Here is a 241,800-nt window from a genome sequence, read left to right as displayed (position 1 = left end):
GGGGGGGGGGAGGAGGGAGTAACGGTGGCCTGATCCGATCAGATCCAAACAATCATTCACTTAGATAGTTATTGATGAGATGTTTGAATGTTGCATAAAGAATCACACTTTTGAAAATATTCGTACTATATTGTCAATGGTAGGTAGTATGGCAGCTGTCTAACCATTTATTTTAAAAAGTCATCTCCAGCATGTAAAACAAAGGATGAATAAATGATAGTTATTTTGTAGTAAATTAGTCAACAGATACTCTGTGGTACATGATGACAAACACGGAAAGTGAAATCCTGAGTTTGGAAGATTTTTTTTGGGGGGGGGGGGCACGGGGTAGGGGTGGGAATGGGAGGGGAGTTGCGCCATTGTTTTCATGCTGTTTCGAATTGAAAATGTGTCATTTGTGGGAAACCTCTTATCTAGAGAAGGTATAGAGAATAAATCGTGCAAACAGTTTTGTATTGTCACTATCAGTCTTTGTTATGTTAGAACAATCAGGAAACACTACAGGGTGATACCACACCAGAACTTTGCCTCCACTAGCTCTGGCTCACCGCCAATACCCAAGATTCCCCAAGTTTTTTTCTTCTATAATTATTTGCATTCCACGCTACATAAAAGACCGATCTTACCGATGAATTTAGTTTGGCATGATGTGACCAAACACAATGTATCCTACACCCCCCCCCCCCCCTCCAAAGTACCTTGCACGTTTTGTTGTTCAGTGGGTAAGTTTAACCAAATGAACTTGCAGTTTTTGTAACTATTTTCATATTGTAAGCCGATTTGATATACGTATATGTAGAGAGAGAGAAAGAGTTGCCTGATGATCACCGCAGTGAAAGAACTCAATGTGTGCGTGACATTGAGTTGCACCACGATGGAATAGCACGATCTAATAATGACATTGGTTTTCCGGTGTCAAGGCTGTTAACAGTTTACCTTCAAAAATATGCACAAAAAAATACAGCTAAAGTAAAAGTAAAATGTTTCAGAACCTAGTGGCACGATATTCAATCACAGATTTACACAATGACAGCTCCCCGAGACACGACTTAAAAAACTACGATATCTCCCAAACAGAAAAAGATTTTCCTTAGCTTTAGTTTGGATGAGTAGCCCTTCACGAATTAAAGATCCTCCTCCGCCGTCATAACATGTCAGCCAAAGATGATGGTTTGGTTTGTGTTCTCTTTAATACCCAATCTTCGAATTACGGGTGGACTGACTGACTGCTGTGATCGATGCCCACACACGCCCTTAAAACCCCACTCTTATCCCAATATTATACCAATTGTCGAAAGTTAGAGCAGATGAATTATATGAACAATCAGCATCAATGAAGCCTACTGCCTACATAATTGGAACAAACTTACTACGCATGCGGAGTTGCTTTCAGTGGCCTCAACCTATACCTCTGGGCCCTGGTACACTGCTAAATTACACCGGCGTCCGGTCAGTTTGCTCCTGTTTCGCATTGATTATGATTTTAAAGTGACAATTGTGATTGTAATTATGATTTTGTAGAGAGAAACGTTTGGGTTTATATATTCTGCCACTCAAATTGTTACTACTTATTTAGTCTTGTCACTTACGTTAGGCAATACTTCGTCATTTTTCCCCCTTCAAATTTAGGTGTGGGAAAGATATTCCAATTGAATATTGTGCGTGGTTGATGAAAGAGAATTATATTCCAAGGATTCTTTCATTTTTGGACGTTGATAAGTTTTCCGTTTTACTAAAAGTAACCTTGAAGAAAACATTTGTGAAGCTATGGATACATACTTTGACAAAAGCTGTTTTTATCCATTTTCTAATTTGTATCTAAATTTCAGCCTCAAAATTACAGTGCATCATGTTATGGACACAGAATATTCATGTTATAACAATTGATAATTTTCATGACCCTTATATATATATATATATATATATATATATATATATATATATATAGATATATATATATATATATATATATATATATATATAGATCTATATATATATATATATATATATATATATATATATATATAGATCTATATATATATATATATATATATAGCCTCTGGCTATACACCACTGATGGTAAATAGTTCAATTTAAGTTTTAGTTTATAAAAGGCACCCAAGTGTGATCATTCCCGAGGAAATGCTTACTACACATAATCAAGTTTGAATGCGGCCGTTGTATAACTGGAAAGTGCAGTAATATAGTTCAATAGATCTGTGCTCTTTGTTTGGTTTTTTGTCTATATAGTTTGAATGCTAAGAAAGATACCGAAATAACAAATTCTACAAGGTAATGTTGAAAAGGTAGGTTACCCTAGATAGGTGTAAATAACCTTTTGGTTACTATTCGGGACGTATGACAGTATAGGCCTGTTTTTTTTCTCCTTTTTTTGTGTGTGTAGATTCTCCTCATATATCTTCTTCATGTAAAGTTTTGATGGAATTAGAACCAAATAAACCATGACTATACAGCAAGGGCGTAGGAACCGGGGGGGCTGGGGGGGCGCCAGCCCCCCCAGTGAAAAATGTGGAGGGGCGGAAGTATCATTCCGCCCCCCCGCTCCGCAAGTCAGAAAACCCCTTTTTCATTTCCAAATGAGAAAAAAATCTCATTTGGAGCACCAAATTGCATCTAAGGCCAGGTGAAAATACAAAATTAAGGTTACAAAATGGAGTGGGTGTTGAAGTGTGCTATATTGCACCAAATTGTATCTGAGGCCACCTGGAAATGCAAAAAATTCCAAAGGGGAGGGGGACACCCCTCCCCTTAGACCCCTCCCCCAGGCCGGCCATCAGTCTTCAGCCCCCCCACTCAAAAGTACCTTCCTACGCCACTGCTATACAGTAAGTGGATTGATGAGCATTTTGTACTTTACATTCGACTGCCAAGTATTGATGACTTAGGTCCAAGGGGGACTGAAAATCCCAATATATTTTCTAAAACGTTACTCCTTATTTGTCAATTATGAGTCATATCTTATTTCTCTGGTTTTCTCTAATAATATATGTTTATAGATATATAGTTGGCGCGGAGCGTAGAAGAAAAGTTTTGGTTTTACAACCCCCCCCCCCCCCCCGGCCCCAGATGGCCGGAAACGGCCCTTCCGAGTGTTTATTCTGGTTCCCTGGCCTCTTGCTTATACTTGGGACACCTCATTCAATATCATCTTTAAACCCCAAAAAACAAACGAGTTAAAATAGTACGTAATTCAATACTACATAATGTTTTTAAAATTAGCAAGGTACCGGTACATGCACAGCTAGACTAGTCTTACTTTTCAACTTCTGATACTTGTAGATACAAAGATAGGCCAGAAATGTCTTTGATACAACTACAGCCAGTAATTGTCTTTGATACACATGTATAGCTAGTAAATGTTTAAGTAAGCCTAATAAGATAAGTAAAGGCGAGAGCTATCCGGCGATTGCCATCTGATGCAATTTTTTCAGCACAGCATCAACGTCAATTGCAAAGTCTCTGTGGATGTGCATGAGAGCAAAACCGCTGAGTCTCTCTTCATTCATTGTAGAACGCATGTAGTTTTGATTCTGCGCATTGCGCTGAAAGACCTTTCAGCAGTTGCCGAAGATATTGGCATGGTTAATAGCACTGTCAGTGCAACGAATATGTTTGAAATGACAGCCTAAAGTAGATGACAGAAGAATAGGTCACCTAATTTAGCCATATTCTTGCTACGTTCATTTCAATAGTTTTTCCTGTCTATAGACTCTTAAACTCGTCCAGCAAGCATATGGATTTGAATTGTGGGTTTTTAAAAAAAAAAAGATAACTTGACCAAAAAAAGTGTAGGCCAAGTGCTTCATACTGGCTACGCCCCTGACAGTACAAAAACAAACACACAAAGCAAAAATCCATTCAGTATTTGGAGAAAATTTGCCTAAAGATGCGACGATAATCACCACAGGTGCAACGACTCAGGTGAATCGGCGTAGTACGAAACAAGGAAGAAAAACAATTATTCACTGACCGCGTTTTAATATGCTAAGTGGTTTTATAACTAAACTTGACTGATTTTGTTAATACAGATTGTTCTCCCCCCCCCCCCCTCCCCTTTTCTTCATCCCCTTTCCTTGCTGGTTTCTCTTTTCATACAGCAGGCGTGGAGGGCAGGTAACAGGTATGTCAGGTAAGGAGTGCAGGTGAGTCTCTTTATCCTTGGCGTATGATATTGCCGTCAAGTATTCGAACATGCTAATATATAGCAACCTAAATTCATCGGGGTGTAAATATTATTTGCTCTTTTGGATAAATGGACTGTCAGTTTAGCCGGAATGTCAACGAAGCCCGTGTGATACTATGACACGATGAAGAACGACCTAACACAATGGCATCAACCCCCTCCCCATCCGCACCCACACATTCCTCAAGTCCTCTTCCCGGTCCCCAACGTACTCAGCACGTTTTGTTGTAAGTGGTTAAGTTGAACAAAGTCTCTTGTATAGTAAAGCTTAAAAAATTAACTAAATTGTAAGTTCACTGAGCAGTCTGTATATATGAACTTGATATTCCGCGGGCGACCTTCTAGATCAGGCGATTATTTCACAATTTTTAATATAGAAAGTTTGAAACAATAGAAAATATCAAAAGTACTGTATTTTGCCCAGCTATTTTGCCAGGTCTCTAAAGCCATTGGAAACAAATGAACTGAGTAGTATAGTATGCCCTTTTCGCACCCCTTTTGGAGGCGGAGGCGGAGGCGGGATGAGGTGGAAAATTTGGGGGCGTCCTTCATGTAGGGTTTCGGTGCTGACGCCCCATGAGAGGGGCGAACAATGCACTCATTGCTTTTATTATAGTTTTTATTTTTAACTTTGCTTTATCCTATTTAAGTATTAAAAAAATAATATAATAACAATAATAATAATAGCTTATTAAACTTCATGATTGTTAAAACAAAACAAACGCAAACAAAACAGATGAAACAAAATGTTGGGATATTTTAAACATTTATTTTCTTTTTAAAGAGTACTTTCAAGAAATTATTGAACATACAAAGTTCCAGTTATGTTTCAGAACAATTATTTTACAATGTGTCTGAAAGTTATACATTAACAGGGAGAAAAATACCAGGCAACAGTGAAATGTATTACGCCAATACATTTTCGATTACAAAGTAAATGTGTCTTACAAGTAAAGTACCCGATATAGGTTAAAATCGTTGATATTCTATTGGTTTATACTTCCTAACCCGTTATCATACTTTATAAAATAGGTTTCCAGATAAAATTCAAAAGAGTACAGGATGAGAAAACATTGGTTAATATTAAAAATCAAGGAGGAAAGTCACAAAATGGGGTAAATCATTTAAAATTTAAAACAAAACGTTTTTCAATCAACTATTAATTATAATCACCATACATTAGCCATATAAAAGAGAAAATGTACACTAAGTTCATGTAAAAAATAATAATAAAAAAAAAATAAATAAAAAAAAAAAAACTTATAACTGTATATATAGGAGTATTCTTAACATATAGATCGGTGAATAAATTTTCTTTGCAGCTATAGTGACACTATATGTAGAGTTATACAAAACACGCACAAGCACACGAGACAGGAGAAAACAGTAAAATATTATTCCATACTGCATAATGTTCACTAAATATCAAGATATGTAGTCGTAACACCGTCTTCTTGGACTTTTCTCTTCGGGTAAAAGTAAGTGAAGGCATCCTTTCTGAGCCTGTATGTATAAACGTGATTGTCTCTCACTCGAAAACCTTTATTTTCTCCAGTTTTTGGTTGTTTTGTTGTAAGAACCTCTTTATATATTTTCTCATCGATGCTATTTCTTTTTTTATTTACCCCTTTACAACTAAATTTATCTCCCTTGACCCCACCGAAACAGTAATACATTTTGCTGGATAAAGCAACAATACCATCACCTTGCCATTCTACTTTAAACAATCCAGGGGTTCGTTTATCAAACATTTTATTTTCTTCAGTATCATCACGTGGAAACCATAAATGTTTTTCTTTGCGAAATGTTTCATTCATGTTCGGTTTCAAAATCTCCTCTAGACTGTTACCAGCGATGGAAATATACGCCGAATCAGTGTCCATTTCCACGTACTCCCATTTACTTACATCAAAAAATTTACAGAGACAGTCGTAATAAAACTGTAACATGCGTAATTTGGCATACTGGTAGACAAACAAGCCAATTTGAATTGGAAGATCCATCTTAATACTACTTTTGGCTAGTTCTACTTCGTAACAATCATCAACGATGAAATTCAAATCTCGAAAAGCAGGTGAGTTGACCATTTTGGATGATGAACTAGCATCAGCCATTTTAACGTTTGTATGCCTTTCCCTGTTGGTAATAGTTTTACCGTAAGAAGAGTTGCCGATCAATTTCATGGTATCTGCTATAATAGCCTTTGATGGATCGCGGTCACCTGCTCGCCGAGCATTCGACACAGATTCACCAAAAGTACGAAAGCATGCTTGAGGGGTATATTCAATGACTTGGTAAATACGAGTAATTATTAAACCATGTTGAAGATACCACTTGATAAGAGGAGTTGCCAAAAGTATTTTGTTACCAAACATGCTACCTATAAGACTTCGTCTAGGTTTTTGCATTATTTTATTTTCCTCCGCAAATTGTTTCATATGTTCACCGATGTTTTCTCGGGAGATATTTGTGTTTTTGAAAATAGGACACATTTCGGCAAATATAGGTTTCAACTTATCAGGAACGTGAATGTCGCACTCAACAAACCCAAATAGTTGGTTATCCTGAATAGCACGAATAATTTGATCTTCAGTCAATTTATTCTTAAACTCTAACGGACGATAAAGCGTACTCAAAAAATGCCTCAAATTTTGGTTATGTTTCTTCATTTCACGAAATTGACATTCCCATACTTCTTCATAGTTGTATCCTTGGTCTATTACATATTGTCGAATCTCTCTAGTATTTTCAAAGAGTGTCTTCATTGGCACCCCAGTCTTTTCATTTACAGCCTTTCCTCTAGTCAGATGACAATTATGTCCATGGTAATAACACCCATGAAACTGTAAAACGGTGTTTGTTTCTGCACAGTAACCGTCTACGGGAATTCGACGCAAGCCTATTCGCTTCTCAGAACAATTCATTGCGTGACGTATTTTTACGTCACTTACATAGGCCTTCCATTCTAACCACTCGAAACTTATTGGTCTAGTTCGTGAGAGCTTAAACCCGTTATCTGATTTGCGTCTTGTAAAACTTCCAGTGGGCATATCCTGCATGATCGCCCAAAGATACAGTGCATTAGCATCATAACCGACAATTTTTTGGCAGACATGACTTGGGTTGTTACGAATAAATGTTTTTCCCTTTTCTTGATGTCTGTTAAAGATGATTGAAGGTCCACCAACTAAACTTTCACGAAACGTGTAATACAAATCCTTATTTTGTTCATTAATTAATTGAAACGTTGGGTTGTTTGAAACCTTAAATAAATGTTTCATTGTTAGCCCAGGAACTGATATCCCGTCCTTAAAGGTATCAATGCCCCTTTCTTTGTAGAACTCCGTCATCTTTTCTAATGCTTCAACGAAGGGTTCTACATCACGGTTATTGTACCATACAAGAAACTCTCGCATGGTTTTCATGTTTTCTCTTTTCCACACATTTTTACAAACTGTATAATCCTCCACCGAGATATTACTTTGTTTTAAATCGCTGTAGAAAGTTTCATACGGTGGAAGCTGAGGGTAATCAAGTTTCTCTAAAGAAAACCATTCAAATGGGAAGAATCCTTTTGTTTGTGAACATTCAAACGCTTTTAAGAAAGCATCATAACTAAACCCAGGAGCGAGATAATTTGTAATGTCGAGAAACATAAGATTATCTGTGCGCAGACACATGTAGTTATTGTTTCGCTTAATGACACAATTAATAGGATCATTTTTGATGAGATAAGGAAAGAAGAATTCTTTAATCAGGTTAATATCATAACTACCGGAATTGAATCCTAACACGGGAATTTCTGATATCCAAGACGTTAACGAATCAAGAAGAATTTTAAGGTGATGTTGTTTGGGTCGGCCCTTACTCTTATATTTATCTTGAATTAAGTACCATTCATCTTGATCCTGCTTAATTTTATCTTCTACTGAGCGAATCAAATCACCAAAGGTTTCCTCTAACAATGCCTGACTATTTTCTGCAATTCGGGATAGATACTCAACTACATTCTGAATCAAATCATGTGGCCCTTCATTTGAAATAAAACAACGCGGTCGAAGAAACCCAGGAACATTGCTACAAACACTTGCACTTAAAGGAACATGTTTAGCCTCCCATGTCAACTTATCAGTTGCTCTAAAACCCTCCACCTGAGATTCAAAGTAACACTCGAAATCGAACACAGCTCTGTATGGATGGTAACGTAATTTCTCTGGTACAGCGAAACCTTCGTCTTCTAACTGCTCAAAAACGGTTCTCTGTAATTGGAAAACTCCACCAGGGAACTTATGCTTTGAACCTTTACCCTCACATTTTGTTTCATGTCTGATAAGAGCCTTGCTCTCTTTCCATAATTTTTGACATTTACGACACATATACGTTTTAGAATACATATTGATATCAGAAATATACGAAAAATGATTACCAATTAAGTTAACATACATTGTATCCTTAAATTTCTCCAAGGAACGCCTTACCAATTGTGCTACATGAAGAATACTGGAGTTAACAAGGAGATCTGCCGTTGAATCACCATTTTCTGTTTCCTGTTTGTTTAATTCATAAACAACGATGTTCACGTTGAAGCTGTCTTCGAACCGAGTGAGTTCTTTCATCCGTACCCCGTCGAAGCTTCTCGGATCCTGTCCGTGTGAGTAAAGACGATACATTCTATGGGTTTCTTTTTCCAGGGATTTTGGATTAGATCCACGAAATAGCGCCAGACATCTGAACAAACACATGTTATCATTGTATGGTTCACCGGTATGAAGATTCTTCTCGAGGGTAACGATAGCTTTGTTGTCCTTTACATAGTCCGGAACTTCAACTGTAACACATCCGATCGGGTGGTCAAGTACCTTATAGACAAAGTAAGTTACGTTAGTAACTGTTTCTATCACCCATTTCGAATTTGGTCTTTGTAACCGTGCATGTTCGAGTAGATCCTGTGCAAGAAGAGCTTCGGTGAAATGTTCAAGTGTCAGCTTGTTTGTGATCTGGAAGGGTTCTTTGAACAGCTTAGAATTATTCGAAGCGTAGTAATAACGAAGTTCACACGTTTCGACATTACGAAGAAAGAACCCCAATCCAACATTAATCTTGAAAACATATTTTTGATCATCAAAAATCATATCTGTGTGATGGATCAACTCTTCTCGAGAAGTTTTGCTCAATCGATAGTTGTACACATCCCTTAGTTTATTTTGCCTGCGAAATTTAGTGCGGATATCGTTCCAATGTTTCTTGTACAACCGCAGAACGTCTTCATGTGAACAATCAGTCCTTTCTGGAATATGGAAAGTAGAGACAAATTCGTCAACGTTGGCTGGTACTTCGACTAGATCTTCACATGACACAGAGTTAGATACTTCTGATGTTTTCATTCGTTTTAAAGATAGTGATCTAACTTGATCATCACTTTCAGCTATTCGTTTACCGCTAGTTTCCTGGATTGAAGTATATGTTCCGTTTGCATCTCTCCCCGTTACCGAGGTAGACGGGGTTTGCGCTGGAGCAATATCCTTTTGTGTAGAAACTGTTCTAGTAACATCTGTTGTTACGGTGTTCTGACCATATCTTGCCTCCGTAGCATGATATTTCAAGTGGCGAAGGAGGTTATCCTTTCGAGAATATTGTTTAAAACAAATTCTGCATTGTAAGTTTGCCCCTTTGATATGGACAGTTTCAACATGACGTTTTAAAATATCTTGACGAGCGAAAACCTTTCCGCATGTTTTACACTGATATGACATTGTGCTACCTAACATGTAAGCTGACCTTTCTCTTTCAAGTTTCAAATAGTAAATGAGAAACCTTGGCTCAATACAAAGACTATAAGAGCTTGAATCAAGCGTAACGGTTCATTGAGCAGCAGTGACGGTTACGTAACACCCTCCTTGATAAACAAGTCTGAACATGTTAACTTCTAAGGGGGTCGGTGATTCAGAGTACCCTCATAAATTTCACAAGTTGGGGAGACTATAAATACTCACAATGCCGATGTAAGGAACAACGTATTAATCTCTTTATATATATTGTTTCCTTCGTCTGCATTATTCAACAAGGTAACGAAATAAGTAGATTAAGCTAGAGAGCGTTTAAAACATTTCGAAATAAGAAAAACTTCATTTGAGGTTGTAGAAAATATATGAAATAACATTTTCGGACACAAACACCGCTACAGTTAGTATAGTATATATATATATCACTTCGTAAGGTTCCCCACATAACTGTCGTTTTATCACAAGAAGTGATTTCGACAAAGACAATACAGTAACTGAGGTTGTTGGACCATAAAACGTTAACAATGATTTTATTTCTGTCCCCACGATAGACCCATGTGTCTTACAACAGTGTGTTATCAACTTCTACACATATACTTACCTGTAACCAAAGTCACCTAATAAGTTTGTAGTAAAGTATCAGGTATCGATATACTTTAAACTCCACAATCTATATTCCTTTTTAATTTTATAGGAATTCTCGTCCCAACGTTAAAAGAAAAGAAATAACCTTATCTACCACAATTTTACAATCGTTGTACTTAAAAGTAGGTCTACTTATTATCATTCTGTAAGCTAACTTACACAAAACAAGTACGATAGCCTGCCGCGCCGTGCTAGTAACGCTGAATACCGAAGGAGTTGTTTCTTTACTAGAGAGATTATATCCCAGCAAGGGTACACAATAGATGACTATTGATTGAAGGCCTTAATCTACTGACTGGTTGTATTGTTCATCTGTCCATGATACAGTACACCTACAGTACTAGGAAGGGTGAAGGTTTAACTTTTCTTGCTGCCGAGACAACTGAGTAGGAAAACTCAGGCTAAGTTATCAGACCTAAAATTCAAGAAAATATGTTAACGGATAAAACGAACTTATATATAAATATATATATATAGTCATTCGAAAGTAAACTAAATTTTACATGCATAATCGGGAAACGGAGGACTGATTCACCGCACCATAATAAAACATATACTATAGTTGTAGCGGAGAGGTAAATAATATCCAAAAACAACAGGTTTTCTGGTGGTTATGGTAAGACTGCTACATCCTTATCATTCTTGATGAATTAATGAGTGAAAAAGCAAAGATTGATGACGTAATGGGATTTTGCAGAGAATAGAATACTGTAAATTGCACTTGTTTCTTGTGATGAGCCTGTGAACACAAACGAGTGACTCAAAGAGTAAATGAGCACACTGTGAACAAAGTAGAGAGCCAGTGCACATATTGTGAACACGTTTATTGAGTAGAATGAGAACGTACTCACTGCTTTAAGGGAATAAACAATACATGAAGATAGACTCGTACAAATCAAACCAGGCCCACATTTAGGCTGAATTTGATCCATTTGAAAATGCCTTCAGGTGGGGGTAGGTCTAACCGGTATAAATTTACCGGTAGACAATCAATTGATGATTTTTTTTTTTCGTGGTAAGCAATGTATCATTTCCATTCCACGGGGTAACGATGAACTTTGTTGCGCTCGAGCTCTAGTGACAGCCCTTTTTCTTTTTTTTTCGTGGTAAGCAAGGGCTGTCACTAGAGCTCGAGCGCAACAAAGTTCATCGTTACCCCGTGGAATGGAAATGATACATTGCTTACCACGAAAAAAAAAAATCATCAATTGATTGTCTACCGGTAAATTTATACCGGTTAGACCTACCCCCACCTGAAGGCATTTTCAAATGGATCAAATTCAGCCTAAATGTGGGCCTGGTTTGATTTGTACGAGTCTATCTTCATGTATTGTTTATTCCCTTAAAGCAGTGAGTACGTTCTCATTCTACTCAATAAACGTGTTCACAATATGTGCACTGGCTCTCTACTTTGTTCACAGTGTGCTCATTTACTCTTTGAGTCACTCGTTTGTGTTCACAGGCTCATCACAAGAAACAAGTGCAATTTACAGTATTCTATTCTCTGCAAAATCCCATTACGTCATCAATCTTTGCTTTTTCACTCATTAATTCATCAAGAATGATAAGGATGTAGCAGTCTTACCATAACCACCAGAAAACCTGTTGTTTTTGGATATTATTTACCTCTCCGCTACAACTATAGTATATGTTTTATTATGGTGCGGTGAATCAGTCCTCCGTTTCCCGATTATGCATGTAAAATTTAGTTTACTTTCGAATGACTATATATATATATTTATATATAAGTTCGTTTTATCCGTTAACATATTTTCTTGAATTTTAGGTCTGATAACTTAGCCTGAGTTTTCCTACTCAGTTGTCTCGGCAGCAAGAAAAGTTAAACCTTCACCCTTCCTAGTACTGTAGGTGTACTGTATCATGGACAGATGAACAATACAACCAGTCAGTAGATTAAGGCCTTCAATCAATAGTCATCTATTGTGTACCCTTGCTGGGATATAATCTCTCTAGTAAAGAAACAACTCCTTCGGTATTCAGCGTTACTAGCACGGCGCGGCAGGCTATCGTACTTGTTTTGTGTAAGTTAGCTTACAGAATGATAATAAGTAGACCTACTTTTAAGTACAACGATTGTAAAATTGTGGTAGATAAGGTTATTTCTTTTCTTTTAACGTTGGGACGAGAATTCCTATAAAATTAAAAAGGAATATAGATTGTGGAGTTTAAAGTATATCGATACCTGATACTTTACTACAAACTTATTAGGTGACTTTGGTTACAGGTAAGTATATGTGTAGAAGTTGATAACACACTGTTGTAAGACACATGGGTCTATCGTGGGGACAGAAATAAAATCATTGTTAACGTTTTATGGTCCAACAACCTCAGTTACTGTATTGTCTTTGTCGAAATCACTTCTTGTGATAAAACGACAGTTATGTGGGGAACCTTACGAAGTGATATATATATATACTATACTAACTGTAGCGGTGTTTGTGTCCGAAAATGTTATTTCATATATTTTCTACAACCTCAAATGAAGTTTTTCTTATTTCGAAATGTTTTAAACGCTCTCTAGCTTAATCTACTTATTTCGTTACCTTGTTGAATAATGCAGACGAAGGAAACAATATATATAAAGAGATTAATACGTTGTTCCTTACATCGGCATTGTGAGTATTTATAGTCTCCCCAACTTGTGAAATTTATGAGGGTACTCTGAATCACCGACCCCCTTAGAAGTTAACATGTTCAGACTTGTTTATCAAGGAGGGTGTTACGTAACCGTCACTGCTGCTCAATGAACCGTTACGCTTGATTCAAGCTCTTATAGTCTTTGTATTGAGCCAAGGTTTCTCATTTACTATTTGAAACTTGAAAGAGAAAGGTCAGCTTACATGTTAGGTAGCACAATGTCATATCAGTGTAAAACATGCGGAAAGGTTTTCGCTCGTCAAGATATTTTAAAACGTCATGTTGAAACTGTCCATATCAAAGGGGCAAACTTACAATGCAGAATTTGTTTTAAACAATATTCTCGAAAGGATAACCTCCTTCGCCACTTGAAATATCATGCTACGGAGGCAAGATATGGTCAGAACACCGTAACAACAGATGTTACTAGAACAGTTTCTACACAAAAGGATATTGCTCCAGCGCAAACCCCGTCTACCTCGGTAACGGGGAGAGATGCAAACGGAACATATACTTCAATCCAGGAAACTAGCGGTAAACGAATAGCTGAAAGTGATGATCAAGTTAGATCACTATCTTTAAAACGAATGAAAACATCAGAAGTATCTAACTCTGTGTCATGTGAAGATCTAGTCGAAGTACCAGCCAACGTTGACGAATTTGTCTCTACTTTCCATATTCCAGAAAGGACTGATTGTTCACATGAAGACGTTCTGCGGTTGTACAAGAAACATTGGAACGATATCCGCACTAAATTTCGCAGGCAAAATAAACTAAGGGATGTGTACAACTATCGATTGAGCAAAACTTCTCGAGAAGAGTTGATCCATCACACAGATATGATTTTTGATGATCAAAAATATGTTTTCAAGATTAATGTTGGATTGGGGTTCTTTCTTCGTAATGTCGAAACGTGTGAACTTCGTTATTACTACGCTTCGAATAATTCTAAGCTGTTCAAAGAACCCTTCCAGATCACAAACAAGCTGACACTTGAACATTTCACCGAAGCTCTTCTTGCACAGGATCTACTCGAACATGCACGGTTACAAAGACCAAATTCGAAATGGGTGATAGAAACAGTTACTAACGTAACTTACTTTGTCTATAAGGTACTTGACCACCCGATCGGATGTGTTACAGTTGAAGTTCCGGACTATGTAAAGGACAACAAAGCTATCGTTACCCTCGAGAAGAATCTTCATACCGGTGAACCATACAATGATAACATGTGTTTGTTCAGATGTCTGGCGCTATTTCGTGGATCTAATCCAAAATCCCTGGAAAAAGAAACCCATAGAATGTATCGTCTTTACTCACACGGACAGGATCCGAGAAGCTTCGACGGGGTACGGATGAAAGAACTCACTCGGTTCGAAGACAGCTTCAACGTGAACATCGTTGTTTATGAATTAAACAAACAGGAAACAGAAAATGGTGATTCAACGGCAGATCTCCTTGTTAACTCCAGTATTCTTCATGTAGCACAATTGGTAAGGCGTTCCTTGGAGAAATTTAAGGATACAATGTATGTTAACTTAATTGGTAATCATTTTTCGTATATTTCTGATATCAATATGTATTCTAAAACGTATATGTGTCGTAAATGTCAAAAATTATGGAAAGAGAGCAAGGCTCTTATCAGACATGAAACAAAATGTGAGGGTAAAGGTTCAAAGCATAAGTTCCCTGGTGGAGTTTTCCAATTACAGAGAACCGTTTTTGAGCAGTTAGAAGACGAAGGTTTCGCTGTACCAGAGAAATTACGTTACCATCCATACAGAGCTGTGTTCGATTTCGAGTGTTACTTTGAATCTCAGGTGGAGGGTTTTAGAGCAACTGATAAGTTGACATGGGAGGCTAAACATGTTCCTTTAAGTGCAAGTGTTTGTAGCAATGTTCCTGGGTTTCTTCGACCGCGTTGTTTTATTTCAAATGAAGGGCCACATGATTTGATTCAGAATGTAGTTGAGTATCTATCCCGAATTGCAGAAAATAGTCAGGCATTGTTAGAGGAAACCTTTGGTGATTTGATTCGCTCAGTAGAAGATAAAATTAAGCAGGATCAAGATGAATGGTACTTAATTCAAGATAAATATAAGAGTAAGGGCCGACCCAAACAACATCACCTTAAAATTCTTCTTGATTCGTTAACGTCTTGGATATCAGAAATTCCCGTGTTAGGATTCAATTCCGGTAGTTATGATATTAACCTGATTAAAGAATTCTTCTTTCCTTATCTCATCAAAAATGATCCTATTAATTGTGTCATTAAGCGAAACAATAACTACATGTGTCTGCGCACAGATAATCTTATGTTTCTCGACATTACAAATTATCTCGCTCCTGGGTTTAGTTATGATGCTTTCTTAAAAGCGTTTGAATGTTCACAAACAAAAGGATTCTTCCCATTTGAATGGTTTTCTTTAGAGAAACTTGATTACCCTCAGCTTCCACCGTATGAAACTTTCTACAGCGATTTAAAACAAAGTAATATCTCGGTGGAGGATTATACAGTTTGTAAAAATGTGTGGAAAAGAGAAAACATGAAAACCATGCGAGAGTTTCTTGTATGGTACAATAACCGTGATGTAGAACCCTTCGTTGAAGCATTAGAAAAGATGACGGAGTTCTACAAAGAAAGGGGCATTGATACCTTTAAGGACGGGATATCAGTTCCTGGGCTAACAATGAAACATTTATTTAAGGTTTCAAACAACCCAACGTTTCAATTAATTAATGAACAAAATAAGGATTTGTATTACACGTTTCGTGAAAGTTTAGTTGGTGGACCTTCAATCATCTTTAACAGACATCAAGAAAAGGGAAAAACATTTATTCGTAACAACCCAAGTCATGTCTGCCAAAAAATTGTCGGTTATGATGCTAATGCACTGTATCTTTGGGCGATCATGCAGGATATGCCCACTGGAAGTTTTACAAGACGCAAATCAGATAACGGGTTTAAGCTCTCACGAACTAGACCAATAAGTTTCGAGTGGTTAGAATGGAAGGCCTATGTAAGTGACGTAAAAATACGTCACGCAATGAATTGTTCTGAGAAGCGAATAGGCTTGCGTCGAATTCCCTTAGACGGTTACTGTGCAGAAACAAACACCGTTTTACAGTTTCATGGGTGTTATTACCATGGACATAATTGTCATCTGACTAGAGGAAAGGCTGTAAATGAAAAGACTGGGGTGCCAATGAAGACACTCTTTGAAAATACTAGAGAGATTCGACAATATGTAATAGACCAAGGATACAACTATGAAGAAGTATGGGAATGTCAATTTCGTGAAATGAAGAAACATAACCAAAATTTGAGGCATTTTTTGAGTACGCTTTATCGTCCGTTAGAGTTTAAGAATAAATTGACTGAAGATCAAATTATTCGTGCTATTCAGGATAACCAACTATTTGGGTTTGTTGAGTGCGACATTCACGTTCCTGATAAGTTGAAACCTATATTTGCCGAAATGTGTCCTATTTTCAAAAACACAAATATCTCCCGAGAAAACATCGGTGAACATATGAAACAATTTGCGGAGGAAAATAAAATAATGCAAAAACCTAGACGAAGTCTTATAGGTAGCATGTTTGGTAACAAAATACTTTTGGCAACTCCTCTTATCAAGTGGTATCTTCAACATGGTTTAATAATTACTCGTATTTACCAAGTCATTGAATATACCCCTCAAGCATGCTTTCGTACTTTTGGTGAATCTGTGTCGAATGCTCGGCGAGCAGGTGACCGCGATCCATCAAAGGCTATTATAGCAGATACCATGAAATTGATCGGCAACTCTTCTTACGGTAAAACTATTACCAACAGGGAAAGGCATACAAACGTTAAAATGGCTGATGCTAGTTCATCATCCAAAATGGTCAACTCACCTGCTTTTCGAGATTTGAATTTCATCGTTGATGATTGTTACGAAGTAGAACTAGCCAAAAGTAGTATTAAGATGGATCTTCCAATTCAAATTGGCTTGTTTGTCTACCAGTATGCCAAATTACGCATGTTACAGTTTTATTACGACTGTCTCTGTAAATTTTTTGATGTAAGTAAATGGGAGTACGTGGAAATGGACACTGATTCGGCGTATATTTCCATCGCTGGTAACAGTCTAGAGGAGATTTTGAAACCGAACATGAATGAAACATTTCGCAAAGAAAAACATTTATGGTTTCCACGTGATGATACTGAAGAAAATAAAATGTTTGATAAACGAACCCCTGGATTGTTTAAAGTAGAATGGCAAGGTGATGGTATTGTTGCTTTATCCAGCAAAATGTATTACTGTTTCGGTGGGGTCAAGGGAGATAAATTTAGTTGTAAAGGGGTAAATAAAAAAAGAAATAGCATCGATGAGAAAATATATAAAGAGGTTCTTACAACAAAACAACCAAAAACTGGAGAAAATAAAGGTTTTCGAGTGAGAGACAATCACGTTTATACATACAGGCTCAGAAAGGATGCCTTCACTTACTTTTACCCGAAGAGAAAAGTCCAAGAAGACGGTGTTACGACTACATATCTTGATATTTAGTGAACATTATGCAGTATGGAATAATATTTTACTGTTTTCTCCTGTCTCGTGTGCTTGTGCGTGTTTTGTATAACTCTACATATAGTGTCACTATAGCTGCAAAGAAAATTTATTCACCGATCTATATGTTAAGAATACTCCTATATATACAGTTATAAGTTTGTTTTTTTTTATTTATTTTTTTTTTATTATTATTTTTTACATGAACTTAGTGTACATTTTCTCTTTTATATGGCTAATGTATGGTGATTATAATTAATAGTTGATTGAAAAACGTTTTGTTTTAAATTTTAAATGATTTACCCCATTTTGTGACTTTCCTCCTTGATTTTTAATATTAACCAATGTTTTCTCATCCTGTACTCTTTTGAATTTTATCTGGAAACCTATTTTATAAAGTATGATAACGGGTTAGGAAGTATAAACCAATAGAATATCAACGATTTTAACCTATATCGGGTACTTTACTTGTAAGACACATTTACTTTGTAATCGAAAATGTATTGGCGTAATACATTTCACTGTTGCCTGGTATTTTTCTCCCTGTTAATGTATAACTTTCAGACACATTGTAAAATAATTGTTCTGAAACATAACTGGAACTTTGTATGTTCAATAATTTCTTGAAAGTACTCTTTAAAAAGAAAATAAATGTTTAAAATATCCCAACATTTTGTTTCATCTGTTTTGTTTGCGTTTGTTTTGTTTTAACAATCATGAAGTTTAATAAGCTATTATTATTATTGTTATTATATTATTTTTTTAATACTTAAATAGGATAAAGCAAAGTTAAAAATAAAAACTATAATAAAAGCAATGAGTGCATTGTTCGCCCCTCTCATGGGGCGTCAGCACCGAAACCCTACATGAAGGACGCCCCCAAATTTTCCACCTCATCCCGCCTCCGCCTCCGCCTCCAAAAGGGGTGCGAAAAGGGCATACTATACTACTGAACTGAAGGAGACTCGGAATCCAGTGAACCTGAACATATAGCGACTCCCAAGGGTTTTCAAGTATTTCGTTGTTTTCGCTTTTTTTACAATTTCTAAAGACCCGTTCATATTATCACCTTGTATTGTCTCTGGGTTTATGGTTTTTGTGTTGTTTTTGTGTTTTTTTTTCAGTGAGAAATACCTTGGTTTCTTTTCTTTTCATTTCCTTTCCTTTCTTTCTTTGTAAACGTATTTACAAATTTTTGTGCTTGGACTGCTGATTTCAGCTTCAGTTACTTTAACGGTCAAATGCCCGTCTTTACACAAGATCATTTCATGCAGGATCAGGTAATATTGGTTAGCAGTTGTCTCTAAACTCTGACTGTATATACACAACGGTGACCAAGGAAAGGAACATATCTGCCTGTGAATAACGTCAAATATGTCGCGTAAGTTAAACTATCGTTTCCTTCTTCCCCCTCCCCTCACCCCCTTTTTTCATAATAAAGCCTGGGAGAAACAAAAACAAAATTAAATATGTGAGATAGGAATATTTGTTGACAAGACCAAATAAATATCTTTGTAATTTTCTGGACGCCATGCATATATCCAAGTGTTGTATAATTTCGAAAGCGGAAAATGAAACCAAAATCTTTTACACATATGAAATGCGAATGTTCTGTGCAAAATTTGTATTGGCATTGTTGAAACAAAACTAGTATAATAGTACAAGCTTGACTAACAGCAGTGATTTATAAATGTCTACAAAATATATATTAAAAATTAATTTCTAAGTAAAGTATTCTTTTTATTCTGATTTCCCTTTTTTTTAAATACATTTTGTAAAAGAAAACGTCAGTTCCTTTACTGTTTTGGTATTACAAAATCGCACTTAGAATGATGAAATAAAGCATATATTTCAAAGGTTTGAAAAATGTACCGATAAAAATATAAGTACGTTTAATTTTGTGGAACAATAAAAATGTTTTGTATTGGATTAAACGCTTAACACCTCTTAAATCAGGATACTGATTATGCAGGATAACATTGGATGGTTTTTAACCAAATTTATCTCTTGTAGCGGTATAGATTGTGGATATTTTTTTGCCATAAATAAGCTTGGTCAAATCGAGGTTAAGACTATAGGCTGGCATCGCACATTACAGCTTCAGAGTACTGTCGCCTATCTCTACATATACCCTAGGGCGGAGTGGGCACAAATTGTTACCTTGGCGGCTCAGTTACTCGGTTGGCGTCTCTGGACCCTTATTTAAGCGACGACGCTTTTGGCGCCTAAGACAAAACTAGCACCTGCCTCGGACCTACCGGGGCACCGGTAATTCCGATCCATTAAAGGGTGTGAAGACTCGCGCAAAAAGAAACGTCTAATGCCGGTAACCTGACCTAGTTTCGAATGAGGTGTAACAGAAGAGTTAGACACCACCATCGATCCCAGAAAATACACACACAGCTTGCTACCGTCGGTAATTAACACTAGTGTACAGTCAGTGCATAGCCTACAGCTGCGGTCAATGACCACAGCACAGTGTAAACGATACAGCGATGGACATCTCAGGTCCAGCTAAAGAAAACAAGGTATCACGTTTCATTACTGTCTGCATTTTGTAGCGACAAGACCAAACGTCACTTGCAAGCAACAGAAAGTTAACTTTTTTAGATGGCCGCAAGCGGTTTGGGGGGAGTCTTCAGTGCCTTTAATCTGGTAGGCTAATACGCCACTGTCCACCCACCCCTCTACACTTACTCCCGTTCCCTTCATTGGGGGTGACCTCGATGGTCAAAACCATATCAGCAGATGGTTTTCATGTGTAGGTATAGACCTCCACAGTCTACTTACTCATAGCAGTGTTTATTCTTTTTTTCTTTTTTGCTTTATTTTGCACATATTGTTCTGAAATGGTCCAAAATACGCTTTGTCTTTTTTTTCTTAAAAAGAAAGAAAGAAAAAAAAACACAACAATTAAACTGCCACAACAAACAAAAAATCAAAAAGGAGTGATATATTAGAACTATTTCGCACTCTTGCAAAATCTATAAAGTCTATATAGCGTGAGCAAATATTATTCTGCTGTATAGGCACTACTTGCCAATTTGTGGTAACAAAACTAACGTTGTTGTTTTCTTCACACCCCATAGACTAAAAGGTATTGTTGGTTGGCCTTTCTGTATACAAACCACAACATATATACACGCTATTACTATTCTTATTATCATCATTATTATTCAACATGAAATCGCTGATAAAGGCTTCCAAAATAGATTTCCATGAAAGGCCAAGGTCAAGTTATTCGATACGTCGATCAAAACGAATTTTGTTTGGTACCATATGGTTTGCAGGTGGTTCCAAATACGACGCACCTGACTTTTAAGCTGGCAACCTGTTTTCTCATCGTGGAATTAAATCTCTCTGATATTTGCATTTCTAGCGTTCCAAAGTGCCATGAACATTTGAACTGTACTTACTTTGAGAGGGAATTTCGGTTGGAGTATCTCCACTTCTGGCCCTAATGGTGCAAAATGTTATTTTGTAGCAAAAATGCTCCCTGCCAGAGAGGGTTCCTTGATAATAATCATAAAAAAATGAAAATAAATGTTTTTTTAATTAAAGTTTCTCAAACCATTTGTACCAGGAATTTCTTTTGCCACCTCATTTGTGACTTTCATCTTTGTCGGCGTGCTCCATTACGGTGCTGCTCAACGATGTGACTTCTTCGACGTGTTTGAACAATGTATAACGTTACCAACGAATATGGTTTGCGGAAATCCGGGAATAACCGCCGAACAGATGCAACAAATTGCCGCCAACCCTCAAATAATCAATGAGATAGAAAATATTGGAGGCCCAATATACGAGGACAGTGTGGAAGCTCAAGCCCTGGGTATAAGTTTAAACGAACCAATCGTCAATCTCTCCTTCACCCAGAATAATTTTTATCGTCGATGTGCTGAGTAAGTTGAGGGGCTGATCTAAGGCGGGAGAGGGGCGGGGACTGGAGGGGGGAGGGGATCGGACAGGTCCCTCTCGTGTGACATTTTACTAAAGTACTAAACCACTATTTAAAAAAAACATTCACATGTCTCCATAACGTCTTGATGTTTGACAGCCACCCTTCCCCTTCCTCCAACCCCACTTGATTGAAGCCTTTTCCTGCACCTATGATTTCTTTCGTGAAGTTGCATTCGAAATAAATTCCTACATATTCTGCTTTCTAAGGTTGAGCCTGTGGACCTCCCATTTTAATTTGGTTATGGTATTTAAATATATAATATATACATAATATATATATATATATATATATATATATATATATATATATATATATATATATATATATATATATATATATATATATATATATATACATACATATATATATATATATATATATATATATATATCCACAAGAGAAAAAGGGAAAACAAATGATACTTTCATTTCCAACTTTATTACTTAGAACGTTAAATCAGTTACGAAATATTTCGAGCGTTAACACGGCTCTTCTTCAGTTGCAGTAATGAAATGGAAGAAACTAGACCTTATTGGGATTTAACTTAGCATGTATACTCATAAAAGAGAGATCTCTGTTGAGTCCATTGTTGTGTGTGTTGAGGCGTATGATGGTTTTTAGTTCCCGGTTGCTTCTTTCCTGAGCAGTTTTGAAGAAGCCCCTTCCCCAGTTTATTTTTAACGGTTGCAAATATATGCTAGAGGTGTCTGTGATCTGTACACTATAGCACTAGCGAATGGAGTATTATTAAAAAAAACATCCAGCGTTGCCATGGAACAACCATTATCCCTAACTCCTACTCTCATATATACCATTTCCTTTCGAACTTTCGGTCAAGACCAAACGGAAAGAGAAAAAAGGATACAGATTCTTCTTTTTTTATCTTTATGTTAAAAGCCAAACGATCCTCACTCCGGAAATTGACTATAGTGTTACTTTTCGACGACGGCGCAGGCAAGCTGTCGATAATTCCTGTTGCAGTCCTTCGCCTAGGTTGACGCGAGTTCTTGCTTCTGTCAGCAGCCAGGGAAATGCGGTACAACTTGTCCAGGTATTGCCATTCTCTCTCTCTCTCTCTAAAACACTTACTGATCCCCTCTGGAATTTTAACCAGGCGGTTGACACTGAACCCAATCTCATCACAAAGCCACTGATGAGGCTAAATATGTTAGATTCAGAACTCACCTCCAATATATAACATAAAAATGGCAATAAATAAAGGGGAACAAAGTAAACAGAATGTTGCTATATGATGTCATACTTAGACTTGATCAAGTCCTCAGCCTTGTGTGTGATAACAATAACACAAAAACACTTTAAACCTGTGGTATCTCCGACATGGAAGAAAATGATTTTTGCTTTTTTTTTTGCTGTTTGGGGAAAGTTGTTCACCAGCACTACTGCTCTCGAAATTGACCAATGATAATTGGTTGGGTTTACGTCTCCTCTAAATCTGCTAACGCACCAATCATGATCTCCGTAATATATTTACAGCCTCCAGGTTTCGCTCAGCTTTTCGAGGATGCCCGTTTTTGCCCTCAGAGCATGAATTGCGGAGTGACATGTGGAGCCATTTCAACTACAATTCCTGCGGAGGTTATATTTCTGAGTCCAACCCCAAGGATTGGACGTACAGACATTGTGATAAATATATGTGGGGCTGTCGCCGACGGCCCTTAGAAACAAACGAGGAAACAAACAAACAAAACATCAGCATATCGGAATTAACTTGTGGTGAATTGCACATGCTTGTTTTACATATACTTCGGTTGATCAGGTGTAGTTCATTATTTTTTTCCTGTTAATCAACTCTACATTAATAACGTAATTAATGATAGTAGTTCTTTTTCGTTTTAACCTCCCTTTCATATTTGTATTTAGCCTCAGCAAGTCATTGGCTGAAGAATGTTAACTATAGTAATAGAGTAATAAGAGCTTCTCTTTTTTAGCTATTTTTGTTGCCGTTTTTCTTTTCTTTCTCTCATTGTACTTTGCCATTATCGGGATAATAGATTTTTTTTTTTAGCTGAACAAACTTTACTGCATTGCTACGTCAAGTTCGTATGATTTTATTTCTGTAAAATGACTTGAGTAATTTTATATACCACAACTCATCTGACCTCACTTCAAGATTTGATTTGGCCTGGGTGTCTGAGTGTGTCTGTGTGTGTGCGTGTGTCTGTCTGCGTTTGTTTTTCTATCTGACCGAGGACTTGAACAAAAGAATTCCAGGTCCTCGGTTGTGATTTCTAAAGAATCACCACGTCCTCGGAAGAATTATGTTGTATGGGGTATTGTTAAGGTTAGGGTACGTGGATTTGAACAATGGAAAATACAATGGGGTCCTCGGTTGGAATGTAATACAAACATGTGTGTCTGTGGGTGTGTGAGTGCGAGTATGACTTTTCTCTCTGTTTGTGTCTGTAAATACACATAGTTGTTTATTGTTTACATGATGTTAGTAAATAAGAGTCACGTGATGAACATTTGGACTATGGCTCGTACGATAGGGTTAAAGTGTAGCATAGCTATAGATTATACTCTGTCATTACACGAAAATATCTTTGGAAGTTGGTGGCTTTTATATCTTAAAATATAACCCATGGGATAAAAAGATGACATTTGTATCTTGCTCTATTTCTTTTGGTTCGTAGTAACTCGGCGTGGGCCTATTTGATTTGTCATTCGTCCGACTTATATAGTAAATTCTCCATCCTTCAAAAACTGCTGCCGCACACAATTAAGCCTAAGCTCATCCCAATCGTAGATGAGGGCGTTTATGGCAGCCATACGATGCCGCAACTGCGGCTCTATATAAAGTTAATTTCGTACTCTTCAACATCCAAGCATCAGAAAGAATGATGATGACTGATAAAATGCCCAAAAAATCAATACAGTATGTCACTTGAGGGATATTTTCCAACTTTTAACCTCTCAGGCGGACCTGCACTATACTCTAATTGTGGTGTAGCTACTAGAAAAGGTTTCCTCGTGGTATCGATATAAAAAATAAAGCTTCTAGGTGATAAGGGCGCGTTCAGGGTGAGGGCGTGCATGTTAAATTGCCTTTAACTATACACCAACAAAAACAAATATTCGTTGTAAAAATTCCCACTTTGAGCCAGGTTCTATCAACTGTATGCTGTGAAGCCGTGTAACTACAAATTAGTTTCACACTCAAGTTGGCATAATTTTAAGTATATGCGTTGCAAGAACCCGTATTGCAATGTATACGCCGATGCCGTATGTGCCACATGACGTGTAAGCTACCCGAACAATGGAATCTAGCTAAGTGGTACATTTTTCCCATCATTACCATAATTTTCAATTCCAAAATTTACAATTTTCAGGAGTTTCTTTGAAACTATCGAACTGCAATTGGAACGCACCCAGCTCTTCAGGACTGTACACAAATGTACATAGACACGAGAAGCAGACGACATGATTCGTTGTTTCTTAGCAACACAAGTCTCCTTGCGATCTTAGCACGTAAAAAAGCGCGTAGACACGAGAAGCAGACGACAGGATTCGTGTTTCTTATAGCAACACAAGTCTCCTTGCCAGTTTTGCACGTAAAAAAGCGCGTAACATGATAGTAGTGACCGCCATACGCAATCTATCGGACTCTGACAGTAGATGTTCGAATAGCAGCCAGGGTCCATGCAGACCAAGCTTTTCATGAGACAGTAAATCTAAACATCGTTAACATCCAAAACTAAACAGTTGTTATAGTGGTGTTCTGTTGTCTACGGAAACCTTATCTTATACTGACAAATGGTTAAATAATATGTTAGTAGCACCTGTGAGCACGCCACATGACCCTACAGGGTTGGTTCGTTTTCCTACTGTAAATTCGACGCTAAGATAAAAGATCCCAGATCCCAAACCAAACGTGATTCCAGAAAAACTAAACACGCCCTTTGATGAAGATGAAATTAAACAAGCAGTCTCATCCTTAAAAAAATAATAGAACCCCAGGTTGTGACAAGGTCACAGCCGAACATCTCAAATATGCCCCATGCACCCACAAACACATAGCAAATATCTTAAATAGTATAGCCGAATCAGGAGATTTCCCAATTGAAATTAAACAAGGAATCCTAACTCCTATCCAAAAACCGGGAAGACTAAAGGTCCACCAGAAAACTTAATTAAGACCAGTCATGTTATTATCAACACTGAGGAAAATTCTTGCGGTTTGTGTGGCCAGGAGGATTCGTCCGTCAATTGATGAGCATATCCTCCCCATTGCACAGACTGCCTACACTTCAGGACGTTGCACAGCTGAACTCGTCTTCGCTTTTAAAGTGCTAGCAGAATAAGGTATAACATCCATATAAATATATTGATATAAATATATTGATGCTAAATATGAGCAAGGCGTTCGACACAATTCAAAGAGGATCCTTGCTTAATGACCTAGAACAGGTTCTTGACAACGACGAACTTCACCTGATATCACTGCTAATCGATAACGTCTCCTACACCGTCAAACTAGAGGGCAAACTCGGACTTCCTTTTAACACTAACATTGGTTCACTACAAGGAGATAGTGCAAGCGCACTATTTTTATAACTTATCTAGCCAACTCTTTGAAATCAGATGATTATGATATCGATGCAGTTATCCTGCCATCTCAGTTAGCTGATCATGATTACAGCACTACCACCAACTCCTTTTTCACAGTAGACCAACAATACGCTGATGATATCTCTTGCGCATCAACTGGTCAGCATATACTGCAAGATATCGCAAAACGAGTCTCTGAGAAACTGACAGGAAAGAATCTAAAAATCAATTGCACAAAAACAGAAATTTTCAATCACAAGAAAAGGAAATGAAAGTTGGAAGAAGTGTAAATATGTTGGAAGCTTGCTGGGGACCGAAGAAGATATTAACCGAAGAATTGGTGTAACCAACGGTGCTTTCAACACACTGTCGACTATTTTCAAAAGCAAAAACATAAGCCGGAACATTAAGCTTAGGATTTTCGAGGCTTTATTAAAGAGTATTTTTTTGTACAATTGCGAACTGTGGGGCACAACGAAGGATCTTGATCGCAAAATTGACACTTTTCAAAGGAGACTACTTCGTAATATTTTCAACATTAGATGGACCAACAACAATTGGTTATCAAACGATGAGCTCTACAATGAAACCAACCAAACACCTTGATCATCCATAGTCGCACATAGAAGATTGAGATTTTTCGGTCATGTAGCAAGTCTCCAGGAGGACGCTCCAGCAAAGGTTACTTTAAGAGAAGCATTGAGACATACTGCTAAACCAGTAGGAAGGCCCGTGACTACCTTGCTTGGAAAAATAAAGTCGCAATTTAGGACGTTAACATTATCAATTTTGGAGGAAGCAATAAACAAACCTTGCACAAGATCGTGATACGTGCATGGCGGAGGTTAATCACTGAGCATGTGGGATAAACGAGACTCAACTTGAGTCGCGCGGGGGCACCAGATTTAAGCACGTTAACGGCTGCATGTGTGTAAGAACATGGAGCTATAAACAGAAGGAGAAAACCCACTCTCTAATATCCGTAAAACAATCAATCATCGCCTTAACCACCCCGCTGAGTTTCGCGACTAATATCAGTAGCGATCATGTTACATCGGGCAGTGCGAAGCGACCGCGCGAGCTCCTTTGATCTTGCATCATTGTAACCGCCGCAAATGGAGAAAACGACTGGTTGTGTAAAAATAAGCTTATGAATATGCATGTCCTAAAGTTCAAAGTGCGTCAAGTGCATGTTTAATTCTGTTTTCTAGCGCCATGGTGACAGCTTCGAGATTAAAATCTGATTAAGTCCAACGCTAAAAGCTATATCTTTGGTCTAAAAGAAACCCGATATCGTTGTACGAAACATGCACTGAGTTAGCCTTGTTTTTCAAGATTCAGATTTTACTGACTTCGACCGAAAAACTGCCCTGTTTTTCGCGGATTTTCTGGCTTTCCGGACATCTCCGGATAGAATTCCATCGTGTTATGTGCTTAAGACGACCTATTGTTCACAGTGTACAACGACAGGATAGTCTACGGGTATGTACGAAAATGCTATTCGACTTAGAATTTGCTATGTATTTTCACTCTGACTGCCGAAATTACAGGTTGCACAAAATGGCGTCTGTGATAACTTGCACAATGACACGGATGCAGTCAAAGAGTAATTGTTTTTAAAGTGATTTTAATAATGATGCTCAAAATATATGAACATTAGCCCATTTCATGAGGGTTAAAATTGTAGTCCACTGGCCATAGGCTAGGCCTAATTATAATAAGTGTTACTGTTAGGGTCGAGAGCCTTGGCCTATAATATAAATAATAATATTACTAGTCCCTTGCTTGTCCAATCTCAAGTGTGAATGAAAATACTTATTGTAAGACATGTTGTGAACACTTAACTGAGATTCAAGGGCTACATTAAGCCTTAACATTGTCAGTAACCCTGGGTCAGTATCCAACAAAAGAAGAATCTCTGTTCGATTGCTTGATTTATATTTATTCGATTGGCTTAATATTTTTGTGGCTCATGCCCTGGGCTAGATTGGGCCTAGTGGATTAAGTTACATAACATAGACCATGTGTAGGCCGGTGTAGTTGCTGCTGTGGCAATGTGACCTACCCACCAGTAAATAAAAATACAAGTCCATGCAGGCTCTAAGCCCATGGCCCTTGAAAATATGGATAATTTTCTAAATAGTTATGTGCAGGCCCCTGTCCTGACTATATTGGCTTCTTGAAAATGTTCATAAAGTAGGAGTTTAGGTAGATTCCATTGCAAACCAGATGCATTGGATTGACCTGCAATTGTGCAATAAAATACTGTATTTATGTCTCTTACGGTACTACAAAGAACTGACTGCACTGGGCCACATTGTTACATCACTGCATTGATTGAATTGAATTAGAAGGTATTGTCCACAATAGGAAATTCGGCTTACACAGGTCGAAAAACGAAAAAAGAAAAGAAGTAAAGAAAAGAAATAGTATAAGTATCAAGTACCATTGATGCTCAAAAGAAAGATTTCCTTCTGTTTTATTCAATAAGTTTATTGACCCATTTGGAAAAAAAACATTGATTTTATGTGGGAAGTAAAAGTAGGCCTGCATGTAAATTAAAACATAATGTTAACTTGCTTACACTTTGGCCATTTCTTTTTCTCAAGGTATGACGAGTGCCCATCGGGAATGCTTAAGAACATTGTGCTGATTATGTGGCAGCTCAAAGACCATCCCAAGTGACAAGGCACCAAAAACTAAACAGGGCTACCATGCTTGGATATTGGGCACAATGTTTTGTCCTTGATGGTTGCAAGTTCCAAGGCAATCAGTTCATTACGTAGTTACTGCCGCAAAAGGCCAAGAGAGGAGGAAGCAGATCGCAGTTAAACCAACTTTTTCACTTTATGTATGGAACAATTTTTCAGTACATTTCCATATGAAGTAACAGAATTTATTTTATTTTTTCGTGGAACTGGGAAATTGTAATAATGAGTGAACTCGAACTGATTTTATTGTTCTGGATTTATTTCACAGTATTTTAATTTTTTATTTGTACCTTTGTTGTACTAGTACTTAAAGTGGGGATTTCTGCTAGAAGAACATTGTCATTTGTCCATGTGCTCTAGATTATTTTTTGGTGGAACTAGTACAGTATATTTAAATAACAATGTGGTGATTTGATCTTGTATAGTTTTCATGTTATATTGTGAAGTAGTTTTATTTTCCTTTTGTTTAGTACAATATATACAGTAAAGGAACTCCAACTTGCTGTTCTGTTTTTTGCCAGCTCTCATTATTTCACAGCCCTATAGTTTACACTGCTTAGCAATATGATGATAGAAATAGCAAAGGTAGTGTAGGGAAAGGTGCCCTTATAATCATATGCATAACATTGAATAGTCAAGTTGTCAACCAGAGAGCAGTGGTCAAGCGACTAAAAGGAGGTGCCATCCTGGCTGTTACATTGTGCCCATTGGGGATTACAATCACATTTTGTGCTCGAATTATGTCCATATAAGTAAACTCATGTAGCTAAATACATTTTAATTTTGCTGGCACAAAGCCTAGGAAGGTAGTGGGGTGGGAGGGGTTAGTGGGTGTCTTAAGGAGTGAAGGTGGGTCAAGAGAAGGAGCCAGTGTGATGGTATTGATGGTGAGTTTATGGAGCTCCAAATGCCAAAGGTAGTATGAGGGTTTTACTTTTGAGAGATAGGGAGTTGGGCATCTGCGAAAATTGTGGGAAGGATTCTAAATGCTGGTGAGGATATTGGGGGTGTAGAGAAGACTAAGCTAGTAAGCTTTGCCAACAGAGAAAGAAAGGGATGAAATCGTCCATGCTGAGCTATGGTGCTTCTTTCAAGAGGGTGTTAATATTGCGAAGGTGAGTTTTGTGGTTGTCACTGTGGCGATGCTGCCAGTCCAATTTAGAGCGGATGGTGTCCTACCTACCAGACCTACAGTAGGTGGTGTTGAAGAGAAAGCATGTGTCACCTTTGACCTTCATCAATAAAATTTACAAGGAAACAAATCACAACAAAGTTTAAACTTTTAATTTGTACAAAACTGACAATATTCTAGTTCCACTATATTTCTCTGAACTAAAGTAAACTTGTTATAAGCTTGAAAGATGAGGTTTGTCATGGAAAGAACAAACAAACTATGTAAGTATACAACATAATTATCATAAAATCAAAATATATAGATACCAATCATGTTACTCTCAGTTTCACTCCTTGCTTTCACTTGCCAATTCTTTTCTGAATGGTTTTTCTCCTTTCTTGCTACAAGAAGTCTTCCTTTTATTTTTAACTTATCTCCATGTACATTCTAACAAAAGCATTTACTCTTAATTTTACCCAATAAACAACAAACGTATGAAATTTGAAGCAACTGCCCACTTAAGTCCTCGTTTAACAATTCTTTAACAAGATCTGCCCACCGACTTGAACTGGCTTGTGTTGCAGAAGTTTTTGCAGAAGATGGTCTTTCACATTTTTATTTCTCAAAATAAGCAAGGTCTTCATGTTTAAAATTTGCTTTGTCTGAAATTCCAGTCTTGAAAAACATGAAAATATTATCATTAACTAAGAGTAATCCACCTCTATTTTGTTTTTCCACCCAGGCTTTAGTGTAATCCAAAAAACTGTGACCTTCACCTGCAACAGACATACAGTTTAAGCACTGTAAAAATATTAAAGCATACTGCTATAAAGCTTAACTTTCATGTAACGTTTTTTTTAATGGCAAATGGCACATAACCTGCTAATTATCTTAGAAATTGTTCCTCATGTTTTTCAACAATTAATGTATCTTCCAAATTTATGTCGTCTGGAACATCCAGCCTCTCAAACTCTTCAATCATCAGCTTCACCATAAATTCAACTATATCCTGTACGTGAACATTTCTAATGTCCTCGGCGGATGCAAAGTTTTCTGGCAGCCATGTTTCGTGTTATATTAATTTTGTTAATTTATAACACTAGGTTCCCAATGCAATAACAAACAGCGCTAACGTTATTTGCCTAACGAACGAAGAAAGGTTTTATCGGAAAATACTTGACTGGAAGTACCTATTTCGCCATTACTTGTTCATATATTGCGATGAAACATATGCTGAGATAAACAATTAATTATTAAGTACGAATCTTCGAATGATTCGGTGAGAAATAAAAGATATATTTTGATCGAAATTTTCACAAGTACGCGTAACGTAACATACATGAGTACTGTGCATACTATTTCAATTACATATACGTTAGGATCGGAGTGTCTGTTGTTATGTTGCGAGGGACGCTATATACGAAATGACCTTTGTACCAGGATTACGTAATAGCTGATGATGGCTTTACTCGTGTTTGTGCCCTGAGGCATGTTTACTTATGGCGATCAAATTTTGTCGGTTACAATGATACTTCAAAGTGGGTTTTCTCCTTCTGTTTATAGCTCCATGGTAAGAAGCAGAGCGTCATACGTTGCCATCACATCTATTAATGTAAGTGTGTGGTAAGGGGCGGGGGGGGGGGGGGTGGAGAGGGGTGGAGGGTACCATCTGCAGGGGCGTAGCGAAGGGTTTTTTGTTGGGGGGGTGTGGAGAATTTGATCTGCCGACGGATCTGGAAGTGGTGACTGAAATGAGGGAGGGGTCTAAGGGGAGGGGGTGTCCCCCTCCCCTTTGGAAAATTTTTAGTTTTGAAACGTCCTTAGATGCAATCTGGTGTATATTTTAAGTCAAATTTGATTTGCCGACGGATCTGGAAGTGGTGACTGAAATGGGGGAGGGGTCTAAGAGGAGGGGGTGTCCCCCTACCCTTTGGAAAATTTTTAGTTTTGAAACGTCCTTAGATGCAATCTGGTGCATATTTTAAGTCAAATTTGATTTGCCGACGGATCTGGAAGTGGTGACTGAAATGGGGGAGGGGTCTAAGGGTAGGGGGTCTACCCCTCCCCTTTGGAAAATTTTTAGTTTTGAAACGTCCTTAGATGCAATCTGGTGCATATTTTAAGTCAAATTTGGCACGGAAGAAGCTCCCGTTCTCCTTTTCTCTATTCAGCTTTCCTTCTTTCTTCCCTTCCGCTCTCTTCACCTTTTCTCCTTTTGCCGACAGACCCAAAATTTGCCGACAGCGACCAAATTATTGGGGAGGGGGGTGTGACACCCCCCACACCCCCCGCTCGCTACGCCCCTGACCATCTGTAGTATCTTTGTCACACGAAATTAGATGATGATTAGGTCAGCTTTATGCCCCATTCTTAAAACATACATTGATTTCACACCTTTAACCAATTCTTGGTGACATTTTGCCAAATTCCAGGTAATACACACACTTATGAACACGCCCCGCCCCCCCACCCAACACGCCCGTACCTCACAACACACCCATATACATAGCAATTGATTACACATATCCTTATAGTAAATGACTGAACGCGTGGTTAATGCAATCGGTGAGTCATTGAGTGAATTGACAATTTCCATTGTAGTCTGTATCTGAAAGTTAATTAAATAAATATAAAAAGATGTAAAACTATCTATCCTAACAGTCAAGCTATTTTCACCTTGGATGATTCATTCTCAAAGAATATTTGTTCTGGTTATGGTCCACATGATTTCAGGTCGCTCGATCTGAGGTATAATATTTGATAAAGGCCGAATATAATATATAGGCTATATATATATATACCCACACATACAGACAGTATGAATACACGACGTACACTAAAAACCTATACTAAAACAGAAAATAACTGAACCGTGACATAACCAGTTTAGAAATTCACATCTTCCTCGATTGACAGCATTTTACGCAGTAAACGCGTGACTGCACTTCTATGCTAATCTATTATCGTGTTAATAGTTTCTGAAGTCGTTGTTTGATGCAAGCTGGTCTCTTATATGTTGTGACAAGTGCATGCATTCAGTGTTTATTAGGTTTGGAAATACAGCAAAGGTGCGGCATGTCTACATGAGCCAACGTACTGTAGCCTATATCATAAGGAGAGCCGTAATATTTGTATATTAGTTTATCCGACTGCAGTGTTTGTCAAGAAGACACTGATTTTCTTTGTTTGGAAGGTATATTTTAAAGATTGTTAAAATCGATGGGAAGACTGACTGAAGGAAAGTCAATTAACTAATGGTTAAAACGTAAGTAAACACCGTCACTCAGTATATGTGATTGTATTTTATAGGTACTTCATGCGCTTGTATATTTAGGTAAACGACTCTTATAGCTTGAATAAACAGTGTGATACAAATTTTTGTTCAGCTCTTTTGAATTATATATAGTAAGCTTATACTGTTCATATATAGTTAATAATTCTTAATCCTATATATGTGCCTATGTGGAAATACGTACGTACGATATATTGTACACGTCGGAATAGGCTACAGCATTTCTATTGTTCATACAGATATAAAGTACTTAAATCCCGGCAGTAAGGGGGGGGGGGGGGGACAGTGGACCCCTGATTATCTGTCAGGTACCCCAAAATAGGTCAAGTCTGACCGCCCCCCCTAAAAAGTCTAGGTATGTTACTCAGTATGGAGAAAGATGTAATATTCACTATTTTGTTAAACGATTTGGCCGCTTTCAAAACTTCTTTTTATTCATTTTTACGTAGAAAGGTAAAGTAGTGAATAGAAATAGTGGGGACGCTCCTATTTTGAGGAGGTGGTGTTTACTCGACCCCCCCTACCGCCGGGATATAATTTCATTATATATAAATATATAAATATATATATATATATATATATATATATATATATATATATATATATATATATATATATATAAATATAAATATATTTGAAATCGTAGTGAGTTGAAAAATCCAGAACAGTGAGAAAAAAAACTTCCAGCCTTCACCGGGATCCCACTATATATGCGGACATCCTAACCACTAGGCTATGAACGCTGATTGAATGTCCAGAGGTTAGAACCGGTAAGGAAGGTCGTATATTCCATTGCAGGCGTTTGTCACCTTTATAGAACAATACTAGTTCTGTTTTGGTGACATATTTGCCTTACTCTACAGATCAAACATGATGCTAACATAACTCGAATATACATAATTATATATATATATATATATATATATATATATATATATATATATATATATATATATATATATATATATATATATATATATATATATATATATATATATATATATATATATATATATATATATATATATATTTGACCGTCCTGTTTTAATGTGCGCTGAGGTGTCATAGACATCCGTATAGAAAGGTCAGAGGTCAAACAACCGCCATTGACGTTTAGGTTTTACTCAATTGATTAAACTTCTGTGAATATAGCTTGGGCACGGTAAATTAATGCAATTAAACGTAATTGTAATTGGATTTAAATCCATACGTAGCATAAGCATAAAGTTTCAGGAGAAAGAAACAAATTAATAACACAGAATACAGAATGACAGAATAACGAATAAAAACAAGTAAAGAGGCTCGAAAAAAAAATGTCGGTAAAGTTAATAGCATCAATTTCGTAGTAACACCTGATCTCAGTAATTCTTTGCCGGTCAAGACGTCACTAGTAATTTGACTGGTTTGACGTTCGATACCATGTTGTGTATGCCTCATATCAATATATGGGACTTAAAACTGATGGGTTTAATCTAACTAGTTTGCAAAACGGATACATTACGTCTTGTGTAACACCATAAGGTACCATATACAGTTATATATACGTGCAGCCATGCATATATAAAGGGCCGGGAGTTATAAAGAGCTATACTGAAATGAAGCAAAATAATTTGATCAAACTCTCAACTTAGTAGTTTATTGGCTTAATTGGATGAATGTATTGCGCAATAATCTCGGCAGTGATGTCATTCCTGGACTGTACCAAGCCGCACTGGTTTGGTTATTCTTCAAATTCAAATGATAATATAACCTTAAATAAATTCATTGGTGTGACCGGATGTTATATTTAATGCTGGTAATGGTATAATGTTGGTAATATAATATCATGTTAATAGGGTATTAAGGGTATCAAAGTGTATAAAAGTTATATGATTTAACGTTGGTAATATACGGTCAAATGATTATCACAACTACACCATATATTGTTCCAGTATGTATATAGGAGTCCTCATTGCATCTGTGAAAATACGATGAAAGTCTAAGACAGATTGGTATGTTGTCAATTTATGATATCACGCATGACCCCCCCCCCCCCTCGTGACACGACACCGCCCCACCCCACCCCCACACGCCACTGCATGCTTACAAGTATACTTACCACACTCTAAATAAGAATTGGTCAATTACACGGAGATGCTTTGACTTCTTTGAAAGAAATTTCAAGGGTCAAGCTGTATACATCGTTGTACGATATTATTATCATACAAATATAACATTATCTTGTTTCTTCATTTTATTTGATAAGAATTAACTCAGACAAAAAGCTACCGTTTTAACTGAGTTTGTTTCGTTTTGTAAGATCACACGTAGGTCCATAATTGGTTACTTATTTAACGGGAGACTATGGTATATTTCATTTGAAATAATTTTACACCAAAAAATTCATGATTACAAAGCGGCACTTCTTTTACGGGAAACAAAAACAATATTTCTGCAGATTCGGAGACTAGTATACTTGAACGTCAAGATCAGAATGACTATCGAGTACCGTTATACTGTCTGACTCTTACTTAAACATCAAGCTGATTTCTCAGTTCTTGTTATTTACTTTGTCTGTCAAATCGGTTTGCTCGTGATGCAGTACAAAGTTCAATAATTAAATTACGCAAACGTCTTCCTTTTATGTCCATCGCGGTTTACCTTAGAATATACACCCATCTCGCTTCGATGCTTATATTCACAACGATAATCTCTAGATTTTGTTTATTTGTGTGGCGTTCATTAGTTCTTCAACCATCGATCCAATGTCACGGACATTTCCATGGATGCATCTCATCAAATTAATGAATTCTTGTAAATCGAATTGACTGTCGTATATCTGCTATTAAATGCATTGTGTAAAAGCGCGGCAGTTCGTGTTACTGGGAGTAAAGATAAAAGCATTCCCGTGTCCGATCGATTTCAATTGAAATATATATTAGTGAAATCGTAGTGAGTTGGAAAATATATTCCAATTGATATATATATATATATATATATATATATATATATATATATATATATATAAATATATATATATATATATAAATATATATATATAGGCCTATATATATATATGTAAATATATATATATATAAATATATATGTGTATGTATATATATATATATATATATATATATATATATATATATATATATAAATGATCTACAGATTGCCGTGCGTCTCATGCTCGTGTTAGGTTTCCATGACAACTGCCATCTCTGCAACAACTGCCTTCTCCATTATTCACATGTGGCTGTGTATATTCAAGTCAGTATATGGTCACGTTCGTGCATTAGACACTTACAAGGTATATAAAAAAAACAGTGGCGGCGGCGGCGGCGAGCCGTTAAACCTTTACTTTGTACATCGCCTTCATGACTTTAAGGTGATTCGTAACCTAGAAGGGAATTTGCACTAAGTTGTTTGAAATTTTAAATTAAAATTGAGGATAAACAATAACACATCCGTCGAAGTTGAAGGAGACGGATATAGGGCGAAGGACATACTTCTTTATTTTGTTATTTTTGTCTAACCGAAAAACAGAAACAGATCTTCCACAAGTTATACTTTGGTAAGCCTAAATCATAATAATTTTTATTTCATAAACATACATGAACTATTTGTATTTTGTTCTGCAGTTGTTTTTATATTTAGCTTATTAATTCACATCTGCATAATTTTCTCAAGATCTCTGTAAAGGTATAATACTGTAACATAATATCTTGTATGGGGACAAGTCAGTGTGTATTGGGACAATGTAAAACCTTATTAACAACTAGAGGTATATCGTAGGTCTCATCGTAAAGTTGTGCTGTTAAATAATTTTGATTTGTGTGTGTGCGTGTGTGTTAGGTCGATGTAGGAGATGGGTGTGTGCAACGGTTGGGTTCCTCAAAGCCAAGGCTACCTTAACCGACATTTCTCTAGGTTCAGACTCTGAGATATCATTCTTATATATATATATATATATATATATATATAGGGCCTATATATATATATATAGGGCCTATATATATAGGGCCTATATATATAGGGCCTATATATGGCCTATATATATATATAGGGCCTATATATATATATATATATATATATATATATATATACATACTGCAGACATATGTTCTTAATAAACATTTCTGAAACTATACACCACAGGCATGAGGTCTATATACGTCATGATCACGTGGCTACAGTTCCTGTGTAATTGGACAGAGATACGGACAGGGTCACTTGGGTAGTGGTGATGACGTCATCTCTGATGTTTCTTCCTCATGATCTTACCCTAATACGTGACATATGGCACTTTTGATATCAAGGAGTGAAGTGATATATTAGCCTGCATGCTTATAGACTTGTTTCCCAGTAATGAACGCACCATGCAGACTAATTTTAATATAATTCTGGCACAGATAACCTTATACGCCTATATTTGATGACGTCTGTTTATGCATGCCATGGACGTATGTATACCTCTCTCTGATATATGCATCAACTACCATCGCTTTAGGCTGTGCTGTGATCAATTATACGGTACTAGGCTATAGGATTTGCTGATACAGAAGCTATAAAATAGGATACAAGAATATATAATGCATTTAATTTAAAAAAAAAGTCATGCTTAATACGAACAATTCCTACAAATATGCTATACGGTCTTCTCATTGACCTAGCTTCGTCAAACTTAATGATGAAGAGTATATACTTCTAGGGGTGACAATTTATGTTAACATGTGTTCAATTACCCAAATCTTGTGACTAACTCGAATTCGATATACGAAGGCATGCAGCTGCTTCTGGCGATTGGTCGCTTTATATAATTCCTACATCTCCTTTTTCTTTCCTATCAAATTAACCGAACCGAGAAAGCCTTAAAATAAGATTTTGTAATTTGTCAAACAAAGGTAAGAGCAAATGACGTTGAATGTTATGTAAGCTACGTCTATAGGCCCACTGTGCTGTTTATTGGAAGTTTTAAAACCTTGCTTTTATTATTAACATTAATATGTAAGTCTGCACTTTGTAGGCCGACATGCAGCATCGGCTTAGGTTTTGAAAACATTACCAAATTTCTCCTTCTTTGTTTTCTTTACCACTGACTTATGTCATAAGAAGACTAATTAGATTCTGCTTAAATTCAAACAAAATAATACAAAAATTGTATATAGTTTGAAGCAAGAAATCAAATCAACAGTTTGCCATCCCGTGCCAATGTTCTACAACGTGAAGCGACCTTAATTTTGTGTGTTTTAACCCTTGGTATGTTTTACTCGTACTTCTGTCAGTTCTGTGAATGACGTATGCATAATTCCTATGGAAAACACAGAGAATAGCATAGCAAGACGCATCATATGATTCAACTGGCTGAGTTTCTCGTGTTATTGTATATCTCTTTTTAGAATCATGACTATATGTATAATGCCGGAATCCGAGGCCTGTGATTTTCATTGATAAACTCTCTAGTTAAAGATGATTCATTTCATGATATATTTAACAGCAGTCCTTGGTATTTAGTATTATGAAATGCTGCACGCAAATGTACTCTGAGCGAGTTATTTGTTGCCAGTTAACATAATGTGTCATTTGCAGTACATACATGGCCCATGCACGATGATGGATGGGCAAACAATTATTTGCGACTTCTCGATCAAATCAAACTTATAAGAATCTTGAAGAAATTCTTTCTTTTGTGTGAATAAAAAATGAGGGCTCTAAGTCAAACTGTCATTATGATTAAAATGTTAAGTTCTCATCATGTTTGTTTATTCGTGTTGAGATAAGTTCATGGGAAAATTCAGAATTGCATGTGACATTAAAGAGCTAGAAATATAATTGAGGCAGCTAAGCGCGGTTGGTTCTCTGTAGTTTTGGCGGTAGAATATCACCACTTGACCGTAAACAAATGATATCAAAATCGCACAGCAGAAGTAGAACAAATACTAAATATTTATAGATATGCTTTCACTCGGTCAGTGGTGGCTAAGAATCCCTGAATAATGATGAAAAGGCTGAGAGGAGAAGCTTTCATCTTCACGTCAAAACATACAAGTACACACACTCACGCAGCCAGACATGTTTGTATTACATTCAGACCGAAGACCCCATTGTATTTTCCATTGTTCAAATCCACGTACCCTAACCTTAACAATACCCCATACAATAGAATTCTTCCGAGGACGTGGTGATTCTTTAGAAATCACAACCGAGGACCTGAAATTCTTTTGTTCAAGTCCTCGGTCAGATAGCAAAACAAAGGCATATTGTACAGGTATTCACCTTTCGAATTTCTCTAGACCAACGAGCAGAAAATGGACTCAGTGGTTCACACCTAAACCCGTGTCCAATATTTTCTTTCACTTACTGCTCTTCATATAGTTTTGAAAGCTGTAAAAAATAATGATCATAAAAAAATGAACACATCGCTACTTTCCCTCTCTTCACACCACCCTGTTCTCCTAACACCCACCTCACCCCCTCCATCATTACCATAGGCGTAGGAGCCCAATTTGATTTTGGGGGGCTGTAACGACTTGCCCGAAAAATATAACCGTTCAGCATATGAATGTTCATATCATAGGCATGCATCGGTTATTACATCGCATGCCAATAACATACAATCATTTGCCGTGTTATTACCCTTCCATATTGGTTAGCATTATTGGGGAATTCGTTATGACAATAATGATAATAAAAATATCAGTTTAACCATTGAAAAACACATTTGCAAATTATTTCTCTTTTAGTAGGTACCCGAAAAATTCTGCCCGAATTTTCACAAACAAATCTGGTTGGGAGCTGCAGCCCCCCCCCCCCCCCCCGCCTCCTACGCCTGTGATCATTAAACACACACATCAACCATCACCAAAAATATATCATAACTTTGTAGTCGGAGAACACCTGTGCCAATATACGATCATGTCCAATGAGTATTCTTAATTTGAATTTTGGCATTAATTTTACTTTCAACTTCTTTTGACAGATCCAATTGCCAGAATGTTCAGAAGAAAGAAACAATTTCAGGTCACTCCAAAGGACTCGGAATTCGTCGTCCAATATCTGGGGAGTCTGCGCACTTTGATATCCAAAGGTAGCGACTGCGCTGAGACACCGCTGGCGGATATTTGGGCCAAATCGGAACATGGGATGCTATCGACGAGAGCTTTGGTGACAGTCACAAAGAAGGGTATATTAATGAAACGGCTGGACCCTCCACAAAAAATCTCTTCGAAGGAGGAACCTAAAGAGAGCTACGGAGAACAAATGTTTCTCGTCAACAGAATTTCTTACTGTTCTACGGGTAAAAAGCTGAAGGCTATATTCGCTTGGATTTACCGCCATGAACTGAAACGTTCTGCTGTCGAACTTCGAGTGCATGCGGTAGTTTGCGAATCGTCACATTCTGCTTACAATTTAGGGAATCTCGTTTGGGAAAAATTCCAGTTCTGTTTTAGAGATTTTAAACTTGACCGTAAGGCTTCCGATCGTGTCTTGGAACGCCAACAGTGCGACGACGAAGAAAGGCAGAAAGCCGTACCTACAGAGGTGCCATTACGAACGAAAATGAACTCTCGGCCAGCATACAAAGTTGAAAAACAGCCAGTCGGTAAAACTAAATCTCTCGCCGCTATTGAGGAATCAAGTGAAGTCACAGAGTCACTAGCAGACGGACAAGAAAATAAGAAATCTCATGAAGCCGAAGACGTTACTGATTTTGAAAATAGCTTCGGGTTTGTCGAGACTGCAATTCATACTGAAGGTGCTGATTTTATTTCTGCAGATGCTATCAAAAATGTTCTTTAAAAGCTGAATTATTTTAAGCAATGAAGAAAAATGGGGGGGGGGGGTGTACTTGATGTGTTCAATTAGATGAAAATATATACATTGCCTTTGGAAAAACAATGCGGTTGTATAAAATTAAGAAAATAAAGGAACTATAAGAAACATAATCTTTTATTTATCATATAAGCAGTAAAATATACAAAACTTAACGTTTTGTGAGTTACGTGGTGGATGGTAAATAAAACCCAGCTTCGCCTATATACGCCCTGTCACTCGAGGGATTGATAAAACGAAAGTAACAGACACGAACACACAAACAGGGGCGTAGCGAAGTTTTTTTTTGTTGGGGGGGTGTGGAGAATTTGATTTGCCGACGGATCTGGAAGTGGTGACTGAAATGGGGGAGGGGTCTAAGGGGAGGGGGTGTCCCCCTCCCCTTTGGAAAATTTTTAGTTTTGAAACGTCCTTAGATGCAATCTGGTGCATATTTTAAGTGAAATTTGACTTGCCGACGGATCTGGAAGTGGTGACTGAAATGGGGGAGGGGTCTAAGGGTAGGGGGTGTCCCCTCCCCTTTGGAAAATTTTTAGTTTTGAAACGTCCTTAGATGCAATCTGGTGCATATTTTAAGTCAAATTTGATTTGCCGATGGATCTGGAAGTGGTGACTGAAATGGGGGAGGGGTCTAAGGGTAGGAGGTCTACCCCTCCCCTTTGGAAAATTTCAGTTTTGAAACGTCCTTAGATGCAATCTGGTGCATATTTTAAGTCAAATTTGGCACGGAAGAAGCTCCCGTTCTCCTTTTCTCTATTCAGCTTTCCTTCTTTCTTCCCCTTCCGCTCTCTTCACCTTTTCTCCTTTTGCCGACAGACCCAAAATTTGCCGACAGCGACCAAATTATTGGGGGGGTGTGACACCCCCCACACCCCCCGCTCGCTACGCCCCTGCACACAAATCTCACACAAACACGCGCATTGGGTATATGCACGCTTGCACACAAACGTCATCTATTCACACACGCACGCAAAGATCGACACCGATTCACTCCAAGTTTACGGATATACGCTTTACAGATGAGACAAAGTGCTATCTTTTTCAAGAAGCTATCGTAAACAAAGGCATTGCCAGAAGGTTATCTATTTTAGTGTTTACATTTCCTGCGACGGATAGTTGTGAAGAGTGGAAGTACTAGGCTACCTGTGAAATATAACTAGGCCTAAACTTAACAATTATTATTATTGTTATTGTTATTATTGTTTTATTTTTTTTGGCTTTGTATATTTTACGTGGAAATGATCTTATTCAATTTTATCAAATCAAGTCGAGTCTCAACTTGGAAGAAGTACTTATATACGCATGTTTTTTGTGTGGAATTTTCATTTATTCTTTAATTATATGGTGCAATTTCATCTATGAAAAAATGGTTTCGGTCCATTCTCATTTAAATATATAGATTGATATGCAACTCCAACACAAATTCCAGTTGGTAATCAAGTATAATATTGAAATAAAGATATAAAGTTAAGTAAATGAATTCTATCTTTTGAAGTCAGTGTATCATGTTTGTATATTGACTTGTGTTCATTTTGTTAGCTGTTACACCTTAATCGACACCCGAACCTACCCCACTCCAACCCACCCAAGGAACAAAAAAAAAAAGAGGGGCGGTAGAAAATGGACACGTAAACGTCTTCGAAATTATCATCAATATTATGGCTTCGGATTAAGAATATAACAGCCTGCAGAAGTTCTTAGATCCTTTACCCCAAACTCTCTCCTTCAACTATATATAGGTACACTTAATTGCTAGCTCTAGATATGTAACTAATTCAGTGGTGTAACCGTGAGGCTTCAGGAAAGCGCATGCCTCCACCCATGCACATAGGCGTAGGAGCCCAATTTGATTTACTAGGGGGGGGGGGGGGCTGTAACGACTTGCCCGAAAAATATAACCAATTTTTTGCGCGCGTTTAACATGCTAATGTGCATATATTTTTGTTTCAGTAGGTGCCCGAAAAATTCTCATCATATTGCCCGAATTTTCCCAAAAATTTTGGGTTGGGGGATGCATCCTCCCTCCCCAGCCCCCTCCCTCCCAGCCCCCCCCCCCGCCTCCTACGCCTATGCCCATGCAACGCGTTGACACGAAACTTCATATTTTCACCTCAAACGCGTAGATCAACAATGGCCGGTATTGGGGACACAACATAATTGTGTACCATCCCCTCCGGCCCCTTCCTCCCATTGAACCCTGACACAAAACATGACCATATAGTCACTCACCCGTTTTTCTTCAGTATTACGTGAGGTTCACATCTTCATTTCCACAAAAGGGATTAGGAAAATTAATATTCCTTTTGAGAAAGGATCGACTTAGTAATCACGTCAAGTGTGGTTTGAAAGCATGTTGCATAATCTAATCATTCAAATCCGGTTTACACTTTAATTAAAAATAATTCAACCTTGCAAAGATATACTCCATTAATAGTTAGTTACATCAGATGCCATAATTAGTAATATACTATATTTATTATTCAGTTATACATTGGATTCATTACTTAGACAAATTACATTCCTTAATTAGTTATATTAAGTGCTAATTATCAAATTAGAACATATCCACCATGTCAGTCCCGTGATATAGAACTGTACAGCGAACATTGGTGTATTTTGGATTTGTTTCCATCAATATGACACATAGACACGCACACACACAAAACGGCAATTGATGTGATTTATGAGGAAAATATTCAAATTATATGGCAAATAATTGACCTTGTTTTCTCCTTCATGGATAGATGAAGTGGCATTAAAACAAAGCGAGACATAGAGAGAAAACAAAATCCGGAAATTTTACTGTTTTTATCGAAAGTTGCCTAACCTAGTTCCCTAAACGAGGGCACGGTTCTCAAGCATGGAAACTTTTATTCCTATATTTCTTATAACAGAAAATACTTTTTTAAATAAATTGTTCATTAATCTCATAATTAATGTTTTATATATCTTTGGAAAAATACATATTACGTCATTCAAATAAAAGCATCAGCCGCCTAGTATACAGACCTACTACCACATTTTCATAGTACCACGTGAGTAACCCTAACCTACATATTGCCACATACAAATAGAAGGTTTATGCTATCATAACTACGTAATGAAGCTAACAGAATTATCTTGTTTGTTGCGACCTTGTCTTGTTCAAGTATAACAATAGAGGTACCTGGTTCAGCAGCTATAGTGAGTCCTTTTCAGTACTGGAATCTAGCTGGTTATCATGAACGTCAAGTAACCAACTACTAATTGACCACGAATTCGGATAAGAATTATCCGGGCGCGGTTCTCGCTGACTTCGAAAGGCCAACGATTGAGGATCGAATGGAAAATTTGATATCAATACGCAACACAATTAAGCGATCAACTTTCAAACAGTACGTACTACACAATAACAATAACAAATGAAAACAGTTGCCATATGATCCTACACAGCAGAGACGTGGCAAAAACAGAACAGTATTATCGTCTGTTAAGTCTGTCACGATGTATCAAGATGCGTAGACAACCTTCATGTAAGTCTACAAGTTGGAAAAAAATATATACCAAGTCCCTAATACTAAACCAACCTCAAGAGTAGGACAAACACCATTCCTGCCACTTGACCATTTATCTTCTCTTTATACCCAGCCTACAACCATGTAACAGCTCAAGTCATTCTCAACTCTATACCAAAAAAATCCTCCTATTATATGTGTTTTCGATTCTTTTTAACCTCTATATTTTTCCTCAGGCTACGCAGTTGGCCTGTAGCCATTCTTAGTTTTTCTTAACTGATCCCTGCAACTTTTCACGGTTTACTATTTAACCTTCAAAAGTGATAGATTACATATTTACATATATATCTCTGTCTACATCATCACACAGTTCTTTACAAAGAAACTTAATCAAGGTTCTTTGAAGAATATCCACGCTTTTAAGAAGTGCCCAATTATATATACATTTATAAAATGTACAACACTAAGAAAGTCAAATAACGTCTGTATTATTCACGTGCAAGCAGATGTTCCTACATCACACAGCATAGCAAGTTAATATTATAATATGGCTTTACTTATCTCTTAAACCCATTTTTATTTTATGTGTGCAATGTGCTTGCTTCTCAATCGTCGTTATCCATGCTTATATAGATAACATGCAGCATATACCTATAACATGTTACTACCATTATCGTATCAAATGACAGATTGGCACTGATATGAGTACCGCGAGCAGTGGCGGAGCTAGGGGTATTGGTCAGGGGGGGGGGCGAGAATGGTCTATAGGGGCGCTTTGACACTATCTAAGAGGAGCGCCACCGCAGGTTGGCGCGGAGCGTACAGGAAATTCTTGAGTAAAGATACTCCCTAGATCGCCGGAAATGACCCTTTCCAATTTGCAGATAAACGAAGAATAAATAGGTGTCATCGCCATTTGTGACAACTCGGAAGTTTATATGGGTGTTGAGTACATGCGCTTGGAAATAGTTTCGTACAACGGTAGTGCCGATAAATTAAAGACCGCCGTTAGAGCATTTTGTCAGAAAATTACACAAACAAAATGTGACAAATGTCAATAGGTAGATGAGAGCGCAATAAAAAAAGTCAATTATCGCGAATAAGTAAAAAGTGGTAAAAAGCTGAAAAGGGCGCCAGCAGTCCATTTGAGTCCGTCAGGGGGGGGGGGCATCCGCCCCCTGACTGTATGGACGCTCCGCCACTGACCGTGAGTAAGTTTTCAGAGGGATATTTTCTCTGTTCCAGGGTACGTACGAGTTGAACAGTATCCTGTAAAGACATAACCAACGGCGTTCCATACTAAATTGTCCGCAACATCTGCGCTAGGCTATGCAACTACACTAAAAGATATGCACATAGCCTACTACTAGTATTTTATTTACTATGCACAGAAAGAAGTCCTAAATTAAGTCTAAATGCTGAACTGATAATATCGAGTAGGGAATCACGGTAAATAACATAAAGTAACATCACAAGAGTTATTTTTCTCTGTGAAGAGTTTGTCAAGTAGCCTTAATAGCATATGGCCTAGGCCGAATTACTATTGCAGCCACTAAGTTATACGCTATCTGTTGTCAAGGCGATGTTTACGTTCACTAAGTTACAATACAGTCCTTGCTGTCGAGGTATACTGTTTCATGTACGTCTAGGCATAGGCCTTGTAAGTGTAAGGCTACACTATTAATATTATTATTATTAATTATCAACGGGCTGATTGACCTACCTTAGCAGAAAACCGTCTCAAAATCTGTGCGCGGCTGGTCTTCAGGTGCCGATTTTCAGTTTAACCTGAACGTGTCTAGGCCTAGGCCTACTGTACTTTCGTATATGAGGCGCCAAACTGTGATGTTTGTCTAAAGCCTTGACCACACAACTCATGTTGAATCAATGGTCTTGAATGAGCCAGTTTGTAATTGAATACTAGCCTACAGTACTACTAGTCCGTCTTTTGCCATCAATTGATCATGCTCCAGTCTGGAGTAATTAACATGATTAATGATGTGTTGTGATAAGCCTAGGCTAGGTCTATCTTGATTGCACTTGCCCAATTTGTTTTCTGAATCTACATTCTTTGGTACAATTATAGAATACAGGGCCATTCATTAACTCTTCCCAGCATCCGGATGCGCGGATGCGCGGTGTGTCTGTACATGTCCGTACACGTATGACGCCCTCTAAAATTCCATCACGTATTTCATTTTGACTCCGCATCCGCGCATCCGCGCATCCACCCTGGGAGTACTAGGAAAGGACTTAGATAATTTTCGAAAGTTTACCCATATACGATATACCATCACGTATTTCATTTTGACTCCGCATCCGCGCATCCGCGCATCCACCCCGGGAGTACTAGGAATGAACTTAAATAATTTTCGAAAAGTTTCGACACATACCATCACGTATTTCCAATACTGAAAGTCCCGTATGTACGAAGATATTCCACATCAATAGTGTGTCGTTCTTAAAAGGCATCCGTACATGTGTGACGCCCTCTAAAATTCCACCACAGAAGTACTATCTGAGCATCCGCGCATCCGGATGCTCAGACAGTATCATCGAGTGGCCCTGTATTCTATAATTACTCCCATTCTTTCAGGCATTGGGACCAAGCCAAGCCAAACTGTCATGTGTTTCAGAATCCACATAAGTTCCATCTGGTACAACATCATTGACTGATTTCTTCTTTAGTAGGAAAACCTCAATGTTGTACATTTCAGATATAAGACTCAGAGATGTCAGAAGAAGATAAAAAGGTGGACGAAGATGCACCTCCTCCGGTTACTGAAGATGGTGAAGAGCAAGCCCCCAATACTTATATGATTAGACCAAATTTTGCCCACAAGTATGTCTAAACAATGGTTTTTATACAAAGTGTAGAGTAAACTTAATATGTTGAACTCCAACTAACTTTAGTTAGTAGAGTCCCAAGTTTCATATCAAATTTGGTTTTTGAGATATGCAGCTTTCATTTTCACTGCAGTGCAGCACCACTGCTTACATTTAGTTTATAATTTTTTTTCAAAGATTAAAGAGAAATGTAAAGTTTTAATTATAAATCAAGTAGATTGGAGGTCAACAGAGGTGAAACTGTGTGAACATTATAATTATGATTATGTCAATGGAAAAGGTTGGATATATTTGTTTCATATGTAGCATTTGGGGGCCAACTTTAAAAACTTAGTGAACATAGATTAACTCAAAGTAAATATTGGATACACTGGATGTGTGTTTACAAGCACCCTATTGTTGTTATGGAATTCAAAGGTCAATAAGAGTCCAAGTATGAAACTTTGTAAATTGTGTAAGGGGTGTGTTCCCTAGACATTGAATGCAAGAACATTACTAGTCACTTGAACATGAAATTAAGACAGGTAAAATGTGAAAATCTTGCGTGCAATGTTACGTTATATACATGTTCTCATATAAGAACTTGGCTTTCTTGTTCTACCCAATATTCTTTTAACCTAAACAATCACTGCTGATCCATTTACAACCTTGGATACAATAGAACACAGAAGCATAACTGTTAAAATTACTTAAAAAATCAGATAAAATCAGATGAAATTAGATCATTAGTATATATTTATATATATATATAGATATAAGTATGCACACTGTGGATTCTGCAGTTAAGTAAGATGCTCACACAACACCCTACAAAAATTATTTGAGATAATTACTACAAATTAAATATATTTTCATCCATATTCACTTTACCAGGTTCAGAGCTGCACATGTGAAAGAGGTTGTCCACTCAGTGTTAAACGAGGAATTAGCTGATAAATCCTACGATGCTGACGAAACTACTTCACTTTGTAAACATCTGAGCAATGAAATTAAAGGAAAACTCAAAGGTACAGTACAATGTTTAGATATTCATATATGCTCTTGGTACTTCTTGCTATGGAGGGGGTCGCGAGGATGGGGGGGGGGGAGGGAGGGAAGGGATGAAAGAGGAAAATAATAGTCTTCATCTTTATATAAGTTACTGTAGTAACTTAAAAGTGCACAGTTGTACTTTTTCCCGCTACTGTGTCTGCGAAAAAGTTCAAACAGTTTCTTGTATGTCCTCTTGTCGATGTGAAACTGAAAGTTGACTTTTGTCTGTGGTGATTATGTACTCAATCACTTTAATTGAAGGATTCAAATTCTGTTTGAATTTTCTTTCTTGTAGATCTACAGTTGGAAAGGTATAAATTTATCGTCCAGGTTGTGATTGGAGAGCAACGAGGAGAAGGAGTAAAGTAAGGTTGACTTTTTGTCTGTTTTGATTTTGTACTTTAGTCACATGCATTCCACAGAACAATATTTTGCCTTGGATTTTAAGACTATTTGGTATTTTGAGGTATTTGCCCTAAAGTTGTAGGCTGCTAAAATTAGTAAAAGTTTCAAAGTTGCCTCTCTAAAGGAGTGTCAAATTAGATAAAGTTAAATGTTTTGAGGGCGGCATTAAAGTCTGTGTTGAAGGTTTAGAATCAGTGACCAAAATAAGACTTTCTAGCATATTGGGCCCAATACTGTTGATCTCTAAAGATTTTTTCCACGACTTTCCATGGTCATCGAAAAGTTCTTGGACTAAACTTTTTCAGTTTTTGATTCAGTTATGGCGTGTGTACGTACGTGTTTGTGAAACCTTGGCTTGTAAACATACCTCACTCGTGTAGTTTGTATGAACTTCAGCTTTATACTTAGTACATAGATGCCCCTTGGTATTGTCTTTTGTGGACATTTTAGCAAAACAAAGACATCGTCATGACTGTGCAACTTGTTCAATTACTACACCGTACAACGTACCAGAAAGAGATTTTTTAGACCGTCTAGAGTGATTGCATAATCCTATTCTTAGTATTATTTTGTATACGTTTTGTAAATTTGCATGAAATTGGTGACCACAGACCTGGAAATGGCTGATTTGAGACTAAAATGATGATGTTAAACTGTTGACTGCCATTGTGTCAAAAACTAAAATAAAATAAAACTTAATTTCTAATTAAAATTCTACTAAATATATATATATTTTTTAGGTTCTGTTATATATGTGCAAAGATCTATGTACAGTTTCCTATTGGGGAAACATGCTTAGTTATAACTTGCATAGTTATATATGTGAAGGTTTTTAAGCACTTAATTTGGTTTGCAATATATGCCCTTTCATTGAGTTTTTAAGTGCCCTCCTTTTTTAATACGTGGTGATTTTCTTTGTAATCACTCACTTGTATAAAATTTAAAATTGTGATATCAGTGCAGTTATTGTCCATGCATGAACTCCCCATTGAAGCAATTAACACCATGCATTTACATCGCAACAAAACTAATATACCTACATACATAGTAGTACTATAGCATACAGTCTGTAGCCTTGAAAATCTGTAAGAACTCATTAAAACTCAAAGAAAATGGAAGGTTTTATCTCATTTATTATGCTGTGTTCAACTGTGGTGAGGTGAATGAAATGGTTCTGCATAAGGAAAGTACTGTCTTGCATATTTTAGTAAGTATGTAACAGCATACAGGCTTGAATGTACCAGCCAATTGTAGGACTTGTAATGAAACCATCGGCAGGCTTGCAGAGCTGTACTGTAATTCTATATATAAGGATGGAGAATAATTTAATAAGAAACGTTTCATTTTATTCCATTTATTTGCATCATTGCACAATAATCTGTGAAGCCATTCTTTGGAGTACCCTAGTAGCTGGATTCGTTATCAATTAAAACTTGGAACCATTATTTAACCTTGAAAATATAAATTCATTTGTGTGATTTGATCTTATTTCATCTTGGTAAATGTGTGATCAACATCTTCAATCAGTGATTAGCAATTTTTGAAGAGGTCGTCCTCCTTGCATTATTCAAATAAGAAAATGAAAGATAGTTTAATGTTTTTTGGTCCATGTCTGATATTATAAATTATTGCACAATATCTGAATAATAAATGTGAATATATTTCACAATTTTGTAATCTCAAGAACAGAAGGAGCTATCAAGATAGGAATTGGACCAATGTGTTTATTTCTATGTTGCTCTATAATATAAATATTGAAATCATTCTCATATTTCATTTTCTGATACAAATTAAAAACAGAAAAGTCTGGAGATAGTATTTCTATTCATGTGTACATAGCAAGTAAACTGACCAGCAGGGTAGCCTAGTTACAGACCTTTTACTGACAGTATCAGTTATATCAGCATAATGTGTGCAGTTTCTTGTCTTGTCTTTTGCCAATATCTGTCAGGATTGGTTGTGAATGCTTCTACATTCTGACACAGATAACACTACAAGTTATTATCACACTGTTTGATCACACTTTTGATTTTTCCCCTTCCCTTTAAAATACTCATTCTATTTATGGGTTTTCCAACATTCCTATATTCCTTTTGCCGATATCTTTTCAGCATGGATTTGTAAATGTTTCACAAACCTTAACTGTAGCAGATGATATCAAACATGTTTAACATTCTCAGCAGTGTAACGATGAACTTGGGGGCAAGGATCAGATGGGGCCCCTGAAGCGAGCAACCATTCACTGGGGGGGGGGGAGAGGGGGGAAATTATGATGATGTTCCATGTGTAAAACAATAAAAAGCAGATAGTTTAGAGACAAAATGATGAGCCGGTTGAGCTGTTATTTTCCTATTGGCATATTTTGTCGTAGATATTGTGCATATATTTCTTAACATAACCGCAATAGCCTGACGAAATACAATTGAGGATCCCCACATGTTTTCGATGATATCAACGTTGTCACTGTTAAATGCCAAGTGATGTTTGTACCCTTTTCTTTTGCTTTCTTTTCTTTTTCCATTCTGACTTGGCTCTTTCATCTTTCCATTCCAACTCCCTACAGTATATCTGAGTTTAATTAATGTTTATCAGCCGTTATCTTCATCTCTCATCATCTTTTCTGATCTATTTCGAAGGATGGGCTGTAAGTGCTTCTGGGATTCCGATACAGATAACTGCGCACAAGATATCTTTATGAACGTAAGTAACCAAGTAACTGTTGCAGTATTTTTTCCTTTCTTTTGGCAACAAAACTTTCCCTTCACATTGATCACAACCTGTTATATGACAGCAGATGAACTGAGTAATGACTGTTTATTAATGTGAGGTTAATTGTGAGGGGGGGTAGGGGGGGTGTATGTGATCAATGTTGAATCTTGCATAAACATACTGTAGGGAGAAGTACTATGGAGGAAAACCATTCTCTTCATAGCCATTTTAATTGGTACTGAAAGTTTGGTTACTGCCAACCATTCTTTAATCTCTTTTATCAGTCCTCATCCCCCCTCATCTCTCTTCTTCCTGCACATATCACCCGCCCTCAATTTTCTCCTGTTTCCATTTTGCCGATTGGATTGTTAATGTTTCATGGCTCTTTAACAGCCACAGATGGTATCTAATATAAAGCCCTCCACCATTTCAGTATACCTGCCCACAATACAAAAATAACAGTACAATTGGATTCTACTTGTTTATTTTGTTCTATTGAAGGATACAATGTTCTGTGTAGCAGCTGTCTTTGGGGTGTATTTTTACTGATGTGACACCTTTGACCAGTGACCAATCAGGAGTCAGGAAGTTTCACCTTGAAAGAAGTTGTACAGATGCCAACCTCATGCAGCACCTTGTTCTGTTATAACCATGTGAAGGTGTTCATGTGAAGGGTGTTCACATATCTATATGGGATATTGAACTTTATTTAAAACCAAGTGCTTTCGATATGATGCTAAGGCCTTTCTTAGAGGCAGTATATGTCATAAGAAGGCCACATTAAGTCTGTATTCCCCTCAATTATTGGCAGTTTTAAGTATTTCCTGCAAAGAATTTTTCTCATGGAAGTGTTAAGCTTTTTGTTGTTGTTTGATGTACAGTGTTATTAGAGTTAAAATTGGACCAGTGAGACAGAACACTAGTCAGATTTTAGCAATGGATCGCTGTTTCAACGACCATTCGCTCTTTTTGTAGCATATTTGTCAGCCGACTTTATGACCTCTCATGGTGTTAGACGCTGATGCGAACACTTTAATAACACTAAATAAATGTAATATTTATGAAGGAGAGCAAAGCCAGAATTCTTTTAAAAGGTATTTGACATATATCTCACCCAGCACTTTGGGAATCTTTAAACTGTATAAATTAGATTTTTACTTCAGTGTTATAGTGCATTTGTGATCTATCTTCTGGGCAAAAAAAATGCTTAAAAATTCTAACTGGTAAAGAAGACCAGATGTAATCTGATTGAAAAAGCCCCCAAGGTCCTTTTTTTTAAGCTGGATTGAGTTAATTTACATGAAAAATGCAGATAACAATGCCTCCTGAAGTATGGCATATCAACCATCAAACGGATATCCGTTTGTAAAAAGATCTTTAATTCGAGGCGCTGATGACCATCTATGATGGATGGCTTGATGGAAAAGTTAAGTGTTGATTTGTCAGAGTCCAATCAAAAATTAAAAAAAAAAAATTAAAAAAAAAAAAAAAAATCAAATAAAAATGGAGTGCAGTTTATTTGTCTCCTACAGCTATCCCCAGGTCAAAGATATTTATCTTTAAAGTATAAAAAAAATGTCTGAATTGCTCCTTTCTGGTTTGCATCCATGAGGTAGTCCTCCAATATTAAACCTTTGTGTGTTTTTTTTATTGTTGTTGTTGTTATAAATTGCAATATGTCTGATTAAACATGTTCCCTTTTTACTTTCTGTAAACAAGAGAATAAAAAATTACCCATGGAAGTGTGAATCAGATACACACTGTCCCATCTTTAATGTGTGAAACCTTTAAATTACTTTTAGTTGGTACATTGTAGTAATTTATAATAACAAATTGACCCTAATGGACCTGTGTTTGTAGTGTGAACCGTAAGCAATGGTAAACTAGTGTTTGTGCGATAGTAGACTTTGTCAAGTTCATATTGTGTACCATTTTGATGTATTTCAGTTGTTCTGTGCAGACATTTTCTACTGTTTGAACACATTAATGTTGAGAATACCTTGAAATACTATGTAAATACAGAAGCGAAACATCAGAGCAAACCGTCCTTTTGTTTCTTATATTAGCATTCTATTTCTGTATCCTTTTTTCTATTTTATTCCTTTTTTGCTGAAAAGAAGATGTGCCAGAGGATAATTGCTGCTGCAGTAAATAAATATGCATATATGTAAATTTATGCTGTAACTTTAGGAAGGAGGAAGTTACATAAATTTATTTAAATGTGTACTAGTGAATTTTGCTGCGATTAACTATGTACCATTTGTGGAGGTACTGAGATTTGAAATTGTCACAGTTAATACCATAAGTGATGTCGAATAAAATGGGTATGATGTCATATTTGCACACTGACAGCAAAATATCTTTGTTTTTGCTGCCGTTTGTATTGTTTGATCTTAGATACAGTAAGGAATGATTACATTACAAGGACAGAAACCATGACGTGTTTGTACACATTCATTAGGCTTTACTGAATGTTTCGGTGGTAATATCTACCAATGCTTGCCTCTCATCTCCCCCTCCCCCCCACCTCCCCCATGCTTTTACAAGAAATCCTGGAAATTCTTGCATCCGTCATAAATACATTTACCCACAGACTTTTCCAGAACATTAATGTAAGCTGGCAATAACCTACTCCCTAAACCCTTACTAGAACTACTTTTTGAGGACAAGGTTTTATCGTATTAATATCAGAAAAATTTGTCCAAATCAATTAAATTCAGGTTTAAGATGACGATACACTCCGATAGGTTAGTTTAATAGATACAGCTGTATTGATCACATTTTTTTTTTCATTGCATTTTATACAAGTGTCTTGACTTAGCAGTTAGAAAATGACCATATTTTTTTTTTTTGGTTAGATACCTTATCATCAAAGTTTTCTTCATAATATTAGTGGGCAAACAAAAATTAACACATTCAACATAAAAAAGATTTAGAGAGAAAACTGAGAACCCAAACTAATGTTGCAAACATCAGACATACTAATTGTCTCACTTAAGCAATGGTTTCGTTTCTAAACTTATCTGTAATACGCATTATGTAAGTCTGGTACTGTTCTGCATCATATACGTCTCTGTTACGGCCACTTTACGGACCTTTTCACCGTGAACAATTTAATTACATTTTCAAGAGAAATGTCGTCTTGCAAATCGCTTCCCGTTACACTCAGAACATAATGAAACTTAATCTGACTATACTGCATGCCGCCTTCACTTAGCTAATATTCTGAGGTACAGGCTTGCCCCAAAATCCTATCCCCGACCAAACGAGGAAAAAGATGGTAGATAGCACATATTCTTATTAATGATATCGGGGGGGAATTATCCCCTTAAGCTTAGACGTGCTTCGTGAAAGGAATTATTTACCTGTAATAAAATGACGATCAGAAAAAGTCAGAAAAATTAGATTTGAAAAACTGTCTGCTGTATCAAGAAGATATTCACTATTAAATAAATGAAGTCACATGGAAACTCCCCCACCCCCCCTGCCTTCCAACCCAAAAATAAGTTAAATACTGATATGGACACCATGTCAACCGACATAACAATTTGTGTGCACCTTTTGCCATATCAAACAGTCACAATATATCTCTCTATTAAGCAAATTGCAGTGGTAGGAACAAAACAGATGTCTTATCAATATATTTAAAAATGAAAAACTGTAGATATTCGTGAAAAAAAAGAAAGAATTTAGGCTATTAGTCAGTTCCACTTCAAATTGCAGTACAGTAACCTGTGGGGTCACAGCTACTTAATAATTAACAGTGGTCAAATTGTTTTAGCATCAATGTACTTTCTCTTTGAAGTGTCTGAGAGATGGGAAAATGCCTGACATAGCTTCAAAAACAAAAACTGCTACAGGGAGACACCATGTGCCTGTGGGGGTCCTCATTGTAGTCTGAAAAGGTTCTCACTTGTGTCACTGTGCTAAAGATATATATTGTTGGCCAAAAAAAAAGATGAAATGTACTTTCAAAGTATATAAGTGATCCTAATGGGAGGAGGTGTAACACAGTCAGGTATAATTTAATAATTCTTAAACAAAGCCAGCTAGCTCAGTCTCTGTTAGTGCAAACTATAACACACAGTGCAGTGTTTTACATGTGTGTCGTTTACAAATCTATCTGATCTTATGTGTAATCATCACAAAACTCCCTCCCCTTTCCATGAGGATTGCGGAACCATCCACCAGACCCACCAACCCTCAGAATCATGCTTCAGAAAGCATTCAAAGCTAGCCTGGACTATGGAGGACAGCCAGCTCTGATACGGCTCATAAATTTTCTGACATTTCGAAAATTCCCATGACCCACAATTTTCTTCTTTGTTTTTTGGTCGTGGCCCCACTTTTGGGTCGTGCCCTCCACACTGCAGACTGTCATTGCATGGTACTATCAGATTGTGGTAAATTCAAAGCAAATTGCATCTTAAATCTGAGCCATATATAGGTCTGCCAGTTTGACTTCATTGTATGCATCCAAACTTAGGAAAGAAAGGAAAAGTGGAAGCTCTTTGGAAACATTAACGAAATTTCTATTAAAAACCAAAAAAATTCTTATTGACACCATGTCACTACTCCTGCTGCCAATAATTGATAGACCTGTTTCTCAAATCATGAAAGTGCTAACTCAAAATCTCTTGTGGTTTCGGCTTGAAGAGTCGACTCTCCAGAGACAAAACATCAAAGCATCCTACTCTAAACACCGACCTTTCGAACATCCACGGTTTTCCGAAACACATCGAACACGCCTGTCACCGACTCGAACGCAGACAATCTACAAATGCACGCACACACACAAATATATAGAGTTATCTATCTACACTGGAGAGAAATCTTATAATTCGTGCCTTAAGAGATTTCAAAATCTGCCTGCATATCAAAGACAAACGGCAAATCGCATCTTCTTTAGTTTTTGAAATGACATTTTTCCATTGAATGGTCTCGACCGATCAAGTAAAACTCACAAACACCCACTCTCCTGATCAGCAGGAGGAAACCAGTTACATTTGTTAACGTCGACTGCATATCTCCAGCATAGTTTAAGGTACCAAGAAGAGCATGAAAATACAAAAAACGAAAAAAACCCCTAATACAAGACAAACTGATGAGAACCACACCACTCCAACACCTGCCGGGACCAGCTCATTCCATTGCTGAGATATATAAAATTTTGTAATTTGGTCACATTTTTTGATTTGGAAAAAATACATTGCACATAAATTTGTGATGTAGTACATGGACCACGTGTCCAAAGTCCTGGTTTTTCAACGATGAAAATTCTGCCCCGTTTGTTAAATAAACACGTGTCTTGATTTTTGAAACGAAGTCACTCCAGTTATATTTGAACAACACGAAATAACGTCCGTTCGCACAAATGTTTTGTACTCACCATTTCAAGAGTTAAATAAAAATAACAGCAAATTGTTGAATGGGGTCTGTGTATGACATCATAGATTTATTGTGCAGTGCATTTTCATGCAAAAACAGACCAATGAATTTCAATATTATATATCTCAACAAAAGAACAAGCTACGTACCTGCGAGTTGATATAATGTGCTCTATTTTACATACTATGTATTATCTTCTTTTTTTCCCCGCCTTTTTTCAATCTCAAACTTTTTTATACCATCGATTTTTCCAATTCATATCAGCAAGCTTACTGTCGTGACTGCCATATCACAGAAAGAAAACGCCGAAAACATACTGTAGGATCACCAAAGTACCAGCGACTCTGAAAACTTGGTGAAATAGTTTTTGATCGACTTTCGACCTTGCATACCATAAAACGGTGCCCTCATTATGAACGTAGAGTCGGGTTTTACCTTGTGGCACCGATGTCGGCTGATGGTGAAGAGAGACCAAAACTTTGCCATGCAAAAGTTAAAATGCTGTCCTCCAAATGAATGCTGGTGCTTATCTGGCCACGTACGAATACAGTCATGCGAAACAGAGCAAACCGCCCTCTGGAATCCAACCTGAACCGATTTTGAGTAGCGGGAGATCCTCTGGCAATCACATAACGACCTTTGACCTTTGCTGAAAATCCGCTCATCATCTATTGTAAGCCACACTTTGAATGATGCGCTCAAAGTCCAGTCTTAATGACTTTGTTTTTTTCTTTTTTATGCTACGTAGTGATAAACGTTCTGTTTGTCTTTGTCACGTTCCATGTAATCACGGTCGATGAGGCTCTCAATCCTCTTCTTCAGATCCGACGGCTTTGAAATCGAAGAGAGGGAATAAAAAAAAAAAAACGCTGTTTAGCCAACGCTGCTTCATCTGCTTAATTGAAATGGTAAAGAGGGAACTAGGGTTTCAAAAGTTTTGGGCACTTTTATTAAAATTGAACCTCTCCAGATCCCTCTCCCCACCTCCCCCGCCCCAGTTTCTCCCACATTCCCCGCCCCAGTTTCCCCCACATTCCCCGCCCTCCAGATTCCTGCTCCCAGTTTCCCCACATTCCCAGCCCCCAGTTCCCAGCCCCCAGTTCCCTGCCCCCAGTTTCCCCACATTCCCTGTTCTCCCCCCCCCCCCCCTTGAAGAGAGACAAATATACCTTTCAAAAGCTTGAGACATACCTTGACGGGGAAGCTGAGCTGATTATAGAGCTCTGAAACCAAGAGGTTATGACTGAGCTGCTTCCTCATCTTCATAATACGTACAATCGCTGCATCTATTTGGTACTGCCTGTCTTGGAAAACTCTCTCTTGTGTCGTTGTCTGCTCCTCCACCTAAATAAAGACAAAAGAGGCCGAGAACATGATAGACAAAAGAAAGATGACACTGTGTTGTTTGATATTTAACCATCATCACCTGTGGGGCAGGTAATCCTAACCTGTTCTCTCCCCTTGTAGTGTATGTGAAATACACACAGACATACATAAACTGTAATGGGAATGGTAATACGAATGATTTTTGTCATTTTCACAGAATTTCATATTACGTTACGTTCTGCTATTAACACAATAGTGCAAAGACATTTAGATAAAGGGAAGGTTTTCAGTTACACAATAGTACAAAGTCATTTCAATAATGGGAAGGTTATATAAGACTTCAGCTACCCAATAGTACAAAGTAATTTACATAAAGGGATGGTTATGTAAGACTTCAGTAACTCATCGTTCTAATCGAGATATGCAGACATAAAGAGCACACAGTTTGCAAGGTGAGAGTATGAAAAACACACACAAAATTTAACACAAAACTTTTCTTGAAGGCTCTTGTACCTAACCTACTATCTCCCAAAGAACTATACATCAACGGTAAAATGTTCAAATGTATGCACAATGTAGGACCAAGCTACCTCACTAACTTGTTTCAGCTCCGACCATCATCCACACGCTCACTTTGCTCTAATTCATCACTGATGTTACTCATCCCTAGAGTAAAAACACAGACTTACGGCTTGAGAACGTTCACATCCAGTGCACCGTGCCTGTGGAACTCACTTCCAGAACATATAAAAAATATGCAACACTGTGAACAGTTTCAAATCAGCACTCAAAACGTATCTCTTCACCAAAGCATATATGTTATAACTGCTATTATTTTGTTAAGCGCTACGAGAATTATTTCATAGTCTGTTTGGCGCTAATATAAAAATGATGTATTATTATCAAAAAGAAACACCTACCGTCTCCTTCATCTGCACTTGGTTGATTTTTATTCTGTACAATTTGTGTTTAAATTCTCCGTTGAAGAAGAACTTGTCTCCCTTCTCTATGTCCTTACTCTGTGAGATAAGAGATTTGAAAGTTGACTTAAGTAATGAGATGCAGAGTACAATAAAATAGATACCCAACCTTACAGCTCAGTAAAAAACTAAAAACCAAAACTCCAGCGGTTATCGGTCACAATACTCTGCATCTTAGCTTCTCGACAGTTTGCTTTTTTTGCCCATCTACGGATACCTAGGGAAATGTTCACATTACCCCTCAGTTGAAGGGAGTATCACCAATGACCTCTAACCCCACCACGGTTGGAACTGAGGTTGGAAAAATTCCAATTTTCTTCGCTGATAGCACTCTTCAGGCTTCTTCCGTCTTCTGTCTGTCTTCAAAGGGAATATAAGTCATTTTGAAGAATGCCCTTTGTTGCTTTTATGGACTCCCAGTTTCCACAGAAACCCATGTGGACCCCTTTGCCATCACAGACTCCCCAAGAGTAATTCACGGACCCCCTAGGGGTGTGCAGACCCCAGGATGAGCAAATGGCGAACTACATGGTACCAGTCATGATCCTGGATAGAAGACGGCCAACCAGTTGAAAATATGACTCAGAGTAAAGGATACACAGGAGATCCTGTGGTCCACTTAATAATGATTACCAACTGGGTTATTTCTTTATTTCGAAATCTACTATCGCCCTTCAGAAGTGAATGAGGAGACATAAATCTGTACATGGAACCAGCAAGACATTCATTTTTAAGACATTCCCTTTCACCAACAAAAAGGAACAAATGTGATTTTTACAGTATCGCATATCGAACAACATTAAAACTCTCCCAAGCAATTGTAAATAACATATTCATCTTAAATTCCAATACAAGGATATGAAATGCAGGAAGAAACATGGAGAGCTGGTCATACCTTAGGTTGCTTTGTGATGACTCTTGCCTTACCGCAGGCTAAAGACTGCAGAGTTCTACTTAATTCCGTTTTCTCTGAAACACAAATAAGCAAGAAATTAAAGGTAAAATGATCAGAAAAAGGAAAGAAAAATGCTTCACCGTCACAGAGCTTTTCGATTATTGCTTGTCTATTGCAGCACAAAACTCAGTACGAATACACACAAGTTAATATTGACAGCTCTCGTCGAATCATCAAGTATTAAACAAGTTTGTAAAATGTTGCTTACCTTCTTGATGCCCAAACCCACCATCAAAGAAATAATGATGGAAAATTTGCTAGAATTTACCTCGGTTATTCGAAATGAAACTTGCTTGAAAAACTTTATGAAACATCCTGCAATCAACACATTTTTCTTTCATGTTTTATAAATTTCCAATATGTTCTGACCGATACCGGAACAATTGTTACTTACCGATGTGAGTAGCTTCTTCAATGTCTTCCAACGAAAATTCATCGGCTTCGTTAAACAGTAGAAGTACAAGGCTTTGGAACAAGGAGACTTGAAGCTCCTTAATGCTGCTGGACTAAAGAGAGAGAGAGAGACGAAGATGGAGAGAGAGAGAAAGATTAAGACATGGCATCCAAAGAGTAGAGAAACTGTATTACAAAATGGTCACCTACACACGCAACATTCCTGATTGCTGTACAATCGTCATGGTTACTCTCACGTTTCGACATTTGTAGTCCTATCTGTCCTAACAAGTTTGGTTTGTAGAAAAGACATCCTTTCCACTCCCTTACCACCCACCCACTTCCTTCTATCTCACCCCCCTCCCGCCCAACAAACACATACACACTCTGGCTTTCTATAAACTATACTGAATTAATTCCTGTTTAAACCACAAGGGCTATATAACTTTTAAAATGTCTAAATATCTTTTGATGATAAGCATTTTCACTCATCCACTTTCCCGCTCTTCGACAAAATGTTTCATTGAAAGCATGCAGGACAATTTTTAGTATACTTTGAAACTCCATCTTTCATAATTACAAAAAATGATGATATTTTGATGGAAAAGTAACCAGAACAAATTTAACTTGCCTTTTGAGTAAACTGAGCTTTCAGAAGACAGTGTCCTAGATTCGGTTGCCACTGAAGTTTTCTACCACTGTGTTTGCTAAGGTAAAATGTCTTGAAAACTTCTTGCAGCTTAATCATCTAAGTAAGAATGAGGAGGAAAAAGAAACATGTTTATTCATTAAGTTAACTGCTATTACACCCGATTATCAACACCCCCGCTAGGCTATACCCCTAAGACATGTTCTTCATTGTATTGTGAAGGGTATTGGCGTAGAGAGTGTGCGTTCCTCTGTTCATGGAAATGCACTTTCTATAGGATGTATCCTTACAATTAACCCTACCTGTGACAGTCAGGTGGGTATCACTTCAAGCAGGAAGTAATTTATATACCAAGTATCGCATAGGAAAAAGCTATAATTCCAGCTGACGAATTAATGTTACGAACATGCAGCGAGATGTATGCAGTTTTTTGTATTATAGAACCTGTCATAATAAACAGAATGTACGAACCTGTAGTGCTTCCACAGGAGGGTACTATGAATTACTAAAGGGGGGGGGAGGAGGGGGATACCAATCTTTTCATGAATATGTTGAGATGTACTTACATCGCTAGGGATAATTACTTCCATCGGAGCATACAATGAATTACTAATGGGGGCAGGGGTGGGTGGTGGGGGGAGAGAGGCACACCATTTTTTCTATGAGCATATTGAGATGTACTTACTTCGCTAGGGATAAGTACTTCCATCGGAGCATAAGTAGGCCAATATCCCATCGTTAAAATGTTCACCGTCAAGTCTATACCTGGTACACTTTGGTGTTGCATATGCTGTAATATGGAATTTACATAAACAACAGTCTCATTTTTATAGGTTAATTACTACAAGGAATTAAATAATCGGGATTACAAGGGATAATTCAAAACCCAATGTTGATCGATTTTCCATTCTTGAGATATTCCATAAGATTTAACTATATGCAGACATGATCACACACACCCATTCTTGAAAAAAAGTCCAGTCTTTTCAAAGCAACTGGTTTTGATGGCAAGTCAGTTAGCAAGTTAACAAACATTACCATCATGGGACACCACTTTAAACAGTCTTGGGTAAAACTAATTATGGTTTTGTTAATTCTAAAGAACCTAGCCTAGATTCAGCTGAATATTATCTTCTACTCCTAAAAAATGGGATATCCATTCATAAGCACAACATGTAACTGAGCTATAAAGCAGTTTTAATATTTAATTTGGACAACAATTTTGAAACCTAGATTCAATGGATATAATCATGCCTTTATCTGAAGTCACAATGACCTGTTGCTATGGTAACACATCAATTCTTCAAAGTATTGTGTATTATTAGTAATAACTATCGGCTAAGAAAAGCATTATTTTTGAAATATTAAAAATATAATTATATGAAATATTTATGCATATATAAAATATATATAATATATGAAACATTATTTCAAGGAATGAATTTATCAGGCAGTAAAAAGAGGGGGAAAAAATACGCCAATGTCAGATATTTTGTTACGGACGAACCGTTACTTAAAATTCAATCGGTGAAATCTGATGATCATTTTTTTAAACTGCTTTCAACACTGCGATCAACGTACCTGTTTGAAAGCCAACATGATATCTTTTGATAGCTCCATATCTTTGAACATGCCTTCCAGTTTACTTGTAAATGCTCCACCACACTCTGCGGAAGTAAAATTTATCGAAAGATATTTATAAATTCAATCCATTTTTCGGTGGTCTAGTTTTCTCATGACTGATCGGGACGAGCAGAGACCACGAATATTTAAATGAATAAAACACTTTGATAAAGAAAGCACCTAATGGGGCGAAATACTACCTAAATATTTAATATTTTATTTCATTTTATAAATGCACTGTTACGTAGATGGAATAAGAAGATCTTTTTATCAGAGGCAAACCGATACTGTCTCTGGCCCACGCCTCTCTATGGACCAGTATTGCAGCGTCCCCACCTGTTACGTACCTTGTTTCAATTTCGACAGCATTGATTTCTCTGCATCTATGGAAGCGCTCTTCCCGACAAGGAGTCTCTTTGCAAGGTCCTTCTTATAAAATGCTTCAAAGACATCTTTACCTGTAAAGGAAGGAATCAAACTTGTTTAAATCTTAATTAACAACAAAACACATCCATCTTACATATGCTACAACGCATACAGCCACCCATACAATCATTTCGACATCTGACCATTTTTTCATTATACAGTTTTCAAGGTTCAGAGACCATCCACCTTAAAAAATTTTCTAATTACACACTGTGAATAAATCTTAAGATGACCATCACTATAAAAAAGAGTTTCAGGGTTCAAAGACCATCCACCTAATAAAATTGTCTAATTACTCACTGTGAATAAAGAAAACCTTAAGATGAACATAACTTTATCATACAGTTTTCAAGGTTCAGAGACCATCCACATCCACCTTAAATTTAATTCCTCACCATGAATAAACCTAAAGATGACCATTACTTTATCATAGAGTTTTCAAAGTTCAGAGACCATCCACCTCATAAAGTTGTTTAATTCCTCACGATGAATAAACCTAAAAATAACCATTACTATATCATAGAGTTTCAAGGTTCAGAGACCATCCACCTTATGGAATTGTCTAATTACACACTGTGAATAAACCTTAAGATGACCATTACTATATAGTAGAGTTTCAAGGTTCAGAGACCATCCACCTAATAAAATTGTCTAATTACTCACTGTAAATAAAGTAAACCTTAAGATGAACATTACTTTATCATACAGTTTTCAAGGTTCAGAGACCATCCATAACTAATAATAATATTTTATATTTTGAATATTATTTTATATTTTAAATGTATTTTGTACTCCTTTTTATAAATATTTTGTTGATATTTATACTGGTTTCAATAAACATTCAAAACATTCGAAACATTCATTCAACCTTATAAAATTGTCTAATTACTCACCATGAATAAACCTAAAAATAACCCATTTACTATATCATAGACTTTTCAAGGTTCAGAGACCATCCACCTCATAAAGTTGTTTAATTACTCACAATGAATAAACCTAAAGATGACCATTACTTTATCATAGAGTGTCCAAGGTTTCAGAGACCATCCACCTCATAAAGTTGTTTAATTACTCACCGTGAATAAACCTAAAGATGACCATTATTTTATCCAATAGCCTCTCAAGTTCCTCCTCTGTTGCCTCTTTGTTTCCTGCTCTTAGTTTATTGTCCACATACTTGGCTAAAGAAAGAAAAGGGAATATATTAAGTCAAAAGATGTTTTATATCTTTCAATCAATGAGGACGTGAAACACTTTGGATGTAAGAGACATCGGTTTAGCATGAGAAGTGGTACAACCGAGCAGTCGGCTACATACGTGTCAAAGGTCTTACATACCCACAAAAACAATTGGTTATTGTCCCCAGGTTAAGAGATTTTCAAACGGACTCTCTTTTGTGTGAATTTCGCCTAGCCAGCTATGAAGAAGTATTTAGGGATAGACTAGAGCTGCTAAATGTTAAGTCCCTGTAATAGATGTAGAATTTATATACAGAGTATCCAGCAGAAATCAGAGAGATTCACTTCCTACTGTACTTTGGAATCTCATATGTGCGACTAAGTATTGTTCGTTTGTTCCTTCGTAAAAGCCTTACCGACAAATTCAGCTGGCTTGTTTAGCCTCTTGTTGATGAAGTTTTCGAAAGCTTCTTTCATTGTGTTTGAGAACTTTTCATTCATTCCAAAACAGTCCTTCAGGATGTTATCCATTCTGTCTTTGAAATCCAACAGATCCTGAACCATCGTTTTGTCCTTCTCTGGGTCAATGACTATTGTCGTACCGGTTTTCTTGGAAGAAAGAGAATAAAGGAAACAAAAAGATAACAAAAGAAAACAAAAGAACTTAAATGTTTTGTTCTTGTTTCAAATACCTAAATTAAACTCCTAAGATGATATCCACCATATTCCAAAGTATTTTACAAGTACCTAAGACAATGTTCTGTTTCAATGGTACAAATGACTTTGTGCCTGTCTGGGTATAATACATAGTTCAGGTAACAAACATCAAATCATCTTCTACAATGCATAATTTAAAGACAAAGAGATGGGATAATTAATCCTTTCTCCGACCACCTCCATTTTTTGATCATATGTTATCTTATTTATACTACTGTATCATAATAGCCCTGTTATGGTAATGGTGGCAAATATGACTTACTTTTATATAGGCACTAAAGTATTGACAGAGCTCAGATAATCCAGTTCGTGTCTTTTGGAATAATCTGTAGAGCAGCTTGAGGTCTGCTGTCCTGTTTTCATCCGAAAGACTGTCCAGGCCTGTTGAACGAGAGATAAGACGATAACGTGATTGTACGGCAAAACGGAATAATAACCCGAGAAAAAACGGACAGGATACCACAATAAAGGCAGGTTTGTTTACTTTGTTACCAGCACCATAGAATCATGTTTCTATGTGTACCTGTTCATCCATTTTAACCATTTATTCTTATCCTGTTTAACCAGAAAGCAATTACAGTTGGCAGGGAATACTGTAGTGTGCACATTTTGTGTAGCAGTGTTGAAGATTCCAATTTTTTTTTTTTGTCTCCTATAAAGTAGTACGTTATCTGTGTAGAAAAATACTATGATCCATCTTGTGGCCATTTTGCTATGCGATACTGCAAAAATTACTCCCCAGGCGTGTCATTTATCAAGATCTATCCAATGGCCAACCATGTATCACCATTCACCACTGTAACCAGAGGTTATCTATATCCTCTGTTTGTCCAGAACCATTCACTGTAGAATTAGTCCTTTTTCTCTAAATCCTGTTAATCCTTAACCAGTTGTCTCTGTTATTGGAACACCCATCAGTGGAGGACCTTTCACTTGTCTAAACCAAATTTATCTGGAATTCAGACGGACTGATTGCCATCTTTACTTTAAATTAATTTCGAGATCATAACCACCCACCTTTTTGTAGTATGCTTCCAACATGGACTTCAAGTAGTTGCTTCTCCACAGCTGCTATTAAAGGTTTCCTGGTCGAATGGTCTAAGTAAGTTAATATCCTCTGGGATTCTTCCTCCAATCGTTTATCAACATGAGCAAGGTATTCCGGTACCTGGATGGGGGGGGGGCGGGGGGATGAAAAATAGCAGAGCTCATGCAACAAATGTCAAATGTTTGTTGCTTTATCAAATCAGAAAAATACAGAAAGCTTACTTGTATTGCTGTAGTATGACACAATACCAATGGGTGTTAAATGTTAAACTGTAGGTGAGTACATAAATCAAAGGCATTGTTTTCTCTTGAATTGAACCATCTTAGTGAAGAGTCGCAAAGAGCATTGTGGTCAAACGGTTAAGGCAGTGGACTTGTGATCTAAGGATTACTGGTTCCAGCCCTGGCCAGATCATTGCATTGTGTCCTTGGGCAAGGCACTTTATCTCCATTGCCTCTCTTCACCCAGGGGACACGTGGCTTTGGTGCACTGTGGTGCCCCAGGAGAGATTGCTTAAATTGTGCACACTTGGTGTGTAGGTGTGACAAGTTACCAATGACCAGGGTTAAGTACAGCGCGGCGAGACTTTATTGTAAGTTGCGCTATATAAGAACTGTTAATTGTTATTAGATAACGAGAGGGGGGGAGGGGCAAAGGGCAAAGTGGCAGAGGTACAGGCACATACCCCTATGGCAACCACAACATTAACGGTCTCCACACCTCTCAAAAGTCATTCTACTATTAACATGATCAATATCACCCATGCATAGATCTAACAAGACTAAAACAGAACTTTTAAAAAGGAAATTTATAATTCACATACCTCTCTTTCTTGCATTAACCTTTGACCTTCAGCAGCATAGAGTTTGTCTGTTGCATCCAAGAAAACTTTCTCAAACGCTTCTTCATATATCTGATGGATTAAAATCATAACAATGCAAAGTGAAAGGCGTAACAATAATTAAACACATAACAACAGAGCAAAAAGAAATGGGTGGGAGGGGGAGCATGGGGAAGTGGGGGGAGGGGAGGGGGCAGTGTTGCCCTTTCAAATAGGAAGGAGTACTTCATGGCATGAGCAAATTACCTGAAAATGCAACCAGCTTCTTTAAAACTATCAGAAAGGAAAAACCAAGAAAGGAAACAGAAACACAATAATCTATAGACATACTTGTAGATCTGACAACATCCTTAGCAGACTTTTGAGTAAACTGTGGTCAACGACATCCCCTCCTCTCTCGTCCTGGATTAGAGACAACAGGCCATCAACTGTCCTCTGTTGGACGGTAGGATTACTGATAATCTCACTTCGGAATAAATCCAGACCCATATCCCTGGATATTGAAAAGAATTAACAAACAGATTAAAAGCGCTGTTTTATCTGCTTATATATATAAAAGAAAAAAAATGAGCAGAAAGGAAAACACCACAAAATCTCTAAGCAAGTCACTTGCATGATTTCAAACAAGGGGATAACAAGGTTAAAGGTCATTTGGGACAAATATTCAAACAACCCCTGATAATGTTAACTCAAAACTGGCCTGGGGGATGGGTCTAAAGTGAGTGGTTTGTCGGTGAGGGAATTGATTTTGAAGGGTAACTACATGAAAAATGATACCAAATTTGAAGTTCAATTTCAGAAATGGGTGAAGTATTGTTACTACTGGCAGTTTTGTTATCTTTCTGTGCTGAAATTGGAATGGCTAGATGGCCAAATCCCCCTCCCGAGGGTTTCTCCATAGTATTTCATAAACTTTAAAGGAACTAAAATACCAAAAAATACAGACTTTTCAAAATTTTGTAAATCCAACCCTGGCGCCCCGAAAACCCGGACACACGATTAACCTACCACAAGCCAATGTTAACTTGTTACAAAACTAACTTCCCACACACCTACATGACGCCCAAAATGAGATATACGTAATGAGCCTTATTTTCAATGATATTTGGGGAACCATACATTCTTCCAATATTTCACAAATTATAAAATTTCACCAATCTTACCAGATTGAAGACACAAGAGAATTCTGCAAAACGTAAGTCCGGTCCAAGAATAAAAAGATACTTCTGATCATAATCTGTTAAAAATTAGAAAAGAAGCAAACCATCAGATCCTCATTTCTTTGCGGTGTCAAAAGCAGGTGTTTTAAATTTCTGATAAATCAGTACTAGAGGTTACTTCATCAATTGATGTGTGTTATGTACAATGTCAGATACTTTGGGGTACAATCTGTAATAGTCCGTAATAAGATTACTGGATCGAGTCAGTGGTGATCAAGTGGTACTCTGACCATCCGAAAACATCCATAAGAGAGAATTTACAGGTTACACTAACAAAATAGTTTAAGCCTTATACTTTTGGTACCAAATTAGCTTTAAAAATGAGGAATAAATCACTCCAGCTTCTGTCGTACTTAGCAGAGATAAAATGTCTATGACAGGAAGATTACAAGTCGTTTCATTTATAAATACTTGTAATTATATGATCCTTGCAGATTTGTCATAAGATGGTACAGCTGGTAATTGCATCTGGCAAATTATGAAGCTACTAAAGGTAAGAAATCATCAACTGAATACTGGAATAGTTCATCCAATTTTGTATTGCAATAGTGCAATTCAAACTGGATAAGACATACAAACATGCAATGCAGCTTTTCCAAACAATATCTCTGGTATTTTACAACATTTATACTTTCAAACTTTGGAAATATTATACCCAGGCCTTGAAATTGCTAAATTCAAAAACCAACTGTCTACACCACTAAATTACTCACCATGGTACTGTACTATACCTCACAATTAATAGTCAACTTACCATCTGTCTACAATGATCTTGCCAACATTTGTCTAGTTGTTTGAGGTAGGAAAGACTATCTGTTTTCTCTGTGTTTCAGAATTAAGGTTCAAAATATCTCTTCAAACATTAAAGATACACAACAACATTGAATTTTGGAATATTATGTATGATGGCAAAAATACTTGACCATTACAGAAAAATTAAGCTAGGTCCGTATACGGTACTTCCCAATACTACGAGACCCTAGTTCCCTTAGAAGCCATAACGGTAATGATGATCTCACTGATTTTGCATTCTAGTTTAGTTTTAAAGCCAGGAAAAGTCACCAAAACTCGAAGCATCGTTTCCTTATTCTTCATTGCTCTCCATGTCGTGCAGCAATTTCTGTCTATGAACTATCATCTTTGTATCATTTTTCATCATTAAGTCTTATTCATTTCTTATCATCCTTGATTGCACAGTATAGTGATAAGGATTCCAAAACTTGTGTTCCTAGGACACAATATCTCAAAGTATTTGTTTCCACTCGGAACCACATGCGTCCCTGCACAATTCCATTGTCAAATTTCTAGATTTTTAGTTACCGTGGCACAGAAATCCTGCATTCACAACAATGCTGCTACAAGTGGACTTACACCAAATATATATTCTTGAATATATGTGCTTAGTACGTTGGTTTTGAAGGGACAAGTTGTAGCCTTACCGTATTAGTATATAACGTAACATCACAACAAATAGGTATACTTTTGATGAGTTGAGAAGTTACGCTAACATTACATCTTGATGACAATAGTTGCAGGATTCCTGCTTTGCCCATCACTGAACAACACGTGAAATACATGATACTTGTCAGAAAGTAAGGTTACACTTACGTGACATGTGGGAAAAAATATATCAAGTTTAGCAACACACCCTTAACTTGACAACACATCCAACATCAAATGATACGTATTGACTTGTCAGGTTACAATAACTGACATCTTGATGAAAATCATAAAATTGTTTAGGTGCAGCATTATGCACTTAACTTGACAAAAAGTATCAAATTGTCAAGATGTTGTTTATATGTACTGAACGTGACAAAACATCAAAAACACAATACTTGATGACATGTTAAGTTACACTATCATGACATCTTGACCAAGAGAAACTAATTGTTGAGTTGTCAGCTTATACTAACACAGCTAGTCTACAAGTTATTTGTCCCTTCAGATCCAACGTAGTTTTAGCCTGCTATTTTAAAACGGTTAATGTTATAGTAACATGACATCTTAACAAAAACTAGTCAATTGTCATGATGCCATTTTGAATGTAATGGTTAGTTTACAACCCTTGCCCTATAGCCTACTAGTTTATACAATGTTAATGTTATGCAAATGTAACTTTGCATGTGGTGAAACAAAGATATAAAATGTATAAATATATGGAGATGCCCATGTACACACTGCAGCTAAAACGTGAGTCAAAAAGCAACTTCCTTTACTCCATGTTTCATCGGCTATAACTCCATGTAAAAGGATATCCAACAAACTGTTCTTTTTGAGCACCAATATGCTTCTCACACACTTCCTTCAGTTGTTTGTACAGAGTTCCTGATTTTTTATGTGAACACATATTCTCGACTGCCTGGTAGAGTTCTTCCAGACTGTACCGGATAGGTCTGCTTTCATGTATTGCTCGTACAGCATCTCTCAATCTTTCCCAAGTCTGTTGTACATAGTTCTCTGGGAGATCTGGTTTCACTGTAGGGGAGAAATGGCATCGTAGTAAGAATACTGACTTTTTTTAAAAACCTCAAGATTTTCTGTACCATAGCCCGGCCTCGCCAGGTCATATATTGCTAGGCTAAATGGACGTCATAACTCATATTCATAGCATAGGCCTATGCATATAATAAGGCACTTCAAAGATTTTAGAGAGCCTAACACAAGTAACAGTTTAATGCATTCCAGTGTAGGCCCACCATACAGTCAACGAGCTACACCAAGGATAAGTCTCAAAGAGACCTTGGAGTAAGGACTAGGATAACATTTAGTCTCAGAGTCCTGACCTAATCAGGTACATGACTAAGTTAGCAGTTGAAGCTTAGGCTAGGCCCTACTGCATTAGGCTGATCGCATTCGAAGATATCTCACCTTTGAAATTCTTTATAACTAATTTTTTGGATCCTCCTCCTGGCTTATTGTTAATGAGCGGTAAAGACCTATTTGTGAAGCCATTATTTGAGGGATTGATAGCCGAGAAATTAGCCCTTTTGGGGGTTGTTTCGCCCATTGTTGAAGGGCCAACTCGAGCCAGTTCCTCACGAGAACGTTTTCTGTCTGAATGAAGGTGGTTGTTCCCCGATTGTCTGCGTTTTCTCTGAGACAGCCCTGTTTCAGGTTTCAGCTTTTCACTGTTTGAAAGCGGCATTCAGGCCAGTTGATGCCCACCTCTCGACTGAAAAATCAAGATTTTCAGAGTTGCTAGATAAAAGAAACACGGACGAACTGGTACGTACATAAATCTAAACGTAATACTAGCACCTAAGTTGTGTCAATGCATCATTGTTGCATACATGTATGATGTAGTCGTACTAGGCCTACCTAGCTAGATCCTAGTTATCTCACCGTAGATATAGTGGAGACAAAAGTACACACCTCATACTGATAAATATATAATGGAGCCCTTCATTTGGAGTTTACTGACTTATTTTGCTGTTTTTTTGTCCCATGAAGTAACCCTGTTAATTATTAACTTGATGATTAGATTTTTTTTATAATTTCCAAGTAAAATCTTGTAAAATATGTATCGGGCAATTATCATTGCTGGGTATTAGTTTATCAGTGGCCTTTTCACGATCCAGTACGAATTGCATAAAATTACAAAACAATGCATGACTCACAAATATTAATATATGTTTTTATTTCATGATATCAAAATCTGTCTAAATGAGATCTTACAAGCATTCGAATTGGATCTGTTAAGCTAAAATTAACCTTTCCTTTGCCTCTGTTGGAGACCTTTTGCAAATACCGATACGAAAGACAACTATATCACAACGAACTACTTAGTAGCTTCCAGCAATTGGAAGCCAGACCAACAACAGCTCAGCCATGCGTCCACCTTCAGTGTACTGCTATTTTACGTAGTCACAATGTTACGCAATGAAGTGCCCAATTAATTTTCCATATTGTAAGAAATTCTTAAATTTGATAAAAATGCACATAAATGAGAAACACTTCTAGGTAAATGTGTACATCTGATGAAATGCGAATATGAATATTGAACATAATTTTATAAAATAAAAATCGGTTCCACGAAACAGTTTGTCGCTCTTCGATCTGTATTGCATGGCACGTAGTAACAGGTTAACAGTGCCTATCTTATCTATAAACTTATTGCAGATAAAGTGATAAACGACGTTTCAAGGTGCCAAGAAACTGAAATGCGGCTGTTATATTAGCTGCACAAATACACAACTCGATGTAACCGAAGTTTTGATCTTTTAGTATTGAGTGACTGTACTTAGGCATTTCACTGGCAGTTACACAGACTAGCGTCGCGATAGACCATGACAAATGACTTGGCTAGGCGACTGTAGCTACAAGTAACTAGCCTAGGCTTATATCAGTAACTTAGTGTTCTTTTTTACAGTAGTACAGTAATAGCATAGACGCTATATACAGTAGGCCTAGGTCCAACTGATTTGAAAGTACTAATCAAGAAGCTTCAGATGCAACACTGCAGTCCTTTTTCTACATTCAAGTTCCAAGCAATTGACAATGAAGATTTAATGTTTGTGACAAATGCATGCATCCTTTTTGCTGTTTATGAAGTGATAAATTGTATTTCACGACAACTCAAAGACATCTGAGAGTTTCAAGTAGAGATTTATTTGCAAAGTGAAGATATTAGTATTACAGAAGAAAGATGATTTTTAAACAAGGTACCTTGGCAGACTTCTAAAATATGCTACAATACATGTTTGTAGGCCTACATCTATGGTAGTGCCTTGTTCCTTTGTAAAGTATTCTTCAATTAGACATGCCAATTGTTAGTACCTGAGAGACAGCACGTTTTGATTAAGGGACACCTATTGTATTTGATTTATTTGTTTTTCACGTGTAAATTTACAGTGTGAAGGAAGTCTTCCAAAAAGCGTACAACAGCTTAACAAAGTAGAAGACTCCCTGGGCCTACTTTATAACAAATTTATTAGTGAAGGGACAAGTTTTAAATTTCTTCTTCCATGTTGTAATAACTAAAGCTATGTTTTATTTGATTCAGTCCCTCACAAACCGATGACGCCCACAGAGCCTGTAGGAAAACCATACACTACAATGTACAGATACTGTAAGGATGTTGCAGGTCACAATTCCCATATGGCCACCGCGCAGATGTTATATGTACCGCAAGGTTTTTGAAACCCTTCAAATATGCGAATAGCCAATTCTATCGCAGAGCAATGTTTTTATCCAACTGTTTAACTGAAACAATAAATCCATGTAAACTAAGGGAAATATGAAACTTGAAGGAATTAGTACATGAGCCTATAGCAGTGATAGAATATTCATAAGCGTGGGATCAGGGATTCAGCCTCCCCATAATTTCAAAGTGAGGGTAGGATTGGTTTCTGTCCCCACTTTACGAACTAGGGATGAACTCCATGGTAGTGCTGGATCCAGAGCCTTGTTCTGCAATTATTGTTTTCCCATTGAGCTTTGTTTGCATCTGAGGAACTGACCTAGTGATCTGAGTGTTAGACTTAGTAGTCCAGCCACTTTAATTGATGGGCACCTTGACCAGCGCTTCTGAGAAGTTGTTTACATGAAGCTGAATATTTCACCAGTGCTACTTGCAGAGTAACATTTATGTTTTCCTTACCTTTGGGGTCAATATTGCTGAAAATTTGAAACAGAGAGCTGCATGTACATAATACCAAATAGGGCCACTGTTTTTGTTTTGCTGTAAACCAACAAGCTGTGCATGATATTTTTTTTAATCAAGATATTAGTACAGTCTTGTTGATGATGCAAGCATGTCACCCCTCATATATTAATGTTGCTATTTATGGCCATAATGAATGTGCATTTTGTATTAACTGTAAAGAGGAAAGAAAACTTCACATTTCAATAGTTTAGAAGTGATTAGTGGGACTTAGAATAAAACCAAAATATAAACAAGCTAGCAGAATATCCGAATTTAAAAAATTCAAAATATTTAAATCAAGTTCCAAAACTATTGTTTATACTTTTTCCCAACTGGCTGTGATACAATGCAGATGACTTTTAAATCACAATGGGCTGATCTTCAGTTGAATTGCATTATAACCATGGGTGAATGGATGATCCCCCCCCCCCCTTAAAAAAACAACAACAAATGAATGCAAATAAGCAATGTAAAACAAGCAAATACATCTTTTTATTAAATCACAGGAAACTGTTAATTTAATCTGTGGAATTGATTCAATTTCATACGGGAAGGCACTCTAATGTAATCCCCACTAAAAGTTAAAAATAGGGTATGTCAGGTTTGCCCCAAATATTATATTTACTGCCATAGCTAATTTTATCCCTTTGCCAGCAATGGTAATCTAACATTATACAAGAGTAATAAGACTATGATATAGTCAATACCCGAGACAACTTCCACAAGGCTGGTAATACATATGGAAGTATTTTAATTCAAATTTGGGATTTAACGTTTCTGTTTTCTCGGTTACAGCCTTGGTCAAATGCTTTCAAACAGGTATTTGGCCAAAGTTGGATGTTCTCACTTCCTACCTGGATGTCTCACCCGTGAAGAGGAGGAGCGGGGAGGGGGTTAGCAAGGGTGAAGGAGATTTCCCATTCCCATTTGGGAATATTGCATTGACTGAGAGCTACTTAAATGCAAAACTTGCTATCATTTCTTGTCATCTTACAAAGTATAAAATGTTTCTCATTTTTCTCACAACAACATATCAGCTTATCATTGCAAGCTTTTAAAACATGTTGCCTCAATGGGGACAAACATCGTGATGACTGAATAAAATATAAGTGCGTGCCATTTTTCCTCTGTCTAATTATCATTTTTTCTTTTGTCTGTCTGGTTGATATATGCTACTAGTTGAAGTCTTGCGTTCCACAATAATCGTTTCTGTACACTAGTACAGTGAATCGTACTGTAAAAACTCTTTATGAAACTTTTCGTCTTGTCGAAACAGAAGGTATAGTTCTCGCTGGTAAATCATTCAAAGCAACCTGATAATAACTAAAAGTGTTTAGTCTTAATTCTAATATGCCAAGAAGCTACGTTGGGTACATGCATGTCTAGGCTGAGTTTAAAGTTACATCTAACAAATTGATGAAAGCATGTAGCTCCAAAATGTAGGACTTTTTTTTATGGGTTTATGTTTACACCAGGTTTACTGGCTAGAGATGACATATCTGAATCAAAATTGCTCGCTTAATGAACCCCGGCCTATATGAAAAGTGACCCGGGGTCAAAAGTGACCACTGGATTTAAATATCATGAATATATCACTGCACAATTTATGCCGAAATACTGTTGTGTAATCCAAAGAAGGAATGTATTAATTTTCTTACCAAAAAAAAAGGAAAACATTTTACAGGGTGACAATTAAAATATTTCACAATAATATTTAAGTTCTGGAACTCTCGACGTTTACTTTCAATTTCATAACAAATGTCTACGAACAATACCAAACTGTTCTATACCCGTAATCCAGCAATTCCTTAACCATACTTTTCGGTTACAAAAATATACCAAAGACTTTTCCAGTGCATCTACCTTTTCCAATCAATTTCATCAAATTTTAAAAACTATCAAGTTTAAAACCCACTCGCAGAAAGAACTACGTATTGCATACTAAAAAGATACCAGTATCCACCAATGAAATGACAAGCCCACTTCTCTCCGATCTCTACCCTACTTGAAACTGACTCAAAGATGATACATGACCTGAAACATTTCTCCTAATAACTGAAAACAACCTCTTGTCATCTTGATAGACAAATCAGAGAAGGATAACCAATAACCTTGTTCCATTATGCCACCCACCCCAACCCCTATCCCAGCCTTCCTTACAAATCTGCTTTATCTACTCCAATTCTAACATGCTATACGTAATCGACCTGCCACGGGCGTAAATCGACCTCAGGCTCTACAATTAGCCTGCATAGCTTCTTTACACCATTAGGCTCTGTGTAAACACTGGAAATATGTTCATGTTTACAGTGTAGTTAATCATACAGCGTTCACACAAAGACCCTCATACAAGAAAAACTAACTAACTGGTAAAAAGAGGTCATTTTACGACCAAGGCAGGTCGATTATGTAATCTCAAGAAACTTTTCCATGATAGCTTGTTATAGTTGGTGTCTATACAGCAGATCTTTAAGCCCTAAATTGTTGCAAGGATATTCCAGTGGTAGGCAATTTAATTGTTTGTAGAAAACTAGAAATGTGCTAAATTCACATTTTCCAGCTCAACTGCCCTGATGACATCATTTACGTAGCTTTTGTCAGGTGTGTCGACACAATAGTCCCCTAATTTGAATAAAAGTCACCTTCACCGTACAAGATGCTAAGATGCTAAGTGTGCAGTTTACCTAAAGATGCAACCTACTTTTCAGCCACCAGAAGATCCCTTTAAGAAATGTAATCCAAATGTGATCATCTTTAGTTCACCTTACAAACCAAAACATTTCTATATAATCTACTCACAATTTGATAAGGAGTTATTGAGAAAATTGTGAAAAGGTATTAAGGCACTTTTACCAAGGTTCAATATTTCTCCCCCATTGCATTCTGCTTTAAGCGTTCCTCTCCTGACAATCGTACTCTTGCACAACAGACAAGAGAGCCTCGACAATATCTATATACTGGAAAAGTAAAATACTAAATAATATACAATAGCTACTAAAAGCAATGCCAATCAATGTATGATATAACATTCTTTACAGAAAGAGGGGTTCTGTGAGGGGGGGGGGTTAGAGGCAGTGGGTGGGTTACATTTGGCTATTAATACTGTAGCCTCATGTATTAATTACCACCTTGGCCAATATTATAATGTTATGTACGACTTATTACTACCCACATGGGAACATGAATAGTAACATTTGCACTTAACTTCAGTCGTTTTGTCATTGTAGTCTTTTGATGATGAAAACATTTCTCAACCCCTAACTATTGCTAAGCAAAATGAAAACAGGAAACTAACTATCTCTTATCTCATAATAACTTCTCTTGGTAGTCTGAAAAATTAAAACAAATTTAATATATGGGACTACTGATTTACGAACAGACTGAAGGACATGGTCTGATTAACAACCTGACAAATTTCTCTTTTAAGTTTTTAAAATTTAATAATTCTGTATTATATACAAGTATTATACAAGCTATGTATTTACAAGATGAGAGCAACTTTTACTTGTTACAAAGAAAACCAATGTATAAACTGAATATAAAATAAAAAGCACCAACTAAATGTGAGCAGTCTTAGAATGTCAAATAAAAAGTTACTGCACCCTTCAGATTTAGTTTTGTTGTATTTTGTTTTGAAATCCATGAAATTGCACTTCAAGTGCTTGACTAATCAGGATACCATAATGAGAATTTTCTCTTTTTGTGTCATAATTACCATCATGTTGTCAGGGTAACAACATTGTCAGAATCAAGTGGAATCTTTCATTGCTTTGATAATTAATTCTCTTTACTTTGGTAAAAAATTCTCTGTAGATCTTGTAAAGTTGAGAGAAACTATCGTGACTTATTTTCTGCAGAAACAAGAAAGAAAACAATTGTTTTTTAAAGTGTTCTAGTCAGAGCAGAAGGACGTAGATGTCACTTTTAACTACAACTCCGAAAATAAAAATATTTACTACAAAAGTGTTACATGCCTTCTTCAAATGTGTGGACAGACTTTATACCCTTTTTAAAGAGTACTATTAAATGCACAGAACTGTGGTACATTAATTCATTTTTTAAAACCATTTCTGTATGAGCAATTCATGCAGATAAATTTGAAATGATTTACAAATTATACCGACACAACAGCATAGAACAGACAATGATCTGTTGTTGAATGTCATAAAATGGGGTTATTAGAGGTGGTATGTTGTCTATCAACAGATGTTTAATGATCATCAATACCCCCCCCCCCTTCCCCACCTTCCTCCACCCATTTTAGAAAACTAAAACTGGCTAAAAATGTCATAACAACTTCCTTTAAGGTGTTACACACAAAATAAGTTTAAAAAAACATTGTCAAATATTAAAATGGGAAAAAAAAAATTCACTGAAGTCATGACAAAGAATTTCTCTGAGGTTGGCAGTTAGATGTAAAAAAACACCCCTTATTCAAATTTCTCCATTATAAAAGGCCAGAGGTATAATGCTCAACACCCTCTAACCCCTACAAGATCATTTCAACATATTTTCAGAAATCTCATCAACAGAGTATATTAACCCATACTGTTCCTAAGTTTAATGCATTAAAAAAAAAGAAGCCTAAACCACATTCTGTATGTCCACTAGATTAAATGCCCTCAACAACAGTTATCACCAATTTTTAAAGGAATTTTTTATCATTGGCATTACACTAATTATTCTACGCAATTTAAAATCAATGGTTTTCATCTTTCCGTCGATTATGTGCGCACCATTCTTCAAGATTTGGGACTGGGGCTTATTTCCCTATAAGCCCTCTTTCTGTTTGCCCGTAGCGGATAAGCGTCCTCAGATCCTTTTGTACGTACGATGGAAGAGAGCGGCCCTTTGGATTCTTCCTCGAATTGCCTCTGCAGTTCGAGAGCGATCTTGCGATCTATATCCTCTTGCTGTATTTTTCTCTGTTCGGCGGTCATGAGCTCCATGTATTTAACGAGCGTATTCTGTCCACTGCTCCTTCGGTGAACCTCCGAGACATTTCTCTGGCGACTTTTCGAGTCAGAATTGTGAATGCCATTTGCTGGATTACAAACAATACTGTCATCACCTTGTCCATTGCTATGCTGAGGAATGGCTCCCTTGGTTATATCTTCGATCTCCTCCGCATCATCCAACACAGTCGCATCGTTCGAATTAGTCAAAATGTCGTTAGCATTTTGGTCTTTGAGTTTCCCATCCACTTTACATTTCTTTTGTGGACTTGGGTTTTCATCCGTCATTGATCTGTGAGGTCTTTTGAAATTTTTATTCTTGGGTTTAGACTCTACACTTTCTCTTATAATGCCCTTTTTCCTTTTGGTGCTGACTTTAGGACTATTTTCACAGTCAGAATGTTTACTCACCGTGTGAGTTTGTTCCTCTAGCTCCGGTGTTGCTGTCCGCGAGAACTGATTCAGTTTACCTTGAATGTCAATCCTCCTTTTATCGCTTTTCTCTTCATCCTGTCCGATCAAAGATGTCTTCTTTTTCTGATGGCTGTCGTTACCATCTGGAATTACATCCTCCGTTTCATCCTCAGCCATCTTTGAATATTTTGTGGGTGATGCTTGCACTTCTTTAGAAAGCCGATTCGAATTGGAGTCTGATTTAGTAGGTGCATCTGGTAGTTTTTTACAGAGCATTTCCACCAATCGAGATTTCATAGCAGGTGTGGTGTCGCCGCTTTTGGGACTTCTTAAATTCGACAAGTTTCTTGGAGTGGAATGAACAATCGGGGGAGAGTCCCTTGAGCCATCTGCTAGTCTCCGACGGGCAGTCCTTGGCGACGTTTTGATTGGCTTGAAGTGGCACACTTCGTTGGTGATGCTATCTTCACTTTCGGTGCTCTTTGTCCTCTGCACGCTGACATCGATGTCCTTCATCGAGGGTAACCTGGTGACAGGAGTGGGACTGAAAGCACCAAAGGCATGAGTTGTACTTTTCCTTCCACTTGTCTCGTCTCTGTGAAACTTTTTATTCTCCATCTTGTTAAACAGATGCTCCAAACGAGCGCATTTCATAGAAGGAGTCTGACCTTTTTGGCTGGATGTTGACGGTCCAGACAGATTTATGACAGAACTTGGACTCTGTTGAAAAGGTGGAAAAGGCAAATCATCAGCCAAATATGTCTGATTTCGATCTATATCTTAAGAAGGTTTTTGCGACCGAAATATATGACCACAATTTCAACAGAGGTGTGGGATCAATAATTAATTTCTCTCAAATCCATTGATTGACAATTTTCAAACCACTGGACAACCTGAAATAAAATTTAAAGTCACAGTTAGGTAGATTGTAAAATTTTCTTTCAGGGTGGCAGTAGATGCTTGAATTTTGAAATGTATCCCCATTATTTGACTTTATAGCATATTTGGGGGAGAAAGTGATAATGGCTTAGTTTATAATAAGTTGTACAACATTCTGAACAAACTCAGAATGGCAAATGGGTCATTCCATACAAAATCAACCAATGGCTTTGCATGTCACCTCTTGCAGTTGGCTCATATATTGCACCATTTGTAGATATTAGTTGAGTTACGAAGGTCTGCAAAATTGGAGTGCCTAATCCAAGAGGTACCCTGTCAAAATTTTCTGAAATTGGGTTGATGGATCGACCCACAAGCAACATCTACCCAGCCTGGTTATTATATGCAAGCTGTTTTGCCATAAATCTCATTCGCTACACGAGGAGTGTGTGCTAAGCTTAGGCCCGGTGATAATATTAGTTTTGGAAAGTAACACAACTTTCCCCAAGTTTTTACACATAATATGTGCCTCTATGCCAACGCCCTATTATGTTGTGCGCATGATGGGAGAAGTTATGCAGCAGATACAACCAGCAGCTAATATTCATGATCATTAATGAGTACCTGTTCTTCTTTTTGCAATCTCCTGGCAAGTTCTTCATCTCTTGTTGTTTGTGACTGCTGCTCTCTTTTCCATTTTTCTTCCTGTCAAGCAAAACAAAAAGCAAACGTCATGCTGGCCTTGCACTGTGCGAGGGAACGCGACCCAACTCAACTTGATGATCGCAACACCAGCTATGTGTGTGTGTACAACTACTGTACTGCACAACTGATTGAGATTTAGCCAGAATTTTCTGTGAAGGTTATGTTGATAAATTTTGGAATTCAAAATAATATGCATTAATATTAATCATGTAAGGCCAAATACCATGTTGGACTACAATGTAATTTCAGAGCATTACCAACCTCTTCCAGACTAGCTGCTAAATGCTTAGCTAATTCTTCATCAGTTTGTTGCTGTGTTTCTTTGGCCTTCTTAGCTTCTTCGTATCTCAATATTTCCTCCTTCTGTAGACGCTTTATTAATGCCTCGCTTTCTTCAATTGCTTTCTTTTCCTCCTGTTGCCTAATTTTCTGAAACTGTAAAAATAAAAGAGCAAAAGACAGTGAACTAACAGCTTGAAGCTCTCAAAGGATATTAAGGCAGGAAACATACTGCAGAGAAACCCATACCGACATGAACTTTTCATTTCTATTTTTGCCAAAATGGCCAAGTGCCTTTGACAAGTAAAGTCCTGATATTGGATTATTCCAGTTCAATAGCATGGCTTATCTACCTGTTATTTGTCTGGGACAAAATGAACTTGAAGGAAATGGGTATGACATCATCGATGCACATTGAGAAAGCCATTTTCATTTTAAAAGAAAATTTATACAAATTCTACATCAAAGTGGGGATTCATCACAGCATAAACACACAAGTCATTGTTATATTCAGGATTAACTTGACTTGACCCTATTCAATCCAAGGTCAAGGCAATAGAGAGGAAACTGAAGAATAGCAAAATGAACTTGAAGGAAATGGGTATGACATCATCGATGCACATTGAGAAAGCCATTTTCATTTTAAAAGAAAATTTATACAAATTCTACATCAAAGTGGGGATTCATCACAGCATAAACACACAAGTCATTGTTATATTCAGGATTAACTTGACTCGACCCTATTCAATCCAAGGTCAAGGCAATAGAGAGGAAACTGAAGAATAGCAAACAACATTATTAGCAGTATAAAACTATAAACCACTAGCCTAACTATGGTACATTGTTGATCAATAAAAATCGGTCCAGTTCTTCAAACAAAATAATTAATAAAAAAATCATATTTTATGATCACAGGTTCTCTTACTTTACTGATCTCTTCTTCGTACTCTTTTCGAATTTCTCCAGGTTGGGCATTATTCCTCTTGACTGGGGAGCTTGTTTCTGAATGAAGTTAAGAAAACAGTGATTTGATAAAGGATGATTGTCCAACACATTCATGTCTTGTCACATTAGGCCTAATAATCAATATTGAAATACTGAAATAATGCTAGGTCGTCTGGGTCTAACCTTCTACTTGTACTTTGGTCTAACCTTGTAACTTGTAGGCTACAGTTAACTTTGTTTGTTAATGTTAGGCCTATCAGGCTGTAACTACAGTATGTTACAGTAGGCCTAGGCTAGGCCCAGACCTCTGTCAGTGTCAAGTTTAATTTCATATTTTTATGATAAAGTGTAGCCTACTTAGTTACCGTATTCACTATCTTCATCGTCTCCATTCAATCTCTTCTGACACAGAAGAGGAAATGCTTCCTGGATTTGTTTCCACCTTTCCACATCCACAAGCTGGCCTAGACGTGATTGCTTCCTAGCCCAACTGCTTATGCGCAGACGACAAATTGGACAAGTGAAGTGAGCCTCCTCAACATTTTGTTTGAAACAGGGCATGCACAATTCATGATTGCATGGCATTCGAACAGGTTCGATCAGAATGCACATGCAGATCGGACATTTGCAGTCTTGAAGATGCAATCTCTCTCCCATCTGTCTGCTGTTTTGTCGACTATGTTTTCCAAAACAAGTTTGGACGCGACTAATGTTAGGCTAAAGGCTGCATAACTTATTACTAGCCTACTACGGTTGCCCGTCCTAGCTTTCACGCAAGTACAGACTACATGCTAAGTTGCGTTAGTGTAGCATATCATAGGGTTTTGTACTGGTATGGAAGAACTGCAAACTAACTGTAAACCAAAAGTACTGCCAATATTCGCGCGTAGGGTGTACTAACGACAGCTTATGTTGGACATACAAATGCAACATCCGTAGGTCTTATAAATGTTTATTACCAACTTGTAGACCAAATTTCGATATCAATATACTTAAATTTAAATAATTATAAAATAGTGCAATTTAAAGTTAAAAATTAATATGGAGATTATTGAAAGCGGTAGATGAACAGCAATTTATATTTGGCATTATGGTACTTACTCTTGCCCGTAGACTGTACTCCGGTAATCAACCTTCATCTAGCATAACATTTATTGAACATTTGGTCAGTCAATGATAAAAAAAAATAAAAAAAATGTACACATTACCTAGGCCTAATTCCTAATGTTGTGTTTCTTCGCCAGTATACTGTAGCACGAAGGTGGATTATCTTTGACTGTAGTGAGACAAGACTGGCTCTACCGTGCCCCTACTAATTGTTGATACACTGGACTAGCGGAGTGTGGAAGAGGTGAGTTTGATCGTGAATGTGGAAATTTGACACCCACCCTCGATTTGGATATTGCACTTTGAATATTGCACATAAGACATACCTTAACTTAGTTACAACTTACAGTTACAGTAACAATACTAACACTAACAGTAACAGTAACATTACTATTAGGCCTTAACTAAAGTTAGTCCTAACGTTAGCAAGTTACAGTACGAAAACTATAGAACATATTGTGACTAAAGACTTGGACTTGGCTCTAGTAACGATAATAGCAAAGACAGGTGAGTACTAACTAGCACTAGTAGTAGGCCTAGTAACATTTAGTATAGTCAGTATTGCGAAGTTTGGCATACTGCGAGGTTCGGACACCCTAAGAAATACACGATTTCACCATAAAAATCTACAGGAAGAGTCAAATTTCACCAAAAAGTACGAAGCTACAGTTATTTTCTCTCCAAAATGACCCGCGTGCAAGAAATTACTTACATATTTGCCAATAAAATGACGAAGATCTATGAAGTCTGTTATAATTACCGAAAGAGCAACTGCGCCACCAATTTTATCACCAGCGCCACACTGTGGGTTGCGTGTCCGAACTTCGCAATACTCTAGCAAAATTCTCCCACCTTATGAAGTATATTTTCAAATGATTTATACCAGAAGATTTAGTTTTGGGGTGTTTTAAGTCTTAAGTGTCCGAACTTCGAAGTCACCATGCTACTACAGCCAGTGGAAAACAAGTATAGCCGAAAGTAATAACTTATTTTGATTGCAGCTGTTATCATTACTTATGTAGGCTTAGGGGCCTAGTAAATGTTGCAGCTTCTTCTATGTAGAAATATGAATAGTGTAACATGGATTGGGTATCAATTAAGCTACTGTTGTTATTTGTAAGGCTTCCTAATCCTTGGGTCTCTATAATAACTAACTGTAGTGTAAGTGTAAGTTAGCATAACTATAGGGAGGTTTTAAATCTTATACTTATACTACAGTATAGGCTAAAGAAAAACAAAGACATTTGCAATTTGGTATAAATTTAATGATGTCACACACTCTGCTATTGTAAATGCATTAACAAATTACCACTAAAATCTGAAACATTAAAGATCTGCTTTATCGGCTCAAATTATAGCAGGCTATAGGTAGGAAAGTTTTGTGTAATCGACCTGCCACAGCCGTAAATCGACCTCAGGCTAACAATTAGCCTGCATAGTGTCTTAAAGCAGCATTTTGCGTCCTTTTCTATGATATTTCTCAACCTCACTGACTCCACTATGACATAACGACACACATAACTAGCTTATCTATTTAAATCTTACTTCAAATGGTGGCATAAAAGTCGAAAAATTTGCAACTTTCAACTTTGTTTTTCTCCAAGATATTTTCTGTTGGGATCCCAATTAACCTCGCCCATAATATGAATATTTAGACACTACGAACGTCATTGACCAATACGTAATCCAACACCAAGCTTGATTTGTGTACAGTCTATATGGCAGTTGTACCAGGGTATTTCTATAAACCTGGGGTCCAATAGTGTGACGTGGATCCAAAATTTCAATGTCCTTCAATTAAGATGAAATTTTACTTTTTGATAGAGTTATTATGTGGGTTTTAAAAAATAACAGTGAAGAAGTAAAAAAAAAAGTGCACCTATAGGTTAACAATAGTAATGCAAACCAATATGACGAAAAAAACCAACATAACAGGGACACCAAAATCCGAACCTGTCAACAGGGGGAAAGTGACATGCCTATAGGTTACACTGCCTCTGTTATCTGTTTTGCACTAGGTTTTAGATGACTTTCAACAATAAAAAAGCTTTAAGGAGAAATGAGTTTCATTCAACAGAAAATTGCACAAAAAAAAATGACAACATGCTATTTTCCGAAGCAGAAAGTGCTTTTTTTAAAACCATTTTTATTACAGCACAATAAACTCAACAGAGTGGAATGAACAGTCCCTAATATAACACTATCAATCATACCTACATATTAAAACCACAAAGGACCACCAACACACCCAAGGTTTTCTGTAGTGCAAGTTCTAATACCGCGAGTTGTATGGAAGTAGGAAAAAACTTAAGCATAACGGGGACACCAAAATTTAGTGTCCCCTGTAATGAACAACAGTTAATGATTAACAGACGAACAAATAATTTTATCAAATCTGAAATATTTTAAAAGTCAATTATTCATGCACAGGAATACATCCAGTGTCCAATAGTTCAGAAAACTGTATGACTAGCATAGTAAACAATCTGACAAGGTGCCTCACATTTATTCAAATCTCAAACATTTCACAAGAAAAAAAAGCTAGAAAAGGTAAATCCAAAAACAATCTGACAAGGTGCCTCACATTTATTCAAATCTCAAACCATTTCACAAGAATAAAACTAGAAAAGGTGAATCCAATATTTAACAAGGTGAAGCTTTGACAAGAAAGAAGAAATGTTCAAAATGAAGGCCTTCAAAGTTACTTGATTGAACAATTGTTATCAAGTGAAACCTGATCCAGTTCATTGTGGCAAAATTCATACACATGCCCTTTGCTCCAGAGACACTGATGGTGGAGACAAAACGCAAATGTCCGACAATGGATGAAGGTGACAAAGTTCATTGGTAGACTGGAAGGACCCACTCTTTCGCCGTTGCAAGAATTTCAGTCCAACTTGGCTGTTAGCGATGGCTTGAACCTGGAATAAGAAGATAAGACGAGCATATTACTTTCAGGAATGATCTCCACATTATGAAGCATAATTTAGCTGTCAAAATGGAGAATTTTGTGTGCATCAGGCAAATATTGACTCAACCATACTCACCAAGTAGACAAAGTTCTTCTTGCCAGTAGCAAAACTGATAGCTACGTAGGACCCCACCTGGAGCCTGTAAAGGAAAATTACTTTGAGTGTGATTATCTTAGAATATATTTTCGGTAACAAAGTGACCTAGATTTGTACGTTTATCAACTCTGTGCTGGACAAGGTTGAGTAGAGTATGGAGGTTTTACCTCCATGAGTAGAGGCACATGTTGTGGATGGGCAAGGACTGCTTTCTTGATAAGTCAACTGACAAGTTTTAAGATTAATGTGCTAAGACACAGATGGAGCTTCAATATTCTCATAAACAAACCTAATCTATGACTCCACGAAAAGATTCCACGAAAGGTTTATCCATGATATGAGGCAAACAAGTTATTAGTGAAAAATAGGTTACAGAATACAGTATATAAAATATATATAAAATATGGATCTCCATTCCACTAAGTTTTGTCTTTTTCACCTAGAGTAGGCCTATTACTTTAGACCCTAACACAGTGACATTGCTACCGTAGGCTAGTTGTTTCAAACAAAGTTCCTATCGATAGTACATACAGTGGTAATGGTAATGCCATTGATACTCTCAATTTGGGGCCTAGACTATATGTCCATCTGTTTTGGATAATAATTGGTTAAAAATTGCCATAGCGTTCCAATCACATTCCGCTCTTACAAATTAAAAATCGGGCTGATGTAGTATAGCAGTTACAATTTATTTTATTGGTTTTAACGCCGTTTCTGACATATTTTGTGACCCACGTTAAAACTTTGGTGACTGGGTTGTAGTTTCGCGAAACTTTCAAACGTTATTTTTAAGAGCGTATTTGTTGATATTGTACGCATGTTTTGACATTATCGTACATATCTCGAATAGAAAATAAATTTATCAGCATTTTTGCACAACAAAAAGAAACTTTGTCCTCTTTTTCTACATTTTGCCGTTTCGCGAAATTACCGTAGGCTACATCTTATATTCGAATGTAGCCTAAGCTTAGACCTAGCCTAACGTTAGTTTAAACTGTTAGTGTTACCATAACGGAGTACACCAATGTAAAATGGTGTCCCCTTGACAGCAATTGGCCAATTAATGAATCAACCATTTAAAAAAGTCTCAAAAATCAAATTTATCGATAGATTAACTTTTTATTTAGGTCGTAATTTTAAAATGAAACATTACTTTAATATTTGCACACTCACTTTTCTGGAACTCAACGGGGTTTGCGGCTTCGACGTAACGAAAATACCATCGTAACGCTGGGGTAGATAGGGGACACAAATTTTCTTCGGTGCATTGATCGATGTAGCGCTGGAGTTATATATGATTGTATATGCCTGCAGACGACGTCTAGGACTTATGAATGACGTCATTCATTCATAAAACTATGGGATGTGTTTTTTCACAAATGACGTAGCCTTGAAATTTACCAACGTTACGAGGTCTGAGGGACACGAAACTTTTACGAATTTTCGGGTCGTTGAAGACAACATTTTTGAGCTAGCTTGAACATCCAAAATAGGCCTATGGAGAAGGGATAAGTTGGTTGTTAATGTCTGATCGTACATCGCGATGCTTGTACATGCACACAGGTTCACACAGGCAATCATTTATCAATTTACCAACGTTACAGGGTGGACACGAAAATGTTACGTTGGGCATGCACATTTCAATACTTCGTCATAAACGAGTGGGGACGAAAAAAATACTGAAACTTTGTCAACTTCAACTCTTATTCATGTATTAACTTGTAGTAAATCTGCAAATGAACTTGAGACAAAATGAACAGTGAGAAATGTTACCAAAGTTAACATGTTTAAATGTCACAGTTGGTACTAAAAATTGTGGGGGACACAAAGGGAAACTTGCACTTAAAGAAAAAAACGACAAGAGATTTAAACTTTTTTTATATTTTATTATACTCCCTATACAGTAAACTATGAAATGCAACTAGACATCAGGATATTGAAGTGGTAATTTGCAAGTGATTGGATAGTATTTGTGCATAGTGTGTGGAAACCCTATTGGACCCCAGGTTTATAGAAATACCCACCAGGGAGTTCCATAGCAACTCCCTGGTTGTGCCATAACTAAACCTGCATCTCTGATTGGTTGAATTCAAACTAGTGGGTTTGTGCAAATATAATTAATTACTTGCCACTTAACGATGTTGGCAGGGAAAAACTTGGCTGATATCTAAGTTTGCTCTTTTGTGATATGTAAAAAACTTGATGGAAATGACCAACGCAAAATGCTGCTTTAACATCATTAGGCTCTTTGTAAACACTGTGTGGAAATATGTTCATATCTACAGTTTAGTTAATCATATAGCATTCACACTTGTTTTTGTAAAGACCCTCGAATACAAGCAAAATATAATGGCAAGCTACAGGCTAATTGGTAAAAGAGGTCATTTTTATTACCAAGGCAGGTTGATAGTAATTGACCTGTCAAGAAACTTTTCCAAGATAGCCTGCTATGGTTGGGGTCTATACAGCAGATCTTAAAGGGTGTGAAGGCTCGCGCAAAAAGAAACGTCTAATTAAGTGTTAGACACCACCATCGATCCCAGAAAATACACACACAGCTCGCTACCGTCGGTAATTAGACACTAGTGTACAGTCAGTACATACAGCTGCGGTCAATACCCACAGCACAGTGTATAAAGGATACAGCAATGGACATCTCAGGTCCAGCTAAAGATAACAAGGTATCACGTTTCATTACTGTCTGCATTTTGTGGCGACACAAACAAAAGGTCACTTGCAAGCAGCAGATAGTTACTGTAACTTTTTCAGATGGCCCGCACACGGGGGTGAGTCTTCAATGCCTTTAAAGTTGCACGGTGTGGTTGAACAAAGAGATACATAAAATATTTATATCCAAAACATTGGCATATCATTTAAGCAGTCCATCCAAAACAATTGAGGTAAATAAAGAAACTTCGGGTAAGGAATCAGTCAAATGCTTTCCAATTTTCATAAAAATATCAACCAAATACTGTACATGTATAAAATCGATTTATAACGTGTGGGACACAATATCCATTAAAGTTAACCATGCCCCTTGTTTGAACAAGCCTACTGTATGAAAGTATACTAGGTAATGCATATTCAGTAAGTCAGAACAACTCACAAAACATTTTTGATACTGGTCAGACAAAACAACAAGTAGAGTAAAAATTACAAGTGTCCATGTACTAGTCTATGAACACAAAGTATCCACACAGTACATGTATGGTGTCCTAAGCATCAGATCTTTACTGCATTTTGCCAATGTTCACTTTTGCAAGCATGGAAGCAAGTACAGTAGTTGGTGATGTGCCAATGTATTTCATAATACGCTTTGTTTTTCCCTGTGAATGGTCTCAAAGTCCCTCCATCCTGCTTTTGTCCATAAAACATAAGTGACTAAAATTTGATATTTTTCTTAGCCTAAAATGTACATTCTTAGATGATCTCATATGCATAATGTGGTCACATTATGCAGATGTTATCACTGGTCATTAGTAACAACTCTTAACCCTAACCCCCATCCTCTCTCAAACATGGCTAAAGTACAATATTTTTAATGGAATTTCACAAAATTCACATATTCAGTAACAGTATTGTGTGCAACATATATAGTCTTTCTCTTTTGAGAGCCAAATATTTTCATTATTGAAGTTCTGAACAATCCATTTGAAGATTAACACCAGTTTTGATCCATTAAGTCTAGATACCCTTCACAAAGAAACACATTTCCTATGGATATTTCCTACAGAAGAGATGTGGGTAATTGGTTGTTCATAGAGCTCTGTCATTCATTACAAGATGATGTTTATTCATTGTTATCATTAAACTAAAATATTCATTATTAATATTCAAAACTAACTGTCAATATTGTATATACAGTAGTATTGTATATTCATACAGTAGCTGTCGTCATTATCATTGATCTAGCGCTCATCCACAGCTTTCGTTATTGTCATCTTTATTCAGTGTTATATATATTGTTATTTCTGTCTGCTGCCAGGTAATCAGGAGGAGGCGGACAGCATCGGTCATAACATGTCTTGTATACTGAATATAACATGATAGTTGAGCCCACCTCTAACCAACATGGCACTAAAGCCGGTCCTGAAATTAAAAGTCGATGAACTCTTCTTGCGCTGGCTAAGCAACGAAGACACGGGCCCGACTCTCTTTCATGATCTTCAGAAGATTAAGAGCGGAGAAGCAGTCGACACAGTCGATGGTCCGAACTCTATTTTCAGTTCGCCCGGAAAAAGCCCTGTTTCCCCCTTTGTGAGGATTGGATCCCCACCTCCAAGTTCGCCCCCACCGTCATCGACCAATCCTAGCCCTCGCAGCCCTAGACGAAGAAGTAACAGGCTCTCATCATCTCTCTCTAAATCACAAGCTGCAAAAGTGAGTAGCGCCCTCTGTTTTGTAATGGAGGCTGTCTCTTTCTCTCAGCACTATTACTAGGCATTCACACAGGAGTGAAATCATTTGTCATACTGTACATGTGTATATCAGGTGATATTAAAATAGTACTTAAGTTTAATATCCTATGTGTTTAACACAGATTGGTGACGGTGCATTACCCTTCAGTAGCGGACATTTCTCCTCCGAGAGAATGTACATTAATGTCAGATCTATGTTGAACATGTTCAATGTTAGTGCTTTATTAACTGGAATTATGAGCAATGTTGACAAATTTGATACTTTTCATAAAATTTCCAATACATTTCAAAAGTAACACACCATTTTTTTTTTAAATTGTGAATATTTATTACATCAAAGAAATATGAACCAAAGATAAAAACTTAATTGATAAATTGATACTTTTCGTGAAATTTCCAATAGATTTCAAAAGTAACACACAATTTTTTTAATTTTTAAAATTGTGAATATTTATTGCATGAAAGAAATTTGAACCAAAGATATTAAGCAATTTGACATGAAAATTACAACAAAACTTAATTGAAAAATAGATTATAAAAAAAAAATTCCAAATGGGGAAAAATAAAGAAATATTTAAGTGACCCAATTGATTCATGTTTCATGTGATTCATGTTTCCCGATTTAACAAAATGGTGTTTTTAATAATTTTGCTTTGAACTTTTTAGGATATACTTGAAAATTAAACTGCACATGTATGCTTGTACAGTACTGTACTTTAAAAGTGAATGCACTGTTGCCATTATTAAGCCTAGCCATGCTTTAATGAGCACAGGATATTTCACTTGGTTTAGTTTATTTCACATGCTTTTTAATATTTATGAGAGGTAAGTGAGTGCTTCAATTAACATTAAATCACTTCAAGTTTTTAATTGAAAAATTCTTCTACCCTTCAAATACCCACAGGATTTTCTTCACATTTTTATTACAGTATGGTAGGGTTTATAGAAAGTCATTTAATACATGTATAGGATCTTCCTGTGTGGAATAATTTATACGCTGTGGCAAAATTAGTTATCTGAAAGTGGTATTCCCAAATCAAACATAACAGTGTGTAACTAGTTGTAGCCCGGATTAAATTGAGATTTGAGAGTGTGAGTGTGTTTCAATTATAATCATAGCCTTTGTTTTAACTCATATACTGTATGTCTGAGTGACTCCGTAATCGTAATTATAGTTGTAAATATGCTCCCTGCTGATCAGCTAAACTTCACCAGTAATCTGATAGAGTTCCCGGTATGCCTGAGTAACCAGCTCGACTTTTATCTCCGCACTTGAGACGCACGGCACACATTCCTCGCCTGCCTATATTTGGGGGGCCTGCCTCCCACAATTATCAGTGCACTCGGCTACCATTCTCATCATGTGTGCAGCTCAGGCCGGAGCAAGCTTAATTGCGTCACAGCGTATAAATAGCCAGTCGCTGATAAGCGTGACGTTAGTTTCATTCAGAGACGACAAAAAAAAAAAAAAAAAATGGGAAAAGAAAAAAAGAAGAAAGATGGTTTGTTTACGACGCCACGACAGATCTGGAGGAAGAAAGAGAACCTGCATACCGTCATTGTAAAAGATTAGGGTGGCACTCGCTACAGACATCTCGTGGCAGGGAGGTGATTTACCCCTTGATCAATTAGTCATTGTGGTTGGCTATTTCCGATGGAAGCTATTGTTTGAGTGCGTGCAGGCGTTTTTCATTGACGCATTGATCTCTGGGACGGCGACAGGGTTGCACTGTGAAGGGAGATCGACTTTCGGAAGTTTGTCCGTTGGATAGGAGCATACGATACGTGTGGCATCATTTTTTGTTTTTGCAGTTTTTCCTGCTTGCTGTATTCGTTTTGTATAAGAGTGGGTTTCTTTGCCAGTATTTTTGTGGAAAATGCTTTGATATAATTTTCCTTTTGTGGATCTTTTTTTCTCAGTGTAAGAAAAGAGTTGGTGTGGGAACTGTTAATGGGCTTCATTCATGCTTTTATATTTTGTCAATGGATTCAGGATGTGTCAACACAAATCATTATGGAAGTTTCATTTCAATTTAAACTTTTATAAAAAAATTTAAGGAAGTGTTTTGTAAAGTACATGTATGTATCGTATGTCGGTGACACAATATTTAGTGCAAAAATACAGTAGTTGGTTACAGTGTGCTAGAACATGTATGGTAAAAAAAAGTATAGTAAACTCAATGTTTTCATAGGAAAACTGTAGTATCAAGACCTTGTAATTTTTAATCCTTCTGGGTAGTGTGTTGTTACAGTTCATACTACATACACTGTACATATTGATATAGCCACATAGATGTTTCAAGGCTTAATTGTAAGAACTGTTCACTGTTTGATCAATAAAAATTAGATTTTTATCAGCCTGTCAGAACAAACCTGACAGTGAGCTGTAATTCTCATAGGAGGTTTACAGTATACAGTATACTGTAAACTTACTAAAGTAGGTACAGGTACTACTGTAGGTACAGTACAGTAGTTGGGTGTGGGGGGGGGGGTGGTGGGTGGGATGAAGGGACAGGTAGGGAGAGGGCAAAGGGGACAGGATGAGGAAAAGAAGGGCACTTTCTGATGTGACTTGAGACTCAAGAAGTATGCACGGACCATGCAGTAATTTAAGCAATATCTTCAGTTTAGTATGAACATTGCTATTGATACTGTACAGGTAGGTCCCGGTCTAACTCTAAAGTTAGCTCGGACTACCTTACTGTACATGTAGGTGCAGTACTGTAGGTCCTGTACTGTACTTTACTGTACAGTACCGCATTATTCTAAGTCCATAGTATAGTACAGTACAGCACTGTCATTGACTAGTACTATACAATTCAAACTACAGTATACTGTAGTATATACTGTATTATACTGTACAGCATAGTACTGTACACTGTACTGTATGGTATATACATAGTGTAGACATACTATAAGTTCACCTGCAGAATCTTATTTGGGTTCCTCCTACCCTCTAGTTTAATTTCTTTCTTATGCATTGATTGGTGTCATAAATTTATTAAAATATTTTTGTATATTTTTTTATTTATATTCATGACAATTAATTGTGCCAGAAGCTGTGTAAGAGGGTCAAGAATCATTGATATTGAGTCAAGTTTGTATTTCTACTGTTTACCACTTTATGAGTGACAGTTCAGAAATCTTGGAGCTTAGAACTGTTAGTGTCATACAGTAGTACTGGACTATGTTAAACTACAGTACTGTACAGTATGAAGTCTAGAATACTGATGTACAAGACCAAGGTCAGTTCTCTACATGGCACATGCCACTCCAAACTCAGTAGGAAAACAAAATTAATTAAGAAAACAATTCATGGCCAAAAATAGACTTACTGTACAATGCAAACTACAGTATAACATATTTGGCAGGGACAATTGGTGTTGAATGTAACCCAAGGGTATTCACTTGTATAAATTTGTATGAAATTATGATAAAAGAACATGCATAAATGTAGGTCGAGAATTTTGAATTTATAATTTTTTAAAACAATGGACAATGTAGGATCTACAGCATGTATTAAACATGAAAGTCAGCATTCAAGACAAAGGTCAATTACCCTTGAAAACCAGAATATCATGTACTGTACAACAGTACAATAGATAGAAACATTTGTATTTTGTAGAAATATCTCCTACTGTAGTTCTTATGTTTTCCTTTTGTTTGTTGGACTATGACATATATAAATCATAACTTCAATATGGCCCTCTTGTAAGATGCTAATGTTTTAGATTTTTTGACTATGTAAGTATTTTAAATGGATTTTCTGCCTCTGGTTTAAAATTGACAATCATGCTTACTGTAATTACCATGTACAACAAGACCAGCCTTTATTCAGTAATATTGTACACATGTATACACATGTATGTACAGTACAATGATTAAGTTAAATAGTCCATACTGTGTATATTTACATAATGAACCCTCCTTTTTTTTTTTTTTCTTGAGCCATGTGAACTCACCCTCCTCTTCTGCTTGCCCTCGAGGATAACAGAACTTTGTTTGCTCAAAAATGTTCACCTTTGAAACCTACAGTCATGGTTAAAAATATCCATACAGTACTGTATGTTGCAATGTTGGTCATGATGCCATGCATTGAGTCTTTCAAGTACGTAGGAGTATCTTTGAAAATTGCCCCATGCGCAGTTACCCCGGCTGTTTCACTTTTCAGTCCATTGATCCGTGGATCATTTAGCTACATACTGTATATGTACTGTGTGTATGTTGTCAAGTGCATACACGTTTCGATGTCCATTAATTACTGAATGTGAACTCTCATACACACTTACAGTAAATAGAGTCATTCAGTCAGTACTTACTAATTACCTCTGACTACTGTACATGCTTAATCATGTACTTAACAATCTTACCTCAGATTTAGGTAATGGCTCACAGATCCGGCTTAACTACCTTATAAGAGAGATATATTTCAAAATTGTGCCTGAAATTCATTTTGTTTTTAATGTAAAATGTTGGGAAATTTCTGCACAGGCCTTAAATCACATTGTGATAGCATAAATAAAATTTAGTATTGTGGAGACCTTCTGTACATAGTACATGTACAGTACTAACTTTTAAAGTTTGGTGAAATTTTATGAGTGCAGCTATGACTCTGCGCGTTTTACGTTTCTAAGAAATTTTCATTGATTGTGAAAGTTAATGTGTTTATGGTATATAGTTTAGAAAGTTGAAGTTTCATTTGTGGAAGTGTTAAGGAATTCTAAAAATTTGTAAACAATGAATAACTTGTCAGTTAAGACAATTGATTGAGATAACGAGGTAGAAAACAAAAGAGAAAATCAACAAATGAATGGAAAATTTTCTGACAAAAGCTGACATTGTGCGTCATCATGCCTATTGGGCTGAAAATATCTTTTGTTTAAAATTACAAAATTAATTAAAATATGACTGTAGGTAATTAGTTGTTCTTATTTTCAATATACAGTACTTTAAATTCCTTAAAAGAAACAAATAAAATGTCTATGGTTTAACATTGTAATTCTAGGTCTAAACAGTTCTTTCCATAAAACTACAATACTGCCCTCTAACATCCTTTTTGCTACCAGACCTGATGATTGTGATTAGCTGAATGCACTTTGGTGGACTGTCTGTTTGGTACAATAAATTAAGTGACAATAGATGATATTATTTGCTTGCTAATTTGGACAGTTCACAATAGATTCATGACTAATTCTAAAATACATTGTTTGAACCTACAGTACAGTACTGTACAGGTCTGTATTATGATACAGTGTGACCAGTGGTTATTTTAAGATATCATTGTACTGTAAGCACAATAGCTAGAGGATACTTATTCAGGATGTGACTATGTACTGTACAATGCAATGGAAAGGAAACAAATGATTTAAGACTCTTAACCTTTGAAACTATCAATCATCTAGACAAAAAAAAAATGAATAAATTTAATTTCAAATATTTCCTGTGCACATCGATTGCTACTTACCATTGTCAAAACTAGCCTGAATTATTTCCTTGCTGAGGGCTACCTCCGTTTAATAGTCATTCACTCATTAGTCGATCCTCATCAGCGTGAAGATTTCCTCCTGTTTTATTTCCTTTCCGTGTGAACTTGTTTTCCTCTACCTGATGACCTATTTGCTCGTCATATAATGACTCTTCAAGAGGTATAATGTTTCGGTTTGGCTCGTATCGACTTTCAGTTCAGCCCTGGCCGTACATATGAAAGTCTCTCATTTTTTGGGTAGCTGTGCCATGTTTTTCTCTGACAGCGTTGTTTTTACAGTACTGTAACACAGTATCTGCACTCTAGATATATATTTATAGTTTTTGGTGATCTTTTGCAATAAAGGTTGATTTTCATTTTAAAGCTTTAATTGTCTACAATTTATAACTAATGGTTGATCAAAAACTAAATATCCATTAATATTTTTCTCAAATTTAAGTGAAAGTTAAGGAAAAACGATAGTTTTGCAGAGCTGTAGGACGTCGTCTGGATGGCCGTGATATATACTGTACAGGACTGTTCTCTATCGATTTCATATAATTTACCGTACGGACTAACTGTGTAACATTTCATGATCTGTGCGTGGTTGTACTGTACAGGTAACTGGAAAAGTGGAAACATATCATTATAACTTTACTCTTGTTGGTAACTCAAAACATATTTTTTTGCAAGTTCAAGAGGAAGCGGAAAAAGTGACAGTAAGTTTCTAGGGTACAGTAAGTTGTGTTGCATAACACTATTACAGAAGTTGGTCACTGTTAGGTAAGATATAATTTTTGATAACTGGAGAGGAACAGCATTAGCTGCCACTGAAAGTCAGATTGTCAGAACCTTGTTTACTGTGGAATAGTGTTGCAAAAACAGTACTCAGTGACCACAATAGTGACTGAAATTTTGGCATGTTTTTGATTTCATATTGAATATGATCTGGTCAAAGACGTTTGGGAATTGAAAAACACCTCAAAGGCAAAAGTTTTCCAAACTTCAATTTTTTCTGACAGTGCAATATATTTTCAAACGTTGATCGGCTTGTCAACCAGTAGACCTTTGCTTAAAGTATATATACATTTAAATTCAGTTCTTACAGTATTTGTATATTACAAACATTCAGTCTTTTTGGAGCACTGTTAAATTAATTTTTATGAGAAAAAGAAAGCAATAAAGAAATGTTGTATATCAATTTCTTTGGATGGTCATCATCACATGTTTCTTGCCAGTAGAATATCTTCAAAAAAATATTGTCAAAAGTTTTATCCAATATATATAAATCTTACCATACTGCTGTACGTACATCATTTCACTTGTCAGTGCTATACTGTAGACAGTGTACATTCGAAATTCTGCAGATCTCCAGAACTGTGCACTCTCTGTACGTATGCGGATTAATGTCGGTGGTTTGTGTTTTTATCGTGATACATGTACTGTAGCTTCAAGTATTCAGATTGACACCAAGGCAGGAAAAAAGGGGTGTGATAATTTGTGATGAGATGAACTTCAAGGACTAAATTCTTTGTTAGTTTTCAGTAGTGTTGTATTTTAATAATATTGTTTTAGATCATTCTCTACTGGCATGTCAATGTTTGTGTTCATCAATGTTACTGTACCATTAGAGAAGTGGGATATTCTGTGCACCGTATACCTACTGTAACGGAATTGATATTGTTCTTATAGCTCGTTGCCCCCCCCCCTCTATCCCATAACCTGCACACCACATCCGGGACATCATTCACTTTATCTTTCTTCTGGATCTAAACTTTAGAAGACAACCCGTCATGCCTCTGAATATCCTCTTGGTTTGTTTCAAACTGGTACTGTATTGTCGCTCGTAAAGTGATCAACCTCGGGAAGTTTGTTTGGATTCCGTTTTGACATCAACTACAACGTACCAGTTTGAATCTCTGGATGACTATAGATCTGCATCTGTGATGATCTTCTAGCTCTTCTTTCTCATGATCATTGCCAAGACTTTCTCCACAATTGTTCTTACTGTGGTTGTCTACATTCCTCCAAGTCGCTAGTATTCCCTTTTCTACGGTCGTCATCTCGTGTGTAAATGAATGAATGGGGCCACGGAGTTTTACTATGCACCACTGTTCACTCGTACCGGCGTCTTATCACAAAGTGGTCACAACGCAAGTTCTGTATAAAGCGATACATGTCGATCAGAGATACATTCGTGCAATCCATTACTGCGGTGGGCCGTGTGCTTACCCCACGCGGGAAATACCTAACCACACAGACCCTGGAAGGGACGGCTTTCATTGTCATGCTGTCCACTTTGGCCTCTGCACTCAAGTGCAGCAGCCAATCAGAAGGCAGGCACCTGCAGTGCGAAAGAGACACAACTCGAGAGCTTACCATAGACTAAGTTCCAAGATAAGGAGTAAGGTACTGAACTTAGATTTGACCTTTACGGTGTAATTTACATAATTATGCACGTTTACAGTTCACATAGACTGCAATGATCGTAAATGTATCTGTGTAGTCAAAGTGATATAATTATTTCATAAAGTTCAACTTCTAACCATGTGGTGATTATGTTATGGACTGTACTCAGTGTTCTGTCATCTTGTTTTTACGAGTACTACAGTATTCACAAGTATGAGTACAAATAGGAGTCAGTCGATAGAAAAATTCAACTATAAAATAAATTCTGTTTTTTGGTTTTTTTTTTAAGGCACTTTGCTATACATACAGCAATCATGCTCATACCTGTAGTACTATCTCTTCTCATTGCAGTATTTTGAAGACCAGAGGCTTATTCAACGTGCCTCTGAGCACATAGAAATCCCACCATTTTACTTCCCTAATGGAGAGCCGGTGCCTTCGGAGGAGAATGAAGCCATTATAGAGAGACTAAAAGAAGTATTCCAGACTTTGCCAGATGGGAAAGCCAGTCAAGAAGAAATGATCAAGGTTACAAGGGTAGGTCAAACTTACAGCTTGGTAATTGTATTAATGAATGAACTGTAAATCCGCACCCCTCTCTTACCTGTCTCCTCGCAACTGCAACACTCTGGTTATGTTCACAGTGGTTCAGTTTGTCTCTATTAAAGGATGGCTTTACGCACTGAATAAATTTTGAGACGATGTAGACCGTTAAAAGCAGAGATGTCAGTGCAGGTGGCATTTTCATACCAATTTCAATTCTCGAGAAATGCCCCTTTCCTCAGCCGAGTTGTACTCATTTCTTGCATTTTTATTGGACTATGACATGACATATGCAAGACTTAAATTCAGCCTTATTAGTCATGTTATTAGCTGTAGATTTTACTGTAGAAATGCAGCAAGATCTCACACGTCATGTTGATCTGATAATTTCTTTTTTGTAGGGGGAGGAGTGGGAGGTCAAAAGATTTTATGTTCTTTTTGTTTTATTTTTTAAGTATTTAAAACAAAAGTTGCTGTTGATAATACTGTATTTTTCAAGCTTGAAGTGCCAGGCAGAAGTCTGCTTTTTAGGTCTTTATTTGTTACATTTTATTTGACTTGTTTTGAAAGTCTCCTGGGGTCCTTCAGCATGGACCTAATTGTTAATTAATGCAATTTCTTTCTTAAAAAGATTTTGAAAAAAACTCATTACAGGTACCTTTACATAACAGATCACAAGCAGTTGACAAGATCCATCAAAGTTAATTTGCCCTTTGGAAACATAATGATGTCATTGTTTGTGTGCCAAATCAGTTGTGGTCCTGTCCAGCCACTTCTCATTGTGTTGTCATATACATAAAAATATTATATATAAAACAAAAGAATAATAGTAATTCTTATTATTTTAATTCAGCTTAAATAAGCTAGACTTATAGGACAGCCAATTTATTATTTTTGTTATGATTGATATCAGATAAAAAAAACTATTAATAGATTTTATATATCTACAATCATGTCCTGAGAAGGCGATCTTTACAACTTGCAGGAAGCTTAACTGTGTATTAAAAATGAATCAATTTTGCATACCTTCCAAAGATTTAATATATGAAATATTATACACCTACAGTAGAGTAATTCTCTATAGACTGTCTTTGCATCATAACAATGTACTTGTTACAGTGCTGACGAACTTTGAAATGGGGCTTTCATCAGCTTTAGATCAAAGTAATTTTGAATTGACGATGACAACTGGTAATTAAGGTTTCCATCTCTCTGTGTTTATGTATCAAAGGGACAGAATTATTATTCCCTGGTAGCTGCAACGCTCAAGCCCAGTGATGATTACATTAATCCCCAAAGGTCTCTTGTGAGATGCACACTGTGAAATTGTATTGTTGTTCTTATCGGCAGGCGTGTAAATGCCCAAGGTACTGGGCCCTGCCGTTGTTTATAGGAGCCGGAGGCGAAGAGCAGGGATTCATCCTCCAGCATGCATTTATGAATTATTGGAAAAGGTACAAATTAAAATCTCTCACGACTGTTACATGCATTCTCCTGTTCTTTTGCTGACTAGTTGAACATTGGAATATAGATCTACTATATGGAGAGATTAGAAATTTATTCTCTATCACGGTACAGTACCAATATCATGTCTTAGCTATAGTGTACAGTAACTAGTACAGGTGCCGGTGTATAAATAGAGCCGTTTGTCGTTAATTTGTGTTTAGTTGCTCAATATTTCTCAACTCTATGCAAGTGTTACTGTACACTCAACATAAGCAAAGGAAATAGAGCATTTCAGCATTGCGAGTTTGGCGTTTTAAATGCCAAATATGACAAAATGGTGATATTTCAATGCTGGTCAACAATTTCCTCTTAAATGAACTTCATGTAAAGATTTAGTAGTTATAGTTGAAAATATTCCATCAAGTAGACACTTTTGCACTGTAGTACTTGTATATTAATTGCTACAGTAATAACATTTTCAGTTCAGAAATTTCAATTTCCTTTATGACTTGAAGTGAAACTGAAATTTTGGCCTTCAAAAGTAGTAAAAGTATAAAAAAAAAAAGATTAAAAAAAAGCTGTTTTAAATTCATCATGATACACACAGTATATATTGTAGCTATTGTTTATCACAGGAGTGTTTCTAACCTACAGTACATTCAAATGGAAATTTTTACAATATCTTAGAACTGAATATTCATGAAGCACAGCAAAGCTGGTTTTCTTGATTCTGCAATATTAGGTAGCAAAATTTTACAGTAATATTCTGAAAAAAACGTATGATAAAAATGGAGAGTTTATGTTGTGAGTAATGTTTGTTTGAATTTTTCTGTATTGTAGGGTACAATTGTAGCAACCTTTTATCAAGGAGGAAAGAAAATGGCTGTTCATTAAACGGAACTGTCACTTTGATGGAAGTTTGTTAATTTGTCAATGAGACTTTATATCCTGTGGACTAGTTGATTATGTGAAAGGGGAATAAAAAGTCAAGGTTACACTCTATGTAGTTCTGTTCTCTAACTTACATGTCTTTACAGCAATTTAGCACATGTTCTGTTCTGTTCGTACCCTTCGGTACGTCTGTGTTGAGCTAAAAGTGTCTTTTAATTACACAATTTGATTGCCCCATTGACTTACACGCTAAAATTGTCACATTCCATGTGCCCAGAGCAGACCTGTACTGTGTTTATAGAAGTTTCAACTGACAGATGTATGCGGTATTCAACGTACGATACAGTAGCTTATTGCTCTGATCATCATGATGGCATTTGCAAAATTTAACTACTCATGACGGTTAAGATTATGAGTTAGAAGCCAGTAAAGTTTATTATAGTGCAGTACTTTCACAACTAATGTGTCAATTAACTGCCCATTATGTGACACTAACAATAAACTCATTTGGTTTAATTTAGAACTTAGTGAGGCTTACATGAACCATTAAAAGACCTTTCGAAAGTTGACATTACAAGTTTTCACAGCAGTTAAAATTCACTTACATGATGCATGTTTTTTACCTTTCGTTTCATTTCAGAATTATAAAAGACAATCACGACGAATCCTCCCGTTTCTTTCGGATTCTTGCAAAGCCCGAAAGTAGACATTTATCGGCAGAAGATTTTTACCCTTTTATACAGGTATGCGTTACAGTATTTGTGTAACATGAGAGAGAGAGATAATGGATGAAAGGGTTGAGAAAGATCGTAAATTCAGACCTACAGTTGATCTGTCTTTGCTGCTACAGAGCAAAGATAGGTCCTCAGTATTGTGCTACAGTAGAATATGCTAGAAAGTCAAATATTGGTCACTTGCATTAAAAACCTAAGCAAGTCATTTTCATGTCATCCTTGTGGCATTTAACCCCCCACTGAGATATGTAATTGAATATCATAATAATACCTTACTGTTGACAAAAAATACTTAGCAGGGTGGTCGCCACGACAAGAAATATTCTACTCTAAAAGATTTTCAACAGTTTTGATGTGCTGTAGTATGCAGGTAAAATAGAGGAGGGCCTGTCGATACTGTTGACATTTCAACAGTATCATTTTACCTTATCATTGTTGACAGTATCAGTAACAGTTACTACAGACAGTAACAGTATCATTGTTGACACTTGTTGACAAACCACTCAGAAATCTTTCCGGAGTAAACTTTAGCTGGGTTATAGGGTTGCGTTACCATTGTTGCAATGTAGTAGCTATATATAGAAAGTTTGAAACATTTGGTTGACATCGGGGGTGGGCAAGAATTGATCTTGCAAGTCCGGCGAATGTTGTATCTAATGAGTCTGCAAGCTAAGACACTTTTACGGATGAACTGTACAAACTCCTATGACAAAAATGGACTTTGACGTTGGGCATTGTCCATCTGTTAAGTTGATATATAACAAGTTGAACTTACAGTATATAGAGACAAACACCCAAAAGATTAAATGTATTTTTTTCCTATCGGTAATTCAGTGAATTCATTGGTTTAGTGGATTTATGGTTGGCTATCATGCTTACTGTAACCTTGACAATATAACGTACAGCGAGCCGCATAAATTGGGCTTTGAAAGCCTTCTGCTGGCCGCTCTTTGCCCCTCTGAGGGGTTTACATGGTCTCAAGGGAAAATGTTGACATGTGAACCTGCCAAACATTAAGTTTATGTAACATGTAAACTTGCACAGCAGGCCCTACAGTAGCTGCCATGTAGTCTAAATTACATGTTAGAGGCGAAGGAAGTGTTTTCATTGTCATCCCTATTAATAGGCCAATGATCAGCTTGTCCACCCATTTTTGGCAGGCAGTATTGCTACAGGGCAATTGTTATGCAGAATGAGTCATAGTGTAATAGCTATGCTCAATGATATAAATGGAGCCGTTTCATTTTGAGGATTGCCTTAGGGTTAAAAGGATGAACTCTATAAATTTATTGAATGTCAAGAGAGATAAGCTGAAGCAGCTGCAAAATCCGTACAGTCCTGCTCAGCTAGGATGAAGCAATATAAAAAAAGCTGTTAATCTCAACAGGATTACATGCTGCAATGCCTACAGTATTATGTGAAGCTGCAGAGCACAATATACTAATATGTCCAAAAGATGCAGCCAGGCTGCATCTTGCTGAAAAGTCCTGCTCAGCTAGGATGAATCAATATCACACAATAGGTAATATCTCATCAGACCTACAGCACTATAGACTAATATGTCCTTTAGATGCAGCCTGGCTGCATGATGCTGCAGAGTCCTGCTCAACTAGGATGAATCAATATCAAACAATAGGTATTATCTCATCAGACCCACAGGCTGCAATGCCTATTGTGTGAAGCTGTGGGGCACAATATACTAATAGGTCCTACAGATGCAGCCTAGCTGCATGATGCTGCAGAGTCCTGCTCAGCAAGAATGAATCAATATCAAACAATAGGTATTATCTCATCAGACCTACAAGCGGCAATGCCTATTATGTGAAGCTGTGGAGCACAATAGATTAATATGTCTTATAGATGCAGCCTGGCTGCATGATGCTGAAAAGTCCTGCTCAGCTACTGTAGGATGAATCAATATCAAAAAATAGGTATTATCTCATCATACCTACAGGCTGCAGTGCCTATTATGAGAAGCTGTGGAGCACAATTTAACTGATATGTCTTATAGATGCAGCCTGGCTGCATGATGCTATAGAGTCCTTCTCAGCTAGGATGAAGCAATATCAAACAATAGGTATAATCTCATCAGACCTACAGGCTGCAGTGCCTATTATGCGAAGCTGTGGAGCACAATAGATTAATATGTCCTATAGATGCAGCCTGGCTGCATGATGCTGAAAAGTCCTGCTCAGCTAGGATGAATCAATATCAAAAAATAGGTATTATCTCATCGACCTACAGGCTGTAGTGCCTATTATGCGAAGCTGTGGACCACAATAGATTAATATGTCCTATAGATGCAGCCTGGCTGCATGATGCTGAAAAGTCCTGCTCAGCTAGGATGAATGAATATCAAACAATAGGTATTATCTCATCAGACCTACAGCACAATAGATTAATATGTCCCATAGATCCTGCTGCAGAGTCCTGCTTTTTGATAGAATCGGTTCATCAGCAGTCCAAGAAAAAGACTTGGACGCACGTTTCCTGTTACGCTGTTTCATATTCCAGCATCCCGGATTTTCCATCAGTTGTCAGACGGCAGGAGGAAAGCTCTTTTAATGTTTAAATAAATCATTTCCTTTTCCGTCATCTCTCATCTGAGCTGTTTCTCAATCAGCTGGGTCACGGCTAAACCTTCTGTCTCTTCCGTTTCAGGATATCGTCAATAGCCATCCTGGCTTGACGTTTCTTCAAGACGCTCCTGAATTCCATTCGAGATATATACATACTGTGAGTATAATCTGCAATTTGTCATGCTGTTAATAGTCAATACATAACGAGTCATTAGATTTACTGGGCTTACTCCCTTACCTGTCCCCTCACAACCGATCACTCTGCCATCTTAAAAGTGATACATGTTTCCTATATGTATGATATGTAGCTGAGTAGAATTCCATTCGAGTTATATACATACCATGAGTATAGTATGCTGTTTGTCATGCTTTTAATAGCAAATACATAACGAGTCATTAGATTTACTCCCTTACCTGTCCCCTCACAACTCGATCACTCAGCCATCTTTCGAGTGATACATGTTTCCTGTATGTATGATATGTAGCTGGGAGGGAGGGAGGGGTGAGTGGGGCTTGGGTGGGCAAGGGAATTTCCAGAGCCAACACTTGATTTCAAAAAGAGTTTTTGGGCTGGACCTCGAGTTCTTTTCAGAAGATGGTTAAAATTAGTAATAGAAGGGAATATATTATATGCTATTAACATAATTGTTAGGAAGGGGTGTACAATAGGCACCCAGGAGGCCAAATTTGTCCCCCAAAAGATATCAGTCTAGTCCATGATGCTGTCCCACAACCTTGCACCAATCAGTTATACAGGACTTAGGCTGAAGCCTTACCCGTTCCCTTCCCAAAAACATCCCTCTTCCCCCAAGAAAACTGTGGCTCTGTGGCCCCTGTTATAAATTGTACAGTATTGTTCCTCTATTGATGACACAGTATTTTTTCTACAACAGCTTTGACCTGTTTCTTTATTGTCTTCTCAGGTAATAGCTAGGATATTTTATTGTGTAAATAGGTCTTGGTCAGGTAAAATGACCTTACCAGAACTGAAGAAAAGTAATCTACCTGCTGTAAGTATTATAGTTTTACTCAAATGTCATATTATGTATCTTGTTTGTGCATATATGTATGTTTGTGTGTATGTGTGTGTATGTATGTATCTTGTTTGTGACAGGCCAAACCACATTCCTGCTTGTTTCCATTTTTTTATTTTTTATTAGTTTTTTTTTATTGTTCCATAACAGTATTATTAAATACAAATATTGTGTTAATATATTTTGATACAGAGAATGCTCTACTACACATTTGCTGGGCTTTCTATTGGTTCATGGACTGCTTTCTATAAGCACTTAATAAGCCAAATCAGGTACATTAGGGTTTGAATTGTAATGAATGGTCTAGCTATTGATTGAACCCTGCTGTATCTCAGTGTGACTTCACTGGGTAGAGCATTATGACTTCCAGAATTTAAAATGTGTTTCGAGACATAAAATGGGAAAAACAAAAATTGTAGAATGACGTTTACTTTTTAAGTACTGACTTGTACTGAAGGTGATTGTACTGTGGAAGAAATGTTGATACAATATTCAAGAAAGCAGAATGTACTATAAAATATGTTCTAATAATATATAACATTGTGTGGTAATGCATGAGCGAGGTCAAGAATTTTACAGACATTAGAATACAGATTTTTCCCGCCTATGCCCTTGGGTTATTGAGACTACGATATCTTTGAAACGTAGGAAGCCTTTTCTTAGCTCCATGGAGGAGATGTTCCTCGCTAGCATTTTCTTTCATACAATCCGTTGAGGAAGGTTCGGTTTCCTACCCCCCCCCCCAATTCTCCTCTTCTCATTAAACAATTATGTTGTCATTATTAATATTTGGATAAGGTAGAAAATATAAGATTGCAAAATACAAGCAGAAAACTTTAGACAAATGTTTACCTCATTTTAGCAATGATGATGATGAAAAATCACAGAAATTTTTTTTCATCATTATCATGTTTTTGTTATATTTTCAGGTCATAGCTCTGTTAGAGGAAGAAGAAGATATAAATCAGATTACGGAATATTTCTCGTACGAACATTTCTACGTAATTTACTGTAAATTCTGGGAGATTGACACGGATCACGACTTACTTATTTCTAAGGAAGATTTAGGAAGGCATCAAGATCACGGTAATAGTTAATTGATTTCTTTCATTGTATGTATCTCTTTCTACACAAAACGTATACACCACCGGCTCGAATTATTGGACGAGGAGTTGCAGTCTCTGCCCGTCTTGCGGCCATGCTCTTCAGAGGTTTCGTTTTACCTACGGCTTACAACTTCCACGCCCATTTGATCAAGTTGCCTTAGGTGCCCTCATAGTAATGATTTTCCTTCATTTATCAAACTAACACCAAGGCTCAAAATTTTCTGCAACTCCAGCGATATTTGCACAAGAGAACAGCTAATTAAGCAGTCTCTGGACTTTTATACATACGATCGCATAAATTTTTCAAATTTTCTGTCATTTCTGCACTTGCTTTTTCTCGCCGTTTGAGAAAATGCCTAAATGGTGCCGTTTTGCAACCGTTGCAAATTGTCTCGGTGCACTTTTGAAAACTGCTTTGGTTCCCTGCCATGTCCAATGGAAATGGCGGGTAATTTCTAACTCTCCCTAAAAAATAATTGACTTTCTCCCTCTTGATCCTTATTTTTGAGACCATGATACACAAGTGTGCAACACAGGCATCAAAGAAAACAACACAAACTCCCCCCCCACCCACCCACCCACCAAAAAAAAAAATTGATCTTACTAATAAGCATACATGCAGAAGTACAATAGTTCATAAATTTGTGTGGATTTGTACACGTCCTTGTACTCTGGGCACTTTGGAAATCAGTATAGATACTAGCATAAGATGTACTCATGCTTTAGAGCCGTGTACTAATAAACAAGGGTACTTCTTCCCGTAGTTGTACTCGGGCTGCCGTACCTGTACTACAAGTCAGTTTATTGTTAACTACCTTTGTGAACGAGGGAGGGCCCCTTGGGGAAGATAAAGCCTTGTCTTGATTTAACTAATTCCCAGACAATTAACTGACATTAAAATGAAATGACGGGGAAATTATTTTTATAATCTTTCTGCTTTCTTATTTGCAGCAATATCTCCCAAAATAATTGACAGAATATTTTCTCCTGGAACAGTACTAAGGTTTGTTTACTTTTAATGTTAATTTATTTTTGTCATTTTGCAGCTTGGTTTTTTTCATTTTTATACATATTGAATTATCACAAACAAGTCTATTTTTGATCTTAAGTTTTAGGGAGGTGTCGTCTGGGGTGGGGTTGGGCAGAACGGGTAGGGTGGCCTGTAGCTCTGTGTCAGAGTAATACAGCTGAAAACAACAGACATGAATGACTATCCTTATATTTTTACAAAATCTATGCTATCCTGCTGGACTCCAGTCAATAGTCTGTGAAACAGCATGTAGTTAAACATTGATAAATAAAAGTTAAAGTCATTAAATTTTATCCTTCAAGAGTTTCAACCAAAAGGCTGTTAACCAAAGATTAATTTTGATTTTCCTTCATTTTACTCCGTAGTCCAAGGTCGGTAACGGAGGGTCTAATGAGTTACACAGAGTTTGTATTTTTTATGTTATCGGAAGAGGACAAGAAAACTCCAATGAGGTGAGGTTTCAGAGAATATGTAAACCAATACCTTTATATTTGCTGTGACAATTATCTTTGAGAGCAATGTGGTCAAACGGTTAAGGCAGTGGACTTGTGACTTAAGGTGTGCAGGTTCGAGTCCTGGCCAGATCATTGCGTTGTGTCCCCGGGCAAGACACTTTATCTCCATTGACCCTCTTCACCCAGGTGTATGACCCTATGGGAAGTCCCCCAGGGGACACGTGGACGTGGTGCACTGTGGTGTCCCAGGAGATATTGATTGATTTGTGCACACTTTGGTGTAGGTTGGTGTGACAGGTTACCAATGACCAGGGGTTAAGTGTTGTAAAGTCGTGTGAGGGGGCCTTGGCCTCAAACAAGACTGTAAACCTTCAACTTCAATGTTTTAACTTTACCCTTGAAAAGTCTTATTTGGCAAACTGGCAAACCCTGTTCAAACTGTTGAAAAAAGTCAATTTTCAATAGTTTTAAATATTTAGGAGACACTTTGATGATTTCCCGACCTAACAAACGCCTCTTTTGATTTTTATTTATTCATTTTTATTTTATCTCTTCAGCATAGAGTATTGGTTTCGTATAATGGACATCGATGGGGACGGCTACATCTCGATGTACGAACTGGAATATTTCTACGAAGAACAGCTGATACGGATGGAGAACATGGGCATTGAAACACTACCGTTTGAAGATTGTTTATGTCAGGTAGGTACTTCTCTTTCGTGAAAATATTCAAAGTGGGATTGTAGACTAGTTTTTGGACTGGTCCGTAAAATCAGGACCACAATGTTGGCATCTTGGTGACATTTGTTGTTGTTGCATTCAGTGTGTATCTATGACGACAGACTTTTCAGTTCAAGTTTACTTTAGGTACAAGTTGTGATATCGGTGACTGTTATTGGCCAGCAAATCAGCATTTTAGGAATTGAATGCAAAATTTCAACAGGATACTTAGATCGTATAGTTTATCTTTCCTTTATGATTGCAAGTGTGGCATTTATTGTAGTGATTTGATGAAATTTTTTGATGAGATCAGCACAAATTAATTTGAATTTATATTGAACTCAATTACTTTCATCAAGTGATTAGACTTATCTCCAGCCAATTTAACCATTTTGGCAATAGTAAATTACTTGGTAGGATTCCTTTCAGTATCTATATAGCCAGGAGGGGAGGTGAGGGGGGAGGTGATAGGTGTGAACCCTTGACGGGGAGGGGTTGGGTGTGAACCCTTGGCAGTATAAGGAATGCAATCTCCAAAGCAGTTGGGAGTTGAGGTTTGTAAATTTTTGATAGTTTATTTCTAAAAAGAATTCCTTTTCCATAGCTTGACTAGTTACCTCGTTTTTTCCAATTAAGGAAAGGGCTAATAAGTTCGGATTTTTTTTTCGTTTTCTCAATGTAATATTAAAGACAAATAAATATAGATAAGTGTCTGGGTGAATGACTTTCTTTGAAATTGACTGGCTTCAGTAATAAACTTGTAGCTTTCTGTTACTATGCTAAAAGATATCTAGTGTGCTGTCCTTAGTTTGAACACATGCCAAATATATGGCACGTTTGGCAAGCAAGTCCTAAAACCGTTACTGAAGAGGTTTCAAATCATTCTAATCTTGTTTTCGTTCCTCTTTCTACTTTAGATGCTGGACCTTGTGAAACCAAGCTGCCCGGACAAAATATCCCTATGTGACCTGAAGTCCTGTAAATTAGCGTACATCTTTTTCGATACTTTCATCAACATGGATAAATTCTTGGAGCATGAACAAAGAGACCCGTTTGCATCTACAAGGGTGAACACTTGCTAGTCTTTACGTTTATATCTAAGTAAGCTGGGAGTCTGGCAAAAGCATATTATGCAAAATTGAAACATGTTGCGAGAGGGGAAAAAAACGTTCATGAAGTGCAGCAAGTCTTGTTGGGTAAAGGTTTAATAGTTGATCCTTGTTGCAGAACTATTTATACATGTTTTTTGATTTGGGCAGTTTTATTTTCGTGCTGACTGAAAGCAGAAGCCAGTCGGTACTTTAGTTCCAAATGCTACGAAAGATATATTTAATTCTATTCTCACTTACTTGTCTCATACATTCTTGCACTGCGCCGCCCCCCCCCTCCCCAGTGCCACTCAACGGCCTGGTCACTGCTCCCGTCCTTTCAAATCTACCATTCCAATTATACAACGATGGATACGTCTTTGTTTGAAACTTGATTACTTTGGTAAACAAGGGTACATTTCGTGGAAGTTGCATATATGTCAGTGGTAAAAATATCTAAATCATCCCCTTCCCGACTTAAGAGACTTGAGAGGTTATCTCAGTAAACTCTGTTTGATGACGTACTTGAGGGTTTGATGGGATTTGTTTTTTTTTTCATCTCGACAGGATCCAAATAGCGAGGAACCTGAGATGACAGACTGGGAGAAGTACGCTGCAGAGGAGTACGAAATATTGGTCGCAGAGGAGGGAGGCGGAGGCCAGGACGAGGATGGCGAGCTGGACGAGGAACAGTTGGAGGATGGGTACGTAGCGATCATTTCGCATCATGTCTGTGGACGAGAAGTACGCCGGGGTTCGAATTAAGAATCGAGAAGGTGTTAAAGCCTTAGGGAAAGTCCTAAATTGTCTTGGGTATTTGTTTTTTATCAAAAAGACACGGCACAATGGCAAATTTGCAGCTATGAAAAGGGCACAAAGACCATTTTCAAAACTTTGAAGGGGCACCAAGGCATCTTTTGAGAAAAGTGAGAATGTGTGTTTTTGTACCTTCTGTTACTGTTACTTGTCATATAGCCTGTGAAGAAGATCCTGCTAGGATCGAAATGTCAGGCCAACTTACTTTTACACAATAAAAAAGGAGAATGTGACAGAAAACAGGATCAAATCGGGTGATTGTTTGAGCAAGGATATGTGTAGATCCTTATATTTCCTGTAACTGCTCAATAGCTTTACATCTGGCACTGATATCCGTGTAGAGGTGCAGGAAATTTGTGAGCCAAGTTTCGTTTGGAGTATTGAAGTAAAAGTTGAACGTCGTAAATCTATTTTCATTTTTGGTTTTCACATAGTTAAGTCTGTATGGATGGGAGGGAAATCATGGGAGGGTTAAAGCAAAGTCGTTAATTACTGCTCGTTAATTAACCCTCTCTTTGGTCGGTTAGTTTTGGTTTGATCAATGGCAATTTGTTGTTGAGTAATGCTGGATAGGTGGAATTACCTCGTAAATGCAGATGAGCCGTTTGAAAGGTTAATGTTTGCAAACTAAGTATAGTATTGTACCTAAGTTTTTTACTTGCACAATTTTCAATCAAGGATTTAAAATTTATTTCATTTCTGACATATGCTCTAACAAAGTTCAAATATCATATGATCATAGATATATATGAATAACATTTATGATTTACAATGAGTGATTTAATGGCAAAATTTTCTAACTTTGCATCTTAAGCAACTTGTGGGAGGGTGTTAAGGATGCTGAGGAGGAGGGGGTAGGGGGGTGAGTGGTGGGAGACCAGGGGTTATAGCCACCATCAGTATTCAGCTACCCATGATTCAAAGTGCTGATGGCCATCAAAATGCCTTTTTCTTCTCCTCCCATGGTTGCAGAGATTATGAAGACGATTTTGAACCTGCCGAGGATATCATATCCGTGAGCCTTGATAAGAAGTCTGCCCTCACTCTAGAAGACCTCAGCCAGAGCCCACCATTCCCTGTGATGGGGAATGGTGACACTTAGTGACCAGAGTCTGAGTCAACAACCAGAGTCCATCATTCCCAGTGACCGGGGGACGGTGACTTTCAGTGACCGGAGTCGTAGGTCAGAGTTCAAGAGACTTGGTTTACAACCAGAGTCCACCATTCCCAGTGACTGGAGTCATGCTGACATTCAGTGACCGGAGTGGTAGGTCTGAGTTCAAGAGACTTGGTTTACAATCAGAGTCCACCATTACCAGTGACCGGGGGATGGTGACTTTCAGTGACCGGAGTGGTAGGTCTGAGTTCAAGAGTCTTGGTTTACAATCAGAGTCCACCATTCCCAGTGACCGGGGGATGGTGACATTCAGTGACCGGAGTCGTAGGTCTGAGTTCAAGAGTCTTGGTCAACTCTTCTTCCATGTTAAACCCTAAAGTGGCCTTGCCGAACGTTGCAAAAATCTTTTACTTCATGTCTTCACGAACACAATTACTTAATCCATCCTTGATGCTGTTTTAAAATCTAAAATCGCATTTCACTTTGACTTTAATTACTCTCACAAGACTAGGGGGTATTCTTATCTCTTGTTTAATATGTTCTTGTGGGACAAGAGGTAGTGATGATGGGTTTTGGGAGGGAGGGGGGGGGCAGTGAGGGTGAGGGTACTGGGAGGTTCCTTGTGAGGAAGTTGAGAAACCATTTTAACAAGTCTGGGATTCCTGTGAGGGACAAGTGTGTATTTTGTGTGTGCTAGGGTAAACTCTTCTAGGAGAAAGGAGGTAAGGGTTTATATTTTTTGGGAGGATGGGAGGGGGGGGGGTAGGCACACATAGGAGATTATGGATGTGGCCTCCTGGTTTCAAAGGGTCTCTTAAATGTAAATGACAGTTTACCATAAGGAAATGTATTCCATACAAAGTATATCTTAAAAAGTTTGCCATGATTTTTTTATGAATAAAATATTAATGAATTATTGATAGGTGTTAGTTCTGTCCTCAATTAAACAGAAAACGGTGAATTAATACATCACAAACCTTTATCGATTTTCCACAAATAGAAAATAACGTAATATTTATCAGCTTCAATTATCATCAAAAATGCAGAAAATTCACATCCGGTAGGCTTTTGTGGCCTCATCGTTTCATTTCACTTCTATGCAACACCTTGATCATTAACACAACTTTTTATTCTACTTTTTTCGTGATTAAAAACAAATTGTTATCACTAATGTATAATTCTTAATATTGTTTTAGCTCCTAAATTGCAGCCAGGGAGAGCTATGGTTTTGTAGAACTTCTTCGAAGCCCCCACGATGGAGCCTGCTTTATGTTGTGTTGTGCTGAGTGTGTGATATTGTGCAAGTGATATTATGATGTTATCCATGTTATGGGTTTCTGTAATCTCAGATCACACACTCATGCATAAGTTATTAAATTACACGGTAGAGCTTTGTTCTTGTCCATGATCAAAATTTGTTGTAGCTAAGCAACTGTTTTGTGTTAGCTTTAGTGGCAAATCTTGCATGGAAGTTTACATGTGACACGTTGTATGTAGCATGAGGTGTCCAGTTTATACAGTATTAAACCAATTGTGTTTTGTTCCATTGCCTCTAATGCCACCGCATTTATCCGATCGCGCATAGTACTTTTTTCTCTTTCGTTTTCCTTTTTTTTAAGACTTATTACAGTTTTCATTTGATAAATTGCAATCCTCTTTTTTTCATAACTGTTTGATCACTTCTGCAAAGCTGGGAAAAAGTAGCAAAATGAAGCCGGTCGGTTTTTAGCAAAACTTGATTTAATCACCCGAGTTTTGTTCAAACCAGAATAACATTAGTTTTAGTGTTTTTTTCTTACTTTACTGGGATGTTACTGAAAATTTGGGCATTTGTTCAATTCTGCCATCTTTACTTGCTATTCATGGTCAACTTGTTGTGCCAAAAATATTGATTTAGTCAGTAGTCATCCTAGATGAGTCTCTGTCTTCCCCTCCCCTCAAAAACCCCCTTCCCCCAACTCCCCTCTACTGACCGAATTCTTCCTGGTTTTGTCTCTAAATACAGCTTGGTGCATGATGGGGTCATGAATTTTGGGATTGGTCAATACCCCCCTGCTGGGGTGTAAATAAACTCAAGGCTTTCACATATTTTATGTACTTTGCTATATATCTAAGGCATTTATAAATAATAATCAATAATGATAATATGGTGTATTTATATTTACTTCAATTACACACTTTACTCACTGTAACATGTTATGTATTAATTTATCTGTATATTAGGGAATAATTCACTAGTAACAACAAATCTATATTTCAAAGTATGCAAAATTCAGGTATTGTTATAATTGTATCGTACTTTTTTCCTTTTTTTTTTTTTTTCCAAGACTTAAAATATAAATATATATATTTGTTTTGTTGTAAACTTAAGTGTACTGCTACTTAAGCAGGGGTTAACTTGTTAGAGGGTATAAATGTATATTGTATGCCATTGTATTAATGGTGCATAGATATCTGACTAGGATATTGGTGACAAGTTTTGGGATAGCACAGAATGTTTTGGGTAGAATTAAACTTGATCCAGTTGGCATGTTCAAAAGGGTTGGGGTTGGGGGAGAGGCGAGCAGGGGGACCTACATCGTCACTTTGGAAAAATGTTCAGTCTAGGAATTAGACCACTCCTCTGGTCCCAGGGTGTGGGACGGGGGGGGGGGGGTTACACGATTTTTTCATTCTCACACAAAAGTATTTATTAGCACAACATAGTATTTAGACCTAATGTCTGGTTTAAGTATTCCACAGAATGCACCATTTGATATCTAAGCCCTTCCATTTGGCTTCACAACTCCTACATCCCATATCCTCGCCTTTATAAAGTCCTGTATCCACCTCAGTTGGAGAAAATATCTAATTTTGCTCCCTCCCACTCCCCACGTTTGAATCCCATATACGCCACCTACTTGAGTCAGTGACCAGAAAAAGAAGGTCTTATGTGCTAGCAGATTAGATATATGTCCAGCCATTAGTAGATGATCCTGATTCAACCATGTCATTGATAGGATGTTTCAATGGTCATGAGCCACAGTATCAAAATAGAGTTTCCTAGTTCCGTTGTTAAGTGTACTAAAGCTATTCCTAAGGTTAGTGCTTGAGATCCTCCCCTAGTCTACACTGCTGTTTAATGGAGGTCAGTGCTTGAGATCGCCTCCTAGCCTACACTGTTGTTAAGTAGAGGTCAGTGCTTGAGATCGCCTCCTAGCCTACACTGTTGTTAAGTGGAGGTCAGTGCTTGAGATCGCCTCCTAGCCTACACTGTTGTTAAGTGGAGGTCAGTGCTTGAGATCGCCTCCTAGCCTACACTGTTGTTAAGTGGAGGTCAGTGCTTGAAATTGCCTCCTAGCCTACACTGTTGTTAAGTGGAGGTCAGTGCTTGAGATCGCCTCCTAGCCTACACTGTTGCTAAATGGAGGTTAGTGCTTGAGATCCTATCCCTTAACCTACACTGTTGTTAAATGTGCTCCCATGTGGATGTTGTGTATGACACTCCACAAAGTGTGCATGTGCTTATCGAAAAATATTGCTAGTCCAATTTTGTTGACAATTTTTACATTTGTTTATGCCTTTGTCCAAGTCACATTAAACTAGTTAGGCCGCAAGATGAGGTATGGCTCTGGAAAATCGAAAAGACAATATATGATATGTATATCTGTGTTTATGATGGTCACACAACAGCACTGGACTGTTCTGAATAGAAGGCAAAAAAATTGATAACGGTATCATGGACAGAAAAATCCGGAAAAAGTGGTGAAATTCAATGAAGTAATTCAAATGAAAAAAAAATTGATGAACTTTGCCTACCCCTTCCCACTGGTGATTTCATTTGTATTTATAGTAAATATTTGATAGAAAATTTCCATTCAAACACATGAATAAATTTACAATATTTTGTAAGGTGCTCTTGTAATTTCAATTCTGCTAAAATTGCCCTTTTTTAATGTGGAAATCTTTCATTCACAATATATTTCCAACATATTAGAATTTGTTTTGAGTTTTTGCCGCTTGAAATGCATGGGGTCATTGTGGTCGTCACATTCCCATCATTTGGATTTTATTCAGCTCTTTTTGTTTTTAAGATCTTAATAGTGCAATTTCTGCTTCAGACTGTTTGATTGATCAGTAAAAAGTGATTATAAGGGAGAGTAATTAGACCAAGCTGAAGCAGTGCTTGATAGTAACGACATTCTTGCAAGACTGCCTATGCTCAGCGTGTGTCGAGATGGATCCTTGTTAATGCAAATATTCTCGCAAATTATGAATACCCAGCAAATAGGTATTCAAAATAATCAAAACATGATTAGAGAGGTCGCTGTAGATTAATGAATTTTTGTGGCCATATTTAGCAACTTCTTTCCTGTCAAAGGTAACCCTTAAATGATTGATGGCTTGAAACAAACCATTTACACGTAGACTTGTTTTCCTTTTGGTCTTATTGTAGTGCCTGCTTCGTTAACTTACATTAAGAATAGTGACATTTGTTTTTTATCTTGTATACGTATCGGCCTAGACGCTGCTGCTGGCATTAAATAGGTGCAGAGATTGGATGGATGGATGGAATAAAATCTTTGGTATTTAATATCATAAAAAATGAAACAAAAATAAAAAAACAGCTGCAAGAATGTAAACACGTTTTGTTTCCTTTTTGTTGTTTTTTCTTGGGGGGGGGGGGGAGTATTGACAATGCAAACAAGTCTTCCAGACATACAATAACATTTATATTTCATCAATTGGGAAAGACTACTTCTGTTGAAGTCGTTTGAAAAGCAAATTTGGTTTCGTCTGCCTTTCTCCCAAAGACACTAATGTTTAGTCTTTAATAGTCACTGCATATAACAACAAACTGGTAGTATCCTTCGTGTATAACAATAATATTTTGAATACATCCCTGGATGAGCTTTACATAAAGGGGAATTCCTTTACTACTAGAGCTTAAACTGTCAGGTTTTTCGATTCAAACATTTTCTTGAGGTGATATTTGCTGGACAAGCTCAAATAGGAAAGGTCCAGTAATTATGAGTAAACTGTGCAAGTGAGCACACCCAGAGGAAAGAGTGGGCCCTGGGTGGGATTGAATTTGTGAGCAGGCTGTAAATTGTTGTACGGGTAGCAGGGTGAGTGGGGGGGAGGGGAGAATCAATATCCTTCAAACTAATATCTCACCCTTTTACAAACTGACACAGCTTCACTACATAAAAGATAAAACGTAGTCATAAAATAATATCGATAATTTGTAATCTCACTTGATCCCTCCAAAACTTTGGCCAAAATAGTCCGGTTTTACATTCAATCATCAGTAAGACAAATATTCCGATGACAAGTATAACTTCATTCTTAAACTATTACACCTGCATATGATGGCAGTTATACTTAAAGGTGAATTAACACAAAACAATCAGTGAAGTTAATTTCAAAACCCTACAGGGAACTAAAGATCGGTCAAATTTTAACCATGTAATTCTGTATGTTTATGACACATTCAAGATATTTTATTGCCCATTTCTTTAGGCAATTTATGTAACAGCCTCCTACGTTGGGACATTCTCCTCCATGAAATATCAGGGCCTACAATGTAACATAATTACCAAATTTTTTTGATGGCTCTATGGAAGCAATCAAGAATGAGAATTTATCAATTTTGATATTGGATATAAATGGTGTGATCGCAATCCTTTTTGGTTTCGATGATAATCGTAACCTTTGCAATCATGCGTGTGTGTGTGGGCGTTTGTGACGCCCAGCTTGTAAACACGGTATCTCAAGAAAGGAAGCTTGGACAGTTCTCATATTTGGTACATAGGAGTACCTTATTGAGTACAAGAAGCCTATTATTTTTGGTGTAGGTCAGAGGTCATTTAAGGTCACCAGGGGTCAAATAGTGAAAAGCTTGTAAACATAATATCTCAACAAACAAAGCTTGGACTGATCTCATATTTTGTATGTAGAAGTACCACATTTAGTACATGAAGCCTATTGTTTTTGGTGTAGGTCATAGGTCACTTGGGGTCACCAGGGGTCAAATAGTGAAAAGCTTGTAAACATGATATCTCAAGAAGCAAAGCTTGGATTGATTTCATTTTTGGTATATAGGTTGACCACATTAAGTACAAAAAGCCTATCGTTTTTGGTGGATGTCGAAGGTCATTTAGGGTCACCAGGGGTCAACTTGTAAAAACCTTTTCATAATATACGGTATCTCCCATCGTCCAGCCTATAAGTAGATGACATGGGCGATTCGCCTCATAAGAATAGGAGAGCCTATTGACAATTGAAAATGATCTTACGGGCATCCGTAGATTTGAATCTGAACTCGCGACAATATCCCCATTGACCTAAGTGTGTCGCTAGAAGTTCTGAATTGCTATGTACATAGCTACATACATGTGTGTATGTAACAGTGTCTTCCAAGGCTTGCTTGCAGACCATAGATATATAAAAGTGCTAGAGCTACTGCAACACTTGTCACTCATCCGTATGGATATTTTGCTAGAGTTGATGTGATTTCGATGGAATAGTGCACTTGAATGGCGAAGCATGCCTTCTCTAGAAAATGTTTGTAGATCATTGGTAGTTCTGGTTGGATGTACAGTAAGTTGTACAGGTACCACGAATTTCAAAACATTTCTTGGCCAGCTGCCAAGGAGAAACTAGGTCAAGGTTGCTTTCACTTCATGGAGTTGGCTGTAATGTTGGCCTAGTTTTTCTCAATAACTTGTGAAACTACCATTGACAGGGTCCGACAAGGTTGATATTTTGGGACTAGTTGTGAATGGGGTAAGGGATTGTTTCAAAACATAACAGTCATGTGATCCAATGTCAACAAAGGTCAATCAGGGGTCAAAAACTAGTATTTTTGCAATACCTTGAGAACCAAATGTCCATCAAGGTTGGCAGTTACGCTATTGTAATACAATAGTCGACCTGCATTTGGGTGACCTTTGACCTCAGATTGATCTCCAGTGACCTGTATTAGCTTCTTTCAAGTTGATTCTTTGAAGTTTCGTGGGCATATTCCAATCTAAATTGTCCATAAGTGGACTCCTCTGCAACCTTAATGTGCGAAGATATTAGAGATTTGGTTTGGTTTGTAATACTTGGTGTGCGGATTCATAACATTGAGTACAAGAACCCTACTGTTTTGATGGAGGTGTGTATAACCACGTACAGACTGACCTGTGTTAGCATGCCATAGTGTTATTGTAACAGCTAGTTCTGGTTATACTAACAAGCAGAAGTCTAGTGCATTGAAGTCATCGAAACCTCAATGCATTTTGCATTCTGGTTAAAATATATTATGATTATTTCTCTTCTACAGAACGAGAGCCATTACATATAATTTTCTTCATGGCTTGTGCCATTTTCTTTAATCTGTACATATACATATATATTGACAGGTTTTGTGATGAAACTCACCGAGGGAATCGCTCCCTGAATGTTAGCATTTGTACTAATTTGTTAGTTGACCTGAAGAGTATCAAGGTCATTTAGAAAAAAAAAATATTGTTCAGCCAAATCTGTTTGCAGCCCCTCAAAGATTTCCAGTTTGTGCATTAATAAATTAAATTTCGAAGGTTTTGCTCCTCTGTGACTTTAATATCGCTGGTAAACACGTGACATTTGATCTCCAAGGTTTATCAAAGAAGCTTAATTTAATGTCAAGCAGATTGCTTAGTAGGCAAATTGGTGATACAATTTCTCGCTGTTTTATTAACATTTTAGGGTTCTAATTTGATTAGTTACTTTATTGAATTACCTCAGCAATGACCTGATTTGTGTTAATAATGCTGCCAGTGTCATTTCTCAAAAACATACAAATAATCAATATTTTTTATTCGTCATTAATCTTTCATATTTTTAAGCATTTAGCGACAACTTGTCGTTAAGAGTCTTGACTGTCAGGTTGTCCACTCGTATCTGATCTTGTATTAAAAATAAATATCACTCCAATTGTGCATGGTTGTATGCCACTTGATAATTAGGTTTTTCAAGGTCAAGATTATTCATAGCTTTTGAATAACGATAGCAGAAGCTCCGCCTCCACCATTACATATGCCGGCCAATCCATATTCTCCTTTCTTCAAGTTCAGCGCCATGTGACCAGTGATTCTCGCTCCTGACATGCTGTAAAAAAATAAAGCAGAGTGAAGCGAAAAATAAAATGAAGTAAATAACAAACATGAACGAACCTATTTGTGAAAAAATATTGGGGAAAAAATTTGGTTAATGTTGGCAATTGAATGTGAAACTCTCTGGAAAAGCAAATTACCTTAATTTGCAGTTATATCTTAAAAAGATATGATTTTTTAAAATGGTGAAATTTTTTTTTAGCAAGCCAAGAGTATTATTTTCTTGAAACTTGAATGTTACAAATGGACTAAGACACAGTTGTCAAAAGTAGGATACAGTGGGAGGGAAGGAGGGAGGGTGGTGGGAGGGAAGGAGGGAGGGTGGTGGGAGGGAGGGAGGGATGGAGGGGGAGGGGGTGCAAGCTGTGAAGGACAAAGTCTTGTTTGCTTTGCTTTGAAATTAATTCAGCCTCGCTGCAGGGGATTCAGCTACATCTACTGCAGCTTTGTATTTTGACACAGTGCCTAACATTCAGGAAGAATAGCAAGGACTAGGTGGACCTCATATTTTTCATTCTCGTTGGATTTCTTAGCCTGGACTCACCCTATAGGATGACCGATACTAACTGCTCCACCATTGATATTCACTTTGCTGGGGTCGAGACCGAGGAGTTTGATGTTGGCTAATACCACCACACTGAAAGCCTCGTTAATTTCAAACATTGAGATGTCCTGGTACGACAGACCTGCCAGCTCTAGGGCCTGAATGAGTGAAAGGAAAGAAAGAAAATTGAAATCATAATAATACTGGAAGTTGTCACAGAAATGACTCCATGTATCCTCTGGGGTGGCATGGCTTTACCTATAATCTGCAGATAGATGGCGGACATGCAGGCTTGGCGTCGCTTTGAAGAACATTAACAAAAAAATTTTTTTTTTTTAAATAGATAAATAATAATGATGAGGGAACAATAAAGAATGAAAGAATAAATTATATAGTTCATTAAATTACAATCAATCAGTCAATCAATCAAGTAATGAGTTATAATGCAAGTCCATACTACAGAATATATTTATTTACCTTGGGCATGGCCAGGGCAGGAGCAATGGGGAACTCTATGGGAGCGACAGCTGCATCAGCAAAACCTAGAAAAAAAAACACAAAACAGAAAAAAAACACAATAACTGACGGGTGGGAAGAGAAGAATAGATACTCTCATGCTTCGATTAGTAATACACATCTTGTTCTATCCATTAAATTTTGTTTTCCTTATTTTTGTTAAACTATCAATGTTCTTAACTTCCATAGTTTAATTTATTGCAGAATTTTTGTAGCAATGCCCCCCCCCACCCCTAAGGAACCTTTTCTTATTATTACACATCATAATTTGCAGTTAAAATGTATATTGAGCAGGTCTGGACTACTCTGCACCCTCCAACACCTTCCTCAAACTCCCTCCTCCCCGTTAATTCCGTTGTTACATTCTACGTGATATCATTACTTGAGTGTGATATGAAGGTTCTCTTCATGTACATCATTGATATAACTAATCTGTGATCATGTAATTTTCCATTACACAGTTTTTATTCCATAACCTTTTCCAAATTTTTACATTCTCTCCTAAACTTTCACAATTTTTTGCTTTTCGGGTATTGTTGTTAATCATAGGTTACATATTGGAGGGGGGAGGGGGGGCGAGGGGAGGAGGGAGGGTCGGAAGGGGGATGACGACAGAGGGAGCACATTCCCCTGTGTTTACTGAAAATCTCAAAAGTGACCGTCTTTTGAAGATAACAAGTGCCCCTGTTTGTTAATGGACTGTATCGTTTTCATTTCCTGTACAAATGAAGGAGTGGCCCTTATTGAGAAATTGCCATATCATTGAGAAACCACAGCAAAATTAAGTTCGCTAGTGCCCTTCTGTTGACAACTAGAAGGAAGACAAAATCCTTTCTTATTACCAAACAGAATCAAAATACAGGAATTTGGGAAACAGAACGGACAGAAGTTGTCAGGATGTTTGGAGGTGATTTTGGGTAAATTGCCCTCTTCAATGGAATCTAGGTCACACGTCGCGCTGCCCTCAAGGTACCTCGCTGGTCGGCGGCTGGGTAAACAACACCATTAGTGATTATTTTACCAATGGTAGGCAAGCAAAATAAGCAGTAACGTCTTTCTGGCTATCATTTAAAATGGCGGCCATCTTTTTTGAATATCCGGAGAAAACAAACATACATACCAGCAACAAGGTAAGTACTTTAAAGTTCAAGATATTTACACTATTATCATTACAAAAAAATAGCAAACATGAAAGATACATGTGAAAAAATGGTTTGGGAGGGGGGGGGGGGAAACAAACATCGATTATGATAGCCTTCAAGTGACATACTCGTCATCTTAGTCATAGCTGAATACGAAATTTCAAAAGACGTTCATTAAACCTAGGAGGGTCTACCAACAAGGTACTTGAGTTAGCTCTCACGAAACAAAACGCCAAAGTTGCAGGCACGTTACAACTCTTGAAGGGATATTTCCGAAACTGCTCAGAGGGTTGGTATAACCACTCATCTCAAGTAATCTGCATATTGAAATATAACATCAATGAACTCTACAGCAATATATCAGACAGACCATCAGACCATTTTTCAAAAGTTAACAGACCTAAACAAAAGTTTAGGAGAGAATAGAAAATTTGTATTGTACCTAAATGGACTTTTTTTTTTCCAGTTCCAAAAGAAAGACCGGGGAGTGGGTAGATGGAACAGGACAGTAACTAATCGTTGACATATACCAAAAATTCAATCTATCGAATTATTGACCAATATCTTTAATAGAGTGAACTCATTGCCAAATTATCAGTCATCGTAGCTACAGACCCTGGCCCCGCCTGAATGTTTGCAATTTAATTAAGCATTTCCGGTGCTGTGGCCGAGTGGATAAAGGCGGTGGCATTTGAAGCAATGAGGCTTAGCAATCGGGAGGTTCGGGGTTCGATTCCCGGCCGGGTCATAGTAAGGTTGGTTTTTCATCCAAGAGCAATCTACGGTTTTCCCATCGGAAATGACTTTCTAAATTGAAAAAATTCCAAATTTGAGTTAAAATGTTGAATTGGAAGCCACCCGACATTTAAGTTGTAATCCATAAGCCCTTGCTGGCTTCTCCCACATTTGTGATCGCTTAAGCGTCATAAAAATAACTGCTGATTATTATTATTTTTATTATTTCAAAAAGGCAAACAGATTTTACGGGGGGAATTGATAAGATTATTACAAAATTTGTAATAACAGATGTGATTTCAAAAAAGTATTATTTTTCCACTGGACTTTTGACTTTGGATATGGATCCAACTTCAACTACAGAGGCTGTGAATATAAACTGGCCATAAATCTTGGTGGATAAATTTTTGGCTGAATTGCAACTTCTGAACTGGAAAACTGGATGCGCATTTCGCGTACAAGAATTCTCTTGTCACTGCGCACCGATGTCATTATCATTCGTGGAATCTTGGCCATCTTTTTGGAGCTAATCAGATCCCATTTCAAATGGCAATATAACAAGGAACAACACAGGAAGGAATCGCATGCAAATTTAACCGAGATTGTTAGATTTCGTTTCCAGAAGCTACTTCACCACGCTTGGTTTCTTTCCTGTGCTTCTTTGAACAACAGCAATCTGCAGACTTTTAGTCCCAATTAACAACCAAGGATCTTCCATGAAGACTGAGACACAACTCCCCAGATCCCCAGCACCCTTCCCCTCCCCCCACCACCAACCCCCCCCTCTATATCAATGTTCAGAATGCACAAAAGCTAGCTTGGCCCATGGACTTGGCATTGTTAAAAAAAAAATAAGTAACCAGTTCTCTGTTATAAATCAAGCCGCAAAAGAGTGTACTTAAATTTTCCGACATCTGAAAAAGTCTTTTGACCCACCAGAAAATTTGTCCTGGCCCACTTTTTGGACGGTGCCCATAGTCTCACAGATCATAGTTGCAAACTACTTACTGACAACCCTGGCTAACGGCTCCACATTCAACCTCTGTGCTGCGTCTGCGGTCATCAGGACCATGGCCGCTGCACCATCATTCAGTGTGCTTGCATTTGCAGCTGTGATTGTTCCTGAGGAACGAAAAGGTAAAACAAGGAGATATTTTTAGAGGGCTTAAGAAGGCTCTCGGTGTAGGATTTAATTTACCCATTCGAGAAAAAGTTTCTCTGGCTAAGGTGGTAGTCGGGAATATCAAAGCACACAAGTGAGAAATTTTTGCCACAATATTTTTCTACCTTAATAATTATAATCATAAAAATAATCATAATGACAATAATAATAAGAGTAATAATAATAATGATAATAATAATAATAACAATGACAATAATAATCATAATAACAGTAATAATAATAATAAAAGTAATAATAATAAATAAAAGTAATAATAATAAGTAATAATCATAATAATAATAATAATAATAATCAGATTGGAAGACAGTTATCTTCCGACCCTAACCAGCCACCTTTACATGCATGGTGGAGAAGCCAAATGGCTAGTAACTTAAACTTCACTTCATCAGGTGGCTATCCGATTTTACGGTTTTAGCTCACTTTGGAATTTTTGGGGTACAATTTGAGAGACCATTTCAGATGGGAAAACTTGTGGTTATCTGCTGGAAGAAAAACCTGCCTTACTTTGGCCAGTGTAAGGTTTTGTTTTATTGAGCGTCTTTGTGTTAGCCAGAGTAATCCAGTCAACTTTAAAGTAATTGATAAGCCTCGGATGACAAAAGGAACATTTAAAATGATGAAAGGAAAGTGAAAAAATGGTCCCATAGATTTCCCAAACATTTAGTGGGGTACAGAGAGACACCCTGGGCCGATAAGCAGTTTTCTGTTTGTTTGTCTTTTGCGAACGGTCTACAGATCAAACTTATTGTAGAGCCTTAAAACGTCATTATATAATGCTACATGAATTTAATATTTTAAGCAGTCCTGTAAAATCACTCTGTCAAATATATCTGGACAGTTTAATATGTTTCAAAGAAGTAACATTTTACCATTTTTCTCAAAGACAGCTTTCAGGTCCTTGACCTTATCAAATTTGACCTTGTGGTATTCTTCATCTTCTGTGACTTCAATGTCTGGTTTACCTGTAGTCGCGAAACAAAACGGGGAAGTCAATACACTTGAAACCTGATAGTGGATCACATCTACAAATCTTGAACAACGTATGGCCACTTGATTAAACAAGAGCCCAACGGCTATAATACGGTTTCTTTGCTGTTAGCAGAGATTGGACAAAGCAGCTTCCTCTGTCCGTCAACAATTGATTAAATTCTATAATCCTCATGGATGGATAAATAGATGCCAGATTGTCTCATATTTGTATCAGAGATTTTTTGGAGAGATTTCTTGTCAGATATATGAGAGAAATTGATGCAATAACAGCTACAAAATAATTTCAACCAAATTCATTCAAATTAAAATATTCCAATTGCAGAGGTCTAGTAATTTCCACTTTGGAAAGTCACTCATTCTAAGACCTCATTTTCGAAACAAAAATTTAGTACAAGTAAGTATAAGGAAGTTTGTGTGAATTTGGGCCCCACAAATTTAGGCCCAAAGAATGTGTCTGAAAAAGCATTTAAGGTAGAAATGACATTTGTGCCCACTCGCCTCTAAAATCGGCCGGACAGAAATTTGGGCCCAATTGGGCCTAAATTATTTAGGTCCACATGTACCAGTTTATATTAACCATTTGATTGAAATTTTTGTTGGGTCTTCTCTAAATCCAGTATTCCCCTATTAGAGATACTCTGAGGCACTATTTCATAATTTTTGTTTCTTGCCCCTTTTGTACGACAAGTGCTATTTATTTCATTGAGAGATTAAGGTGAAGTAACTTTTATAACAAGAGCCCAACAGGCACTATGGTTCCTTGCTTAATGAATTTTAAAGTGTTGTATGTCAGAACCCAGTATCATAATATTACTGCCCACATGTACCAGCTGTTAACCAATAACTGTATTCCAAGGTTGGATTTAATCTGATTTAAGGTTGTGGAGTTATTGCAATTTTAAAATTTCTCGATAGATATTTTGTGTAAATGGTTCCAAAAAGTATTTGGCCAAAACAAACTGGCTCAAAAGTATATATGCCCCACCACCCCACCCCCAAACGCAAAAAAATTGAACGCTAATAACTGTTGGCCCAAATGATCCCAAAAATATTGGGCCCCACAAATTCAGGCCCAAAGAATGTGTCCCAAAATGCATTTGCGGTGGAAATAAAAGTTGGGCTCAGAAAAGTGCCCTGAATGTTTGGAGCCCAGATGGTCCCGACAGATATAGGCCTACATGCACCAGCTATTAACCAACAACTGTATACCAAGTTTGGCTAAAATCTGACTTGAGGTTGTGGAGCCATTGCAATGTAAAGATTTTCACATTTGACCCGATAACCTCCTTAATATTCATAAGGTCAGCACAAAAACAATAGGGCACACCTTCTCACTACAATACATCTACACAGCAAGTATGACAACATACCCATCACTCCGTTATTGAGTTATCACGGACCTAAGCAAGTGTCACAAAGGCACAGACACACATAGGTTAGGAACCAAAAATACAAGTGTTAAAAAAATAAAATCATAATTAATAAAATTGCCTAAAATTATGTTCTCAATGGCATTTTTCCTGAATGACACGTCAGTTTTTAAAACTGTTAAGCAAGCGGCCCAATATTATTTTGATGATGATACTAGATATATGGGGCCATGGTTACTGATGATTTTTAACAGACTTATCTCTTGTTTACATTGATATTGCCTACTGTACTTGGCAGAAAAAAGGCAAGTGCCTGGCATTGAACCAGTAAATAAGCCTGTTGTTTGAGGCAAGCATTCACTGTTGAACACTACAGAAAATTGAGTGAAGTGAGATTTTTTTAATCGAATGCTGTAAACATTTGCAACTTTCCTTCTAGTGAAAGCTCAAGTGAAATGACTTTTGAAGAAATTCCAACCGTAACAAATATTCTATTACTGTACAGTGTGTTTAAAATGAAGTCAATTCCACTAGCATAGTCACTATGGTCTTTTCAACACTGAAACCAACTCAAGCATGAGTGCTTCTAATAAAGTACAGCAGGTACCAATCACATCTCTAGTGTAAGCACAAACTGAATAGTCGACCTTTATATCTTTAGACAGATACCAGGGTTGAGCACAACGGCGCCCAATCACACTTGCAGTGTGAACTTGCTCTCCAGATCAAACATGAACTCTGCCATTTACATGAGAACTTACATCAATATATGCAACATGTATGCATTGTGCAATACTAACATTGTAACAAATGTAGTCTCATTTTAAGCCTCCCAATCAGAACTTTGTATAAAAATCAAGTGTGAACAACCCCAAATTCAGATTCCTGAGGAACTTGATCCCCCTAAAAAAGGACAAGTTGGATTTGATCTTTGTCTGATGCAGACAGGAATTTCAGACCTGAGAAATTTTTGAAAATGAACCCCACAGGCATAATGATGCACTACTGTATTCTTGCACGTTAGGTAAACTACCGGGTACAGAGCGAATTTACCGGAATGAAAAAATATCTTGTAGTGGTTGAAATGTCATTTAATTTGGTACTCCTGGGCAATTGACAGTCTCCACAGGGTAGAGCACGCCTTCCTTTAATAGCTCAAAGCAGACGTAAGTATGCCCTCATAGTTATTCCAGATGCCTACTTTAAACAGCTTATTAGCTGACATCTTAAAAAGAACTTAACAATCTAACTACCAGTGTGTTTTATAAACAAGGCTAGCTAAAACTAATTGTGTATTGTTGGAAGATAAATCTTATGCAAATATATGAGGGTACTGCACGTACTGCTTTTTCTTTAAAAGATTTTGGCTGCCCTATCGACATAGCTGTGTACTAATATTTACACATAATTTGAAATATCAGCAGCCAGTGCAAGCATTCGTTAGTTTCCTGACTGATGGCACGAGTGATTCAGTCGGTGTTTTTGCTGCTTGTCATAGTGGGATGCAAGAAAGAGGAGGATAAAGGTAATTAAGCTTTACAGACCTCTCTTCTGTGGGATGGAGACTTTGACTATTTCTTTGGCAAAAACACCGGCCTTTTAGAAAAGTGACGAGAGAAAAAGAAAACATGGAGTACATTGAAGTTTTAATTTTTTTTTTTTTGAATTATTTAAAAAAAAAAAAAAACAATAAAAGGAAAAACCTTTCAATGTTCAAGTAAGACGTAATGGGGCAAAAAGAAAAGAAATCTGGAGAAATTGGATTTGCCAGAGAAAAGAAACATAGCTAAAAAAAAAATATTAATGAAAAACTTTCAATGTCAAAGCAAGGAATAAGAAATCTGGTGTAGCATCGCAATAAATGCAACTGCAAAATGGGAGACAAAAATTTGGCTGTATAAGTGCAGTTTTTCATACACAGAAAAAACCACAGTATTTTGTAAGAGGCTCAATTCAGATCTTTCAAAACTGCTACGAGTGTGTCCGTTTAAAGATCGCAAGACGCCGCTTCCCAATCTTCAGACTCTTTTAAACTTTTATTCCTTATGGTTTATTACTTTAATTACATTCATTTTATCGCCGTTAACATACCTCACCGGCGGCTTGACTTTTCTTGTAAGAGCTGACGGCGAATTGGTCTTGCTCCTCCCTGGATATACTGTGCTTCTTGGCACAGTCTTCTCCACAGCTGCCCATGTGGAACTGATTGTACACGTCCCACAGACCGTCCTTTACGATTAGATCCTGCAGCAGGAATTGTTCACGTAAGATGTAACGAAGTAATATTGAAGCAAATCTCAAGTCACTCACAAAGTGTAAGAGTACGAATATATGAATAGATCTACATCTCTGCAGGAAACTAGTCATGCCATGCATACATGTGGCGATATCAAGTTGATTTGAAAGTTGCACCAATACCACCTTCTCAGTTTTTCTTGCAATTTAAAGAAAGATTTAAACAATAACATTTCAGGATGCTGGCTGAAACTAAACCATGCAGAGCGTTTTGGAATTTATTAATTCAATACTGAAATCTTAAGACTAAAAAAGTAGGCATTTAATAATATAATATACCTGTTTTAAAAAAGATATAAGGATTTTTTCTCTTATTTTATTCTAATTTCCTTAAGGAAATGATAAGATTATTTATTAAAGAAAATATAATCAGTACAATTTAAAAAAAATAAAAAAATAAAAAAAAGAAGAGAGGAGAGGACTACTTTATACAAGTTCAAATTATATTGACTCTGTATCTGATGTCTGTTGATCTCTCGCTTCTCTCCAGTATGTCAGATCAATACGTAGATAAATATGTCAGATAAAAAAAACGGTGCTGTGGCCGAGTGGATAAAGGCGGTTGCATTTGAAGCAATGAGGCTTAGCAATCGGGAGGTTCCAGGTTCGATACCCAGCCGGGTCATAGCGAGGTGGGTTTTTCATCCAAGAGCAATCTACGGTTTTCCCATCTGAAATTACTTTCTAAGTTGAAAAGATTCCAAATTTGAGTTAAAAATGTTGAATTGGAAGCCACCCGACGTGTAAGTTGTAATCCATAGGCCCTTGCTTGAGCGTCGTAAAAAATAACTGCTGATTATTATCATTATTATTTTTAATATTATTATTATTTTAAATCTTATGGTAGCTACTCGCCTCCATTTTATGTCCGCCATAAGATGGTTCTGCCCTGGAGACTGTGAATGGTACATTGGACATACTCTCCATCCCACCAGCAACCATTACATCCTTGAGAATAGAAGATGAGAGAGGTCAAAGATGAGATAATATCCTGGATTTTTATTTAAACACATAGAAATGATGTCAGACAACCTGATAAATTGAAACCTTGTACTGGGAGATGGGGGAGGGAGGGTGGGGGGAGGATAGGGGCTGTAACCATACTGATGTCAACAAGTCAAACTCTTTGGTATGGACCATCTTCTATTAAGCTACATACATGGAAATGATTTCAGGATTACCTGATGGCCGCACATAAGACTCTGTGATGCTAACATCACAGATTTCATACCGGAAGCACAAACTTTGTTGATGGTCGTACAAGGAGTACCAAGAGGGAGCCCTGTTGGAAGTAGAGAAGATTAGAACATCTTTCAAATCATAACAATTTAAGATGTCAAAATGTAATAAATAACTTCATTATGATTGTCACAAACAGCTGCAGTAGTGAGAAACAGTATTTTTATAAACAAAATTGAAATTGAACGAACTATGTGCAGCAGAAAGAAAATCATAGCATGGTAGAACTCACAGATTAATTGTTATATAATTGATATACTACTGAATCTAGTTCCTGTGAAGACCTGTACATCTTTACACTTATATAAGCAGCAATTTGACCATTTTGATAGAATTATACCATGTGATAACTGATAAATTATTCCCTGATCACAAACAGGGCTTGATGTACACAAGAAGATGGACAGGGCAATGACCATGTTGATGGTACAGGGTACGGTCAAAAGGGCTGATGTTCCTTATATATATATGACATACCAGCTCCAAGGGCTGCTTGTCTGGTGGGAGCTTGGCCCTGTCCAGCCTGGAGAACGTTCCCCATGTAGACCTCCTTCACTTCATTCTTGGGAATACCTAGACACAAAAATGAAAGAACTTTGTCAATTATCCAATCACTCTATTAACCACAAACCAACCATTAACAATTACAAGAGCAGCACCAAATGCAACTGTGAAACAAGAAACTTCTATTTGAATCAAATTTTGGAATTCCTAGAAAGGTAATGCACTTTCTCTCAGATCTACAGTAGTTTGAAGTCAAAGAAGGCCTGACGAGAAAGGAGGGGCGAGGAGGAGGGGTTAGGCTGGAAATCAGGGCCTTCAGGGGGGGCTGCAGTCCTGGTGGGGTCAATATGTTTCTTGCTCTCACTTCAAACTTCCTGAAATATAATCTAACTTTGAAGAATAATTCATTGTTAACATTCGCAAAAGACATGAATTGATATTAAATTGGTACATGTTACAATCATTCTAAGAAGAATAAAGTATTACATCATGTCAGTTGTACCAAGTATGATTGAAGTATGACTCGAGTATGACAGATCAGACAACCTCCTAATTAGTAATTATTTAACACACTTTTCAGCCACTTGACAAAATTTGTCAAACTTACACATGGCAGTATTGATGATACAAAGCAAGCAAACTTCAAACATTCAATATATTTTTTCCATATTCATCCCTTTAATGAAATGGAACGATCCAAACTGAAAAAAAATACCGCCACAATTTCTGCAACATCAAGCCGAAAAGCATGCTCAGTCCAAAACTTGTTTTCCATGGAATGATTAAATCTGTTCAGTTTATCCTTGTTTCTATGCATACTAGTATATAAGGTCAATGAAAGACATACCTGCCTTCTCTATTGCTCCTTGAATGGCTACAGTACCGAGTCTGGTTGCCGGGAGTCCCGACACCGACCCTCTGAATGATCCGACCGGTGTACGGACATAACTAGCAATCACTACTTCCTGGAACCAAGGGGACAAGAAGAAAGCAAATTTAGCAACGAAAGCAATTTGGCAAAGAATAACCGAAGACTCTTAAGAAAGGAAAAGGGAGAGAGACAGAGTGAGCAATTTACTTTCTCCATGTCAAATGATGTCATCTGGTATCAAATGCAAAATACTATATGAAATGAGCATATTACTACAGTATGTATAGTGCCAAGATGTAAACATGTACATAGCATGATATAGTCTTTGTACACAGGAACCATAGTACAGTATATTGTAAGAGACAGAGTTCAGAGCATTCAATACTGCTAAACAAAATTTGACGACTTTATTACCCGATTGAAAATTTTGATCCACCAACTCCAGTTTCTAACTGCTAGGCCTCTTGACTTACAGTACTTACTATGGGTGTACATGCTAAACCAGTACCTGTGATGCTTGCTCTAGACATACTGAGACGGAGTGAGGACTATTCTACGCATCAATCTCAAAATATGAGATGCCTATTTCATTACTGAAGACCCACTGTAACCTGCTCTGTTATCCCGAGACGGATGACAGAGTACTGCATAAACCAAGTCTAATTTCAATTTCAACCTTGCACATTTGAACTTCCATAATTACATAAACTGTCATAATTGAAAGCTGCAACTTCATAAAACTTACATTCAGGCCTTTGACAGTTGAAAACGATTTCTTCTGTAGCTGACAGAGTTGCTAAGGGAAGATAAAAAAGTGGAACAAAATAAACGGGAGATCACCAGGCAAACGAATTGCTTAAGAAACCAAAGTACATTTTCACACCCACATGCTCCTAGCAAATTTATCACAATTCAGGATTTGGCCTAACTTTAGAATCCGTACCATATGAATGGGAAAGCTTACTCGAATCAGCAGAATAAGGTTAGGGGTTAGGAAGTAGGGTTAGGGAGTAGGGTTAGGAATTAGGGTTAGGAAGTAGAATATAGGGTTAGGGGTTAGGAAGTAGGGTCAGGAAGGAGGGAATAGGGGTTAAGGGTTAGGAAGTAGGGTCAAATGGTACGGATTCTAAATTAGTACCCAGGATTTATCCACATTATCCACTTTATCTTATTGTGGATTAGTGAAACTGCTTAGGCTAAGTTACAATGATGAAGGGCCTATAGTAATCCTACAATACAGCATCATACTGTACATGTTGAAGTTCTGTCGCTTAACTGGTACTCGTACTATCATTCATAAACGTGCACATGTAGCCTAACTTATGCCTAGTAAGAACTGCTGGAACAGTGAATTAAAATAATGGATTTAACTATGCATGTTATATTTGATTGGGAGCAGGATTACGTCATTATTTTGTTCATTACTGCATTTTCAACTACTACTCGTATTAGTAACGCTCAACAATGGGAAATTTCGTGAATTTCCAATTGCGACAGATACTGGAGTGTATACAGTCATATACTAGCTAATGTTAGGCCTTTTAGTTTTAATCTGACACTGATACTGACCTAGGCCTAGGTGTGTTTGATAACTTAAGGTATGCCTCGAAGTCGGACCAAGCCTAAAGTTAAGCAAATTGAATCTGAAAGGATAATCAAGTTAATATCTCACATTCAAACAGTTAATCTTAGATCGGTATAAACAAGCCATTTCCGAAAATTGTAAGCTATGGATTTTAAAGGCAATGGATCACCGTTCTGTATAACTATGGCATGCCAAAATCTCACGCTGATAAACACTAATGTGTATTTTCTTCATCTCGAACGCCTGAATTATGAACAAAATGTGAAAATCATTTGAAAAAAACCTGGGATATGACTGAAAAATGTGGATTCAGGCTCATTGCAGAGAGAATGGTCATGGGAGGGGGAGAGGGACTGGTCTGTGACCTCAATCTGTTTCACCGCCCACTGCAAACTGACAAAATCTTCATAAGTTAAAGGACACGGAGTATTGTTCCCCTCTAAATTAACTGTTAGTACTCCTCCATCCCAGACTTCCTGGCTACAGGCCTGTGGGGATTCTGGAACGAGTAGCAAATAACCTCAGCATGCAATTTGACAGGAAGCAATGTGATATTATTCTAGAACGCCGAAAACCACATCGAAATTATGGTTAAAACCATTTGTATGATGGATGTTAAGGTCAAGAATGCTCGGCGTTAAGCCTGATATAGTAAGTTATATCAGCCAGCTACCAGACATTATTGATCTCTTCCAGTCTAGAAGCCAGGTCCCATCCCTGTCGTCATATTACAAATCTGCACATGGACCAAGGTGTACTTGAACGGCGATGGACATATGCAACTTGTATGGTAGGCCATACGGGAAATAATTACTGATTAAATGTCCGTACGAATTAAAATTCTTACCGGTCTTAAAAACAAACTCTTTTCACAGCCTATGCAATGGAAGGATCGAAACGACCACGGTCCCACCTCGCTATCCATCCCCTCGGGCACAGGGCACTATACAACAAAAAGGAGTTTACACCTGTTCGACCTCGCAAGAGGTCCTACGGGGGATAATAATAAGGTTTTGTAGAATAGACACTTTTTTTTCTAGGGAAAGTTGTCTATTATTCAGTCAGGGAAGACTCTCCACCACATATAGGCCGGTCAGGGACGGACGTAGCCGGGGGGGGGGGGGCTCTTTTTAAGTTGAAGTAAGCTGAAAGACCCTTCTCAATCTTTCCCCATAAAAGTACGTCTGCTACGTAATACAATACTCTTATTTTGTGTATTTCCTGCAAAGTGGAAGGCTTTTTTGGCAAATATTTTCTTTAGTACATCATGGAGCTCCGTTAGGTGTAATAAATGCTCCCTTCGTGACAAATTCCCTTTTAAAATTCTGCCCCCCCCCCTTTTCAATTTTCTGGCTACGACGTCCCTGCCCTATACAGTCATCTCTTTAAGAAGGAAAGAATAGTCAGCTTTCACTGCCAGCATGTATGTTAATCAGTTAAATCACACTGACTGCATGTAGTCAAGTGATTTCTACTGTCGGGATTACTGGCTTTGTTAAACTATACTATTGTGCTGAAGACCTTAGTACAAGACCGTAACAGACTTAGCGAAAAGGTTCAGTATAGTAGAGAACAATGCACTTTTAAAATTACACTCTAAATTCGCCATCCTACTTTCCTATAGGTCACGACCGAGCACATTAAGGGGAAAACACTTTTCATATGACAGTACCCATGCATCTACGTACTATTGTGACACAAACGTCCACACTATGGCCGTTTAGGTTTTAAGCTAGAAGAAAAGTTTTAATGGAAAACTTTCCTTTGTGTATCGTTTCGATGGGTTGGTGGAACGGGGGGGGGGGGGTGGAAGTAGTGGAAAGCTTACTGTAAAAAAAACATTGCTCGTTTTCATAAGGACATGTGCCAAATACGAATGTCAAAACAGACCATGTTTTGTTGATAACAAATCACACAAAAAATCAATTCGTGATAGTTATGCAGGATTTTCCGTTTCCGAACATTTTAATCTTCCTAGACACTCTTAGATAAAACCTAAAAAATATGGTAAATTGGTAATTGCTTCTTACTTCAAATCCTGAACTGAACGTAGACGGAAAGAAGTTGGTTTGGATTTTTCGTATCGAGTCTCATGTAACCGGTCTCAATAAAGAGACCGATATTATTTGTATTATTATTCTTATTGGATGCTAGCTTTTGATTCAACCACTTTGCACTATTGTCTAGTATGTATACCCTTCTGTATAAATATGGCCATAGCTTCAATAACAGCTCGGAATCTTATGTCATTAGTGACCAAATAAAGGAATGAAGCTCGGATACTTTTTTCTATTTAGTTTTGTCTCAAATGTGCGGGCTTTATTGAGGACTCTCAGTTGGTCCCTTGAGATGTTCTATCTACTCCAACACGTGTACCACCATTTTGATAATTTTAAGACAAGAGACCACTTAAGAGTTTCTACTGAGGCGAATATTCAGTCAGAGCTGTAACTAACAGTGAAGGCCTCTTTAAGCTGGTAATAGTTATATTGACGGTTACCCAGTGATATTGTTTAGTTTACAAAATGGACGTGCACGGTAAGACATCAGTGAATGAAAATGGCAACTTTAACTTCCATAGCAATGTGAATGGAGAAGGAGCTTACGACCGGAGAATACTCCTTACCGGTGGATCTGGATTTATGTAAGTTCACCATCATAATGCCCGTCTTCGTCATCGACATTGCCATCATCATCATCATCATCATCATCATCATCATCATCATCATCATCATCATCATCATCATCATCATCATCATCATCATCATCATCATCATCATCATCATCATCATCATCATCATCATCATCATCATCATCATCATCATCATCATCATCATCATCATCATCATCATCATCATCATCATTTCGCCTAACAGCCGCATTTCGTATGTGACACTATAATTTTTGATTTAGTTTTATCCCGCGTCAGGTGCTTGATGTCATCGAAGCTCTTTTTTCATTCCTCTCTTTCGCCGTTCGGTAAAGAGTTGCTTTTCAAATGTAATTTTCATGTCGAGAATATTTCATATCAAAAATATCTTCATTAAGCAAAATTTGCATGACTTGGAGTAAAGTTACCTTTAAGAATCCTTCGGATCACTTTGGTGATCAAATCCTTTGGAATAATCATTTTATTAGAATTGATAATACCATTGTTTATGACAAAAAACTTCACGTTGCCGGTTTACTGTTTGTTAAGGATATATTTTTGCCAGATGGGAAGCCATTGTCCTTCAATGCTTTTCTAACCAAATTTAAGATATTAAGATATCCTTTTACTTGTTTTCATGGGATCATTTCTGCAATTCCTAGAAGTTGGAAAGATTCTGTCAGTTTAGAAAACGGTGTCGAGGAACAGCAAGATCACCTTGTCAATCGTCATGTCTAGCATTTCTAAATTGTCACAAGTAGTCTATCCTCGCCTTATAGACTGTATTTCACTCCCGCCAAAAGCCTGCTCTAAATGGAGTGTTACCTTTGACTTCTCTCAAGACGATTTGTTAGTGATATTTAAGGTGCCTTCCCGTACGCTTTCTGAAGCAAAAATACAATATTTCCAATTCAGATTCTTACACCGCATCTTAGGAACCAATCGGCTTTTAAATTTAATGAAAATAGCGGCTTCTCCACTCTGTACTTTTTGCAATATTGAAGAGGAAACTATTGAACATTTATTCTGGTCCTGTCATGTGACGTCTAATTTCCTTTTAGATTGCGAACAGAAATTTTTTGGTAGACAGTTTATCTGCTCAAAAAAAAATCTTTTCTTCGGTAAACTGGTAACAGGTTACGACCCATTGAATTTTTTTATCCTTCACATCAAATACTTTATCTTCAATTGTAAACAAAACAATGTTAAGCCTGACTGCTACAATTTCTTCTATAAAATGAAATTCATTCTTAACGTTGAGAAGCACATTGCCTCGAAGCGAAAATCTACTAGCTCTGCTCGTAGAAAATACATGGCATTAAAGACTTGCTTTTCTCATTCAATCAATGAACTTTGCAACTCTTGACTTAACCCTCTGCTTATCATCTATGTTTTTCTGGATATGTATACATATATTTCGGTTTAAGTGGAGAAGAAGAAATACTCAATTTAGAATCAATTTTCACATGTTAATAATTCTTTTGTATCATTCAGATGACATACCTATGTTGGTATCAGAACTCTAAATATAATCAATGTTATGTACCACATACATGTTTAATAATCGTGAATAAATGAGACGAAAAAAAATCATCATCATCATCATCATCATCATCATCATCATCATCATCATCATCATCATCATCATCATCATCATCATCATCATCATCATCATCATCATCATCATCATCATCATCATCATCATCATCATCATCATCATCATCATCATCATCATCATCATCATCATCATCATCATCATCATCATTATCGATTCAAATTCATGAAGATAATAGAGGTCCAGGGTATTGGAAGTATAACAACTCTCTTTTAGCTGATTCTGCGTATTACGACCTAATCCAAAATCTAGTTGCTACTGTTACTCGCAACTCACGTTCTCTAAACCCTTCCGCAAATTAGGGGAATCTCAAATATGTCATTCGCTCCAAAACTATTCAATTTGCTAAACAAAAAGCTAAAAGTACACGTAAAAGCGAAATCGAAATTTTACGCAGTATCTCCAACCTGGAAAGAGAGTTGTATGAAAACCACTCTGATGCCATTCGTCAAAGTTAAGATAATGCCTGTAATAAATTAAAAGGTTTTTATCATGACAAGCTTCATGGCATTATTGTTCGGTCGAGAGCTCGTTGGGTTGAGTCTGGTGAAAAAAGCACTAAATATTTTCTGAATTTAAAAAGGCGCAACAAGGCAAATAACAGCATTTTTAGCTTAAATATGAACAGGGGCAATGTCACCACCAACAGTAGAGAAATTCTTCGTGAAATTCGTTTGTTTTATAGTACTTTATACTCTCATTCACAATGTTATCCTTCATATTTTATTAGAGATTTGCCTGACTTTCACTCTGAGGAATCGGACCCCAGTTCTTGCGATGGGCCCATTACTTTAGATGAATGTCATAGAGCTTTATGCTCAATGCATAACGGTAAATCTCCTGGTAGCGATGGTCTCTCTACTGAGTTTTATAGGCATTTTTGGTCTCTTCTTGGTCAGCTTGCTGTCGATTCCTTGAATTATGGTTTTGATCATCATTCATTATCCTGTGAGCAAAATAGAGGGGTCATTACTCTAATTCCTAAACCGGATAAGGACCATAATATATAGCTAACTATAGGCCTATTAGTCTCCTTAACAAAAGCATTAGCTAACCGATTAAAACGGGTCGTCGACAAAACTGTTAGGGATAACCAGACTGGTTTTATCAAAAATAAGTTTATTGGGGAAAACATTCGTTTTGTGCTTGACCTAATTGATCACACTACCACAAATAACATTCCGGGTCTTTTGTTCTTTATTGATTTTGAAAAAGATTTTGATTGTATCGATTGGGATTTTATTGACCACACTCTTATTTCAACTTCGGGAACAGTTTTCGTCGTTGGATCAATACACTCTACACTGGTAGTATTTCCTGTGTTCTAAATAATGGTATTTCGACAGGTTTCTTCCCTATTCAGAGATGAGTAAGGTAAGGTTGTTAGCCCGTACCTCTTTATTCTTTGTGCAGATATTTTAGCTAGAAAAAAAATTGTGACTACACGGTCAAGGGGATTAACATATTTGGGCGGGAGATTAAAGTACCGCAGTATGCCGACGACACCACTTTATTTTTAGACGGTACCCGCAACAGCACTGTTAAGGTGCTGAACAATTTAGAGAATTTTCGACTAGCATCAGGTCTCAAAATTAATCTCATCAAATCCCAGTTTCTTCCCCTGGGTCCTTTCATTTCAAATAACCCGGCTCAAGTCAATGAATCTCAATATTTTGATTACTAACTCTCCTAGGCCTATTAGGTATCTCGGTATCAACTTCACTCACAATGGTAACGATCTCTTTCGCTTAGACTATGAGCAGAAGCTATATCGGCTGAAACACCAGCTTAGGGTTTGGAATGGGCGCGATCCCACATTTATTGGCAGAAACACAATAGTGAAGTCTTTTGCAATCAGCCAACTTTTTTTACTTACTTTTTCAGGTTCTGCCTAGACCCCCAAAAGACTTTATTAATAAAATCCAAAGCATCATCATCGTCATCGTCATCGTCATCGTCATCGTCATCGTCATCATCATCATCATCATCATCATCAAATGGAACTTTCACTTGCTTAGTAAGAACCGTCACTAAGCAAGTGAAAGTTCCATTTTAATTTGTATGTGCATGTATGTATGTATATTAGATCCTCCTGCAAGCAGGAACTCGCGAAGAAGCCTAATTGGCTTATCAAAGCCGCAAGCTGACCGAAGTCAGTCTCTCACATTCATATTTAACGTCCATGATTATGAATTGTTAATTGTCAACAACTCTGTAACTGGACGACATACATTAATCTGGGAGTGACTCGAACCGGGGACCTTGTGATTGAAAGGCATGCACCGGTGTTAACCACTGAGCTAACACTCCGTGTTTTTTTGCTCATGCTTATAATTCCAGTTAATGGTTACAATATTTCAAGAAAGTGTTAGTAAATACAAACAATTATGTTTCCTTCTTTGACTATGTGAATTCTACTTGTTTTCATGAAAGCTGTGTAGATTAAAACTTTCATTCCAAAAACAAAACAAATGTTTCAATTTGACATTTCCACACGGTAACTACTGGTAATTCAGCCAAAAGATAAAACAAGAGGTCAATCCACGGAGTTGTACATCTCATCGCCAGCAAACACTGATCTCTCAATACCGTTTTTCAGTGAAGTTAACATGATTACAATCTTTTGTGAACCCTACACTGAACTGGCAAAACTATAGACTTGGGTCTAGATTCCAGAATCATTCTTTTAACAATGCTACAATTATTGTGAAACTTTCCTCATTTTTGTTTTTGTTCATTTAATACTAACTTTTAAGAATATAGGAAGAATACCACTCATTGTCAATCAGTTAACTCAAATGCCGTGTCAAGGTATAATTATATTGGTCATTCCGTCACGGTGGCAAATCACGGATGGCTGTTGCTGGACCCTCTCCAAAAAAAATGACCACTCTCATCGCATATTAAAGCACCATGAAATAATAAGGATCCTATGTAAATTTCAGTTGCATTGCTTCAAAATTGGCCGATTTATAATACTTTTGAAATTCCTAAATTCGTCGCCACCGTGGCATTTTGGCATTTTCTTGATTTTTGAAATCTGGTTTCTCAGCAATTATACATCCTACTACCTTTCTATTGTTTATAGAAGCCTATAGACTCTATCCAATGGAAAGAGAAAATGAAATAATTAGGCTATAAAAGCATTGTCTTGTGGAGTTAGGTCAACTTGAAAGTGCCAAAATATTCAATTGAGAGGGGGGGGGGGGGGTCGCTAGACATGTGCTATTTGTAGTAATAAATTGCTTTTAAACTATTGCTTCAGGATACCAGATTCTTTCAGATGTTATTACGTCCAGTCCAAACAATACAAAATGATGGTAACAATGCTTTCCTGTAACATATATTTGTAAATTGTACAAACTGCAGCTCAAAAGTTGCTATTTTATGTTGCGATTCGGCATGTGGAAGGGTTTTTTATCCCAATTTGTTAACCATGTAAGAGATGTGAGGGTTTTCAACTTTAACTTTAAGTATAATGTTCTTACAACTATAACCACATTTCAGGGTTCTAGCCATTCTCAATGTTAGTTATGAGATTGTTAAGTTGCTCCGATGTACAAAAGAGGTTGTCTTTTACAGCCAATAGCTCAAAACGCGTCCCGTTGAAAAATATCTCATTATTTTTTTCTAGAAGGGATATAGTACCACCCTGTTTGTACCAAACATGTTAAAAGAGTATTTTGCCTTATTTTTTAATGACATATCCTCAAAGTTTGGTAGTTTTACACACACAAAAAACGTTTTTGCCTGTTTTACTATTCCACGTGTTTTTTAGCCTGGATATTGTACTTCAAGGTATACACAGATTTCGATGGTATATAAACAAATAATATTTGCAATTACTGTCTGCTTCTGGAATAATTCATTTAATTGAAAGACTTGACTATAAAATGAAGTTCAATCATTACATACATGTACAGAATGTATCATTAATTCAAATGTACGGAACATGCGTGGAACACCTCAAAGTACAGTATACACACACAAAAAATGTTCAAAAAAGTTGTACTTTATAAACCACACAGTGTACAACCCAACATTGATTGCTGAGGATTTGATGGGTACAGTAATCAGTACAGAATATGTAAATGTAAAGGTATTCATTTTAATTAACATTTATAATTGTTAAACATTATCAAAAGCGCCAGATACACACGTAAGTCGGTTTCCAAAGAAACTGTTAGACAAGGGAGTTGTTATAACAACTCCCTGAATTGTCTTAACGAAGAAAATAGACAACACCGTCCAATCATTCTGTTTCATTTTGTCTTTAATCCACTTGAATGTGTTCGTGATACGTGAAGTTAATATCTACGGTTGCCTCGATATCTACAGCATTCCTATGCTATACACTAGTGACAGAATGTGGTATAGGTATCGTCGGTTTTATATGATAAAGAGACACACTCATTTCTAGAGGTAGGCTGAAGCTGCAGGCTCAGTCACCACGCTTACATGACTCCAAACGGCCCCCTATATATACCCCCCGGGGGGGGGGTGCGCTGCCCAGGGAACAGCGTATAATGAACTAGCCAAGACTCGAACATGCAACCATTTGAGAGATGTGGGAAAGGAGAGTGTGGTGGGGTGGGGGAGGGGGTTGTTGGAAGAGGCGAGTCTTCTTTGAAGTATTTAACTTGTCTCTGCAAGAATGTTCCTGGCAATGTCTTTTGTTTTTTATATACAACCACGTCTTTTGTGTTCATTTGACTTCCACAGAGGGTCTCATGTCGTAGATAAATTAGTTTACCATCAGGACAAGTGGTATTACGTAGTCAACTATGACAAGGTGAGATATTTCCCTATTATAATTTTGTACTTTTGAGCTAACAAAATAATAAAAATAAAAATCTCATTTTGTATATAGCGTTCAAAGCAAGGAATGGTTTAGCCCCAGTTTACCTACAAGAGCTTCTCCAAGAATACAGAGCTAGCAGGTTGCTTCGTTCAAGCGTACAACATATGCTATCTGTTCCTACTGTTCGCACTTCCACCTATGGGGAACGTTGCTTTGCTAGATCAGATCTAGAGCTCTGGAACAGTCTTCCCTTACATCTGAAAACAATCCAGCATGTGTCAACTTTCCAGAAAGAACTCACGACGTTCTTATTCATGAATGCGCGTATCCATATGTTTGATGAACTGTTGTGTCCATTTTGGGTACTTTGCTCCTGCAGCGCTTCTGAGCAGTTTTTTTTAACTGGATAAAAGCGCTTTACAAATTATTATTATTATGATTATGATGATGATGATTATTATGATTATTATGATTATTATGATTATGATGATGATGATTATTATTATTATTATTATTATTATTATTATTATTATAGCTTTATATATCAACTTGGAAAATTTAACAAACTGTTTTAGCAAACAATATGCGATTTGAAACTTGTTACGTATATTTAGGAACAATGCCACTGCATCACAATGAAAAATATGCTGTTTATGGATTATATTTTCATATCTTGTATACTTTCTAGCTCGACTATTGTGCCTCGCTGAAAAATAATCATAAAGTTGAGTCCAGTCAAAATTACAAATTTGTGAAGGTAAGTCTGTCATGCTAGATTACTATGTTTGAACCTGTCGTTTGAATGAAATTTTGCAAAGGTGGTTATCAGGTTATATATATGACAATAGAAAGAATATGGAGGTATCTTTTGCCAAGAGCCAAACTAGCTGTTTGCAAGGAATATATATGCAGGCCTGGATGAGAATACACTTTTCTTTATCATATATCTTCCCGAACTATCTCCATATTTTCGTGGGCGCCCTAATAGATCCTGGCACGGCCGGATGTAACCCCTGACCCGTCCATCCCTCTTCTCGTTTTGAGGCCTGAATATCACACATCACTTCGCGAATGACTCAAAGGATTGCAACACGAATGACTATTTTGCAGCTTTTAATATAAATTGCAACTTACAAGAAACACTTGAATTAGTTCTAACCCCACCAACCACTACTTGACTTTTCGATAGTGTTTGGTCAAGTGGCTAATGATTATAAAAGCTAACGTTAATTATACTGAAAAATGAAATAATGCAGGTTTATAAACTGATATTGAACTTATACCAGTCATTGAGGAATAAATAGTAGACGCTGGGAATTTAAGAAACATCTCGAACCCAATTCAGTAGTTCAACGATTAATCCCTTGCAAACACCGAGAATACATCTGTTCAGTACCATAAAAAAAACGAGAGAAAAAATAAAGAAAGAAGGATGGCCTTTCTAAATATACTGTCTGGCGATAACTTATGACCAATATGAAAACATCATCCGTGAAGAGAAAAGACTGCAATTTCAATATTATGGTGGGGGGGGGGGGGGAGGGAGTCTGTAGGTGCCACAATAAAAAAAAAACATCATCACCCAAGCCCTAACCATGGTTGGCCTTGGTAGAATGTGGAATCTTTTTTTTTTTGCAATGGATCCAGTTCTATTGTGGTAACGGGATCATGTTGCTCTTTTGTTGCGCAAGTGAACCGTTATAGAGGAAGGGCAAATAATATAGTTATTCGTGTGTACATATGACTTTTTCTTTTTGATCACGAATATTTTTCTTCATGTTTTCCTATACACAGGGAGATATACTTAACAAGCAGAAATTACTAGATGTAATGAGAGATGAAAATATAGACACTGTTATGCACTTTGCCGCCCAGTCCCACGTCGGTAAGTGTTATACTATGTAGATCACGTGGCAAATGATGTAATTACGTCATGATGACACTGATTTTTTAGTTTCAAGTTATGTTAGTTTTTATATTATATATATTTATATATATATATATATATATATATATATATATATATATATATATATATATATATATTTATATATACGGTAGCTTGTTTATTTTCCACATCAAAACCAAAGCTAAGTACAATATTAAAGAAAAGGATACTTAAAGATGAAATAATTGTGTATATATATATATATATATATATATATATATATATATATATATATATATATATATATACATATATATATATATATATATATATATATATATATATATATATATATATATGTATATATATATATATATAGTTTAGAAATAGTTGAAACAGTGGAGCACTAGTAGTTGTTACTCACAGTTTCACGCGTTTGAGCGATCATCAGACAACTATTCTAATAAACCGTACTATTCTCAGTTAGCACAATGTTTGGACTGTATACCTCTGTGTGGTACACGAGTCATTATATACCCCCTATAGACCAAGCGCCTACACGAGTCAGTCACTAAACCTGGCGGAGGTGGGAGGGGGTGTTATTTTGTGTCTCCCACCCTTCAGAAAGTGGGGGAACGTGTCCCCATGTCCCCACCCCCATGATTGACGCCCCTGATCATGCATGATGCTAACTAACTCTAAATCATTTGTGAATCCTAAAGCCGGGTCTCGAAAGAGATACTTTGAACAGAACTTTTCTGTGAAAATGAAATGGCGTTATCGTTACGAGTTTAACCAGTTACTTATGTTTTCTCAATGTCAGTGTATTTCAAATCATCATCATCGTTATCAATCAGTATTTATAAAGCGCCTTGGAACACTTCAAACGATCCTTGAAAGAGTAAGGTTTTAAGCTGTTTCTTGAAACTGAAGGGTATTTTAATTGCTATCATTTTTCTTCTGCACTTTACAGTAAATTCATTACCCTGCCGGTACATCTGCTTGATCGTGCGTATAAGAATGCTCTCACTTTAGTTATCGATTCCAAATTTACCAACTGTTTTATATGATGGTGGTCATTTTCTTTAACACCAGATTTTCTTTTGGCACATTCATTGTTCCGATCAAGTTTCTTATTAAATGCTGCTTGCTGTCTTCAAGCAAGTTAGTTACAGCGTTGTTTCGTGGACCTGGTATTCGGTGTTTGCGAAATGGGATTGTTTCTGTTATAACAACTGGTTTCGGAACGACTTCGATTAATTACCGTGCTCTGCAATGTTTGGATGAGTATAATGTCGGGGTACCTTCACCTTCCCTTTGTTTAAGCGGACAAAATTGTCCGATACTCAAGTAGATTCTCGGAAGTTAAGTGACGGTCCCGGAAACCGGAAAGGTCAATTATGCATGTTCACCTGACTCTTATTTCTCCGAACATGTACTCATCGATAGATATAATTCATTGATATAGTTCATATATATATATATATATATATATATATATATATATATATATATATATATATATATATATATATATATATATATATATATATATATATATATATATATATATATATATATATATATATATATATATGTATAAATGAAATCGTAATGAGTTGGAAAATCAAGAACAGTGAATAAACTTTCAGCCTCCACCGGGATTCGAACCACGGGCCTTCCGCTCTGTACGCGGACACCCTAACCACTAGGCTATGGACGCTGATTGTATGTCCAGAGGTTCGAAACCGGCAAGGAAGGTCGTAATTCCACTGTAGGCGTTTGTCACCTGTATCGAACAATACTAGTTCGATCTGTGTTTGGTGACATATTTTGCCTTACTCTAGAGATCAGACATGATGCTGACCAACTCGAAATCATTTGTGATTCCTAAAGCCGGATCTCGAAAGAGATACTTTGAACATACTTTATGTTAATGCAATGGAGATAAACGACAAAGGCAAAGAATATATATAAATGAAATCGTAATGAGTTGGAAAATCAAGAACAGTTAAAAAAACTATATATATATATATATATATATATATATATATATATATATATATATATATATATATATATATATATATATATATATATATATATATATATATATATATATATATGTATATATATATATATATATATATATATATATATATACAGGCCTATATATATATATATATATATATATATATATATATATATATATAGGCTATATATATAGGCTATATATATAGGCTATATATATATATATATATATATAAATGAACTATATTAATGAATTATATCTATCGATTTCGAACCTCTGAACATACAATCAGCGTCCATAGCCTAGTGGTTAGGGTGTCCGCGTACAGAGCGGGAGGCCCGGGTTCGAATCCCGGTGGAGGTTGGAAGTTTTTTCACTGTTCTTGATTTGCCAACTCATTACGATTTTCAATAATATATATATATATATATATATATATATATATATATATATATATATATAAATATATATATATGTTTATATATATATATATATATATAGGCCTATATATATATATATATATATATATATATATATATATATATATATACACTTATATCTGTCTATCTGTTCGTCTGTCTTTCGGATCCGTCCATCGTGTCTTGACAAAGTAGCCTACGTACCCATTACTCTCAGATATTTTCATCTTTATTTCTAGATAACTCATTCCTAAATGCGAAGCCATTTCATTTAACCAATGTTGAGGGCACACAGACGCTGTTATCAGCTGCACGTGAACACGGCATTCGTTTCTTTCTACACGTGAGCACCGATGAAGTCTACGGTGGGGATAGTATCGTCGTAAGTGTATGTAAAGTGTTATTAACACGCTATAGAGAAACTATGAGGTCGTTGTACAGTGCTACCATAGTTTAATCTTAAGACCGTTGTCGCGGCTTGAGGCTGGGGTGGAGGATTTAAGAAGATGGACTACCAACCCCACTCCTATCCCCCACCCCAAAGCCCTATAGGTTATAAATAAAATTATTGTGGATAAACCCCAAGGGAAAATGCATTAAAGTTCAAAAGCAATATTGGTCAAAAAGAAAACCTGTATATGTAATTCTCACCATTATATAACTAGTACCACAAAAAGTGAAATATAATGAATATGTCAAATGACACATTGCTATTTTGGTGTACATGCCTGCACTCTTGAGAGAAAGTAAACCGGTTAGTGTTTTCCCTTCATTAATCCCATACCGGGAAAGTTACGTAAACAATAACAGCTGTATTTAATGTAATTTCCAAGGACTATAATTAGATACACATTTCAGTCAAGTCATATATCTCCTTAAATGAAAAAATCTATAATCTTCAATCTACAATCTTCCATGCATGTTTAAGTTTTGTTCTTGTTGGGAGGAGGGGGACGAGGAAGCTTGAATCACTTAATAATTAATAATTAATACCAAAATTAGTTAATTCGATACATGTATGCATCCATGATTTTTCGAGACTAATTAGGGGGTCTTGGGGAGCCCCCACCCCCCCATTTTTTTTAAATTTCGTGGTCAAATGGTGTATTCTGAAGCATTCATTATACATTTGGTTTATAATTTGGTCGATACACGCGATATTGTGCTAATAAATACTTTTTCATATTTTTTTGGGGGTGGGGGGAGGGGGGATGTGCTAAAAATGAGAGGGAGGGGAAGGAGAGGATGAAGTTTGTGCATACCCGAAACCCAAGCCTTGATCCGTGCCTGTTATACCTGGCTTTTTAATGTGGCATTCCTGTTGTGAAATTGAGAGTCGAACTCTTAATTTTAAGATGTTCAATTGTGGTGCTTTACTTGAAAGGATAGGTGTTCGGCCTTCAGATGGCACTTGAGGTTAATCATATGATGCCCGCATATATTTTGCAAGTCGCTGAAAGTTCATGAAAGCTTTTGATAGTACTTGAGCGACCTTTAGAAACAACGTTTCGCGGCCTTTTGTCGCTCCCTTGCAATTTAGACTAAGATACTCCAGCGCAGTGGAGTCGCCAGACATTTCAATCTTGCGGGGGGGGGGGGGGGGGGCATAGAAGTTATACCATCTTTACACCATGCATGTATTGAATTAATTCTTTTCGATTTGTTTTTGGTAGTGAAACGTCTTTTCAACTTACAATTTGTTCGTAGGCTCTCTCCGAGACAGCAGATCTGAAACCAACTAACCCATATTCCAAGTCAAAAGCCCAAGGCGAAATAATAGCAAAATTATTCTGGGAAAAATATTCGTTCCCAGTGGTCATTACCAGAGGAAACAACGTATACGGTCCCCGTCAATATCCCGAAAAAGTTATTCCGAAGTTTATTAGTCTTTTGCAGAGAGGTAAAAAGTGGTAAGTTCTCCAAGCAGTATTATTTATTTTTTTTTTCTTCTATTCAAATGTAACCGATAATATTGAGTCCGGTTTGAGAGCTGTTAACCACTTTTAAGACTTTTAACTTTTAAGACAACCCCCACCGCAACCCACCCCACACTAATGGGCATGTAGCCTACATTCCTCCGCAATGGCTATCAGGCGCGTAGCCAAGGGAGGGGGGCGAAGGGGGAAGCCGCCCCCCCAAGCTTGAGCATATTTTTAAATTTATTTTCTAATATTTTTATGATATCGCTAGTATTTTCAAAATCGAAAATGCTAAGATGCAACTTACAAGGCCTGGGAAGTGCCATTTCCAGCGATCTGGGAGGCATTTTCAGCCAAAATTTTCTTGAACGCTTCGCGCCAACACATGGTGGCGCTACGCTTAGATAGTTTGCAATGCCGAATCTACAGTTTCGCCCCTCCCTTGGCAAAATCCTGGCAACGCGCCTGATGGCTATTCCCGCCCATAGTTAACCGACGCGGTGTAGATGGCGGTTATATTCAAAATGAGGTATACCGCATAGAACAGCGGGAAGTTATCAAAGTAGACAAAATCGGTGCCGAATAATATCTATCACGAAACGGGATCAGTAGCTGTTAAATTGCCATCCCTGCTTTTATTTACAGTTGTATCCATGGAGACGGTTCTCCCGCGCGGAACTTTATGTACGTGGAGGATGCCGCGAGGGCATACCTGACCGTCTTGGAGCAAGGGGAAGTTGGAGAAATATATAATATAGGTACCGACTTCCAGATCACTATTAGGGAACTCGCCGCCACTCTGACAAGGAAGGTAAGGATAACCATCTTGTTTGACTCACGTGTCAAACCACCGCAATATTTCAATTACCTTGGTTACCATGATCAAATAATACTTCCCGGGAATACGTTCTTGAAGTATATACGGGTAGGCCTACAACAGCACGATAAATAGTATGAGTACAGATAGTAGTAGGCCTACAAGGCTCTATATCCGGCTATGCTTATTCTTCGACTGACCGATGGTGTCTATATATGTATGCTAAAGACTCGCTTCGATCCTCCGTGCGCGAGTACGCGACGGCGAGTACATGTATGCCAGGGTTGTCCAACCTTTTGCAGAGGAGGGCCACATGGAATGATTATGATGAAGGAGGGGCCGCATGAACCCTACGTTCGAATTTTCGATTTTGCCCGAAGCCCAAGGCAACATAATGTGTGCACTGCGCAGATAAAACAGATGAATAAAGTCCAGCCGCCCCCCCTCCCTCTCCGCTGAGAGAGTGTCACATAAACTGACCTGTATGCAGTTTTTTTGGACCCTGAAGGTTCGAATGATTGATTATATAATTTCAAATTGTTATCAATAAATCTGCTCACTAAAATTTCGCACCGTAGAGCATCTCTGGCGGGCCGGACGTGACCCTGCGGAGGGCCGGACTGTGGCCCGCGGGCCGTAGGTTGGACAACCCTGATGTATGCTATACTGTTGTAGTGTAGTGATAGCCCTTTACTACATAAACTCGTGCATAAGTGTCTCCTTTTTATCTGTGTATATAGCTGTTGTTATATACTAACTGAGTTCTCTTTACTAGGTTCACGGTGACGTTCCCGCCGACGAGTTAAACACTTACGTCGAATTTGTTCACGACAGACCATATAATGATATGGAATATCATGTAGAGTGTTCCAAACTCAGATGTCTCGGATGGAAACCTGCCGTTCCTTGGGAAGATGGATTAAGAACAACCAGTAAGTACAAAGGTTGATTAAATTTCACCCATTGTAAGGACGGGGCAAGCCGGGTATACGGTTAATTGGCCCACTGGCATATTTATATTCACTCGAAACTGGGGTCGTCTAGACGCCCAAGGACACCACTAATTTCAAGTTCTGGCTGAGCTCCAATTTCCTCTTGGTCCTTCAGGGAAGGTGTTTACTTTGTATGATGGCTTGCATACAAGCTGCACGTATTTATGCTTCCATAACTATTTCACCAGGATCTAACCGTAGACACAACACCAGCTTTAGTTGCCTTATTACCAGGTGGGGAGGGGACCAAAATTTACACAGAAATGATAAAATCTTGCCTGCTCACGACAGATATCTGAAAATGTAATTAGTTAGCACTAAACTGCTAGAGGGTGGGGAATGAGGGGTAAGGGCATAGGCGTACGAGGCGGGGGGGGGGGCAGGGGGGCAGACTGCCCCCCCAAATTTCCAGAGGACAAGAAATTCGGGTAAAAGGCTTGAAAAATTCGGGCAGCCAAAGAGGAGAAAAAAAAAATATATATATCTTTTTTTTTCTCCTCTTAGGCTGCCCGAATTTTTCAGGACTTTTGCCCGAATTTCTTGTCCTCTGGAAATATATATATATATACATAAATATGCAGTAGCTTGCCCGAATCTTTTTCAAATATTTGCCCGACAATTCCATGATTTTCTTTATTTAGCATCATGATGCCCGAATATTTACGTGTAACACCACCGTAAGCGCAGTTCATCTGGGCTACCACGTTTTTTGCACGATCAATTTTTTCTAACTAGTCAATTGTATACCTGGACCAAGGGCAGCGGAACCGGGGGGCACAGGGGGCAGGTTAAAACTGTGCCTTTTTTCTACATAAAAATTGAGGTGCCTCAAGTTAGCAAGAGGCCAGGGAACCAGAATGAACACTCGGGAAGGGCCGTTTCCGGCTATCTGAGGGATTTGTAAAACCAAACATTTTCTAGTACGCTACGCGCCAACCGATGGTGGCGCTCCGCTCAGATAGTCGTGCATACAACTTTGCAAATCCTGACTAAGCCCGTGACTTTTAATGAATTTCTGTAGGTCAAACTCAAAGCTATTTCGAATGGGAAAAAATTGTTAAGATATTAACAAGAAAAAACTCTAATTCGGAAGATTCCTACATTAGCAACTAGCATGATTTCACCACATTTTGTCTCAAAAGAAAACTTGTTCCTTGTTTCCCAATTTGCGCATTGGATATTGCAGTGCTTGTATGCATATTTTCCTTTGGGGGAGGGGGGGGGGGCGTTGATGGAGTGATGTGTTTACACAAATAAGATAATACAATGAGAGTTATAAAGGGTACTAAATATAAGGCATGCATCAGTCCAATCGAATTTCTGCAAAGTGCCCTTTAATGTCGGTGCCCCCCCCCCCCCAGATTAAAAGTGCTTCCGCCGCCCTTGACCTGGACATCCCCAACATGAGTGTATATAAGAAACATTTTCTTGTTCATGGATGGTTGGGGGGGGGGGGAGTGGCTACAAACCTAGAAGTACAGGTTTATCATATTCTTTGTTATATTTTATACTTTTTTTGTGAGACAAATTGCAGTCTCACCCGACATAGCGACATTATCCCGCCAACGTGTAGTTGAACAATATATGTTTTTCTGGAGGTAGCTGAGTACTAAAAAAATATACTGTCACATTTTTCCCCTTCAAAGTGATTTTACCATTTTTTCTTCTTCTAATTTACCAAATTTTTGGGAAAGTGTAAATTTCTAAAACGTTAAATTATAAAATAAAGAATGTTTAGATGCAACTTGCAAGGCCTCAGAAGTGCCGTTTCCGGCAATCTGAGAGGCAATCGTGTGCTAAAAATTCTTGTACGCTACGCGCCAACCGATGGTGGCGCTCCGCTTAGATAGTGTCACGGGAACTTTCGGGCACAAAAAGTTCTGCCCCCCCAAACTGAAATGGTCCCGTACGCCTATGGGTAAGGGGGGGGGGTGGGAATTGCATTGATTACATGTGCGATCCACACAAGGGCGGCGGAACCGGGGGGCACGTGCCCCCCCCACTTTTCCTCAGGTTAAAAATGTGCCCTTTTTCTACATAATATTTGAGGTGTCTCAAGTTAGCAATTAGAGGCCAGGGAACCAGAATGAACACTCGGGAAGGGCCGTTTCCGGCCATCTGAGGGGTTTGTAAAACCAAAAATTTGTTTGTACGCTCCGCGCCAACCGATGGTGGCGCTCCGCTCAGATAGTCGTGCATACAACTTTGCAAATCCTGGCTACGCCCCTGACTCTGTCGGTCAAACTCAAAGCTATTTCGAATGGAAAAAATTTGTTAAGATATTAACAAGAAATAAACTCTAATTCGGAAGATTCCTACATTAGCAACTAGCAATAAACTTGTTCCTTGTTTCCCAATTTGCTCATTGGATATTGCAGTGCTATATGCATATTTTCCTTCAAAGGGGGGGGGGGGGGGGAGGGGGGGAGGGCTTGATGAAGTGATGTGTATACGCAAATTAGATAATACAATAAGAGTTATAAAGGGTACTAAATACAAGGCTGCATCAGTCCAATCGAATTTCTGCAAAGTGCCCTTTGATGTCGGTGCCCCCCAGATTAAAAGTGCTTCCGCCGCCCTTGGATCCACACAGCAAGCCATGCAGATATCCAGTTAATGAAGTGGTTCCCAAGAAATGGTGTGTAAAGACATGTGGTCTCATGACATGACACCGAAGTTGTTTTCTCTCTGTTCACAGTTGAGTGGTACCGTCATAATTTTAGCAACTGGCCCAGAGCCGCTAAAGCACTGGCTCCATTTCCGACGATTAAAGAAGAGAAAGAAATCGATCCCGAACTGTAGCGAGAATTTCTGTCCATCATGATCTACTTGCTGCCCAGGAGACTAAATAACTGTCAAGCCAAGAGATCAGTGCCTTTGTAAAGGATGCATGATGCATGCATGATGCATGCATGATGCATGCATGCCAGTACAAGCTTCTTCTTTCTTTGTTTTTATGGACTGCCAGTCTGGGGAGGGGTCTGAGGGAGAGGAAATGTCCCTCTGCAGTTTGAGAAATTTTGGTATAAGAAAGAGGCTTAAATGTAAAAGTGTCATCAACCTTACAGAAGAATGAAGCTGTGAAGCACTATAAGTGAGCAGCCAAAATAGGCTACTTTTAGTGCTCTCAAGCTGATTGATATATTGCTGAACAATTGACTGGAGAACTGAACAGACAGTAATTAAAAAGTGGTTTGAACCATGAAAATCTAAAAACATGGAAAATATCTCGGGGATATTGGGGCAGATGGTGAGATGGACAAAAGAGAGAAAAAAATCAGAGAATGTGGGAGGGGGAAAAGGCAAAGGATGGGACGTAAAGGAGTGAGGAAAGGGAGGACAGGGGAGGGCGGCAGAGGGGTAGGGAGGGAAGGAAGAGGGGGCAGGAAGGGCGTGGGGGGGGGGAGCCCAGCTCTAGATGTTCATCATGTGTTATTACAATATTGTTAAAATACTGCGTTCTACAAGCTGTTGTTTTTTCCACCTTTAATGACTTAAAACAGGCAGCAATTTATAAATATTTTTCACATTAAAAATGCATAGAATATATTTGAAAACTTCATCCGTTAGTTCTGAAAATAGAAGATAAGATTTTCACCTCCACCAGAAAACATTTGGAGTTATATTGTATATCAAATAAATAAAAGGAAAGTATCACTAAGATATTCAGCAGTCTGTGGTAGTGAGTCATCTTCAGCGGATGTGTTTTCAAAAGTTGAGGAGCTTATAATATCAAAGTCGATCTGAAATCTTAGAATTACAATATTCATAATCCTATAGATATAGCGGAGAGCCCAAGTTTTTCTTATATTTGTTTATTTAATTGGGATGAATATTATTTGTTGTTGATCCTAAAATAAGAACACTTCAACAAATGTCAATTCATATATCCTTTCAATCATGGTACATTTATTTTCCAAAAGATCCATTACTCTTTTCTTATTTAAAAAGTAAAAAGTAAATGTATAAGATACATTCTGTAACAGTACAATAAAACACTGTTTTTCATATTTATAACAAAAATGGCTGATTACATATTTCTTTAACTTATAAGAATTTTCATTATTCCACACTTGTCGACAAGACAACGTATATTATGCACAAAAAGTTCACAAAAACATTTAAGCTATGAATTTTCAACCTAATCTTGAATGGCACCCACCCCCACCCTCAAACTGAATCTTCCACCCTTCCCCCACCTCCTTATTGGTATAAAATAAAATGGGGTTTACGGAAGTGACAATAACTGTGTCGTCTTTTCAGGTAGTTTAATAGGGGACCTTTTGTCCTTTTCCATTTCCTGATATAAAGCTCTGTATAAACTTTTCTTTTTTTCCTTATATTAGCCCACTCTGATCTTCTCCCATCCTATTTCTTTGGCGCCCTCGGGATTGTGGGGGAGAGTATGGAACTGGGAGGCTAAATTCCACCAACATATAAATGTGTAACAAATCCCCAATTGACAATGTGAGCTATGTAATTATAAAAACTGACTACTATCGCCATCAAATAATTAAGAAAGCATAAATCATCGAATGACAAACTTCAATAGAGTGAAGCTTAACTTCAGAGAAAGACTCAAATTTGTGCCCTTACGACAGCATACGTTATTGGACATATTGAAGGTACTCACAAAGATTCAGTAGGCAAATCATAAGAATATATATGATAACTGCCACTGACAGGAATGTAATTGTCAACATAATTTGCAAGTATTACATCCATGTCAAAAACATATGAAGCTGATTTGAAAGGGTCCACTCAATATAACAAATTTAATCTTTAAATATCTTATCTTTGGTAAAATGGCAAACTGATGCAAGAGAAAGATAAGCAAAAGACAAACAAATGAACAAAGCAAAACAAAACGCAAAGAAAACACTTCAAACAATTATATGTGAAATAGGTAAACGAACATTGCGGGGATGGATGTTGTTTGACCGGTTGTCAGACACATCGCTTACATGTGCAAAACCCCAAACGAATTAACATTTAAGGTACAATTCTAATTTCTTCCCCTGATGACAGAAAAACCCACATACTAAAAAAACAGTATGACATCTGTCAACATTTATTACACCATAGATACCCTGTCTGCAATGTGCTTCGCGACTCTTAACACATTGACCTTTCTCCACACCTATCTAGAAACCATTCCCCACCCCACCCCCACCCCTACCCCAAACCTGCTTGAGCTTATGCAACCAGATCTCCAATAAACACCTGGAAAATGTCTTTTGAAAGTTAAAGTATGAGTAGTTTGCGGTAAATATTCATGTTTACGAGTTTGAAGCAGACATACATGCAGATATAACAAATTTAATCAAAATGTACATTAAACAGTTCTATTGAATTTTTTTCCACTTTAATACACCAATTGATAAGATAGGAACGAGTAATGGATGTATAGTCTTCATTAAAACACAGTAATAACATGAGCTGCTGCCAAGTGCTATCAATTGACCACTCAATTTCTCCCACCAAATTCCCTCCCCCCCCTCCCCCCTCTCTCCCTCTTCAAAAATTATACCATTTTACTACTTCCGAAATAATAATGACATAGCACAAAAAAACATAATAGTATAAATGGAAGGTATTTTGTAAACAGAACATTCAATAAAATTATTATTTTGATTTGATTTTTGTTGTTGATAATTACACTGTTATTGCAAAAAATAATTGTTATAGACATCCAGGTTTTAGCAAAGGTAAATAGGTGTCAATTTGATTTATTCTACTAAGGTTTTGATTTTCAATTCTTTAAGGGTTCCATATAATCTGTAGGCCTCACTTGGTGGCTATCCTTACACAAATGTGTACTCCTTCTAAGGCTTCTAATTATCAGGTTACTAACTCAAATCCCATTGTACCTAGTAGATTCTCGGTTCTTTCATATTGATAACAATAAAATCAATTCTAGATATAGAAATATTGGCATAATCCAAAAACAGACCATTAAAAAATATAAACATATTTAGTAGAAACCGATTAATGCTGTATCCAAAATGCCCTTGGAAAAGATGTAGAAACCCAGCGACAAAACTTTATGGGGACACATTATGTTTGAAATACAATTTTTTTTTTCCAATTTTGTATTCATTTTCTATTATTAGTTTGCATAACAAATAGAGAGACTGTTGCACATGTACCCTTACCCCCCCACCCCCTCCCCAACTCTCCTAATTTTTTTGAAGTTCAAACATAACCCTTAGATCTGTAAGGGGACATAAAAATAAATGTCCCCTTGGCAAGATATGAATCCCATTGTGTGTATCACACAAAGGTCTTAAATATGGAATTGGTATGTACACTGGCGACTACATACAATAAGAGAAGTATTTTTGTTTTAACACTGCTAACTAAAAGCCTGACTATGAGTTACAAAGCACAATAGGTGATTGTTACAAACTTGATATGAAATTTGTGTAAAATTGTTAGGCTGTTGTGTTATTACTGTTTCCATCATGAAGGAGAGAGCAGTCATTTCTAGAGAAAGTATTTGCAGAAATAGTTAGAAACTTCTAAAACAGTTTCACGGTAGAATAGATCTGTTTCTCTAAAGAAATAAAAATAAAAAAAGCACCAATATTTCTTCGAGTTACGGTTCGTATCACTTTCAATGTGACCACGTGTCGCTGCCATCCACACGGAGGAAGGATACTGAGTTAAAAATGTTTTAACAGCCAGCAAATCTTTTTATTGTAGACTTAAAGTAGGATGTCTTTGTACACTAGAGCAGATTTGTCTTTAGTCCCACACACAGACATAGTTATACAAGGAACATGAAACTCAACAGATTTTGAGGAATTCTCATGCCAATATGTCTGGGATAAAACCCGTTTAGTTGCACAAATACTAACTAAATTAAATAGGAATTTGTTAAAATTTGAAACTCCTTGAAGGAAATTTCCTTAGGAGGACAATTACCACACTTGGTTAGAAAAAGCGATATTTTTTGTCTAGATAATGTTGGTCTCTGAGCTATTGAACCTGCAATAAGTAATATTAACTAAAAACTTTCTAAAACTGTCTAACATAATTAACATTCTGTCAGTAACCAAAAACTACTTGACAATCATCTGGATTTCATCTTATTACGATCGAATATGAGAAACGAAAGATATTTACAGGTGTGGTCAAAATCTTGCCAAGTACCTAACTGGATATCCTGTTTCAAAAAATAATGTGAGAGAATCATTTTAATAAATTTGTAATGATATACTTGCTGTATAACATATGATAGCTTCAAACTGGTGTGGTGGATTGCACTCCAAAAAATTTACAAACTCCCTAAAGTTTAATCATGCAGCTTAAATGTTTAGGCCATTTTTTTTTTGGTGAAAGGCTAACCTCATGCTTATTGCTTGAAAGACTAGCAGTAATTTTTCCATCAAAAAACTACAAACAAAACAGAATATCCATAGAAAATATTCTTATCATCGTCTGAAAGAATGAACTGATGAGAATAAAACTGACAGATTATACGGAGTGATCTTCACGAAAAAAATGATTGAAATTTTAAAACCAATATTTCCGTATGAACTGTAACATAAGAAACCTTGGCTAGTTTGAACTCAAGTTGTCTCTATCACAGCATATCACTTCCACGTTGAGACATAACAACAGTGAAAATCACACACAGCAGGTTCTGTTTTTAAGTAATTTGAAATGCTGTCTACTAAAGACTAAGTTCTTTCAAAAACTTAAAACTCAACTCATGTCTCTGTAATAAGAACTTGACACCAGAGAAAGAAGAAAAAAAATGAAAGAAAAAAAATAGTTGTTGTCTGCCTTTTAATACTAATGGCAGGTCAATAAAAACGACTGGAATACAAGGCTAGTGCATCCAACCACATGCACTTACATCAAAACTCTACATAAGGAATGCAATACAGATATAATTTTGTTCCCTAAACCTGAAAAAAATAAAAAAAAACAGAAAAGGAATTACCTAAGGTCATGGCATTATGTGGCAAGGCAGTAGAGACCCAAGAATTTTTTTCAACTTGGGAGAAAAAAATAAGAAACTTCTGACCCAAAAAGAGTATTTAAATTTTGTCATAATTTATCTAATCATATAAAGAAAGTCATGAGCAAGAAAGAGCTGTAGCCCAAGAGTTGTCCAATTCATGTTTTTCTATAAGGTTTTTAATGGCAATGCAAGTTATCACAATAACCAAACTTTTCACGATCATTTGCGTTTTGCCCTACTTTAATTTGGACCCGTCTAAAAATGCTGATGTTTTGGATTTCAACTTTTAACCAACTTTCAAAACCTTCCCACACAATAAGGTAAAAAAAAATGGAAGAAAAGATTGATAACCGTGATCTCCGAAGGTAAGCAAAATACATATTTACAAAAGTGTCAAATGTACTTTTTGATCAATACCAAATTTTGTCTTGTTATCCTCGAATAGTTGCAGTAGGCCATCGACGTATTGCTTATGAAGCGAATCAATACATTCCTGTGATGGGTTTGCTGTCTTCACAGTTTCTATGGGTTTCCCAACTGAGGATGGAATAAGATTTATACTAAATTTTGAATCTCTGAATTGTATTTTAATCAGAGCAGGGGTGGATCCAGAACTTTAAACATGAGTGGATGTGGAAATGAGGTATTTGGAGTGGGTGTAGGGGGAGGAGAGGGGGTTGTCGATTCTTGCCCAGACAAAAATTACATTTGAAACTTGAGATGGTCCAATCTGTGGCATACTTAGTTCTACATGCAAGGTTGTGTTAATAAATTGTTTTTTCTTTTGCATGGATTTGAAAAGGGGAAGCAGGGAGGGGGAGGATGGGTGGGTGTTGGGATGGGGGGAAGTGTTCACCTCATAACAAGCTTACAAATTTAGATGGTTTTCTAATTACTCACCAACGGTATCAACCTTGACTCTATGAGGCAGGAGTCCAAAGGAATAGTTGAAAAATCCTCTCCCATGAAAAAGAGGCGGTGCAAACCCGAAATATTTCGTGGCTAAGTCTTGAAACTGCTTAAGCAGGGAACCTTCTGGATTATCCGCCTGATTATACATATTTGTCTCGCCAAAGGAATAAATTGGGACTAAACAGGCCCTGCAAGCAAAACAAAAAGAGACAAAAATAAATAAAAACAAGCAAAATATACATAAAAGAAAGAGAAATATATGTTTGAAATAATGTTTTTTATCACTACAGAAATACTTGAGTGCAAAAAAGCGATTGTCGTTTTCAAGTTCTGATATGATCATCATCATTCGCCTAAGACCAATTATGTTCCCTGAGAAGATCATATTTTAGACCTTACAGGGCAAATCTCAAAGGTATGATACGTTGAGATAATTGTCATAAGTGTTGAAAAGAAACGGAAGTAGTATGAAACAATAGCTGTAATATTAGTTTCACAAACTGAAACAACCAGCATTTTGTTCTTTTTTTGTTTACCTTGCAGAAGAATTAAGTTTAATTGCCCCTAGCGATTTGAACGATATTATGTTGTCACCATTCCTTAAAGTGATACAGACACCTAGCATTTGCCCCATATTCAGTACATTTGTTGTGTGTGATAATCTCATTCATAATATGAGGCAGCTGAATTTTTTGGAAAAGCTCTTTTCGTTTCTAATATATACACATTTGAACTTTTGATAACTCTGCTGGGAAACTCATTAAATATGTGCAAACTATGACATAGAGTGTTGCGCTCATCAACATTTCTGGATAAGTTAATCCCTACTTACAATCCCACATACATTGGAATAATGCGATGTTCCTCTTTTCAAAGATGACAGTAAAATATTAACAAATTGCCTTAGGCCAAGAACCTGTGTCCAGTGTCCTTGAAACCAAGGTTGTGAAAACAGAGGGATGACATAACAGTAAATTAGACAGGCACTCACTTTACATCATCAATGTGCAAAATTAGCTAATGTTTATTCATAAATAAAACTAGAATTAAGAAAAGACTCGCCAAATGGTCGATCTTTGATGTATTTTGATGGGAGTTGCAATTACTTTCATGATTGTTAATGCCTATTGGAGTGATTAAGACAATGCTGTTGGTAGGTGTCTGCAAAACCTTTTAAGCCAATATTCTTTATCATCTTACTATACAGAGGAATGGAAAAAAAAACCATAAAACAGTATTTATATATAAAACATACTTAGCGATTTATGAAGGAACTTGTTAAGCATAAATTTTTAAGCAAATTTGACACATACCCTGCTGTGACTGCTCTTTTGATGAAACCCTTGCGATTTTGAAGATATAGCTTATGAACTCCAGGTCTAGAGAGAAGTGACTCCTTGGCACCGCCAACAGCGATGCAGGTCATGTGACCAGGCTGAGTCAGGAGAAAGTCCACACTAGGTCTACTGACAGAGCAGATACCTGTATTCACAAAAATATATCAGAGCTCGTAAGTCATCATGACAACGCTGCCACTGTCAGCGACAATGACAAAAAGGCCCTCACAAAAGGGGGGGAGGGGTGGGGGGTTGGTGGGCTACAACCTTGATTTGTGGGTCAATCAGAGGTCATGGGAAATTACGATGGGGCCCCAGAAAAGTATGGTTAGGAGCCTATGATGTTTCCATAAGGATTATATTATTTCTCAGTTTCCTACTTGACTTATTCGGGAAGTGACGAGTGGGGAATAGAAGCCATGTGACAGAGAATTATTCCCAAAGCCTAACCCCGGCGCTAGACAGCCTACGTGAGAAAGACTTCCTCCTTGAATAGTGTATATATAGGAACTACTGGTACCTGCATATCTAGAATTTCCTGCATTGTTTACAGCATATCGAGAAATGTCACTTGAGAAAAAACTCTCATCACGAGACTTCCATATGATATGTCAAGCATTACTTAGAGAGCTATTGCAAAGTGTTTCTGTTTCAGGGTACTTCTAAAAGTGTGTGTCACACTTTGCTACAAATTGTGATGATTTAATACTATGTGCATAATTTGTAATTCACTAATCCTCACCTGTTAGCATAATGTAATCCCATTGATGAGAGACTTCCATATGATATATCAAGCATTACTTAGAGAGCTATTGCAAAGTGTTTCTGTTTCAGGGTACTTCTAAAAGTGTGTGTCACACTTTGCTACAAATTGTGATGATTTAATACTATGTGCATAATTTGTAATTCACTAATCCTCACCTGTTACTATAATGTAATCCCATTGATGAGAGACTTCCATATGATATATCAAGCATTACTTAGAGAGCTATTGCAAAGTGTTTGTTTCAGGGTACTTCTAAAAGTGTGTGTCAGACTTTACTACAAATTGTGATGATTTAATACCGTTGACATAATTTGTAATTCACTAATCCTCACCGGTTAGCATAATGTAATCCCTTATCAATGGAAAGTTAAACCATCCGCCCAGCGTTAGAACGTGCGACGTAATGCCCGGAAACAATTCACTGAAGTAAGTCCCTTCTGTGCCAAAATGAATGAACAGTCCAGTGGCCATGATGCCATGTGGATGAAAGCCGCCGAGGTACGTCTTGTTGGGATCAAGATCAACGGTTTTGTGAAGTTTCATTGGAAAATACTCAGCTAGATATCTGAAGACTGCTAGTTTCCTGAACCACTGAGACCTGCGTCCCCCTCGTTCAGGGGTGTGTCTGTCCAGATAGATGTAGGTGGCAAAGATTAAGAGAATGATGTAATATCTGGATAAGGAAATAAAAAATACATTTATTAATCAATCCATCGATTAAACCATCAATCCAGTCAAGATAGCAAGCAATCAACCATTCAATCTATCCATCAATCACACATTCAATTTATCTGACAATCAATCAATATATCTGACAATCAATCAATATATCTGACTACCAATCAAACAGCCAATCCCTCAATCATACAGCAAATCAAGCAACCAATAAATTTATCTGACAACCACCAATCAATCAATGGTCCAGTAATTCAATAAATCATCTAATGCATCTGACAATCAATCAATTTATCTGACATTCAATCAATAAGCCAATCAATCAGTCAATTAATCTATCAATCAATCATCATGCAAGTCAAACAGTCCATCAATATATCTGACAACAAATCAATAATTCAATCAATTGATCGATCGATCATCCAGTCTGTCAATCAATGCATCTGACGATTAATCATACATTCAATCAATCAATCATCCAACCAATCAATGCACCTGACAATCAATCAATCGATCAATCATCCTGCAAATCAAGCCGTCAATCAATATATCTGACAACAAATCAATAATTCAATCAATCGATTGATCGATCATCCAGTCTGTCAATCAATCAATGCTTCTGACGATTAATCATACATTCAATCAATCAATCATCCAACCAATCAATGCACCTGACCATCAATCAATCGATCAATCATCCTGCAAATCAAGCCGCCAATCGATATATCTGACAACAAATCAATAATTCAATCAATTGATCGATCGATCATCCAGTCTGTCAATCAATTAATGCATCTGACAATTATTCATACATTCAATCAATCAATCATCCAACCAATCAATGCACCTGACAATCAATCAATCGATCAATCATCCTGCAAATCAAGCTGTCAATCGATATATCTGACAACAAATCAATAATTCAATCAATTGATCGATCGATCATCCAGTCTGTCAATCAATCAATGCATCTGACGATTATTCATACATTCAATCAATCAATCATCCAACCAATCAATGCACCTGACAATCAATCAATTGATCAATCATCCAGTCTGTCAATCAATCAATGCTTCTGACGATTAATCATACATTCAATCAATCAATCATCCAACCAATCAATGCACCTGACAATCAATCAATCGATCAATCATCATGCAAATCAAGCCGTCAATCAATATATCTGACAACAAATCAATAATTCAATCAATCGATCAATCAATCATCCAGTCTGTCAATCAATCAATGCATCTGACGTTTAATCATATATTCAATCAATCTATCATCCAACCAATCAATGCACCTGACAATCAATCAATTAATTGATCAATCAATGATCCAGTAAACCAATCAATTAATCATCAATCCATAATATTCATTAATCAGTCATTCAATCAACCAATCAAATCAAAATAAAGCAATCATTACTATTGAACTATTGGTGAGGAAAGTCTCTCACATTATACTTATGAACTTGAAAATGAAAAGTATCACCTAAAAATTGCATCAGAACTTCACCTAAGTTGTAGCTGCTGAATTAGTATTCCTGGCCTTTTAACTTAAATTACCCGAGATGACACTGAGGCGACTTGAGATATCCAAGCCGATGATGATCCAGCTTACCGTGATATAGCTAAATATGTGACGAGGAAGAAGGATGACACGCAACCCAGAAGAAACATGTACCAGTAGTGGAACATGGATAACGTCTCCACTCGTCTGTGGATTGGAATACTCAAAGGCGCCCATTTGACTCCCAGAAAACTAAATCTGAGGGAAAACAACAAATATAGTACTAGCAGGTTGAAATTTGTTATAAAAGATTTTTAGCCAGCTGTTTGAGAAATGGGATCACTAGCTACCAAAGAATAGACAAGAGTTGTTGTACTACAGATTGGATTCAATAAATATAAATTATCAAAATAATTGCCTAATCTGCCGATAAACTGGAACATAAAAAAGAGTACCATGTTTCGTACCATGCTATATGACCCACACTATAATCAAGTAAGTAGCAGAAGGTTTATCAAATTGTGTGAAATGCAGCTAAGAATCTTATTGTTGGAGTTGGATGATGAAGGGGGAGTGGGGCGGTTGGGTTGTGTGAAACAGGCTAGAGGGAACATCATCGGGGTGGAGACGGGTGGGAGCACTTTTCCAATCAAAACTTGAAGATCATTATAACAAGACAAGGAAGAAAGATTGATTCTTACTTTATGCATATTCCCAGGACTCTACCTTAATATTTTAATCACTATTTCTAACGTCTATTTCTATCATTTACCTGTTAGACTTCGCATCCATCGTGTGGCTCTTTCTTCTGCTATCCTGTTCGATAAAAATAACGATTAGTTAATGATTAATTATTTAGTTCTCAAATTGTTTTTTTCTCTCGATCATTATAACTCGTAGGTGTAATCTAAAAATTGGATAATATATGTAAATCATCTAAGTACTGTTTACAGGAAGTATTGACAAAAGACATTGACTTTAAAACTTAAAGGGATGGAGTTTTTTTTCCAGATGTGACTTTGGTGCAATAAGATTGGCATACAGACTCTTCTTATGGTCCTCCTCTTTTTAATATTCCTAACTTCTTTTTCCTTAACAGGTTTCAGTTTAAGTGGTGGTCTCAACATACCGGTATGGTACTTTAGTTACCAATAATATGGAATGTCTAGTCTTCTTCAATAGGTGAAGAAAGTTAAGATGTCATCTTTAATGATTTTTTTTTTTAAATAGACCATTAAGATGCTCTCTCTCTTTATGTTTTGTGTATTTTTCATCAAGGTACCGCAAAGCTCTCATTAACAAACATTAGAATTGATTAAATGTGGGGATGATTGTTTACAATCTGTGTAAACCTTTGAACCTTACCCTGATAATGTCTAATGATATTAAAGTAAACAATAAATTATGTAATGTCAAATAAGAACATTTTACTTGACAGTTCTTCAAACTTTTGCTGTGTTAATTCTTACTGTAAATACATAGTTAAGAAATTTATATGGTGCTGAAGAAGTTAGAAACAGGCGTTCAAATTTGCACCTATAGGTATCACACCACAATAAGAGCAGCGCATGTCCGCCTGAGAGGTTAACCATTGTCGGGAAATAGCCCATTAGTGATCTACTCTAGTGATTTTTGGGGCATTTTGTGAGTCATCATCATTGTTTTTGATGCTTGGATGTTGAAGAGGATGAGATACAACACTACTAATGGTCTACAAATCTGGAGGATTGAAGGTGATTTAAGGTATTTTAGGAAATCTTGGTTGAAAGAAGAAGATTCCGCAGAGACAGCTGGCTGATGGGAAGGGGAGCACTATGGTAAACTTTGAGCTCGTCTAGCTCAAAATCTAAACGGGTCATGGTGGCAAAAGTTGAATGTATTGTGATAGCACAAGCCATCAGCTATCATATGGAGAGTAGAACACTTCAGTTGAAAACGTCTATCTATGATCTATCGGCCTTGGAAAGTGACCTGTTAAGTGTGTAAGTCAATGGGATCAATTAATTGTGGTGTGATACCTTTACCCTAACTCAACCAAACTGACACATCTACTGTATGTCAAAGGTCATACAGACAAGCCTCCCCCAAAAGAATTCCTAATAAAATTTAAAAAAAAAAACGATTTTTTAAGTTGCAAATATATTGTACAGCGACACAATCGAAAGCCTCACTAAAGTCCTCAACAAGAGAGCGCTATCTTAAGGTGTTCTTGTAACTTCAGACTGATTAACAACACATACAACACTGCTCTCATATTGGTATGAATGAACTGATTTGCATTTGGTAATAGGACAAATTAAAAAAAAACAAACAAACATACAAAAAAAAATATAAACAAACAAGCACATATACTGTAGTTAAGGAATGAGAAACAGTATACATACCAAACAGTTATTTCCGTGGAAATTATTCACTGAGCTGTTGAGGAGTGGAAAAAGGAAGAACTTTATGAAGCAGACTGCAGATCCAAACTACTTCTGAGGTAGGTAATGCAGGCTACTGCAGTTGCTAATTGAAGTATTGCAAGAGATTGGACTTCAATGTGTAATGAATGTCATTGCTATTGGATTAAAGATCTGTTAATCTTCAAGTAAACATCACCTACAGTAAACAAAAATATGAGCAAAGATACTGTAACGTCTTGCTCTTTGAAACCCTCGAAATCGACCTTAATTAACTAGACACAGTTCGTTGACCAAAGGAAAACAAATAACTTTATTTAAGCTTCTGTTTAATAGAAATTTGGTTTACTTCTTTTCAACAGGGATAAGTGCTTGAGGTCAATAGGTCAACTTCTCAGGAGAATCGTCATTGCATGGATGTGATGGTTTTAAATATATTGAGAGCTTCCGGGCAAATAAAATTAATATTGCTCCAGGAACCAAAAAATTGCTGCTCCTTATAATAATAATTATAATAATGAAAATAATCATAATAATATGTCATTAAGTTTCACTTGCACCTCTGTGGTCAAGTCAGTTACACAGACAACAAAATCCTCACCAGTAATGCAAAAATTGAAAATACTAGTTTTTATACCAAGGATAATAACACAATAACCCAACGTGAGGTAATCAAACTTTTAATTGTTAAGTAAATTTGCTTTATCGGTGCGTGGACTTATCGAGGGTACAGTATATGTAAAGGTCATCGTTCAATGGATATCTCTGAACTAATAATAACTACTAGCAGAATTTATCAGTTGATCTTTGATTCCAGCAACATGATACAATCACAGTATACCCACTCTCCTTGTGAACGTGACTTCTTTTACTATAAACAACATCATGGACAATTTGTGTGAAGTGACCTTTGAGATCACTACAAAGTAATTTCTTGAATCACCTTCTCAAGACAAAGAGAAAGCTGCAGTAACTGCAAAATACTGCTCAGCTACTGTAGCTACATGATGCAATATCAAACGGTAGGCATTATCCCAGCGGAACGGTGCCTATTGTGCACAACTGTGGGGCGTGCAACAGATTTATGTCCTGTACAGCCTGGCTGCACGATGCTGCAGCCTAGCTGCATGATGATGCTGCAGCCTGGCTGCATGATGCTGCATGATGCTACAACCTGGCTGCATGGTGCTGCAGCCTGGCTGCAGGATGCTGCAGCCTGGCTGCACGACGCGGCAGCCCCTTCAGCATCCTACTCTTGACAAGGTGCTGTAACAGAATTTTGGTATGAGCTATATAGTACAACAGAGTACAAGTAAAATTTCCCTTGGTATATGTAAAAACATGAGTACAAGGCTTGATAACAAAGCCTGTAAACATTCAACTTTTCTAAACAGTATGTACAGTATTATTATTTTTGTTGTTACTGTGGGGTGATTAACTACACTCTATGCTGTTTAGGACACTTTAAGTCAAAGTCCATTGTACCCCAGGAGTGGCTCAGGAACACAGTTGGGTCTGAAACATAAACCAAAGCCACCAGTTGTACTTAGCAGCCAAATTGCCTTTATGTCAAGTCAATTGATTCATTTTTTTACAATTCCATTCAACAAATTATTTTAAATATGCATTTGCCCTGCAAAACTTCAGTACATACTGAATCGATTAAAGGACGTTTTTTTTGGCAGTCTACGGGGTATATGAAAAAATGTCCTCAATTTTTTCATTGCCACAGTCCTAATTTGGGGATTTTTTATCCTATGACTCAGGAGAAGTGAAATTTTGAACCTCGCGCCAACCTAATCATATATATTTTGAACAGTGAAGAAATGATGAGCAGCTGTGACGTCATCACGGCACTTCGTTTCGGAGTCTTCAGGGACGCTATCTTTTACAGCAAGCTAGACTTTAGCGAGGAAAGTTGAACTTTCTGAAAGTAAAATGGTGATAAACTGTATACTTGTGCTCTTTTTAAAGCTTATTCTATGCCTGTGTGCTATACAGGATAATGAAAACCAACATTTGGATAGTCAAATCAAAACCATATTTAGGATTTCATGATTCCATGAAAATTTAATCACCTCACATATTGCTATGAAAAAGGAAGTATCAAAAAAGATGTTCCTCTACTCAGCCAACGAGAAACTCCATTGTAAACTTGTTAATCTGAACTAAAATGAAAGTCAACTATAATTACAGATTTAAGGACTCTTTTGTACAATTACTTACACCATACAACCTCAGAAACTTTGCCCAAACTTGTCTTCTCCCCAGCAATTATTCTTCGCTCTTTCTCTGATCATAATTGGTAGTTCACCGCAGGAAGCCTCTGGCATTTTTGTTTGTTTTCATATAAACATCACGATAGTTGATGTTTCTGGTAGAAAAGAAAACACACTGGAATATAAGAGAAACCATCAATGTATAAGACAAGCCTGTTTTAACAGTTTACTTTACGACCCAAAAAGGAAGATCAAAGCAAACCATTAAAAAGGTCTTATAAAATGAGAGGAATTATAGAAAAATCTGACAATTTATGAAGGCATGCAAGTCCTTCTCCTCTGAAGGCTTGTTTATGCACTCGTGGGATTCAGAGTAATGTTTTTTTAAGACTTTGCAATAGGATACACTCCCTTTTGTCTATAACATCATTGCATGTAATGGGGTGACCATATTTGGAGGCAAAAACAAATGGTTAATGCCCAAAAATTAATTAAAAAACCTATGTAGATAAGCTAGACATTTCAAACTGGGAGGAGGCTTGGGCTATGGCAGGGAAGGTCCCCCTGTTTAGAAGATGGCTAGAAGACTTGAGTCAAACTCTGGAAGAATAGTTCTATTCCAGGGAATAGCCCAGCTGCCGGGAAGGGATTTTCTCTATGTTCCTAGCTTAATTCTCCTCCCAGGAGGGTGGGGTTGCCAGGTCTGGAGTAGCCTCCCAGTATTTAAGCTTCCCCTTGTTGCAGTATTAAAGCTTCCATTTTGTGAATATTGCCTGTCTTCTTTACCTGTGCCTTTGGATTAATATTTAAGTCTGATTTAAGACAAAAACATTTTGCTGGAGCCGGCTCGATCAGGCTTGTCCCAGGGTGGGGGACCCCCACTGGACACTGTGGGACTGCTAAGTAAAGACAGTTTCGTTTTGAATTTGCAAGGTGTGACTCTTAGCAGCTACTGTAACTGTGCAGTGGATCTTTCAAGTGACAGCTGATTGGCCAAATTTAGGACTCAGTTGCTGCGTATACCTAACGAAATGCCTACAACTTGAAGTTAAGCTCAAATGCCTAGCCTAGACATACACAGGTATTGTTTGTAGCCTAGTTGTAGCATATCAAGTCCTAGGTTGGTAGTAGTGACAACAACAAAGAACAACCTAAAAATAAATTACCAATGTACATTTCTAGAGATTCCGAAGGTTGTATACCCAACAAATTTAGTTCTTCTACTGGCCTCTGCTTACCCTGTCAATATTACTGTCTTATCTTACATGGAATAGGTCAGTAATCTGAGATGGTAATAGCGCAGTGCTTAGCAGCTCTGCGATCAAAACAATCCCAGCTGATAAGCGACCCCAAGCAGAGGTCAATGACGAAACCCTGAAGTGAAACTAAGGAGCGCCGATATAGCAGAAAGGGTCTCAAAAGTCTTGTTCTTTGACGTCCGAGCATTTTAACACGGTAGGGATACAGTGTTATGTATTTCATATTGGATGTCATCGTTCCTGTGGAATTAATTTTCTGAGGACACCGATTTTTCAAGCCCTCAATAATTCGACGTGGTCGATATTTTTTTAACACGTCCATATACCTAGCACTGAGCTTCCATGCATTCTGAGCATCGATTATGAGGGCGGGTTGGGGAGGGGGATTGGGGGGAGGGATCGAGTGGCATAATCCACATGGCACATGATGATTCGTGGGTCTAAAGGTTTGAGGATCACTGTACTACTACTTGTCAATCAGTGTGCAGACACAGTGTTCGCCGTGAGAACCCTACACCAATATACACATTGTTTTCAACGTTAAAATTATGACCTGAAAATCAGGGAGCTATCACTGAAGTTTTGTTAACTGAGATGTAACTTAGTTTACTTTGGCATAAACAACTGAAACAAAGGTCACGTCTAATCTCAGAACTCCTGACACGCGTAACTATACAGCCTTATACGTACCGGGCTGATAATACAAATGTCCTCATTACTCCTTTCGCGCAACAGGTTCAAATGCTCAGTCTTAAAATGCCACCCAATGAATATCGAGCCATCAAGTTCTCTCCAAGGTTATAAATATTCCTTCTTATTTTTCTTCCTCTCTTATCATTTTTGTAATGTCATGTAAAGAAAATGCTTCATATGCTGTAATTATACAAATTAACTTCTTTTTCAAAGAAATTCGACATGAATGATGACCCAATTTGTATCCATCACGATTCTTGATGAATAGACTCACATTAATTCCCGATTGATGTGAAAGTTACGGTTACACCCGAGGTAGTGCTCGCGAGTGCAATATCTAAAAACGTATCGTTTTATATCAGGTACTCATTAACCTTGCGAAGGTCGATGAAAATAGGGGGAGGGGACAGCCAATTAGGAAGTGCATGATTTGAATAGTGAACTTTTATATAATCAATGTAGGCATATATAGTCATTGTTATATTGTGTAATATTATATAGTGAATTAGTATCGTCAAGGAAACCGTTTGATCCGGAAGTGGTTGATTGGGTTGAACTACTGTCACTGGCGTAGCTACGGGGGGGGCCTGGGGGGCGGGGGCCCCCCATGAAATCGGCTGGCCCCCCCACTGGCCCCCCCACTGGGAATGGGGTAAAAAAAATGTAAAAAAAAAAATTGTAAAAAAAAAAAAAAACTCATCAGTGGGATTCACTAATATTTTTTGTTCAATAATTTGGGAAATAGAGTTACACAATTTTCTCGTCTGCATCTAGCAGAATAAGAATAATACAATATCTGTAGTAATCATGAGAATGGTCATACAGCATGGCATGGCAATGGTCGATGCGACGGTTGCGACCATACACCACGAACCTTGTGCATGTGCTGCGCGATATCGATATCTACCAATACATGTTATCGGTCATCGATTGGCACAAAAACCCAGATTCTGATGACAGCTGCCTCAAGAAACCCAATAAATGGCCTAATTAGCAACGAGCCACCAATGTGGACCATTACCGAAACATCGATGCGTGTTAGTCTTCCATCCCCTTCCTCTAATGCTATTTAAGTCCACAAGTGGGCATTTCCTGCAAACCTACCGGTAGCCCACAGGGGTTTGAGTTGGTGGGAGAAAGGCCTTGACACCTTGAAACAACAAATGATGCCAACCATAGGCGTATATATATATTTATATATATATATATATATATATATATATATATATATATATATATATATATATATATATATATATAAATATAAATATGCAGTAGCTTGCCCGAATCTTTTTCAAATTTTTGCCCGACAATTCCATGATTTTCTTTATTTAGCATCATGATGCCCGAATATTTCCGTGTAACACCACCGTAAGCGCAGTTCATCTGGGCTACCACGCTTTTTGCACGATCATTTTTTTTTTCTCTTCTAACTAGTCAATTGTATACCTGGACCAAGGGCGGCGGAACCGGGGGAAAAAAGAGGGCACGTGCCCCTCCCCCACTTTTCCTCAGGTTAGAAATGTGCCTTTTTTCTAGATAAAAATTGAGGTGCCTCAAGTTAGCAAGAGGCCAGGGAACCAGAATGAACACTCGGGAAGGGCCTTTTCCGGCCATCTGAGGGGTTTGTAAAACCAAAATTTTTTTAAAAGTACGCTCCGCGCCAACCGATCGTGGCGCTCCGCTCAGATAGCCGTGCATACAACTTTGCAAATCCTGGCTAAGCCCGTGACTTTTTACGAATTTCTGTGAGTCAAACTCAAAGCATTTTCGAATGGAAAAAAATTGGTTAAGATATTAACAAGAAAAAAACTCTAATTCGGAAGATTCCTACATTAGCAACTAGCATGATTTCACCTCATTTTGTCTCAAAAGAAAACTTGTTCCTTGTTTCCCAATTTGCGCATTGGATATTGCAGTGCTAGAATGCATATTTTCCTTGAAGGGGGGGGGGGGGGCGTTGATGGAGTGATGTGTATACACAAATAAGATAATACAATAAGAGCTATAAAGGGTACTGAGTATACTGAGTATAACGCTGCATCATTCCAATCGAATTTCTGCAAAGTGCCCTTTGATGTCGGTGCCCCCCCCCCCAGATTAAAAGTGCTTCCGCCGCCCTTGACATGGATATCCCCGACATGAGTGTATAAAGAAACATTTTCTTTTTCATGGATGGTGGGGGGGGGGGGGGAGTGTCTACAAGCCTAGAAGTACATGTTTATCATATTCTTTGTTATATTTTATACTTTTTTGTGAGAAAAATTGCAGTCTCACCCGACACAGCGACATTATCCCGCCTACGTGTCGTTGAACAATGTTTTTCTGGGGGTAGCTGAGTACTGTGTTAAAATAATAAATAAGGTAACTAAATATAGCAGTTTTAAATATATACTGTCCCATTTTTCCCCTTCAAAGTGATGTTACCATTTTTTCTTCTTCTAATTTACCAAATTTTTGGGGAACTGTAAATTTCTAAAACGTGAGATTATAAAAAAAAGAATGTTTAGATGCATCTTGCAAGGCCTCAGAAGTGCCGTTTCCGGCAATCTGAGAGGCATTGTGTGCCAAAAATTTTCTTGTTCGCTACGCGCCAACCGATGGTGGCGCTCCGCTTAGATAGTGTCACGGGAACTTTCGGGCACAAAAAGTTCTGCCCCCCTCCCCCCAAACTGAAATGGTCCCGTACGCCTATGATGTCAACTTCACTCAAGTTAAAAGTCTGGCTGAGTTGGCAAGGCCAGTCAGCATGAAAGAGAAAAAAAATTTGCATTTCTGTCACCAAAGTTGCACATATTTTTGGTTGCTATTTTGCCTCACAGGTGCCATCTCCTGCGATCTGGGGGGTGCTGAAATCTCAAATTTTCTCTGTACGCTCCGCGCCAACCAAGGTGGCGCTCCGCTCAGATAGTAACCCCGCCCCCCCCCCACAAGAAAGAACAGCCCCCCCATGGCCCCCCCACTCAAAAAATCCTAGCTACGCCACTGACTACTGTAGGCAATGGCGTAACCATGCAGAGGGGGGCCAGGGGGCAATGCCCAAAAATTTGCTTTGTGCTACAATCTTGCCCCCCCCAATGAAATCCAGTGATGTATTCAAAATACTTCTTTTTTTACACTTTTTTGGAGTTCTAATCACAAGTGTTCATACCTCAGGGCTCATGTTCATACTTCATATAAGGTCAGAACTTGGTAATCAGACCGATATATTACACATTTTGGGACTTCATCATACCCACATACGGAGACCGTTGATCAATATCGTTCTACAGAATAAGCGCCAATAATTTGGTCGGTTGTATTACCATTACAAACTAGCGCTATAGCAACCCATGTGCATTTTGAGCGACCAATGATGCCACTCGTGGTAATTCCTACCATCAACCATCACGGGGTTGCCCCCCTTAAGAAAAATCTTGCCCCCTAACAATAAAATGCTGGCTATGCCAATGCTGTAAGGAGGAGTAGTCAACTTGTTTTGAAGACCTTTGCACCTTGTTGTTGTGAAGCCAAGCATACCAGGATAGGGATGGGAATGCGGGTTGCATACATCAAAGCGAGACTTACAGTATGTATATACAACAATTATGCTTCCGAACTAATTGTCAAGCTACCGTTAAGAAAAGAAAAACACACGTAGCATGTAACAAATTCAGCTCATTTTCTTAATTAGAATTTATCATTTCTTAACTAAAATTACACTTTTCATTTACATATAACTATATGTATATTGCTTATCGGTAAATTATTGATAAAAATATATCTTTTATCGATAAGGCTAAATTAGATTTCAGATGCTAATTAATTTTCATTTATTTCATTGTCATAAATAGCATATATGTCCGATTGTTTCATTATGATCAAGAACAAATTTGATACATATCATCCTAAAAATATATCCCTTGGATGTTCAGTCCTAATAATTATAGGATTAGGCTACACCATCATATTAGGCTCTGACTTTTCTACACCCAAAGAAGCAGAAATAAACCTTATGGTTTATGCAGTGTCCACATTTTACATTATAAAATCACATAATAACATATGTGAAATAACAAGTCAGAGACATGTTTCCCTGAGTTTTCAGGATTTTTTTCTCCAATTATAAATCATGCACACTAATTAAGCGTGCATAAGTTGTTACAACTTTCAATATTCCGAGGGCGCTGCAAAAGTGACGTAAGCGAGCCACATAATCTTTGTACAGAAAAAGAGGTTGTCAACCGGTTATAAAATGAAATTGCACATGTGAAAGTAAGATATACGTTCAAAACTTATTTTAATTTCTAATGTGTTAAAAAAAAATCTTACATTCTACAAACAAAAAATTACGCACGAGGAGAATGACGACATACAGGAATTCAAAATCTTATTAATACAGATCTTTAATTATTGCACGTTACTGTATTGCTAGTGACCTGTAGGTGGCATACTCCTATTACAGTCTATATCATTCCGCCCGGATGTTCTCCTATCCGCAGGAAAAGTGCCAAAATGCAGTAGGAAAACAAATTTTTTGATACGTTGCCTATCAGGCTTTTGGCTTGCATGTTCAAGAACATGAAAGGAAGTACATGTGGTGCAAACTTTGGGTCAATTGAGGCAATTTTAGACCCCTTTAGGCCTCCCAGGAGCAGCGTACGAAGATTGTTTACTACTAAGTGAGGCGGTTTGTTTACAAGTGACGAAAAATTCAGGCTTTGATAGCAAATACTCTGCATGGCTATGATACGGAAAATTGATGGTGTCATGAAAGGCCAACTTGTCAGCTATCCAGTGATGGGTAGCATTTAGCTAGTGTGAACTTCTATCTAGACTGAGAGACCACATTACTTTTGTGATTTAGTGAGTACGTCAATGGGGCTTTTAAAGGGCATATGCTACCTGCATAGTCAATTTGATCGTATACAAATTCTAATTTTCGAAACCACCCATGTTTACGGACTTCTTCGGAAAGCATGGATGATGCCTCTGGAATGAGTCGTATCTCTTGGAGCCAAATAATTCTGAGGAAAAAATGAAATGAACAATAGCAAAGTACGTTCACCGAACGGTTCGCAACTATCGGCGACTCTGTACCACTGACACTATTAAGCTCTTTGCTCTGTACGTAGCATGAACCGCTGACGCTAGTATCAGTTCCGCGATTGTTGCAACAAAACACGTGTTTCTCATTGTTTACACCGATTGTATACATGATTGTGTAACGGAATTTTTATGTTTTGGACGACTGTCTTTCCAACAGGCGAAATTCAAGGAAAATTCACGACGGCGAACAACACGACGAACAGGTATGTCTGTACTTTGGATATAGCCAATTAATTAATTAATTAGCACTTGTGGCTCGACCGCTTACCGTATATCACTTTTGAAGCGCCCTCGTTTTTGAAAAGTAACAAAGTGGACGATGATTCATAAAAAAGAAGAAAAAAAAAGAAGAAAAATCAGGGAAACGCTTATTTGACTAGTTAGTCATTTCACAGATGTTTTTCGCTGTTTCTGGGTTCCCGAGACTGACTTCCGCCTTTACCAGTATGGTGCAATGTTCCTCTTTTATTTATGCTTATTGAGAAGATACAAAAAATTCATACGAATTTGGCCTTAAAAAGACGCTTTCGAGAAAATGTATATATATCTTGAAACATGGAGAAAGGATGTAAACATGGTCGATACTCTTTTATGTTTTAACACAAAGGCATACATCAACAATAGTTATAATTTACCTTTAAATTTTTAATTTTCGTAATCATATACTTTCTGGGTTGGCAAGTTTTCGGTATCATTCTATTAAGAACATGAGACCTCAGAAAGTCCGAGCTAGTCCGTCTAACTTCTGAGGTGACAGGTTTAAAGCTTAAATGTGACAATCTTAAATCTGTTTCTTCTTGTACATGTGTAAAGATATACATTTCATTAATTAATTATTAGTTTATACCGGCATGCAGTAGGCTATATAGTAAACACTAGCATAATTGCATGAGTACAGTATGTCTCTCAAGGTGACATTTGGAATCAATTCTAATTAATTGTAAGAAATAGTTAGATGGATAGATAGATTTGTTTTATAAATATCCGAGAGAAAGCTATACGTACCGTGCTTGAATTGGCAAAACAAAATATTAAAACGATTGGCTTACCAATATAGGGGCCTATATATACATCGCACTAGTGAACAGAAAAAATACCCTGCAGTATGTTCAAATCTTTATCGCGTATATATCGGATGTACGGTGAACCGAGTAAGTTTAGCTCATAAAATTTGTAGTTTGTCTTCCTTTTTGAGACCGTATTTTGACTTGTTGTCTTCAAATAGTTGTATCAGCGCCTGTACATATTGTTGATGTAAATTAACAATCTCCTCTCTACTTGGGTCCGAGCGCTTCTCTACTGGTATGGGCTTTCCCACTGTGAGAGGAAACAAATATATATATAGGCCCTATATATATATATATATATATATATATATATAAATGAAAATCGTATGAGTTGGAAAATCAAGAACAGTGAAAAAACTTTCAGCCTCCACCGGGATTCGAACCACGGGCCTCCCGCTCTGTACGCGGACACCCTAACCACTAGGCTATGGACGCTGATTGTATGTCCAGAGGTTCGAAACCGGTAAGGAAGATCGTAATTCCACTGTAGGCGTTTGTCACCTGTATCGAACAATACTAGTTCTGTTTTTGGTGACATATTTTGCCCTACTCTAGAGATCAAACATGATGCTATCCAACTCGAAAATATACATATATATATATATATATATATATATATATATATATATATATATATATATATATATAGGTATACAGTATTACCGGATTGGTGTAGGGTGGATTGGATGGAGGGGGGGGGGGGTGCTTTCGAATTGAGAGAGTCCCTCTCCATCGTAAACAATTATAATCTTGTCCTTAAAGCTAGCTTAATTTGTTAAATTGATTAATGTTCACGTCATAATACAAGAGATCGGGCTGTTCGAATCTAGGCGAAAAGACTGTTACACAAATATGTCATATACAATAAAAAGGGGGCGGGGAACATAGTAACATAACACAGAACATAACAAAACAAATAAAAAAAAGAACAACTGTCAGCAACGAAAGCCTATAACAAAGATGGTGAGTTAAAAAGAAAGATTATATACAGAGAAATAAACTCCTGCAATTGCTGTCACATGCGGTTTCCTTACCGACTGTGTTAATTGGTACTCTGTGTGGCATAAGTCCGAAGTTGTAATTGAATAGACCGCGGCCGTGAAAAAGTGGTGGCGCTACTCCGACTATCTTTGTGAGTTTCTCTTGTAGTTTTCTTAACCACCTGTACTTTGTGTTGTCTATTTGGTCATACATCTCGATTTCACCGAATGAATACATTGGAACGAGATGCGCTCTGTGGAATGAATTTAACGACTATAATTTAATAATAATCAGGAAGTATAGACCACTCTTTCAACTAATGAAATAAATAAATGAAAAGTTACAGCATGCAGAATCAGGGTCGTCGGAAGCTATTTTGGATTGGTACGGCAGATCAGAGTGTGGCCATCTATTATAATTATCGGGGGACGTTTGGTAGGTCAAACTACGCTACGCGCCACCGTGGTAAGCGGGTAACGTAACGGAGAAAATTTTGAAAAAATGCCTCCCAGATTGCAGGAAATGGCACTTCCCGAGCTTGAAAACAAAACCCCTGCCATGCCAGAGTAGTTACATTTAGCCTACTTGCCGTCATCATTATTGAAAATTATTGAAAAATATACCTCCTAGATTATTTTTGCCATTTTTCTTTCTTAGTCCTATTTTTTTTTTTTTTTGCGCCGTAAATATTGGTCCGGCGTTCGCCGGACCTGCCGTACCGGTTCCGACGCCCTGACAATATCAATAGCAGATATGACTTCAAAAATACTCCTTTTTGAAATTCAGTGAACAGGAGTGCAGAGTTATTTTGGTTTAGCCTATATTCGTAGAATGTCAAAGTGATTTGATGTTACACAATTGTCTAATTGTTTAGCAACAAAATTACATATACTTTATTTATTTTTAATTTTAGGAACTATGGTTACACACACACCAGATTTGAGAAATTGGATGTTATGGAAATATCCAAATATCTTTCAACCACAGATTCTTGCATGGGAGATAGCACAAAAGAAAATAATAGTAAAGAGTACTCCCCTCTCCCCTGGTACCCCCCCCCTCAGCCCAAATGTTTTTAAGTACCTACCCGTTGATAATTGCTCTTTTTATAAATCCCTTTCTTGGATTGAGAATGACCTTATTTTCTCCCGGTTTGGCATCCAGTGACTCCCTCGCTCCACCAACGGCAACGATAGCCACATTTCCAGGTCTTGACAAAATCCAATCCATGCTCTCCTTCTGAACGGAGCATAAACCTGATCAGAAACGAAAGCTTGCATGCATGAACTTCATCGACAATAATTGTACAATGAAGTCGTGATAATATTTAGCAATATTGAGGCACGTTTAATCTGAGTGTGAACTTCTATTTTAACGACATGCAATTCCAGAAAAAGAAAACGAAAAAAAATGTAAAATTGAAATTATCTGAGAAATGAAATTTAACTTCAACTTCAATTATGCGAAACCTAACAACTTCATAAATTAATATTGAGAACAGCTGGAACCCTGAAATTTGTTTAGGTGTAAGAACTTTATACTTATAATTAAAGTATAAAACCCTGACAGCTCTAACATGGTTACTTTGGTAAAAATTTGGCGTCAAAACCCCTACCTCATGCTGAATCGCAGCATGAAATAGCAACTTTAGAGTTGCGCAACTTGCAAACATATTATAGGAAAGCATTGTAATCATTATTTTGTAATGTTTATACTAGAAATAACAACCTCTGAAAGAATCAAGTACCCTGAAGCAATGGTTTAGGAGCAATTCATCACTAAAAATAGCACATTTTTTAGTGAAAAGTACAAAAATCAAATATTTTGACACTTTTAAGTTGACCTAACTCCACTAGACAATATTTTTGTAGCTTAATTTTTTATTTTCCTGTTCTATGGGATAGAATCCATAGGCATATGTAATAGAAAGGTAGTAGAATGTTTAATTGCTGAGAAATGAGACCTCAAAAGTCAAGAAAATGCCAAAATGCCATGGTGGCGACAAATTGTGGAATTTCAAAGTGTGATTAATTGGCCAATTGTAAAGCAATGCAACTGAAATTTTCAGAATATGCTTATTTCATGGTGGTCCAATCATACAAAAAGTTTGGGAATTTTTGGAGAGGGTGCAACAACAGCCATCCGTGATTTGACACGGAATGACCCATTTGTAAGGCGATCGTGCCTTTTCTGTAGCTGCGCCTTCTCTTTGGAACGAACTCCCATTTCACGTTCGTGGCTCTCCCTCCCTTTGTATTTTCAAGAGACAACTTAAAATATTTCTGTTTGATTCCTAGTTTCTTTTTTCCCCCGGGTTTTCATTTGACTCTTTCCTACTTTGTAAAGCGCATTGAAACGCTTTATTAAGCGCTATATAAATGTAATTTATTATTATTATTATGAAAAGTGTAAATAGCTGATGTAGGGCTTCCAAGTCGTGTGCAATACGGGATCTGGGTCGTGATCATTCGGTATCGAGGTTATTGATAATATGACGATACCCACGGTATATGTAGGAAAAAATATCAAGTGATCCTAGACTCATGTTAAAATACGTTTGTAATCTTAGTAGCTTGTAAAAGGTATAACACTGGTAAATATTTTTAATTGTTTTCAATGTAGCACGTTGCTTGACTGACGGGGTTAAAAAGTATACGCTTACCGGATAACATGAGGTAGTCTCTAATAATTGGAATGTAGAACCATCCGTGTAGCGTCAACGGGTATGGCGTGATCCCGGGAAATATTTGGCTAAAGTTGCTTCCTTCACTCGCGAAATGGGCAAATAAGCCCATACCCATAATACCATGTGGATGGAATCCAAAGATGTAGCAATGTTTCGGATCAATGTCAACAGTTTTGATTAATTTGTAGGGGAAATAATCTACCATATTTTTAAAGAGGGCCCAGTTTCGAACCCATGCTGATCGTCGTCCGCCTGATATAGGTGTAGCCCTATCTATGTACGTCCACGTCACAAGAGCCAGAAAGATGAAATAGTGCCTATATCATGTAAAGAAAGGGAAATGGAATTAATTCAATGAATGAAAAGAAATCACAGAGTTTCCTTTTCTTTGATTGAAAACGTTAGCGAAGCTTAGAAGAAATATTTTATCGTTTTGCCTAAGTTCGTTTTTTGCTACTTATGTCATGTTTGTTTTCATGGAAGGTGTAGACGGCGTCCCTTACTTACAACACATGCAACTGATGCATGTTAATCCATGCATGGATACGGACTTGAACGTTCATCTTCAGAAGCTAATCGATCGTAATTCTGTGTGTTTGCGTTTTATGGGATGACCGTTAGGCGACGATCTACAAACTATACGACGCGAAATATTTTTTTGATGGGTCGCGGGATTCTTCAAGAAATTGTGAAATTTATCTCGGAGATCCATTATGATAAGATCCCCTCCATAGTCCAATGCTATAGCTTCCGTGCATTCTAAACATCGATTCTGAAGGGCGTGGGTCTTATGCATGCAGGGGCGCGTGTCTCAGCCATTGTGGACCGCTGATCGGTATACATAGTTAACGTTGAAACAGCTCTTAACTATTCGTGCAACTGACGTATGTTAACGGTATTATATATATGGTGTAAGAAACAAACTCATCATTTATATACTAGCTCATCCATTTCAATCTTGCGGGAGGGGGGGGGGGAATGTCCGCATCCTAGTCTGAAAGTTTGAAATTTAAATATTTGACGAAAGAAAGATAACTTACCCAGTAAGGAGTAGAGCCAAACAAATCAGGATGCAGATAATTGCTGATAAGAGGAAGATAAACCAAAAGTGTATAACTCCCAAAGTTTGCAGACGGCGTTTACGCGGTATATTAAGAGGCGCGAATTTGATGTTGAAAATATCTCCGCTGTGAATGGAAATGTCAAGTTGTTAAAAGTTAAAGGAGACACGAACCCAACCATTACCATTGATTTATGTCATGTAGAGCTAAGTGTCATGTATAACTTCAACGAGCAGGTTTAAAGAATTTATTTTTCTTTTTTTGGAGATATCACCTGCTTGAATGTAATTTCACCGACAAGGCAGAAGGACTTGGCGAAGCCGCCTCAATATAACATAATTGAGCCACATGTTCTTCAATTGCTTGTTTTTCCCCCCTACATATTTAAAATGTTTTTTTTTTATACATTTATGAAGATGGCTTTTGCAAACACTGAATCTAACCTATTGCACCTCTTAAATATGTCACCATGATGGCATTGAATTCGGTATCTACACTGTTAACACTCTGGCTTGAAAATTATCACTAGAAAGAGAAAGAAAGAGAAAGGGGGTCAGATTCTTTTGGCAATGTGTCTGACATCACATATTTACAAAATGACAGCTCCAGGACATGGATTTTAAAACTAGGATATATCTGCCAAATAGAACAAGACATTTTTTAGCTTAATTGACGGAGTATTTTGCCCATGAAGATCTCTGTGATATACTGTACAAGCAAAGAATGATTGGTTGAGGGTTTGTGTGCCATTTAACTCTCATATCATTAACTTTCTGACTATTATCATCCAATCATGCATGTTTTAGAGATTAAGCCTACCAACTAGTATAAGTTTATAGATCGAAAGCATGTATACATATACACGAAGATATAGATTGACTGACGACGAACATGGCCTAGCTGTGGCCTGAAACCTCAGTGAAATACCTGTCAATTGTTAATAGGCTTGCAGACATGGTAAACTCATACAAGACATGTGGTTGGTACTGACACTTCTATCAACGTATAGGTGGATAGGAGAGGTGGATAGGACATGTGGATAGGACAGATGGATAGGACAGTGGTTGTCAATTAACACTCTATAAGGACCAGAGAAAGATGGCCAGACATATTTAAATATACCTAGATTGACTAATGTGCAGGGTAGGGCCGGTAGGGTCGCCTAGATCCGCATCAGCAATGCGAGAATGGGGAGGGGGGGGGTCGGTCAGGGAAAGACTGTTAAAGAAATAGGGCGGGCCGATTTTATTTTTGTTAATCGCGGGGCGGGTGTCATATCTATATCCTGTTTGAAATTTGTTTCCAATGTTAACGTGTAACACAATACCACTCCATGTGCCCATTCACCTTGTTTAAATATGGTCAGGGCAGGATCCAGGATATTATAAAGGAGAAGTTGTGACCCTCGATTCGTTGGAGTCGTACCCCCTTTGCTGGATGTTGGGAGATATATGGGAACACCCTACACACCCCAAGAAATTTAGAACTCAAATGGCGCATTCTGAGGCATAACAATTTAGACCAGAAGCCTGGAAGCGTTGCTTACCCGTCTGTCCTCGACATTTTGGTTTCGTCATGTAAATTACCCGCCAATATGAGAGTCTGGGGAAGAAAGAGTAAGGAAAAATCAGGTGAAAGTTTTTTCTTCAAGCTAAGCCTGCAGTATTCATATACAATATGCATTTAAATAAGTTTAGGTGGTATCGTTAAAGGATTGGTTCAGTTGTCATACATGTTTATGGTATATGGAAGAGGACAATAAAAGAAACACAATGGTGAAAAAAATTGTTCAAATATCTTTTTCGTTTAAAGAGATATTCAAGTGTAAAGTTTTATCAGATTGTGTAGAAACTGCTGAAATCTGACTGGCTGTGATGTCACATCCTCACATTCCTGAAAAGTCTTTGTTTTTTTTTCTCTAAATATTTTGTGAGGTTTCATGACTTTCAACCAAAAGATATGTCAGGAGATCTCATATATTGTCAAAGGAAGTATTTGAGATTAAACATCTGAAGAATTTTTGATTATATTATTTTCAAATGTGTTAAAAATTGTAAATAATTTTTAAAGAAATATATTCACAAATGTTAAGGAAGCGAGTATGTGACGTCACACCCTCACAGTAAGTCTTTCTACACCAGTTGTTTTCAAAGAAATTTGGATATCTTCAAAGTGTCATATCTCCTTAACAGAGCATGCTATCATGGTAGTTTCTGCACTGTTCTTTTTGTCTTTTTGTCTTTTTGTGCTCTTTCATACACAATAGACATGTCAAACACCTGAACCAATCCTTTAAGGGGTGATCATCCTTAGAATGTAATCGTTATTGTTATGATACAATATATTTCACACGAACTAGTGCATATACCTCGAATTATTTTTCATAAGTAGTGTGTTGCTATATTCTACTGAGAAGAACGGCAATTTGTTCTTGTTCACATGAAGAGAACTTGCGAAAAACTATATTACTATATAAACTACATATAGCCTATATATTGTAGAAAGAAGAGATAAACGAACAACAACAACAATCACTTACAAATTCAGCCACAGCAAGAGAAAACAACATCAATCAAACAAGCGTTTCTTCTATTTCCTAGGATGGGTGATGATACCTATATATGTCTTTGGTACTGTTCCTGCTAATTTCCAGTTAAGCGTTGTTATGATAGTCCGGAGATTAATCCCGCTATAACTATCTTTGTATGCAGGTATACCTACGTGCGTTTGCTCGACTATTTAATCTATGTTTGACATATAAGTATCTTGCACCCTTCCGTCGCGACCACTAGACAACTGCGTTGATGTATTCATTTGTATGTACTTTGAATTTCAAATACCCTTAATTATCAACAACAACAAACAAAGCCGTCCCTGATAGATAGCTTAATCGCTGTACAATAACAGTTCAGGAGGTTAATGCAGTTATCATGTCTATGCTAATAAGGGCGAAGTGCATCTATTCTTCTTTATGGGTTTATTTAACCTTGATCTTTGATATATTTTTGAAATTTCGGACAGATAATAACTCTGACAAGCCGAACGGACCTTGATGATCGAATAACGCATATACTCACCACACATACACACATACACACACCAAACCATCATAATTGGCCTGTATGCTATATATAGAGATAACTGTCAATTCGAAGAAAAACCGTATATATTCCAGTCGTGAGATATCACAAATATAATAGTCTTTTCACACACAAGGCTAGAGACTTGATCAAGTCTAAATAGGACACCATCTAACCACATTTGCTTCGTTACTTTTTTTCTTTAATATATTTTGTGTAATGGACATGTGCATTGCAAACGCTGAATCTAACATATTAAATATGAAAAGAACACCTTAGATAGGATTATACATGAGTCCTTCAAAACAATGAATACACGGGGGTGGGGGGGGGGTGGGAGAGGAAATAAAAGTGTTAGATATTAAAAATACACAACCATGCCTGTAATCATATCGAGAGCATGCAAGCCTGGCCTGAAGGGGTTTCTTAATTGAATTAATGGGTTAGTAGGTTAATTCGAGTGACAAGCTCCAGATCTTCTCGGCAGAGGGTGCCTTGTCTTTCAAATCAGTAAACAATCGAGTGTCATTATTTAAACAGACAGAAGTCGTTTGATATGTTGGTCAATTTTGAGTCACGTCCAAAGCTGGAATTTTGCGTCGAGTTGAAGATTTGTTTCGTATTGTATCCAATTCATGTAATATTTACAGATAGCCCAATATTTTTTCTCAATTACAGGGCGGCGTAGCCGGGGTTGAAAGTGGTGGGGTGAGGGCTGCGGGTAGGGTGAGAGCACTCCTTCCAGGTTTTGAAAGAACCCCCTTTCCATAAATTAGAAGCACCCTCTTCTGTTAATTAAACTTGTAACCTTGTTTCATTTCGTAATGAAAAGGCCTTATTAGAGAACTCCTGTCCTATATTCAAAACTAACTAAACACCAACGAGTATCCTAAAGCGACTTTTAGACTTGATTTTCATAATAAAAAAAAGGGGGGGGGGCAACCCATCCTATTCGGAATTGAAATCACATAACTACGTCATAGTGTGCAGATCAAAGGCAATTATATTTGGAGTAATAATCGCTACAGGTATTTTGGAACAATTGCATATACCAAACCTGCTTTAAAGTTAACTCCAATTGAGTTGGCTTTGGTTTTGATAAAGCCTCATTTGATAAAGCATCATATTTTATTATTACTTAAGGGTCGTTAGATGCAATCTGGTGCTATATATTGCAACATGAAGTAACTTTATGTTCAAGAATTTTTGGGCTTAGTCTGTCCGATATTCATGTTTTTAATTGAGGCGGATAAAACAGTTATACAAATAAATACAAAAAATAAAAGTTAACCCTATTGCTTTGATTAGGTTTCCAAATAAGAGTGTTGAAAATTGAAATTTATGCAGGGTAGTAGTTAAGTTTAAAGGTGGGATCGCTCGTAATTTCCTCGTAAATTCTGTCCTTCACACCACCCGACTCAAAAATAATATCAATACTACCCTCTATCGGATCGTCGCTGTTGTCTCGTAATTTCTCAGCAATCCCGTATTTACGGCTAGTAAGCAATAAACGGGTTCGGTTACTTGAACGGTGGCCTTGGCGAAATTCCTGCATAGTTTCTTGTCTGTGGCAGTACAGGGAGTTGTTATGGAACAACTCCCTGGTCAGTAGTATGCGGTATTAGGCCGCGTTTTCGTGTGTGTTGTGTGATACAAAACTCAGTGCTTTGTTTTACGTTCAGAACTTTTCACAACTAATGGGCTGTACAGTATAGGTTACGGTCGAGCTTTGCATCAGGCGTAATAGTTTGACCAGGGAGCTGCTACTCTAGCAGTTCCCTGCTTTTATTCTTTTAGGCCTACATGGTGAGCAGTCGAAGTCAAGAAACAGCTCAAGAAACTAATAGTTATGAACTTTATGTCTGATTCACGCTGACTGGTGTCACAAAAAGACAAACGCGAATGAGTGAAAAAATTGACTGAAGTGATTACAAACTATTGGGTATCAAACGTAAAGTCAAGTCCGTCATGTGTGAACAATTGGTATTTCAGCCAATTTAGGTATTAATTATACATAGACTGAGTCACAGCTTACATTAGTTATATATCAGGAGGGAAAGACAAAGCATTTTATGTCATATATCATATACAGATAAATATGTATATTTAATTATTTTTGGACTCCTGGCAACGGGCCCTTTAGGCGATCACAGAGCACTTGCCCTAGCTGCACCCCGTCCTCCTAACCGGTGCACGTAAACCCTGTCCTTGCACCCCTTTGACCCGAATTAAAAAATAACGAAACTTGAACGGAAAAGGGAAGGAAAATACGTTGCCATAAGGGGCGGCTCCACCCTCTTTAGAAAGGATTGGCAAAAAGGGAATAAGTACATGAACAATAAACTAATAGTTATTTCCATTGAAAAGTGTCTCGCTGAGCATCGGCCGTCAAAGCAAAAAACTTTTTTTCTAAATCACGTCAGTGTATTGCATTCCAGCGTACTGTACTCCCAGAATTGACTATCCTGTTTCTTGTTCCGAACGGCTCCCAACGAAATGCCAAAAAGTCGGCAACGGGGTTGGGGTGGGTTACCCAGCTCCACCATGGGGCACCTCATCACGACTGACTCGAATTACAACTCGAAACTTTAACTGAAATTGGATTGAATTTAAAAAAATATATACTAGATGTCTGCATGGATCATACTTATCTATACTATTGTGTGACCATATAGGCGTACGGGCTCTATATAGTCAACCAGGAGAGACTGGGGGGAAGCTTTTTTTCTTGCCACAGAAAATTAAACATTGCCCGGAAGTTCCTAGCACGATTAATTCATTTCAAACTTCGACGGCAATGAAGGACAAAGAGAACCATATAGGCCTATGCCTGACTATAAGATCATTGAACCATCACGAACAACTCCGAATAATCCGGGGGGGGGGGGGGGGAGTCGGCAAACTAAAACATACAGGGTAAACAGAGGGAGGAAAGAGGTCAAGAAAGAAAGCGTGAAAGACTGATGAAGGGATGGAGGAAGAAAGTAAAGAAAATGTGGAGATGGAGGCTAGGGGTAGAGATAGATATGATATGAAAGTACAGAGAGAAAAAAACCAAGAGCAGAAAAATGGAGATCACTGGGATACTGTCAAATACACAAGAAGAATATACAATCTAAATACTGGGATTAAATAATGCACAACATAAGTACAGCTTTATGACATCAACAAATCAAAGGGGAAGGATATAATGTTTCAAGGATGCTGGAAAATAAGACACAACAGAAGATGATTATGGTTTCTGATCTATTAGGCTTCTTCTCTCTACTGCTACCAGGATGTAAGAGACCACAGGGACTCAAACAACTCTTTAAGTTGTGATGACCTCTGACCCTTACTATGCCTAACTGTTATCTTGCCAGGAAATAAATACACCAGTGCATGAGCAATGGCGGATCCAAGGGGGGGCCAAGGGGGGCCATGGCCCCCCCCCCAAAGGTGAGCCAAAAGTGTTTCCGAACATCCGCTAAATCATTGGAAATTAAAAAAATCGAGAGGAATAGCAGTGGTAGACTAGTCTAAACCTTTTCGTTTTCTGGTTTAAAATTAAATGCAGAGCTCACAACTGACCCGCAATTCGCGGGAATTAGACCCGCATTCTAACACCCAAACCCGCTGACCCGCACAAGCGTCCGAAAAAACCGCATTGTAATTGTCAAGTATACATACAAAAATTGGCATCAAATTTTGACTTAGCAACCATCATTTCTTTAGCATTTAGCATAATAGAGTATAAAACCTCCTTGATGTAAAGATTAGCATCGTTTGGACACTTCAAATGGGACCCCCTCCCCAACCCCCCACACCCTCCCCCACGTTCAAATCATATCCCCTCCTGGCAACGGAAATGAACACCAGTGTAAATAAACCGATACAGATATTTATACACGCTGTGCGTGTAGGCCTATATACAATAATATAAAGCTGGCCATTCTCTGATTGTTACTCCTTGATTGAATTTCCCCAACCTTGCCCACCTTGACTTAGAGGGTGGCCAAGCTCCTGATTCACAGTCATAGCTACTATCGAACAAAATGGACGAAAGCAATTTATCTCAATCTGGTGATGCAGATGTATCATTAGCTGCTAATCCAACGTTTGTGAATGTCGCACAACCTGTCAACAAAAGTCTGGGAAAAGTGCTTGCCCCTGCCATATGTATGATCTCTTTTGTTCAGGATCATGTAAATGTGGCAATGTGTATTCGTATATTCTGAGGTTTTTCTCCCATGCTGCTCCATATCTAATCCTACTGGTGACATTGGACAGAACATTGGCAGATGGCTTCTTGAGAGGTGTTGAAGTAACTGGATCAGGAGTATCTGTAGAGATTACATAAAACAAGAGTTACTAGATTGCAAGTATCCTGCTATAGCTTCTATGGCTGTGACTAAAAATATACCTTTTGTTTAGAACTTATCACACTTATGCAGCACTGGAAACTGATATTTCAATTTAAATGGTGTCATTGAGTTTAGAGGACATTGAAGTTACAAGTATGTTGGTGAAACCAAGACCACCCTCAAGAAGCAGTTCTAGTCACAAGTCAATACCATGAAAATGGAGACTCCAGTAGGGGAACACTTTCAGCTGCCCAATCATACCATTAAAGACATGTCCCAACAGGTAACTGAATTCGTAGACTAACCATCTCAGACATAGTACACCACAGCAGAGATAGAGAGAGCGGACGGAATGCCCTAGCACCATTCAACTGAATGGGCTCAATATACAGGAAGGACATGACTAACTTTATCCTGCTCCATCTCTGTATTCTGCTATAGTTTATTCGCCCTCTCTCCTTACTTAATCCTCGCTCTGTACTCCACAGTTTATCTAAATACCTCTGCTTTCACTGACTCCTTTTGTTCAATACACCATTAACTTCTTTCTTTGTGTTCACTATGTCCTCTCTGTTCCAGGCTCTATTGTGTCTCTTGAATTTACTGTTACTAGTCAGTTTGCCTCTAAAGAAGATCCTGATAATATCAGGCCCACTTACTTTTATAAATTTTCATACACATGTATGCTTTTTAGTGGATGAGCAATATGCTACCATTTTTTTCTTTTCTTTTGGAATTTAATGAGAATGAAATTGCATTATTTTTCTGATCACATCAGATCAGATAAGATTAGCACTGCTCTTCCAGTCTGTAATTCATGCAAGGATAAACATATAAATTTACCTTCTCCTTTCTGAGTGTCAACTGATCTTTCTGTGGTGACAGCTGCTGAGAATGCCTCTGTTTGACTTTCAGCATCTTTCCGGAAAAGATGCATTTGAAACCTATACAATGAAACCAAAAAAATTGTCCGTAAATCATATAACTGAAATAGTAATTTTACTGTACACCCCAAGCTTAATTGTATGCATAATGAATCTGGTAATGACCAAATCATTACAAACATACATGAAAGAGAAAAGTAACAAACAAACACTTAGGCATATTTCAATAATAACATATTGTTAACCCACATTGATTTAAACCCAGATAAGGATGAGATATTCTTTCATACTCTTCTTCAACATATCCATAAACCGCGGTACCTTTCAAGAATTGTAAGGATAATTTTGTGTTGCCCAACTGCTTGCCCAACAACTTGAGCTCACATGTCAATGTAAAATTTACTATGTAAACTTCCTGTCTTAGTGAACTGATTGGTTTCATATCGCTAAAAGATGTCCAGTCTTTTGATCAGAGTTTGATGTACACTCATTATTTACCTACTGTGTAAACTTCCTGTTTATGTGAGCAGTTGGTTTCATGAGTGAGAATTGAGATGCTAGCTTACACCATGACATAAGCCCACCATTGTGAAAAATTCCTGTTTACATGAATAGCTTGATTTCAGACTACCATTAATTTAACGCTAGATTACTCTCCACAAGAGATAGTTTCGGCCACCAAATTTAATAGATATTATAATTTTTGAACACTAAACATCAGATCATTCACAAGAAGCTGAACAAAAACAAGCATAGTATATACTGACTATATATAAAAAATATGATAACTTAGCACAGCATCATAAAGTATGAGCATCAGGCCTACACAAAAAAAAACTGGTACTTTCTTACCCCCAGGCATGGCTATATAAAGGTTTATATAGGTATAGCTATATGTACTATGGTCCCTCAATTTGTGAGGCTAATTTACCTAATTTCTTGCATAGCAGTTGGGTTCCTTCAAAAATCCCAAACACTGACATGTACACATGATTGCTGGAATATTGGACAGACAGTCAGTAGATAACAGTATAACACCCTGTTGCCCAAATGAACCTTAAAAACTTGATTGCATATATGCTGGCTGTGGCTGACCTTAGAAAAACCTAAGGTCTATTTGCATACTCAGCGGTGTGAAAACATGTGAATCAGTTAGGAGTGATTCTAAATTATTTATGTAGATGCATTATTTTTATAGGAAAAATTGCAGGTCCATGTGGTTGTACTTGTACAGCACAGTAGGCCTTCCTCACTGGTATATATTACAAAATTAGGGAATACAGTAACTATGAACACTAAATTCAGATACTTATTACTAATACTATAGGCCTTAGTCCTATGTTATATGCCCAGTAAATTATGACTGGGCATAGGTGAGGCTTTTCTTTCAAATGCTCATTCACAAGAATTATTCTTCAAACAAGGACAGCTGATAACAATTTAGAACCTGGAGGGGGTGGGGATGAACAGATCACCTCTCTAGGCCTAGTGGTTAGAAAATATATTTCCATCAATTTGTTGAGGCAAAAACAGTTTACTTTTTGGTGATGAGAAGGCCCAGCTTTCCATGGCATAAATATGAGGAGTGAAACTTAAGACCTCCAGTCCCTGTCAGTCTTCTTTAGGAAGGATATTTTAATTTTTAACTGTATACAGTACAAAGTGGCTATTCTTACAACTAGTCGTAAGAACAATTTCCGACTACGCATGGGCAGTTGCTATTTTTATGATTAGGAGTACTAATTTTACGACGATGAGTAACAATAACTTCCGGTTAGGGTTAGGATTGAGGTTTAGGGTTATGTTTAGGGTTACCCTTACTACATGCGCAGTTGCTTTATTTACTGCACTTGAATTTGCCTTTGTCGTAAGAATAGTTTATAATTGTTACGACTAGTCGTAAGAAACAGCCTATACAGTATCCTCATGACAAGCATTCACAAACAGTGATGATGATGACTCAGTAATACAACTTACTGCTATTTTGTGCTAGGATAAGTATGATAAGGTTAGCATACGCTAGGTCCATTGGAAAAATAATGAATGATAGGCCTAGTTACAAAGCCTAGGCTCATCAAATCATGTATGTTACAAATACAATAGCATAGACACTGCGAAGTTCGAACACCTAAGCCTTAAAGACCAACTATGGAGACTTTTCGATGAACATAAAATCCCACCATTTTTCATGTATGTAATCCTTAACTGACTCCAATTACATTGCTGTAATTAACTTTACCAATTTCGGACGTTAAATACGTGAAAAATGGGACGAAAAGTCAGCTTCTATTTCAGACATTCCTGAAACATTCCTAAGACATCAGGTGACCATGTGACGTCAACGTTTGTATACCTCACTCACAACTATACTTTTAGTGTGTAAAGTCGTATGCTTGAGCTGCCAAAAACATCAACGATATTACTCCTTTTTCCTCAAAATGTCACAATTCTGTGTTGTTGGAGGTTGCAGTTATACCTCATCCAACAAAAGCATCAGCTTTTTTAGATTTCCGAGTAAAAGAACTGACGTAAAACGCCGCAGACTTTGGATCAATTTTTTGAGATCCACGCGGAAAGATTTTTCAGCACCCGGAGTATCTCATGCCCATGAGTCCACATGCATGACCCTGCTTCTGTGTATGCTGCATATGTCTCATTCTGTGAAAATTATATACTGTTGATAGCTGTGTCGGACCATGGTCGGACATAGCTAATGTGAAATTGACCGTAAACACGCCCTGGACGTCCTTACATGTAACATTATATCACGCAATTGACAGAAATATATTAACTGTAAGAGATGACCGTATATACCGTGCAAAGGGTATAGCATTGTAAGTACATGTACGGTAGTTAGTTACAACTCTCGCCGGCGATGGCTCACAGCATGTGTAAATAGCCATGTTAGGATTTATCTATTTCATTTGTTGTATTCCAGTATCGTGAGTTCCTGATACATGTGTAATATTGTCCGTTCTGTTTATTCCGACATCTGCATGGTCCAAGGAGTTGAATAAAAACGGTAGTATGTAGCGATCGGACGTTTTATTTCGTTAGTTACTGTCTTGTGATTGTGGGATGTTAGTACTGGGCAAGGCCTGTTTCAACTAGACCTAACTCTATGGAATTACACAGACTCACGGTAGTTTTTCGCCCAGGATTGAACAAGAAACGTGGATTAGGATATTCACTGCTAAATTTGTTTATTGACAGGATACTTTTTCTGTGTTTGTATACTTTTGGATATTAAAACGAGTAAGTACTATGTAAGTATATTGTACCGTACGGACCTATTGACGCTACGCTATGTAAAATATGCCTCCATTTGAGTGGAAATTTTGCTAATAAAATAAGCAATTTAACTAAAATTTCTGCTTATAATTGTCTTAAAACTTGTTGTTAACCTTCATGTGTTCTTGTTTTAAGCTAACAGCTTTTCAAACGCTCGAAATTGGAAGTCAAAAACAGTACAATTGTTCGCTATCTGTGTACAAACAGTGCCTATATCAGCGTTTGATTTTCGCGGTATACAAACTTTGACGTCACACGGTGACCAGAGGCTCCTTTGGGTCAATCTCTGTTTTCAGACATTCCAGAGGTTCATGTCACGTGACTACCCAAAATGTCCATTTTCGTGGTCGTTTTTGATGGGTTATAGTAGGTTTTCGAAGATTATTTTTTACACATGTTGATTATGGGTATGTAAACTCCTAAATTAATGGAAAATCTCAACAACAAAAATTGCCTCCATATTTGGTCTTTAAAATACCCCAACAACTATCTTCATTTTATTGACAGATATGTACGTACATACTTGCGCACGGGTCATTTTGGAGAGGAAATAACTGTAGCTTCCTAGTTTTTAGTGATATTGGCTTTCGCTTGTAGGTTATCATGGTGCAATCGTGTATTTCTTAAGGGTGTCCGAACTTTGCAGTTTTCTGTACTTCGCAATACTGACAGTTACCTAGGACAATACCCTGTAGTACTACTATGTACTAGTATTACCCTATACAGTTTTAGCCTAGCTTAGCAAATCATTACCTTTTTGTGTGATCCTGAAGCAAATGTTCTGCGAAATCTGCGTTGCTAACAGAAGTCAAATCGTGGACATGTTTGTAGAGTTCTTTCTCCATTTGCCAGTTTACGTAGGAACGTAGAAGATAGATCTTCGTGGCATCTCTTCGTCGCTGTTGTTCCTTTGCACTGCTGTTTTTGTCAGGTCCATGCAACAATGGCTTTCCTCCACTTGAACCTATACGCTCGTTCCAGGATAAGGTCGTTTTCTTTCGCCCGATTCTCCTTGCCCTGATCCCTTTTCCATGATTGTCACTATACTCTAGTCTAATCGAATGTATTTGTACGAAAATCGTACAGTATTCTTTACTCAAAAGGCACACAAACAACAAACTATCGCGTACGAAAATCCTTTGCGGTAAACAGTACAATAATCTGAAATGCTGTGCTATAACATTATGTGTGCATGGGTACGGGCTTGTTACGCATACACTTGCCTGTGCTATTCACTGATCTAAATTTGCCACCGAGGTCACGTGAGTTTTCGGGGTCCCATTAAACCTCGCTGAAACCTCGAAAATGCCAGCGCCCTCAAAAAAAAGTCTACGAGCGATATCGCCTTTAAGAACTAGCGATTCACACCGGGGCCTCTGTGACCTTGTTAGTGAGAAAACAACTGGTTATTGTGATGGTCGGTGGAAAGAAGTTTTACTGAAGAACATATTACGTTTCGTGCTTTGTAAAAAAAAGTTTTTGTTTGAGTAATTTTTTAAACATTACAAATTGCATCTGTGGGGGGGGGCAACTAGGGGGCACGATTTATTTTGGGAGGGCACGTGCCCTCAACCCCCCCCCTCCTTTGGCGACGCCACCGAATGGTAAGGGGGCATGATATCTCGAAAGAAGAGTAAAATTTCGGTAGGTATCGAAGTTACTATATTGAACAACTGTTCATCATTAAAACAAAAAACCTGCAAAAGTCTTTTACGAAATGACCGTGGGTGAAACGTGCTCCACTTACTCAATTTCCACTATGTAGCTTGCTATAGAACATACTATATCTGCAGATAACTAAAAATGCATAAATAAATATATAAAAAAAAACACGGGAGGCCCGAGGCACCCTGGTCCTATCCTCGGGTTTTCCCCTGGCAAGTATAATGGAATGTTTTCGACTTACCGTCACTCTGTGTTACTGTTACTGACAGATCTGCAGCTCTATATACACGGTCTGTGGTTATGTTTCATAATCCTTGTAGAGAAATGTCATGTATAAGTCAGCCTACCTTGAGGCCAAGTGAGTTTACATGTAAATCGGAACCTTGTTCCCCGATTAAGTGTTATCAAGCAGTTTGAAAAAGTTCTTATGCTTATCATATACGCTAAACATAGGCTCCCTGATAATACTATCACACAGAAGACCGTAGTCCATCAAGGTCTTAGTAATCATTAACACGTGGATGTATTGTATTCTTTGGTTAAGCTGGATTTACTTTAACTGAAAAAACACACGCCCAATGATACGATGAACTGAAACGACGTGTTACCTTATTGTGGTTAAGAAATGAACTAAAAATAGGGTAACAAAACATATTTGTCTAATTAGACAGATAGCTTTGGAGCTGTAAAAGGAAACAATCACGAAAAATTAAATAAAACACTAGCTGTTAAGCTTATCACCGTTATGGACAATTTAAAGTGGGTTTTAGGAAGTCCTTTTAAGTGACATTTAATGACTACTAGAGAAATGATATCACACTGTTTTGTCTGTGACTCAAAAGAAAGAGGTCACCGTCACTGCCATCGCCATTGTCATCGTGGTCGTCATAGTCATCGTCGTCGTTATTTCCATCGACGTCATGATCGTTATTTTCATTGTCACCGTCACCGTCACTACCGTCGCATTCACCATCGCCGTCGCCATCGTCATCGACATCGTCATTGCCATGGTCATCTTCACCGTCACCGTCACTACCATCGCCATCGTCATCGCCATTGGCATCGACGTCATTGTCATCGTCATTGTCATCATCACCGTCACTATCATCGCCATTGACATCCATCGCCATTAACATCGTCATTGTCATCGTCACCGTCACTGTCATCGCCATCGCCATTGACAACATCACCGTCACTACCATCGCCATCGCCATTGTCATCGCCATTTACATCGTCATTGTCATCGCCATTGTCATTGACATCGTCACCGTCACTACCATCGTCATCGCCATTGACATCGTCATTGTCATCGTCACCGTCACTGTCATCGCCATCGTCATCGTCACCGTCACTGTCATCGTCTCGTTGTCGTCATCGTTACCGTCTTCGTCATCGACGTGATTATCGCTAATGTCATTGTCACTCTTCTTGTCATCATATATATATATATATATTTATTCAAAGCAGAATGTACTTTATACCAAGAATCACGTTTTCATGCAGTTAAACCCAACCCGAAAAGAAAATGAATCAAATAAACATATTAAATAGAAAAACTGAAAGCTGCAAAGATCTAACTATAAATTTACTTGTAAATGCACCGACGCATGTTGCGCAATTGATGAATGTTCATAATAGGCTACGTATATAACAGCCAGATAGGACAATTTCCTAGTGCTTATACCACTCTGAACTGTCCTCCCATATGATGCTTTAAAGCACTCGTATTGAGAGAACAAACAGTGCCTAACCTTTATCTGATAGAAACGTGATATTCATACTGCTCATACTGACACTACGAGTGCTCCGAAGAGGGATATGAGAGTACATTATCGAAATATTGTCCAACTGGGTGCGTATAGAAGAGTCACCTTTCCTTATCTCATTTCCCTACATGTATTTCAGAGATATTGTACTTCACCCCACATTAGAAATGTGAGGATGCGCGCGCGTATGTGTGTGTGTGTGAGTGCGCGTGCGTGAGTGTTTTACGTGAGTGAGTGAGCGTGTGGGCCGGGTGTGTGTGCGTGTACGCGAGCGTGCATGTGAAAAAGTGTGAAAAAGAAAAAAAAATGTCGCGAACTCCTCATAGAACATAAGCTCTATCAAGTTCAAACTTGGTGGGTAGGTGCCTGACCATGTAAACTCGTGCCTGCGTGATTGATGACGTCATAGGTCAAAGGTCGAGGAACCTTAATTTGTTTAGCCTATTAACAGATATAGTTACCAGATGCATTCAGAAGTAACCTAACAATCACTTCCGTCATGGCGGCGTTCAGATATGCAACTCCATGGATTGCCCTATTGTTTTTTTGTACTGTAATCGCATTTATTGCGGGTCAAGCATCGAGGGAACTCAAAGCAAAACTCGACACGTCTGTTTGCATTTGAAAACAAAACAGCGGTTTGTGTGGGCCTTTGCGTCAGTCACTATAGTCCAGTGCGTAACAATATATTTAGAATCACTGGCAATAAATAGTACAACTACCCTGAAATCAGATAAAAGTCACAATAAACTTAACACCACCCGACTGGAACAAAAAATTGAAGATTTAATCAGAAAGAAAATAGCACAAATAGGCCTTACCCGTGAAAAGATAAAAGATACAAATAGCCCACACATCTTATTGGCTTTTAACAAAATATTTGTACCTTTTGAAAGTCTAAATTTGATCGCTTTAAGCGATAATTATGTGAAGCAATCACTACTTTGACTGCTATACCGACTGCCCCATAAACTTGCTATGGTGACAGTTGGTGGAACTGCTTTTAAAAAAACCTATACGCATACCCATTCTGTTACGTCTTGAAGTAACTTGTTGTTCTAAAAATGGATGTTCTCATGAAATTCTCTTTGGCATTTCTGTTAATGTTTTCTTTTGCACGGATCGGAAAAGCGCAATCGATTATATTTGATTTCGCTGATGCAGACAACAGTGCTATCGTATTTCAGGGAGAGACGAATCTTACCATGCGATGTGAAGTACTCAACAGCCGCAATGCATTTATCGAAATCGTCCTCGGTAGGGAAACGTTAGCAAACAATGACATGGAGGGCTTTGTGGTAGAGTATGTCATACCGGAAGTGACGTTACAGGACAGTGGGCACTACACTTGCCTGGTGACCCGAGATCTCATTGATGGTGGTACCATTACGGAAGGGACGAATTTGGAACTCAAAGTGGATACAACCAGACCAAAATGTATCTTGGATGGTCCTGAAAGAGACTCGTATCGATCCGGAGAAATGTTACTGTTGTCGTGTTATTGCATGGTTATGGACAACTGCCAATGGAGCACTTTCGAGGTAACTGCTAACGAGAGCGAACACATAAATGGACAAGAATCGCTTTCCTTTGGCGTCAAGGTAATTGTGAGGCTGTCAGTAGGGCCTCTGTCGGAATCTGACAACGATACCATCTTCCAATGTGCTTATGGACCTTCCCCATCTGAGCAATGCTCCTTTGGTCCTTTTAACGTTATACCAAAGGAACTGGAATCTACCAATACCGCCGAAAATGACGTAACGAAACCTAACCAATCACCAGGTAGTAGTAGTAGTAAAAGAAGGCCAAACTTTATATTTGTCATCATAATAATAGCAATCAGCGTTCTTCTGTTGGTAACTCTGTTGGGGTTGTCGTTGTTTTTATTAGTTGCGTCTTCTTTGCGAAAGAGGAACGTGAAACCAGGGAATGACAATCTACGGAATGAGGGTGAATACGCAATGATTGAAACAGATTTCAGCGCTCAATCTGAAGTCGCCGCAGGCAAAGAGGGTCAAGCACCTCTGAAAAAGCCAACCAAAATAAAACAAAGTGAAGATGCCTATGAAGTTCCCAGAAAACCGAGACGAGGGGATATGATACCCGATCCACCGGACATAAGTCCATCTAAAACGAGATTACTTCCAGATACACCAAACAAGTAACAGCTTTATGGACCGGTCTCTAGAGGGAGACATTGCGAGGCAGCCTCCTAATTGTGAGGGCAATGTAGATCGAAATTCGAAATTCATTCAGAAGTAGTGAATATCCTCACTAGCTAGCTAGATTACTAACTTTATACTGTACTGAAGGGTGACAGTTTTTTTCTCTTTATCTGATTTTCATACATGAAATCATGGAGCAATGTGTACTTTTAAGATATTTTAAAATATATTTCGTATATAGTCTTGCATATCGATTTTGTTTGGATTGTTCTGGTGGTCTTCGCTGTGTTTTTAAAATGGGCATCTCGTGTAATCATGGCTAGAGCGGTATCCACTGATCATAATCACATTTTGTGCGGAGAAAGGACTGAAAGTTATTTTAAATAAAAGAAAAATAGTACGACCTCATTTTCAATCACAATTTCCATGCAGCTTTCAGGAATAATTATTGTTTGAGGTCACTCTTCATGGCAGTTGTGACGTCATTGGTGGGCGTTAGAACGTAGCTACCACGGAGCCTCTTTACACAACGAAACCCGACTTTCGAAATCCGAATTGTAGGTAATTTTATGTTATTGATAAGTTCGGATTGAACCATTTTATTTTTAATGTAATAACAAAGACAGCCACCACAACTGTAGCCTACCGAAAGCATTTTTCATAACATAGTTTATTACATTAATTTTGTTATAATTTTAAGCACACATTTGTATATTAATAAAGTATTTGTCACACGTCGATTACTATCTATTGTTTTATATTATTGTGATCATAGTATTATTTTTATTATCTGTTATAGGCAGGACCGGAATCTTTACCTTTTGGGGCACGGGCTCAGGGGCTTGATCTGGGGGTCTCAAAGTGTACACGCAAAAAAAAAACAAAAAAAAAACATGATTCATACAGTCGATGCTTTTTTTTAAACTATCATAATTAAATGCAAGTTACACGCAAACACATATTTAAGGGGTATTCAGGTGGCATATATGTTTCTTTGTATATTATGCTGCAAACGGACGTACTTATGTTAAAGGGAGTGAAGACTCGCCCACAAAGAAACGTTTGGTGCCGGTTATCTGACCTAGTTTCGAATTAGGTGTAACAGAAGTGTTAGACACCACCATCGAATCCAGAAAATACACACACAGCTTGCTACCGTCGGTAATTAGACACTAGTGTACAGTCAATACATACAGCTACGGTCAATACCCACAACACAGTGTAAATAGCAGATAAAAGATAACAAGGTATCACGTTTCATTACTGTCTGCATTTTGTAGCGACAAGAAAAAAACCTCACTTGCAAGCAACGAAAAGTTAACTTTTTACCAGAGGGCGGCACGCGGTTTGGGGCGAGTCTTCAATGCCTTTAAGCTTTTACATTCAAGCGAATTTGAAGAGGACGAGAGAAGTAACTGCCCATGCAAAAGCAGGGAGTGGCCATAACAACTTACAGGGTGGGGGGGGGGTCAACCAGCTGATTAAGAGGTGAAGAAATACCTGCAGCTGTGTATCGAAAGACGATGCTGAAAATAGTTTGCGCAAAGAGCTGAAACAGACCACCACCTGGTTTTTCTGTAAGCGTTTGTGGTATATCATAATTGTCACCAATTTTACAGCAACTGTTCAGTGTGCATTGTCAGCAAATTTCAGCGATTCAACTTAAGACATATTTCTTAAAGCAATAGAATAATCATCACAGAATTTAAATCAAGTCAATTACTGATTACTTATTGTTTTTGTTTTAAGCTATTCCATAACAGCATGCAATGACAATTATAGTGGAATTTAAAGTTATACTGTGTATATACGAACAAAGCTTGTAAAATCAAAGTTCAGTTAAACGCACTGTATGTATTTTGTATAGAGCCGTATAACTACGGTCATAGACTGTGCCACCATTTTTACTTACATCTTCGATTTCTATGATGTTCTATTAGTCATCATCGTAACTACAAAGCTTATAGGCTAGTCACTGACAATAAGATATGAAAAGATAAAACAGTGCTAAAAGTTCAACAACATTACTCTAAATGGAAAAACCCTAGCTTTTAAACGTTTTCAAAGCTATCAAAAGAGTACCTATAAGGGTACTGAAAGAGTGCAATCGGCCGTACCAAGGGGGTGGGCGTATACAATAGCTCCTGGCGTATACAATAGCTCCTGGCATGCTAAAGGTGAAATACGCAGTAAGGAATGCTGACTAAGTGCACCAGTAAAGATTGTGATCGCAAAATGTACTTTTTGTCTTTTGAAGGTAGTTTACATCGGCATTAAAAGCCCCGTTGACTTACACACTAAATCACAAAAGTAATGTGGTATCTACGTCTAGATAGAAGTTCTCACTAGCTAAACGCTACCCATCATCGGATAGCTGACAAGTTGGCCTTTCATGGCACCATCAATTTTCCGTATCATGACTGTAGATTTTTTGCTATCCGAGCCTGAAGTTTTTGTTACTTGTAAACAAACCGCCTCACTCAGTAGTAAACAATTTTCGTACGCTGCTCCTGGGAGGCCTAAATTGATCTGAAATTGCCTCAATTGACCAACTTTTGCAGCACATGTACATCCATTCATGCCTTTTAACATGCAAGCCCCAAGAAACCAGATCCTGATATGATAACAGGTCAAAACAAATGTTTTCCTAATGCATTTTGGCACTTTTCCTGAGATAAGAGAACATCCGGGCGGATTGATATAGACTCTAATAGGAGTATGCCACTAATTGTTTAGAAAGTCAGTGACGCATGTTTGCAAACGACAGAGTCAACTTTGACTTGTAGAGGCTCAAAATGTTAAAAGATTTGCTTCAAACAGTGAAAGGCCAAAGATTTGTTATCTGAAAATAATACCGTGTTAATCCAATCTAAAGTATCAAATAAATTGAAGTATTTACCTCTATAGGTTAGCAGATCAAGATGAAAAGAAGGAGAAAAATGTATAGGCCTTTAATATTAATAACTTATCTATCAAATCCCTATCTTCGATTAGCCATGCACGTGTGGTATAGTATGCGTTGTCTGACCTATAGATATTTTAGTTAAATTGAGGGGTAGGCAAGACTAGTCCAAGGGTCAACAACAGGCGCTTTATTGCATGTAGAGATATTAATTGCTCTTTCATTTGATGCTTAAGCATGACGGGTTTTGAGAATATGAAAATTAAAGATTTGGCAGAAACTGACACAATTGTAAACATCTATTGCATTTGAAGCCGTTTGAAGCTGTTACCATGGTTCCTTTTAACCGTACGCTAGGCAATTGATAACCTGTTATAATGTCTATACGACTATGCTATAGGGCTCATTGGACGTATAAACTATGGGCTTAGTCTATTCGCACATCTATGAAATCAGCGAACCTCCCCCCTCCCCCTCCCCTTCCCCCTCACCCCATTTCGTTTAGCCAACATGAGACGGGGTTATGTAAACATATACTTGCATGCATACAGTGAAGTAAGTTGACGTTTCCATTTAGTTAGGAGCTCACACTGAAAGAGATAGCTGGACGAACAGTTAAAAATCTGTACTAAGACTATTAGGGATTTATAATCTCCGTAGAGTCCCTGAACTCATATCAGAAAAAATTCCCCTATGACAAGTTAAGCCTAAATATTTTAAATGGTACGGCAAGGAACGGATCATTAACCTGCACTGAAACCCAGTAAAAGAGGGCCAATTGTTTGTGAAAATCCAAATCGTGGGACGAACATGGTAACACATTGTTACAGCCTTTTTATTCAAGGAAATGGGCAGAGAAAGTATCGTGCGATTGGTGATAGGAGGCTAGAGTTTCTTCATTCTGAAAGAGGAAAGAGACAACCTGGGTGAGAGCGAACTGTGAAGAACACTACATGTAAGAACTGCTGAGCTGTCATCAACACAGTTAAGAAATATCCGAGACACAGTTTAAAGTCCAAAGGACTACCCACTAGTTTCTACTGTTGAAAATTGAGATCTTGAAATGTGTCAATATAACATTTAACTTGAATGACAAGATATTTTCTTTAATTTTACGTCTAAATCAAATACAAAGATGCTTATTGTGTCACGTTTTCATAATTCGCAATATATTCTTAACATAAACGACCGCGAGAATCATAACACTTTGACATCACACAGGTTGTTGTCGTTTCTTGTTATCTTTCTTTCGTTTTTTTTTCTTGTGGAAGGTAAGACGTCGATGAAGGTTTGTAGCTAATTCAGAGTTCCATATGCTTTGTAAATAGTTGTAGCTTGTGTGCGAAGACTTTTCTCGAGGAGCGGTCGAATTCTAAGCATAGATTTATAGATACCGTGGTATCGAAAAATCTTTCACAAAGCAATGCAAGTTCAGTAAACAAATGTTCGAAAATAGTCTTAACAAAATGAGCGAGATGTTTCAATCTAAAGCAGGGTTTCCCTAACCCCCCCCCCCCACGAGCCCCCCTGTGGATGTCAGAGTTGTCCTCGAACCTCCAACTTTTTGAGACACGATCTGAGTCATTATTATACTATAATACGCATAACAGTGCTTCGTAAAAGATCAAGTTCATAGTGTAATATTGTAATGAAAAATAAAACAAGTGATGAACAAATATTTACTTGGAAACTTCAAGATCAGATCAGCTCTTTATTTTCACGACGTACTGTCATGCGTACACCAACTACACCTGTGTCTGTTTCATAATTAAGTTATTTATCACATGCACGGTACGGTACTACTATGGCAACAAATGCGTATGGACTAACGCGAACAGAGTTTGTCGATAGGTAAGACTTTTGTACATTACTAAATTATATGATACAGTATATCAGATTTTAGTTCAACAAAAAGTACTCTAGTTTTGACTTTCAGAAACGTCTCACGAACCCCCTGGGATGAGCTCACGCACCCCCTGGGGGTTCATGCACCCCAGTTAGGGAACCCCTGATCTAAAGGGATTGCAAACTCGATTTTACGTGAAATATTTTTCATTATTTTTTTCATTTCGTCGATTGGATAAGCACAAATCGTATGCGAACTAGCGGATGACGAATATAAGTTGTCTTCGTTGATGACACTGCTATTATAAGGTGTTATTATAGTAGTTTAACTGTTGGAACGGTTACTATCTGAGGATCAAACTGGAAATGAGCTTATTGAAAATAATCAAACAATACATGCATAGTACAGAATCAACAATATGGAATTTAGGTGATCGTGGTGTGTACATTAACACATTAACATTTACACATTAACAGCGAATTCATTATCACTAACACTTTCGATTACACTGTAGATTTGTCCGACTTTCTGTTTTCTAAGAGATATAGCCTGAGTATCTGAGTCACTGACCATACGTGGCATAATATGAGAAGGCTATGTATAAACATGCATGTTTTGTTCTAAGAGCCAGACGTATTAACCACTCATTCCTAATGCATTTGCTTTTACTGATTCAGATTCAGACGAAGTAGATTAAATAGCTTATTTTGTTTACACTACACCACAGATACAATAATGCACTTTAATAAGTAAGCCACTAAATCCAATGTACTTTCACTGACAATTGTTTTTGGTGTACGTAACGTCTGTGCATGAAGGCATCCATCACCCTACTGTACGTCTAGTTTGTAAAGTTGTGTCTACCTTCCTTTACCACTTTACTACTCACAGAAAATCAATTCTACGTATTACTTGGGCACATACTTTCGATAAAAGTACTACAGAAAAAGCAATGACGAGTAAGACTGATCTACTCCTATGTATTCCTTAAAATCATGTATCTGTATCTTTTTTGTTTGAATGCGAGAATTATAAAACATTTAAACGTTGCCTCACATGACTGTATACAAGCAATTATTGTGAAATGTATGCAGTTGGCTTTATATACATAAATCTTTGTAGTTTTTATTCTGGTTACAGTGTGTTGATAGGATACCTTAGTTCAACGTGTTCATTCAGATATATAACTTCTATGTCAATATACAGCCAGAGGGGGAAAGGCGTATTCGGCGCGCCAAGGGAGTGAATATAAAGTCCTCGTATTCGTATTCATTGCTAGCTAAGCTCGGTACGGGCGGGGAAGGGGTTGAGATGGGCGGGGGAGGGGAGGGGTTGAGATGGGATGCATAATGAGCTCAATTGGCTCAAATGTCAAGTCTGAGCTGGATTGTTGTACACATTGCGTCAACATAACAGCAGGCCTATATTAACCCTTCATGTATTTTTAAGGCAATGCGATTGAAGACGGCCCGGGAATTTCGCATGTATACAATCAAACTATAGTTGCCGAATCCTTCCTTCTTAATTACGTTAAATTTACAATAGTTGTAAGAATCCGAACATCTGCGTAAATATCAAAATAAAGTAGAGCTGGTAGGCTAAAATAATCATTTCAGGGAAATATATACTTAGAAAGTGAGTTACGATACGTTTTTTGCCATGATTTTAATTTGATTAGTAGTTTCGATCTACCTAGAAATGCGTGCTGTACCTATATTGGCTTCAAAATAGATACAAGTACATAACTATTAACGAAAAAAACATACATCATTATGCAGTGCATAAGCCATTTCTCCGCTGACCCCTCCTCAAAAAAAGGGAGAAGAGAAGAACAAAACAATTTCATCGGTGCATGCCGAAGAACAATATTTGATCAATGATATCTTTGATGTCATAAATGGAAAGCTGGGGTTCGTATAAAAGGTTACGTTTTACACTTCACTTGACATCATTACCATATTAAGAATGAATATTTAAAAAAAAAAATTCTATTCTTCTATTGTGTGAGGAGTGACATGTTACACCAATCTTCATGCCTGCTAGGCAGGGTGGCTGCAATCACTGCAGCACTTCCTACATACAACTCGACATGGCAAAAAGAACATATAGCAAACTGCGTTCGACTCGTTTAGTCCTATACACATTGTACAAGTGCATTCGCCAAATACTAAGTGACGGTTGTATTTGTCAGGAAGACTGCCCAGGGGATTAGACAAAGTAGAGAAGACACAAAGTGAAGAAGTTTTGGAAACTATATTTCCTCTAGAAAGGGGCAGTGTGGAAAAGAGAAAGATGTATCAATTAGAAAGTTTGAGAAGAACAATTTTCTTGGAAGTGATAGTGATATACATTTTCATTACCTCGTTGGGAAAAGCACAAGTAATGTTCGAATTAATAGACGGCGAGTATAACGAAGTGGTTTTCGTTGGTGAGACAGATATTACTTTACGGTGTTCTTATAATGGCAATTTAAATGTTGAAACAGTGACGATCATGGATCAAAATGGAAATACCGTAATTGAAGAAACAAACACGATTTTGGCCGAGTACAGAATCAATACTGTGGCGATCAGCGATGGTGGTATGTACAAATGTAACGTAACATACACGTGTATGGATGGAAGAGAGGTAACGGAGGTAGCGACTCTCGATCTAAATGTTACAGATGATACGAGTCCTCGATGTTTTCGTAATGGTACAGTGGGGGAGCCCTACAAACCTGGTGATTGGATATTGTTGTCATGTTACTGCAGCTGTAGAGAGCTGGATATGTGTTTATGGTCATCCACAGTACTAGGCAGTGAACGAGCAGAGATTTTGTCACCACTCGATGAAATGATGAACTATACAGGAAAGTCGATTAGAAGAGTTATAGTACATTACACATCATCTACTGATCCTAATACTAGGTATGATTGTTTCAGGGGAGAGGCATCAACACTTCGATGTGAAATCGGACCAGAGAGTGAATCATCTAATGATATCATTGTTAACTCAATAGAAACAGTGACGCCTCCAGATGTTTGTTCATCTTCAACTACAGAAGGTACATCAGGCGATGGAATCATCTTAGAGAAGACGACTGTCAAGGTTACAACTAAAGATACACCTACAATTGGTGATTCTAGTTCGCAGAATAACGATAATCCCTTTGTTATTGTAATAGTAATTGGTGTCAGTGCAGCTGGTCTCTTAGCAGTCGTGGTTGTTTTTCTTATTGTTTTTATTTTTTGCGGAGGAAGAAAAAAGGCGAACCGTAAAGTGAAAGATGATAAAAGGGCGAATGATAATAACAAAACTGACTACATTAATGGGACTCATTTAAATGGAGCTTACCAACAACCAAGTCCTGAAGGTATTGCAAATGATGTTAGCCACACGTACGATTCCCCGCCTATGAAGGGAAGTGATGTCATATCTCTACCCGACGACAATTACGCAAAGGTAGATAAAGCTAAGCCATCTCAAATAAGCTCGATTGGCACTCATGATAAAAGTAATATGGCTCGGGCTGTTGGCAGTGATTTTCAAGGTAGACCGATTCCTTTAGAGAATCGAGAAGCCATTGTTGATGATAAATCTGACGAGGAGGATAATTTCAGTATGCTCTATGCAAAAATAGACAAGACCAAACGGAAAAGCAACGTCCCTGGCAATAGACCAGTATCTACAACTCCGTATGCTATGGTAGATATAAACAACTAGCAACATTTGACACATCAATTATCGATAGCATTTCGAGTTGTGAAGATTTGTGTGTTAGTATAGGCCTCGCTTAGAACAACTCGTATAGTCAGCATGTAATTCGTGCGCGATGTTCTTTGAGTTTAGTACACTTGAATTTCTTCCCTTTGTCTGTTCATTGCATGGTTATAGTTTAGTTACCAACAGCGGTCAATAATACTATGTCAGTTGGTAGGTACTTAATAAAATAAAAACTATCCAGTCACGCTGTCCAAATTCATTGCATATGGGTATAGTTTAACGTGTCATAGTATACGTCATAGATGAGGCCATCAAACAATTTAACTCTTCGAAGATCTCTATGAAGCCTTTCATATCTTTCGAAATACTAAACGCTATCCTCGTCAGGATAACTGGCCATTCACGGTACCTTCAAGTTTGCGTATCATGATATCCTCGTAGAGGCATTATCAAGTAGTAGGTAATGATTTGGAAAAAAATAATGCGAAAATGATCTTTCCCTTTATTTACCACTGACGGGTTGTGCTGGAAAGAGAAGTTAAGTTCAGCGTAAGGGTAGTTGTAACTGTTCTTAATGAAGTATGCGATATGTCAACGAGGAACTGTTCCTCTTATGGTTTTGAAAGTAGTTAAGACAGAACTGTACAGTTCTCTACATTTTAACAACACATTTTTACCACCATGTTGTCTACTGTAGTATTTCAAAGTATATTCTTTGACCCGGTAATTGCTGAGTCTACATTTTTCGGAAATTCCAAAGCAACGGCTGAATGAATATGGTGTTTTGCCTTTTGTGTCACAGGCCAATATGAACAAAATAATGGTAATACGAGTCAGTATTTGCATACATCCAGCTAAACTAAAGTTTAACGACGGTAATAGGGAATATATATTTATTGACACAATAACTAGCTGCTCTTGGTGTGTAAGGATGGCAACAGAGTGTGAAAAGCAAAAGGACAAGGCAAGTCAGTATTATTAGATTTGCCTCCGATTGTCAGATTATTGCCCGACATGACAATCGCTAAAGCGGATTTGAAAATGGTTTCTTTTTTATTCCGACTCTTGAAAGTACTCATAGATATTGAGCAATAAGTTGTTTAATGAGAGTGGCAGTAAAAAATATTGTTCCCAAAGTCGAATATTGGCGACGACTATTCGACATTCTAGGATTACAAAATTTTAAACATTATGTAGACAAACAATTACGTCAAATTACGAAATGAAGCATATAAATTTAGATTCCGTCTCTTGAAAGTACTCATAGATATTGAGCAATAAGTTGTTAAATGAGAGTGGTAGTAATAGTATGTTCCCAAATTCGAATATAAGTGACGACTATTCGACATTCTAGCTTTGGGTAAATATTATGTAGACAAACAGTTACGTCAAATTAAGAAATGAAAGTACATATAAATATATTGAAACAAGTTTTACTTAAGCCACGGTGTATTTATCTGAATAATAAACCCTCCAGACCCGACAACTATTTAAACAAATTCTTCTGTAATCAATATTTTTTCCACGAACTCCTTTAGTCTAGTCGAAACACTTTCCTTCAAATTCATCAGCTTGTATATTTCATATCAAACGAGCAACAATTTGTAAAAGAAATCAAAATAATATCTTTGAGGTCTACAATGAACATTGTCAAATCCTAAATAGAAATATTTACATAATATGTGCACAAATGTCATTCATTTTCAGTATATATCTTAGGGTAGGAAGTGCAGTCGCATTTTATTTTCCTCTGCGCGTTAATATAAGTCTCATTGCAAAGTAAGTGATAATATACTTAAAATTTTACTTATCCCCGGTTAGTGCTTTCCATGAGTAATTGTAAACAACGACCAAACAAAAGTAGTTTGCTATATAGACTTATTTTCAGCGGACAAATTCAGGTAATAACTTTCAATCTACAAGGGACCAAATGTTAAAGAAGAGGAGAATAATCCAGTTCCATGTTTTGTTTATAATACGTCTTGTTTTATTAATGCGTGGATGTTCATCGGCAATGTGATTAATGATTCTGAAATGAATACAACAATTTGTACATGTCTACAGAGTGTTTCTTCTGAAATGTATATATGATGAAAGTGTGTTATAGTGATGATAAGACTGCATGAAATTCATTGGAATATAAAATGTTTGCTGAGCCTTCTGTCGATTTGATTTTGATTTTCAGAACCATAGAATGGGAATATGGTGGTGGAATTTTCCGCTATAATAATGGTATTGCCGTCACATTGATAAATTACCATACTACTTTTAATTACTGCATGATCGCAATGTTCATACAACCCAAGAAGTATCTAGTTTTCTTGGTTTTGCTATATCGATCAACAAAAACTATACAATCTGTGAAGTTGCTATTTTGATAAAAGGTATTTCATATTAAGCATTATTAATTAATCTAAAACAAAATATAAAATAAGCTTAATGAATTGTTCCACCGTTTTTTTCAGAATACAGATCAACAATTTAAATTAAAAAGGATTACCAATAGTATCTTTTAATTGTCAAAAGCAGTTGTTTCAATCGATTCGATGCTTATGTGATTATAATTGTAAGAGAAATATAAGAAGAGAAATCTATAAATATTGATTTATTAAAACACAGAACCTTTATTTATACCGAACCCGTAAATACGTTTATCTCGTTTATGTCTCTTTATGTTAGTGACCATTCTTATGTATAAGCGCAGGTTATATCAAAGACGAATATGGCTTAATTCTTATCTTTAACCTTTGGAAATAATGAAACATTTTGAATATTTCGTGTTTGCTTTGTAAAGTATTAATCTAGTATACTTCTATAAATAAATGTATAAAGGGATGATCTAACTGCATGCCACTGTAAATATGTTTTTTTTTCTGGGATAAATAAAGCTTTCTAGATAACAAGAACTGTCTTGAAACCATTCTGATTTATAAATATCTTCAGTATTGACCCCAAATTTAGCCCCCCCCCCCCCACACACACACACAAGTAGGGATGACATTTTACTTCAAATCGCTTCAAATCGCTTCAAATGTGCCTTTTGAACCATCTTTGCAAGGTATACTTACTAGTCAAACACATGGACAGTTGTTTAGGCTTATATAGGCTATATGTAGGCTATATATATATATACATACATACATACATACATACATACATACATACATACATACATACATATATATATAGGCTATATATATATATATATATATTTATATAGCCATATATATATATATAGGCCATACATATATATAGGCTATATATATAGACTATATATAGGCTACATATATGTGTGTGTTTACATATATATATATATATATATATATATATATATATATATATATATATATATATATATATAGCATCCATAGCAGTATAGTTCTCAATATAATTGGAGCAGAGCTAAAATGATATATGTATAAACATGCTATTCCATAGCGTTGTAATTCAGAGTTTCACGCACACATTGAGTTCTTTCACTGCGGCGATCATCAGGCAACTGAATCTTGCAATGACGTCTATTTCCTGATTGGGAAGAGTTCCATATCGAAAAATTGTGAGGTGAAACATGGTGAGGCTAATTAAGGTCAGTGAAGACAATGTGTAAATTTAGTAGCACAACAGTACTTTATTAGGCTTTAGTCGGGATACTCTCTAATAAATACAACCAAATACACTACGCACTAATAACTACGTTTTGTTTTGCGTTGTTTGCTTTTTCTTTAATTCCTCTGTACAATGTGTTTTCTACCTGGGTTGATTTTTTTTCTTCAAGTTTTATGGAGTGAAACTGTTCGACAAGCCCCTCGGTTTTTTTTAAGTTATACTTCCCTCTCGTTCATTGCCATCTTCATATTATTTCGTTATTTCTGCACTTGTACTATTTAATGTTGTAGGGGAACATAAACGAAACGAGACGAAAGTACACGGTGACTCTAGTAGCTTGTATTAGAAGTTGTTTAACAAAGAATTCTTTATCACTAACACATTCAATGACACTGCAGATTTGTCCGACTTTCTGTTTGTTGAGTCACTGACCATGCGTGGCATAATGTGAGAATGCTATGTAATAAACATGCATGTTTTGTTCTAAGAGCCACATGTTTTAACCACTCATTCCTAACGCATTTGGTTAATTTACTGAATACGACATTCAGACGAAGTAGATTAAATAGCTAATAAGTTTCTTTACACTACACCACAACACAGGTATAGCTACAGCGCCGCGCTTGTAGCTGTACACTATAATTGCTGCGTTTATAGCGTAAACAATGTGTGTAGTTACGCCCCAAAACCAATACGTTTTTCGAAATAGCCCCACCGCATGAGAAATGATTTACTAATTTTGTTCTACGCGCCAAAACCGACAATATTCGTTAGTCCTTATGTGGATACTCGCCTATCGCCACATCAGGACTAACGAACTGCGCTATTCCTTATTTAAATACTCGAATCGCCACATAAGGACTAACGAACTGCGTTAGTCCCTATGTGGCGATATGCGAATCCCCACGTAAGGACTTACGAATTGGTATTGGCGTTCCTTTATGTGGCAGTGTTAGGATCGCATGATTAATATAATGTTCTTCGTCATTATGTGGAGGTGCTATTAGTTCCAAAAAAGGACTTAAAGTGTTCTTGGTCATTATGCAGCGATAACTTTGAATTCATATAATGACTTAGGTTTACGTATTTGTTTGTGTGCATTTTTGTCGGTTTTGGCGTACCATACACCACAGATATAGAAATGTAATGCATTTTAATAAGTAAGCCATTTAATCCAGAGTGTACTTTCATTGACTATTGTTTTCGGTTGTACGTTACGTCTGTGCATGGAGGCATCCATCACCCTACGTCTGATTTTGAAAAGATGTGTCTACCTTCTTTTGCCACTTTATCTCACAGAAAACCAATTCTACTTTACGTATTGCATCGACACACATTTTCTATAAAAATACTACAGAAAAAGCAATGACGAATAAAGACTGATCTACTCCTATGCTTTCTTTAAAATCATTTATCTGTATCTTATTTTTGAATGCAAGGATTATAACGCTGTTAAAAGTTCTCTCACATGACTGTATGCGATTTTTCTGAAATGTATGCAGTTCGCTATGTATACAGAAGTCTTTATAGTTCTTGGTTACAGTCTGTTGAGAGCATATTTTTGTTCAATTTGATCATTCTGATATCTAACCTATTTGCCAAAATACAACCAGGGAAAAAAGGCGTATTCGGCTCGCCAACGGAGTGAATAGTCTTCGTATTCATTGCTAAGCTCGGTACAACACCAATTTTTTCGAAGATCAATAACATAAAGGTGAGTATCGGGAAGGGGGAAGGGCTGGGTGGGCGGGGGAATGAAGGGATGGAGATGGGATGCATAATGAGTTAAATTTTGCTCAAATGTCAAGTCTGAGCTGGATTGCTGTACACATTGCGTCAACATAACAGGAGGCCGTTATTAATCCTTTATGTAAATTTAGGCAACGCGGTTGAAGACGGCGCGGGAAATTTTGCATCACATTACTTTTCACATAAAAAATACATCATAAACAGTGCATAAGCCCCCCCTCCCCCCCCCCTCCAAGGAATTTCATCGGTGCATGCCGAAGAACAATATTTTATCTATGATATCTTTGATGGCCTAACTGGGAAGCTGGGGTTCGTATAAACGAGTTCGTTTTACACTTCACCTGACATCATACACCATATTACGAAATAGTATATAAAAAAGAAATGTCTATTGTGTGAGGAGTGAAGTGTTACACCAATCTTCATGCATGCTGAGCTGAGTTGCTGCAATCACTGCAGCACTTCCTACATACAACTCGACATGGCAAGAAGAACATAAAGCAAACGGCGTTCGACTCGTTTAGTCCTATACACATTGTACAAGTGCATTCGCCAAACACTAAGTGACGGTTGTATCTGTCAGGGAGACTTCCCAGGGGATTAGACAAAGTAGAGAAGAGACAAAGTGAAGAACTTTTGGAAACTATATTTCTTCTAAAAAGGGGTAGTGGAAAGGAGAAAGATGTATCAATTACAAGGATTGAGGAGAACAATTTGCTTTGAAGTGATCATGATATACATTTCAATTTCCTCGTTGGGAAAATCACAAGTAATGTTCGAATTAATGGATGGCGAGTATAACGAAGTAGTTTTCGTTGGTGAGACGGATATTACGTTAAGGTGTTCTTATACTGGCGATTTAACTATTGAAACAGTGACGATTATGGATCAAAATGGAAATAACGTAATTGAAGAAATAAAAACGATTTATGCCGAGTACAGAATCAATAGTGTGGCGATGAGCGATGGTGGTATGTACAAATGTAACGTAAGATTTACATGTATGGATAGAAGAGAGGTAACGGAGGTAGCGACTCTCGATCTAAATGTTAAATATGATAATAGTCCTCAATGTGTTCGTAATGGTACCGTTGGGGAGCCCTACAAACCTGGTGATTGGATATTGTTGTCATGTTACTGTAGAGAGATGGATACGTGTTCTTGGACATCCACAGTAGTAAACAGTGGAAATACAGCTCATTTTTTACCACTCAATGAAATGGTGATCCATAAAGGAAAGGCAATTAGGAAAGTTAAAGTACACTACACATCATCTACTGATCCTAATACTAGATATGATTGTTTCAGTGGATCGGCATCGACAAGTCGATGTGCGATCGCACCAGAGAGTGAATCATCTAACGATATCATTATTAACACAATGGAAACAGTGACGTCAACGGACGTTTGCTCACCTCCAACTTCAGAATCAATGTCAACGGAAAGAATATTCGTGGACTCAACTACTTCGAATGTAACTGAAATGAGCGATTCCCAAAACAGGTTCATCGTCATTGGAGTCAGTTTAGTTAGTCTATTGGTGCACAGAAAATCTGCTTACTCGTCTGTTAGTAAGATGTTATACCTTTAATGAGTAGGGATGCACCTCAACTCGTAGTGCGACTCTTATTTCACAAAATATGCGCATACATGTACTTGCAAATTTTAATCAGTACTGAAAATACATGGGGCAATGTGTACAGATGCTAGACGCCGAATTGTAAGGTAGTCAACTAATTGATCTAATTCGTAAACTGACTCATGCATTGAGTTTCGATACTTCCTTAATGCTTACAATAAACGATGTGAACGATGTTACTCATCGTGAGTAGATTAAGAATGTTGTAGTTGGTCGAAATACTAACGTGACACGTACATTTACAGATTGTTTCCAAGTATTAAGAGTGATCAACTAGTGATTCTACAACTCTACATAGCGATCATAGCGATTAAACTACACGCCTCGTAATTGTGCGAACTGCCTTTCGTAGAAGTACTGCCCATGCCATTCAGTTAGTACTATGTAGTACCAGAGCGACGCAACGACCAAGACATGCACGATAAGACACAACTGCTCCTTCTAATTTATGGACATATTTGTTGATATTTTGGAAAATCAAGGTAAGTTGTCATGTGTTTTGTTTAGTACTATGATGTATGTTATTTTTAGGTAGTTAAAATCAATATTTTCTAATTTTGATGCAATTATATCACATTATTCTGAACATCTTACTGATCATTAGCGGGAGAGGCCTCGTGTTAAACTCTGCGGTTAGCCTAACGTATTGAGTCATGGTTCAACTACAACGTTGTTAACCCAACACAAAGCTTTTGCACTGATATGCCTGATTTTGGAACCAGTCATTTCGTCCAAACAAAGTCAGCTTACAACAAACAGCCCAACTAGTGTAGCAAAGTTAGTATTATTGCGGAAATACACGGCAACAACCGAATTTCGCCTTTCCAAATAGTCAAAGGTAATGGCGGAAAAATATTACTAACAACATGATCATCACATGACTACTGGCGTACTGTATGCTATGGAAGCAATCTCCATAGGCCTAAGCAATTTACGTTTAGTTTGAGGTTTCCTTTGCACTGCAGCAATGCACTGCATTGAACGTATGTAGGATCCAAGTGCATATTATAAGTGATTCTGTAATAAGCCCGCCAGCTTAGGCCTACACGTACTGCCCAAGTTATAAAAGTAGTATGTGAAAGTATTGGACACATTATTATGATGTGATTGGTGTGGTAACTACTGTGGCTTGAACAATGTAGTCAGCGTTACCAGCGGCATATGCCCAAAAAACGCTAGATTTGCAAAAGTAAAATACCAGAAAACGCTAGATATAGATTTTCATGAACATATGTAATGTAGCCTATTACCTTCCATCACAAGTTGCACTTAATCATATGATAGACAGTTTTATGATTATTTTAACAAATTTCAAGTCATAATTGCTCAGGACCATAACAAAACAACTGTAGAATCAACAAAATTACAACTAATTCAGACGAAATTTAACTGCAAGAAACGATTATCGTCTCAATCCGCGGTAAGGCTGTGTACGTATAAACTCACACAATAGCCCACAGTTCCGCTCCTCACATTTTCTACATGCACACGTGCTGCACATGTACTGGTAGTGGTACGGACTGGTTTGATACAGTAAACTTTTTATGTGCAGTGGTGTACGGAGTAGTATAATTAGTACAACACATGTAGCAACAGCAAACCACAGGGAAATTTGAACAGCTGATATAACCTTTTCAAGCCTGCGCAGTATGTTAATCGTGCAAGCAGACTTATGAAAATAAATCGTTCTAAAATGTTAATGTTAATATGAATCATCTGGATTGATGAGTGTACAGCTTTAACCATAGACTTACCCTAGTAAATAAGGTACACATACAGGTCAGTGTTCAAGTGTAATTGAGTACTGTAAGATACATGTACTATGTACAGGCCTGTGTTTCTAGATTATAGTGGCTGTTTTATATTATTGGCATAGACATGTGGTGCACATGGTGTACTACACATCAAGGTGCCTAATTTGACAGCCACTTTGAATTTAAAAAACCTGCTTGCCTTTTCTTGCAAATCCAGACAATCATTTGTGTCCTTATCTTGTCATGATAAATATATTTCACTACAGTTACCAACAAAGAGTCACTGACTTCGAAGATTTCCTTAGGAGGATTTCCTTGCTAACTAAACCTGGCCTCCTGTTCAACACTAATGAACTGTTTCTGTTAAATTGCACATTATGAAAGCACTTGAATTAGAGTTTAACTTTCCATGGTAGTGCCTTTGCTTTGTTTAATGCAAAACATTTTTATGCCTCTCATTTTCAAACAGGTGCTGTACTTCAAGGGCAAGCAAGATTTCTTCACATTAAAGTTGGTACATTCTTAATTGGCCTCCCTGATTTGATTGAAAATTTTAGCTGGAAGAGTCCATTGTGACAATACTGAAATACTTTCTAAAGTCTTCAACTAAGAATGGCTTCTTCTTCTTTCAGTCTTACTGATTCAGAAAATGTGTACACACAGCATTTAGGCATCTTCAGATGCTGCCATTGTAGATATGAGAGCAGAACTCGAATTAAACTTCTTAACCATCTTCAAATGGTCCACTCAGGAGAACAGAACTTCAGAGTTTTCTGTGGAATTAATCATTGTGAAGCCTCATATAGTATTGTCAATTCTCTAAAAAAACATATAAGAAGGAAACATGGCAAGAACTATCTCCACACCAGTGGTTCAGAAAGATTGACAACGTCGGGCCTCTGTCCTCAGCGCCATGTCTCATTGGATCAGGACCGAATCACCTAAGTGCAAAACACATTCAGATTAAGGCGGAGAACAAAGTTGTGTGTGAAGTAGACTCAATCATGGAAGGGTTTGAATGCTTGATTGTCGCCTTTTATACATTCAACATCAGCTTCCCAAAGAAAAGTAAGAAGACTTTATTTTTCCTGGATTTGTTATTGGGCTTTAAATCCAAAAAGATCCCAAGATCTGTTGCAACTTTCGTAACAAAATATAAAGACTTTTAATGTTTATATGATGCAAAGCTTTGCTACCTGAGGATTTTTATCTTTTTGTGTTCGTTACGTTTACATTTTTGTTGCACACTGTTGCAATATTTCTTGCCTTAATTAGATCACTTATGTACTTGTCGAGAGAAGACATTTCTATTTGTTTTGACGTAGAATGGGGACTTTTTCTGAATTTTGGATAATCAGAAGAAATCTCTTTGTGGGATAACAGGATGGAAAGCTCAAAGCATGTTCAGAGATTCATTGCAAAGGAAGAGGTCGGTATTTGTGTGATTTGTCATGGTGGTTAAATTATACCATCAAAATAAAGCAAGGGCTGGTTTACATAGAGACCAGCATTAGTGTTTCAGTCTGAGCTTGCCTGATTTGATCGCGAAAGTAAAGATACGTCAAGGCCAGAATTAATTGATTTTTTTAAGCTTGATTGATTACCAAATGATTAGCATTACTGATTCAACCGTTCCAAAATACATATAAGTTTTCTGTTATTGCATTTGTTTAAATCAAAAGCTAACAGTATCACATTGCAGGATGTGCATACTTAAAGAAATCAGTGTTTTAAACATTTTGTTCTGTGTTTTGTTCATGGTTGTTTATTTATCTGTATTAGTCATTTATCTGTGTTTCTTGTATTTCACCTAATTCAGTTTATAGGGTTTGTCCTTGCAAATGTGTCGGTGAGGTCTCATTGAGTTTAAGTGAATAAAGTAGCTGTTTTTAAAGTAAAAGTTGCCAAAAAACTTTAGAGACCTATTGCAATATTTATAAGAACCTAAGAAGATGGATTTTGTCAACTGACTTTACCACAGTAGCAGTTGTGTTTCTCTCGAAGTTAATCGTAATTTCTCATGCATTTTGCTGCTTGATTATTGTCAGAGGTTTAGTATGTCATGGGGAAGTACAGCATCAGTTTATTATCATATGTATCTTAAGAACTTCATTATCAAAAACATGGTATTTGTGTTTTGAGATGTTGGAATATGAAAGTGTTCTTTACAAGTTCAATAAAAAGAGAAATAAACTCCAAATTTCTGTTTGTTATCATCGCTCATCTGTGTATATCTACTAACTACCATATCAGTACTATAAATATGTATTAGTAAGTTTACATGCCTTACCATGTAATGTTACTACTTTGGTTAGTGAAATCAGGGACAACACTAAAAGCAGTACTTTCACTATCAGCCTAGTAATTGTAAACATTTAAACTAGTAAATCAACTCCTCCGAATCAGTATCTTTACTCAATACCGGCAAGTATAAGTACTACCACGGATAGTAAAATCAGGGATCTAAGTTTACTCGCATTTGTGAGTACTTGTGTTTTCTGTGTGGTCTTTGTCGTCGTTTTAATTGTTTACTGTTTTTGCAGGGAAACAAATAAGCCAAACTGTAGAGTGAAAAAAGATGATAAGAAGACGAAAGACACCACTCCGAATGATAAAGACGAATCTGACTACAATACGCCATATTACAACCATACCTACCAACGCACAATTACTGATGTTTTCAGAGATAATAACGTAACGTATGACGACATTAATGATAATAGTCACGCATACGATTCTCCATCGATGCAAATGATGGATGTAGTGGAAACATCTCTACCTGATGACAACTACAGAAAAGTAGACAGTCCTAAGCAATCGCAACGGCATGTTGTTAAGATCGGAAGCTCGCGTGGACGCCATGACGAAAGCAAAACGGTTCGTAGTGTTGAAAGCCAATCGATTCCTTCAGAGAACCGAGAACCCATTCTTGATACTAATGTCGACAAAGAGAAACTTAATATGCCTTACTATACAGTAAACGAGTCTGAATGGGATAGTAGCCTCCCTGGTAAAATATCAGTTTCTACCACAGAGTACGCTATGGTAAATAAAGATAACTAGCTACATGTGGCCTATCTTATGGAATCATCAATAATATTTGGAGATCGGATGTTGTGTTTTCTCAAGGCTGCTTGATGAATATAGTCATAACATTATCAGCGTGTAATTAGTAAACAATGTTCTGTTAAGATGACTTCTTTAACAGCTTAATTTGTTGATTCTTAGCAAGTCTTTTCCAGTTAAAAAAACATACTACATAGCATGCACATTTGCAATATGCGATTCACGTGGTTCATTTTTGATTCAGGGAGTTGTCACAACGCCCTGTTCGAATCAGTGCCCTCAATTCTTTATGACCCCAATTATTGAAACATTACTGCCAGTCATGATTTTAAATGAAAAATTGATGCCCACATGCCTTAGTCTGTTTTATTTCACTAGCAACCGGTTTTTGATAGTGAGAACCTGTATCATCTACTGCATTTGCTCAGACCAGGAACTCAAATTTGAATTCAGGGACGTTTCATAGTGAGCAGTGCTCCGACCTAAACTATCCAGGGAAGAGCTATTGATGTGGCAACATATTGCTCCATCGTAGAAAGCAAGTTTTGTCAGGGTCAAGAATACATATTCAAGTAACAAAAAGGATATTGATACACTGCTTCTTGGTTTGTTGATTTCATACCCTTTGTGGAAAACAAATGATTACGTTTCTTGTGTTTCGTAGTTTTTAACTTTTCTGAGGGTCAAATCAGCGGTCTTCATATTATTTTATTTTAACGTCTTTATTTATTGTATAATTACAGTATTTAACCACTGTTTTAACAGTAATAATGACGAATGATATTATGGTAACATTAACCATTGAATGAATTGCGAATAGTTGGTCACAGAAAGCATACAACTTTAATTCATTAGCTCTAGAATTAACATTGAGTATTTCGTGTTTGCTTTGTAACGTATTATTTTAGTATACGTCTATAAATAAATGTATAAAGGGATGATCTACCTACATGCCACTGTAAATATTTTTTTCTCTGGGATTAATAAAGCTTTGCAGATAACAAGAACTGTCTTGACACCATATTGATTTATAAAGGTCTTCAGTATTGACCCCAAATTAAGCACCCCCCACCCCCCCACAAACACAAGTATGGATGACATTTTACTTCAGATCGCTTCAAATGTGCCTTTTGAACCATCTTTGCAAGGTATACTTACTAGTGAAACACATGAACAGTTGTTTGGACTCCTATATATATATATATATATATATATATATATATATATATATATATATATATATATATATATATATATATATATATATATATATATATATATATATATATATATATATGTATGTATACATATATATATATATATATATATATATATATATATATATATATATATATATATATATATATAAGTTCAGTAATAGCAGTATAGTTCTCAATACAACTGGTGCAGAGCTACATAGATATATGTATAAATACGCTATTCCATTGCGTTGTATAACTCAGAGCTTCACGCACACATTGAGTTCTTTTTACTGCGGCGATCATCAGGCAACTGAATCTTGCAATGACGCTTATTTCCTTATTGGGAATATCGGAGGATTGTGAGGTGAAACATGGATGTGCTAATTAAGGTCAATGAAGACAATGTGTAAATTTAGTAGCACAACAGTACTTTATTAGGCTTTAGTCGGGATATTAGCTAACAAAAAACAATTTAAATAAACTACACACTAATAACTACGTTTTGTTTTGCGTTGTTTGCTTTTTCTTTTATTCCTCTGTACGATGTGTTTTCTACCTGAGTTGATTTTTTTTTCAAGTTCATATGGAGTGTAACTGTTCGACAAGCCCCTCGGTTTTTTTTTTAAATTATACTTCCCTCTCCTTCTTCCATCTTCTGCCATCTTCATATTACTTTGTTATTTCTGCACTTGTACTATTTAATGTTGTAGGAGAACATAAACGAAACGAGACGAGAGGACACGGTGACTTAAGTAGCGTGTATTTGATGTTGTTTAGCAGCGAATTCTTTATCACTTACACTTTCAATGACACTGCAGATTTTCCGACTTTCTGTTTCTTGAGTCACTGACCATGCGTGTTATAATGTGAGAAAGCTATATAATAATAAAGCATATTTTGTTCTAAGAGCCACACGTTTTAACCACTCATTCCTTACGCATTTGGTTTCACTGAATACGACATTCAGACAAAGTAGATTAGATAACTAAGTTTCTTTACACTACACCACAACACAGGTATAGCTACAACACCGCGCTAGTAGCTGTACACTAGTAGCTGTACAATTGCTGCGTTGTGTTCCCTATATTATAGCGTAAACAATGTTTGTAGTAACGCGCCAAAACCAACATGTTTTTTAAATAGCCCCAACGCATTAGAAATTATCAACTATTTTTTTTCTACGCGCCAAAACCGACAATATTCGTTAGTCCTTATGTGGATACCCGCCTATAGCCACATCAGGACTTACGAACTGCGCTATTCCTTATCTAAATACTCGAATCGCCACATAAGGACTAACGAACTGCGTTAGTCCTTATGTGGTGATAAGCGAATCCCCACGTAAGGACCTACGAATATTGTCGGTATTGGCGTTCCTTTATGTAGCGGTGTTAGGATCGCATGATTAATATAATGTTTTTCGTCATGATGTGGAGATGCTATTTGTGCCACATATGGACTTACTTTGTTCTTGGTCATCATGCGGCAATATCTTTGAATTCATATAATGACTCAGGTTTACGTATTTGTTTGTGTGCATTTTTGTCGGTTTTGGCGTACCATACACCACAGATATAGTAATGTAATGCACTTTAATAAGTAAGCCATTAAATCCAGAGTGTATTTTCACTGACTGTTGTTTTCGGTTGTACGTTACGTCTGTAAATGGAGGCATGCATCACCCTACGTCTGATTTTGTAAGATGTGCATGTCAACCTTCCTTTACCACTTTATCTCACAGAAAACCAATTCTACTTTACGTGTTACCGAAAAAGCAATGGCGACTAAAACTGATCTACTCCTATGCATTCTTTTAAATCATTTTATCTTTATCTTTTTTTTGAATGCGAGGATTATAAAGCATCTAATCGTTGTCTCACATGACTGTAAGCAATAATTCTGAAATTTATGCAGTTCGCTTTAAATACAGAATCTTTGTAGTTCTAATTCTGGTTACAATGTGTTGAGAGTTCAACTTGATCATTCATCTTATATGTTAACATGCAGTGAGAGAAAAAAGGCGTATTCGGCACGCGAGGGGAGTGAATATATAGTCCTCGTATTTTTGTTCATCGCAAAGCTCGGTACAACACCAATTTTGCGAAGATCCATAAGATGAAGGTGAGTGTCGGAAAGGGGAGGGGCTGGGGTGGGGAAGGGGTTGCGATGGGGGGAGTTGGGATGGTGGTGAGATGGGATGGGATGCATAATGAGCTCGATTGGCTCACATGTCAAATCTGAGCTGGATTGTTGTACACATTGCCAAGGACGTAGCCAGGGGGGGAGCAGGGGGAGCGACCGCTCCCCCCCTTTCAGTTTCGATTTTTTTTTTTTTAAACTGTTTTTTTTTAGCATGGTATTTTGTCAGTGCTCTTTTGATCTTGAATTCTCGTCAGCTCCGTTAACTCGATTATAATCGTAGTAACATTCAGGCCTACTGCATTCAGCTACTTAGTTTTGCAGATGCAATTAGCTAAATTTAGCCTATAGCCTATTACAAGCCTACAGTTGGCCACTGCATAATAAAATACATACAGCCTAGGGAGTTGTTCAATAACAACTCCCTGTATAGCCTACCTAACCGCACTCGATGGAGTGTCACGAACCGTACGCACAACGCGTTCTCATCTTTTCTATTGTTCGTCATAAGTTGTTGCAACGCACAGCATGTTATGTAGCTAAGCTAGCAATCGCACGTGATACGCGCTTCCTATAAATAATTGTTACACTACTATAACGATATTTGTTTTTAGACCACTGCACATCTGGCTGTCTATAACTCAGCGAGTGTCAGTGGTACAACTTACGATACAGCGATTTCAAGTCAACGTCATCATCTGCAGAAAATTTAATCTGATATTTGTAAAATTATACGGAATAATGGATCGAAAGAGAAAGGATCATGAAGCGGACAGGTATGAAGTAGGCTAAGGGGCAAATGGGCATGGCGGACATGTAGGCCTATCAATGGCGCCTCAGATACCTTCGGCACAGAGCGCGTGCTGCGTCGTTGCAAAAAGGGAAATATTTTCCTGGCGCACTGAGATATAGTTATAGATTTAACGTAACCCACCCCGCCATGCCCAGCCTGTGAGAAACGTCAGGGCCTTAGCCTGGATAAAAATCGTAGTTGGGGGGGGGGGGAGGTAAGAAATGTATACAAAATCAAAGTGGCTATTTTTACGACTAGGAGTAACAATAATTTCCGGTTACGCATGCGCAGTTGCTTTAACGTGGCTATTTTTACGACCAGGAGTAACAATAATTTCCGGTTAGGGTAAGGGTTTAGGGTTAGGGTTACCCCTACTGCGCTGCGCAGTTGCTTTATTTACTTTAATGCGCATGCGTAACCGGAAATTCGCCGATGTCGTAAGAATAGTATATAAATAATTGTTACTCCTGGTCATAAGAATAGCCACGGCCATATCAAAATTTGGGTCTTTATTTGTAGCCTACGAGTTCAATGGGAGTATGGGACTACATAGTTGATGTGTAAAGCAGGTCTTCTTGCTCTCCTGGATGATGGATCGGCCCCGAGATAAGCGTGTGGGGGCCGGTTGGGAGGTTATTTATTCACAAGCACTATTCTACCAACAATGAAACCACTACATTTTTGGTAGGGGGGGGGGTGTTATATTATTCCAGACCCTTGGCCAGCTGAAGTATTGGTGATGAAAGCATCGGCATGACGGCACTAGGATGTTCCTGAAGGGGGAAGGGGGGGTTGTCCCTGTCAGGGGGCCAGACAAGCATGACTGCACAAAGTTCACAAACTGTTTATCGTATGTAGCCGTTATTTTCCCCAACATAATGTAAGACGGAGGGAGGAGGGGTTCTCCGGGAATGTGTCATGGTACTTCTCATAAATGTTCTTTCGTTCCCCCTGATCGCTTCCTCAATCACAAAGGTAAATGAGGTATTTTAATGTACTGGTTCCTCCTGTCCGGTAGACATCCTCTCTGTGTTTTTGTGCCCGATTTGATGTGGCCAAATGTGGTTCATGTTAACTTAATTTAGCTGACCCCATGTTATCCCAAACAAATTCTGTGAGTGGGACCTCTGCATTCTGTCCCCCCCCCCTCTCTCTGGCTACTGACGCAACACGCCACTGAATGGATGTCCCTTTTATCTATCATCTCAATTAACAGAGTCAATGGTAGATGGCCCCCACGGTTTAGAAGAGGAAGTATCAGTGACTGTACTGACAAACCACCACCAAATAAAACAGTAAGACTGAAACAGACAACACTTAGTTTCAAACCAATTGAGTCTGCTGAACCATGTATTCCATCGTCAACCCAAACACGACCAGAAAGAACAGTTGCTTCTAACGAGAAAGGAACATCATCCTCAAATCCAAACGCATCTGCCAATCAAGAGCCTTCTACTTCCTTTGATTCATCAACTTTAGCTACAGGAATTATTGAGAAACCGCCACAACCAATAGGCCTAATGGATACTCCTAGACCTATCATACTAGGTAGCTCTAGCATGTCACCTGATTATGATATTGGCAAATTTTCATTGGGCAAACCTAAGGTACAGATTTTACAAAAGCATACATATTGAAAACAAAGTGGAAAGGACAAGCAGGTTTTGAGTGGCCATTCTCCTGCAGGAAAGATGGCACCAAACGGTATTTGCGCCAAAGTCATCTTGATAAGTTTTCTGACTTTGCATATAGTAAAACATTTGGTGGAATTCTTTGTAAAGCCTGTGTATTAGTTGGGATACATGAGACCCACTTCCGTACGGATGCTACTCTTGGTAAATTAGTAACGAAAGCATTAACCAGGTATGATAGAATTACTGGTGCTACAGGTGATCTCAATAAACATATTAATACTGAATATCACAAATATGCGGCATGTAGATGTCACGAATTTCTCTCAAATTCTCACAAGAGCACAAATGTCTACAAATCGATGAATTCCCATCATGAGAAGGTATGTAAGCAGAATAGAAAGCGACTTGAACCACTTGTTAAAACAGTGATTTTTTGTGGTCAGAACAACATAGCTCTCAGAGGCAGAGATGATAGCGGACCTATGGATGTTGACGAAACGAAAGACGGGGAAGGTAATTTCAGGCGTCTTTTACGGTACCGAATTGAATCTGGGGATACGGAACTAAGAGAACAGATTGTTAGTGCTCCAAGAAACGCCTGTTATACATCTGGAGATATCCAGAATCAAATAATTAGTTGTGTTGGAGCAGAAATAAAAGAGAAAATCATAAACCGTGTGAAAGAGTCTGGTTTCTACACCATAATGGCGGATGAAACAACAGATATATCTTCAACTGAACAGCTCTCGGTATGTTTGAGGTATTACCACAAGGAGAGTAATACAATAAAAGAAGATTTCATATCGTTTATTGAGGTACTCGAACATGAATATGGTGAAAAAAAACAAAGAGGAATGTCCAGTCATCATAGAAACAAGTACACCCAAAACAATCGAAGAATATTTGGAGAGCTGCTATGAAGAAAATGAAACAACATACACTCTCGAAGAGCCAAGACTTACTGGAAACATCATTGGTAAAGCCATCATTAGTGAGATTGAAACCAGTGGTTTATCTCTCGAAGCTGCAATCGGACAAAGCTATGACGGAGCCAGTGTTATGAGCTCGGAATCTGTCGGTACATGCGCATATGTTAAGAATCATTGTCCATATGCAGAGTACTATCACTGCTCTGCACATGCCCTCAATTTGACCCTGGTTCATGCTTCAAAAATCCCTGCGGTTCGCAACATGATCAGTACAGTAAAAGAGATAACAAATTTCTTCTCAACTAGCAACAAAAAGAAAATAACACTAAAAATGGCTCATGACTTATCGCGAAAAAGCCAGGGAGGCGCCCTTCAATCACTATGTGAGACTAGATGGATTGAACGCATAACCGCTCTTGAGAATTTTGCATCTAACTACGTTACAATAGTGCGGGCCTTAATGGCAATCAGTCGGTGGAAAGACGCCTCTGCCAAATCAAAAGCAGCATGGCTAATTCAATCAATTACAGACAGCACATTTATAGTCACTTTGTTTACTTGTGTTGTAATCACATCAAATATTGATCAACTATCCAAAAGGTTACAACAGAAAGGCACATGCTTGTCGAGTGCCATGGGCAATGTAAACAATATTATGGCTGTTCTGGAAGATGACCGAAAGAACAGTAATCATAGATTTGAAGCAATTATGCAGTTGATTAACGATACCATCTCTCCACTCAAGCTTAACATCGAACGTCCTCGAATCGCTAAGCGGTCAACACTTAGACCCAATCCTGACGTGCCTACTGCAACAGATTATTTCCGAGTTACTATTTTCACACCGTTCTTAGACACGGTTATACATCAAATGCATTTTCGCTTCAACGACAAAACCCAGTTCTCGGGAACATTCGACATCTTACTGCCATCATCAAAATGCCTCAAGGACGATATGAAGGAAGAAAAATTTGCACAGCTCTGGAAAAAATATGCTGCAACTCTGCACGCAAACCAAGTTCAGCCTGACGACACAGCAGGCGTACATGCGTTAACACAGTACAGACAATGGGTGATGAAATGGAAAATGGAGCCCTCTGAGAGTGTGCCTTCTGAGCACATGTCTGCAATACAACACTGCGATGTTGACATGTTTCCTTGCATTTATGGCTTACTCAATATTGCCATCATCTTGCCTGTCTCCACAGCAACTGTTGAGCGATCCTTTTCATCCCTTAGGCTTCTCAAAACGTACCTTCGTAACAGATCATCTGAAACACGATTGAATGGTTTGACAATGATGTACGTTCACCCTAATGAGAAGATTGACATTGAACGCGTAATTGAACGTTTCGCCAGTGACAGCAACCGTCGCTTATTAATACTATAACTTAAGAGTGGCAAGTGGTGGGCATTATTTATAACATACAGACATGTATAACACTCAATCATAGGTTTTAGGTATGGCGTGTACAGCATAGTAGTGATGATAGACGAAATAACAAAAGATTACCCCAATTATAGGCTTTTTTTCTTGTGGGGTATCTCCCACCTTAATTAAGAAGACGCATTAATATTCTTACAATAGTTTGTTGCTTTACATGCACCAACAAATGCCTTTGTTAACGTGTTATAGTTTTTTTTCATAGTGGGGCTTACTGTACGTATATGGGCAATTGCTTTCAATAAACACTCGCAAGGTTTGTTATCCCATATCCAGATATCTGACAATTCGAACCAGTAACGATCAGGTCCAACTCCATCCCACTTTGAAGGAGCTCGGCGAGTTTTTTCTCTTAGCAAATTATCAACTTCTCTTAAATCTACTCTATTATGGTTGGTACTAAGTACTTTGTAACATGGGTTGCTTCAAATTTTCCAGATGGTAACATTCAGACATTAGTCTTCCATAGTCAGGGAATTTCAAAGATAGCATAGCCTATAGTTCTGATCAAAGTTCAAAAATAAAATATTTTGATCATCGATATAATAATTGTTATAAACTAATTTGAAAGGTAGTGTATTACATCCACTGGGGCGGAATATTTAAACGAGAATCATTCATTTCGACTAGGTGTCACACACAAGCTCACGTACTTAGCCTAAGCATATACGTTCTGGCTCTGCATTGTTTTAAACATTACCAGATATATTTGAAATTGCAACATTCTATGAGTGCCACTCCCTTTTAATATATGCCCGGTATATCTACATGAAGGGCACTAGGTCTATGTTATGCAATGCTGGATGCATAATTATGCATAATGATTTGATGCATTTTTACTTCTCTCTAAACATAAGAAACCGTATAATCTGATAATGATGATGTGTAATTCTGCTACAAAATATGAAAGTTTATATTGTCCATCAGTTAAATTCATCCAGACATTGGACAATAAACAAGAATCATCATACTAGAAAAAATTGTAAAAGAGCACTATGTTTGTTTTTCTGATATATTACGTTAAGAACATGTAAAAGAATTCAAACATGAAACAAAATCTGCTGATAATATGATATAATATGATCAGGGCGTAGCCAGTATATAGCACTGTAGGCCCGGGCCTACACTTTTTTGGCCAAGTTACCTTTTTTTTTTTAAAACACCCATAATTCAAATCCATAAGCTTGCTGGGCGAGTTTAAGAGTCTAGACAAGAACAACTATTGAAATGAACGTAGCAAGAATATGGCTAAATTAGGTGACCTATTCTTCTGTCATCTAGGCTGTCAATTCTATCGCGTGCCGTTTCATTCAACACTCTATCTGCCGAAAAAGACTAGATTCCGATTTTGTCAGTTTTATAACATCTAGTTAAGAACCTGTCTACGGAAAATAATATTTCAGTTGAGAAAACAGTTGAAAAATTTGCATCAGATGGCAATCGTCGGATAGCTTTCGCCTTCTCTTATAAGGCTAATTTAAACATTACTAGCTACATTTGTATCAAAGACAATTACTGGCTATAGCTGTATGAAAGACATTTCTGGCCTATCTTTGTATCTACAAGTATCAGAAGTTGAAAATTAAGACTTGTACCTTGCTAATTTTAATTACATTATTTAGTATTGAATTACGTACTATTTTAACTCCTTTGATTTGGGGGTTTAAAAGTGATATTGAATGAGGTATCTCAAGTTAGCAAGAGGCCAGGGAACCAGAATGAACACTCGGGAAGGGCCGTTTCCGGCCATCTGGGGAGTTTGTAAAACCAAAAATTTTCTTGTACGCTCCGCGCCAACCGATGGTGGCGCTCCGCTCAGATAGTCGTGCCTACGACTTTGAAGATCCATATCAATCGCAAAAAGTGCTCCCCCCCCTTTCAAATTCCTGGCTACGTCGCTGCACATTGCGTCAACATAACAGCAAGCCTATATTAAACCCTTGTGTATTTAAAAGGCATTGCGATTGAAGACGGCCCGGGTAATTTTGCATGTATACAATCAAACAAGTTGCTGATTACTTCTTAATTACGGTAAATTTAGAATAGTGGTAAGAATCCAAATATCTGCATAAATATTATAATAAATTCGAGCTGGTAGGCTAATATTATAATTTCATGGAAATATACTTAGCAAGCGAGTACCGATACGTTTTATGCCTTGATTTGTAGTTTCGATCTTTCTGTGCTATTCCTTCATAAGCTTTGACAAAGATAAGACAAAGATATTACTTTCCACATAAATAATACATCATTATACAGTGCTTAAACCACCCCACCCCACCCCCCCCCCCCATATTAATTTCATCGGTGCATGCCGAAGAACAATATTTGATCAATGATATCTTTGATCGCCTAACTGGAAAGCTGGGGTTCGTATAAAAGAGTACGTTTTACATTTCACTTGACATCATTACCATATTACGAATTAATATATAACGAAATAAGTAATTTCTATTGTGTGAGGATTGACACGTTACACCAATCTTCATGCCTGATGAACAGAGTGGTAATCACTGCAGCACTTCCTACATACAACTCGATATGACAAGAAGAACATAAAGCAAACGGCGTTCGACTCGTTTAGTCCTATACACATTGTACAAGTGCATTCGCCAAACACTTAGTGACGGTTGTATTTGTCAGGACGACTGCCCAGGGGATTAAAGTAGAGAAGACACAAAGTGAAGAAGTTTTGGAAACTATATTTCCTCTAGAAAGGGGTAGTGGAAAGGAGAAAGATGTATCAATTTGAAGGTTTGAGAAGAACAATTTTCTTGGAAGTGATAGTGATATACGTTTTAATTTCATCGTTGGGAAGAGCACAAGTAATGTTCGAAATAATGGACGGCGAGTATAACGAAGTGGTTTTCGTTGGTGAGACGGATATTACATTAAGGTGTTTATATAATGGCAATTTAACTGTTGATACAGTGACGATTTTGGATCAAAATGGAAATAACGTAACTGAAGAAATAAAAACGATTTTTGCCGAGTACAGAATCAATACTGTGGCGATTAGCGATGGTGGTATGTACAAATGTAACGTAAAATATACATGTATGGATGGAAGAGAGGTAACCGAGGTAGCGACTCTCAATCTTAATGTTAAACATGATACTGGTCCTCAATGTGTTCGTAATGGTACCGTAGGGGAGCCTTACAAACCTGGTGATCGGATATTGTTGTCATGTTACTGTAGAGGGATGCATACGTGTGTTTGGACATCCACAGTCATAGGCAGTACAGCTGCATTTTTCTTGTCACCAGTCGATGAAGTGGTGATCCATAAAGGAAAGGCGATTAGGGGAGTTATAGTACATTACACATCTACTGATTCTAATACTAGATATGATTGTTTCAGTGGATCGGCAGAGACAGATCGATGTACGATCGGACCAGAGAGTGAATCATGTAATGATATCATTGTTAACTCAATAGAAACAGCGACGTCCCCAGATGATTGTTCATCTTTAACTACAGATGGTACATTAAACGATGGAATCATCTTAGAGAAGACGACTGTACAGGTTACAACTAAAGATACACCTGCAATGGATGATTCGCAGAATAACGATAATTCTTTTGTTATTGTCATAGTAATTGGCGTCAGTGCAGCTGGTCTCTTAGCAGTCGTGGTTGTTTTTCTTATTGTTTTCATTTTTTGCGGAGGAAGAAAAAAGGCGAACCGTAAAGTGAAAGATGATAAAAGGGCGAATGATAATTACAAAACTGACTACATTAATGGGACTCATTTAAATGGAGCTTACCAACAACCAAGTCCTGAAGATATTGCAAATGATGTTAGCCACACGTACGATTCCCCGCCTATGAAGCGGAGTGATGTCATATCTCTACCCGACGACAATTACGCAGAGGTAGATCAAGCTAAGCTATCTCAAATGAGTTCGATTGGCACCCATGGTAAAAGTTATGTGGCTCGGGCTGTTGGCAGTGATTTGCAAGGTAGACCGATTCCTTTAGAGAATCGAGAAGCCATTGTTGATGATAAAGCTGACGAGGAGGATAATTTCAGTATGCTCTATGCAAAAATAGACAAGACCAAACGGAAAAGCAACGTCCCTGGCAATAGACCAGTATCTACAACTCCGTATGCTATGGTGGATAAAAACAACTAGCAACGTGTGACACATGGTATACAATTATCGATAGCATTTCGAGTTGTGATGATATGTGTGTGAGTATAGGCCCCACTTGATGAACAGTACTCGTATATTCAGCATGTAATTCTTGCGCGATGTTCTTTGAGTTTAATACACTTGAATTTCTTCCCTTTGTCTGTTCATTGCATGGATATAGTTTAGTTCCCAAATAGCGGGCAATAATACTATGTCAGTTGGTAGGTACTTTCTCATAAAAAAATATCCAGTCACGCTGTCTAAACTCATTGCATATGGGTATAGTTTAACGTGTCTGAGTATACGTCATAGATGAGGCCATCAAACAATTTAACTCTTCGAAGATCTTTATGAAGCCTTTTATATCTTTTGAAATACTTAACGCTATCCTCATCAGGATAACAGGCCATTCACCGTACCTCCAAGTTTGCGTATCATGATAACCTCGTAGAGGCATCATCAAGCAGTAGGTAATGATTTGGAAACAATTAACGATGCGAAACTGATCTTTCCCTTTATTTCCCTAATTTTACGGGTTATGCTGGAAAGAGAAGTTAAGCTCAACATTAGGATAGTTGTAACTGATATTAATGAAGAATGCGATATGTCAATAAGGAACTCAAGGGCGTAGGAACCGAGGGGCTGGGGGGGCGCCAGCCCCCCAGTGAAAAATGTGGAGGGGCGGAAGTATCATTCCGCCCCCCCCCCGCTTCGCAAGTCAGAAAACCCCTTTTTCATTTCCAAATGAGAAAAAAAATCTCATTTGGAGCACCAAATTGCATCTAAGGCCTGGTGAAAATACAAAATTAAGTTTACAAAATGGAGTGGGTGTTGAAGTGTGCTATATTGCACCAAATTGCATCTAAGGCTACCTGGAAATGCAAAAAATTCCAAAGGGGGAGGGGGACACCCCCTCCCTTAGACCCCTCCCCCAGGCCGGCCATCAGTCTTCAGCCCCCCCCCCCACTCAAAAGTACCTTCCTACGCCACTGGAGGAACTGTTCCTCTTATGGTTTTGAAAGCAGTTCAGACAGAACTGTACAGTTCTTAAGATTTTAACAACACATTTGTTACCATCATGTTGGCTACTATAGTATTCCATAGCATACTCTTTGACCCGGTAATTGCTGAGTCTACATTTTTCGGAAATTCCAAAGCAACGGCTGAATGAGTATGGTGTGTTGCCTTTTGTGTCACAGGCCAAAATGAACCAAATAATGGTAACACGAGTCAGTATTTGCATACATACAGCTAGACTAACGTTTAACGACGGTAATAGGGAATATATATTTATTGACACGATTGCTATAGCTGCTCTGGGTGTGTTAGGATGGCTACATATAGTGCCACAAGGACAACGCGAGTCAGTATTATTAGAATTGCCTCCGATTGTTAGATTTTTGCCCGACATGACAATCGCTAAAGCGGATTTGATAATGGTTTCTTTTTTATTCCGACTCTTGAAAGTACTCATAGATATTGAGCAATAAGTTGGTAAATGAGAGTGGCAGTAAAAGTATGTTCCCAAGTTCTAATATTGGTGACGACTATTCGACATTCTAGCATTACAAATTTTTAAACATTATAAAGGCAATCAATTACTTCAAATTAAGAAATGCAACATATAAATAGAGTTAAAACAAGTTTTACTGTTGTATTTGTCTGAATAATAAACCCTCCAGATCGACGTCTATGTAAAGAAACTTTTATCTGTAATCAATATTTTTTCCACGAACTCCTTTAGTCTAGTCGAAACATTTTCCTTTAAATTCATCAGCTTGTATATTTCATATCAAACGAGCAACACTTTGAAAAAGAAATCAAAATAATATTTTTGAGATCTACAATGAACATTGTAAAATTCTACATAGAAATGTTTACATAATATGTGCACCAATGTCATTCATTTTCAGTATATATCCTAGGGTAGGAAGTGCAGTCGCATTAAATTTTCCTCTGCGCGTTATTATAAGTCTCATTGCAAAGTAAGTGATAATATACTTAAAATTTTACTTTTCTCCGGTTAAGGCATTCCATGAGTAATCGTAAACAACGACCAAACAAAAGTAGTTTGCTATATAGACTTATTTTCATCGGACAAAATAAGGTAATAACTTTCAATCTACAAGGGACAAAATGTTAAAGAAGAGTTAGAATAATCCGGTTCCAGGTTTTTTTTGTAATACGTCTTGTTTTATCATTGCGTGGATGTTCATCGGCAATGTGATAAATGATTCTGAAATGAAAACAATTTGTACATGTCTACAGAGTGTTTCTTCTGAAATGTATATATGATGAAAGTGTGTTATAGTGATGATAAGACTGCATTAAATTCATTGGAATATAAAATGTTTGCTGAGCCTTCTGTCGCAAAATATCGTTTTGATTTGATTTTGATTTTCAGAACTGTAGAATGGGAATATGGTGGTGGATTTTATCGCTATGATAATGGTATTGCCCTCACATTTATAACTTACCATACTACTTAAAAAAAATTACTGCATGATCGTAAATGTTTATACAACCCAACTAGTATCTAGTTGTCTTGGTTTTGCTATACCGATCAACAAAAACTATACAATCTGTGAACGTGCTATTTTGATGAAAGGTATTTCATATTAAGCATAATTAATAAATCTAAAACGGAATATAAAATAAGCTTAATGCATTGTTCCACCGGTTTTTGCAGAATACAGATCAACAATATAAAGGATTACCAATAGTATCTTTTAATTGTCAAAAACAGTTGTGTCAATCGATTTGATGCTTATATGATTATGATTGTAAGAGAAATATAAGAAGAGGAATCTATTGATATTGATTTATTGAAAAAAACACCTGTATTTATACCGAACCCGTCAAAACGTTTATCTCGTTTATGTCTCTTTATATCAATGACCATTCTTACGTATAAGCGCTGCCAAGTTATATCAAAGACAAATGGCTTAATTCTTATCTTTAACCTTTGGAAATAATGCAACATTTTAAATCTTTCGTGTTTGCTTTGTAAAGTATTAAATGTAGTATACTTCTATAAATAAATGTATAAAGGGATGATCTGCCTGCATGCTACTGTAAAAAACAAATTCTGAGATAAATAAAGCTTTCTAGATAAAAAGTACTGTCTTCAAACCATACTGATTACAAAGGTCTTCAGTATTGGCCCCGAATTCTAGCACCCCCCCCCCTCCCCCAGAAAAAAAAATACTGTAAATTTTGAAAAGTAGCAGCTATGATCCTTGAAATTATTACCAGGAATTATAATAAACAATATAATGTCTTAGCGTGGATAGTTACTGTTCAGTGTGCTTTTTGTTACTATTTTAACATTGGTGACCATTATTTTACCCCCTTTAGCATTTGTGACATTTATGACAAATAAATACTACATTCGGGGCAACTCTTGGTTGTTGTAAATTGAGCTAATTAAAAACCGGAGAAATACGAATGTTCTCGCTTGTATGTCACATAAGAAGTCCAAGAAGCTGAACCATTGTTACAAGGTATACTTACTAGTCAAACACAGGGACAGTTGTTTAGAGTAAGTAGTGACGTCACCAGACGTTTGTGTAACTGTGAATGCCGAAAGCGAATCAATCACAGGAATTACCGTGCATACGACCACTATGAAGGTAAATAAAATTGCAGACACCCACAGTACATGTAGCACGGGCGATGAAGGTCAATAGAACATTGGAAATCCTTTTTTCCATCGTGATGGTAATTGGTGGCAGTGTAGCTGGTCTTCTAGTAGTTATTATGATTGCTTTAATTGGGTTAATTTTGTTCGGAAGAAAAACAAGCCTGAAAATACAGCGAGAGTTAAAAAAGGGATGAAGGATACCGTCCCCGATGATCATCACGAAGTTTACAACAATATGCCATATTACAACAATGCTTATCAAAATACTAGCTCCGATGTGGTAAGGGATGAAATGGGGAAATGTGACGGTATTAGTGATGTTAGCCACACATACGATTCTCTACCATGACAATGATGGACGCAGTAGTTTCATCTATATTTGGGGAGATCTGCTGAGAAGTTTGATAATCCTAGGCCATCACATTTTACTTTGTCTGGAGAGCCGTCAAGAAGCTATGACGAAAGGGAAAAATCACGTTATATTATACAAACGCCATCTGCCAGACGAAACCGAAAATGTGTTCTAGATGACAAAGAGGATATTATTGTATGCTTATATTTTTGATATATTTCTGTCTTGACTATTTTGCAGTTTCTAGGGAATGAAACTGTTCGACAAGCCACTCGGGTTTTTTAAGTTTTACTTCCTTCTGCTTCATTCCAATGTCGTTATTTCTGCACTTGTACTATTTATTGTTGTTGAAGAACACAAAAGAAACGAAACGAATGAACACGGGGAATTCCGTAGCGTGTATTTGAAGCGATTTCTTTATCACTAACACTTTCAGTTACACTGTAGATTTGTCCGACTTTCTGTTTTTAAGAGATATAGCCTGAGTATATGAGTCACTGACCATACGTGGCATAATAAGAGAAGGCTATGTAATAAACATGCGTGTTTAGTTATAAGAGCCAACCGTTTTAGCCACTCATTCCTAACGCACTTGATTTAACTGATTCAGATTCAGACGAAGTAGATTAAAAAGCTTAGATTCGTTACACTACACCACAGATACAGTAAATGCACTTTAATAAGTAAGCCACTAAATCCAGAGTGTACTTTCACTGACAATTGTTTTTGGTTGTACGTTACGTCTGTGCATGAAGGCATCCATCACCCTACGTCTAGTTTTGTAAAGTTGTGTCTACCTTCCTTTACCACTTTACTACTCACAGAAAATCAATTGTACGTATTACTTGGGCACATACTTTCGATAAAAGTACTACAGAAAAAAGCAATGACGAGTAAGACTGATCTACTCCTATTTATTCCTTAAAATCATGTATCTGTATCTTTTTTGTTTGAATGCGAGAAGTATAAAACATTTAAACGTTGCCTCACATGACTTTAAGCAATTATTGTGAAATGTATGCAGTTTGCTTTATACAGAAATCTGTGTAGCTCTTATTCTGGTTACAGTGTGTTGATAGCAGGGACGTAGCCAGGGAGGAGCAGGGGGAGCAACTACCCCCCCCCCATCAGTGTCGAAAAAAATGTTAAAAACTGTTGTTTCTTTAGCATGGTATTTTGTCTGTGCTCTTTTGATCTGGAATACTCGTCAGCTCCATTCACTCGATTATAATCCTAGAAACTTCAGGCCTACTGATTCAGCTACTTACTGTACTTAGTTTGGCAGATGCAATTAGCTAAATTTAGCCTATAGCCTAATACATGCCTACAGTTGGCCACTGCGTAATAAAATACATATTGCCTACCTAACTGCACTCGATGGAGTGTCACGAACCGTATGCACAACGACGTCAACAACGTTCGTTCTCATCCTTTCTATGATTCGTCCTAAGTTGTCGCAGGAACAGCATGTTATGAAGCTAAGCTAGCAATCGTACGTGACACGCGCTTTCTATAAATAATTATTACACTGCTAATACACTGCGATAACGATATTTGTTTTTAGGCCACTGCACATCTGGCTGTCTTACAAAATATGAAAGTTTTTATTGTCCATCAGTTAAGTTCGTCAAATGTATTAAAGTCCAGAAATTGGACAATAAACAAGAATCATCCTACTGGAAAAATTGTAAAAGAGCACTATGTTTGTCTTTCTGATATAATGTGTAAAAGAACATATAAAAGAAGTCAAACAGGAAACAAAATCTGCTGATAGTATGATATCATATGATGATAAAACTGGCAAAACATTGCACCAGATCGCATCTAAGGACCTTCAATTGTTCAAAACTATATAAAAGGGGAGGAGGACACCCCTCCCCTTAAACCCCTCCTCCATATCAATCGCAAAATGTGCTCCCCCTTCAAATACCTGGCTACGTCGCTGGTTGATAGGATACCTTAGGTCAAAGTGATCATTCAGATATATAACTTCTATGTCAATATACAGCCAGAGGGAAAAAGGCGTATTCGGCGCGACAACGGAGTGAATATAAAGTCCTCGTATTCGTGTTCACTGCTAAGCTCGTTACAAAACCAACTTTGCGAAGATCCATAAGATGAAGGTGAGTGTCGGAAATGGGGAGGAGCTGGGAAGGGGGAGGGGGTTGAGATGGGGGTGCATAATGAGCTCAATTGGCTCAAATGTCAAGTCTGAGCAGTTAGAGGTGGTAGGCTAATATAATAATTTCAGGGAAATATACTTATAAAGTGAGTTACGATTTTAATATGATAAGTAGTTTCGATCTACCTAGAAATGCGTGCTGTACCTATTGTTACGTTGGGGTGCTCCGGCTCAATAAGTTCAGGGCTCCGTTATTAAATAAGTAGAATTAACAGCAGATAAAGAGAAACTCCAGACATAGATATAATTGTAAAATATAAGCTTTATTTATTCTGTGTGGCGATATTGTTGCTGGAGTGTCTCTGAACTACACTCTCTGAAGTCTGGAATGCTAGTCTTTTTCCATACTAAAAAACTACAGTATTTAATTCATTACAACTTCCTGTGAATGGGCGATAACCTCTCTGTGACATAAACTCTTGGTCACAGAGTCTTTTACTTATAATTCCTAAGGCACATATGAGAGTGCTATGACTAACCACATTTGTAATACACATGAGATGCAACAGGTTGTCATCTATGGTTAAGCATGAAAATTTATAAGACAAAGGGGGACTCTATGACTATGGTGTGGGTGAGGGGTGAATAAACTCGGGAACAGGAAGTAAGTAGTTACGCTTAAGACAAAGAGGCATAGAAGCACATGTTTAAAGTAATATGATGGGGATATAACTATATACTACATTACACTATATTGGCTTCGAAATAGATACGACAAAAACATAACTATTAACGAAAAAAACATACATCATTATACAGTGCATAAGCCATTTCTCCGCTGCCACTCCTCAAAAGAAAAAGGAAAAGAAAAGAACAAAACAATTTCATCGGTGCATGCCGAAGAACAATATTTGATCAATGATATCTTTGATGTCATAAATGGAAAGCTGGGGTTCGTATAAAAGGTTACGTTTTACACTTCACTTGACATCATTACCATATTAAGAATGAATATTTACACACAAAAAAAGGAATTTCTATTGTGTGAGGAGTGACGTGTTACACCAATCTTCATGCCTGCTAGGCAGAGTGGCTGCAATCACTGCAGCAATTCCTACATACAACTCGACATGGCAAGAAGAACATAAAGCAAACGGTGTTCGACTCGTGCATTCGCCAAACACTAAGTGACGGTTGCATTTGTCAGGACGACTGCCCAGAGGATTAACAAAGTAGAGAAACTACAAAGTGAAGAAGTTTTGGAAACTGTTTTTCCTCTAGATAGGGGTAGTGGAAAGGAGAAAGATGTATCAATTACAAGGATTGAGAAGAACAATTTTCTTTGAAGTGATAGTGATATACATTTCAATTTCCTCGTTGGGAAAAGCACAAGTAATGTTCGAATTAATGGACGGCGAGTATAATGAAGTGGTGTTCGTTGGTGAGACGGATATTACTTTACGGTGTTCTTATACTGGCAATTTAACTGTTGATACAGTGGCGATTATTGATCAAAATGGAAATATCGTTACTGAAGAAATAAAAACGAGTTTTGCCGAGTACAGAATCAATAGTGTGGCGATCAGCGATGGTGGTATGTACAAATGTAACGTAAGATTTACATGTATGGATAGAAGAGAGGTAACGGAGGTAGCGACTCTCGATCTAATTGTTAAAGATGATAATAGTCCTCAATGTGTTCGTAATGGTACTGTGGGGAAGCCCTACAAACCTGGTGATTGGATGTTGTTGTCATGTTACTGTAGAGAGATGGATACGTGTGTTTGGATATCCACAGTAATAGGCAGTGGACTGGCAGATCCTTTGCCACCACTCTATGAAATGGTGATACATAAAGGAAAGGCGATAAGAAGAGTTATAGTATATTACACATCATCTACTGATTCTAATACTAGATATGATTGTTTAAGTGGATCGGCACCGACAGATCGATGTGAGATCGGACCACAGAGTGAATCATCTAATGATACCATTATTAACTCAATGGAAACAGTGTCGTCAACGGACGTTTGTTCATCTCCAACTTTAGAACCAGTGTCAACGGAAGGAATATTCGTGGACTCAACTACTTCAAAGGTAACTAAAATGATTGATCCTCAAAACAGGTTAATCGTCATTGGAGTAAGTTTAGTGAGTCTATTGGTGGTCTTTGTCGTTGTTTTAATTGTTTACCGTTTTTGCAGGGAAACAAATAAGTCGAGCCGTAAAGTGAAAAAAGATGATAAGAAGACGAAGGACACCACTCCGAATGATCAACACGAATCTGACTACAATACGCCATATTACAACCATACATACCAACGCACAATTATTGATGTTTTCAGAGATAATAACGCAACGTATGACGACATTAATGATAAGAGTCACGCATACGATTCTCCATCGATGCAAATGAGGGATGTAGTGGAAACATCTCTACCTGATGACAACTACACAAAAGTAGATAATCCTGAGCAATCGCAACGGCATGTTGTTAAGATCGGAAGCTCGAGTGGACGCCATGACGAAAGCAAAATGGTTCGCAGTGTTGAAAGCAAACCGATTCCTTCAGGGAACCGAAAACCCATTCTTGATACCAATGACGACGAAGATATGCCTTACTATACAGTAAACGAGTCTGAATGGGATAGTAGCGTCCCTGGTAATAGATCAGTATCTACCACAGAGTACGATATGGTAAATAAAGACAACTAGCTACACGTGGCCTATCTGATGGAATCAACAATGTTATTTAGAGATCGCATGTTGTGTTTTCTCAAGGCTGCTTGATGAATAGTCATAACATTATCAGCGTGTAATTCGTAAACAATGTTTTGTAAAGATGACTTCTTTAACAGCTTATATTTTTTGTTTAAACATACTACATATCACGCAGAGAAGCATAGTTGCAATATGCGGTTCACGTGGTTCATCATTGATTCAGGGAGTTGGCACAACGCTCTGTTCGAATAAGTGCCCTCAATAACAAGGACCAATAATTGATATATAATTGCCAGTCATGTTTTGGAACGAAATTTCGATGCCCACATGCCCTGGTCTGTCATATTTCACTAGCCACCGGTTGTTATAGTTATAAAAAAAATTGCTACTGTATACGCTCAAATCAGGAACTCATATTTTGATTCAGGGTCGCTTTAACAGTGAGCAGTGTTCCGATTTTTATCATGCAAAAAAACCCACTAAACCTTCATTTTATCGTATTTCGCAGTTTTTAAAACTTTGCTGAGGGTCAGATCAACGGCCTTCATATTATTTCATTTTAACGTCTTTATTTATTGTATAATAACACATAATAACGAATGATAGTATGGTAATATTAACCATTAATTGAATGGAGTATAGTATGGCACACCCAGAGCGAGAGGGGGGGGGGGTTCCACAATGACGGCTCTACGACAGACTGGATGTGATTATACTCCAAGGTAGTAAATTCTCCTTCTTTGGTTCTAAGAAGTGACAATGGTTTAGCTATAGAACCATCTCCCTTTTTGACGGGGCTGGGGGCGTGGGGCACATGCCTTAAACGTTGTGGAAAACGTAATAAAAATAAACTATTAATAAACAACATAATTACCCATATTTCTGTTAATGACATACCTTTTATATTTTATCACTAAAAAATGTCCTTTTTGTTATTAGAAAGACTGTTTTGTTGGGAAATCTATAAAAAGCATTACTAGAAAGCGGCTTTTTGTTTGACAAAATTAAACAAATATTTGCGCTTTTGTTGACAAACACACACATTGCAGCTGCACTCCGATTGATTTAATGCTACTTGATTCCATGCTGTGAATATGCGCCTAGATTGTGAGTGGTTACGGAACTAAACCATATTAAAGACAACAGAGTTTCATAAAGATAACGATGTACTCTTGTATTAATGAGCGCGTGATTAGAGCATTTATCTATAAATATTCAATCCCAATAAAGGGAACCTGAATTACAAAAACGTTTCGTTGGTGTTAAAAGTGACAGCTTTATTGGAAAAGTTAAAAGAATCAACTTTCACGATTTTTTTTATTGAGAAGTAAAGGATAAGCGAATGAAAAGGTGAAAATATCATTTAAAACTAACGTACAGCCAACTTAAGTTCACAGAATATGACACACTTCAATGAGTCTTATTGTTAATAATTGTAGAAGAGCCAAGATTACCATTATGTTGTAGGGAGGGTTTTTGAAACGAGATCTTTCCCATGGATATCGAAGGTGTCATTGTTAAAAAGAAGGGGGAGTTAAAAGGTGCTATTTTTCTATAGTTCACACTGTTTTACACACTCGACTTCTCATCATTTTGAAATAAGTGTTGGGTTGGTATAATTTGTATATATAAGGTCATACGAGACAAAGCCATTTATTAAACTTTCCTTCGTGATGCAATTTGTGTATTCAACTATCAGGCGCTACCAAACGTTGTAGATATACTTTTCTCAATAATCAGATAATAATCAGTTGCAATTCACATCGTTACTCGCAATAAGTTGTATTCTTCGACCTTACGTGACATATTTTCAAGAGAACAAAGCAAAACATTCTTGAACGACGTTTGGTGTACAGATTGTAAGATGTGTCTTCTGCAAGAAATTTCAAAATATGTCTTGATTACAATCATATGGATATCGATTATTATCTCCTTTGGAAAAGCCCAAGATATTTTCGAATATTCGATTTTGATTTTCAGAACTA

At 37.4% G+C, this 241,800-nt stretch overlaps 14 protein-coding genes and 2 long non-coding RNA genes across 33 annotated transcripts; 9 read left to right on the top strand and 7 right to left on the bottom strand.

Moving 5' to 3' along the window:
• Window positions 1–11,752: 11,752 nt before the first annotated feature.
• On the top strand, window positions 11,753–17,843 carry LOC139975455 (uncharacterized). The gene has a single exon (XM_071983452.1). The coding sequence runs from the start codon at window positions 13,494–13,496 to the stop codon at window positions 17,841–17,843; it is 4,350 nt and encodes a 1,449-aa protein (XP_071839553.1). The 5' UTR covers window positions 11,753–13,493.
• Window positions 17,844–19,024: 1,181 nt separating this feature from the next.
• LOC139975105 (uncharacterized) lies at window positions 19,025–24,417 on the top strand. The gene is made up of 4 exons (XM_071982734.1): window positions 19,025–19,224; window positions 21,427–21,745; window positions 22,702–22,855; window positions 23,299–24,417. Exons 1-4 carry the CDS (start codon window positions 19,218–19,220, stop codon window positions 23,482–23,484), a joined length of 666 nt encoding a protein of 221 aa, XP_071838835.1. The 5' UTR covers window positions 19,025–19,217; the 3' UTR covers window positions 23,485–24,417.
• A 2,888-nt stretch (window positions 24,418–27,305) lies between these two features.
• LOC139975315 (uncharacterized) lies at window positions 27,306–30,321 on the top strand. Its single transcript, XR_011795712.1, has 2 exons — window positions 27,306–27,855; window positions 28,983–30,321. It is a non-coding gene; the product is annotated as an uncharacterized lncRNA (long non-coding RNA).
• A 2,763-nt stretch (window positions 30,322–33,084) lies between these two features.
• LOC139975120 (protein FAM43A-like) lies at window positions 33,085–42,786 on the top strand. Of its 2 annotated transcripts, none has more exons than XM_071982750.1 (2): window positions 33,085–33,463; window positions 40,449–42,786. In XM_071982750.1, the coding sequence occupies exon 2, from the start codon at window positions 40,463–40,465 to the stop codon at window positions 41,267–41,269; it is 807 nt and encodes a 268-aa protein (XP_071838851.1). In that variant the 5' UTR covers window positions 33,085–33,463; window positions 40,449–40,462; the 3' UTR covers window positions 41,270–42,786. The 2 variants fall into 2 exon arrangements, with proteins under 2 accessions (XP_071838851.1, XP_071838852.1); XM_071982751.1 differs by lacking the exon at window positions 33,085–33,463 and adding an exon at window positions 36,767–37,043.
• Window positions 42,787–46,083: 3,297 nt separating this feature from the next.
• LOC139974679 (dynein light chain Tctex-type protein 2B-like) lies at window positions 46,084–53,249 on the top strand. 4 transcript variants are annotated; one of them, XM_071981951.1, is made up of 6 exons: window positions 46,084–46,232; window positions 47,514–47,638; window positions 48,517–48,650; window positions 48,971–49,040; window positions 51,717–51,780; window positions 52,291–53,249. In XM_071981951.1, the coding sequence occupies exons 2-6, from the start codon at window positions 47,529–47,531 to the stop codon at window positions 52,336–52,338; spliced, it is 426 nt and encodes a 141-aa protein (XP_071838052.1). In that variant the 5' UTR covers window positions 46,084–46,232; window positions 47,514–47,528; the 3' UTR covers window positions 52,339–53,249. The 4 variants fall into 4 exon arrangements, with proteins under 4 accessions (XP_071838052.1, XP_071838051.1, XP_071838054.1 ...); XM_071981950.1 differs by having other exon boundaries at window positions 46,090–46,245; XM_071981953.1 differs by lacking the exon at window positions 46,084–46,232 and adding an exon at window positions 46,357–46,421.
• Window positions 53,250–54,533: 1,284 nt separating this feature from the next.
• On the bottom strand, window positions 54,534–72,229 carry LOC139974648 (cullin-4A-like). 2 transcript variants are annotated; one of them, XM_071981877.1, is made up of 20 exons: window positions 72,212–72,229; window positions 71,405–71,708; window positions 70,792–71,011; window positions 69,288–69,357; window positions 68,477–68,550; window positions 67,644–67,806; window positions 67,296–67,385; window positions 66,442–66,592; window positions 65,687–65,805; window positions 65,124–65,316; window positions 64,606–64,710; window positions 63,451–63,561; window positions 63,062–63,147; window positions 62,166–62,270; window positions 61,463–61,579; window positions 60,833–60,944; window positions 60,379–60,452; window positions 59,424–59,522; window positions 58,369–58,521; window positions 54,534–58,008 (listed from the first exon to the last, which is right to left on the bottom strand). In XM_071981877.1, the coding sequence occupies exons 2-20, from the start codon at window positions 71,679–71,681 to the stop codon at window positions 57,913–57,915; spliced, it is 2,415 nt and encodes an 804-aa protein (XP_071837978.1). In that variant the 5' UTR covers window positions 71,682–71,708; window positions 72,212–72,229; the 3' UTR covers window positions 54,534–57,912. The 2 variants fall into 2 exon arrangements, with proteins under 2 accessions (XP_071837978.1, XP_071837977.1); XM_071981876.1 differs by lacking the exon at window positions 72,212–72,229 and having other exon boundaries at window positions 71,405–71,840.
• Window positions 72,230–74,645: 2,416 nt separating this feature from the next.
• LOC139974651 (uncharacterized) lies at window positions 74,646–83,413 on the bottom strand. The gene is made up of 5 exons (XM_071981880.1): window positions 82,723–83,413; window positions 82,338–82,414; window positions 81,395–81,568; window positions 81,053–81,133; window positions 74,646–80,269 (listed from the first exon to the last, which is right to left on the bottom strand). The coding sequence occupies exons 1-5, from the start codon at window positions 83,012–83,014 to the stop codon at window positions 78,923–78,925; spliced, it is 1,971 nt and encodes a 656-aa protein (XP_071837981.1). The 5' UTR covers window positions 83,015–83,413; the 3' UTR covers window positions 74,646–78,922.
• Window positions 83,414–83,516: 103 nt separating this feature from the next.
• LOC139974652 (serine/threonine-protein phosphatase 2A regulatory subunit B'' subunit beta-like) lies at window positions 83,517–114,702 on the top strand. 3 transcript variants are annotated; one of them, XM_071981883.1, is made up of 14 exons: window positions 83,517–83,708; window positions 90,518–90,912; window positions 99,175–99,360; window positions 100,717–100,820; window positions 102,344–102,446; window positions 105,099–105,173; window positions 105,940–106,026; window positions 106,980–107,136; window positions 108,108–108,159; window positions 108,552–108,638; window positions 109,199–109,343; window positions 110,279–110,428; window positions 111,017–111,153; window positions 112,238–114,702. In XM_071981883.1, the coding sequence occupies exons 2-14, from the start codon at window positions 90,604–90,606 to the stop codon at window positions 112,365–112,367; spliced, it is 1,722 nt and encodes a 573-aa protein (XP_071837984.1). In that variant the 5' UTR covers window positions 83,517–83,708; window positions 90,518–90,603; the 3' UTR covers window positions 112,368–114,702. The 3 variants fall into 3 exon arrangements, with proteins under 3 accessions (XP_071837984.1, XP_071837983.1, XP_071837982.1); XM_071981882.1 differs by lacking the exons at window positions 83,517–83,708; window positions 90,518–90,912 and adding exons at window positions 92,078–92,796; window positions 98,195–98,823; XM_071981881.1 differs by lacking the exons at window positions 83,517–83,708; window positions 90,518–90,912 and adding exons at window positions 93,944–97,133; window positions 98,195–98,823.
• Window positions 85,189–88,552, bottom strand: LOC139975217 (uncharacterized). Its single transcript, XR_011795684.1, has 3 exons — window positions 87,706–88,552; window positions 86,512–86,575; window positions 85,189–86,385 (listed from the first exon to the last, which is right to left on the bottom strand). It is a non-coding gene; the product is annotated as an uncharacterized lncRNA (long non-coding RNA).
• A 5,237-nt stretch (window positions 114,703–119,939) lies between the features above and the next one.
• Window positions 119,940–133,681, bottom strand: LOC139974660 (acetyl-CoA acetyltransferase, mitochondrial-like). Its single transcript, XM_071981905.1, has 13 exons — window positions 133,564–133,681; window positions 132,637–132,687; window positions 131,868–131,985; window positions 130,994–131,089; window positions 130,459–130,559; window positions 130,133–130,225; window positions 129,074–129,226; window positions 128,527–128,578; window positions 125,492–125,584; window positions 124,448–124,561; window positions 121,524–121,588; window positions 121,047–121,204; window positions 119,940–120,497 (listed from the first exon to the last, which is right to left on the bottom strand). The coding sequence occupies exons 1-13, from the start codon at window positions 133,600–133,602 to the stop codon at window positions 120,377–120,379; spliced, it is 1,254 nt and encodes a 417-aa protein (XP_071838006.1). The 5' UTR covers window positions 133,603–133,681; the 3' UTR covers window positions 119,940–120,376.
• Window positions 133,682–135,319: 1,638 nt separating this feature from the next.
• On the top strand, window positions 135,320–158,097 carry LOC139974662 (dTDP-D-glucose 4,6-dehydratase-like). Its single transcript, XM_071981910.1, has 9 exons — window positions 135,320–136,120; window positions 142,464–142,533; window positions 143,231–143,299; window positions 144,337–144,427; window positions 147,121–147,263; window positions 148,589–148,791; window positions 149,446–149,611; window positions 150,393–150,549; window positions 153,308–158,097. The coding sequence occupies exons 1-9, from the start codon at window positions 136,002–136,004 to the stop codon at window positions 153,409–153,411; spliced, it is 1,122 nt and encodes a 373-aa protein (XP_071838011.1). The 5' UTR covers window positions 135,320–136,001; the 3' UTR covers window positions 153,412–158,097.
• Window positions 154,491–169,968, bottom strand: LOC139974665 (2-acylglycerol O-acyltransferase 2-like). 7 transcript variants are annotated; one of them, XM_071981917.1, is made up of 9 exons: window positions 169,571–169,963; window positions 168,412–168,579; window positions 166,168–166,201; window positions 164,556–164,599; window positions 163,895–164,041; window positions 161,929–162,269; window positions 160,807–160,975; window positions 159,482–159,681; window positions 154,491–159,118 (listed from the first exon to the last, which is right to left on the bottom strand). In XM_071981917.1, exons 2-9 carry the CDS (start codon window positions 168,414–168,416, stop codon window positions 158,964–158,966), a joined length of 1,095 nt encoding a protein of 364 aa, XP_071838018.1. In that variant the 5' UTR covers window positions 168,417–168,579; window positions 169,571–169,963; the 3' UTR covers window positions 154,491–158,963. The 7 variants fall into 7 exon arrangements, with proteins under 7 accessions (XP_071838018.1, XP_071838017.1, XP_071838021.1 ...); XM_071981916.1 differs by having other exon boundaries at window positions 168,412–168,559; XM_071981920.1 differs by having other exon boundaries at window positions 168,412–168,559; window positions 169,579–169,963.
• A 3,553-nt stretch (window positions 169,969–173,521) lies between these two features.
• Window positions 173,522–194,917, bottom strand: LOC139974664 (2-acylglycerol O-acyltransferase 1-like). 5 transcript variants are annotated; one of them, XR_011795520.1, is made up of 8 exons: window positions 183,779–184,005; window positions 182,786–182,841; window positions 181,219–181,365; window positions 180,155–180,495; window positions 178,580–178,748; window positions 177,546–177,745; window positions 175,713–176,761; window positions 174,114–175,362 (listed from the first exon to the last, which is right to left on the bottom strand). XR_011795520.1 is itself a non-coding variant. In XM_071981913.1 (7 exons), the coding sequence occupies exons 2-7, from the start codon at window positions 182,814–182,816 to the stop codon at window positions 176,607–176,609; spliced, it is 939 nt and encodes a 312-aa protein (XP_071838014.1). In that variant the 5' UTR covers window positions 182,817–182,841; window positions 194,744–194,917; the 3' UTR covers window positions 173,522–176,606. The 5 variants fall into 5 exon arrangements, 4 of the variants coding, with proteins under 4 accessions (XP_071838014.1, XP_071838015.1, XP_071838012.1 ...); XM_071981913.1 differs by lacking the exon at window positions 183,779–184,005 and adding an exon at window positions 194,744–194,917 and having other exon boundaries at window positions 173,522–176,761; window positions 181,219–181,261; XM_071981914.1 differs by having other exon boundaries at window positions 173,522–176,761; window positions 181,219–181,261.
• LOC139974680 (uncharacterized) lies at window positions 188,159–194,072 on the bottom strand. Its single transcript, XM_071981954.1, has 3 exons — window positions 193,591–194,072; window positions 189,506–189,606; window positions 188,159–188,641 (listed from the first exon to the last, which is right to left on the bottom strand). Exons 1-3 carry the CDS (start codon window positions 193,680–193,682, stop codon window positions 188,439–188,441), a joined length of 396 nt encoding a protein of 131 aa, XP_071838055.1. The 5' UTR covers window positions 193,683–194,072; the 3' UTR covers window positions 188,159–188,438.
• A 17,778-nt stretch (window positions 194,918–212,695) lies between the features above and the next one.
• Window positions 212,696–218,874, top strand: LOC139975201 (uncharacterized). Its single transcript, XM_071982895.1, has 2 exons — window positions 212,696–213,784; window positions 218,140–218,874. The coding sequence occupies exons 1-2, from the start codon at window positions 212,924–212,926 to the stop codon at window positions 218,695–218,697; spliced, it is 1,419 nt and encodes a 472-aa protein (XP_071838996.1). The 5' UTR covers window positions 212,696–212,923; the 3' UTR covers window positions 218,698–218,874.
• A 3,373-nt stretch (window positions 218,875–222,247) lies between these two features.
• LOC139975441 (52 kDa repressor of the inhibitor of the protein kinase-like) lies at window positions 222,248–228,735 on the top strand. Its single transcript, XM_071983431.1, has 2 exons — window positions 222,248–222,817; window positions 224,051–228,735. Exon 2 carries the CDS (start codon window positions 225,294–225,296, stop codon window positions 226,785–226,787), a length of 1,494 nt encoding a protein of 497 aa, XP_071839532.1. The 5' UTR covers window positions 222,248–222,817; window positions 224,051–225,293; the 3' UTR covers window positions 226,788–228,735.
• Window positions 228,736–241,800: the final 13,065 nt, after the last annotated feature.

Source organism: Apostichopus japonicus, chromosome 10 (genome assembly GCF_037975245.1).
Source record: "Apostichopus japonicus isolate 1M-3 chromosome 10, ASM3797524v1, whole genome shotgun sequence".
Taxonomy (NCBI): Eukaryota; Metazoa; Echinodermata; class Holothuroidea; order Aspidochirotida; family Stichopodidae; genus Apostichopus; species Apostichopus japonicus.
The sequence above is the reverse complement of the archived record's forward strand: the minus strand, read 5'-3'. Positions and strand labels throughout refer to the sequence as shown.

Bases quoted from the DNA above. Each gene is read 5' to 3' on its own strand.
- LOC139974665 (XM_071981917.1), bottom strand. The intron at 164,042-164,555 runs GTAAATGATAGA...GTTTTCCCTCAG, and splicing joins ATGGATGCGAAGTCTAACAG to ATTTAGTTTTCTGGGAGTCA. The intron at 159,119-159,481 runs GTGAGTAATTAG...TTCCATCCTCAG, and splicing joins AGTCAAGGTTGATACCGTTG to TTGGGAAACCCATAGAAACT.
- LOC139974662 (XM_071981910.1), top strand. From the start codon at position 136,002: ATGGACGTGCACGGTAAGACATCAGTGAATGAAAATGGCAACTTTAAC. The intron at 136,121-142,463 runs GTAAGTTCACCA...TGACTTCCACAG, and splicing joins ACCGGTGGATCTGGATTTAT to AGGGTCTCATGTCGTAGATA. The intron at 150,550-153,307 runs GTAAGTACAAAG...CTCTGTTCACAG, and splicing joins AGATGGATTAAGAACAACCA to TTGAGTGGTACCGTCATAAT.
- LOC139975201 (XM_071982895.1), top strand. From the start codon at position 212,924: ATGTATCAATTACAAGGATTGAGGAGAACAATTTGCTTTGAAGTGATC. The intron at 213,785-218,139 runs CACAGAAAATCT...GTTTTCTGTGTG, and splicing joins GTTTAGTTAGTCTATTGGTG to GTCTTTGTCGTCGTTTTAAT.
- LOC139975105 (XM_071982734.1), top strand. The intron at 21,746-22,701 runs GTAAGTTGAGGG...TTATGTTAAAAG, and splicing joins TTTTATCGTCGATGTGCTGA to CCAAACGATCCTCACTCCGG. The intron at 22,856-23,298 runs GTATTGCCATTC...ATATATTTACAG, and splicing joins ATGCGGTACAACTTGTCCAG to CCTCCAGGTTTCGCTCAGCT.
- LOC139974652 (XM_071981882.1), top strand. From the start codon at position 98,497: ATGGGGCCACGGAGTTTTACTATGCACCACTGTTCACTCGTACCGGCG. The intron at 98,824-99,174 runs GTACTGAACTTA...TTCTCATTGCAG, and splicing joins GTTCCAAGATAAGGAGTAAG to TATTTTGAAGACCAGAGGCT. The intron at 102,447-105,098 runs GTATGCGTTACA...CTTCCGTTTCAG, and splicing joins ATTTTTACCCTTTTATACAG to GATATCGTCAATAGCCATCC.
- LOC139974679 (XM_071981951.1), top strand. From the start codon at position 47,529: ATGTCAGAAGAAGATAAAAAGGTGGACGAAGATGCACCTCCTCCGGTT. The intron at 48,651-48,970 runs GTACAGTACAAT...TCTTTCTTGTAG, and splicing joins AATTAAAGGAAAACTCAAAG to ATCTACAGTTGGAAAGGTAT. The intron at 49,041-51,716 runs GTAAGGTTGACT...TCTATTTCGAAG, and splicing joins CAACGAGGAGAAGGAGTAAA to GATGGGCTGTAAGTGCTTCT.
- LOC139974680 (XM_071981954.1), bottom strand. From the start codon at position 193,682: ATGGAGAAAGAACTCTACAAACATGTCCACGATTTGACTTCTGTTAGC. The intron at 189,607-193,590 runs GTAATGATTTGC...TTCATTGTATAG, and splicing joins CTTCAGGATCACACAAAAAG to GTTTCAAATGCATCTTTTCC. The intron at 188,642-189,505 runs GTAAATTTATAT...TAATCTCTACAG, and splicing joins TGACACTCAGAAAGGAGAAG to ATACTCCTGATCCAGTTACT.
- LOC139974664 (XM_071981911.1), bottom strand. From the start codon at position 183,808: ATGTTGTTTTCTCTTGCTGTGGCTGAATTT. The intron at 181,366-182,785 runs GTAAGCAACGCT...TTCCATTCACAG, and splicing joins AAAATGTCGAGGACAGACGG to CGGAGATATTTTCAACATCA. The intron at 178,749-180,154 runs GTAAGCGTATAC...GTTTCTGATCAG, and splicing joins AGACTACCTCATGTTATCCG to GTTTATGCTCCGTTCAGAAG.
- LOC139975455 (XM_071983452.1), top strand. From the start codon at position 13,494: ATGTTAGGTAGCACAATGTCATATCAGTGTAAAACATGCGGAAAGGTT.
- LOC139974660 (XM_071981905.1), bottom strand. From the start codon at position 133,602: ATGGCTTGTTTATACCGATCTAAGATTAACTGTTTGAAT. The intron at 130,560-130,993 runs GTATGTCATATA...TACTTCCAACAG, and splicing joins ACAAGCAGCCCTTGGAGCTG to GGCTCCCTCTTGGTACTCCT. The intron at 120,498-121,046 runs GTGAGTCCAGGC...ATTTTTTTACAG, and splicing joins AGTATCGGTCATCCTATAGG to CATGTCAGGAGCGAGAATCA.
- LOC139974651 (XM_071981880.1), bottom strand. From the start codon at position 83,014: ATGGGAGAGAGATTGCATCTTCAAGACTGCAAATGTCCGATCTGCATG. The intron at 81,569-82,337 runs GTAAGAGAACCT...TTATTTTTACAG, and splicing joins ACGAAGAAGAGATCAGTAAA to TTTCAGAAAATTAGGCAACA. The intron at 80,270-81,052 runs GTACTCATTAAT...CCTTTTCAACAG, and splicing joins GATTGCAAAAAGAAGAACAG to AGTCCAAGTTCTGTCATAAA.
- LOC139975120 (XM_071982750.1), top strand. From the start codon at position 40,463: ATGTTCAGAAGAAAGAAACAATTTCAGGTCACTCCAAAGGACTCGGAA.
- LOC139974648 (XM_071981877.1), bottom strand. From the start codon at position 71,681: ATGCCGCTTTCAAACAGTGAAAAGCTGAAACCTGAAACAGGGCTGTCT. The intron at 69,358-70,791 runs ATATCCTTTTAC...ATTCTGAAACAC, and splicing joins CAAAAAGAACAGTTTGTTGG to AGAGAAAACAGATAGTCTTT. The intron at 60,945-61,462 runs GCAAGTTAAATT...CTCTCTCTTTAG, and splicing joins AAGCTCAGTTTACTCAAAAG to TCCAGCAGCATTAAGGAGCT.
- LOC139975441 (XM_071983431.1), top strand. From the start codon at position 225,294: ATGAATATGGTGAAAAAAAACAAAGAGGAATGTCCAGTCATCATAGAA.